The sequence below is a fragment of the Podarcis tiliguerta genome (genome assembly GCF_965153285.1).
Source record: "Podarcis tiliguerta genome assembly, chromosome: 6".
Lineage (NCBI taxonomy): Eukaryota > Metazoa > Chordata > Lepidosauria > Squamata > Lacertidae > Podarcis > Podarcis tiliguerta.
Genome location: NC_139539.1, coordinates 92,805,143 through 93,044,381, shown reverse-complemented (window position 1 = coordinate 93,044,381; position 239,239 = coordinate 92,805,143). Strand labels below are relative to the sequence as shown.

The 239,239-nt window shown below is 46.0% G+C and overlaps 1 protein-coding gene and 1 long non-coding RNA gene across 4 annotated transcripts; one reads left to right on the top strand and one right to left on the bottom strand.

Annotated features, from left to right (window-relative positions):
• Positions 1-594: 594 nt before the first annotated feature.
• On the bottom strand, positions 595-223,818 carry ASTN1 (astrotactin 1). 2 transcript variants are annotated; one of them, XM_083446259.1, is made up of 23 exons: positions 222,845-223,818; positions 145,487-145,674; positions 128,836-129,229; positions 126,334-126,480; positions 122,699-122,806; positions 110,375-110,524; positions 107,955-108,122; positions 103,111-103,195; positions 60,393-60,467; positions 59,638-59,775; positions 55,969-56,119; positions 48,924-49,090; positions 46,190-46,384; positions 45,320-45,447; positions 37,697-37,801; positions 35,958-36,146; positions 17,320-17,588; positions 15,820-15,953; positions 14,444-14,595; positions 11,662-11,797; positions 11,395-11,495; positions 10,729-10,912; positions 595-6,355 (listed from the first exon to the last, which is right to left on the bottom strand). In XM_083446259.1, the coding sequence occupies exons 1-23, from the start codon at positions 223,185-223,187 to the stop codon at positions 6,121-6,123; spliced, it is 3,942 nt and encodes a 1,313-aa protein (XP_083302385.1). In that variant the 5' UTR covers positions 223,188-223,818; the 3' UTR covers positions 595-6,120. The 2 variants fall into 2 exon arrangements, with proteins under 2 accessions (XP_083302385.1, XP_083302384.1); XM_083446258.1 differs by having other exon boundaries at positions 126,334-126,507; positions 222,845-223,812.
• Positions 163,469-171,142, top strand: LOC310681031. 2 transcript variants are annotated; one of them, XR_014513070.1, is made up of 3 exons: positions 163,469-163,595; positions 167,849-167,944; positions 171,042-171,142. It is a non-coding gene; the product is annotated as an uncharacterized lncRNA (long non-coding RNA). The 2 variants fall into 2 exon arrangements; XR_014513071.1 differs by having other exon boundaries at positions 171,039-171,142.
• Positions 223,819-239,239: the final 15,421 nt, after the last annotated feature.

Genomic DNA, 239,239 nt, shown 5'->3' with positions numbered 1-239,239 from the left:
GAGCTGTCGTTTCTGGACTTCCCTTAAGTGGAGTGTCATTTTCTCAAAAACAATAATGTATCATATCCTCTGGCTCCCAAATTGAATCCGGAGGCAAAAAAAGATTTAATCCCATGCTCCCTGGGATGAAATGACGGCAGCGGAGCACAGGGTTTGTAGTTTTGTCTGTCTCCTGATTCAATTTGGGAGGCAGGGAAAATGATAAATCCATTTCTGCTGTGCTCTTCTGAAGCATAAAGGTGCTGTTACTTGGGAACAGTATGGAGAAGTTGGCTAAGGACAGCTGGCTATCAGCAAGGGCCAAACCCCATTTCAAACCAGACCTGGATTTCAAGGGGTCTGAGTCCCACTCAAAAGGGGTTGAGGGACACTTTTGAATGGGGGGGATTTTGCATTTAAAACTCCTCAGACTGAAAATATACCCCCATTACTAGCTTCGACAAAAATGTGCAGGGTTTTCTTGGCAAACTAATAAAATGAGGAAATTAAGTTTGAAAGTAAAGGAAGTAAAGCCTAAACATTTCATCCAACACCAAAAAAAAAGGGGGGGGGAATAGATGTCAGCTGGTTTGAAAATACAAAGAGACACTGCAATTTCCTAACCCCACAAATTACTAACAGCGCCATTTAATATTCAGTTAGATGGTAATCTGGATTTTACAGAGTGTTACAATTATTACTTTGAAACGTTTTTAAAAAGAATAACAATAATAATACTGACTTTCCTGACATTGCCGCCAGCCCCAGCCACCATCCATCTACAGTAGCAAAACTTTGCTTGATATTTTTAAGAGAACACCAAGAAATGAGAATTGTAGTAAATAAGACATTTGAGGGGGGGAAATCAACTGACCCAATCATATCGATAACCAAAATAATCTCACAACAAGCAAAAGGTAACCATGCAAATACAGCAATACAAGATCTTGAAGAAATAATAGCAAAGGGACAGGGGAACCACTCCAGTTGTATCTTTCCATAATAAATGAGAAGTCAGATTGCGGACAGGTGCATTTCTTCTTTCTTTTTTAAAAAAGAACCAATATCCCTGTATGAATTCCATGGTGCAAGCTCAATGACCCAACCCAAGTGTCTGCAAACAAACCCTGTATGGCAGCAACCATATCCAAGATGGTGGAACTCCTGTTTGCCAGTTTTACATGGGTGGTTTAAAACAGAGGCCTGACCCTGACCTCCCCCAGCCATATAATGGAGCAGGGGTGGGGAATTTAAGGGCAGAGAAGTGAAGAAGCTGAAGATTGTGTGTTTGGCGGTGGAACTGCATGCTGGTCTGTGGAAAGGAAGCAGGAATTGGATGAGTGACCTGAATTGGGAGTAAGCTGCGGTGAGGATTAGAGATGTACCTAAGGATGCAGAGGTTGCCTTGGGAAAGGCTACAACCCTGGTTCAGGCGTCCCTTTTTCATGTGCTGTTCTTAAACCTTAGGATCATAAGCTAAGTCTGCCTTGGGCAACTGGCAGAATAAAGCACTGCAATTTAAAACAAATGGCAGAATCTGGTGTCAAAGAGGCCTCCAAATGCTAACAGTAAGCTCGCTCTTTTGATTTACATTAACAGGAAGTTTTCAATAATTATCCCATGTTAGCATTCTTGGGCCTACTTGTGAGTGGCAATGGGCATGGGATTTTGGGTCCTATTGTGGTCCCACAATGCTATAATGTCAGTTTTTCGCTCCAAAGCTATAAAAATCCAGTGAACAATACCTGCAAAATTAGTAACAAAAAACACAAGACTGTAAGGGAACTATTTCAGCAATTCAGAGAGGGAACCTGCATCGTTCAGAGTGGAAGTTCAGAATTCTGCAACAAGGAACTCCCAAACTTCTTCAAGCGAAAAATTGTCACTAATTTTGGGAGCAGGACTTGAGCATTAGATGAGCCCTGGCAAAATAAAGTGTTGGGTGGGGGCAAGAGAAAGATACTATGAGAGACTAAGCATGGATGTGAACGGAAACGATTTGAGAAATTAGAGGCATCTCGTTTAGTCAATTAATTTGTGAATCTATTTAGAAGGTGTCCCAATCAATTTGGCAGCAGTTTTTCAAACCTGTTCATTATTTTTAGTACAAGTAGCTACAAAAATTGTGGCAGCACCATCATCTTAGAAGAGACGTTCCTTCTCCTTTTCCAAACGGTAGAGAATTCATCTTCTAAGGTGGTGCCTGGCTGCAGAAAGGGTGTGCATCATCTAAGAATAAACACATATTTTCCCTTCTGGAATATTTCAATTAAAATACACAGTGCCTTGACCTAGGTCTGCCATCTTAACCTCATCCACCTGGGTGTAAGCCCCACTGAATTCAATAGGGCTTACTTCTAAGTAGACATAGCATTGTGCTGTAGGGCTTCTAGCGAGTAACAGCTCTGCTAGATATTCTCCCATCAGGGGCAAGGAGAAGCAGCTGCTTGCCCTCCTCAGAGCACTCAACAAGGGACGGACTCTGACTCTGTCACTGTGTCATTACCAGTGGATTTGTCATGTTAGAACCGAATTCCTGCTGGGCTAAAGTCCCTTTCTTCCATGCAACTTCTTGTCTATATTTTTAATTTATACCATTGAGAAATATGATGGACTCAGAAAAACTATCATGTACCATTTTCTATTATCTAACAGATAATAGGCAGGCTACAGTCTATAGTCGAACAGACTACAGGCAACTTGACTGAGGGTGTTGTTGTTTAGTCGTTTAGTCGTGCCCGACTCTTCGTGACCCCATGGACCAGAGCACGCCAAGCACTCCTGTCTTCCACTGCCACCCGCAGTTTGGTCAGATTCATGTTTGTAGCTTCGAAAACACTGTCCAACCATCTCGTCCTCTGTCATCCCCTTCTCCTTGTGCCCTCCATCTTTCCCAACATCAGGGTCTTTTCCAGGGAGTCTTCTCTTCTCATGAGGTGGCCAAAGTATTGGAGTCTTAGCTTCAAGATCTGTCCTTCCAGTGAGCACTCAGGGCTGATTTCCTTAAGAAAAGAGAGGTTTGATCTTCTTGCAGTCCATGGGACTCTCAAGAGTCTCCTCTAGCACCATAATTCAAAATTGACTGAGGGTACTCAGGTTAAATTGAAGAGGGCAGTGACTATATGCTTCTTCATCACATCTTGGTGAGACAAAAGAAGGAACAAAGGAACCACTTATGAGGCCATCTCTAGGGATGGCACTCTGCTGGAGATATCTGGCAGCTAGCATCATAGCATGCCTGGAATGTGAGGAAGGCACCTTAACATTTTCCTCTCTTGGCAGTCACCCTTTGTATACAACAACTCACAAAAATAGCATCCTCTTGGAAGGAACATCTCTACCTGCTACATCTAGCACTACCTTTAGATATTGGTAGTACTGAGTAGGATCTGGGCAACTCTACTCACTCCGCACACAGAAGATGGTTCTATTTGTAGTTATTAGCTATGATAGAAAAAAAGGAAAATCCAAATTTAGAGCAAGCGTACTCCTGAAACAACCGTTGCTGGGAAACAACCAACCGATGGGGAGCTGTCCCAAAGATTTGGCTGGCAACTGCTGAAAACAGGATGCAAGACAGAATCCTGCACATTTGGGGAGGGGGAGGGACAGTGGTGGTACCACCGCCAACCCAGAGCTTCCCTGACCTTGGTGCCACTGAGATGGACCCTTTTACAGGCATGGGCTGCCCTGTTTTGCCACTTGAGGCAAAATGGGAAGGTGCTTCTCTGCTCTGACTCACTGGTCCTTGCACACTGAAGGCCAAGCTGGATATCTGGATGCGATGCAGGCAACAGTCTCCCAACAATTTTTTGGTTTAAGGTAAAAAGCTTCTGCCCAAGACTGCAATTGTGAAAGGTGCTTCATCCTTCCTCCTCCAGCTCTTTTTCTGTCCAAAACTATTCCCTAGCTGTTTCTGTCACCTGTAGGGAAAAGATACCGGTGCAGTAACAAGAAACACTTTCCCCCCCTTCAAAGTTTGACTTTGAATGGATCCAAGAACTAACTTGCTTGACTCTGGCGTGAAATCTGAAATGACACCCGCAGCACCAGGCAACCATTGTTGCCTGGTACGTTGGTGATACCTAATTCCAATAAACTACCTGCTGCCAAAATACCTGAAAAAGAATCATTAGCTTCTGACTTGTTGAGCGTGGGCGTGGGGGGGGGGGAGATGCTAAAGTTGTGCCATGAGACCTCCACCTGTGCTCCCACTCAAAGATCAGAAGTGTTGGGGGCAGCTTTGCCTCCTTCAACAGCTTATGTCAGCTGGGCTCATCTCATTATTCATGCCACCACCAGCAAATTAAAGCCAATATGAGCCCTTCCCAATTTTATTGGTTCCAGTCATGTCACTGCATTTTATTATTACCTGGGTTTAGAATTCAAATTTCTCCTGCCCATAATTTCCCTGAGAAGTTCCTCTCTGGCTCCAGGATGCTGGCCGAATTTGTGCACACCTCTAAGCCATTAAGGAATCCTGGGACAAGCCGGCTTTGAGGGCATCTGAGTGCTCAGCAGAGTCATTAGGCAGCCTGGGCACTAAGTAAGTCTCAGGGCTCCTGGCACCTGGGATATTTGCTTAGCAGCAGCCACAATCCCCACCCTCTAGAGCAGGCTGAAGACAACCAAGGGGAGGAGAGAGTAGACGGCAGACAAAACTCTTCAGCAAATCAATTCTTCACCACTCAGCAATGTCACAGTTACACCAAGACATATACTTCCCCACTGAGTACTCGGCAACTGCTGGGAAACTACATATCCCTGGGTTCTTGGTACCTACAATGCTGTATGTCCAGAACGTCATCTCCCTCTGCATTGGCTGTGCACACAAGGACTTAAGAGAGACGTGTGGGAAGAGGCTTCCCTGAACAAATGAAGACCCTCCCTCTTCATAGCCCCCTGTGACCCTCACCCCATCTTGATACGCTGATCACTGCAAGCCCTTCCTTGTCTCACAGTTCACCATATAGTCATAGCACCTGCTGACATAGGCTGGATGGCAGTGTTGTGGGACAAATCATTTGAACCTTTGCTTCCAAGTTTCTATCTCATAAGTCAAGCATAGAATTACAGAATAACAGAACTATAGAGTTGGAAGGGACCCTGAGGATCATCTAGTCCACCCCCTGCAATGCAGGAATATGCAGCTGTCTTATACGGGGATTGAACTTCCAACCTTGGCATTATCAGCACCATGCTCTAACCAACTGAGCTATCCAGGGTTTTTTAAAAAACCAAATAAACAAATTATACTTGCATAATTTATTCTACTTTCATTTCCTGGTGGTAGAATCCAGTTTCGTTATATGCTGTAGTCTCTGATCCTGGTCTTGTCCTCAGCATATTAAGCTAAGGAAGCTTCTGTGCTATATTGCGGATCCTGCCACTCTGCAACTTTGCGGTGTCTGAGCTGATCCTGATGAATCCCAACGAAGTACATTCAAGTCACAGGCCATAAAGGCAGCCATGGGGGCCACAGATAGAGAAACTCTAGCTACATCCTAGAAAAAGTTCTCTACAGAGGCATGGATAAGAGGAGGCGCCTGCTTTAATGGAGACATGGCAGAGAGGAGCTGAAACCATAAGAAGGCACAAACCTTTCTCTGTAAAAGTTAGGATATTAATCCATCTCATTCCAAGCATTTTATACCTTCCTTTGAACCTGTCTCCATTTTTTCTTCCTCCATTTTTCAGTCCCAAAAAGCGATTCCCCTATTTTCTTGGCCTTGGCTGTTCGGTTGAAATTATACTGGGTGTGGGAAGAGAGCAGGCTGCCACTTTTGTACCCCAGTGTGAAGGAGGATTTCTCTCCCCAAAACACCCCCCCCTTTGTCTCCCCATACCACTCTGAGGAACCTCTTGGCAAACTTAGCAGAGCAATCCCCACCCCCACCCAAAATACCATACACCACCCACTAGGTCCCACACAGCTTGAAAATGTCAGAAGTTTGTTGACCATGTCAAGCCAGGCTAACCAATGCAGTGAGTGAGTTCTCCTCTCCTTGGCTAAACATTGTCCTAGAGATCTATCGGATGCCCTGAAGGTCCATGTACAAAACCCACCCATCCTGCACCTCCAAACTCCCTGTCTTCCTCCCAACTCTGAGGAAGTCCTTTGTCTTCTTCCCTTGATTCCTCTCAGTTGTCTCTGTCCCCGTAGTCATTGTAGAGGACACTCAACATCTGCTCCTCGCATGTCTTCTTGAGGTCCCGACTTAGCTCCATCCAGCTGAATCCGTATGGCTTGATCTCACTGTAACGGCAGGCAAGGAATTTGAGCGACATGCGCTGGAGACCAATCTTGGGCTCCTGCAAGAGGCCATGGCACCAGGTGCTGAGGTCCCCAAGCTGGGAGAGAATGAGACCGGCTTTTCTAGAGAGGACAGAAAGAGACAAGGGAAGGGAAGTAGAAATGGGCCTAAGCAGGAACATAGGAAGCAATCTTATACGGAATCAATCCACCATCTACATCAGCAGTGGGGGACTTTTTCAGATGCTTATCAAGATTAACCTTAGCAGCCAAGTTGGGCAAGTGGGCATGGTCAAACAACTGTCTATCACCTGGTGTCATTAGGTCACATGATTGACAGGTGGGTTGTCCTACTCACTTGTCAAAATGCTTTGTGGGTTTCCCAAGCTCCTGCTGCCAAGGAGGGGAGCCAGAATGAAGCCTGCATTTTAACATTCAGATTTATTTCTCTTGCGTCTCACAGCAGTGGCAGGGAGGAGGTGGTGGGGACACAGGAGGAACCGAGAATTGACCCCTGAAGCATGTTGGTAGTGCAAAGCTCACCTCACCACTCCCCCTTTCAACACATGACATTGCAGGTTGAAATGGGGAGTGTGGGAAAGGGCTTTGTGATTCTTCCTGCACGCTTCCTTTGAATCATAGAATCATAGAATCATAGAATCATAGAATCATAGAGTTGGAAGAGACCACAAGGGTCATCGAGTCCAACCCCCTGCCAAGCAGGAAACACCATCAGAGCACTCCTGACATATGGTTGTCAAGCCTCTGCTTAAAGACCTCCAAAGAAGGAGACTCCACCACACTCCTTGGCAGCAAATTCCACTGTCGAACAGCTCTTACTGTCAGGAAGTTCTTCCTAATGTTTAGGTGGAATCTTCTTTCTTGTGCCCCTATTGCCCATAAACTGCTGGGTGGTGGGAACAGGCCCTGCTGCAGCAAACAACCAACTGGGAGCCACTTTCAGCTTCCAGTTGTTCAATCTGAAAGGCCACTTCACACCCAACACCATGTATGATGTCAGGGGAGGGACGGTGGGTGTGGCTTGCTCAAAATGGCAGCCACTCTCCAGAGTTTAAGGCAGTTTCTCCTCCAGTCCCACCTGGAAACGCCAAGGGTTGCATCTGAGCCTTCTGCATGTGACCACTGAGCTATGGCTCTTCCCCAGAGAGATGGCAGAACAGAAATTGTAGTGAGAAAGATGAGACATCAGCCACGCTGGAACTTAGATCACAGCCGGGTGTGTGTGGGGACCACCTTTACCTAGATTTCTCATGGAAGCCTTCACACAAGGAGATTTTATTTGCATTACCTTCCTTGGGCAGCTTGTCCTAAAGCCCAAGAAGTGAGGCCTTTGCATCAAGTCATTAATTTAGCATCCTCTGTTTGCTGGATCGTAACATTTGCTTGTATTTGGGATACATGTTCAGGGTACAGTTCTCTGTTTCAAGATTAAAACATGGCAAAACCCTCCTGCTGACTTTCTTATAGAACATATGTTGCTATGCAGTGCTTTTTTTCTTAAGAAAATGTTTAGGGGTATTCTCATTTTGACTCAAGAAAATCACCATTTTATAGTTCAATTCGGGGGGAAATAAATACAGTAAATGGACCAAAGTACAAAGATTCACAAAATGTTTAGGGGTATGCATACCTCTGTGTCCCCCCTTCCCAGAAAAAAAGCACTGTTGCTATGGCTCAAGACAGGTGTTCTGGGGAAAATACATTTCATGCTACATTGTGACAATGGCATTGTATGGGGTTGGATTGGGGGGAGATGGCAACTAATATTATTCAGCATCTTCCCCCAAGACGTTTGAGACCCCATTTCCAAAGTCTGATGTGTTGCTGGCTCAGTTGAACCATGGCTGAACTTTTAAATGGGGGGGGGGGGGAGGTGGAGAAATTAAGAAGCCCTTGAACCAGCCCCTAATTAAAGCTGTGCTTCTGTCCCCCTCCTGGAGGTCAGTGAAAGGTGCAACCTTTGCTCAGTCCCAGTTCACATGTGTGCCACATTGACCTCAAAAAGAGGCCGTGGAGGTCAGCATGCAGGTGAACCAAATTTAACTGCCACTATGATTGCTGTATGAGTTACTGAGAGAAAGTGCATGGAACAATTTGAACTGCTTGAAATATTTTGAATTTAATAATATGGTGGCAGGGTTGGAATGGGACCCCCTCCAGATGTTGTTCGGCTACAGCACCCATCACCCCTGACCATTGGCCCTGCTGGCTGGAGCTGATGGGAGCACAACATCTGGAGAGCCACACTTTCGTTCCCCATCCCTGAATTAGAACTTCATCAGCTGAGCTCTCCAGGATATCAGAACCAGTGTGGCATAGTGGTCTGATTGCATCACCTGGGCCAGCAAAGCTCATTGGAAGGGCTTTAGACAGCAACTGTCTTTTAGTTTAATGTACCATGCAGGGTTGTTGCAAGAGCAAAATGGCAGAAGGCTTAATGGCTACCACCCTGAGCTCCTGAGAGAAAGACTGGGGACACAAGATGTAAGTGGGTTCAGGCTAGACTGTACTCTCCAAGATTCCTCTTTGACAGACTGCCACTAACCTCTCACTGTCATATAAGCCAGATGTTTGGCTTAATTGTCAGCATGGCAAAGCCTGCAGCCTTTCAGCTTCCAGATGTCAGAGTTACCAACAACCCAGCTTTTTGTTGGGTGCTTGTTCTTTGTCATGGCAACTACTGTTGCTAGGAAATAACTTGAAAGCCAAGTGGTTGCTGAAGAAGTGCTCAAGGATGGCAAAGCATAAGAAGCCATGAAGAGTCCTCCCCCTCAGAGTCTTTCTAGGGCCAAACCACGTGAGATGATGGGGAATAGTGATCACTTTACATTTTGGCAAAAAGAAAAAGAAAAGAAAGTCTCTAATCTGGATTGAGTCTACAGTGGAGCTCACCCCACCCCACCCAACAACATTTTCTCAGTGAAACTCATCCTCTGAAGCTGCAACACATAGATTTTCCCTAATAAACAGCATGTTAGAAAGGGATTTTCATTAGGAAAACAGTATTTGTGGAGTGAGGAGAGGGGCCAAACATGTATCATGAAGTGCCAAGGGACTTGAACCCAGTGAGACTATGGTTGCTTTTGGCAAAAAACAAAAAACCAGACTTGAAACAACAACTAGTATACTCCAGCTACAGATCTCTGTCTTCTTACTGAGTTTGACTCCAAGAGAGTTAAAGGGGGATTTTGGCTTCACTTCCTGCAATGTATACCCCCATTTCTTTGATTCCACTATTGCTCAGAATCATGCAGGTTGTGTAGATTTTTGAAGCAATACAAACACTTGCCAAATGTGTTTGACCAAGGGCAAAAACAGGATGAGGAGCTGTGGTGCCTCTTCCAAAGTGCTTCCAGGGTGAAAAAGACCTATTACTCTGTCCCCTCCAGCCCTCAAAGCAGGAGGGACACTGTTGGTATGCAAGATGACAAGTGCATTGAGGACAAAATGTTGAAACAGAGCAGCCAGTCTCTTAGTTAAGGTGGAATCTGCAAGTCGCTTGCCCTGTCAGTCACAAGTGCATTTGATCTGTCTGCAGGCAACTGATCCAAGCAGCAAGTTGGATCCCTAAGTTTTATCATCATCCTTATGATGAAATGATCTCCATCAAATGCTGTTGGGTGATAATAACTTGACACCACCTGACTCCTCTAATTTCAGAGTTTATTTTTTTAAAAGGGAATTAACTCTTACATCTCTCTTGAATCATTTTTAAAACATCCCTTACTAGTAAGTAAGAATAAAGCTCATCCATAGCCAGGAAAATAGTAAGGTAGACACCCCCACCCCAACTCTTGCTATAGGGTAATCTGCTCTGAGGCCTATTGAAAGAGTTGGTTGGGTGTGCAAATTAATCAAGCATTCTTTATTTTTTTTTCAGCCCTCTGGCATCTAATATGTGTCACTACCCTGAACTAAAGGACAGAACAATGCTATACATGTGTGCCCCTTTTATATCAGTTTAATCGTTATGGGTCCCCTCAAAGAATCCTGTGGATCCCAGTTTGGTGATGATATGGGTAACTATGTTGGAAATTCTTATTTCCTCACAAAGCCATAGTTCCCAACACTCCTTGGGGAAAGGTAAAAAAGGAAAAGGGACCCCTGACCATTAAGTCCAGTTGCAGACGACTCTGGGATTGCGGCGCTCATCTCACTTTACTGGCTGAGGGAGCTGGCATACAGCTTCCGGATCATGTGGACAGCATGACTAAGCCGCTTCTGGAGAACCAGAGCAGCGCATGGAAATGCCATTTACCTTCCCGCTGGAGTGGTACCTATTTATCTACTTCCACTGCTACGGGGAAAGATAATTACTATTAAACCAGTTAAGCCATGCTGTGGCATAGACATACTCCCAGTATCTTTTCCATTTTACATTTTACATGTTGTGTCTTAAAGATGTCTAGTGACAATAACTTTGGCAGATACAGTATTCTGAAACAACCGGTATGGCAAAGAAGGTCTCATCTTACCGGGGGCCCAGTTCATCCTCGCATCGCCAGGTGAACTCCCCAAAGCTCTCATAGTGCTGGTTGTAATGGTACAGGACCCGGTGAAGGCTTGGTGAGCCCAAGTCCAGCAGGGTGTTGTAGGCCGTTTGCTGCTCCTTCCCGCTAGTGTAGCCATTGAAGAGGTTGTAGATCTTGTCTGCTATTTCTGGTTTTAAACAAAAAGGGAAGGTGAAATGTTGATCGACATAGTGAAGGGTAGTTTGGAGTTTAAATAGCGCCTCTTGGAAAAAAAGCGTTTCCCCATCACAGCTGCCCTCCTCAACACAGCATTTTTGGGAAGGGCGAAGGGAGATTGCTGGGGAAACAGCCACCCTTGGCAAGCAGGGCAAGGGAAGACAGGCATTTTGTGTTTCAGTGCAACAGTGAAGATGGAACAAGGATTTCAAAGATGAGCTCCCGAAGGCTCTTTACCAGCAACCTAGCTTTGCAACTTGCAACACAGATGTACATACCAGATAATATATTGTGCCTTTTCAAAGCATCATTTTTCAACCCCAAACTCTAAAATTTATAGTTGCAGGAATAGGTTTTGCACACACACACAAAATGATTAAAAATAAAATACTCAAGCGCTGTACGCAGATGCTTCTTTTGCCAACGGGCAGGTCTCTGCAGCAGCACTGTTACCTTGGGCCTTCACATCGTCCACCACCGGGCAAGGAGTCTTCACAGTCACGTCACTTGACCTTGAACGTCTCCCTGTGTTATCCACACCCCAGAGAGTGAACCTGATGACGGAACAGAAAATATCACCAGATACATGCAGCATATATGTTTGGACTGCGTGAGCAAATGTGCCCTGCATCTCCATCTTAATTCAAAAGATGTCTATTCCCCTTTGCTGCCTGCCACATCTGGGCTCGAGACGAGTCAGCAGCTCGCATTGCTACTCACATGTAGGTGGTGTCAGGTTCCAGGCAGCGGATGATCAAAGAGATGGTGGCGGACAGCTTGTCAGGCACCTGCGCTGGCATGGCGCAGGGCGACTTGGCCCCAGAGATGATGTCATCCACAAAACTCAGCACCGTCTCTAGGGAAACAGGCAACCCAGCCATTATCTGATAATGCAGATGGACAAGGAGCAAGGAAGACAGAGGAGCATAGGAAATGTCTGCATGTTTTTAATAAATCATATTAATATTTATGTTTTTAATAAATTGTATTATATGTGAGTGTGTATTAATGCTTAATTGCTTTTTAATTATTGGGGTTTTCTATGTGTTTAGCTGTTCTCATTTTTATCTGTAAGACACCTTCAGTCCCTGTCAGAGGAAAAGGGTGGTATAAAAATAAGTATATGGCTAGTAATAGTCATAACGTTAATAAAAAAAAATTGAAGCTGGGGAGGAGTTTGGCAACCAAAGCCATTTTACTCTACTTCTGATTGACTGCTTTGGCAATTAATTCTTAAGGTATTTGCACCCCACCTTCCTGACCCTTCAGGGTGGCTGCAACCCCCAAATAGAAGCAATTGCTTAAACAAGCAAAGCAATAAGAATCAAAGCCATCCAGCAGCAACCAGCAGAAATAAACATGGAAAAGTAACAGAAGAGTTGGCAGCAACATTCATGGTTCATGGCAAGAGTGTGCCAAACAAGCACTGATTTTTTTACTGGCTCTGTAAGGCAGGGAGAGAAGAGGTCAGACAAATTTCACAGGGCAGCAGATTTCACATCCTGGGTGCTACCACCAAGAAGCTCCTATCCATCACACCTTAAAGGGCAGAGAGCCCAAACCTCCTGTGGTGATTGAAGAATGTAGACAGGCTCCTATGGGAGGAGGCTGCCCTCTAGATAACCCTGTCCTAAATTGCTTGAGGCTTTAAATGACACAACCAGTACTGTGAACTGAGCAAGCAAACCAACAAACCGTGAGCCTTGACATTTCATCAAATATTCCACGAGAGGGTGAACTTCCAAATTCATTTCAAATCCGATGTCAACGTACGGAAGTGCTGGACATTCCTCTCCTGCATTTGCCCTGAGGAATCTGGAACTTTTTATCCAATGTTTGTTTCCTTTGAGATTCTTCAGGTGCTTTACATGAGAACGAACCTCAAACTCAAACCCTGAATTTTGCTTTAAACCGAATTTTGATGGCAACTCTAAAAGTGAGTCCTGTATAATTGTTTGCACAGAAAGACAATGTAGGAAACATCCAAATGAGTGTGATCATGATGTAGAGCACAGAATAGGGTGACTAATATGGGGGTATCCATTTCCCTTAATAAAATGTCCTGACTCTTTGCAAATGATTGTAGCATCATCCCCAGGTGTTTTGGGGCTTCATTTTTAAGTCAGACACAGGATGATACTGAGGCACAATGAAACCAAAGCTTGCCATTTAAACATAAAGGGGAAGGAAACTTCTTTAAGTCCTCAGAAATTATTGCAAACCCTCCTGTTTATTCCCATCTACCCACTCTGGACCTCTTTGTGGGGACCAAGCTCTGCTGAATGAAGCTCTAGCTCAAACGGTTGAGAAACGATGGAGATTCTTATGATCATAATGATGGTTTTTAAAACTGGATTTTGGATTTGGGTTGAAACCTGGATGACTTTAAAACAGGGTTGGATAAATTAGTGGGTGATATATATATATATTTTTAATAAACATTTTATTCGATTTTACATAAAAAACGACAAAGCAAAACAAAAACAACAAACAATACACCAAAAACATACACAAACATAACATACTACAGACAACAGAAATAAAAACAATCTTATCTTCATATTGATCTTGCATTAACTTGTTTCTCTGACTTCCCCGAATCTCCCTTCCCTGTATTCCAATTCATACAATTAAACAACAAATCCCTTCCCTCTGTCATATTTAACCTCCTTTCTTGATTTGAATGTCTTAATATAGCTTGTTCAATGCTTAGAACTTGAGATGTTGGGTCTTCTAATTAGTGGGTGATATTAGCAGTCAACGGCTGCTAGCCATGATGTCTATGTTCACCCTCCACTGCCAGATGCAGTATGATTCTGAAAACCAGTCGTTGGACAACCCAACTGGGAGAGTATTATTGTGCTCGGGTCCCCCTCTCTGGCTGGACCCTGTGAAAGCTGCACCTGAAAGTGCCTTGGGCCTCATCCAGCAGAGCTCTTCTTATGCTGTTATGGAGAGAGCTCTATTTTGTCATCTAAACTGGAACAAACTATTTTGGCAATACTGTGATTTAGTATTAGTCCTTCTTTAAACCACAGAGTCTCTTGGGTTTGCCGATCAGAAGTTTGGCAGTTCGAATCCCCGTGACAGGGTGAGCTCCTGTTTTCAGGTCAAACTCCTGCCAACCTAGCAGTTCAAAAGCACGTCAAAGTGCAAGTAGATAAATAGGTACCACTCCAGCGGGAAGGTAAACGGCGTTTCCGTGCGCTGCTCTGGTTTTGCCAGAAGCGGCTTAGTCATGCTGGCCACATGACCCAGAAAAACTGCGGAAAAACGCCGGCTCCCTTGGCCTATAGAGAGAGAGGAGCATGCAACCCCAGAGTCGTTCACGGCTGGACCAAACAGGAGTACCCTTACCTTTAAGAATACGATGTTATATTGCATCAATATTTAATTCTTATGCACACTACCCTGGAATCCATGTTTTGGATGAAAGACACTGTTTAGAAATTTTCAAAAATAATTGTGTAAATACATTTACAAAAGAATAAACTGCACTCACCAGTTTCCACTTTGGAATGGTCCAAGCGGTCAGTCACCTTCTCCTGGCGGATGAGGTAATCAACGATCTGTACTCCAATTGGGGGTTCTGAATGCTCCCACTCCAGAACTACCAGGGAGCTACTAGGTTCATGAACAGTGGACAACCTCAGCCTGCAGAGGGGAGAGCAAAAACAGAGGTCAGGCTATGGCTAACCCTTGGCAAGCGTCTCCTGACGATGTCAATGGGAATGCCAACTCAAATTCAGCAAAATTCTGACAACAGAGTATCCCCCCCCCCTTCTGCCTTCATTTCACTATACTGCATTCAACAGAGCATCTGATGGTGCTTAAGCAACGATGCTCAATTAATAATGTGTTCTGCTTATTCAAGTACCTTCAAGCCCCCACAAGGGTAGGGGGGTAACATTAATGAGATGAACAGGGCAGACTTTGCCACGTCCTGTCTTTGGTGCACAACGCAAAGGGGGTGGGCAGAGGAGGGCCCAACTAGAGATCTTTCAGACACACACCTCACACAGAACCCAAAATGGGGACAATTAGATGGACGCTCTAAATCCAGCAGGCAGATTCAGATTCCATTCCATTACGACACCTCAGCTCAACCTGCCTTCTCACGGTGAGGGCATAATGGGACAATGACCACTGCCCCGCACTCCTCGGGAGAAGGCCAAAATGAAATATAGAAACGAGCAGCATTAAACTCGTTACGCTGAGTAAGCTATGAAACCTTGAACTCCCAACAGTTGTTGTTGCTGCTGTTTTTTTTTACCCTGGTGGACAGTAAAAGCTTGCCTTTGCACCTGCAGCCTTCTTTGCAGGCTTACTACAATATTGATTTAATATTTACTTTTTGCATCCTGCCTTTTTCCTGCCATGAAAATTCATGACATAAACAGAGTGTCCTAAAAACAGCAATAAAACATACACGTGAAACACTCTTAAGACCCAATAAAAAACAGACACCAGTAAAATGCACTTTCCTTTGGAAGCAATGGAGCAGAAAGGCAGTGCCTTCCTGCACTTTTTGATATACACTTTTTGATGTACACCCTGCTTGCATCTGGGCTCCTAACAGCATTATGGGGACTGTCAGGAGCTGGAGGCATGGAGATCAGGCCATGTGTGCCTTCTCTCCCACACCAGATTCAAAAAGGAACAGTCTGATCAAATCCACCACCATGATTCTGTGAAAGAGACTCAAGAGAGGTAACTGTTTGGAAAGGCGAGATCCTCAGTTTTCAGCCATTATTTCTCTCTTTATTTCTGGTGCTGGAAGAATATTTGCTACAACGAACAGTATCACACGAGGCCACGTTTCCCAAAAGACATTTAGCAAAATCTCAATTCTGCAAATTGATGGTGGGGGACACCTACATAGGGCGTGGGAGGGGGGCACAGGCTGGAAGCCCATCAGCACCGAAGGCACTTGAGTCACACCGACACCAGTCCTCGATGACGTCCCCACTGCCTGAGCACCATAGGGAGCTCATGGTGGCCTCTTGCAACAGCTGAGAGAGAAATGAAAGGAGAACAGGAATGAGGAATAGCACAGGAGGAACATCAAGAAAATCCCTGCCATGAGCTGAATTTTCATCCTACTCAAGGGCTGCAATGCAGGGGGGCCCTTCTGACAAATTTTGTTGAGAGGCCTGCAAATCGTTTGCTCATTTCACACTAAGCCATGGTTTGGTTTAGGACTAGGTCACAGAGTACAATGTGCAACAAACTTGCACACGTGTAGTGATCAAAACAGAAGTTCAGAATTCAATAACAGAAGACCAGCAAGCCATTAACATATCAGTCCTCTTCTGCAAACAGAAAGTAATTCAGATGGGGAGATTTTAATAAGCACTTTAATAAGTTATTCTGCTTCAAGTCTGTTTCTAGCCATCATGGTTTGAGAAGACTGGAAATGTCACCGTGTGTTCTCCCACTCCCTCTGCCCCCTTCAGATAAAGCGTGTTCTCCTTCATAGAGAGCACGTGTTGCGGTGGCGTCTGGCAGGCCACCCCTCTGTTGATGGGCGGGTTAGTTTGGATGACCATCCGAGTTGGGTTGCTGGTCAAATTCTGGTGTTGCCATTTAGGGGGTTGAACCAAAGGTTATAAAATGAAGTCACGCAGCACTGACTGGGCTCTTTTGCTGGGAATCACCCACTCACCCTCCCTAATTTAGGGCTCTTGGTTGACCTTGATATGCCTGTCATGGGGTTGCCTGCTTTTGGGGCAGGGGCCTGGTAGGAATTTTGTCCAATTGGCTGATTGGCTGGTGCCATTTGGTTTTAGCTTACTGCGTAGCAAATCATCACAACTTGTAAGGTTGCAGTTAGGCATTGGTTTAAAAATTGGTTGGTGGAGGGGTAAGGATTGGCTGTGCCTGCCCCTCCAATGCTGCTGCTGCAAGGGAATTCCATTAAAGGAATCCAGGAGCTTGCCATTCTTTCGTATGTACCCCTGAAGGGGGCCTAGGGCCATGCAAGCCCCTGGGAGCATGCGGGGGAGGGGGGGAGGGTCTGGTGCCTGGCTCCATGCTCTCCCTAATATTGTTTTCCTTTACTGGCTTTCGCTGGAATCCGGAAGTCAGTTCTGTCCCTGGGCGTGGGGACAGATAGTCATAACCAATGCCTAAGCAACCACTCACATTTATGTATTTTAATAAAGTTGGGGCCAAAAATATGCCAAAAACCTTAAACAAAAATTATGTGTGAAGTGTGAATTATTTATGGGTGGTTTGGAGGACCTCGACACGCAATCTTGTTTATATGAAAATTTGAATACTTAAGACCGAGTAAGAGGGTAGCCTGTCCCCCTTTAGAATGCTCACTTATTTGCAACCACTGATACTACATTTAGTATCCCATATAAAGCCACTCACCTTCTGAGTTTGATTGTTGGTGACCAGCTCATAAATGGGTGCTGCTTTTGTGACCTCCAGGAGGACAGGCTCAGGTACAGCGTCTGTGCCAGAGGATACATGACACAGAGGACAGGATGATGGACAGCGGCCTCTGCTCTGGCATTCCATGCGCACGCCGGCTGCCATGCGCTTGGTTCCTGACTCTGACAAGCTGGCTATGTACTCTGGAAACGTAAGGACCCTGGGATCTCGCTCACGCTCCTCAGACTCATCTGATGGGGAGTTACCTGTAAGAAATGTGATTGGATAGAATCAGGAAAAGGTGAGTAACGACCTGGTCAAGTTTCATGGTGCCCTGAACTAGAGAGACAAAACATCTGCACCCACAGGGGTGTGCAGTCATTTGCAAGAACCCGGTGCAGATTTCAAGCTTATATCATTAGTTTTGTTTTTAAGCTTTTCCCTGGATAACTGGCCTCCCAGAACATAGATCTCTTTGGAATAATTTCCAGCTTCTTAATGTTCTTCTTTAAAACTGGCATTCAAAATCATACATAGATCAGCAAACAGGAGCACCAATCCATCTTGAGTGAGAGTCCTGAAAATCTGCTCCAGGCCTCACAGGCCTTTTCTCACCAGGCCTGGGAGGGCAGGGCCCTGACTGACTCCAGCTACAAAAAGCCAAGGCTGTTCAAAAAAGCCAGAGACCATTTTGGCTGTCTCTTAATGCAGTCCCACGCCATCGAGTCAGAGCTTCCACAGGCGCCACATGCCATGAACCATCGTTGGCAGCACTGGTAGTGACAGCAGCAGATATGTATGTTCTATGCTTATGATAATTTTTTTAATTTTTAAAAATTAAATCTTATAAATATTTTTTTGACAAAACATCCATCTTACATATAATATATAAAAACCACTTGGCCATCTTGGCCTGAGACTTCTCTCCTCCTCCTCAACTAATGCTTTTCCTAATTATACTCTGATATTGCACTTTGTTATAATTATTATTATTACTACCCTTAAATCCAAATCTTAAATACACCATTTAAACATCATGTTGATAATAACTGATATTTCTAACCTTACAAAACTTCTTGTAACCCTACTAACGATGTTATTGTTGTAATTGTTATTTGAGAGACAGTTGTTTACAATTGTCTCTCAAATACAATGTAAATTTATTCCAGGCTTTCAAAAAGGTCTGGTCCTGCTGGTTCCAAATTTTCCCAGTTATTTTCACCAACTCGGCATAGTCCATTAACTTCATCTGCCACTCTTTTTTTGTTGGGATCTCTTCCTGTTTCCATTTTTGGGCCAATAATATCCTTGCTGCAGTTGTTGCATACAAAAACAATGTTTTATCATGCTTATGTATTTCTCTACCTACAATACCCACTAAGAAGGCTTCTGGTTTCTTTATAAATGTACATTTCAACATTTTTTAAAGTTCATTATAAATCATTTCTCAGAAAGCCTTCACTTTCTTACAAACCCACCACATATGATGGAAGGTACCCTCTTTTTCTTTACATTTCCAACACTGATTATTTAGTCTGTACGCTTATGATAATATTTTTAGCCTCTTGCTAATTATGCTGTTTTAAATGTGTATTTTGTATTTTACTTCCTTTAGCAATGTTTTCTTTTGAAATGTTTCAAGATAATATTTTCATTTCCTGTTAATTATGTCGCTTTGAATGTATACTTTATATTTAGACTTTCTTCAACAATTTTTTATTCTGGATTGATTGATTTGATGTTTTAATGTGTTGTGAACCGCTTTGAGATTTTTTTCTTTAAAATATAAAGGAGTATATATAGAATTGAAATTAATAATAATAGTAATAATAATAATCCTGGCAAGAATTATGCTGTTGCTTCTCAAATCTTGATTCAATTGTCTAAATGTGAAATTGGGTTATTTCTGTTGAATAGTGGGTAGACATAGCAGACGACACAGCAATTTCTCCAAAGCAGCTCTTTATCTGTAAGCTGGAACAGAACTGAACAGCAAACAGCTCAGCCGGCCTGAGTGAAAACTACATACACAATACTCCTGGTGGCCAGGGTGAGAACTTCAATATACATAACAATTTCCTCCCAGAGTACTGCTGGTTCTAAGTGTACGGCTCCTCAAGTAACCTTCAGTCAGGTCTCATTCTACATTTTTTTAAGAATGGTGCAAAATACACTTGATTTTCCATACAAAACCTGCATAGGCAGTTAAATGTTCTGAAGAAGCAGAAGAACTGAAAAATGCCAAATTGAGGTGGGGTGGCTGCTGAGCAACAGTAATTCAGATATGCACTAGAAAAGCTGAGCTTTTGAAAAGGGGAATGATGTGCAATTAAGGCAATTGTACCAAGTGCAAGCAACAATGGTCCTGGTCTGCATTTTGTATGCTGAAAAATTGTGTTTCTAGATTGAGAACCACATGCAGTGAAGACATATGGGGGGGAAATGATGTGCAGCCAGACCATTACCATTTAATATCAAAAAGGTCCTAGAGGGCTGGGCGATATCTGGCTATTAACATCGCAATATGTCACCAGCTAAATATCACGATGTGTCAGTATATCAACAAAGTCTGAAATAAGGATGGAGATATGGAGCTATGCATTGGCTGGCTCAGTGGTTTTTCCTGCATTGTGAATTTTGCTGGTGCTTGCTTCTGTGATTCTCTGCCTCCTGCCTGAGGCCGGGGAGAGCTGAGCAGGCAGAGTTAACAGGGGCTGCAAGAATCAATAGAAGCATTGGCTGGCTTCATGGTTTTCCCACACTGTGATTTTTGCTTAGCAAACACACACACACATCGTGATTCACAATATATTGCCAGGTCAGAGAGAATGAAACTGATATCACGATATGGACTTCAAACTGGTCAGACCATTAGGATTGGCTGGGAGAGGAAGAACAGAAAAAGGAGGGGGAGAGAGAGAGAGAGAGAAGTGGGTGTCAGAAAAAGAGGGGTGGCAGAAAGAGAGAAGGGGGAATGGTGGGCTTCTCAGACACATCCTATTGGCCATTGTCAGGAATAGATGGACCTTTGTTCTAGCTCAGGGGTAGTCAACCTTTTTATACCTACCGCCCACTAAATGCATCTTTCTTGATGGTAAAATTTCCTTACCGCCCACCAGTGCTCGATGGAAGGAGAAGTCAGCTTGTGCCGTAGAACCCCCTACCGCTCACCTAGAATCCTGAAACACCCACTAGTGGGTGGTAGGGACCAGGTGGACAACCCCTGCTCTAATTCAACATGGCTCTAATTTTTAAATAGTTTGGGTTGGCATAAGGAAAACAGGTGCAATCCCAGGACAGTTAGTCATAACTGAGCCCCACTGAAATCAACAAATTAAGTCATGATGACCAACTCAAATACCATTGATTTCAATGGGATTGAAGACAGGGCCACTTTACCTGAATCAGGGCTACGGTGCTTTTGAAACAGGAATAATGCAGACAATTAAGCCAACTCTGCTAGTGATGTGACACAACGAGTCTGTTAGAAAGAAGTTACTTTTGAATATGCCCATTTGCATGCAGTGAGCAACAATGGTGCAAAGCAATGGTTCAGATGCTGCCAAAATTGTATGTTTGTTTTTGATAAAAACGTGGTGCTCTATTTTCCTTCCAGAAAGGGAAGTAAAATGAAATAATGCATTCAACAGAAAAGGCTGCCTATGAACACTAGATGGTGCTATAAAATTACAGATCATGACAGGTCTGAAATCTTTATCATATGTCTGATGGGAAAGATATGCATGTTACCAATGGCCGCAACAAGGACTCACTGTATCTAAGCCAATAGTAGATGGCAAGTGGTCTAGATGGATGAAAGGGCATTTGGATGATATAGAATCTCCACTAAGTGCATAAAAGGTGCTTTCTGAGCGCGCGCGCGCGCGCGCACGCACACACACACACTAAGGACTCCTGACCATTAGGTCCAGTTGCGGACGACTCTGGGGTTGCGGCGCTCATCTCGCTTTATTTGCCGAGGCAGCCGGCGTACAGCTTCTGGATCATGTGGCCAGCATGACTAAGCCACTTCTGGCGAACCAGAGCAGCGCACGGAAATGCCGTTTACCTTCTCGCTGGAGCGGTACCTATTTATCTACTTGCACTTTGACGTGCTTTCGAACTGCTAGGTGGGCAGGAGCAGGGACCGAGGGACGGGAGCTCACCCCGTTGTGGGGATTCGAACTGCTGACCTTCTGATCAGCAAGACCTAGGCACACACACTTAAATGTGCAGTAAAATAGCACCAAATATATTATTGTCGCTTTTTCCTGCTAATTCTGAGCAGCTGCCCCTAAACAGGCGTTTGACACCCAGAAATGTAAAGAGCAGGGTCAGGAGAAAGACAGCAACCTTAGCAAAAAACCCCACACTATCCATACATTGCTTGGCAGTCTCTAGGGGTGGGCTGACCAGTCTGTAGAAGTTGCCCCCCCCCCCAATAGAAGCCGCATGGTCCTCCATTTCACTTAAAAATTACAAAGCTCTGAATGTATACCCAGAATCTCTTAACAGTTAAGGCATAACTGATCTGTGTTAAGGGACCCTGAGAATGCGCTCCTGCTTAAGGATAGAATAAGTGTCTTAGTATATCAAATTAAAAGTGTGTCTACCTGTCCTAGCACAGCATACAAAAAAACACCCCAGTAACCAGCAGGTGCTGTGTTTTTTAATGGAAACTGTCTATGATTTATTCCCCCCTAACCTATTGAATTATTGCATTTCGTGTCATCTGCTCCCTGTCACAACTTTCCCCCCAGCCCGAACATGCAAATAATTATCTTGACATAGCTGTGAGGATCCAATGTGTTCACCTTAAGCATCTCCCCTCCCAAGACTGATATTCTCTGTAATCAGAGGACCAGGCAGGAGAGGCCTAGTCACAACGAAGAGCTTTAGAGAGGACGGTCCCTATTTAAAATTATGAGGAAAGCAATTATTCCATTTCACCAACTGCTTCCATTTCAGAACACAAACATTGATTTTGCAAATCCCAATGAGCTCCCAACTTGTCCTGATTGACTCAGAGGAGGGTGTGAATCCCAGAGAAAACAACAAGGAACCTGCCTGTTGTTTTGTCAAGCCCAGGGGTGTGGAAATTGGGACTTTTGGGAAAACATGCATTGCTTACACTCTCTGGCAATGCTATCCAGGTGATCCCAAGCTGCAAATCAAAAGGCGTCTGACACAAAAGCCCTGTTCACCTGTCTGGAGAAGCAGCAAGAGAGCAAGGGGGCTGCTCCATGGCACTTTCCAGCTTTCCATGTGGTTCAGGCCTGTCGCACTTGCTCACGCTCCCCACGCAATCTGGAACCCGGCACGTTCTCCTGAACGTGAAGGAAGCTGGAAGCAGCCACATGAAAACAGCCTCTTTGTAGTCATGTTGCCCCTTCTGGAGAGCAATGGCTGCATAGGACCAGTGGCGTAGCGTGGGTTGTCAGCACCTGGGGCAAGGCAAGTAATTTGCGCCCCCCCCCCCGCTGCACTGTCCCTCCCCCAGATAGTCCCTCGCTCTCTCTCCGCACCGCACGCCTGGCACCCTCCCCTCCACAGTGGGCGGCGACCCGGCGGCTCGGTTCGGATTCGCACAGCCAGCACTGCAGTGAGAGAGAGTGAGTGAGCCAGGTAGGGGCAGAGAGCTGCGAGTGCGAGCGCCCCCCCCCCAGATGTTGCGCCCGGTGCAGCCGGCCCCCCCTGCACACCCCACGCTACGCCACTGCATAGGACTAATGACTTTGTGGAATATCTGGCAGCAATCAAACAACATTTTTCAGCTGACAGTAGCTAACCTGCAACTTCATTCTATTTCTGAGGCCTGGTACAAATGAATATTTGTCCCTCTATTATAATTGCCAGAAACATTTCCCTGCCTGTCATTTTCTACTGCCTCTTTCTCACCCCATTCTTGTCTCACAAAACTTTTGTATTATACAAATGCTGATGTGCGATATTTAGGAGGCAAGATGCCAATTGAGCACATACATACAAAAATAAGTCTATTTACACAGCCTCATTCATCTCTGCCATTTATTTTGAACACAGAAGCTGGGGTCTCGCTCCCTCCCGACCCGCAAGAGAAGAATTTGTATTTTTGGTTAGATCAAGGCGTTAATTTCCCTGCTCAAGATCTTCTAAGATCCTTTTCTCCCAGCACCCTGTTGACCCAACTCTCCCTCATTAATACAAATTGCCTGGCCAAGGTCACAGTACTTTCCAGCAGCCAGATATATCTGCTTTGAAATACTTTTGTGGGCCTTTCGAACCAATATTTAAACTTCCCCGGTGATAGCTGGAGGTCATGTTTTTTTAAACACTTAGATTCTTGCTATCCAGAGCATATGTTCTCTTATGTTAGCTTGTTATCTTTTAATTGGTTTCTATTCTAAATTTAATGCCAACTGTTCCTGCTGGCGGCAATAGCTGCGACTAAAGCTAGGATGGTGCCGTGTCAACGTTAGCGTTGCATGTGCAAAGTGTGTATTGCCATTCCCATTTGCCACTCTGCTTCTGGACTGCATTTTGGGCCACTCAGACAGATCTCCCCTTTTTGGAGCTGAATGATTCTCGTCTCTTGGAATAAATGCTCCCAGAAATATGTAATTGCTAAACAATGGCACAGAAGCATTTGAGGAGACGCCCAGTTTTCAGGGAAAGTATTCCAGCACAACTAAAGGTGTGTCGGTACAAGGTTGTGTGTGTGTGTACCCTGATGTGTGCAGTTGTTGCCAGGCATATGCTCAGCTTCCATCCCGTCCCACCCCCACCCAGTGGCGTAGCGTGGGTTGTCAGCACCCGGGGCAAAGCAAGTAATTTGCGCCCCCTAACCCGGGGCAAGGCAAGTAATTTGCACCCCCCCACTGCACTGTCCCTCCCCCAGATAGTCCCTCACTCCCTCTCCACACCGCACGCCTGGCACCCTCCCCTCCACAGTGGGCGGCGACCCGGCGGCTCGGATCGGATTCGCACAGCCAGCACTGCAGTGAGAGAGAGTGAGTGAGCCAGGTAGGGGCAGAGAGCTGCGAGTGCGAGCGCCCCCCCCAGATGTTGCGCCCAGTGCAGCCGGCCCCCCTGCACCCCCACGCTATGCCACTGCCCCCACCACCCCCGCCATCCACCTATCTATGCAGATTAGACCTGACCATAGCAATTCAAGAAGCAAAACTGATATGGAGTTCTTGTCTTTCACAATGCACAGCTTTGAACTTAAAAGACGAGTGTAATCCATGGCATAAGATGTTCAAACATGGCCCAGGGAGCCCTGGGTTCAAAACTACACACATACATGGAGCTCAAACTGGCTGAAGTAAGTCAGTCTACTTCATAGGGCTGCTGTGAAGATAACAGAGACAGATATGCTGCTCTGAGCTTGTGGGTGGGGGGAGGGGAGGAGGGACCCTAGAATTGTTGAGTTGGGGGGGATCCTGAGGATCAGTCAGTCCAACCTCTTGCACTGCAGGAATCTCAATGTATGATCCAATCTGAAACCATACAAATGCTAAAAATAAAATACGGAACCTGAGCGGCACGATGCCCCTTAAAGTCAAGATCCATGGCCATTAGCAAACTGTTAATTCAACAGCTTCCATTTAACAATCCCTGAACTTGTTTTAAGAATGTTGCTGCTCACAATGAAAGGGTTGCGTTGTGTACATTGCCCTCCATTAGTGGAGGAAAGAGCACAATTCCTTCCTTTGGGAGGAAGGGAAGACTAGAAGCCAACGCACCTACAAATATCTGCACTCTCTGGACTCTCCTGCTTGCATAGCTGTCTGTTGGACAGCTCCTCAATTTAAATGCAAGAAACAAGGAGAGAAACGTCTTTGCTTCGTAACACCAGTCATGGGGGCGGGGAGAGGGGGGCGGGGCTAAGTAGTTAGGCAGGGCCTGGTGAGATCAAGGAGGCGGAGCTTAGTACCTTTTCGACATTAATCCAGAGTGCAGCCAACACCTTCTCTGTTATCCATACATAGCTTTAGCCAGGCACCATGTCTGATCTACTGGCAAGTTTAATTTTCTTTATGGCTTTGAGAGATTGGCAGATACTTTCCACTTTATAGAGAGCAAAAGGCATTGATGTCGTGGAGCTAGAGCCATGTGAATGTGCACACAGCAGGAAGCCCCTTCCTCTGTAGGGGAGGAACAGTCATTGTACTAAGATGAAAGGTTAAGCTCTGCTTGTCAGTTCTGAGATGCCAACATCCTTCAACAGAGAAGGGGAACATTTGGATTTCATCTGGGTCATATCCAGATGCATTGCAGTGTTTGCCAACTTGCACAGCTGCAGGAGGCTGCAGGGAATGTTTGAGAGCTTTAATGTACTGGTTCAGACTCCGGATGCTGCAGGTCCAGGCAGCACCTTGCCCAGGTTCCTGTGCCAAGACCTCCCCCCACAACAGGCCAGTTTTTGCTGCCAGAAGCCATGGGACAACTGTGCTACTTCTCACCGGCTAACTATGTGCACTTTTCCACTGTTCTTGCTAACATTCTTGCCTACAAACAGCGGCCGTGGGTTATCTTATTCTTCCCTTGCATTTGAGCATTATTTTGAACTACCACCACAGGGCATTCATGTGCACAATGTAGGAATTAGGGATATGCAAAGAGAGTGAAATGAATTCCACATCGAAAACCCAAGCAAAGCTGCTTCAGACAGATTTGGGGCTTGTACAAGCCAAAGCTGGAGCTCTCTCTGAAAATCAATGCTCTGAGATGCTTTGGAGATTCAGGTGTTGTTGTTTTTAAAGCAGCAGACAGTATCTCTGCAAAATATGAAACATTTCTCCCCAAGTTCTCCAAACGAGGTAACCTCCATGGTAGAGGGAAATCTGCTCTGTGACTGACAAGTCTAGGTTCTAATCAGAAGGAATGATTTCACTAAGGCTCTTCGATCCCAGTGTTTTGCGGGAAGGGATATTGAATTAATGTATTATCATACCCATGTCTGTTCTGTGTTTGTGGCTACCTCTGCTGATGGTGTTTGCTTGGGAAAATGCTGAGCTCCCAGAAGTCTTCTGGGACTTCTGTGCCACATGCCCACACAAACTACTTTCGTCAAATCAACTTTGCACTTAGGTTTTGTGACTTTTGGTGCCAACTGAACAGAACGCCGTCATCAAAGTGTTTCCCGTGCCCTTCATTGAGCTGCAAAGTGGAGGGTGGGGTGGAGGGGTAGAGAAACCAGAAATAGGGATACAGTGTAGTAAAGATCTATGGAGAAGGAAGAAGTTGGTGGGGGGAGCAGAAGAGTTCTGGGAGCTCAGCCAGACTATTCACAGCAAGAAGCAGGGCTGGTCTGGAGAACAGGATGGCCCCTCCACCCTGGGTGAGGTAGTTAGAAGACTGGACCATACCTGTCTTCCAGGAACCACTGGGGAACTAGGAGGGGGGCAGAGCCCTTTGCATCACTGTAGAAGCTTTTAATGGGAGAAATAGCTCTCAGCTTCTCAAACATGGGAGGGTCAGGTGTTTTGTGGCCAAACAGCTGTGGAAAAGGCAGGAAGTCATTATAGTAAGAAGGTGTAACTGCTCCTGGCACAGTTGTACTGGGAAAGCCCAGCTCCTGAGAGCCAAGAAGTTGCCCACTTCTAGTCCAAGGCATAGAATAGAATCATAGAATCATAGAGTTGGAAGAGACCACAAGGGCCATTGAGTCCAACCCCCTGCCAAGCAGGAAACACCATCAGAGCACTCCTGACATATGGTTGTCAAGCCTCTGCTTAAAGACCTCCAAAGAAGGAGACTCCACCACACTCCTTGGCAGCAAATTCCACTGTCGAACAGCTCTTCCTAATGTTTAGGTGGAATCTTCTTTCTTGTAGTTTGGATCCATTGCTCCGTGTCTGCTTCTCTGGAGCAGCAGAAAACAACCTTTCTCCCTCCTCTATGTGACATCCTTTTATATATTTGAACATGGCTATCATATCACCCCTTAACCTCCTCTTCTCCAGGCTAAACATGCCCAGCTCCCTTAGCCGTTCCTCATAAGGCATCATTTCCAGGCCTTTGACCATTTTGGTTGCCCTCCTCTGGACACGTTCCAGTTTGTCAGTGTCCTTCTTGAACTGTGGTGCCCAGAACTGGACACAGTACTCCAGGTGAGGTCTGACCAGAGCAGAATACAGTGGCACTATCACTTCCCTTGATCTAGATGCTATACTCCTATTGATGCAGCCCAGAATTGCATTGGCTTTTTTAGCTGCCGCATCACACTGTTGGCTCATGTCAAGTTTGTGGTCAACCAAGACTCCTAGATCCTTTTCACATGTACTGCTCTCAAGCCAGGTGTCACCCATCTTGTATTTGTGCCTCTCATTTTTTTTTGCCCAAGTGCAATACTTTACATTTCTCCCTGTTAAAATTCAGCTTGCCTGGAGTAAAACACAGATCCACCTTCCTGCTTGCTGCTGAACTACTCTGGCTTAAGCCTTGTACCCGTACAGCTGTGCTTCACAAAGACCAGGCAACCACACAGGCATGGAAATTCTATTATCAGCTGATTAGGCACACCCTAGGTCTGGAAAGAAAAGAAGACCAAAGCAGCAAGTTGCGTCCCCCTTCACTAACTCTGGGGTCATGGCAATTTAAGGCCAGGTTTTCTACCAGCATCCTGGTCATGCAGCTCTAAACACATGGCCAACACTACGAGGCAGAAAGGAACCCACAAGGTTCAAAATAGTACCAATGGTTTCAGTTCACCCAGTAAATCTTTAATCCCACCTCAGAGAGAAAAATTTTGCACAACTGAGTCTTATTATAAGGACTGGGAGATAAAGGTTTGTGCCTGAGCTGAAAAGACCATTTCCTCCCCAATTTTTACTGCCCATGTCTAAATGTTTTGCAAGGAATAGTCTGCTGCCAGTCCCTTATTGAAGAAACCCCCACAAAGAAAACAAGGCTGCTAAACTTGGGGAGGGGGGGAAGGAGCCAAGAAGATGCAGGGCATTTCTTAGCCACCCCATCGTGCTGGAAATGGACCACTTTGGGACAGCTTTGAATTGCTGCTTAGCAGGTTCGGGGGACAAAGCAGCGGTGACAGAGAATGGTTTGTCTCTTGCAATTTTTCAATCGATATAAAGCTCTTGACGTGCACAGAGGGGGGAAAAGAGAAAGGAAGAAAACGAAGCGGGGGACATGGCAGGTGACAGGAGTGAAGAGAAGCTGAAACGAGAAACTTGGGGAGAAGAAAAAGAGAAAACGCGAAATCTAAAAAAGTAAGAGAGGTTATGAATGGTGTTGCTTGAAACATGAAAAGGATAAAAACACCGTGCTTTTTTAAAGTGTTTGATGCACAACTCTGGGGTGGGGGAGGATACAGCAAAAGGAAAGAGAAAGCCTCTGAGTGAATCCAAGTATAAAGGTAAAGGTACCCCTGCCCGTTCGGGCCAGTCTTGACAGACTCTAGGGTTGTGCGCCCATCTCACTCAAGAGGCCGGGGGTCAGCGCTGTCCGCAGACACTTCTGGGTCATGTGGCCAGCGTGACAAAGCTGCTCTGGCGAGCCAGAGCCGCACACGGAAACACCGTTTACCTTCCCGCTAGTAAGCGGTCCCTATTTATCTACTTGCACCCGGGAGTGCTTTTGAACTGCTAGGTTGGCAGGCACTGGGACTGAGCAATGGGAACGCACCCCGCCGCGGGGATTCGAACCGCCGACCTTTCGATCAGCAAGCCCTAGGCGCTGAGGCTTTTACCCACAGCGCTACCCGCGTCCCTGAATCCAAGTATACCATCCCAGTTAATGCAAAAGAGAGAGGAAGGTCTCCTAAGCAGGACTGTACACAGCAGTAAAGGCCAACCATAGCTGTATGTCATGATAGCTCAAAAGGTCACATCCTTGCTGCAATGCTTTATCCTTTTCTTGCCAGCTGCTTTCTGCCTCCCATTTTGGACCTGTGCTTGCAAACTGAACACTGGTCCAGGACACTAATAAGTGGAAGGCATGTGTGTGTGTGTGTGTGTGTGTGTGTGTATTTTGGTTGATGTGCTTAATGGTCATAACAGAATTGTGTTTTCTTTTGCACTTAATTCTAATGATTACACATTTTACCCAGACCACTGCAGCCTTCCTGAGGTTCCAGGTCTGGAAAAACAACTCTATGCCCTAATACAGAAACACAGTGAGGAAATTTTGGAGGAAATAAAGAAGGAGGATTGAAGGTTTCCTAACATTGGAGGTAATACTGTGATGTTGGACTGGAGAAGAACTCTTGTCGATTTTTATAGATTACCACAACTGGAGAATTTTCTTTGGACTTCTTGCATCAAAAGAAATGAATGAACTGGAGGGCCCTGGATTGAAGACTGGAAAAATATCTAGCAGAGAGGAATAGCTGAATATTAGTCTAGATTGAACATTTCACTATTTTGAAGAATTATTGTAAATATAACCAGTGCTTTTTTTCCTAAAGAAAAACAAGTTTAGGGGTACTTTCCTTTTCCTACTCATATTGAAATACTGCCCCTCAATGAGGCCAGACTTAGATTCACAAAATGTATAGGGTTATGCGTCCCCCCAGAAAAAATCACAGTATATAACTGACAGATGGATAGTTGGAAGCCCTTTTTAAAATCTTTCTTTCTCTCTTTATTCTCTTTAATATTTTCTCTTATTGTATTTTGAAAAGCAACAACAGCTCATGGGAGGAGACCCTTCCCAATGTCATCCCTTGAGCTTGAAGTGTGATCCTTGGATGAAGGGTGATATGGAAATTTAATTCAAGAAAAAAAATTAAAATAAAGAAAATACACACAGCTCTCCCCATCCAAACACAATGCATTTTCAGGAAATTGTTTGTTAGGCAAGCGTTCACATATTGAGTTAACGGTTTGCCTTGATTCCCATGGGAAATTTTCTAACCATGGAATTTTGACCCCCAAATAACCATCCCCCCCAAAAAAAACTCCACCTGGGAAAACTCTCTGAAACATTACAAAAGCCAAACAAGGAAGGGGGAAATGCTCTCTCATTTGTCTGACCCACCCCCTTCCTTCCAGCTATGGTTTTTGATGAAGCAGTTCCTGTGTGCCAACAAAACACAACAAAGTCCTGCTTCTTCAATACTGCTTATTTGTTTACAGTACGATGTGCAGGTTTAGTGTTTGGATATCTGAATCTGTGGTGTGTATAGCAAGGTTTGGGTACTAATTCCTCGTGTTCGGATAAGTGCAATTTCGTATAACGTGCATTTTGGGTCGCAAGACCAAACTGGCTCTCGAATAAGAGAAGCAGCTGCAAGTGACCTGCAGACTGAGTGTTGACTGGGCAGCTCAAGAGGCAAGCCATGGGGAGTTCTCTAGCTGTGGGGCCCTGCCCCTCATACCTGCTAGCCTCTGTAGCTGATCTCTCGCTGGCCCATGCAATGCTGGTGCGCTACGTGACTTGGTTCTAAACCATTAAGCCTCAATGGTTAAGGGCTTTAAAGGTCCCCATGAGCACTCGACTAGGCAAGGAAGCAAACAGAAAGCCAGAGCAGCTAGCATAGAGTAGTAGTAAATGCTTTGATTATTTAAGCCTCAAGACTGCATTGGTCCGAGAGTCTGCAGCCCTTGGTATTATGGTGCCCACCCTGACAATTGAGCCGCGACTGTGCTGCCCTGAAAGGGTTCCCCAATCACCCCACTTCTAATTCCACTACTGGTGCCCGGAAGTGAAGACAGTGGATCAAAGAAAACTTTAGCACTGCTAAGCCCAGCAGTTCTAGATTTCCAGAGTCTAAGTGAGAAGATACCTCTTCTGTTAATAAATTTAGAATGGCACTTTGCCGTAGTACCGTACTGTTGAATCATGTTCAATTTGTTAGTCGCTACAGCCCTTAAATCCTTCTTGGCAAACAGCACTAACTGGTTCCCTTGCAGTCGTGTGTAATGCTTTACATTGATTTGTCCCTGTTCCAAGGTGTACCTGCGACATCCAAAAATCGCAGAAATAAGTGTCAGTGGGGATAACTCATCAAATCCACCTCAGTGCATTGCAGGATCACTCTCCTTTTCCCCCCTCTGCAGGTAAGCCAGCAATCAATTGGATTTACCAAGTCTTTCGAAATCGGATTATTAAAAAGAAAAAAAGAAAGAAAAAGAACAGTACGAAGAAGGAAAATAAGCCAAAGTATTTCCTGAGGCTTAACAAGATTTTAACCACCAGAATGGTGGAAACGGCAGAAGCTGCCACAAGAGTCATTCCTAGGAGTTTTGTTTGTGTGTTTAGAAAAAAAAGGGTCCAATCTCTTGGGCCCATTCTCCTCTGCAAGGCCCAGCAGTGTAGCTAGCTGGCTTGGATGCCTGGGGGGGGGGCGGCACATGTGCTGCACAAGGGAGCGAGGCACCCATTAGGCGGGACAGGGCAGGATGCGCCAGAATCCCAGTGCCCAAGCTATGTTGCACTCTGGTGCCCTGCAGGCCTGCGTTGCTTTTTCAAGCAGTGCACAGCCTGCAGGGAGTCCACCCATTGCCTCCCCCACAGCTGTAGAGCAGCTTGGGAGAGGCGGGGGGCAGATGCAAGCCCCACACTGCCGTTTTGGGCAGCGCAAAACCTGCAGGCACCCGAGCCACCACGTCATTCCCAGGAGAGACGCGTGGCTTGGGTGTGCTACAGGCCCCACGGTAAGTGCCACCCTCACAGTGTGGCACCCAGTGCGCTCCATCCCCCCAAGCTATGCCTCTGGCAAGGCCCATTGAAATGATAAGTGCTGCAAAAGAGCACTGTAGCACCCTTTTATGGGGCTTGTCTGTTAGAAAACACCCTGGGGTGCCCTGCAGCCCCCCAACTCCGAGCATCCTCTGGTATGTGCAGCTCTGGAAAAGGCATTTCTCTTCTTCTCCAGTGTGCTTCAGCGACATATATCAAATGATATATGCACACTAATCTTCTAGCATAACACAGCAAGAAGCGTGAGACATCACAGAGCTAATCTACGTATTTATTTACACACTTTGTACAAACAAAGGAATCATGGTGTCTCCTCTCTCCAGCTCCAAGAGAAGAACAGGGACAAGTAAAAGCAAAAGTACAGTACAATAGCTAATACAGCAGAAGAGATAAGACTGTCTTCCATTCCCACGCTCTTCCCAGACAGGCATGTGATATACACCAATCTCATCTGCAGCATCGGAGGCGTGAAATACTAACATTGTCTTTTTTTAAAAAAAAAAAATATTTATTAGACGTTTAATAGTTACAGAAAAAGAAAAAAACAAAAAAACAATAAGAATTTTAACAAACAATACATCAAAAATAAAAATAAAAACAAAAAAACAATACATCAAAACAACAAGAAAAGCAAAAACATTTAAAAACACATCCAATATTTCCATATCTTTACCTTTCATTTACTTGTTTCATCGACCTCCTCACACCTCCCTTTTTTGTATTCTAGTTCAATTAGCTATTTCAGCAAATCCTTTCCATCTTTCTCCATTTTTTGTTCTATAATTTATCTTAACACAATCTAACTTTAAATTTTCCACTTTGGCCCATTAACAATCAGTTTTTGCTTAATTCTTTATAACATTTCTGCTAAAACCATATAACTTCATTCCAGCATTCTTCTAACATTCATTAATTTTGCAATATTTCTGTAAATATACTTTGAATTTTTTCCAATCTTCTTCCACCGACTCTTCTCCCTGGTCTCGGATTCTGCCAGTCATTTCCGCCAATTCCAGTGAAATACTAACATTGTCAACCTGGGAAGGTAGCCTACCAGGAGAAGGAAACCTCTTATCCTAAACCTCTTCTGCCTTGCAGGACACATTTGGGAGAAGGAAGGGTTAGGAAGCACACCCAACACAAATCCAGAGTGGAGTACCCAAGTTGGTTGGATGGCATCTTGTACTCCTCCTTCTGACAACTCCTGCAGCCAAGCTCGTGCCAAACATATTGCTCTGTTTTCCTTTGCATGACATCAAGCAAGGCTGAGAGGGGCTCTTGTCGTCTGGGCAGCCCAGGTAACTTTGGTGCTGCTTACACAGTGGTTTGACTTCACCCCTAGAGGCATACTCCATTGTCTCTTGAGACAGATGGATGCCAACAACCTCTCCTTAGGAGGAATGCCCAGCAGTATGAAAGTCGTAGTCCCGTGCTGCTCAGCCGCGGCAGAGCTCAGTGAGAGGAGAGGCCAACCAAGTCTCAGGGGAGTACTTGCCTGGAGGCAGAGCCTGTATGCAAGGTTCAGTCCAGTCTTAAGGTCAAGAGTATCTCCCTTCACGTAGACAGTTGGTCTGTGGCTCAATAAAGCTGGGAGTCCAAGGTCACGAGAAGCAAGAAGCAGCAAGGTCTGGCCAGGAACGACCAATGTTGTTCCCAGCAAGTGACTGAGAGCCTGCTTAAGAAAGCTGGAGTCAGCTGGTTTACTTTTGTTCAGCTATTCTTAGCTTAAATCAGGAATGGTTAGCCTGTGGCCTGCAAGCTGCATATGGGCCCCTAAGAGGTGTGTGTGTGTCTGTGAAGGTGATGCTCCCAAACTGGAACACCTAACTGATGACTCAGCAGTTGCCAAATATTCAGCAGCTGGCCATGACCACCCCTTCTAGCCCAAGTCAGGAGACTCCTGGAACTTATCAGACATCCCTAAGATTCCAAGATAGGCTTTCTCAACGCAGATGTTGTTGGACTACAGCTCCCATCATCCTTGACCACTGGTCCGGCTGGCTAGGGATGATGGGAGTTGTAGTCCACCATTATCTGTGGACCTAAGCTTGATAAAGGCTGTTCCAAGTTGTTATGTGAGCCTTGGGCTAAAAGTTCAACAGCTCAGTAGCAGGGGACCAAGTAGCCAAGGACTGAATTTAGTACCTAGGCATTTACCTGAACAAAAGAAACACACACAATTCCAAAAGGAGGCAAAATCAGTTAGCAAAAAAGAAACAACTTTATAATTGCCCAAATGTACTTTTGTTAATGCCAGATCACAACAACAACACTCACTAAGCATGTCTCTATACATACCCACAATGCCATTGGTTCCACAGGGAGAAAACATACAGTACAGAACAAGAACTTGCTTAATACTAAATGGCATAGTGAGCTTATTAACCCATCAAATGGCTGAAAGACTAAAACTTTCTAGCAGAGGCAACTATTCCAATCAACAGCCTCCTGGCTGGCCTTGGGGGAGTGGGAAGAGATCAAAACAAGGTAACAGAGATGCCTCCAACTCCCTGTAAGCTGAACTAGGAAACAAAAAATACCTTCTACCCCAAAGCACAAAAAAGGAAATCACTTTTTTTGCAGTGCCCCCCTCCAGATACCCAATTTACATACCCCCTGAGCACTGCAATCCTATGTGTTGCACCGAAGTGAGCGAGTGAGTGCAGGATTTCAGCCAAACTGTCATTTGGCATTATGCAAAATTAGCTACACAGCACTAAAAGTTTCCCCAAAGAGCTCTGGCTACAAAATCCACAAAACAGCACACTCACAACTTATGCACATGTTCAGCTTCACGTGCTTGGCAATTGAAAAATAAATAAATAAAATGAGTGGTAAGGGGGCAGGAAGAAAAAAACTTTTGCAATCCCTCCCCCCATTGCACCCAATGTGTTTTGACTATAGTGGTACCTCGGGTTACATACGCTTCAGGTTACAGACTCTGCTAACCCAGAAATAGTACCTCAGGTTAAGAACTTTGCTTCAGGATGAGAACAGAAATCGTGCTCCAGCGGTGCGGCAGTAACAGGAGGCCCCATTGGCTAAAGTGGTGCTTCGGGTTAAGAACAGTTTCAGGTTAAGAACGGCCATCCAGAACAAATTAAGTTCTTAACCCAAGGTACCACTGTACATGCAAAATTTAGCCTCTAAGCAGGTTGCAGGGTTACTGTTTGTTTTCATTTTGTTTACAGAAAAACAGCCTCACCACCTGTCTGAAAGTATTTGGCTGGTCACTTACAACAAAGCACCTAAATCTTTTAATGCATAAGCTCTGTGAAAGACAACCCAGTGACGTGGCCGCCATTTTACCACTGAAACATTGAGACACAAAGCTTTTAACACAAGGTCACCAAGGCACCCTTTGTGGACGGCACCATCCCATTCATCACTGAGCCATTCTTCTTTCAGAAGGAAGTAACATCAACATCACTGCTCCCTGACAGTCCTACCGCTCTCTAATTCCCTTTCTGCCATGGCGTGCCTGACCATATTCTGCAAATCAATTTGCAGTCTGGAATGTGGTCTCTTATAGCATTACTGGGAATTTCTACTTTTTAAAAAAAAAACAACACCACCTAAGTTCCTAGAACACAAAATGTTAAGGGAACTATATGAAAGGAAAGTAGTCCGCTTACAGGACAGGGCCTATTGAAATGTTCAGATATTGTTCATTCCCTCGCCTTTTCCTCCACCCTGCACAGCACCACAGCCCAATTACTTTCTGCCCTTCAGCTGTTTCCCTTCCTCTCATATTCTTTACAACCCCTGAGAGCCACTAAAACACAAACACTGCAATCAAAATTTATTGTGCAGATTAAGCAACCTTTTGCAAATGATGCAATAGGCATAAATTATTCCAAGTGCAGAATGTTTCTGACAATGGAGTAGTGTCAACCCCATTCTATCACATTAGCAGACCACTGATTATCAGCCTTTCTCCGCAGTTACGTGGTGTATGTTTTTTAAAAGATAACGACCATCATGGCCCATACCTTTGCTGATATCTTCATACTCCAGCCAGAGCTGTTTTTGGACTTGCTTGTTGGGATACCAGATAGAGCAGGACTCTTCAAAGCCATAGACAGCTTCTTGTATAAAGTGGTTGCCAAACTGGTCCAGCAGGGCCACAAAATCTCCTCGGGATGTGGCTCCATCCAGAGAATGGAGGGCATTGCCAAAAGCTGCAAAGCACAACAAGCTGCAATTCAGGGGCAGGTTGAAGGTGGAGGGAGAGAAATATAAAGCATGGAGGAGAAACCTCTCCTTGAAAACCAAGGGACTCTCTGCTCCAAAATGGACACTTTGGAAGCTCACAAGCAAGGTGTGAAAACTGTCTGGTAAGAAACCTTAAAGCACACGAGAATCTTTGGTTCTGACATGTGGGTCCACACCCCACAGAGCAGCAAGATTGGGAAGCATGGGGCACATGGTTTGTTCATGGGTGTCAGGGAACTGCCATTGGAGCTGGAGGCGGAGAGAAGGCTCCAGAGGGATGCCGGAGAGGGTCCCAGTAGGGAGAGAGGCAGCCCATCCGCTGGGGAAGGAAATCAGCGTAACACCAGTGGAGAAGGGGGGCAGATGGGGGAATCAGAGAGATGGCTCCAGGACTCCTTGCTGGAGACCAGTGGAGAGAGTACGAGTACTCCACTGCCCACACCCACTTTGCGCAGAAGACTTCCACGCAGGGAGACTAGGAGAAGACTGGGCGTCAAACAGCTTTTATGCTGGAAGAGGTTCAAGAAACGCCCACTGACGGATTCTGCCAGCGACTGAGGCAGCCACGAAACTTGAGGCTGTCCAGACAGAAAGGGTTCAACCAGGTAACCTAGCCAGGAGTGGCGGCAACTTACGCACGAGCAACCCCTAGAACCATTACAATGGGGTATGAAAAAGGTGCATACAGGGTATTCATGACTGACTCTAAGTCCATTAGGTTCACAAAGAGTGTTGAGTACAATCCTAAGTGGGGGGAAAATGTGGGAATTTTCCAGAGTCACTCAGAGGAGGATGAAGATGATGTGAAAAAAGCAGATGATGAAGAGGTAGAAGAGGAAGATGAGGATGATGATCAGAGTTCGGATTCCAGCTCAGTGGGCAGCGCTGCTGCTGTTGTCAGTGACAGTGATGACACAGCAGACTACAAGAGCGCAAAGGCCTCAGTCAGACCATCTGATGCGTCTGACACTGAACTGGAAGAACCACCGTTCACCATTGGCCATTTTTCTCCTAAGGAGGAGGAGATGAGTGCAGAAGACTTGCGTCTAGTATGCAGATCTGAAAGGGCCACAAAAGGCAAACCTCCAAAGAGATTTGCTGATGAGTTTGCTAAGACAGCAACTGCTGTTCTTAGTAGCTCAGAGAAGGTATGGGAACCTTCAACAGCCCCTTTCCATCATCTCTCTCTGGTACCTGACACTCAGAGGTGCCCCACTTCTGTACATGGAGGGTACACAGCACAAATACCGGTAATATTGAATAGTTCCTTTAGCTTGCTACTTTATTAAATTTATTCATCTCTTCCCACACTGAAAGGAGTCCTGAAGTGACTTAAAGAACCTCTCCTCCATGAGTGTGTCCATTTTTCCAAAGTGATCCAAACTTCTTGCTCCCGCTGCATATTCCATAATTTAATTAACTGATGTGACAAGAAGCTCCCAAGTTTCACCTCCTGGGTCTCAGGCAGTGTGGCAGCCCAAAATCCACCCCACTCACTGGCCTAAGCACCACTTACCTTGGGAGATGGTCAGCTGGTTGAGCTGGGCGTGGTACATGACGGAGCGCACTTTCCAGTGTTGCAGCAGAGGGTATCCAGACACCTCACTGAAGTTCACCATCCCTGTGACCAAAACAACAGGTAAGCTTGGCTTTGTCACTGGGGGAGGCACAGAAAATCAGCAGACAAGCACAAAAGCACCCACCCAACTCTCCTGAATTTCCGATTTGGCCCCATTATGTGATTTGGTTTGCGCATTCAGCAGAAACAAGAAGTAAAGTTTTCCCCCTAGACTGTCCCGGGTGGAGATTTACAAGTTTAAATTGCCCCACACCACTTCCATTAGGAAATAAGCATGCCAAGAAGACTTCATTCTAGCTTGCTGAGAAGGCAGCTGCTTTTTGATGGACAGGGATGACGCCCTCCCTGCTGCCCATCAATGATGAAGTATTTAGAACGCATCAATATCATCCTGTTGTTGTTTAGTCGTTTAATCGTGTCCGACTCTTCGTGACCCCATGGATCAGAGCACGCCAGGCACTCCTGTCTTCCACTGCCTCCCGCAGCTGGTAGCTTCAAGAACACTATCCCACCATCTTGTCTTCTTGTCCCCTTCTCCTTGTGCCCTCAATCTTTCCCAACATCAGGGTCTTTTCCAGGGAGTCTTCTCTTCTCATGAGGTGGCCAAAGTATTGGAGCCTCAGCTTCAGGATCTGTCCTTCCAGTGAGCACTCAGGGCTGATTCCCTTCAGAATGGAGAGGTTTGTTCTTCTTGCAGTCCATGGGACTCTCAAGAGTCTCCTCCAGCACCATAATTCAAAAGCATCAATTCTTTGGCGATCAGCCTTCTTTATGGTCCAGCTCTCACTTCCATACATCACTACTGGGAAAACCATAGCTTTATACGGACCTTTGTTGGCAAGGTGATGTCTCAGTTTTTGTTTTGTTTTGTTTTGTTTTTTTATGTTTTGTTTATTCATACCCAGCCTTTTTCCCTGACAAGGACTTAATGCGGCTTACATACAAAATATGAACAGCTAAGAACATAAGGGGGAAAGCATTAAACAACTATTAAACATTGATAGAACTTAAACCATAGACATGCATAAAATCTATTAAAACCATACCAATAACGGCAACAAAAACAGCACAGCACCAGCCCTTTCATTAAAAGCAATCAGCTCCCAAAAGCTGGAACAACAAGCAGGTCTTCACCCGCCTGAGGAAGGGCAACAAGGAGGGAGCCGGTCAAGCTTCTCCAGGGAGCGAGTCTGGGAGCAGCCCTCTTCCCAGGCAGGTTCATACATGGGAGCAGGGCCTTTCAGATATAAGCTTGGACATAAGCACATCACCTCTGCTCAGAACCCGCCCCCGTGATTGTGCCAAATGTATAAATTGGTCTTCAGTCAAAAGCCACTCTTGGGGCCCACCTAATTCATTTTCAACTGTATCCAGCAACTATATGGAGTCCAAACTTGCTGACATCTCTATGGCAGGCCAGATTGCGCTCCTGGCATGGCAGGCAGCAGAGCGTTGCTTGATTTCTAGGTTGGCGGCGCCACTGCAGAGCAGGAGCTAGGCCAGCTCTGAGAGCCAATCAGCAGCCTAGGCTGGCTCCCAGGGTAGACTTCCAGACCAGAGTGAAGACTTACTCTCCTTTGATCTGTGGACGAGCTATACAAAGGAGCCCAGTCTGCTGCTTCACCGGTGCTCCTGCCCCCGTGACTTGCCCACCCGCCAGCACTCCTTGGATGCTGGTTTCTTGTTAATGGGGCTGAGGAGGAATTTTATACACGACCCAAATTGGCCTGGGATTGTGTGGTTTTTGCCTTCCTCATAGCAGAGCTGGGTTTAAACCAATTATTATATATAAATTTATTGTTCTATCCAATGGCTACAACATTCAGCAAGAGTATTAATAAAATAATAAAGAGCATGCATCCGTAATATAAAAATCTGCAAAAACTTTGCTAGGTTCCTGAGCATTAAAACAGTTTCCCTTGTGCATTTTTGACAGCTCCAATTCTAATATTATTTTGCCTTTTTAAAATCCAATTTGCCATGATGGAAGAGAGAGAAGTTACCAGAGACACCAACAAATTCAAACCCAGCTTGATTTCACAATAAACGTCTGAAAAACCACAACAATTTATAGTGATTTTATCTAACTCTTTTTTCCTCTCCAACCCCCCCCCCCCCCGAACCAGCACTTATAGGGCCACTCTGTGCACTATTGTCACTCAAAAGAAACCAAACCATTTCTGCCAGGGTGTGCCTGCTTGCTTATGTGAACAAAGGCTTCAGAAAGCGATCTCTTAGGGGCAGGCTAAAAGGGATGTGGGTGGCGCTCTGGGTTAAACCACAGAGTCTAGGACTTGCTGATCAGAAGGTTGGCAGTTTGAATCCCTGTGATGGGGTGAGCTCCCGTTGCTCGGTCCCTGCTCCTGTCAACCTAGCAGTTCAAAAGCACGTCAAAGTGCAAGTAGATAAATAGGTACCGCTCCAGCGGGAAGGTAAACGGCGTTTACGTGCACTGCTCTGGTTTGCCAGAAGCGGCTTAGTCAAGCTGGCCACATGACCCGGAAGCTGAATGCCGGCTCCCTCGGCCAATAAAGTGAGATGAGCGTTGCAACCCCAGAGTCAGTCATGACTGGACCTAAGAGTCAGAGGTCCCTTTACCTTTACCTAACAGATCATGAGTGATGTCTTCCACCAGTGGACGGATTCTTGCCCCATGCTGTGCCAGCTCCCCATCGACTATTACCAATTAAAAGTTGTGGCCATTTTTAACCCATTCCCTGCCTCTTCCCTGCTACTGCTCCTTGTGCCTGTCTCCCTGCATAAATGCTCCCTCTATGAAGCTGCTGGATCTGGAGACATGCACAGATGTTTTCCATTTGAATGGGTCTAGTGCACATAGAACCTGGCTTGTGGTTCTTGGGTTTCTCAGTGAGGCTCACTGCCTTTTTTTCTAGAAAAAAAAGGGTGCCAGTACTCACTGATGGCTCCCACCCTGTCCATCATGAGCACAGCCAGCTAGGCAACCAGGGTGCACACAGCCAGCAGCAGGGCACAGGGCACGGCAGGGGAAGTATGACACACATCATGTGCCGCTCACTCTCACGCTCTTCTGTGAGTGGGAATCGTGCTCCCCAGCTAGCCCTGGGGGTGTGACAACAGCAGTCAGGCTCCACTGGGGCTTTGCTCATGCCTTTGTGGCTCCCCATGTGGCTGAGCATCTCTGTGGTGGTGGGGAGGTGCTGGTACTGTGAACCGGTGAGTACCATCCAGTGGCGTAGCGTGGGGGGTGCAGGGGGGGCCGGCCGCACCGGGCGCAACATCTGGGGGTTAGGGTTAGGGGGCGCAAATCCATGGGTTAGGGGGCGGAAATTACTTGCCTTGCCCTGGGTGCTGACAACCCATGCTACGCCACTGGTACCATCAGAAAAAAAGCACAAGTTCGGCCCCCACGGTTCATTAAAAAATGGCAACATTCTCAAATCTGATTTCTGTATCTCACCGTGAGTTCTCTTTAGTTGGCTGTTATGCTTTCCCCCCCTGCTGCTCCTCTGGGAGAATGCTTACCTTTTGGACTTAACAAACCTCCTTTCCTGGGCGAGCAAAGCAATTAATGTGCTACATAACGGCCGTTCACCTTCACCCAATTTCCTGGGCAACGGCAGCCCAGTTGCTTTCAAGCAGCCAAACTGGTTAAAGCACTTAATTCAAGAATATGCCTAATTAAATGTTGCTTCAGACTGCAAGAAATACGGAGGCAGGTGTGGGGCAGGAGCGGGAACAGGGGTGAGTGGGAGGCAGCGTGAGAGGCTGGAAGGTGTGGAGGTGGAAGAGAAGCACTAATTATACCAAAGGAAGGTCTGTGGGTCAGCAACTCTACGGTAATTAAAAATACAACTTGAAAGGAGCTTGCTTGTGCTTGTTTCTTTTCTTTCTCTACTTCTGAAGATAACAAGCCTTCCCCCTACTCTCCCCCCCTCCACTTTTCCTGAGAGGCCTGTCCCAAAGGCATGGCCCCACCACGTTAATTTCTCCACTAATTGCGTTTTTAATGAGCTGTCTTCCACACACAGCAGGCTGGGCATTTCCCATGGGCTCCCAAGGGGCAGGCACAGACTCAACCCATGCCAAGGGGTGTGGGCATAGGCACTCAGGAGCTTCTGAATGCCAGCTGCAAGGGAGGAGAAAGGGGCTGGATGGTGAGTGGCAATGCTCTGTCCCTCGAGCCAGTGTTGAACGGGGAGCCGCCACCTTCATTCCACAGAGCCCCCTCTGGCCCTCACCCATAAAACAGCTCAGCCTCTCCTCCAAAGCAGCCCCTTGCGGCAGGGATGTATGGCAAGCTGCTGAATGCCACACCTTCTGGAGCTATCCCCTTACGTTCTCCAGAAGCACTGACTCCTTCAGTACCTGGGCTACTATGTTTGCACACCCACCAGGAGGATAGGGGAAGTAAAGCTCCGAAATCATGCACAGAAACAAAGCCTTCATTACAGTACATCCTACGGGATTTCAAGTGCTGCCTTTCTTCAGGAGAAAGATCTTATTGCACTGTTCTTGCTCCAGTTCATTTCATTATCTCATGCCTACTAATTTGTAGCGGCAGTTGTTTTTGAAGCAGTGTGCTCTGACTGATAAGAGGAACACGATAGGAGATAAGGTATTATTGAATTTGAAAAAGACGATATATGAAAACATTATCATTATTATTATTATTATTATTATTATTAATCATCATCATATGCCACCTTTCATCCAAAGATCACAGGGCAGTTCACAACATAAAAATGAGAGCACAAAATACACAATGCTTCTTGAGGAGTGGTTTTACCACTGCCTCCTTCAAGCAGGCAGGGTCTACCCCCACTTGGTAAAGGTAAAGGGACCCCTGGCCATTAGGTCCAGTCGCGGACGACTCTGGGATTGCACGCTCATCTCACTCTATAGGCTAAAGGAGCCGGCGTTTGTCCGCAGACAGCTTCCGGGTCATGTGGCCAGCATGACTAAGCCGCTTCTGGTGAACCAGAGCAGCGCACGGAAACGCCGTTTACCTTCCCGCCGGAGCGTTACCTATTTATCTACTTCCACTTCGATGTGCTTTTGAACTGCTAGGTTGGCAGGAGCTGGGACTGAGCAACGGGAGCTCACCCCATCATGGGGATTTGAACTGTCGACCTTCTGATCGGCAAGCCCTAGGCTCTGTGGTTTAGACCACAGCGCCACCCGCGTCCCCCACTTGGTAGGAGGCTTTAATCACCTCCCTGGCCTGTTGGTTCCTTGGTAGTTTTTATCAGCCAAGAGGTGCAAGGGTCCAGAGAACAAGTGGTCGCCCTGACTGACCCAAGCTGCTTGTCTACATCTCAAGCCTTACAAACTGAAACTCAGCTGAGATTCCTTCATTGCAGGGGGTTGGACTAGATAACCCTTAGGATCCTTTCCAACGTTACAATTCTGCCATTCTCTGATTCATCCAACACAACGAGACTAGAAAGTGCTCTGGACACCCCTTGAGATTCAACTGTTGTAACAATGAGGTTGTGATCCCAGTGATTGCGAGCGATTTTATCCTCAAAATGCTTTGCAAGCAAGTCACAGCAAGCTACTGTCAGTTCTGCAACCTCCTTTGGGCCAGACTGTAACAGGCCCCTGCACTACCTTGAAAAACTCTGCCAGAAGGCACGATGAGGATGCAATGGAGGCAGCCAAGTATGCCTTCTTTGCTGCCTTCACTGTCACTAGATAACCTCGATTATTACACCTCACCAGCGTTTGATTGCATTCAGCTGAAGCTTCCCACCACTCGTGTTTGAGCAGTCTCCAAGCTTGTTTCCTTGCCCTAAGCCCTGGAGTGTAACAGGGAGCCTAGCAGGCTCCACCAAGTGGGAGAGGAGCTCAGGGGCGATGCTGTCAATGGCACGAACCATTTGGATGTTCCAGAGGTTGGCCAGGGCTTCAATAGGAGCAGCAGTAGTATCTGCCAGAAAATCCACCAGAGCCATCTGGAAACCTATTGGGTCCATCAGCCTCCAAGGGCGGACCATCCTAACATGTTCCCTACCTCTGCGGAGGGAAAAGGGTGCTGAAAGCCTCAATCTCTGGACCTTGTTTTCTCAACTGAGCTTGAGGAAGGTGATTTGAAAGTGGGGGATATTGACATCAGTCCCTTGTCATGGTCAGATCTGCTTGGATTCAATGGTAAAATGTGGTTTTCACGGGGCAAGTGCTGGGACCAAAAAAACAACCCCCCCCCCACTCAGATACAGTGCTTTAAACCCCCAACCAGTGCCTAAAGACGCAGCACAAATGAAAGTATGGATGAGCACTTGCCTGTAAATTTGAACACAACACTCAGTCAGTTTAAGCACTTCTCCAGATTCTGGACAGCTCTTCACATATTTTATGCATGCAAAATGTTTATTTTATGGGGAGGGGGGACATTGAAAAATATGCACATAAAAAGTGTGTTCAAAATGTGTAGAATTGAAATGTGCACTTTCAGTATGATATTTCAAAAAAATATGACAAAATGGGATGGAGTGGACCTGTGACTGCTAGCAAAACTGGAATAGGGCAGAATTAGGCTGCCAACCCACTCAAACTTCAGGTCCAGCCTGCAAGTTACAAGGCAACCACCACATGGAACACAGGGAGCCACCTTACAACAAGTCAGACCACCTGCACTCCCCTTGGTCCTATGGTTCTTACAGTCTTTGTGGAAGCAACAGATTTCCATGCAGTTAACAGGTTCCCTCTCCTTAGGAGTGCTGCAACAGGTGGGGGCTCTGTTCCTGGTCCCATGCACATTGGCAGAGCATGCATAAGCCCACCCCATCCTCGTTACACCCCCTTCCTGCCCTCTTCCAGGTCCAAAAGGACCCGTGTGGTGGTGGTCACACATCAATTGGACTTACACCAAATGGTCACCACCTGTACCTAGGCTTTGAGGTTGACACAGGCCCTCTCCGGAATACCTGGAAGAACGGAGAAGGCCCTGGTACCTTTGAATTGCTATTTACTTCAGCACATTCAGGTCCTGACCACATTAAAGTGACTATCGCGTCTCTGAAGTGATTATGGAAAAAACAGAGGACGTCCTTACTCAGCACCTCTGCTCCCTCATGCACATTCAGAGTAACGCCTGATCTGCTTAGACTGGTAAATAAAATCAAGCATTTATTTCCTTTTTAAAACAAAAAACAAAACAAAAACCTTACGATCAGCCAGCAGGAATCAAACTACTTCCTTTCTCATGCACCATCTGCAGAGCAGTTTCTTTAATTATTTACATTTTATTGAAGTTTTATGCAATCAGCAAAAAGAGCATAGACTCTCTCTCCTACACACCCACTGAACACACACTCAAATCATATTGCCCTTACACTTATTACCTACTTCAAGAAAAGGGTGTCCAAAGGGAAAAAGCAATGAAATAAAATTTCTCAGAGGAATTTCTGATGCAGTTATAATGTTTTGCTACCTTTCTTGCCTGCTTTCTCACCTGCGCTAGTCTCAAAATTGCCCACAGCAAAATTTTAAGAAGTAACTTGATACTGCCCTGTGCAGCTTTTGAGACTAGACAAGAGGCTGGATGGACAGGGAAGAACTCTGACTGGGGTTACTCACCGGTAAGGAAATCTGGGTCAGGGGTAGGCTCAGAGAGCTCCTCTTGGCACTGGTTCTCTAGTGGAACGGTGGCCAACACCAGCCCATCTGGCAACTGCTGCTCCAAACCACGGGCAAAGTTATTCTGCCTGGAAAAACCCAAGAGAGACAAGTTCAGAATCTGCAAAACAACAGGAAAGGTTGCTTCAAAGGATGCTGAGAAGAGAAGCGCAGGCCTCTCTACAAGAGCATGGATGAAGCAACCCATGTCAAACCACTGTCCTCCTGGCAGTGCCAACACTCCATTCACAGGGATGGGTGAGGTTGGTGCGTGCACACCTCCAGGGCCACGTTGACCTCACTGCCACCACCTTACACCATCCCAAGAGAATTGCCACTACCAGCAACAAGCAGGCCATGAATACGTCATCCTGCAAACAAGTGGGCAAAACTCTGCACTGCCGACTGCTCTCTGATTGAAGATGAGCTCCTCTTTTGTGGTGTTGTCAATGCTTGAGGAAGAACAGCTAGAGCAGAGACCAGGTGGGGGTGGGAGGTTAAGCATCCCTGTTTCCACTTCTCCGCTGGAAATTGCTCTTTCCCTAAAACGTTTCTTATACACAGCCTCCATTCTTATTCTGCCCATCAGAACTCCTCCAGAAGCTTGTCTAATTATGGGCAACTGCCCTGCTCTGGCTAAGACTCTCATCTTGCTAGATTTGCCTCCCTCCCACCCAGCTCTTCTCTCACTCCCCTCTGCTTTGTGAAACTGCATATTCTAAGAACCGAGAGGCAGCCCCTTTCTGCAGTTTTGCGTATGCTGTAAAAGCACAACACACACGGATACCGCTGCATAGGCAACTAAAAGAACAGGAAGCCTTTATCCATCACCTGAATGTCCCCTTCAGCACCTGCCCAGGTGCCACCTCCCGAGTTTGATTGTTGTAGCCATAGAACATCTCCCCAAAGAGAGTTTGGTTCATGGGGACCTCTCGGCTCTCTTCACAGTTTCCACCCTCTGGACACGACTCTGAGATTAACTGGCATGATCGACCATCTATGCCTAGCTTGTAATCTTCGATGCATCTGCCGTGGGAGGGAATGCAAGGGACACGGTTACATCTTGCTGTGAGAGCTGTAGAAGGGAAGATGCCTGGCTCTGGAAGCGTACTTTTGACAACAGAAGAACCCATGCACAAGTAATTTGCTGCTGCAACGCTGTGGTGAGACACTGTGTCGGAGGATCTCTCCAACGATCTCAGAAATGAAATCATGCTATTCAGCTAGAGAGCGAGAAAGGTTAACACTATAGGTCTAACTCAGCAGTATGTCTCCAGCAAACCCTTTCCACACTGACTTGTGTGCTAAGAAACTCCTGCATGAGGCAGATGATACCAGGGCATGTCCCAACCAGTGCTTTTCTTCTAGAAAAAAGGTCCCATTACTGCGTGCCCTTGAATACCCCCCGAAAAAAGCACTGGTCCTAAGATGCATGATCAGTTCACATGGACCTCACTTTTGCCTCATGTGAAGTGAGAACAAAACTTAGAATGCACACCAAAACACTCAATCACAGGTTTTCCAGCATGTTGCATTGGAAAGATTGATAGAGGCGGGCAAACTGTCTACTACGAAATGTTGAGAAAAGTTTAGGAAAGTAATGCGTGACGTATTAGGGTGTGTCAAATTTTTTGACTTTCAAATTCCAAAAAAATGAAAGGAGCTAAAAAGTCCTAACATGACTTGGGAATTTTGGTTAAATTTATATAATTTAGTTTTGCTCTGTAAACAAAGTGTATGTTTATTTGCTTGTTAATCAAACATAGACTTACCAAGCTAAATGTTGTCCAATCACATATTTAACCATATTTAAAAGACCCCTCAGTGAATAAATTTCACCTCCTAAAATGATGCATCCTAATGAGGTGTTATTTATAACCCACCCCAGCCTCTCTGACTGAGGGAGTCCCTCCCATACCTCAGATAGGCAGAAAGCAACTTGCTCATCTTAGAACTATACAAGTAAGGATATGTATGAAATTACTCCTCCCAACTATTCTCCTGGATTTTGGCATTCCAGATTACTAAATCTAATTTCCAGAGCAGTGCTGATAAATCAGCAAGCACCATTCTTCTAATTTATTAAATTTCTGAATTTTGTTCAGGCCACGGAGCTTTCACAATTTGCTATTTTTTAGGCCATGTCTCTTGCCGCCCCTTCCAGGATCTCAACATGCTTCAACTTGATGGAATCACAGCAGGAAAAGGAATCCTCTAGGCCAGGGCTTCCCAAACCTGGGTCTCCAGCTGCTTTTGGACTACAACCCCCATCATCCCTGACGACTAGTCCTCTAGCTAGGAATGATGGGAGTTGTAGTTCAAAAACAGCTAGGGACCCAAGTTTGGGAAGCCCTGCTCTATACAATGGTATGCCCTCAGCAAGATCCCCCTGTTTTCTTGATCAATGCACCCAGGCACCTCAGTAGCCTGCAAGAAGGCAGGGGTGCGGGAGAGCACAGGCAATATTTGCCAAACCATTCTTAGAAAATTTTAGGATCTTTCCTGCTTACAGCACTTATTGCAGAACAATGGGGCACAGTGAACAGAATGGAAAGAGTGAAATGGGCTCTTCCCAATTCCTGGGAATTCTTCCAAGGAGATCCCAGCTGATTTAAGGTGTGACCCAGCCTTCTCTGCCATAGCAAGATTCAGTTATTTTACCAAATGAACACACTCTGTACAGCACGGTGTAATGCTACCATATTATCATGATTTCAGCTTCTTAATTAAGGACTATGGGCAGTAGCCAACTAATGTGCTCCATCAGGTCAAGGGTTTGCTCTTGCTCAATAGGACTCTCCTCCCCTCTTCCCCCTGGGTGCACCCCATGCCCTCCCCATATATGCACTGGAGGGTTGGGGGGGGGACCCAGAAGAGATTGAGGGAGCATGTCAGGAGAGGAGAGGGGGAAAGCCCTGTTGTAGAAGTGAATTATTATTTTTTTGCTAATGAGACATGTTACTCAGAGCTACTTTGGATGCTCAGAGCTACTATGGAATAATCACTAGCTTATAATAATAATAATAATTTATTATTTGTACCCCGCCCATCTGGCTGGGTTTCCCCGGCCACTCTGGGCGGCTTCCATAGAAACAAAAAATGCAGTAAAATATCACAGATTAAAAACTTCCCTGAACAGGGCTGCCTTAAGATGTCTTCTAAATGTCAGGTAGTTATTTATCGCTTTGACATCTGATGGGGGGGGCGTTCCACAGGGCGGGTGCCACTACCGAGAAGGCCCTCTGCCTGGTTCCCTGTAGCGTTGCTTCTCGCAATGAGGGAACCGCCAGAAGGCCCTCGGCGCTGGACCTCAGTGTCCGGGCAGAACGATGGGGGTGGAGACCCTCCTTCAGGTATACTGGGTATACTTATTGTTTTGACGAGAAAGCCAGGAGTAACTGAGTGCTACAAAGGGAGTTTGAAGTGTAGATTAGCAGCATAGCAGCTATAAATGGTGCATTTAATACTGAGAAAAGAAAAATAAGCACAGCCAGACTTACAAATAAAGTTCAACAAAAGATGTTCCACATTCCTGGAAGATACTAAAGACGTTTGTGGAACTCACCCGCAGAACATAAGGATATTGTACAGAACAGGATCTTCTGGCAAAGGCACCATCTGCTGCAGGCAGAGCTGCTCGCAACCACCATTGAATCCGTCCGAACAGTCCACACCAATGTGGCGATCGTAGCAGCCAGTGCCATCTTTCATGGGGCTGAGGCCAGGCGGACACTAGTATGACAAGAAAGCACAAAAGCACAAACCAGCTTAGCCACACACAGGAGGCGGGAGATTGCAGAGCTCTTGCTTTCTGCTTCGCTCGGCACAAAATTGTGTTAATGGCACGCAACAGCATAATCGCACCTCCGCTGGCTGCCTTCCAACAACAACAAACTTCGCTGCATCTCCCATCTGGGCAGTTCAAGGCACCATGTTTAGTGAGAAAAACTCAATTAGAACCCTACTATTTCTCTTTTGTTTGAATCAGTGGCAAAATCTGCAGTTGCTTCTCTGCTATTTCCTTGATTCTCATTTCTTGGAACCGATTCTGCTCCCCCCCCCCCCTTCCTCCTGCTCCTCCTCTCCCACATTCTTTCTACTAGATAATTCCACAATACCATTCACACTCCAGGCTCATAACCTTAGTGTTACATCCTTAATCTCAGTTGTAAAATCTCATAGCTTTCATCTTTGTAATAATAATATCTGCAACTATTGGCCCTTTTCTCTCATTCGATGTGGCTGAGTAGCTTGCTCTCTTCCATTATTTCTCACTTCAACTGTTTTAACACTTCTTCTTCTTGCTAAGTCTTCCTATCTCCTCTAACTCGGGCACTGTGTCTTCCTTAGCCCTGGTGCAATCCAGAGGAGGTGCTCCTCTATTCGGTGGGTGAATAGGCAATCACCCCATTCATCATCACCCCCGTCCAGGCTACTGCTTTCTTCATAGTTACCTGGGAACTATTGGATGCACTAGATGTGCACACACACACACACACACACACACACACAGCTGGATTCAGGATGGACTCAGGTTCCCACAGGAATTGTGCCTCTGCAGACTGATAAGAGAGTTGTACCTTTAACTGACTTCAGTTGTTTTTAGGCGAACAATGTGCTTGCAGTGAACTCTGAACTGCATCCATCTCTGGTTACTTGAGAAAATGGTCATGGTGCTGTCTGCATGGTCAAACATCTAAACAACTGAATCAGGAGCCCCCAGTTATCCAGCCTGTTTCCCTAGGCTTTCCATTTCGTTTCAGTTTTTGGATTGAGATACGGAATACAAGAACAACTCGGAACGCAGTGAGTTAAAGAGCTATCCAGCTCAGAGAAAGAAGGTTCTTCTTTCAAATGGAGCCCTTTGAGGCACACAGTGGAAAGAGTCATGGGCTGCTCTCTATCCTTCTTCATGTATTTTGGCTCATGAGGTGTTAACTAACAGAGGATTTGTTCCTGAAATGATTTCCCCCTCACAGTCCTGGTGACTGAAGCTCACACAACAAGTCACAGGTTGCTTGCTGACACTAATTCTGCAATTTCCAAAACAAACGGCCCCCTGTGGGCTCACTAGGCTCTCATCCTGCCCCATGTCGCACTTCCCCCTACAGTGCCAGCTGGAATGCTGAAGCACAAGAGCACTTTAGGTGTTTTTACGATGCTGGCACTTGATGAGCAAGCCCAGATGTTCAGGATGATGGCAAACAGGCAAATGAGGAGCCTGGGGACCCTGCCCAGCACCCATCCCCATCTCATTGGCCTCCCATCTGTCTGACCAGATGTGCAAGCAAGTTGGGAGTGGGTGGGCAAGTGAGGTACGTGTGCGTGTCTGCGCACCTCCCTCCCTCAAATTGATTTGACTCCTTTGTGGCCATTTGCAGGAACCATTTGCTGTCATACTCTTGTGTAGCTCCCACTCTTTTACACGGACCAAGGGCAGGTATTTGCTAGTGGATTGTGTCTCACGTTTGTGTAGCATAAGCAATAAAAAGGCAACAGTGCCTCGGTGCGACGCTCCTTGCACTTTCCCTTGTAACCTGCACCATTCATGTGTTTGCTACACTACAGTATCTGCAACGCTCGAGTGTTGGATACTACACTGCTGGGGGTCACCCCCTTACATGCTCTTCTGCTTTGTCGCCACCCCCTGCTACTTCCCTATAGCCTCATCATTTTCTTCAGATGGAAATAAGGTTTAAAACTTGTGCAAAGTGCACATCAACTATTCTGATTAAAAAGGGACCATTAGGTCCAGTCGTGACCGACTCTGGGGTTGCGGCGCTCATCTCGCTTTATTGGCCAAGGGAGCTGGCGTACAGCTTCCAGGTGATGTGGCCAGCATAACTAAGCTGCTTCTGGCGAACCACACGGAAACACCGTTTACCTTCCCGCCAGAACGGTACCTATTTATCTACTTGCACTTTGACGTGCTGTCGAACTGCTAGGTTGGCAGGAGCAGGGACCGAGCAACGGGAGCTCACCCCATCATGGGGATTCAAACCACCGACCTTCTGATCAGCAAGTCCTAGGCTCTGTGGTTTAATCCACAGTGCCACCTGTGTCCCTTCTATTCTGATTATATACCAGATGCCTTGTTTTATATCATACTAATACCTCCAGCACACCAGAAGCTGTCCTATGCTGATGGAGTCACATGAGTGGTCCATCTAGCTGAGTCTTATTCTATCCTGACTGGCAGTGGCTCTTCAGGGTTTTGGACAGGGAGCCTTCCCACTCCAACCTGGAGATGTCAGGAATTGTACCCTGTGGCCTTTTGCAGACTGCCACTGAGCTTTGGCCCTCCCCTGAGGGTGTTAAGTTATAAGAGGTTCCGCTGGCACATTCTGAAACCATTGAGTCTGCATTAGTAGCCCACAGACAAGACAAGCCTTGATCAGCAAGGATAATAGCATCTTCAACGATATGGTGTGTGTTTTTGTGAGGGAATATGTGGGTTTGGCTTCCTGGGAGTTGCAACTGCGATACAGCCTTTCAGACTCTGCCTCCTATGATTAGGGTACCTAATCTAACCTAAAGCAAAAATTAGGGTACCTAATCTAACCTAAAGCAAAAATTGCACATTTGCCATTGCAGACAAGTATCCCAAACAAGAAACAGGTTTGAAAACTGTCTTTGAAGAATAAAAGGAGAGTGAAACCAAAATGTGACGAGAGGCCATGAAGTCAGCAATGATATGAAAGCACATTAGACTTGCTCTTTAAATGGGGAATGACATGCAGTTAAGCATGTGGTGTGCAAGAACAATTGGACACTGCAAAATTCTCACCCGTGCTTTTGACAACAGAAAAAAATATGTCTCAAAGTATGCTGTTTTCAAGTTGCACCAACTGTAAAGAACATTTAGCTGTGGTGGCAAAATTTACCACCTTTGTGCATTTATGAGATGGAAAGCAAGACCAGGAAACTTTTGAGTCCTTGTGGGCCTCTTACTATATGTGTCAGAATTGCAAAACAGACATTAATCCATTTAAGGACTTTTCCCTGCTGCTTTAAGAGATTATATTAATTGCTGAAGGTTTTTATTTGTGGATTTATCTTATATATGGATCATCATACAGTGGTACCTCAGTTTAAGTACTTAATTTGTTCTGGAGATCTGTACCTAACCTGAAACTGTTCTTAACCTGAAGCACCACTTTAGCTAGTGGGGCCTCCTGCTGCCGCCGCGCTGCTGGAGCACGATTTCTGTGGTCATCCTGAAGCAAAGTTCTTAACCTGAGGTACTATTTCTGGGTTAGCGGAGTCTGTAACCTGAAGCATATGCAACCTGAAGTGTATGTAACCCGAGGTACCACTGTATTATATGTTTTGTTGTAAGTGAATGAACTGTGTTTTTACGTGCTTCACAATTTTATTCATAGTAAGGTAAAGGTAAAGGTTAGCGGAGTCTGTAACCTGAAGCATATGTAACCTGAAGTGTATGTAACCCGAGGTACCACTGTATTATATGTTTTGTTGTAAGTGAATGAACTGTGTTTTTACGTGCTTCACAATTTTATTCATAGTAAGGTAAAGGTAAAGGTACACTGCCCGTACGGGCCAGTCTTGCCAGACTCTAGGGTTGTGCGCTCATCTCACTCTAAAGGCCAGCGCTGTCTGAAGACACTTCCGGGTCACGTGGCCAGCGTGACAAGCTGCATCTGGCGAGCCAGCGCAGCACACGGAACGCCGTTTACCTTCCCGCTGGTAAGCGGTCCCTATTTATCTACTTGCACCCGAGGGTGCTTTCGAACTGCTAGGTTGGCAGGCGCTGGGACCGAACGACGGGAGCGCACCCTGCCGCGGGGATTCGAACCGCCGACCTTTCGATCGGCAAGTCCTAAGTGCTGAGGCTTTAACCCACAGCGCCACCCGCGTCCGCTTTTTATTCATACCTATGTATTAAATGTCCTGAACATGTGAAGCCAGAGGAGGTGGAATTAAATGGGTACATTCTCTTCCCCTCCTCCCTTGCTCCCTTGCTCACTCCTTCTGCTCATGCTGCTGCTGTCAGCAGTGGCCCTGTCAGCAGTCATTTCAGAGATCTCTGCGCAGAAAGCATTCCACCTGCTGATCGCTCCCCCAATTCATCGCACATCCGACTTTGGCACAACGCCTCTCCCGGTGCAGAGCAGGTGCAGAGGAAGAGAATCAGCAACGGGACGTGTGCAGCAGCTTCAGGGGCGCAGTTTGAAGCAGATGGATTGCTTTCCACCTATCTCTCCTGGGAGTCCTTGTGCAAAAGGGTGCAGTGAAATGGGCTGTGGGGGCGTGAGAGCAGGTGGGGAGGTGGAGGAAGGGAACATCTGGCACAGAGCAGTTAGCAAGCATCTCCTCCAGAGCAATGGGGGCTGGTAGATAGACAGTGGCGGAGGCAGCAGGAAGAGTGGACTCTGGAGACAGAGAATTTAGTCGTCAGGAGCTGACCCCATGTGGGAGCTTCACTGATAAATATAGGGGTGCCTGCATCCCTACCCACCACATTCTCAGCCAGACGTTCTCCCACTAATCATAGGTGCACATGAACTTTCTGTGGTTTCATGGTAGTTAAGGAAAGGCTTGCTTGTTCCAACGGGTGCACATAATCTCTCCCAGCTAATGCATAATGTGGTACATTCAGCTTCCAGGGGACAAGGAATTTAAAAAAGAAAACCTGTCTCAGGCCAGAGTCCTCTACAGATCAAGGCACCACTGACTGTGGCCTATGAAATTTGGCCTTATATTTGTTTGTTTGTTTGTATTATGATCATTTATAAAATTTATTTTCAAGGCAACTTATAACAAGTTAGCTAAGAACAATAACACAATACAATGAAATAACTTGATATGAGTGTTGCTGCCTCCCTTGCCATCAGAGGCTTCTGAAGCTCTGGAAGGCACAGAAGAGTACCTGTAAGGTAAGTCACACCTGCTGAATTTCTGTTTCTCGTGCACCTGTCAAGAAATAATGGTAAGCATCTGCACAGTGGTTGAGAGCATTCAAAGAGCTTCATACACAGTGGTGCCTCGCAAGACGAAATTAATTCGTTCTGCGAGTTTTTTCGTCTTGTGAATTTTTTCGTCTTGCAAAGCGTGGTTTCCCATAGGAAATGCATTGACGGTTTCCCATAGGAATGCATTGGCGGTTTTTTAAAAAAGGCGCAAGACGTTTCGTCTTGCGAAGCAAGCCCATAGGGAAATCCGTCTTGCGAAGCAACTCAGAAAACAAAAAACTCTTTCGTCTTGCGAGTTTTTGTCTTGCAAGGCATTCGTCTTGCGAGGTACCACTGTATGCTCTGCTCATCTCTAATAATAACTGAGTGCACATTCTTGACCACAGAATCGTTTGTCCAAATTTGAACAATAAGGATGCAAACAGAGGTTGCACTCTAATACTTTCTGAACTTTTCAGCTGGGAAGTTTGCAAAAGCACATTCCTGGCTAGCTTTCGAAATGGGACTTCTTCCATTTTGGTGGTTTGTTTATTTCAACTTACTCTTGAGTCTTGTGGCACAGGGCATGATAGAAATTGAGATAAAAAGAGCAAGGACCAGAAAAATGTCTTGCTGTGAATTTCTGTTTATGGGGAATGATTGACGACATTCCTCTTAGGGATGACTCCTCCTAGTGGAAGGAGCAGGCAGGGCCCACTAAAGCTTTCCTTCTTCACTCCAGGGGGAGGAGTCCTACCTCTCACCAAAACACCTGGCAGAGCAGACAACTCCTCGGCCCCACATCCCAACCTCAACACCCTGAACACTGGGTTTGCATGTGCAAAAGCACTTGCTCAATGGAGCAGCTGGGGCAGGCAACACACCAATCAAGTAGAAAATGGAGCTCCCACTTACCTAGGTTGTTTGTTGTGTCCTCGGGTTTCTGTGGCTCACCCAACCCTGTCTCTTCCACATTCACTTATTAGAAAGAATACCATCTCCGCAGCTCCAGGGGAATTTTGCTAATATTTAAATAGCTACTGAGCAGATTGTACCAACAAAGAGTGTGACTCATCCATTCCCTTTGGCACCCACGCTAATTCATCGAAGGACTTCTTCACACATTAAAAAAATACACAAATGTACATCAAAGATGTTTTACGTGTATTCCTAAAAAAGTGAAGTGTGAAGGCGGCAAACTTGTAGTTGCAAGAGCGCGTAACATACAGAAAGAGTGTGCATCGTACTCATTAGGAAGTCGAGTGTCATGCCAGCTTCCTACCAGGTGTGGCAAGGCAGTGTGTCAAGTCTATATTTGTCTTGCATAATAGGGAAGGTGGGCATAAAATGGGAAACTGTAGGAGACAGGAGACAAAGAACAGCCACAGAGCTGAAAGATAATACAAACATATGGGGCTTTGTCCGCTACCTTGTGGGATTTCTTCAGGAGAAGAAAAGGCTAAGGATTAAACCCTACACAAATCCGGAGTGGAGTCCCTAAGATGGCTGGAGCTTTCTATGCGTCCGTCCAGCAACTCCTGCAGCCAATCTGGTGCCAAACGTATTGCTCTGGTTTCTAATACGCCAAACAGATACATTGAAACCCCAAATAAATCATGTGTGCAAACAGACATTTATCTTTGCAATCCCACTTTCCCAAGAGGCAGCTGCATCCCTCTCAATAAAAAGTACACCAACCATACAACCCGTAGAATCCAATTTCCGATCTGCAATGCAGCGGAAGTTCTTGCTGCAGCCACCATTGTCCTTGGAGCAGTCCCGAACTGGCCCAAATGAATCCAGAAGAACCTCCAGGTTGTCAAAAGAGGAGGAAGTCATCAGTTCTTCCCTGCAAGGGAGAAAAATACAATTGTTAATATTCATTGTTTTAATATTACTATTCGTTGCAGCACGCCAGTGTTCGATGACCTTTAGAGCAGATGCTGCTGGACTACAAATCCCATCATCCCTGGCCATTGGCCAACAACATCTGGAAGGCCTACTATGCTTAGCAGGAGAGTATTAAAGTGGCTTAATACATGGAGCTGTGTGTCTCTGCTAAAGGATGACTGAGCACAGAGACAGGGTAGCTGCAGATGATGTGAGTTCTTTGTGGATGTACAGATGACCATTTCTGTGGACCACCAGTAGCTTGAAAAGTGGAAAAATACAACCAATTAATGTAGTAGGCATTAACTACTCATTAACTACCCATTTCTTAGTACAGGCAATGCCCCATTTGCATGGGGGATAGGTGTTTTGATGCACCATGCCTGTTTATTTTATATATTTATATTTATTTTTGTGCATTTGTGTGCTTGCATAATGCTGTAGTTTGTGTGGGTGGAGATAGGTAGCCATGTGAATTGCAGCATGAAGATGGATCAGGTGGGCATCCCGGGCAGGTGAGCCCAGATGAGCATTGTGGGTAGCGGGCAGCCCACAGGTGAGCTGCAGAGGAACATCCAGGGCAGGGCAGGGTCCCCCACAGCCCCCCTGCTCTACAGGCACTGCATGCCTCACACCAATGTCGCCATTTTGGCATCTGGAACACGAGGAGGCAAGCAGCAGCACAGCACGTGTGCTCCAGCCTGATCCTCAGTGACTGGGCCATGGTGCAGCTCAGCTGCAAGGGAAGGGGGCTGTGGTTTGGGCAAAGAGGTGGACAGGGACATGAGTGAGGAGGCAGAAACCAAAACCTGATGGAGCCAGGGAAGGGCATATCATTTTACGGGCTGGAACTCAATTTTTGCAAATTTCTTCAGTGAGGGGTCTTAAAAATATATTTGGGGTGTGAGGAATTCAAATCTGCTATTAATTTTGTGATTGGACAACATTTAGCTTGGTAAGACTGTGATCGAAGAAGAAGCACGTAAACTTACTTTAGGAAAACCAAAGAATTTTAATTTTACCTTCAGGGAATGTCAGGTAATGCTAAACAACAACAACAACAACAACAATGTACAATAATATTAATTTATGACATAACTGCAAGTACTTGGCAATCATTTTTAATGATTTATATGCAATTTTACAAACATTTTACTTACCACGTAAAGCTAAATTATATAAATTTAACAAAAATATCTTTTGACTTCCCAAGTCATGTCGCAACTTTTAAGCACCCTCATGTTGGGGAATTTGAAAAGTGACACATTCAACATGCCCTAGCAGTGCTTGGTACGCTTATCTGCCCCCCTCCCATTTTGATTTTCGGGCACCTTATTTGTCTACCTTAACCATTCCAAAACTTAGGCGGGCCTTTACACTGGCCAGACTAAATATGTTACCCTCAGCTGTTCTTGAAGGTAGATATCAAAAAATTCCATTCGAGAACCGGCTCTGCCCCTGTGGAGCTGGCTATGTCGAGACGGTGTCACACGTTCTCTTGTCTTGCTCCCTATATAAAGATTTTAGGGACGAGACCATTACGCTGCTCCTATCTGCCATCCCGGGCCGCTCTTGCGAAGCCAAATTGTTCTCACTCCTAGCCGACCAGAACAGAGAAGGTTGCCAAATTTATCGAGAGAGCAATGAGACTGAGAGCTGTTATCTGAATGACATCAGTGTCGTCACCCGGATTCCTCGTCTAGGATTTTATGATTATTACCATTATGTTTTATTATTATTATTTTATTACTTCTGCCAAGTTTTAAGTACTGAGATTATTAATTTACCTAGGATTTTAATAGGTCACAAGATTTTATGGTAACTATATCTGTAATGTATTTCTGTTGGTGTTTGTCCTTTGATGCTATGGCCTGTCGGCTATGCAAAGAAAGTCTATTACTTACTTACTTACACATTCAACATGCCCTGGCAGGGAGGGCTTTGCAAGCTTTCCTGCACCCCGCACCCCTTTAGCTGCTGCCACTGGAGGTGGGCAGAGAGAGGAGCCAAGGAAAGGGAGCATCCCTTTTGTCCGTCTACCACTGTGGGCACAACTGGAGGAAGGAAAGAGAAATGCCTGCATTTCACAAGGCAAGCTCCTTTCTCTCTCTTCGTGGGGCAGCAGTGGTGAGGAAACGAAGGGGGGAAAGGGGTTTCTTTCCACTGCTGCTGTAGGGTGGAGAGGGGAAAAGGACGCATTTAAAAATTCAGGCTTCCATCTTTCAGTGGTGCAGCATATGGTTGCCCGAGGGGCCCCGACCATGGCTTCTGGAAGGGATATGAAGCAGGCGCCCCCAGTTTGACACATCCCAGAGCTCCTCTCCCGGGGTTGGAGGAACCAAGGCTCATGGAGAGGAGCACAGGGCCAGGTCGTACTGGAGGCATCGGCATGGGGGTGCCTGCTCTGCACCCGCCAGGTGCTGTTGGCTGGCTGCGCTCCCCCCTGCGTGGGTGTACAGGAGGCACCACCCTCTCTGGACCCTAGCCTTGCCTTTGCTGGCGAGGGGCACTTGCCTCTTGCACCCTTCTCTGGAAGACAAGAGAGCCAGTGTGGAGTAGTGGTTCAGAGTGGTAGACTCGTAATCTGGTGAACCGGGTTCGATTCCCCGCTCCTCCACATGCAGCCGCTGGGTGACCTTGGGCCAGTCACACTTCTCTGAAGTTTCTCAGCCCCACTCACCTCACAGAGTGTTTGTTGTGGGGGAGGAAGGGAAAGGAGAATGTTAGCCGCTTTGAGACTCCTTCAGGTAGTGATAAAGCGGGATATCAAATCCAAACTCTTCTCCTTCTTCTTTTCGTGCTGCCCTCCCCAAATCTGAGCCTTGCAAGGGTGCTATGGGGACGCGGCAACTGTGCACCCTTCAGTCCCAGCCTCGCACGAGCCCAGCAAGACTTGGATCTGGGGAGGGTGGCACGAGAAGGGTGCAATAGCCAAGCTGGCATCACTCGAGCAGAAGCAGGGGCTGGACGAGCCAGTGGGGTTCATTTGTCCTCTGCCCCTTGCCCTGCCCCACTGCCTTATTTCCTTTTGCAGGCAAGCCTCGCCCCCTTTCCTCTGCCCTGCCCCCTGGCCTGCTGCAGGTTTTTGGAAGATGATGCATAAAGGGAGAGGCGGCTTGGCTGAGCTGTAAAAGGAGAGGGTTTAGCATGACCAGAGGAGTATGGCAGGGTTGGTGGGGCTGGCAAGTAATGCAAGCAGGGGCGGTAGTCCTTAGTAAAAGAGAAATAGGTCTCAATCTGTTGCCCCAATGGTAAGTGTGTTGTCTGCCGAACGTGCCCTGGGCTGCTGTCCTGTACCAGAGGTGTCTCCAGGGAAGATGAAGAGAGATAAGTGGAGCCACACAGGTGTCCTGGGAGAGAACTCTAAGCATGAGAGTGCAGAGAGGAAGAAAACGTAGCAGCTACTAGGGTGGGGAAACGGCTTCCTGAAACCTGAGCGGCCCTTTGATCGTTCTCAAGCTTAGAACAAGCACGTACCTGACCTCCACAGCATCCTCCATCACTGTCATGTCTGTTTTGCACTTGGCTGATGGGTTGATGGCCAGCTCAGCAGGTGGGATGACAAAGCTCTTGCTCAACGGCAGCCACATCCCTTCCCCAAGAGTATAGGTGAATCTGGATTCAGAGAGAGGAAACCAGTTGGATACGTGGCCCAAGAATGCAAAAAAAAAGAAGCATTCATTGCGGACATGAATCTAGATGCAATTCTCTAGCAGGTTATGACTCTAGCAGTTGGCAGGACTTTGCTTGCGTAATGTTCCCTGTTCAGTGTCTGGAATCTGGAGTTAAATATCTCCAGGAAGAGGTGCTGAGGAACACTTCTGCCTGCAAGACTCTGCTGACAGCATCTGTGGTCGAAGGGCCAATGCCTGGATTCACTCTGAGTTAGCTTTGCTGCATTCAGCTATGTCACCTCCCAGCCATATCTGATTGGTTAAGCAGAAAAGTCACAGTTCATAGGAAGAAGTTGGGTTTCAAGACATAAACGGTGTTGCCAAATAGGGCTGTGTGGTTGTGTGCACAAGGAGAGAGGATTGTCAGACGTGTTTTTTCTCTCCCCAGTAGCTCGCCCCTTTCATGCTGAAAATATTCACTTGTGAATATTTGGTGCTACTCTACCCGGCATTTCCCTACTATATGCTGAGGCAGGAAAGGGAGAAAGAACAGCAGAGAAGAAGGAGGGATAATATAGATAATTGGTCACTCCGGCTGCATTGAAAAAAAAACCTTACCTGAATATCTTGTCAGAAGGTTGTTCTCCCAGCACCAAATCAAATCCACGTTGGAATATGGTATATGGCCATGGCCTGGAGAAAAACAAAACCACAGAAACCATGAAAGCTTTCTTTCTTTCTTTCTTTCTTTCTTTCTTTCTTTCTTTCTTTCTTTCTTTCTTTCTTTCTTCCTTCCTTCCTTCCTTCCTTTCTTTCTTGCTTTCTTGCTTTCTTTCTTTTTTGCTTTCTTTCTGCCTTACTTTCTACGTCACCAAATGGTTCAGGGGAAGTTAGAAAAAATGTCAGAACTGGAACAACTACATTAAAACCATGAAATGAAAACACAAGTCAAGCAGTGACAAAGCAACAGAGCAGAAGACCAGAACAGCAGTGCACAAAGGAAGACAGGAGATACTCACTCAACCAAAGGTTTGGATAAGAGAAGAGTACACACCTCACAATATTTCACCTCATAACTGCACGTGAGCTGACAGCACGCAATAGCAGCCAAACACAAGACAGGACACAGGTTTGCTGTGGCACCCAAGGAAGGAGCTCCTCAACACCCTTCAGGCAACTTTGAGGTAAGTAAACACAGCAGAGATATTTCTCAATGGAGTCCAGCACATAGCATGCTAAGTCCCACATGGGTGGGATGCTAGGCCATGGGACTTCCCAGACTCTTTCATTCACTTGTATCAGTGATGAGGAGGTTTCTTACAGTAACCCTGAATAGGAACTTAGGCTTGCAAAAAACAACAACCCCCAAACTGATTAATAATGGACACTCCCACACTTATACTATAGCAATTAAATTTTCAATGCAAGAGATTCTACATTACAGCCTTCAACTTATTCACTATTCCCCCCTCCCCATTTAACATGTTTATTGCATCACAAACAAACAAACAGAGATAGATATGCCAGTCTCTCTGTTTTCACTGCAGACCTGATAGCTAGGATGTGCAGATGCAGAAAAGGACAGGTTTCTTTCAGCACCTTTAATACGGTCAAACCTTGGTTGTCGAACGTAATCCGTTCTGGAAGACTGTTCAACTTCCGAAATGTTCAGCAACCAAGGCACGGCTTCCGATTGGTTGCAAGAGCTTCTTGCACTCAAGTGGAAACTGCGTCAGACATTTAATTTCCGAAAAACGTTCCAAACCTGGAGCATTTAATTCCAGGTTTTCAGAATTCAGGAACCAAAACTCCAAAACGGAGGCGTTTGGGAACCAAGGCTTGACTGTAGTTGTACAGAAGAGGGAATTCCAGCAGGTGTAGCTTGACCATATGTAACAGTAAAAGCATCTAGTTTGCTTTTAAAGTCAATACACATTACCAGCTTCAAAACTCATTGAGGTCATTTCCCCATTCTGCCTCACATCACTGGATGCGTTTCCAATTCACCAGCTGTCTGTCTACACCAGTGTGTAGAGAGGGAACATGGATGTCTTCCTATGGCTTGCATTTTCAAATTATATCAAAGCTGGTTTGGGAGGAAACGCAATCTAAACACAGTATTTCTCAAGGAACAGCAGGACAGATGTGAATTGTGGCTAATGTCATGTGCGTTAAGAAGAAGAAAGCTTTTGGCCTCACCCAGGGCCGGATTTAGGTTTGAGGAGGCCCTAAGCTACTGAAGGTAATGGGGCCCTTTATATGTCCAGCTGTCCTTTGTCAGCAACAAATTGTGGCTGTTTTTTGTGTTCTATATATGCTATATGGTAATTTATTAACCTAATAGGTATCTAAAGCCATTTGCTAATGTTGCTGTACATAGGTTTTATTTTATTTGTTTTTTATCTTATATTTTGGAAATGTACATCCACGTTTTTCCCCTTTAAATTTTATGGGAGCCCCAAGAGAGTGGAGCCCTAAGCTATAGCTTGTTTAGCTTATATGTAAATCCGGCAGTGGCCTCACCATAAGGTGAAAAGCTAGAGGTTAGAGAAGGGCTAACAGGGAGTACATAAAAGGAATGTGCCTAAGCTATAGGTCAGTTGTGCTGACCAGCCATGCTCAGGCATGGCATGTCAGGAGTGGGCAGACTTCAGGCTTCTTGGATCTAATATTTTACTTGAACCCCAAGATCTGCCAGCTAGAGCCAGGAGCAAAAGATATATACAGTGGTACCTCGCAAGACGAATGCCTCGCAAGACGAAAAACTCGCAAGACGAAAGAGTTTTTCGTTTTCTGAGTTGCTTCGCAAGACGGATTTCCCTATGGGCTTGCTTCGCAAGACGAAACGTCTTGCGCCTTTTTTTTTAAACCGCCAATGCATTCCTATGGGAAACCGTCAATACACAGTGGTGCTTCGCAAGACGAAAAAACTCGCAGAACGAAAAAACTCACAGAACGAATTAATTTCGTCTTGCGAGGCACCACTGTAGCTAGAATTAAAGATCAAGGTACTTCTGAGACTAGGATTTTGTTTTTAGAACTGTGCTCACACTCTTTTCATATACCAAAGTCCACTCCCGGCTAGCTTTCTTCACCTCAGCAGCCTAATTTAGTTAAGTTATTGCTATGGTTAAACAATTAGGAGTGATAAACACATCCAAATTTCTGCCCCCCCCCCCCCAATCCATCCATCTACCAGGAGATCCCAGTCTGTCTTCTGCCCACCCCGGTTTAAATCTTGTTCCCACAACTTCAGAGCTTCAAAAGACTTGCCCACAGTTCTCTGAAAAGTTGTGTGTTATCCTGTGGTGACATTGGTACAGCTCTGGCTGAGGTATAATTACAGCCCATGACTCACACAAAAAAACACAAGATATTTTGAAGGGCAGCTGAAAATTATAAGGTGCAGCCACCATTATGAGTCAACCTCTAGCACAATAACCCCCTCCTTTCCCCTTTTTCTTTTTAGCATTCTTGTTATACTTGTAATTTCTGGCTGGATTCTGAATCAATGTGAAGATAATTCACCCATCATCCAACATAGGTGTTCAAAGGAAGGGATTTTAGCCATAAGCGAGAAAAAAACAGAGTTGTTCAAGAGAGCATGAGCATTCCAGGTGGTTGAGGGTAGTAGCTTTGGAGATGCAAGTGTAATAAATTGAATTTTTACACTGGTATAGCTCAGTCAGTATAGCATGAGACTCTTAATCTCAGCGTTGTGAGTTCGAGTCTAACAGGGGAAGATGCCTCCTGCATTGCAGGGGGTCAGACTAGATGACCCATGGGGTACCTCCCAACTCTACAATTTGATTATTCTGTGATTCTACAGTTCTGTTTTGCTGTTTTCCAATGCCTGTCACTCACCAAACCACCCTAGAACAATCTGTACTTCTCATAATCCAGTCTAGACTATCCAGGCTCACCACAAGTATTAGTTAGTAGGTTTAGCCTGCCTCTCAGAACCCTCAAGGGAGCTAACAAGCTCAAAAACCATTTACTCCACTGACCATGAATCCAACTTTGCCTCTACACCAGCAAAGCCAAGTGGCTTTCTAAACTTCAGAGGCCTCTTGGGTGTAGAGTGATCTAACCCCAACTCTGCAATTAAAGGTTCATGAGGATCTGTCAGTCCCCTGGGCCTCACGAAGGAGGCTACCTATTGCCTACAAAGCACCAACAATGTGAACACTGCAAAACGAAGAAATCCAACTAGCAACAGCAATCCCAGACCCCACAAATGGATACACTAGCCTATTTCTAGGCAATGTTGTATGTGTCCATAAGTCCATTTGGTCACATTTCTGCATTAATCTGTTATGCATTTGAGGAGTTTGTGGGTTTGTTTTGTTTTTAAAAAGTCTGTATGAAAGGGTTAGGACCGATATGAGGGCCAGGCTGCGATAGTGGCTTCACCCAGTGGTATATCGGTGAAACAGACGTCGTTCCTGAGCCACTCAGCCAGCAACGCCGATTTCAACATGGGGCCACTGGAAACAGAGGGATTCGGGAGTAGCAGCAGTTCCACCTACAATATACTGCCAGGTGAAGCCACCAACATGCTCTGCCCCTCAGCCGCAGAGGGAGGGCCAAGCTGTATTGCTGGGCCAATGCAGCTTATTCCTCCCTTGGCTACTCTAAACTGCTACTGCCCCCAGGTAAGTGAACCCCAGTGCCTCACATGAGAGCCAGAGAGGCATGGGGCTCACTCAGCTGGGGGACGGGAGTCTCCCCCCCCCAGCTGAGCACTGCAAACAAGCTGCGTTGTCCTGGCCCCTGAGGCACTGGGGTGAATGAGCAGCAGCTCAGTGAGAGCTGCGGTAGTTTCACCCTCGCAGGCTAGGGGTTAAAGCAGCTTGTTGTTTCAGCATTGCTGTGTATTGCCAGATTGCAATGTTTGACTGGTGATATATCACAGTGTTGAAAACCTCACACCACCCAGCCCTAAAGTTAAAGGACCTCTGACCGTTAAGTCCGACTCTGGGGTTGCGGCGCTCATCTCGCTTTACTGGCCGAGGGAGCTGGCGTTTGTCCTCAGACAGTTTTTCTGGGTCATGTGGCCAGCATGACTAAGCCGCTTCTGGCGAAACCAGAACAGCACACAGAAACGCCGTTTACCTTCCCGCCGGAGCGGTACCTATTTATCTACTTGCACTTTGATGTGCTTTCGAACTGCTAGGTTGGCAGGAGCAGGGACCGAGCAATGGGAGCTCACTCCGTCAGGGGGATTCGAACCACCAACCTTCTGATCGGCAAGCCCTTGGCTTTGTGGTTTAGACCACAGCGCTGCCCGAGCCTCCCTGGAGAGAGCATTCTACAAACAGGGAGCCACCCTCCGGACCTCTTGTGGGGGAGGCACATGAAGAAGGACCCCAGATGATGATCGCGGGGTTCGGGTCGGTTCATATAGGGAGAGGTGATCCTTGAGGTATTGTGGTCCTGAGCTGTTTAAGGCTTCATAGCTCAAAACCAACACTCTGAATTGGACCCGGAAACTAATTGGCGACCAGTTTAGTCAGACCAGGATATGGTACAATGGGCAGAGTGTCCTGCATGGACCAGAGAGTTTCCTACTCAGTCATAATATTCATGGAGTGACTTTGGTAAGTCACTGTCTCTCAGCCTAATCGCTTGTGAGAATAAAAGGTATACGTTTGGAGAACTCTCAGTTTTCTTTGAGCAATGAAGCACGCTGAGAAGACAAGGTGGAACAGTAGAATGAGTGTTGGGACTTGAAGAGTGGAGAGAAGAGATTTCAAACTCCCACTCCACCAGAAAACTTCCTGGTTGTCCTTGGAACGACTGATATGCTAATCTATTTCTCCACTTGCTGTGAAGTTTTAAAAGTTGGGGTAGCCATGCACACAGCTTGTATGGCCTTGGAGGAAGAGTGGAATAAGCAGACAGGGGAAGAGGAAGAAAGGGGATGGTGAAGGTAAAAAGGGCACTTGTGAGCCGTTCCACGTAATTAGGTATCATTTTGGTCAGCGATTCAGATTGAAGATAATTTCCCAATAAATACAATGGATGATAAAATGGTGGCGACTGTTGCAACAATAAATAAGCACTTTCATTTCTAACCCAAGTGTCACAGCACCACAAACAACAAAAGGTGGATTGCAGAATTATGTATTTTGACGTTGTTTCAAGTCATAGATACGACTGTACTTTTTTCTGCTGTTGAAATCGATGGCTGGAACGGGAAATTTTTTCATTCATTTTTGATAGCAGGACCAGCCTGAATAAGGCAAGATTTCCAAAGAGCTATACAAAGCGTACTTCGTGGGCCTCATTTATACCTCTCAATACTCAGGTAGATGGGCTTTCTTTCTATTCTGCAGGCTTGCAGTGAGTGAGGAGCAAAAGATTAGAAAGACTATTGTTCCACAGACATACTGGGGTGAGCATTAAAAAAAAAAAATGAGCAGGGCTGGATTTACATATAAGCTAAGCAAGCTATAGCTTAGGGCCCCACTCTCTTGCCCCCCCCCCCCCCATTTCACTATTAATATACTACTTCTTAATTGTATTTCAGTTCAACAATTACCTTGATAAAATACGTATTTCGTTATGTGCAAATGGCTTGACATACCTATTAGGTCCATAAATTACCATATAGCATATATTGAACACAAAAAACAGTGGCAATTTGTTGTTGACAAAGGACAGCTGGACATATAAAGGGCCCCATTACCTTCAGTAGCTTAGGGCCTCGTCAAACCTAAATCCAGCCCTGGGTGTGAGGGGAGTGAATTAAGTCGGATGGACAACTCTGTGGAGCCAGGTTTGAGTGGGTATGCACAGTGCAAGGCTCCTGTCAATACAGACTCACTAATGGTTCATTGTCCTTGGTTACTGATTAGAACTAGTTACTCAAAGGTAAGTATTTCTGTATTATTAGCAAAAGGCCCCCTGAGTTGGACTGTCCAGCTCTCCTACTTCCTCACTTCATCTGTTACTGAAGCTCTTGTGTCAGATTGACCCAAGCTAACCTTATTTCCCCCTTCATGGATCACTGCCTTGCCGTGGCGAAGGGGCTTGAATAACTCAGAGAAGCTATGAGCTATGCCGTGCAGGGCCACACAAGATGGACAGGTCATAGTGAAGAGTTTTGACCAAACGTGATCCACCTGGAGCAGGAACTGGCAAGCCACTCCAGTATCCCTGCCAAGAAAACTCCATGGACAAAGACAACAGGCATATAAAAGTTATGACGGTGGAAGATGAGCCCCTCAGGTCGGAAGGCGTCCAACATGCTACTGGGGAAGAGTGGAGGACAAGCACAAGTAGATCCAGAGCTGATGAAGCGACTGGGCCAAAGCCGAAAGGATGCTCAGTTGCGGATATGCATGGAAGCGAAAGGAAAGTCCAATGCTATAAAGAAAAATATTGCATAGGAACCTGGAATGTAAGAACCATGAACCTGGGTAAGTTGGATGTGGTCAAAAATGAGATGGCAAGAATAAATATTGACATCCTGGGCATCAGTGAACTAAAATGGATGGGAATGGGCGAATTCAGTTCGGATGACCATCATATCTACTACTGTGGGCAAGATTCCCGTAAAAGAAATGGAGTGGCCCTCATAGTCAACAAAAGAGTGGTGAAAGCTGTACTGGGATGCAATCTCAAAAATGATAGAATGATCTCGATATAAATCCAAGGCAGACCTTTTAACATCACAGTAATCCAAGTTTATGCACCAATCACTAGTGCTGAAGAAACTGAAATTGACCAATTCTATGAAGACTTACAACACCTTATAGAAATGACACCAAAGAAGGATGTTCTTCTCATTATAGGGGAATGGAATGCTAAAGTAGGGAATCAAGAGATAAAAGGAACAACTGGCAAGTTTGGCCTTGGAGTTCAAAATGAAGCAGGGCAAAGGCTAATAGAGTTCTGCCAAGAGAACAAGCTGGTCATCACAAACACTCTTTTCCAACAACACAAGAGACGACTCTACACATGGACATCACTAGATGGGCAGCATCGAAATCAGATTGATTATATTCTCTGCAGCCAAAGATGGAGAAGCTCTATACAGTCAGCAAAAACAAGACCTGGAGCTGACCGTGGCTCAGATCATAAGCTTCTTATAGCAAAATTCAAGCTTAAACTGAAGAGAGTAGGAAAAACCACTGGGCCGGTAAGATACAATCTAAGTCAAATCCCTTATGAATACACAGTGGAAGTGAGGAACAGGTTTAAGGATTTAGATTTGGACAGAGTGCCTGAAGAACTATGGATGGAGGCTCGTAACATTATACAGGAGGCAGCAACTAAAACCATCCCAACAAAAAGGAAATGAAAGCAAAGTGGCTGTCCAACGAGGCCTTACAAATAGCGGGGAGGAGAAGGCAAGCAAAGTGTGAGGGAGATAGTGAAAGATACAGGAAATTGAATGCAGATTTCCAAAGAATAGCAAGGAGAGACAAGAAGGCCTTCTTAAATGAGCAATGCAAAGAACTAGAGGAAAACAATAGAATGGGAAAAACCAGAGATCTGTTCAAGAAAATTGGAGATATGAAAGGAACATTTCGTACAAAGATTACCATAATAAAAGACAAAAGTGGTAAGGACCTAACAGAAGCAGAAGACATCAAGAAGAGGTGGCAAGAATACACAGAGGAATTATACCAGAAAGATATGGATGTCTCGTACACCCCAGGTAGTGTGGTTGCTGACCTTGAGCCAGACATCCTGCAGAGTGAAGTCAAATGGGCCTTAGAAAGCACTGCTAATAACAAGGCTAGTGGAAGTGATGATATTCCAGCTGAACTATTTAAAATTTTAAACGATGATGCTGTGAAGGTGCTACACTCAATATGCCAGCAAGTTTGGAAAATTCAGCAGTGGCCAGAGGATTGGAGAAGATCAGTCTACATCCCAATCCCAAAGAAGGGCAGTGCCAAAGAATGCTCCAACTACCGCACAATTGCACTCATTTCACACGCTAGCAAGGTTATGCTTAAAATTCTTCAAGGAAGGCTCAAGCAGTATGTGGACCGAGAACTCCCAGAAGTGCAAGCTGGATTTAGAAGAGGCAGGGGAACCAGAGACCAAATTGCAAACATGCGCTGGAGTGTGGAGAAAGCTAGAGAGTTCCAGAAAGACATCTACTTCTGCTTCATTGACTATGCAAAAGCCTTTGACTGTGTCGACCACAGCAAACTATGGCAAGTTCTTAAAGAAATGGGAGTGCCTGATCACCTCATCTGTCTCCTGAGAAATCTCTATGTGGGACAAGAAGCTACAGTTAGAACTGGATATGGAACAACTGATTGGTTCAAAATTGGGAAAGGAGTACGGCAAGGCTGTATATTGTCTCCCTGCTTATTTAACTTACATGCAGAATTCATCATGCGAAAGGCTGGGCTGGATGAATCCCTAGCCGGAATTAAGATTGCTGGAAGAAATATCAACAACCTCAGATATGCAGATGACACAACCTTGATGGCAGAAAGTGAGGAGGAATTGAAGAACCTTTTAATGAGAGTGAAAGAGGAGAGCGCAAAATATGGTCTGAAGCTCAACATCAAAAAAACAAAGCTCATCACCTCCTGGCAAATAGAAGGGGAAGAAATGGAGGTAGTGAGAGATTTTACTTTCTTGGGCTCCATGATTACTGCAGATGGTGACAGCAGTCACGAAATTAAAAGACGCCTGCTTCTTGGGAGAAAGGTGATAGCAAACTTAGACAGTATCTTAAAAAGCAGAGACATTACCTTACCAACAAAGGTCCGTATAGTTAAAGCCATGGTTTTCCCAGTAGTGATGTATGGAAGTGAGAGCTGGACCATAAAGAAGGCTGATCGCCGAAGAATTGATGCTTTTGAATTATGGTCTGGAGGAGACTCTTGAGAGTCCCATGGACTGCAGGAAGATCAAACGTATCCATTCTTAAGGAAATCAGCCCTGAGTGGTCACTGGAAGGACAGATCGTGAAGCTGAGGCTCCAATACTTTGGCCACCTCATGAGAAGAGAAGACTTCCTGGAAAAGACCCTGATGCTGGGAAAGATGGAGGGCACAAGGAGAAGGGGACGACAGAGGACGAGATGGTTGGACGATGTTCTCGAAGCTACAAACATGAGTCTGACCAAACTGCGGGAGACAGTGGAAGACAGGAGGGCCTGGCGTGCTCTGGTCCATGGGGTCACGAAGAGTCGGACACGACTAAACGACTAAACAACAACAACAAACCTTATTTCCCCAAACTGAACGTGACCTCCAGACCCTAAGGAAGAAGTGAAGGCCACTTTCCCCATCACCTACTGACTGATAGTAGCTGCATTGTAGAACATATGGATTCCGGGTCCACAACCTGGCTTCTTCAGCGAAAAAGGATGCGAAAGACTCAGCTGCTGTCAGTCACAGCAGACAACACTGGGTTAGCTGAAGAAATAGTCAACTGTGCTAGAAAAAGGCAGCCTCCTATGTTCCAAACCCAGAAGTGGTTACTTGTCACTAGCAAAGGCAAAGCCAGAACCACAGCAATGAATCATGCAGAGTTGAATCTTCTGGGTGAATCCTTTGGGCTGAGATGTTCTTTAAATGTTCAATTTATTTCTCTCTTGTGGTACGCTAGAGTGTTTTGGTACACAGGTTGAGAATTACTGGCCTAATAAGACAAATTCAGAAATATAGGGTTGTGAGGGGAAGAAGGTTAGAATGGAGGTGGAGACAACACACCAAATGCTGAGCAGATATAAGGATAGAAGTGCCAAGAGAAAGCAAAAAGATATATTTTAAAACATGTTTTTTCTTGGTGGCATCACTACTTTTGGCATTTCTCATTTTGCCTGAGAAGGAACCTCCCAGCTTGTTTTAAATGAAACATGGAAGCAACCTAGGTATTTACAGTACGTCTTGAGGAGGAGGAGGAGGAGGAGGAGAAGAAGAAGAAGAAGAAGAAGAAAAAGAAGAATTTGGATTTGATATCCTGCTTTATCACTACCCGAAGGAGTCTCAAAGCGGCTAACATTCTCCTTTCCCTTCCTTCCCCACGACAAACACTCTGTGAGGTGGGTGAGGCTGAGAGACTTCAGAGAAGTGTGACTAGCCCAAGGTCACCCGGTAGCCGCCTGTAGAGGAGCAGAGAAGCGAACCCGGTTCCCCAGATTACGAATGAAACAGAATCTTCAAGAATTAAGTGGCATTAAGGTTGTGAAAAAACTGAAATTTTTGGGAGTCTGGTTGACAGCCTGAAATCCTAATCTATGTGAAGAGAATTATGTTAAGATTTGGAAAGAAGTGAAGTTGGGGAGGGATGAAACATTCAATTTTAGGGCCATTGTCAGCTATAAAAACGAATGTATAGATGGTATTTAACACCGTATAAAACTGCAAAAATGTATAAAAGTAAATTAAGTATCTTTTGGAAGTGTAAAATGTCAAATGGAACTTTTTTTCATGTTTGGTGGACCTGCAGAAGGGCAAAAGGTTATTGGGAAATTATTTATAATGAGTTTTAAAAAAATTATTAAAGTGATGATTCCCAAGAAACCTGAGGCCTTTCTGTTAGGTATAATTGGACCAGAACTCCTGAAGGAACTGTTTGCTTCTGTGTGCTATGACGGTGGCAAGAACAGTCTACACGCAAAAACGGAAAGAAGCCCCAACAAAATAAGACTGGCTTATGGAGACACTGAGATGGCTAGACCTACTGTGAGAATTAAAGAACAAAATGAGGGGGGGGGGGAATCTTGAAGAATGGAAATATTTTGTGGAATATTTGTAAAAATATCACGGTTATGGTAAAACGTATGCAGGATTTGAAGTGTAGTAACAGATGAGAATTAGTAGTTTAATAATTTAGAATTAATGTATATAATGGATAAAAGGTAAGTAATATAGCAGCTTTATAAGGGAATAAAAGAACACTGTGGAAGGGTGGATGGGAATTCAACAGATATGAAAGATTTGTTCTGATTGTATTTTAAAAGAATTTGTAAAATTTGAAAATTTAATTTTAAAAAAATGCAAAAAAAGAGAGAATTCCTCAGAACATCCATATTCAGCTCAAAATTCCACTGTAGACAACGTGGGCAGTTGAAATCCCCTACCTAGCTTCTTTACCAGGGTTGATGAGACAGCTTGACTCATAACCTGCATTCATATTTTCTATGGGTCCCAGGCAGAGGTTTGCAGAGATATGTACAGCCCCCTTTCTAGAAAGTTACACCAGTCTTATCAATATATTTTTTTCCTTCTCTCAATACTCATTATATGTTTTGCCCTAGCAGAAACCTTTGAATTCACCAGGGGCTGTGAAGTAACTCTTCCAGCCGTGGGCAAAGTTGATTAGGCCTACAAAGAGAGTTGTCAACTATGTTTTCCACCTGAAGCAAAATTTCACAATCAGATGGAGAGCAATTTGAAAATCAAAAATCAGGGACAGATTTAAGGTTCTACATTTTAGGCAGGAAGATGCACAAATACAAGATGAAAGACACCTGGTCATAGTAGACCACAATCTTAACATGAGTCAACAGTGTGATGCAGCAGCAAAAAAGCTAATGCGATTCTAGGTTGCATCAACAAAAGTATAGTGTCCCAATCAAATGAAGTCATAGAAGCTCTCTATTCTGCCTTGGTCAGATCACACCTGGAGTTCTGGGTGCTACTGTTTAAGGAGGATGTTGACAGGCTGGAACGTGCGTGTAATGGTTCTAGGGGTTGCTCGTGCGTAAGCTTGTCCCAACGTCTGGCTGGGTTGCCTGAGTGAACCTTTCCTGTCCGGGCAGCCACTCGCCCGTGACCCTCTCAATCGCTGGCAGAATCCGTCAGTGGGTGTTTCTTAAACTTCTTCCAGCAAAGAAGTTCTTTGACGCCTAGTCTTCTCCTACTCTTTCTGCACGGAAGCCTTCTGCGCAAGGAGGGCGTGGGCAGCGGAGGACCCCTTCCCTCCCCGCTGGTCCCCGGCAAGGAGTCATGGGATCGCCTCGCCGATTCCCCCATCTCCCCCCCTTCTCCACTGGAGCTACGCTGATTCTCTCCCCCAGAAGATGGGCTGCCCCTCCCACTCCCAGGACGCTCTCTGGGATCCCTTCGGAGCTTGCTCTCTCCCTCGGACACTGATGGCAGTTCCCTGACAGTGCGCAACCAAGATGGTCAAGAGTCTGAAAACCAAGTTGAGGGAGTAGAGTACTCCTCTAGAAAAGAGGAGATGTGATAGCCATCTTCAAATATCTGTTAAAAGGCTGTTGCATGGACGATGGAGCAAGCTTGTTTTCTCCTGCTCTGGAGGATAGAACCCAAACCTAAGGATTCAAATTACAAGAAAGGAGATTCTGGCTAAACAGTAAAACAGTAAGAGGAAAAAATTCCCCTAGAAGGTCATGGATTCTCCTTCCTTGGAGTATTTTAAGCAGAGGGTGGATGGCCATCTGCAACAGATGCTTTCATTGAGATTCCTGCATTGCAGGGGGCTGTACTCTACAACCCTCAGGATCCCTTCCAACTCTACAGTTCTATGATTCTACGCCCCCATTCTGGCAAATCCAGAGCAATTCATCATACAGAGTGATTTGAGCTAAGACAAGTACCTACTTCTTATTTTCGTGCTCTTTCATGGCACACTAGCAACTGCCTTACAGCACCCACTTTGTGAATTATAGTAGTTCTAGGAAGTAAACTCATGACCGGTGCTGTTCCATACAGGAGTTTTGGCAATGGTGGGTGGAGTGGAAAGTGCAGACCAGTTTTGTAAGTTCTGCCCCCAGACTCCTAGGGGAGAAGGCTGCCTGCGAATGACTTTGATGCTGAAGCCTACGACAAACACTGGGTGGAGCATACGGGGGCAGGAAATGGAAGAACCAAGGCCAAGAATCCATGCTGATGTATTGTCCTAACTGCTTCTTCCTGCACACAGTCGCTCAAACACTCTGAAATGTCTCGTGCCCCACAGAGCCTCTCTTTTCTCATCATTTTGACTACCATCCCCCAAGGAGCCATTGGCTTTTCTTTCTCTGCACAGTGAGAACTCTGGAGCTGTTGTGCTTGTTCCCCAAAATGAGTAACAGATGGATGAACATTCTCTGTTCAACCCACCTTTTTAGTCGATATCTTTTGCCCCCTGTCGTTTATGTCACTTTGTTTTTCTCCCATCTTCCTTTCTCTCTTTAGTGTCTCTCTTTTCCCTTCTTTCATGTTCCCTGCAGGTTGCTCGGTGCTATGATTCCATACCTCTTGGCGAGTATTTCAGCTGCCTGCTCTTTAGATCTCACAAAAGGAAAGCGGGGCTGATCAAACACAATTCAGTGCCTGATGAGAGTGGATTAGCCCTAGTGGGAAATGACAGGTCTAATATTTTTGCTCAGGCTTCTGAACTGAGTGTAAATTCAACCCTCATAAAAGTCAGTGGCTGGTGGGGCTGAGATAAAACAAACATATCAGGCTTGTGCATCGTCAACGCTTCCACGAGTCCACAGCACAAGGAGGTGGGATTCAGTAGCTGGTGCCAAGGATTGCAACTTTATTTCTTTGTGAAGTATGTCTGTAGCCCTTGCGGTTCCCGGAATCGCTTGGGAATAAGAAGGAAGTAGAAACAAGGTCCAGAGGGTACATTTTTAGTCCATTTCCTTCCAAGGTGTACTTCTCTGTACCCCTCAACTGTCCCGCTTTAAGTAGGACATCCCAGAATTACAGAAGAATTACCCCCTCAATGTCATGAACTGGCAGGAGAACAGGGAGGGGGAAGAATCATAGAATCATAGAATCATAGAGTTGGAAGAGACCACAAGGGCCATTGAGTCCAACCCCCTGCCAAGCAGGAAACACCCTGCCAAGCAGAAGATCCTGGTGAGGGGTGCAGGCACAACTGGTACATATCAGGGCACGCTGAAGATGGAGAAGGGGAGGTAGGAGGGCTTAGGAAGTACTCATGGGATGGTGGGGGGTGGTGAGGGGGCAGCCGTCAGTTCAAGAGAGTCAGAGAAGGGGGACAGATCACCAGAGCCAGAGGAGCCCCCATCTCCAAGAACACGGTGGGCTCTGAGCAGTGCCGGATTTACGTATAAGCTAAACAAGCTGTAGCTTAGGGCCTCACTCTCTTGGGGTTCCCCCAAAAAAATTAAAGAAAAAAAACCTTTGATAAAATACATATTTTGTTATGTGCAAATGGCTTTAGATACCTACAGGTATTAGGTCCATAAATTACTTTATACCATATATTCAGCACAAAAAACAGTGACAATTTGTTGTTGCCAAAGGACAGCTGGAAATATAAGGGGCCCCATTACCTTCAGTAGCTTAGGGCCTCATCAAACCTAAATCTGGCCCTGGCTCTGAGGCATCCAGAAAAGCAGGAGGTTGGATTCCAGAAAACTGCGGCAGGCAAAGGAACGCAGAGCAGCTCACTACTTGACCAGGTGGGGATCTTGGGGCTTGTTAGCTCTCAGAGGAGTTCCCTCAGCTGGATCTGGCTCAGGGCAGGTGAGAGTTACATGCCTTGTCAAGTGGAGAGACCCAGCTGCTCAGCTGGAGCAAGCAAAGATGCTTCAACTGAGATTCAAGACAGAAGGGGAAGCAGGGCAGAAGCTCTGTGTCTGCTCAACTTTCCACATTGATGGACCACAGCTTGGGTATTCCAGAAGCTCCATGGGACTGTGTTTTTGGGGAATGATCTCCAAGCAGGAGCCTGGTCTGACTGTTGGACTTTGGACTTACCTTACTGTATCAAAGCTGGACCATTTTTCTTGATCTGTTGGTCTCCTGAACTACAGGCTAGCATATGGGACTGTGTACACTAGTGGGTCTTGACACCTTATATGTCGGAGTTCAGGACACACAATTTGCCCTGGGGCAATATTAGGGTTGCCTTATTTTGAAGAGCAAAAAAGAGGACACCTCAGCGGCGCTTGGCATCATGGGCATGTCAAGGGTGGGGAATCTGCAGCCATTTAGATGTTACTGGACTACAACCCCAATTATACCTAACCAGCAGCCATGCCGGCTGGCGCTAATGGGAACTACAATACAACAATACCTGTCTCTGTACATGTTAGCACTATTTTGTTATCAAGACAGCCACTGACATCTCTATGTTCCATCCATTTAATCTAAGCTAATGGGCATCACCATGCAAATTGATCTGTTAAGTTTACGCTTACCTTGAAAAAGTCAATTTCACTGAGTGATGCCTAGTTCTAATATTATGATCATCTTAATATCTTGCTCACTTGAAGGACAGATCCTGAAGCTGAGGCTCCAATACTTTGGCCACCTCACGAGAAGAGAAGACTCCCTGGAAAAGACCCTCATGTTGGGAAAGATGGAGGGCACAAGGAGAAGGTGACGACAGAGGACGAGATGGTGGGACAGTGTTCTCGAAGCTACCAGCATGAGTTTGACCAAGCTGCGGGAGGCAGTGGAAGACAGGAGTGCCTCGCATGCTCTGGTCCATGGGGTCACAAAGAGTCGGACACAACTAAACGACTAAACAACAACAACAACAAATATCTGGTTGCAAAATATGCATTAGCAAAATACTTTGCTTTCCACCAGTGGGTGCAGCTAAGGCTAGAACTTGAGTCTGAAGCCCAGGCCTCTTTGGTCCAGACCCCCTCCATGGTCATCACTCCAGTGGCAGGTGATGGAGGCAGCAGCAACAGGGCCCTGCGCCAGTATCTGAGTTGGCATGGGCATGTTGAATCCCACAGACTCCATTCCTTCATCCTATTTTGATGAAACATTTTATAGCCAAGGGGCACCCAGCCAGGCACATACATGGCTATAGATGCTCATTTGATTATCTTGACTTTAAATATGTATATTGTACTTTTCTACTAGAAAATGATACTTATTCCCAAGTAAATGCATTTAGCACTAGGGAGCAGAAGCAAGCTTCATTTTATTCCCATAGTCTTGGTGGCACTATAAATTAAGTGAATTTAAAATGTGAAACTGCAAGTGCTCAAAACATTTCATTTCAATTTTTTATATATTTTGTTGTATCAGAGTCGGCAACTTAGGTTCCTCAGGCCCAGGGGCCAAATGCTCTGCTTCACACCTTGCCCTTGGGACTCTCTCCAGGTTGAATTCTCCACACAGTCCTTGGATACTTTTCTTGCCTGTCTGCAATGTGTTTTTGAGAGGTGATGATGCCCCCTGCTTGCCTGGATGCAGGACAGAAAGAGCCGTATATGTATAGCCTTTGTGTGACTGACATGTAGCCAGCTGTACAAAGATGAGGGGCATGTTGTGCTCTTTCTGGGGTAGTTAGTCCACCTTTGGTCCTCACCCTACACTCAGCTCTCACCTGTGGTTCGTAGAAGCTTGTCAGCATGTGACAGCGGCCACATCCTGGGAGCGGCTTCAACTGGCTGGCTAAAGCAAGTGAGGGTAGCTCATGGGTCTTAAACCCTTGGTGAGTTCCCCTGCATGTAAAGACAGGGTCCAGCGGATTGAGTGGACGAGATCAACGGTGGGGTCCAACAGTCAAGAAAGCAGTTTCTGCACATGCAGTAGAGGAAAATGAGGGGCAAATGGGATTCCTCAACCTGGGAAGGTAGCTCATAAAAGGGAAGGAAAACTCTGGTCCTAAACTTCCACTGCCTTGTTGGATATATTTGGGAGAAGAAAAGGCTAAGTAAAACTTACACAAATCCAGAATGGTGTCCCTAATATGGTTGGATGGTGTATTGTACGTCTCCTTCTGGCAACTCCTGCAGCCAAGCTGGTGCCAAACGTATTGCTCTGCTTTCCTCTGAGCCACACCAGCGAGCCCAAGAGAGAGACCTTGTTGTCTGGGCAGCCCAGGACTTCCATGCGCACTGCCCAAGCTTGCAACCCGGGGAGGTCACTCCATGTGACCATCTAAATGGGGAGACTCAAAGGTCTCTTAAATCCAGGGTCCAGACCCACCATGGCTTTCCATACAGCTCAGAATCAACACTTCTACATATCCTACAATCTCACATATTTTTATGCTGCTGGATGCTAGTACCTATTTAATCATTCTATAAGATGTACAGAAGAAGAATGGTTTATAAAGAATAATCAGGGGAGCAGAGAGGGAATAGCAGCAGGGCAAGAAAGCAATAGCCTTCCACACGGTTTGTTTATCTGGCTTTGGCTTGTGTTCCATGTTGCTGGAAGCAAGAAAGTTTCTGAAAATTCACTTGGAAACCCATGCTTTGAATTTCAGAAAATGTTAAAAGCAGTATTTATTATGCTGCTCCCATGCTACCTGTTTACTAAACCTTGCACATGAAAAGGTCCGCTTCCTGAGATTACGTGGTCTCTTCAGGGCTTGCTAGAAGCTGCCTGAATGCAAATTGTCCTAGGTTTGATCCTATGGTGTCATTATTCTCTGAAAGGAGCGATAGCAGCCTGCAATTTACAGGAACAAATCAAACGTTCAGGATAAAGCCCAGGTTCTCAAAGGAAGAGGAAACCTCCCTGAAGAAGGAGCTGACAGTTCTAAGGAGAGGCGTGGATTCTGGCAGAGCAGAAGGGCAAGAAAGGTGAAAAGGAAAGGAAGGGGAAAAACCAAGAAGACAGGACAAAAACAGTGAGCAGTTTTCCAAGAAGTGCTTTTGAGTGGAGGTCTCAAAAAGGCCAGAGACTTGAAAAGTGATCTGAGAAAAGTAGGGCCACTCTTTCATGAAGTGCTCTAAGAGGGATTTAGTTTGCTCAAAGAAAATAAAATCTTAGTCAAAATAAAGGATATCCATCTTTCCATCTCAGACATTTTCCAAGTAGCTGATAGCCAAGGCACACTTTTCTGAGTTAAAATTAGAGGAGCACGTCACTCTTGTACCTGACTGGGACAGGGTGTAGAAGTAAGAATTGTGTCCCCCTCAGGAGCACCACCACCCCCGGTCGCTGGGAAGCCCGGTCACCAGATTGCTCAGAAGCTCAGAATGGCACCCTTGAAGCTTCTATGTCATTCTGTGCCAATGCAACTGGTAAAGCATTTCCAACCATTGAATACTGCGTGGGGATGGGAAAAGTGGAAAGCAAGGACTTACTACAACATGGAACTGAGAGTAGCCAGCAGGGTTGTTGGTTGGGGTTTTTTTTTTTGTTGTTGTTGTGTTTTTTTTTTTGCACCAAGGCTTCTGAGCAGAAGCAGTTTATCCAAGAACTTGTAGTTTCAGTGTAGGGACTTTAAAGGTCCACAACCATTCCAAACCTGCCTTGTGCTGCATCATGGAGTAAGAAGAGGAACTGGAAATGACTAGTCAAGGAGCAGAAAGTGTCCCTGGAAGAGTCTCAGCTTGTAAAGAATTCAAAATGACACAGGCAAATGAAAGTTGAGAGCCAGGAACGCCTGCTTGGCTCCGCAACTGTGGGTGCCCAGGGCCATGGGTGCTATGAAGTGCATGGGCCTGGCGCTGAAATTCGTGGGTGCCCAGCCCCTTCATGGGGAATTTTGTGGGTGCTCAGGCACTCAGGGCCCCAGGGAGTTGGCACCTATGTTGAGAGCAGTATTGAGCTGAAGGCTGATTTTCTTCATTGTACAAGTTGCTATCTCTCTTTTATTGGCTAATTTCCCCTAGGGGTTGGGAGAGGGAGGAGCTGGCACAATGAGCTGCAAGGAAAAGAAGCAGAGATAAACTGGAGACAGAAATAGGCAACCAGAAATAGGCTGTATGATCCCCTCCATCCGTCTTTAGAGAAGACATCAGAATTCCCAGAAGTGTGAACAAAGGGTGGAAATTCCACAGTAAAAACCTAATACGGAAGCACCTACGTGAAGCCAGGTTTACATATGGCTACTTTCCACATGATAGGTGTCTCATGGCTGTAGCTACTGCCAGGAGCTTTAAAATATCCACCGGCACTTTTGATAATGGCCACCAGGACAAGACTTTCTCTACTGACTTCTGTGGGACTTGACAGTGGGGTGTGTGCCTGGTGTGCCTTTTCTGTAACTTCCATCTCCACTTTGATTCTATATGTTGCCCTTCCAAGAATTTTTAGTGATTGGTTTACTGCCCTGTAGCTTTGACCACTTGCCTCATCCTTTCCCCAATATCCTAGAACAAGCAGCACCTGACCTTTCTAGGTTCCATTTGACGTTTGGGAGTGATCCTCTGGCCACAGGCAGAAGTTCTCCCACAACTCTAGAGATTCCACAGAAATCTGGAAGTGCTGCTAAGCCTAGTCTGACACTGCAAGAGGGAGTGGTATAATTTAGGCTGGTATAATTTTGTTCTGTTGAATCAAATCCCCAGAGAGAAATAAAAGGAAAGGGATGCAATGATTTAGAGAGGAGGTAAACTAACCAAGCCGGCCATCCCAGCACAGGGCAGGTTCTTCTATCTCTTCCCCCTTTCCCTCTTGTTTCCTTTTTCTCGCAGATTTTTAAAGCCATGGGCTCTGACAGCAAAATCAGTAAGTAAAAAGAAGAAGGATGTTGCATCAGAAGTTTAAGTCCCTTTATCTCAAGACAGTTTTGGGGGAGTCAAATTGAAACCTTTGAAATGGCCACCTCCAATTTGCCACCCTCAAAAAGACCGGCAAATTAGGGGAAACTGTTCCAATGCAAGCCCAGCATTTACACGTGGCCAAGGAAACACAAGCAAACCTAGCTATTCTTCTGAACTGGTTCTGTCTCTGGAAGACAGAACCATTCTCCAACTCCCACACCCCTTGTTATGTGAGGGATTGCAGTCAAACTAACCATGCATTCTTGCTGTTTAGTAACTCTAGGGACTAACAACCACAGAGCTGCAAAGTGCTAGATAGACAGGTTGCAAATAAAAGCAATTTAATTGACAGAGACAGAGCTCTACGTCATGTCACTTCCCTTGAGTTCTCTGGTGGTAAAAGGACAAAAAGGTTTTAATCTTTTCTACTTCCTCTTGATTCACTATGCTTCTGAGGCAGATGGACATCTGTCTGGTCTCTGCTCCAGTGGAGAATGCATTTTGAACCCAACCATGTATTTTGTATTCTAGAAGTAGAATTTGCCTGCCTTGTTTTTGTTATTGACAATGCTGGAATTGAATGCAATTCAATTTTTATGCTTACTTTACAGTCTATTGCATGATTCTTTTATTAAAAGGGGAAATCCAGTCTGCTACCACAGACTGGATAAATATGGGAATGCTATACAGCCTAGTCTCAAAGTTTCTACATTAATGCTGAAAGGGACGATGTTTTAAACTAAGCATATTATGTCTAAACACTACACTGATCACACTAAACATTCTGCTCACACAAACGAGCAACAGGGAGGGTAGACTGTAAAATAATACATTCTGTTCTAACTACAAAATCCACCCAACAGATTAAGGTAGCTACTAGTCCAGAGACCATGCCATCAGTCTTAGAAAAACTGAAAGTCTTCAACCTCTATATCTGATTAATCTAGGAGCACTAGTGGTTCAAAGAAGTGAGTTTTAGAGCCCCTTGGCTCTAGTGGCTTATAAACTGGGGTCCAGGAACCACCAGCAGCCCCAAAGTCACTAAATATAGAAATTAACAGGGAGAAATGTAAAGTATTGCTCTTGGGCAAAAAAAATGAGAGGCACAAATACAAGATGGGTGACACCTGGCTTGAGAGCAGTACATGTGAAAAGGATCTAGGAGTCTTGGTTGACCACAAACTTGACGTGAGCCAACAGTGTGACGCGGCAGCTAAAAAAGCCAATGCAATGCTGGGCTGCATCAATAGGAGTATAGCATCTAGATCAAGGGAAGTAATAGTGCCACTGTATTCTGCTCTGGTCAGACCTCACCTGGAGTACTGTGTCCAGGTCTGGGCACCACAGTTTAAGAAGGACACTGACAAACTGGAACGTGTCCAGAGGAGGGCAACCAAAATGGTCAAAGGCCTGGAAACGATGCCTTATGAGGAACGGCTAAGGGAGCTGGGCATGTTTAGCCTGGAGAAGAGGAGGTTAAGGGGTGATATGATAGCCATGTTCAAATATATAAAAGGATGTCACATAGAGGAGGGAGAAAGGTTGTTTTCTGCTGCTCCAGAGAAGTGGACACGGAGCAATGGATCCAAACTACAAGAAAGAAGATTCCACCTAAACATTAGGAAGAACTTCCTGACAGTAAGAGCTGTTTGACAGTGGAATTTGCTGCCAAGGAGTGTGGTGGAGTCTCCTTCTTTGGAGGTCTTTAAGCAGAGGCTTGACAACCATATGTCAGGAGTGCTCTGATGGTGTTTCCTGCTTGGCAGGGGGTTGGACGCGATGGCCCTTGTGGTCTCTTCCAACTCTATGATTCTATGATTCTATTCTATAAGGGGAAGTACAAAGTATTGTTCAAACAACTCTGCAACATCAAGTGTTGATGAGCTAACGAGAAAGGGCCATCACAGATACAATACCAGACAACTTCTCACATCCCCTCAACTACAATGCTCTTCAGTGGGCTCAGTCCACACCCAGTTGTCAATCATTATAGTTTGGTTCAAAACACATACACATCACTTGATTTCTCTGCATTTGATAGACAACTGACAAAACTCTCATGAGGATGACGATGTTTGAGGCAATGTGATATTACCAGAGTTATTTTCAAAAGTTCCAAACAATAATATTTATCACAGCTCAATGCATTTCAGAACACAAACTCTTTCTTCAGGCGCAATCTAGAAATAATTAAGAATTTACAGCCAACTACTGACTTTTGAACAAATACAGGACTCAACTCTTTCCCCTCTATTTTGTCATGCAGCTTTACCCTTGCTTCTTAAATTTTTCCAGAGGGTATGCCAGTTTCTGGGCCAGCTCTACTAGGTAGACAGCTGAAAAGAGTGAGGGCCATAGAGGGTGAAGTTCCACTAGCATTGGATTAATTCCACCCAGTCATATATGTTCCTGAAAGGCTTATTCAACGAACAGAGAAAAGTAGGTTCCTAGTGTCTGTGGAGCAAGCACGACAAGGGTGAGGTGCTATTGAAGTCCTATTGGGGATGCTATAGCTTTATCACACATAAAAAGAAGTAGATCCTGGAGGCTCCAGGTTTATGTGACAACCCAACCCAACAGTAAGCTCAAGCAGAGAAACAAAGTGATATATACCGTATTTTTTGCTCTATAAGACTCACTTTTTCCCTCCTAAAAAGTAAGGGGAAATGTGTCTGCGTCTTATGGAGCAAATGCAGGCTGCACAGCTATCCCAGAACCCAGAACAGCAAGAGGGATCGCTGCTTTCACTGCGCAGCGATCCCTCTTGCTGTTCTGGCTTCTGAGATTCAGAATATTTTTTTCTTGTTTTCCTCCTCCAAAAACTAGGTGTGTCTTGTGGTCTGGTGCATCTTATAGAGCGAAAAATACGGTATGCATGTGTGAACCAGGACCACAGCCCAGTTTGTACATTTGCTGGCTCCTGAGAGGGGCCATTGCTATTGCACACATGGACTTTGTGAGATTCCTCCTGGGCCTCAGGCCTGCCAGTTCCCCTACACACTCCTGTGGAGGATCATATAGAGAACACCAAATATAAGAACAAGGCCCAAATTTACAGTAATCGTATGCCTGCTTATGTGACCCCAGTCCTCAACTGCATTGCGTTTCTTTTTCAACTAAGATTCATGACTCTCACACTCTATTACTTTCGAGCATTCTGATTCTCAGTGACTCGGTTTTCTGTTGCTCACCCTCTTCTACCCCACCCTCTTCTGCCACCCCCCAGCGAGGTTATTGTGAAAAGAATGCTAATGCAGACACTTTTCTCCCTGGGATGCAGGGAGCTGCAAAGCAGAATGAGAGAGACCCGGGGAGGAAAGGAGAAAGCAGATCTGAAAGGGAGGGAAAAAAGAAGCTTTTCATCTCATCGTCCTTCAATTTTGCAAAGCTGAGGCAAACAGCAGGGCAGTGTGTGTGTGTGTATGTGTGACTATAAAAAGAAGCAACTATAAATATTGGGGCAAGAGTTGGGTGGCAGGGAAGAGCTTGAAAAGAGAGTGGAAATGCAGTGCTAGTAACCATCACTGGTTCCTCAATCCTTTTGCACTACTGACCCTGGCATCCCCATCCCCTGTATCCAAGATACTGAATACTTCTGAGGCAAAGGGATGCACGCAGCAGAACAAAAAGGGGCACCGTGGGAGGAAACACAGGAAGTGGGAGCAAGAAAACTGAGGAATCTCCAAGAAAGACATGGGAGCCGTTTTAACCAGCCACACCAAACCTCAGTCCACAAGGGAGCCAAGCTCAAGTGGAGCAGCTGGATTGGCAGTTGGCTGTAGATGATGAGCCCATCTTTTAACTGAATGAATGTCTTCAGTGCCACCTCTAAGGTCATTTCAACAGAGCTGCCAATTTGTGAGCCAGTTGTGGCCACAAGCCTCAGTTCTTCCTCTGCCCAGCACTCACCGTATTTACCAGTTTGCTGGAAAGGCTGGCCAGCATTGACCTGGGTCCTCCTGTGACACTTTGCCATGCCTAACCATGACAAGGCCCTCCTGGACACCCCTGCCAACCAAATCTAGTGGGTGAGTGAACCCTGACTATTCTGTTTCGACTACCACAATTCAATGGGCCGCCACCACTGCCATTGGCTTGGCAGCACTGAGGCTGGTTTGCCCATTACCACTCCTTACACATGCCCACCTGTTTGCTCTAGAGTCAAGCTACCCGCCTCCTCCCTGAGAGAAAGGAAGGAACCCAGGCTGGCTCCTGGAGCACCAACCAGGTGACTGGCTTCTGGGCTGGCATGGCAGCTGCCTACTGCTTTGCCACCGCTGCCATCAGACACCTGCCTACACAGCCCAGGAACAAATCTGACATGTGCCTTCAGTGCTGGCTAGCTGCCATGGCCAGGCCAATAGCTTTCTCTTTTAAAACTCCATGTATGGCATCCCCAAGTGGACCAGCAGCTGCTACTCACCTCCTTGGATCAAAGTGCAGCAGATACTTGAGAGAGGGGGCGGGTATCAGCCCAGTTGGGTTTCAGCACCTCAGCACCATGGTTTGCTTCTTTGTGTTAGAGAGGAGGAGAAAGGTGGGAAGAGGGGCCTGCAGTTCCTCATATCTTTGCTGTCTTCCTTGCTTGCCACAGGAGGAAGAGGGGAGATGGAGAAGGCAGAGGCAGAACAAGCGGTAGCCCTTGTGCCTCTCTTTCTGAACAGGAGACTGCACCAAACTGGGTGCCCAGCAAAGCAGAACGTCACAAGATGTTAGCGATCCAATTTATTGCATGAAGAATCCTTCCTGGCTCCCATTTTTCTTAGATTTGCTAGTTCCAAGTTGCTCACTTTTCCAAGCCGACGTTGTGACAGAGGGAGAGACATCCTCTGACCAGAGCTGGGAGGGTCCTGAGGGCGGCAGTCCACTGGGCAGGTTCAGTTAGGGAGGGCAAGACTGGACAAGATACATGGGAGGAAGGGAAGGAGGAGGGGTAGAAAGCAAGAGCCTCCTCTACTCACCAAAGCCATCATCCTTTTAACAGGATGTGCACACAAAGAGGGAAGCCACAAAAGCATTACCGTGCATAGTATTCTCCAGAAAACGCTTCCTAGAGTGCTCCTGAACATGTGCAGAATGTCCTTTCTATATCACTGAGTATCCACACACACAATCCTCCACAGTATCAGGCAAGGGAGGCAGGAATCCTATCAAGATAAGTCTCAAAACCCGCTGTCCTCTTCAGCACAGAAGAGAATGAAAAACACTGCTCATTGACACTGCCTTGTTCTGGGCAGATGTTCAGCACTAGCACAATCGTCTCTAAAGCAAGGGAATGAAGCTATGGCCCATGTCTAGAATTCGGGGCGCTGGTGAGGTGACAGAATCTGCCTGGGGAGATCTGTGCTGTCCGGGTTCATGACCCAGTTTACTTTGGCCAGCTGCAGATCACTTTGTTTCCATCCTCCTTCAAGTGACACGCCAGCCAACAGCCCATGAAGCCCATGGCAGAACGGAAGGAAGGCAGCAGAGGGTGACAGAAAGGGCAGCAGCACATTGCATGCCCTCCCTGGGCTACGTAAAGGACACGGGTGCCATTATAAGAACATGCTTTTACAAATGTACACTGGTGTATGTACAGGCGTACAGGCTTTCATAATCTATTTTGGGAGGTCTCTGGGGAAACTTAAGGAACATACATACATACATCCACGTGTAAACATCACTTGATTAATTAGTTAAGTCTGTATATAATTGCACAAGAGCAAAATGACAGCTAAGGAAAAGAAAAGCATTCTTTCTTTGTCTTTAAATGTGGTGCATGCGTTGAAGCAGTGCCTTCTTATTATTGTTGTTGTTGTTGTTATTATTATTATTGCCCACGCAGTGGGGAGCTTCGCCAGCCGATGCAGCCCTTGGCAGCCACATCCACCCAATACAGTGGTACCTCGGGTTACAGACGCTTCAGGTTACAGACTCTGCTAACCCAGAAATAGTACCGCGGGTTCAGAATGAGAACAAATCACACAGCAGCAGCAGGAGGCCCCACCAGCTAAAGTGGTACCTCAGGTTAAGAACAGTTTTCAGTTAAGAACGGACCTCCAGAACAAATTAAGTTCTTAACCCGAGGTACCACTGCACTGGCTGGGCAGCCATTCAGCAAGGGGGCTGGGGGGCTGCAGCAAGCCCTGGCTGTGGTTATGGGGGCCCTCTGGGGGCTCATCCACACTTAGCTTTTGCCTTGAGCTTTCTAGGAACAGGTCCGCACTTAAAAGCTCCATGCCCAAGCACTTTTTCTTTTGCCCCTCTGCTTTCCCCAGGAAAACCTGCTCTTTAATGCAGAATCCGTGGAAAAAACAGAAATTTGGGGGTTTCTGTGGACTGATGTTTGCTCTGATTAAGTGGTAAAGAGTGGGGTTTTGCTGGAGCAAAAAGAAAAGAAAACAGCTCAGACAGGGAGCTTTAAATAGCAGACCTGTGCATGGCACAGAAGTAATTCTGGATGAGCCCTGGATCTCACCATATCTGTGAGTTAAAATGATTATTTTAACCAATTAGCCTACTAAACATTGCAGCCCTAAATAATCAAACTACAGCAGCAGCGACAAATCATTGCGACACATTAGGAGTCAGGAGACCAGCCTAGCACTATGTTTAAAATGGAAGTAGGACTTTTGGGGAATTTTAACATGAGCCTAAGTCAGGAACAGCAAGTTCTCTATCCTGAGTATTATCCATGAATGAACAGCCAACCAATTAGACTTGATATGGTCCACAGAGCAATTTGATCCAGACCCTGGAAATCCCATCAAGTCTCAATCAAAGTGTGGCCAAAAGGGGTTTCCCACAGTTTTGCGCGTAAGAAAGGAATGTTATGTGTGCAATAGCAATTCCGCACTCTCACTGTGGGCTAATATATAATGCACCAGCTGATGGCTACTTCAGAACTTCTGCCCAACTGTGAAATTGTTACAAGATACCTCAGAGGTTCTGAAGACGCTGACCCATATATGTCAATATGTAACTGAATAGGAAAAAAGACACTGGCTATAGTGTCTGCCTTCTTGACCATAGGTCACAGCTTTAGAACCTTGTCTTTCTAACCCAAGGCTGACGGTGGCTTGCCGTGGCTCTCCAATGAGATCACCTACAGGGGAACTTTTCAGCTGGAGCCACCAAGGCTTCAACTTGGGAGCTCTGCTGCTAAGCTATGACCTCTGTTTCAGCAGGACTGGAGTACAGATGTTGTTGAGTTAATCAAAACTCTTCATCAAGCAGAATAGAAAGGGAGCTACTTCTCAACTACACAGAGAAAAGAGTCGGCTAGAAGTGAAATAAGTTCAATCACCAAGCTTCCTTTCCTTTCAAAACACATATTGACCAGCAGGAATTTAGAGACATTTGGCTTCTTGGGTCATTAGTATGGCCCCATGCAGGCCAGTGTGGCCTGTACAACAAAAGAAGACCTAGTCTTTCGGACGATCTGTCACCACCTCCAACTAGGATGCCAGCTAAAAGAAAATGTAGTCGAGCCCCAGTTGGCTCTTTGAAAACAAAATTCTGTCAATTTTTCCTCCTCTGTGAACTGTTTCAAGTCTACAAGCAGAAGGAAATTGGCTGAAACAGAATCGGACCTGAAAGCCACTGGGATCCCTGCTATGGAAACCATTGTGCAACGTGGAGGCTAAGCTTCAGAAACCAATGGTAGAATTGCAGCAGAACTCATTAAATGTGAAATGTGGGGCCGGTAATGAGCTACTTTTATAGCTGACTTGCTTTCAAGTACACCTATAAATAGTGTAAGCTGTAGGAGAAGGGGGGGGGAGAAGAGACAGAGAGTGGTAGCTGAATTAAATATTGCTACCTGTTTCTGAATTGAAAGCTGAAAACTTCAAAGGAGAGACAGATAATGACCCCCCCACCCGCCCCCACCCTATTATAACAGCTCGGGAGACTCATCCAAGAGAGCCCTGACGGAATGGGTAAGCTACATACATGCAGTAGGTCCTAATGGGACTTCAGAAATGGAACTGTTACATGCCTTCTATAAGGAACTGGAAACATTTAGTCTTCGGAAAATAAGATTAAAGGGAGGTGGGCATGTTAGAATTCTTCCCATGCCTAAAGAAACTGATAAAAAATGGGAAATAGAAAAGGGGAGAATGTTTCTCTGCTGCTTCTGCTAAGAGATAAAGTGTTGAAGCTCCTGCTGTACACAATTAAATGAAATCTTATACTAGAGACAGTTAATATTTTTTTCTGGAGGTGAAAGCACTTTGAAAGAGGCATTTTGTGGTATATAAGCTTGGTAGACTGGATAGAGCAGCTTCTCTCAACCTGGTGTCCTCCAAATGTTTTGGACTATGATTCCCATCAGCCTGACAGGGATCAGGAATGATGGGAGTTGGGTTCCAAAACATCTGGGGGGGCACCAGGTTGGGAAAGGCTGGGATACAGTGCTGGATTTTGAAGAGACCTTTGTTCAAATTCCTGCTCAGTCCAAAAGCTCATGGGATGCAAATGGGACACTCAGTCCTAGCCAAAACTACCATGGAAGTTATTTGCAAGGATAAAAGATGGAAGAGCAGGACAAACTTTTAATAAATAATGTTGTTGGGTTTTTGCTTTTTTTAAAGTGTTTGTTCCAAAACCTGTTTAAGCAAGGGCAACAGTGGAAAAATGAAATGCGTGCGTACACCACAGGAAATGATGCCTCTCTCAAACTGCTTTCAGCTCTTTGTAAAAGCTATTCTGAATCTAGTCTTAAATGGATTCCATGGCTACTTCACATTTTATGCAGCAACCCGAAAGCACAATGGTGTGCGTAATGATCAGCATCACAAACTGTGAAGTAGAGATGCAATTGTGAAAACAGAAGGGAATCCTTCCATGGGGCCAGCTTTAGTCAAAGTAAGGGTAGCAGAGAACTACCCTAAGAAGTTCAAATCATATATATGACTGACACCCTTCTTTGGAAATTAAACCAAATTATTCCAAGTTTCTCAATTACTGTTTATACAACTTGTAGAATTCAGCTTGTCGTTGTATACTGATACTTCTGCAAAAGTACACTTAGTAACAGTGGCGTAGCGTGGGTTGTCAGCACCCGGGGCAAGGCAAGTAATTTGCGCCCCCCCCCCCCGCTGCACTGTCCCTCCCCCAGATAGTCCCTCGCTCTCTCTCCGCACCGCACGCCTGGCACCCCCCCCCTCCACAGTGGGCGGCGACCCGGCGGCTCGGATCGGATTCGCACAGCCAGCACTGCAGTGAGAGAGAGTGAGTGAGCCAGGTAGGGGCAGAGAGCTGCGAGTGCGAGCGCCCCCCCCCCGATGTTGCGCCCGGTGCGGCCGGCCCCCCCTGCACCCCCCACGCTACGCCACTGCTTATTAACCAAAGGAGAAATGGCCGCTGGGAAGAGCACAAAGAGAATGACTGCCAGGAAAATAAATTTCAGCAGGGCTAATTATGGGAAAATTAACAATAATAAACTGAGAATCTTCTGCCTGCACCTGAGTTATGGCTCATCCCCAATGAGTAGGCATATGGTGTCCCCCCCCCCCTCGCCTCCCGCCATCATTTTAGAGATCAAAGAATCCATTTATGAACATTAAAACATGTTTTAATCATACATTATTGTTAAATAAATATTTAAAACCACTACTTTATTATTAGAGTCGAATTTCCCTTTTAAGATGTACTAATTGATGTCATAACCCTACAAAATTGAAGAAAATAATAGCGGAGACACCTAAAACGAGGCAGTGAATCCGTTTCTTGCGGGCGGCAAGGAGAAATGATTCATACATGGAGACGGTTGCTGTGCGTTCTATGGAAAAAAATTGTGTGTTGTACCACACCAAATATGGCTCTTACAGGGCACACCTCAACATGTTTACTCAGAAGTAAAACCCCTTGATTTTGTTGGGACTTTCTACCAGGTAAGTGTAAAATTTCAGTCCTAATGAGCCATCTCACATCATGAAGGTCATAGCTAACCATCTCCATAAATAGAACAATATTGATCTGTACCCTCAGACATCAAACTGCAGAATTCTTATGGAATGTGGAAAAAAACAAAACATTTATTCAAAGGAAAGCCAAATGCATTGTGGTAGATCAGAGCCACTGTGAAATAGTCTGGAGCCTAAGAGATATGAGTATATCATAACACATTTTGGACCATAAAGAAGGCTGATCGCAGAAGAATTGACGCTTTTGAATTATGGTGCTGGAGGAGACTCTTGAGAGTCCCATGGACTGCAACAAGATCCAACCTCTCCATTCTTAAGGAAATCAGCCCTGAGTGCTCACTGGAAGGACAGATCGTGAAGCTGAGGCTCCAATACTTTGGCCACCTCATGAGAAGAGAAGACTCCCTGGAAAAGACCCTGATGTTGGGAAAGATGGAGGGCACAAGGAGAAGGGGATGACAGAGGACGAGATGGTTGGACAGTGTTCTCGAAGCTACCAGCATGAGTTTGACCAAACTGCGGGAGGCAGTGGAAGACAGGAGTGCCTGGCGTGCTCTGGTCCATGGGGTCACGAAGAGTCGGACACGACTGAACGACTAAACAACAACAAGACTGCATTCTTTACTTACTTGGATGCAAGGCTGAAATGAGACATGTTACGTTGTGTGGAATGAGCATGCACAATTTTGTGGTGGAAACAGGAGCTGCAGGGAAGCCTGAGCAACCTCAGGACCCATAATGAGGGAATGTTTACTCTTTCCCACAGTCCTAACAACTTTCCCCTTCTAAACCTTCCATTTGCATTTGAAGGAAAGCCTCCCTGGGTGCCAATGGGAGCTTGGAAATGCAAATAGCAGCTTCAGGTCTCTGCTCAGCTCAAACAGCTTAGGAGCATTTGATTTCCCACAACATGGTTAAGGAGAGCTTTCAGAGTCATGTGATCCCTGTTTCCCTTTGCATCTTGTAATTGTGTTTCCATTCTTTTGTTGTTCCTTTTTTAAAGGTAAAGGGACCCCTGACCATTAGGTCCAGTCACGGACGACTCTGGGGTTGCCGCGAACCAGAGCAGAGCACGGAAACGCCTTTTACCTTCCCGCCGGAGTGGTACCTATTTATCTACTTGCACTTTGTGCTTTCGAACTGCTAGGTTGGCAGGAGCAGGGACCGAGCAACGGGAGCTCAACCTGTCGCGGGGATTCGAACTGCCGACCTTCTGATCGGCAAGCCCTAGGCTCAGTGGTTTAGACCACAGCACCACCCAGGTTTTTAAAGCTAGGTAACAACAAAAAAGGCATGGCAGTGGGTGGCACAATTGCTGTGACTCAACTAAGGTCATCTATGGAGGGATGCAAAAGAATGTGGTAATGATTCTCCTAATTAGAAAGAGTACAGGCTTCTCAGAAGAAAGCATTTTTTCTAAATAGTATAATTATTTCTGTTGTTTCTTATTGTTCTGACAAAATTAAACAAACATTTCACTATATTTAACCAGTCAACCGACCAAGGGCTTTCCCTTCTTTTCTTTTCATTTCACACCTGATGCCAATAATAAGAATAATGATAATAATTTATTATTTGTACCCCACCCATCTGGCTGGGTTTCCCCAGCCACTCTGGGCGGCTTCCAACAAAGATGAAAAATGCACTAAAATACCACATATTAAAAACTTCCCTGTCTTCTGACTGTCAGGTAGTTGTTTATCGCTTTGACATCTGATGGGAGGGCGTTCCACAGGGCGGGAGCCACTACCGAGAAGGCCCCCTGCCTGTTTCCCTGTAACTTGGCCTCTCGCAGTGAGGGAACCACCAGAAGGCCCTCGGAGCTTGACCGCCAAGTCTTGTGCAGAATATTGCTTATGACATGCAGTAGCTACCATAGAATTCTGATGACAGGAATTTCCATTGATGTGCCCAGATGAATCGAGGGGAAATCTAATTGCCAGTTTCTGCTATATCATTGGAAATTAGATAGGCTTTGCAAAGTTGGGAATGACATGGAGTGAAAACCTCTCCCCCCGCCGGGCATCTCATGTGGATTTCTCACATCATCTTTTCCTGTTCTATATGTAAAACTTGGATCAGTAGGGATATGCCTAGCTTTCCATTGCATTTTCACAAATATTAACACTTTCCCATAAGTTTCCACCCTACATGTGGCACCAAGCCCTTGGAATGTAGATTCAAACAACAGTCTGAGTAGTTCAATCAATATCTAGACTATTTCTGTCTCTTGGCTCCTCTTCTTCAGATTCATTATCCCATCACCCATTGGTTCCTCACTCTTTACCTACCCTGTTAGTTAACCAGCCATCTGAGCACTCATCCCCACACACCCCATAGCACAGAGGAGGAGGAGAAGAAGAGGAGGAGGAGTTTGGATTTGATATCATGCTTTATCACTACCCAAAGGAGTCTCAAAGCGGCCAACAATCTCCTTTCCCTTCCTCCCCCACAACAAACACTCTGTGGGGTGAGTGGGGCTGAGAGACTTCAGAGAAGTGTGACTGGCCCAAGGTCACCCAGCAGCTCCATGTGGAGGAGCAGAGACGCAAACCCGGTTCACCAGATTACGAGTCCACCGCTCTTAACCACTACACCACACTGGCTCCTGATCTTAGTGGAAATACTTCCAGAACCTCGCCTCTGATTCAGGCTTTCTGGTCTCTCATTCAGCCTTTCACATTTTCAGTCCATTCCCTCGTTTGCATCTGCCCTCATATCCCAAGTGTTCCTATGCCATAATCTGCCCTGTGAAAAAGTTCTGAGGCTAAATCTATCAGTGGCTACAACTCATGGTGGCTACATGGAGCCTTCAAGTTCAGAGGCTGAGTACAGTGGTATCTCAGGTTACAAACACCTCAGGTTACAAAAACTTTGGGTTACAGACTCGGCTGACCCATAAGTAGTAGTACCTCGGTTTAAGAACTTTACCTCAGGATGAGAACAGAAATTGTGTGCTGGCGGCGCGACAGCAGCAGGAGGCCCCATTAGCTAAAGTGGTACCTCAGGTTAAGAATGGTTTCAGGTTAAGAACAGACCTCCAGGACGAATTAAGTTCTTAAACTGAGGTACCACTGTACTAGCTACCAGTATCGCTTGGTGCACATTGGGACCAACAGGGCAGGAGGCAGGGAGACCAACAGTCTTCTATAGGCAGAGGCAACCTATTTTAGTTTTGTCCCAGTCCTCCTGCCTGCTGAGTTCTGCAAGGGCAACAAAGGAGCTAACAGTTAGCTGACAGGCCGTGCAACACTCAGGACAGGTTGTAAGTTAGGCAGGCAGGTGGGGGCTGGCTGCAGGGGAACTGAACCCCTTTGCTCCAACGGACCAGCCTTCACTACTAAGCTGCTGAGGAGCAGCAACAGGAAAGTGCCATTCCCTTCAAGTCCTGCTTCCAGCCTCCCCAAAGGCATCTGACTGGCTACAGTGGTACCTCGGGTTACAGATGCTTCAGGTTACAGACTCCGCCTACCTGGAAGCAGTACCTTGGGTTAAGAACTTTGCTTCAGGATGAGAACAGAAATCGTGCTCTGGCGGCATGGTGGCAGCAGGATGCCCCAAAGTGGTGCTTCAGATTAAGAACAATTTCAGGTTAAGAACAGACCTCCAGAACGAATTAAGTTCTTAACCCGAGGTAACACTGTACTTTGGAAAACAGGATGTTGTACCAGATAGGTCTTTGGTTTGATGTAGCAGGTTTCTTCTGATATTTTGCTAGTAGCATTGGAATATTTTGGGTTCCATCAGACCGTTTGCCTGAAAAGAAATCCCGAAGTTCGCTTCAGGAGAAACAAAAAAATGTTGCCAGCAGTTTTGCAAGCGGCATTTGGTGACTTGCCCTTTGGTAGCGATATGTAGCCTTTGCGTACTGTATAACCAGTTTGCATAGGATTACAGGCCCTACCTGCAGTACGCAGCGCATAATCTGGGAGGGGTTCATGGACCCAACAGAGAACAAGCTTCCCCCACCCTACCCCTTTTAGGACAATTCTGCACAGCTATTTATTTCACAATCCTCTGTCCTGCATTTTCTGGTGTCCTGTGCTGCCTTTAATTGCTAAATTGGTTTCAAAATGAAATTCTCAGAAAGGAGTCTGGAGATAGAGAGTCGGCAGCCCTCTCCCTGGGCCCCAGTTCAAAGAAATCTCTGCTTAAGGCTGGGGAAGCAAAGAGCAGACTTAGCAGGCTCTCTCAGCAATCCTCTGGCGCATAACGACACAGCAGGGGTTGCTGGGAAACAGAGTCTTTGATGATCATCTCTTCCTGCTGAGAAGACTAATGACTTCAAAAAGGGCATCCTGCCAAAGATAGGGGTGCACTGAAAGTGTAATTAGACAAGAGAAGTATAAAGTTTTTGCTCACTACTCTAAAAATAAATCTCCCCTTCCATAAGAAAATTCTATGTAGGGCAGCTTGGGAAAGGACTGTGCCGGATACATGGGGTCTTTTGCCTGGGGCTGCCCCAGTAGGGAGAGAATCAAGGGGGTAAGCTCTCTCCTCCCCCTTCTCTTCAGCCTAGTTCCCAGACACCCAACTGAGTTCAGAGGAAACCCTCCCTGACCAAACAACCACCCATCCAACTTGCAGCGTCTTCCACAGCTTCCTCAAGATGACTGGCATCTCCTGTGAGACCAGGGAACATGTTTCCAATGCCGTTCTAAGCCTTGACTCCAGGGCCACCCTTGCCCAAGTTGCAGCAAGCAGACCTGGCACCAGGGGCATCTTGCCCATAGAGGCAAGTGGCGCAAGGTGCCAAGTTCTGGAGGGCGCCAGGGAAGAGGCAGCGACTGGACGTGGCGCCTCCCAGCATCATATCACTGCCTTCAGCTGTCTCTGCCATGCCACGCTGAAGCGCCGCACCCGGAGCCTCTACCTGCCATGGCCACCACGGCACGGGCGCCAGGGAAGAGGCGGAGGCTGGGCGCAGCACCTCCCAGCATCAGCTTGCAGCCCTCACCGCCTCTTCCTCAGCCGCTGCCCGCCTCCTCCAGACCCACAAAGCTGCCGGCAGTGCCGTAAAAAGGTCAGCAACCCTGGGAAGGGGGGGCACCAGCGGGATATTTGCACCACGGCGCTGGATATACTTAAGATGGCCCTGCTTGGCATATGAGTATTGTGCCAAACTATGTCCTGAATCCTTTTCCTTTGACCACTTCAGTTATCCTCTTATAAATGAGCATTTTTCACAACAGGCCACCCACTGCATTTACTTGACTTCCCTGCTTCTACATTCTACAGATGATTTTGAAGATGGTGTTGTTGCTATGGAGAGAGAGCCAGCCAGTGGACCTGGAGCTGTGCACAGCTACATAAGCCAGAAGCCGTGCCCATGCTCTGAGATTAATTCCTTGGCAGCGGGAAAGTGAGAGGGGATGAAGAAACAAGAGTAGCCTTGAAGTATGCAAACAAATGATAGTTAAAGCAAAGGGGGTCTCTATTTTTAGAAGCAGCCCCCTCCTCCCTACCCTTGACTTTCCTCCCCCCAATTTATCCAGACGGGAGTACTGCATTATCAAAGTTTTGCTCACAAATTTTAAAATCGTATTGAGTTCAACGGAGCTCACTGCCAGGTGAGTGGAGAAGGTATTCTAGTTCCAGCCAAACAGGGATCATGTGAGGAATGTGTCACAGTGCCTTGTCACCTGATGCACTGAAGTCACTAAGGACAGAGAAGAGGGAATATCTCCCATGGCGAGGCATTTGAGCTGCGCAGAAGCTCAAAGAGGATGTGTTCTTTTCTTCCACAAACATGGTCATATCATCTGAGCTCCTTTGTCAACCTATTGTTGGGGGGGGGGTCATATTTCAGGGGTGCACTAACTCCCCCCCCCACACTTCTGCCAAGTTTCAACTCGGTTCTAATCTAGGCAGCCCATGTGGCTGTTGTTGTTTTTCCTTTTTATAATTTGGTACCTAGAAGTTATCTTTCCTGCAGTACCAGTTAGGAATATGCCCCGAGACCGTGAAGCTCTTATCTGCTGTGAAGAATCTCAAGTGGTTCATGGCACAAGAGCTGATAGGGTCAATGGTCTGACCCAGACAATCCAGTCCCTTTCCTAATTTGCAGGATGAGTGCAATAAATTGTGTTGTTTGATGGCTACTAAATCCCAAATTGCTCAAAGCAGGCCACTTGAACGCACATTGCAAGATCTCAGTCTGCAGTCTTTCCCGCCAGAGACATTTACTGGTGAGAAATCAGCTGCCTGTATCCCACCAGCCACTTAACCCAGTCCTTGAGCCAGCCTAAAGGGGGAAAGGAAATAAACGGAGCTGCAGGCTTTCCACTCCCTTCTTCCCTAGTTTGAAGCTACATCATCAACAAAGCAGATCCATGCAGCCAAAGGGCTTTTCCTACAATATGAGGCAGATGATGATTTTTGGCATCGGATTCCGGATGCTGTTAAAGGACAGCTAGTTGCCAGTTACTGCATGTATTCAGTGCAAACTGTTTAGATAGAACATGAAATACATAGTTATGGCATGATGGACGCAACACAGCTGAAGTCGTGCCCCATGAGCTACCGCTGATCTTTTCTTCCATGGCATCTTGTTAGACTTGATGTTTATAAAAATGTCTATTTGGCCACATCACACCCATTTTAGGTCCTTTTTACTGCTGTGGGAGGATGGTGAGAGCACATTTGGGTTTTCTGCCCTCAGATGCTAAAATTATTTGGGCTGGGCCAGTGAACTCAGAATTATGTAAATGCATTATGATTACATACAAAACACGGAACTAACCTGTGAGGTAGGTTAGGCTGAAAGATACTGAGTGAGTAAAGGCCATTTAGTAAACTTCATGGCTGAGGGGAGATCTGAAAACTTGCCTACCATCTGAGACCCAACAGTGTCCCCTATACTACGCCCCCAGTAACCGCTTTATTAAAAAAAAAAGTGCAAATGGTCTATACCTCTTTACAACGCTGAGAGATAGGGGTGGTTCATACAGTGGCCATCTGTTAGCCAATGAGCTCTGAGGATGAGGGGGCATTTGAACCCAGAATTTATGGGTTCATGAAGTCCACACCATACAAGCAATAACATTCTCTTTACAGACCTAACTAATCCATCTCCTTCCAAGTATAAAGGTAAAAGACCCCTGACAGGTCCAGTCGCGAATGACTCTGGGGTTGTGGCGCTCATCTCGCTTTACTGGCTGAGGGAGCCGGTGTTTGTCCGCAGACAGTTTTTCTGGGTCATGTGGCCAGCATGACTAAGTCACTTCTGGCGAAACCAGAGCATTGCACGGAAACGCCATTTAACTTCCTGCCAGAGCGGTACCTATTTATCTACTTATACTTTGACGTGCTTTCGAACTGCTAGGTTGGCAGGAACAGGGACCGAGCAACAGGAGCTCACCCCGTCACGGGGATTCGAACTGCTGACCTTCCGATCGGCAAGCCCTAGTCTCAGTGGTTTAGACCACAGCGCCACCTGTGTCCCGTTCCTCCCAAGTATGCTCATAACCATTTAGTCTGCCTCCTGCTCCAACAGCTTTTGGTTCCCAACCATCAGACTCATCTGCTTCAGCCACTTCATTCCACTCTGGGTACAGAACTTGTGCAAGGCAGCCTTAGAGAACCTTACATGCCATGGGAGGACATAGGCTAGGAGATGGAAGAATATAAAAAGGGGGGAACAAATGAGCCAGAGAGAGACAAGAGGGCATCTGAAGGTAATGTGTCCCTCGAGGACCAGCAGAAGGCAGAGAGGGAGAAAAGGAGGAGAGGGAAGGCACTAACGGGCGGACAATCACATCTGCAGGCATATCAGCAACGGCAAGGTCTAAATGCAATCTTGAGTAGCTGGGCAGGTCGAGGAGAAGCAAAAAGTGTGCTTGGTGCGCTGTTTCTTTCTGAAGATTTGTAAGCAAACAGATAAAATAAAAATCCACTGCAAATTGACAAGATGAGTCTCCTAGGGGGTTACAAATAAGAGCAAAGGGAGGACAACAAAGCCTTGGAAGACATAGGATCCGTCCCCTGGAAGAATCAGATAGTGATGAAAATCACAGAGCCCTGAAAAGGCAGTGGGAACTTGGGTGGGAGGATGAGACGGCTCAGGCGTGTGATGGTGAGATGGAGGAGTGTTATCTGAAGCTACATTTCAAAAGCAAAGGCCCAAAGACGTTCTGATTAGAGTGTTTATGACCAAGGGCAAGTTCTGCACTTCCTTTTTTTAAAAAAAAAACGTATTTCTTACCGTAAGAAAAAAAATCTCTGTAGTTCCTTGAAGTTCCCATGCTCTTATAAAAGCCTTCCCCATATAAAGGAAAAGGTCGTACTGAATTGAGCTGAATCTGTTTTCTTCCTTTCTGTTTTAAATGCCAAGTTTCTAACCCTTTGGTATGCTGGGCAGTGTGTGGGTAATGTCAACAGAATGCAGCGGGTCACTGAACGGCCTTGCACATTTCCCCAGCAAAGCGAGCTGGCAATTGGACTGCTCAGTCTGGACATGCATGGCTCAGTTAGGTAAGTTAAGATATGCAAAGATTTTGTCCTTGTGCCCTCAGACCTCCAGGAGCCACCCCTTCCCTCCTCCCTTCTCGGTCTGGGATTTCCTAAACTGGGAAACTGTGATTACTGGAAACTGAAAAAGGCAGTAATCCTGGGACCCTGGGTTGTTTTGATCCTGGTCACCATAGGTTCCCCGTTCGGATGTTAACGGGCAATTATTGTTAATTAACCCAGGGAGTGTTGAATCACGATGCACTGAGACTCGCCAACAATGAGAGTACTTACCAAAGCCATGTCATTGGGAGGCAGGGAGAACGCATGTGGGGTTTAGCTACAGCTGCACAACTTTATGGAGCTTGCCTGGCTTTTCTCTCACACAAGAACCCTGCACTGCATTTTAATTTAATTAAACTTGCTGGTCTACTACTTCCATTAATTAACATGGATTAGAATCCCCACTTCAGCCATAAACCTGCGCTGAATGGGAAGGGGGGGACAGAATCAAATTCTGCCCTCTTTTGACATTCTTTAACCACCATGATTGTGATTATGATAGTGTGGCTAAAGAGTGTGAAGGGATAATTAATCCACACTTAGCGTTCTTACGGATGCCAGCAGGCTAGACCCCTTTTCTCCTTAGCACACAGGCCATCACTATGATTAAGCTCTAATCTGAGCAATTTTCCACGCACTTAAGTCAGCACTTGTGCTCTCCTGGTAATTCGGCAGCAGTGCTGGGAGCAGATTTTTTTTAAATGGGAAAAAAGAAATAAAAGAAAAGTGGGGGGATCCAACAGATCTAAAGTGCAAATAGCAAAATAATAATAACAGCAGGGAACCCCCCCCCCCCCAAAAAAAAAGACAAGCCTGGGTATTATGTATGGGGCTGCCCAGATGACAAGACCCCCCCTCCCCAGCCTTGCTCCAAAGGAAAGGAAAGCAGTACACATTTCTATACTCAGAAAATGATTTATGAATGTATTGATTCATATAACACAACCTCAAAACACAAAAAGTTTAGTGTTAACTTCAATTTAAATCAATGTAAGTATGTACTTGATTCTCCCACTGAGATCTCAATATCCTTAACTCTGGATGGGTCATACTCATGGAAAAGACCGTAATAAAAAATAATGATAAATGTGCAGAATCAAGTCAGTAGCACAACTCACAAAGCATGCATGATCAAAGTGCTTAAACCATTCACAGAGAACAAAATAAGAAGCCAATCACGTTGCCCATCTCTAAGAATGGAGAAGAAATCTGCTGTGCTTGGATACCAAAGCAAAATCACCTGATCCAATCCAGGCAGATCATGACCTGGATCAGATCAATGGTCTACTTCAGAATCAGGTAGAAGACCACTAGATTCCCCAACAAGAAGGTTCAAGGGTTGCACTGTTCTCATTCCACTCCAATTTTTTTTCCTCCAAGACTTCGGAAAAAGATTACCGTATTTTTCGCCCTATAGGACGCACTTTTTCCCTTCCAAAAATGAAGGGGAAATGTGTGTGCGTCCTATGGGGCGAATGCAGGCTTTCGCTGAAGCCTGGAGAGTGAGAGGGGTCGGTGCGCACTGACCCCTCTTGCTCTCCAGGCTTCAGGAAGCTCTGCACAACCCTCGGGAGACCGGCGCCACTTCGCGCCCACCTCCCGATGGCTGCGCAGAGCTGCCTGCAGTCTCGGGGGGAGCGCAGCTCTGCGCAGCCATCGAGAAGGGGGCGCAAAGTCGCGCCCGCCTCCCGATGGCTGCGCAGAGCTGCCTGCATTCCGAAGCCTGGGGAGACCGGCGCGACTTACCGCTGGCCTCCCTAGGCTTGTGGATAGCAGGCTGTTCTCGGGGTTGGGATTGGGGGAAGCTCGGGCTTCCCCCGTGCCAGCCCCGCGCCTGGGGGGGGGGGGAAACTAGGTGCATCCTATGGGGCAGTGCGCCCTATGGGGCGAAAAATACAGTATTCATCCACCCGTCGCCTTAGTAGCGAGAAGACAGGGCTTCTTGCTGCAGCACACACTGATTCACAAAGCTCCCCTGGGAGCAATAGGACTTGATGACATTCCATCACAAACTGATGATGATTATGATGATCCCCTAATCTTGTTCACATTTAAAATAAAAAATTGCAGGCAGGCAGGCAGGCAGGCAGGAAGATTATGCTTTATGATTTAGTTATATTTATATTTGATATTATATTCACAGAAAAGTGGTACTCTTGCTGCTTTGCGCTACTTCAAGGCAAATCTGAGATCTCTGGGCAATGATCTGGTAATCTTAGAACATGGAGACATTCAGGAATGCTCCTGCAAACTTTGTCTTCTGTGTAATAATAATAATAATAATAATAAATTTTATTTATACCCCGCCCTCCCCAGCCAAAGCCGGGCTCAGGGCGGCTAACAACATTAAAACAATCCGACATTCTAAAAACTTTCCACCATAAAATCAATCAGAAACAAATTGATGGCAACCAGCACTACTGAACACTAGGGGGCAGTGTGCACTCTCTCTCTCTCTCACTCACACACACACACACCACACAAAGAGTGCATTTGCACTTAAGCCAATAAAAGCAGCAACCATACACTTGTCTCTCTACTGTACTAATGACTTACAACCTTGGAATTTTGGTCCTTAGACAGAGGAGTTTTACTAATTCGCTAGCTAGCTTGCAATACAGGCATATCTTTCAGAGCAGTTACTAAGAACTGCCTTTATCCTGCTCTTCCTTCCAAAGAACCTCAGTGTGGCAAACAACAAGTGATAAAGCAAACAGCAGCAGCAGCAGCAGCAGCAGCAACAGCAGCAACAACAACAACAACAACTCCAAAGCATATTCAAAACAATTCCTGACTGGGAAAGATCTCAACTTTTCTGTGGGCAGGATTTTTGCCCTGCGGGGGGTTGGACTAGATGACCCCTGGGGTGCCTCCCAACTCTACTATTCTATGATTCTGTGAACTTAAAAGGCCCGTTGAAAGAGGAAGATCTAATATGTTTAATATGTGATGGGAGGGAATTCCAAAGCGGAGGTGAGACGGCACCGAAAGTCCTGATTCCTACATTTTGCAGAAAGGACCTTCTGAAAAGACAGAATCTGCAGGAGGCTCTCACCTGCAGAGCGCAGTGATCAACCAGGTTTATGACAGTCTCAGGTATCCTGGTTCCAGGCTGTATACACCAAAACCAGCACCTTGAACTTACCCCAGTAGCTAACTGGCAGCCAGTGCAAGTATTTCAATAGAGGGGGGTACACGTTGCCGATATCCTGCCCCAAGGAGTAGCTGAGCTGCCGCATTTTGCACCAGCTGTAGCTTCTGGACCAACCTCAAGGGCAGCCCCATGTAGAGTGCATTGTGGACAAGATGGTACCCTGCAGCAACCCAGAGCACAACTGCCAGGAGGCCAAAAAACAAACACACCATGCTTTTCTCTGATACAGACCCTGCAGGTGGGGCCTGAGCCACTGCAAAATAGTGCTTCCCATACCCATCTCACTAAGGCAGCTCAAAAGGATACTGTCAGGGAACTGCCATCAGTGCCGGAGGGCAAAATCCAGAGGGATTCCGGAGAGCGTCCCGGGATTGGGAGAGGCAGCCCATCTTCTGGGGAAGAGAATCAGCGTAGCTCCAGTGGAGAAGGGGGGGAGATGGGGGAATCGGCGAGGCGATCCCATGACTCCTTGCCGGGGACCAGCGGGGAGAGAAGGGGTCCTCTGCTGCCCACGCCCTCCTTGCGCAGAAGCCTTCCGCGCAGGGAGAGTAGGAGGAGACTAGGCGTCAAAGAGCTTCTTTGCTGGAAGAAGTTTAAGAAACGCCCACTGACGGATTCTGCCAGCGATTGAGACAGCCACGGGTGAGTGGCTGTCGTCCGGACAGAAAAGGTTCACTCAGGCAATCCAGCCAGGTGTTTGCACCGGCTTACGCATGAGCAACCCCTGGAACCATTACATATACCATGGATAATGGCGTCAAAAACAGCTGAGATATCAAGTGTAACAGGATCACACTCTCCCTGTCCTTCTCCCAATAAAGGTCACCCATCAAGGTGGCCAAGGCCAATTCACTCCCATAATCAGGCCTGTACCCCTCTCGAAATGCATCAAGTTAATCTGTTTCAGCACTTGCAATTGCTGCATCACCACGCTCTCAGTTGTGAGTGGGTGGCAGCTGTCACAACTCAGTGGGTCCAGAGTGGGCTTTTCAGGTGTTGTTGGGATCACTGCTTTTCCCCAGGATCACTCCCTCCCACAAGGATGTGTTGACCACAGCCTAGATCCATTTGGTCATACTTTGGTTGTAAGTAGCTTTAGGCTGCCTTGAGCAAGCTAAAGCCACTAACAACAAAAAAGAAAAAAAAAAGAAAAAAGCGAATAAATAATAGTCCCTTGGCAAGCTTTAATGAGCCAGGAGGGGCATATTGCTGGCTGCATTGTTGCAAGGACTTCATCCGCTGATACCGACCCCAAGAAGTTGCAGCAGACACTGCACTGAGCAATTCACTAGAGACTGCAGCAATCATAAATGGCAGGCATGCAGGCCTACACTCTCCATTCAGGGTCTGCAATGATTCTGGAGACCTGTAAAAGTCACCTACCCTTGGTTTGTGCCCCATTCGTTCCTGATGCAAAGGTGTTTATGCACTGGATCCTTCATGTAACCTTCGTAGCAAAGGCACTCGCCTGGAGGCAGAAGAAGAAACAAGAGAAGGAAAATAATGAATGAACTGGATGGGTATCAGGGAAAGAGACCTTGCTTTTCTGGTGGACCTCATCAACTCAAGTGTGTAGCGGCAGTGGAAAACAACCAATTTCATGCCAGGAATTTTTAGGAAAGAAGTCAGAAATAAAAAGACCAGTATCATAATACTTTATGCAAGTCTTCAGCTGCATTTATTGTCATTCCCCTGTCACTAGTTCAATGACTAGATCACTATTCTCCTGCTACAAAGGAAAAATAACCAGACCAAGGAGTAAGGTAAAGGTAAAGGGACCCCTGACCATTAGGTCCAGTCATGGCCGACTCTGGGGTTGCGGTGCTCATCTCGCTTTATTGGCCGAGGGAGACAGCTTCTGGGTCATGTGGCCAGTATGACTAAGCCGCTTCAGGCAAACCAGAGCAGTGCACAGAAACGCTGTTTACCTTCCCGCCGGAGCGGTACCTATTTATCTACTTGCACTTTGACATACTTTTGAACTGCTAGGTGGGCAGGAGCAGGGACCGAGCAACAGGAGCTCACCCCATCGCGGGGATTCGAACCACCGACCTTCTGATCGGCAAGTCCTAGGCTCTGTGGTTTAACCCACAGCGCCACCTGCGTCCCTTAGGACAAGGAGTACAGGGCTCTAATTTCTCACAGGGCCTCCATATGAAATTCCCTAAGCCAGCAGTGGGGGTAGCGTCCAGCCCATGGGGGGGGGGGGGCAGAATGCAGCCCTCCAGGCTTGCTCTCCCTCCTAAGGCCACACTCCCTTATTAGACCTTCTGGAGTTCTTTTGCCTGGGTGAAATGTGTCCCTGAACGGTAGCAATGTCTCTTGCTTGCCTGGAAGGTGGAGAGATGTGTCTACAGAAAGCTCTTTGTCTTCTGTACTTGTTGCTACACACACTTTTGCCTCTGACTCTGCCCGTCCACGCCCAGCAGCATGCCCACGCCCATGAGGAAATGTTCCTCACCCCTACCCTAAACTGGGTGGCACAGCCTGCTAAATGGGGATCCAGCACTCTCGCTTACCATAGCCCTTCGTTCCCCAAGCTACTCAGAGCTGACAACTGCTTCCAAAACACATCAACAAATATATTTACTCAGACACCTCTCTCAGATTCTAAATGATGCATTGTAGAACCTTCCTTCCTGATTAGTTCTAAGGTAGGTATATATCACAAACCAGCTTTTCATCTCCAGGAGAGTTTCTTTTCTGAGAAATATCATCCCAGCATGAATATATGGTACCCTCCGTAATTTTTATTCCCATCAATGAAGCAGATGAGAGAAGCGATAGTTGTTGATCCCGTTATTCTTTAAGTTGCGTGATTTGAAACAAGCAAAGAAGCAGGCATAAAATGTGTTCATCTAAACACCTCTTCACCAAAACTCCCCCTTTTCTTTCAAAAGCCTCAGTGTTCGATGCAAAATCAGACGCTTAAAAGGAGGTGGATGTCAAAGAGCCCTGTGAAAAATGGTTTCTTTGCAGAAGCAGACCAATTTCTTGCCTAACGTGTTTTGAGCATATCATACCCTTTGTGAGATGTGGCTGTCACTTCTTGTCCCTTGAATAATAAGTTCCTTTATCTTTTGGCAGAGCACTTTCTCAACTCCTTCTGCAAACAAATTAACTATTTTCTACAGCATCTTCCGATGCTCACCTCCTTTCTTTGGTTTAAAGATTGCTGCTGTCCTCCTTTTTTCCTGTTCTCTTTGCTTCTTCCAGCTCAATGAGCAAGGAAAAGCCAGACAAGCTGCAACAAAGGTTTACAGAGGTGGGAGATAAGAGGGCAGGAATATTCAGGGCAAGGCCAGGGCTAGGTTCAACTCTCCACTCTACCCGTTAATTCACTGATAAACTATCTACTAGGATGAGCGTTAAAAAAGCGAAAAGTGTCTTCTTCCACTGGGCTGGTAAGCTTTTCAAGCAAAAGGAAAGAAAGGCTTGGGTTGCCCCCATGAGTGGCAAAATGTCCTGGGCCAGCCCTGGTTGGTGGAACAAGGGAGAGGGAGAGACAGGTAGAAGAAACCAGGTGTGAGATTTCCTCCGGACTGTAGGTGCAGCTCTTATACTGAAGCCTCTGCTTAAAGACATGCCTGCAGGCAACATTTTCCCAAATGCCCTCAGTTTGGAACACTGCTCTTGTTCACAGTGATGAGATAAAGGCATTCTGCACACCCTCAGAGGTACTTTTCTTCCCATTTTTAAGTTCTCTCCACTTTTTGCAGGCATGGTCTGTGCCTTAAAGCTCCATGTCCAAGCACAAAATTTGTTTTCCTCTGGAGCTTTCCCTGTGAAAACCTGTTCTTTAAAGCTCAATTGGAGCAAACCGATTGATGTTTGCTCCGATTGAGCACTAGAGAGGGGTTTTTGGGGAAACACTCTGGGGCCAAAAAACAACAACCCCAAGATCTGACACGGAGCTTTTAAGAGTCTGTGCCTGGAAAGAGTGGTGGAAAAGGCAAGTGTGGGTAAGTCCGTAAAGGGTCTGTGGTGTCATTCCCAACAGCTTCTGTCTTGTGGGTGCAACAAATGAAGCAGGAGAAGCTGGCGTGTGGCTAACAGAGCAAAGAACCAGGCACAGGCCTGTGTGTGTGTGGAAGGTCTTGTGGCTCAGCCTGGATCTGCTTCAAGCAACCAGTGCTACCTTTTGGCAACCCGCCATGATCTTCACAGCACCCAAATCGGGTTGCAGCCAAATGAACAGAGCCTCAACAGAAGCTCTTCTCTTTTGTTTAAAGAAAAACATTGTGGGGTTTTGTTTTTTTTCAGAGCACTGACAAAAACCTGTGAATTTGGAAAAGGCCCCCCTAGGAGGATGCTTGATGCTCTCTGTCTCAGAGGCCTGCTAGGGTTGGCAGCTGCCATGGCAGATGGCTGTGAATAAATGGAACGCCAGCTCCGTAGTGGAATGCAGGGACGGCAAGTGAGTCACGGTTGCAAAGGGACGAAGAACGGGGAGCGAGTGCAAAAGATGCTTGAGAGCAAGGAGGGCTGCCTGCCCCTTCTCCTGAGGGGGAAATTGGTCTCATTAGCATTTAGGTACCAAACTCACCTTTCCCCAAGCAAAACACGGCTCTCCTTCAAAATGCACACTACTCTGGCTTTAACAATATAACTCTCCAGCCATGTAGGGTGGCGGATTATTTTATTTATGAATGAACATAGTTGTATGCTGCTATCCATTAAGAAAGATATCAAAACTTTTCACAACAAACACATATACAATTAAAAAAAAAATTGTGCTTATATTAAGAAATGCATGTATTAGCAAAAGCACATGCAAACATGCCTATATTAGTGAAGAGAATATACAAAAATGTGTCCTTTAGGGAAAATTTGCTTATAAAAATATGTATACAGTGGTACCTCAGGTTAAGTACTTAATTCGTTCCGGAGGTCCGTTCTTAACCTGAAACTGTTCATAACCTGAAGCACCACTTTAGCTAATGGGGCCTCCCGCTGCTGCCGTGGCGGTGGAGCACGATTTCTGTTCTCATCCTGAAGCAAAGTTCTTAACCCGAGGTAATATTTCTGGGTTAGCAGAGTCCGTAACCTGAAGCGTATGTAACCTGAAGCGTATGTAACCTGAAGTACCACTGTACTAAGCAAAGTTGCACACGTAAAATGCACATAAAATGCATATGAATTTTCATGCAGACTTTTTAAAAATTGCAAATCTAAGAAAAAAAATGGGGCAAACTAAACTAAATATTGGAAAAATAAGAGAATGAGAGGTTCATCCATCCTTGCCTTAGATTCAGCTCTAAGGAATTACAAGGAGGAGCCTGCAACACTCAAAAGATTTGTTGTTGTTTTAATGATCTCAAGTTTTTCTCTCTCCTAATTTAGCACATTTTGCATATATTAATAAAGTTTGAGACCCAATCTCCAGCCTTTCCAGTTAAAGTATCTCTGGCGAAAGGTGCTGTCAAAGACTTTGGCCTGAGGATTTTAAAGAGCTGTTGCCAAGCAAAGCCAACCGTATTAGGCTGGATGGACAAATGGTCAGATTCAGCAGAAGGCAGCTTTGTATGTCTCTTTGAGTTTTGTTGTCACTATGTAGGCGGAATCGAGGGAGAAGCAGCCTTGTTGAAAGGACTTTACAGCCAATGTTTGTTTGGCAGCCTGTGGGACTTGGCGAAGCTCTCCCAGTTCTTTCTGGTACTTATAGACAAGCTCCCTCAATCCTCCAGATATACAAATAGAGTGGTGCCCCGGAAGACGAATGCCTCGCAAGACGGAAAACCCGCTAGACGAAAGGGTTTTCCGTTTTGGAGGTGCTTCACAAAACGAATTTGCTATGGGCTTGCTTCGCAAGACGAAAATGTCTTGCGAGTTCGTGCGGGGGTTTTTCCCCTCCCCCCCCTTTTCCCAAACCGCTAAGCCGCTTAACAGCTGATCGCTTAGCCGCTTAACAGCTGATCGCTAAGCCGCTTAACAGCTGATCACTAAGCCGCTTAACAGCTGATCCACTAAGCCCGCTAAGCCGCTAATAGCCTTTCAGCAGCTAATCCGCTAATCCCTTAAGCCTTTAATAGCCGCTAATAGCCGCTAAACCGCTAATAGCACTAATCCGCTAAGCCGCTAATGGGCTTGCTTCGCAAGACAAAAAAAACCGCAAGACGAAGAGACTCGCGGAACGGATTCTTTTCGTCTTGCGAGGCACCACTGTACAGGGAGAGAGATACAGATGCATACAGACACATGCCCATCTTCACACAGCACCCACCTACCAGTTTCAGGGTCGCACTCATGTTCACAGGGGTCCAGAAGCCGTCGAGCGCAGAGGTCCAATGCCCAGGGCCCACTGGAGTTTTGCTGGGAGAACAGAATCACCTGGGCAGGATTTAGCCAGTCACTGGCATCCAACTGGCTGCCTTCTAGCAAGATAAAACGGCTTCCTAGAACGTGCACAGGAATTGGGGGGAAATGGGTATTATTAAGAGCAATTATTATTATTAAGCAGAAGTTGACTCATTAAACAAGTAATGCAATAAATAAATTTATAGATAAATAAATGATTTTGAGAGGGGTGTTTTCATATGTGAGGTTTAAATCTGCTGAGAGTCTCTCCCTCTCTTGCAATCCAGGTGAATCCCTGATGAGGATTAAGGCCAAAGAGAAAGCAAAAGAGATTAATAGCATGAATGAACATTCCAGGCAACATAGGTTCAAACCCAAGAATGATTATTGGACACCCTTGGGTGGCCAAGAGACAAAGAAGGCAGGGGATTTCAGCAAGGTGTAGCTTTTCACCTGGCCAACTGAGATAAATGCAAAGAAGACCTGGAGGAACTAGAATAAGGGGAGGTAACTCCGTCAAACACAAAAGCATAGAAGGAAGTTAGTTACCATGGGAATAATCACAGGAGCGAACTGGGATCCTCAAGTCAAAACCCATTCAGATCCCAACTCTCCCACTGACAATTTTCTTCTCACAAGCCAGCTTCTATAAATCCGATCACTCTACCGGTTGCTACCTGCCTGTTGTGCTTCTCTGGGCTGCCGGCAGCCAGCCAGATCACTGCTCTTTGAAACCTGCCCTCTCCCACATTGGTCCTGCTCCTTTTGGCCGCAGACCATTCCACTTCAGACTGCAGGTGGGGCTGACATGACTGGAGGTGTTTCCATCAGCAAGAACTCCCAGCATCACATTGAAAAGGAGCTAGCCTGGGGGAAGGGTTCTAACCTAACATTCTACCGAAAATCCAGTGTCATATGGGACAGGACTGGTTTCTTTTGCACCTTCAGTCCCGTGAGATACACCCACCACAGTATGGCCCAGACACCTCTGTTACTGAATCAGCCACTATTGTCGCGTTGGGTGCTGGGTTCCTCAGCTAAAACCCTTTTCGGCTGTTCATTTATAAGCTTACTTATGTGTGGCATGTGTTGCCATGCATTATTTTTTTCACTCTAGCCATCTGTCAGCAGAAGGTGAGGGGGCCTAGGCTTGGCAAAGGTGCAAGCACCCAGTTCAGTATTTTCAGGGGAGAACATTTGTTCCTACAGGCTGGGAAGTTGGAACCAGCATTTAAAATATGGGGGTCTATGACCAACAAGCCATATTTTCTCAGCACAAAAGCAATCTGGGTGTTACAATTTGCTGTCCCTGTCCTCCTGCTTATACTGAATAAGCTATCATATTTTTTTTCAAATCCTGGCCCACGACGAGGGCTGTGGGGAAAATAAAAGGAGCTAAACACAGAGGGCAACAGAGGCAAATTCTCCGCAGTGCTCAGCTCCCACATTCAAATATCCAGCATTTAATACAGCTGTTTGAAGCATTCAAAGTTTCACTTATGTTTCACTCTGAAATCACCCTGTAATCCTTACAACAATGTGTAAAGTCAGCACTATAGGGCTGCAGATGCTGGTCGTGCTGAGATGCAGAGTTTATCATCTAAGAACAGGGGTTGTCAGCCTGGTCCCTCCTGCCCACTAGTGGTCTCCATTCACAGCCTGAAAGTCTCAACAGGACCTTGGCCATATATGTTCCTGTGCAAACATCATGTCTGAATCTTTATTATTTGTAATTATCACACTGGAATATCCCAGTCTGGCTCTGGCACTATGGTGGTATACTAGTACACTGTAAAGATTAACCTGGCCCTGTTGGGAGGGCATAGATAGCCAATAGATTTTTCAGCAAAAGTTATTGGGCTTGTGCACACAGTAATTCAATGCTCAGGGTGGAGTGTCAATGGTTTCTGCATGCTGCCTCCCTTCCCTAGCTGACAGACACAGAAATACCAGGTTTCAAGTAGGCCAACTTAGTCAATGGGATATCATCAAGGCACATGCATACACAGTTTATGAAACTTATCGTAAGTATCACTGCACAAGGGGGTGAGTGCCTGTTGCTCTGGGCAGCTCCTGCCAACCTAGCAGTTCAATAGCATACCAGAATGAGTAGATAAATAGGTTTTGCTGCATCGTGAAGGTAAATGGCGTTTCTGTGCGCTCTGGTTTCCGTCATGGTTTCCATTGCACAAGATGCGCTTTAGTCATGACTGTGGACAAACGCGGGTTCCCTCAGCCTGAAAGCGAGATGAGCGCACATCCCATAGTTGCCTTTGACAGGACTTAACCATCCAGGGGTCCTTTTACTTATCCAGAAGGAAGTGAAACAGGGTGACAGAGTGTTGCTCACCATCAGCGATGAGGTGCTCTGGAACATGCAATGTGATCTTGACCACAAGCGGGCAGTTGACGTGGGAGGCACAGACCAGGCCAATGACACAGCTGGTGATGCTGATGAGTGTCAGGGTAGTCTTGCTAACAGGACTCCTTGGTGAACCTACTAAAATGGCATAGGAAAGGAGAGATGAAAATAAAGTCATTGTGACAGTGTAGACCCAGAGAAAACCCACCTTTAGGCATGGGTCACAACACTCAGAGCTACATCAGTTAAAAACAGAAGACGAGCCTGGCCATCATGGCAAATGCAGCTGCATGTAATTAACATTTCTTTCTTTGTTTGTTTAACTAGACAAGGTTAGAGAGAGAACTTGCACAGCCTCTGATCTGAACTGGATGTCAGGGACAGATGAGGAAGAGTGGGGGAAGCCACCCCCCCCCCAAGAGCCCCTCGAGGAGGACACAGAACATGATGGCTTGGACCCGGGATCATGGCGGTGGGACACTGAGCAGCTGTCTGGGGAAGTGATGAGCTGGCAGGTACGAGAAGCAGGGGGGGTTGAGCGATCACCCCACGGCAAGTTGAGGGTGCTGTTCTCAATTTACAGGACACTTTATCAGTCTGGGCCTCTAATCCACTACACATTAGGCTTTAGAGGAGATGTGGAAATTGTTACTGAATAATATATATATGCATCCGTTAAGCAGAGTAGCTGAGCAGGAAAGCCCAGAGAGGTGACTGCTGACTGCATTCTGTGGCTGGCTTATTCCGGAGTCTGGATTGAGAGAGCAGCATGGCCAACCTAGTTGTGTCTGCCTCAATCTAGAGGACAGGGAGTTGAGTCGGTCACCTGCTTCCTTGTCCTCTTCCCGCCTAGGATGTGTTAGATAGGGAGCTATTGAGGATTCCTCCTTGGTCATGGACCTGCTGGCTTGCAACAGAAGTGCAATACTAATGGTTTCCTCAAACCCCAAATGCCACCTAGCTTTGGTCTTCTTTAAATGTGACAGCATGACCAAGTGAGCTGTTGTACCTGAGGTTCATCCCATGTCACTCCGATAACACTCAAAGGCCTGTGATCATAGAGTGGAGCCTATTATATGTGTCTGTCCAGATAATGAACACCATTGACTGTCATTCTCAAGCTGACTTGTGTTGTCAAGTTATTTCGCCCCTCTCCTGGGTTTCAGGTAAAACCACCCATTCATCCTGTGGACCACAAGTAGCCCAGTTTTCTACTGTCTGTGGTGAAATAACCAGTGGATGGTGGAAAGTTAGCAAGGCAAGGGACTGCGGAAAAAGAAAGAAAGAAAGAAAGAAAGAAAGAAAGAAAGAAAGAGGTGCACAGACCCTTAGATGAAATGCAGAGCGAAGGGAGAAGGATGTGGTCAATGAGGTCCCAAGGATTTGGGTGTGCCCTGTGGATCTTGATGGGAAAACAGCATCTAATGCACAACCTTTGCCTCACCATTTGCCTCATATGTGATGCTCTAGGAAAGGAGATGGGTAATTTCCAAAAGTAGTGTCAGCTAAGAGTACCCTAAACTGTATTGATGAACATCAAGGATGGAGACGTCAGGGTCTCTGGGGTAATTAATGGCACACCACAGAGTGCTCCACCAAGCCTGTGTGCTCCCTGCAAAGTGGATCTATCACTGTCTCAGAGACGCGCTCTTGAGTGGCAGCCTCTCTCCAACTCCCCTGGGCACCAAGGCATCCTGCCATCCACTATCTCTGACAGCCGGTATGATGTCCCAGCAGGGCAGAGGAAACATTTCGATAGGCGGGAAGGGTTGGCACAATAAAACCTGAAGCTTCAGACAAGCACTCATGTTTATCAGCTTTCGATGCCCTGCCCCAGGCCTTGTGAGATATGAGCAGTGTAGACTATCTGTGAGTTTTAGTCCCTGTTTGAAGGCTCACTTTTATAGCAAAAACTGAAAATAGCTGTTTTAATTATTATTTTTTGAAAATGTTGGAATTGTTTCGTTTCCAAGCAAATGAGTAAAAAGGTAACTATGGAAATAAATAAATTAAATTAGCTGACTGCCTCTACCACTCTGGCTCTATCTGCAAGCTAAGCTGAGAGCTAGATTCTCCCTAGAAACTGACATCACACCCAGCAAAAGCAAAGCACAAGTGCAAGTATCTGCATTTGCTCACATGTAGACCTTGCACTTTTTGCTTCTCTCATTCCTCTCTTTACCACTACCCTTGCCTCGCTCCCAGATGTTTCTCCCACTGCCAACACCGAGACTCTATGCCTCAGTGCAAACACCGGCACTGCAGTGATGCTGTTTAAGGTATCAGGTGCCTGCCAAGCACACCATCATGCCATGGGGGTCTGTAGAATATCCCTCCTGGAGACACAAGTTCTGTGTCCCTTTGGCACTGCTGGTTCGCATCTCCTACTGGCTCGAGGAACATTGCTGATCAATCTCCCAGGCTGCCTTCTTGCACCTCTCGTCTCAGTTCTGCTTGTGAATGGTTAATTGCTCTTTCTAGGTGGCTGGCTTTATTCTTGTTCAAAATCATGTTGCTCCTCTTTATTATTTGCTCGCTGTCTTCTGTTATCACATCATACAATTATGAAAGAAAAGCTTGCACAGTTTATAATTGTCTGCATGGATTTTGTGCCACCTGTACCTGGATTTCACAGTATTCACAAAACTTTTGTTCTTCCAGTTTTAGCTTGCTGTGCTCTCACTGTCTTCTTAGCTGCAGCAGAGCTGTAAGAAAATACTCTTATTTCCCTAATGTTTAAATGTCTGCCTTTCTTCTTTAAACTTTCTCTTTTCCCTGGTTATCATAATCTTACTTGGTTAGTACTGGTTTTGTTCCGTTTTCATATTCCTCTTTGCTTTGTCTCTTTCTATCCCCCCCCCCCTATTTCCTTCCCCCTCTTGCTCCTTTTTGTTGGTATCTCACTGCATTATAAGCACACGGGAGAACTTTTCTGAATTTGGGTTTATTCTAATGCATTGAGTACATGTCAAACACTAGAAAGAACAACTGAAAGTGATTATAACAACAGTGACTGCCTGCTCCCCACTCCCACTCCCACAGCAAGCCTAATAGCCGAGTGGATGCCTGAACTGGAATCCTCCACATACAAACTCAAAACTTAGGCTCTATACTTCATTGGCTCTGTCATTAGTACTCAGATGAGGCCAATCAAATTTAGTGCATGGCCGGTTGAGGTATCACACTAATGGTTACATCAGCAGATACGATAATATGATTTTGGGGCCATTTATGATGATGCCACGTTTTCTGGACAGCTGAAGTATTAGCCGGGGGCCAATGTGAGTGGCAAATTGGCAGCAGTTTCAGAGATAGATTCAAACTGCCCTGGTATTTTCCAGGGTCTGGTTTTGCAGCTCTCAAGATAACCACTTGTTGGGAACTGAGAACATAGATGTTGGCATTCTGCCTAGGCAAGGCTTTCCAACCCAACAAGCTGTGCATGTTGTGCCATGCGCCATCACTTCTTCCCCAAAATGGGTCCAGTTCTGAAAGGGCAGCTTGGCATCCAGATGGACAACAGCTAACTGCCACCCAACAAGGGCTGGGAACCTTCTGGGCCAAATTAACCCAATCAGCTGTTGCCTTGCTCACAAAAATGTATATTCCTGCTTTCAGCAATGTCGTAGAAGATCAGCAGGGAAGCCATTGCAAGAAAAAGTACCTTTGAATTAAAGCTACTTTGACGGCAAAAAGTCATTGTTTATGATTTGCTACATAATTTTCTTTCTTAAAGGCATCTAATAACATGTATGTTAATGTTTCTTTGTCTATAGGAAGCCGGTCACTACAAAGAACAGCAGGGATCCCATTGGACAAAGGCAGGTTTAATCCTCAAAAGCACTTATACCTCTGGCCAAAACATTTAGAGCTCATTTGCATAAACAATTACAGGAGCGTATCTACAAGGTATGTGTACCAAACACACAAATCTTGTTCCTTTAAAAGGGGGCTGGGGGATGAGCTGTCTAACTTGCTAAAGCTGCTATAGGTAATTGTGAGGTACAGAAATAACGAGAATGTGCATTGCAAAATCACATTTTGGAGCATCTCTTCTGCCATGAGCATACTGGGTAGCCTTAGACAAGCCAGACTCCTTTAGGCTTAACCCCTTATCTGCAAATTATAGGAATGATAAAATGCTGGTCGAAATTTATGATTACAGCAGAGTAACTAAGTACTAGCGATCTTGATTCACAAGAAGCTTGCTGAGAATTCTCCGCCTAACCAAAACGTAGAAAACTTGTATTATTGTTATTTACTGGATACATACACTACATCTTCTCCCAAGGAGCCCAGGGAGGCAAACACATCAATACTTATGCAATTAAAACTTCTAGAAACAGTTTAAAGCAACTTTCTAAAAAGCAATTATTTGCTCTCAAACTAACAATTTCAGGGTTGCCAGGGACACAACTTTCAGCCAGCCAATGCCTGGGCAAACAGGAACGTCTTTGAATTTCTTCTAAATGTTAACAGCGACGGAGATTGACGCACCACACTCTCGAGGGAGGGCATTCCACAAATGAGTGACTGCTTCTGAGAAGCCAATGGCATAGGTCACCACCATTTGGGACAACCACCAACATGGCCTCCCCAACTGATCCTAAAGCTTGGAAGATGGTTGATACTGGGGAAGGCCAGGGAGAAGCCGTGAAAGCTGCTCCCATCACTCATGGCTCAGAACAACAGTTCTGGTCAGATTCACCCAGTCTATTGTTATTTCATGGAGTGTACATTGACATTTTTTGAGAGTAAAATATTTTTATTAATTTCCACCAAAAAACCCCAAAATCATTGCATTAAAAACCCCCCATAAAATAAAACATTTATAACAGCTGCATACAGAATCAATATTAAATCCACATTATGGGACTTCCCTCTACTCCTTCCCTGGGTTCCTTTGTATTATCTACATTCATGCATGTCAATAAAATCTTTATCTCTAATTACCTCCAAATTTAAACATTGTTTATCACATTACAAGTGTTTTTTAAAGACTATGGCAGAATGATATACAAATTGCGGCCTGTACCTTACTTAAAGAGAACTATATGGTATTTAACACCGGTTAAATTGGCAAAAATGTATAAAAGAAGTGAAAATAAATGTTGGTAATGTAAAGAAGTAGAAAGTACCGTATTTTTCGCTCTATAACACGCACCTGACCATAACACACACATCGTTTTTAGAGGAGGAAAACAAGGGGGGGGGGAATTCTGAAGAAACAGTGGATGTATCATTTTTGTGCCTCATGCTGTGGCCACAGACATGTGATCTGATGGTGAATTTGGGGTGACCCAATGCAAAGATCCTGAGAATCCCTGTGGATCTGTGCTTTGTAACCACGTTTTTGCACCACTGCGGCCCCAGGCAACAGTGGGTGCGTGATTTTTTTGGTGCAGGCTGTAGCCATGGACATGCTATGTGATCTGATGGTGAATTTGGGGTGACCCAATGCAAAGATCCTGAGGATCCATGTGGATCCGTGCTTTGTAACCACGTTTTAAGTGGAGAGGGAAGGAAAAACACAGAAGGGACAAGGAGCACGAGAGGGGTGTGCAGAGAAGCAGCTGGCTAACAATGCAGGAGAGGGGTTTAACGGGAGGGAGGAAAGGAAGGCAAAAGTTTCCCCCCACCCACCCAGCCACCCAAGCCACCCCCCCCTCTCTCTCTCTCTCACCTGCATGTTTTCTGGCTGCCTGGGAGTCCCTAAAATGCTTCCCTGGACGCAGCAGCACCGGGGCACGGAGTGGAATTAGAAGGAAGGATGTGATGTCACTGTATTGTCAACTGATTGGGGTGGGGGGAGAGATATTGACAAGGCAGATGTTGAGAAAGAGTTGAGAAAGAATGATGGATCGATTCCCTTTTTCTAATCCCTCCCAAAAGCTTTTTCTATAAATTGTTGGCTGTGCTTGACAACCTATAGAAATATTGCTGGCTGGGGGGGTCAGAAAAAGGGATCTGCTTGTTCCCTTCGCTGCTGTCTGGTAAGAAGCAAGGGGGGTGAGGAGAGGAGGAGAGAGGGGGAGGAAATGGGTGCCCCTTTCTTTGCTTTGGGGAAATTCATTTACTCCTTTCCCTTTTGCCCTTACCAGGCAGCAGAGAGAGAACAAACTGATTCACTTTTCTTTCTTTCTTTTTCGCAAAACAGGATAAAGAAAGAGGCACCATCAGCTCTATTTCTGCCACTTGGGAAGGTGGGGCAAAAATACTGTGGGAAGTCAAAAGAAGAATAATCTGATGACTGGAATTTCTTGGGGGCAGTCCACGAACAACTGGATTGAAGAGGCCTCCATATGGCGGAATACCATGGGAAACAGGACTGAGTACCTGGCCTTAAAATATGTTAGTCCAAAGGAAGAGATGAGCACTCTCTGAATATTTAATGCACAACCCCCCCTCCCAGTCCTTTCCATGGTTTGGTTTCTCCGTAAGAACTGGCTCCTTGACACTGCAGAGTTAGCTGCCTTAGGGATCCACAACATGCGAGCAGAACAGACAAGAGCCTGGGTTTCAGAGATCTCACCCAGACAGCTCATGCAGAGAGAAATCTATCATAGAAATGTGTTTATCAGTCTGGAAAAGATGATGGATTGTGTCGGCTCCGCTGGGAGCTCTTCTTAAAGGGGTGGGGGATGGGGAAGGCTTCAGATGATTTAAGCTTTGCATTCTGATTTTCGCAACTACATTTTTCAGGGGCAATGCTTTCCAAAATTTTGTGTTGAGAAAACTCTTTCCACATCAGCTCATCCGCCGAGGAAGGGGAAGGCCAGAAGCACTCGCTTCTGTACCATGGAGTTTGGGTGGGGAGCAGAATGCCAAGGGTGGAAGAAATGCCCCATTAACCACTTGCTAGCCTTGGTGGAGAGGAAGATTGCAGGGAGAAAAGATAACACGTAACCGTCACAGGGGTTGGGGAAGAGCCAAGGTGGTGTAGCAGTAACTGGGAAACTCTTTGCAACTAAGCATGTATTGGGTGCCAGTTCCTCACCATATGACACGGATCTGGTTGTTTTTTCAACAGGGAAAGAAAATAACACCGTATCTGAGCCCTCCATCCCAGTGGCGTAGCGTGGGTTGTCAGCACCCGGGGCAAGGCAAGTAATTTGCGCCCCCTAACCCGGGGTAAGGGAAGTAATTTGCGCCCCCCGCTGCACTGTCCCTCCCCCAGATAGTCCCTCGCTCTCTCTCCGCACCGCACTGCATGCCTGGCACCCCCCCCCTCCACAGTGGGCAGCGACCCGGCGGCTCGGATCGGATTTGCACAGCCAGCACTGCAGTGAGAGAGAGTGAGTGAGCCAGGTAGGGGCAGAGAGCTGCGAGCGCGAGTGTGCCCCCCCCCCAGATGTTGCGCCCGGTGTGGCCAGCCCCCCCCGCACCCCCCACGCTACGCCACTGCTCCATCCTTGCTGGAGATATTTCCAGTCCATGGCATGGTCCACTCTGTCCTGTCTCCACACTAATCAGTTATTTGTAATAAAAATCTGCTCCAAAGTACACAGGCAAGGTTATCCTGCCTAAAGCCACAAGGGTCCTCAGAAACACAGACATCCTCTTATTGTCAGAGACCCCTGGCTGGGAAGGAGTAGAAAGTTTGGGTACCACATCTCTATAGCTCAGTGGGCAGAGCATGAAGCTCATAATTTCAGGGCTGTGAATTTGAGCCCATCACTGGGCAAAAGATTCCTGCATTGCAAGGGGTTAGACTAGATGGCCCTTGTTGTCTCTTCCAACCCTACAATTCTATGATTCTATCTCATTGAAGGACACTTCTGTCTAAATGCACAGCTTCCCTCTGCCCTCAGCATCTCCCTTCCCCCTGCTCTGGAGTTAGGGGGTCACTACCTTCTTCCTTTTTCTCACCACTTCCTTTCTTTCAGCCCTCTCCTTCCCCTGCTCCCTCCCACCATCCCTGCCTCCTTAATCTTCCTGCTCAACATTGCTCCAGGCTGCCTTGCCTGCTTCCTCTTATGCTACATAGTCTTCTTTCACTTCTACCCCACTTTGCCACCTCCTCCTCCCCAAGGGGGCCTAAAGCTCCCAAAATACACAATTTTAGATATAATGGATATGGCATTAAAAAAATCCTGAGAACTATAAAAGAAAATGTGATGAAAATGATGTATCGATGGTACTTAACACCAGTGAAATTAGCTAAGATGTATAAGGGATGCAACAAATGTTGGAAATGTAAAGATAAAGAAGGTACATTTTATCATATGTGGTGGGAATGTAAGAAAATTAAAAATTATTGGGAAATGATATATAATGAATTGAAGAAAATGTTTAAATATACATTTGTTAAGAAGCCAGAAGCATTCCTGCTAGGTATTGTGAGAAATGAGATAAATAAGAAAGATAGGGAATTATTTTTGTACGCAGTAACAGCAGTGAGAATATTGTTAGCCCAGAAATGGAAACAAGAAGAACTACCAACACTGGAAGAATGGAGAATGAAAATGATGGACTTTGCTGAACTGGATAGAATGACAGGAAGAATTAGGAATCGACGAGATCAGAGATTTATAGAAGAATGGGAAAAATTCTCAGAATATATGCATAATTTGAGTGAAAAACAAATAACGTTTGTAACGCTCAGAGAAGCTTTGTAAAAATGAAAGTTAAAATTATGGATTGAAAGCAGATTTAATTTAAGAAGTAGATATGAACCAAGAAATGTGTGGAAAAATGAGAAGGGAAGGAGTACCAGCCAAGTTGAGGGAAGTCAAAAATGAGAGAATGGTTTTATAAATTGTTTGAATTGTATTAATTTGTCTTATTTGTAAACTGAATAAAATTTATATTAAAAAAATAATAATCCTGAGATGGTCTGAAATCCAAAGAGCGTGTGTCCAGGGGTGCAGGCCCAAACAGAGGGGGGGGGGCATATGGTCCACTTGGCCCAGGTCTCCGATTCCAAAGGGCGGCTTGCCAAAAGCACTATTATATATCTATATTTTCCATTTTGTCTTTATATGCAGATACTGTTCAAGCCTTGAAATAAAATTATTTGTCAGCATAACTTTTGTGAAAATTATTTATATACTTACTTATTTATAAGACTTCAGTTATCCCCAGGGTAAAAAAAAGGGGGGGCACATTATTTTCCTGGCCCGGGCCTCTGCCTGGCTCTGCAAGGCCCTGCAGGGGTGTAGCTAGCTGCTCCAGCACCCAGAGAGGCGGTGGGGGGGCAAACCACCCCGGTGGGGGGGCCGTCCAGGGGGGTGCTGTGGTGATCTGCTGGGGGGGGTGCCACGGCGAGCTGCCCACGGAGTCCGCCTGGCAGACGCAAGCCCCATGCTGCCATTTTGGGCAGCATGGGGTGCCGAGTCACCGTGTCACTCCCAGGAGAGACGTGTGGCTCAGGCGCACTGGAGGTCAGGCCCCGCGGTAAGTGCCACCCCCTGCAGTATGCCATTTTGTTATCTCCTCAAAGATGACACCAGAAGTGGTCTGCAACCCCCCAACACACCCTTCCTATGCCTCTGGGTGTATCAGGTCGTTGTATCGGAATTCACAAATATCTAATCACTTGAGCATTCCTGAGCAGTAGTCTCCACCTGTAAGGAGCACACCCCAAAGAGGGGAGAAAAGGTTGTAAGACAAGAAAGATGGAATGCAGTGCACAGTTGCTTCAGAGCAAGTCCCACCGGACTCCTCAGGACTTGCTTCCAAGAAGCAATGCACAGAGGCAGTGGCGTAGCGTGGGGGGTGCAGGGGGGGCGGCCGCACCGGGCGCAACATCTGGGGGGGCGCTCGCACTCGCAGCTCTCTGTCCCTACCTGGCTCACGGGTTAGGGGGCGCAAATTACTTGCCTTGCCCCGGGTGCTGACAACCCACGCTACGCCACTGCACAGAGGGAAGAAGGAAGCGGGTGAGGCAGGAGAAACGCAAAGTTAAATGGTAACAGAAGGAAAGAAGTGTGCAACCAGTGAGAAAAATTATGAGGGGAAGGAGGTATGAAGAGAAAAACCTAGAAGCAGAGGGAAGGTGAACATAAAGTTTTTCACTTGGGAATAAGTCCCACTTTAACTTAATAGGCCCTACTTCCAAGGAAAGGGAGCAGCGGCACTGTGGTCTAAACCACTGAGCCTCTTGGGCTTGCTGATCAAGCAGTTCAAATCCTCACAACGGGGTGAGCTCCTGTTGCTCTGTCTCAGCTCCTGCCAACCTAGCAGTTCGAAAGCACACCAGCAGGAGTAGATAAATAGGTACTGCTGTGGCAGGAAGGTAAATGGCGTTTCTATGCGTGCCACACCCCATAGTCAAGTTTGACTGGACTTAACTGTCCAGGGGTCCTCTACCGTTACTTTACTCCCAAGGAAATATGAATGGGGTTGGGAGGAGCATAAAATTCAGGGGGAATAAATTCAGAGGGACAAGAGGAGAGCAGACACGAGGCTCAATGCCAGAAATGGGGCGTTCTACCACCTGTGTGTGAGACTAGAATGCTAGCTGTCACACATTCCTGCTTCTGCCCCTCGTGGATATTCATTGGTATTCCATGATTTGCCATCCACACCGGTGGGCTGTCCTTGACAGAATGTCTGCTGTGCTCTGCTGCTTTTGTTGTCTTGCCCCTCCTTTGCGCAGGAGGACAGGAAATACTTCCACAAGCACCCTTTTATTTCTAATCGTGCTGGAAGTGCACAAGAGCAAATGTTGCCAGCTGGAAAGATCCATCTATAGAAACTTGGCAAATCTGGCAGGCAGCAGTGCCTTTACTTTTTCTTTCTTTGTTGCATTTTACTCTCCTGGATAGCTTTTGTTTGTTTGTTTGCTTGCTTGCTTGCTTTTTTAAAAGAATAAATCTGTGTTTTGAGGAGTAGGGAAGGGGGCAGAGGGAATAGAGAGAAAGAAGAAGAAAACTCGCAGCCCCAAACAAACCCACACAAATGCCAAAAAGAACAGCTTGCTTGCAGACTTGGTTTTTGCAAAGCAGCCATTGTGGGTGTGGAGCTAGTCAAGCAAAAAACATGGAGGGGTCGATTTCCTTGAGTTTTGCATGAGAAGAATGGGGAAGGGGGCAAATCGAAGATACACTTTTGAAAAAGAAAAATCCTGAAAACCTAAGAGTAGAAGCCATCTGACCGTATGACTTTGTGATGGTAGTCTCTCTTTGTTACAGTAGATAAATATGTTTCTAAGGCTGTACAGTACATAAACCAGCCTTTTAAAACATTTAACACAGAAATCTTGTATGAGTGAAATCTTGCAGAAGCCCCCTGTTGTTGTTGTTTTTTAAAAAAATAAGGCTGATAAATGCACCTCCATTACAGTCTCCAAGGTATGTTGAGGGAGGGATAAGAGAAAAGTGTAGGAAATTAGGGGAGGGGGGTCCTTTGGGATAAGGGGCACAATTTCTGCAAAGTGCAGTGCACACAGGTTGCAAAGCAGTGAATCATTCCTTCCAATGGCAAAAAGGCTTTGCAAGAGTGAGGTGGGATCCCATTGTGACCAAAAATAGCCCTACGCAGCATAATGGTGGCGAGAGAAGAAGAAGAGTTTGGATTTGATATCCCGCTTTATCACTACCCAAAGGAGTCTCAAAGCGGCTAACGTTCTCCTTTCTCTTTCTCCCCCACAACAAACCCTCTGTGAGGTGAGTGGGGCTGAGAGACTTCAAAGAAGTGTGACTGGTCCAAGGTCACCCAGCAGCTGCATGTGGAGGAGCGGAGACACAAACCCAGTTCACCAGATTACGAGTCCACCGGTCTTAACCACTACACCACACTGGCTCTCCACAGAAATCCAGGACACATCCTAGGGCACAGAAAATGTGTTTTCAGGTCTGTGTCTGAGTGTCCCCCCCCCCCACACACTCCCAAGTGCCTTCCCCCTGAAAACTCCCACTATCCTTGAGCACTGGCAACACTGGCACGGACTGATGGGAGTTGGAGCCCAACTATACCTGGGAGGGTTACAGGTTTGCCATCTCCTGCTTTAGCAGACGGGAGGCAAAGTGAGGAAATGGAACAGCATTCAGGAGAATCCATTCCACTGCAGTGAAGCCATAATGCTGAATGCTTGGTACAAACGACTGCTCACTTAGGCCTCCCGCCCCCTTAGCAAATGAACCAAAGCTAACATAGCCTATATGCTGAATGTGCTGGAGAAACTCTAGCATTAAGGAACTGGCCATTCCGATGGGATTCTCCTGCTATCCTTAGCGCTCACCAACATCAGGCATGTGATCTGGCACACAGCTAGGGCAGCTTAGACTTGAAGGGTCTCCAGTTTGACATGCCCTTCTACCCCTTGCCCACAGTGCTTGCCCTCTCCCCCCTCCAGATGCTGCCACATACCCCGACTTCGCCGCCTGCTCCGTGATGGATCTGTGTAGAAAGTGAGCTGGGGATCGTTGTCTGCCTCTGTCCCAGAATCCCCTTCAGGGTTCAGAAATGCAGAGCCAGCTACAAGGAAAAGAGAGAAAGGAAACCAGCTGCTCACGGTAGCCAGAAGAGCCCTCCTGCGCCCCATTCCCCACGCCATACAACATCACAATACAGACTTCTTCCTTTTCTCATCATAGGCTGCAAAGGCTCCTGCTGAAATTAAAGACTGCACTTCACTGAATTCTGCTTAAGAGGATTCTTTCATGGGGTCCATGACACAGTGCCCTGTGTTTCGATTTCCACCATGTTCATTTCGTGTGTGTTGTTGTTGTTTTTAAAGCAAGGCTGGAAATCATAACACTGGGAGGATAGGTGCCTCAATCTCTCTCTCTCTCTCTCTCTCTCTCTCTGTGTGTGTGTGTGTGTGTGTCTGTGTGTGTGTGTGTGTGAAGAAAAAGGGGACAGAATCCTCATAGACTTTCTATATAGGGTTAAAAAGGTAAAGGTAAAGGGACCCCTGACCATTAGGTCCAGTCGTGACCGACTCTGGGGTTGCGGCGCTCATCTCGCTTTACTGGCTGAGGGAGCCGCCATACAGCTTCTGGGTCATGTGGCCAGCATGACTAAGCCGCATCTGGCGAACCAGAGGATCGTATGGAAACACCGTTTACCTTCCCGCCGGAGTGGTACCTATTTATCTACTTGCACTTTGACGTGCTTTCAAACTGCTAGGTTGGCAGGAGCAGGGACCGAGCAACAGGAGCTCACCCCATCACAGGGATTCAAACCGCCGACCTTCTGATTGGCAAGTCCTAGACTCTGTGGTTTAACACACAGCACCACCCGCGTCCCTGTATAGGGTTAGGGGACCTTTTTCAGCCCAGTTCTTTGTGAGGAACCTTGTAGGGGTTGCCTCATGTCGGAAGTAGGCAGAGTCCCTACTGGTCAGAACAATGGCCTTCGCACAATGGGCTACACCCCAGCAACACAAAAATCAGACGTTTCTACACATGCAGTTCCATTTCCAGCAATGGACGAGATGACCCTAGCAGTTCCTTCCAACTCTACAATTCTATGGCCTCCAAGCAAGCAAGGGGCATAAGCGCACAACACATCCCAACAGGGGAAAGCGCTTCAGGGGGAGTAGAGCAGGGCTGGTGATGTTGGGGAGGGAACCTTAGGAGGCCAGACAGAAAGTCCTGGAGGGACATATTTGGTCCCTGCGCCTTAGGTGCCACAACTCCACTCTACCTCTTTTCTAGATGTGGGCAGGATTCCTGCATTGCAGGGGGTTGGACTAGATGACCCCCGGGGATCCCTTCCAGAATTCTATTATTCTCTGCTGGTGAAAAGTAGCTTGGGAACAATGGTTCCCAGCTGGAAAATGACTAGATGGAAGGGGAAAGGGGTAATTTCTTTTTATCTTCTCTCTCACACAAATACACATACAGAGCACTGGTGGGAGGGGGGGAGTGACATGGTGCTCTCTGTAACAAGCCCTTGGAAAGTTCCCCATGAAGAGCTGTGGTCCTCTGCTTACCTGATTTAAGTCTCTTCCAGATATACTATGCTGCCTTTTTAATTGCTATTATTTTTATTGCACTGCTTTCTTTGACTCACTTCAATATGGATAATAGCAGCAGCAGCAGCAGCAACTTATGGCCCTAAAGCTGAAAAAGGTTCCCTACCCCTGATGTAAAGGAATATGTAGAGACCTGATCCTGTCTCCACATGGGGTGGGCGGGAGGAAGCACTTCTTGAGAGAGATGATTCAATAACAGCCAGTAATGAGATGTGCTTAAAAGAAGAAGAGGCAGAGATGTAGATACATCCTAGATATTATGACAAGCTCTTTCTATTTGCCTGCCATAATTAGGGGCAGAATCTAATAAGTTGGCACAGCACTGTCAGTGCTATTATTAACTAGTGAAATGGCCGTCATTAGAAGGAGTAGAGGAGAGAGGGGGGGAGATGGAGAGACTGGGTCTGTGTCTTTCAGGCATTCTTGTGTGGCCAACGTCCATATCTATCCCAGGGTCAATGAAGACAAGGCTAAAAGTAATGGGTGTTTTTTCCCCTTTTTTATGCCTCTACATATTTAGTCAGTCCCTGCCAACCTATCCCGACCTGGGAGTTCCATGTGACATTAGTTCTTTTGGGTGTGTGGGGTCCCCCCCCCCAACTTTATTGAAAATTTAAAAAACAGTTACCTGAAAGCCGGTTTGTGGAGAAAAAGCAATCCATAACATAAATGCTTCAAAGTGAAAAGAAATTAATATCAAAGCATTCCTTTTAGTTTATCCTGAAAAGAACTCTCATGATATTGGTCACCATAATTCCTGCTTTCTGCAAGTGTTTGAACCAGTGGCATAGCGTGGGGGGTGCGGGGGGGGGGGGGCGGCCGCACCGGGCGTAACATCTGGGGGGGGGGCGCTCGCACTCGCAGCTCTCTGCCCCTACCTGTCTCACTCACTCTCTCTCACTGCAGTGCTGGCTGTGCGAATCCGATCCGAGCCGCCGGGTCGCCGCCCACTGTGGAGGGGAGGGTGCCAGGCGTGCGGTGCGGTGCGGTGCGGTGCGGTGCGGTGCGGTGAGAGAGCGAGGGACTATCTGGGGGAGGGACATTGCAGCGGGGGGGGGGCGCAAATTACTTGCCTTGCCCTGGGTTAGGGGGCGCAAATTACTTGCCTTGCCCCGGGTGCTGACAACCCACGCTATGCCACTGGTTTGTACCATGTGGCACTACCACACTAAAAGCAGCCCTGTGGGCGACAGCAGAAGCAAACTTCAGGAGCATGGAGGGAGATCGCTAATGACGGCAGCAACTGGAAGGAACTTACACTGGCGCAAAGTTAAACCTGGCCTGGTAGCATATGGGCAGCCACTGCAGTTCCTTCCATCACGGCACAACATTTTGATGGCAGGCTGCTCCAGCCAGTAGCCTAGCTACCACACGCTGCATTAGCTGCAGCTTCTGGACAAACCCTGGCACAACTCCAGTCTCAGGTGGTCAAGCCGGGTGGTTCTACCCAGACACTGAGGTCCAGCTCCGAGGGCCTTCTGGTGGTTCCCTCACTGCGAGAAGCCAAGTTACAGGGAACCAGGCAGAGGGCCTTCTCGGTAGTGGCGCCCTCCCTCTGGAACGCCCTCCCACCAGATGTCAAGGAAAACAACAACTACCAGACTTTTAGAAGACATCTGAAGGCAGCCCTGTTCAGGGAAGCTTTTAATGTTTGATGTATCACAGTATTTTAATATTTTTTTTGGAAGCCGCCCAGAGTGGCTGAGGAAGCCCAGCCAGATGGGCGGGGTACAAATAATAAATTCTTATTCTTATTCTTATTCTTAGCCATCTCAGTCCAGGAACTGCCAGGGTTGGTGTACCAACCAAAGCCTTAGCAAGTGAGGACACCTGTGACAAACATGGAACCAGGAGCACCCCAGAATCTACATACCTGCTCCTTTGATGGGAGTGTGACCCCAGATAGAACAGGCAACTGACCTATCTCATGGAGATGGGAATATCTCACCCAGGGCTCTTCTCAGAAAGCGCCTTCATGATTGTCCCCACCCCGACTGATCCAGAAGGAAGCTCTAGATGGTACCTCGTGACTTGTTACTGATCCGCTTGCGCTGGCTACTGGAAGTATGAGACAGGAGCGTAGCCTGTTGATGGTTGGAGTCCACGGGGCTGGTGGCGATGATATTATCCTTATACTTGTTCATCAAGGACAGCTTGGCATTGTCACTTCCTGAACAGGAAGAATTTAAGGCAAAAACTTTTGAGAAAGAGAGACAAAAAAAGGAGAAAGGGCAAGAGAAGGAGGAGAAGAAGGAAAGAAAGAGAAAGTATTCATTTCCAGCTATCCAGGAAATAACATCAGGATCATCTGCAGGTGTGCACCAGTGAGCAGTAAGGGCAAGATCCCGATGCAGTTAAGTATCCATTTATATGATCAGAGCGGACCAACTCTACTCGCATCTCCCAAAGAACCAACAACAAAGAAGTTCAAAAGGATTAATTGATCCTTGCTTGCTAAAGTATTATTAAATTACTTACAGATTCTTATTGATGTATGAATTACCCCTGGACAGAGACCCTGGGAAGAAAGCCTGGGCCCTTGTTAACATCTCAACTACTGACACATAGGTATGGCTACAGAGGCTGGAGTTTCTCACTGCCCAAATGAGACTCAATGTTAGTTTAAAATGCAACTGCACTATGGGGGTAGCTTTAGCCATTTGTTCCAGCCACGATCCCAACCAGAAACCTCTCTCTCTCTCTCTCTCTCTCTCTCTCTCACACACACACACACACACACATGAATGTATACATACCGACTATTTGCCATAGGAAGAAAGCTGTCGATTGTGCCAATCAATTTTCCTTCCATTGCAAATAGCAGAAATGCCTGCTGGATCTAAGATGTATCAGTGCTATACAGTGGTCCTGCTCAGAAGCTGCTGTACAAAAAAAGCCCTGGATAGCTGCTCCTGAGCAATCATCAGAAGCTAACCAGGCTCACATGCCTCTGATTTCTTTCTCCCACAACTGCAGTATTCCAACAGCTGGATGTGCTTTCCTGTGCTAGGCTGAAAATACAGAGCAACTGAAAAACTGCAGCTACAGCCCTCACTTAAACCATGCTCTACAGCCCTCACTTAAACCATGGTGGAATCTACACACACATTAAAAAACGTTCTGAAAACGCTTTTTAAAGTGTGTGTTTTTTAATAGATTGTATTTTCCATAAGGCTCACCATCGCCATCTAGTATCACATTGTATTTTGCACTAAAATGTTTTGTTTGCAGCTGCATAGCTGAGTCCCATGTGCAGGCATTGGGCCTTAATACATGAGCTACAATACAAGCCAGGGTGAGGGCGGGGCGTGTGTGGAAGCCCCACCTCCAGTGTGCCTGGGCATTAGTCAGACTTTTACATGATTAACTTGTAATCAGACCTTTTCAAGCACAGCCGAACACACTGAGAAACCCTCCTGCAAGCAGAAACTGTGTCCTACCAGGTTTCCCAACAATGATGGATGTTTCTAAACACCTTGTTTCCATCACTAAGCATGCTAATTGCAGGGAGGCCTAAGGAGCTGCTTACACATCCAGAATATTGGGAACGGAGGCTTCCTGTACACCATTGCCCCTTCTATTGGTTTTATATCTTGTGCATTCTGGGAAATGCCTAAACACATCTCAGGTCTCACCTGGCAATCTGGAAACTGGCTTTTTAGTTACCATTTTGAAAACCTGCCTAACAGGTCATACTTAAGAGTAAGCAAATGAAACTTTAACACGTGGAATGATAAAAGTCTGTAATTTTATCAGGACAAGTTATTTGTTCTTTACTGTTGTAACAATTGTTTTCTCAAAATTTATCTTCTGTGCCATGAAAGTATATAAAGACAGTATTATTATTATTATTTTTAAAAGAAATGATTAAAGAATTTAATGTTACATGGCTAACTGTATTTATGCATGAATTGTGATGCTCGTTTTGAGTCCCTATCCAAGCTGTGGGTGGGGATGGATGCCCCAATTTGTCCCATCTTGGTTGGAATACCATGAGCATCCCTTGCAAAGAAAGTTGGGCCATCTGGCATCCAGACTTGCATGGCTTGTTTTGAATGACCACGTGGGGGTGGGGAAAAGAAAGATGCATAAGGGGGCAACAGAACTGAAAGCTGGTCCCATATTGTGGGTTTAGGTTAAAGATGGGCTTTGGGTACAAAAGAATAAGGACCTGGATAGTTCAGTTGGTTAATGCCAAGGTCACAGTTTTGATCCCTGTAAGAGACAGCTACATTGCAGGGAGTTTGACTAAATCAGGCTTCCTCAACCTTGCCCCCCCAGATGTTTTTGGCCTACAACTCCCATGATCCCTAGCTAGCAGGACCAGTGGTAAGGGATTATGGGAATTGTTGTCTCAAAACATCTGGAGGGCCGAGGTTGATGAAGCCTGGACTAGATGATTTTTAGGACCACCTCTGACCCTGTGGATTCTATGAAATCTATGCCTAACACAGCAGCAACCCACCCACTCAACCATACACAATATTGAAGGCAAGTATACACAAAGTTTAAGTCTCTGCCCTACCTGGCGTAAGATCCATGCCTGACTTCTCATTGCACCCCTGCAGCGAGTCCAGTGTTCTGGTGACCTGGCTGGCAAAATCCTCGCCACCGTTCATGCACTCCCGCTGCAGATGGTGGCGCAGGTCCGTGATGTCGTATTCATAGCCGTCCAGGATGGGGGTCTCGCGGATGCTCAGGGTCCCACTGGAGTTGTGGCCTTGCACCCGGGCATTCCGCAGGCTCTCGCGGCCGTGGCCCCCAATCAGCACCGAGGGGATGTAGTGGATCTCGTTGGCTGCCTCAGCGCTGGCGCTTTTCTGTGGCTGCGGCACCCGGCGGCGTTTGCACCAGCGCCGGCGGGTGTACAGGATCATTACCAAGCACAGGATGGAAAGCAGCAAGGCAATCATGCCCCCCTACAGAAATCCAAGAGACTTCAGGTAACATCCGGGAAAAGGCATCAACAGAGAAGTTGCGTGCCCTATGTGCCTTCCCCAAGTATCCCATTATCTTTTTAAAAGCAAAAAATAAACAATACAGTGGTACCTTGGGTTACATACGCTTCAGGTTACATACACTTCAGGTTACAGACTCTGCTAACCCAGAAATATTACCTCGGGTTAAGAACTTTGCTTCAGGATGAGAACAGAAATCGTGCAGCAGTGGTGCAGCGGCAGCAGGAGGCCCCATTAGCTAAAGTGGTGCTTCAGGTTAAGAACAGTTTCAGGTTAAGAACGGACCTCCAGAACGAATTAAGTACTCAACCCGAGGTACCACTGTATTTGCTATTTTTCAAGGCTGCAAGAAGAAAAACCCATAGAAATGTGGCTGTTGTTAACTGTGGAAGAACCACTTCAGAAGGAACCAGAGCAAATAATAGCTACACAGTTAGCAGACTTTAACAACCAGCAGAACACTGTCCTGTATCTTAATTTAGCAGTTAGCGTTCCACGTTCTGCTCCTTTTTTACTCCTCTGACTCCATACCAGATTGTGGGTTACTGGAATCACCACCAATATTGATGTCCTAAACAAGCACCACTGAAATGAATGGGAGCTGTGCTCTAAAGCAGTTCCAGATCATTTCAAAGAGGCCTCCTGCTGGGTTGGACTCTTATGTCTTTCGTGGATTTTCTCAACAGTCATGCCATTAGCATCAGAAACACGAAGGGGAGCTGCTGGGTATCTTCCCAAGTTAATCAACATTTATTTTAAAGCTCTTGCTATGACATTGGGGCCAAACTCTGGACAATTGAATTTGTTTGGTGTGGGGGGAGGAGGAGGAGGAGGAGGAAGAAGAAGAAGAAGAAGAAGAAGAAGAAGAAGAAGAAGAAGAAGAAGAAGAAGATAGCCATGTTCAAATATATAAAAGGATGTCACATAGAGGAGGGAGAAAGGTTGTTTTCTTCAGAGAAGCGGACACGGAGCAATGGATCCAAACTACAAGAAAGAAGATTCCACCTAAACATTAGGAAGAACTTCCTGACAGTAAGAGCTGTTCGACAGTGGAATTTGCTGCCAAGGAGTGTGGTGGAGTCTCCTTCTTTGGAGGTCTTTAAGCAGAGGCTTGACAACCATATGTCAGGAGTGCTCTGATGGTGTTTCCTGCTTGGCAGGGGGTTGGACTCGATGGCCCTTGTGGTCTCTTCCAACTCTATGATAAGAAGAAGAAGAAGAAGAAGAAGAAGAAGAAGAAGAAGAAGAAGAAGAAGAAGAAGAAGAAGAAGAAGAAGCTGCAGCTTGTATATCAACTTCCATCCAGCGTTACAGATGTTTAGGGGTGGCCTTGGTTGGAGTCAAGGGTGAGAGAGAAATGCAAGCCATGTTGCCAGATGATGGATACATGTTCCTTAATCTCTTGGGAGGAAACAGGTGTTGGCCGGAGGCTGCATTTGTGGCCTAAAGCACTAAACTACAACTCCCATAATCCTTGACCATTGGCTGTACTGGCTAGAGCTGACAGGGTTTGGAGTCCAATACGCCACCCTTGGCCTAGAGCTTAAGCAGGTGCCTTGAAGCTGAGCCACAGATCAAGAGAAGGGAAGGTTGTTGCTCTTTAACCCCATACTCTCAATCTGAGACTCGCACGTTCTTTTCCGTTAAGTTATAAAAGCACGCAAAACTATTTGCAAGAAGGTGGGCATCAGGGGAAGAAGAAATACGTCACTGATAAGGCAGCCGTGTCCCATTGATTACCTGGGCATAAAGCAGGAGGGAAGGCCCCAATCACAAGAAAACAGGTGCACAAAAGTGGTTTTATTAGGCCCAACACATTTTGGATTATAGCCGCCTGCAGGGGGTACTCACAGGTGACAGTTCTCTGACTGGTGCAACATCACTGTTGCCATGCCTTTCAGTATGCGGATGATACCCAGCTCTACCTCTCTTTTAAATCAGAACCAGTGAAGGTGGTGAAGGTCCTGTGTGAGTGTCTGGAGGCGGTTGGAGGATGGATGGCGGCTAACAGATTGAGATTGAATCCTGACAAGACAGAAGTACTGTTTCTGGGGGACAGGAGGTGGGCAGGTGTGGAGGATTCCCTGGTCCTGAATGGGGTAACTGCGCCCCTGAAGGACCAGGTGCACAGCCTGGGAGTCATTTTGGACTCACAGCTGTCCATGGAGGCACAGGTCAAATCTGTATCCAGGGCAGCTGTTTACCAGCTCCATCTGGTACGTAGGCTGAGACCCTATCTGCCTGCAGACTGTCTCGCCAGAGTGGTGCATGCTCTGGTTATCTCCCGCTTGGACTACTGCAATGCACTCTACGTGGGGCTACCTTTGAAGGTGACCCGGAAACTACAACTAATCCAGAATGCGGCAGCTAGACTGGTGACTGGGAGCGGCCGCCGAGACCATATAACACCGGTCTTGAAAGACCTACATTGGCTCCCAGTACGTTTCCGAGCACAATTCAAAGTGTTGGTGCTGACCTTTAAAGCCCTAAACGGCCTCGGTCCAGTATATCTGAAGGAGCGTCTCCACCCCCATCATTCTGCCCGGACACTGAGGTCCAGCTCCGAGGGCCTTCTGGCGGTTCCCTCACTGCGAGAGGCCAAGTTACAGGGAACCAGGCAGAGGGCTTTCTCGGTAATGGCGCCCGCCCTGTGGAACGCCCTCCCATCAGATGTCAAAGCGATAAACAACTACCTGACATTCAGAAGACATCTGAAGGCAGCCCTGTTCAGGGAAGTTTTTAATATGTGACATTTTAGTGTATTTTTCATCTTTGTTGGAAGCTGCCCAGAGTGGCTGGGGAAACCCAGCCAGATGGGCGGGGTACAAATAAATTATTATTATTATTATTATTATTATTATTATTATTATTATTATTATTTCCAGTTGCAAGTTGCCTGCAGTTGGCACAGTTTATGTATGGGGTTTGTGTATCCCTTTGGAAATGATGTTGTGTGAAAAAACCAGCATCTGCATGTGGATGCAGCTATCTCCAAATCCGGGGGTTATCTATCTGCTGTACTTTCAAAGGGATGGACATCCACACTCACATTCTGCCCCAACTAGTTGTGCATAACAGCACACAACGCCTGCCGGATCGTGGCCAAAGCCTTGCCGTGCAGCACCGGCAAGAAATGTAACTGTCAGAACAGCATGGCAAACCCAGGAGTGTCGGCTGAGTTGCTTGGGCGAAGAAATATCATCCCCCCCCCCCCCGATCCCTGAACTAGTAAAAGACTTGGGAACAAGAGCAGTTGCAAACCAGCAGGGAAAATGCACAAAGAGTAGAAGGTAGAGAAGGTTTTGCAAGCATTTACTGGGCTTCTCAAAATTAAATTAAATTAAAACAAACAAATAAACAAACGGAACAGAAATCTGACGCAGCAAGTGGCACCCTGACTCTTGAACCGATAAGCAAAGCCACAGCTCCCTACTGCTGGGTTGCCTTCCCTTTAAATTTTGCACATCAAGGAATAAAAATATATAAATAAATGACCAGCAGAGCTTCATGTTTTTTCTTGGCCATGTTCCAGTCTTTTCCATCTTCCTTTTTATGCAGTGAATAGTCTTGATAAAATAAAATAATAACCATCATCTGTTCCATTAGGACAAGACATTAAGCAAGAGTTACTAAGTGGGTAATAGAACCAGCAGCTAGCAAAGACTTTTCTAAAGATTATTATTCCTCCGCCACCCCTCCCCTCCCCACCGCTGTTCTTGGCCTAATGGAAATGGAATGCTCCCACCCTCCCTAATGGGGAAAATATATACCAACAGATTAAGCAGAGGAACAAAGACTTTTCAAAGCACAGAGCACTGTGGACAGGTAGGATCCTGAAGCCAGCTCTTATGGGTTCAGTTTACTATATCCTCTTCTCCACAGCTGCACTCATTAAAAGGGGGGGGGGGAATACACCCAATTAAAAAGGGACGCAGGTGGCGCTGTGGGTTAAACCACAGAGCCTAGGACTTGCCAATCAGAAGGTCGGCAGTTCAAATCCCCGTGACGGGGTGAGCTCCCGTTGCTCGGTCCCTGCTCCTGCCAACCTAGCAGTTCGAAAGCACATCCAAGTGCAAGTAGATAAATAGGTACCGCTCCAGCGGGAAGGTAAACGGTGTTTCTGTGTGCTGCTCTGGTTCACCAGAAGTGGCTTAGTCATGCTGGCCACATGACCAGGAAGCTGTCTGCGGACAAATGCCGGCTCCCTCGGCCTATAGAGCGAGATGAGCACACAACCCCAGAGTCGGCCACGACTGGACCTAACGGTCAGGGGTCCCTTTAACTTTTAGCTTACACCCAATTAAAACAGAAACAGAGTTTTGCATAACATTTAACTGGTCAAAGTTTTTTAACACATCAAACTTTCAGGTTTTTGATGTTTCAGACACAATAAGAGAGCCTTCATTTTACACACCAGGGAAGATGGAATCCACCAAACAATTGAAAATTAGATATACTTTCAGATTCCACCCCAAAAAGCATTCGAACCGGTTTCACACATTCCAGTTGGTATGGGATTAGCCTTGAACAGGAACCACAATTTAACAAAACTGGAGTTTTACGAAGTTTTAGGGAATCTGAAACCTGCTGCTAGGCCTGAAATCTGGGGTTGCACAGTGCCATCACGAAGACACACACCCAAGGCCTACAGTGGTACCTCGGGTTAAGTATTTAATTCGTTCCGGAGGTCCGTTCTTAACCTGAAACTGTTCTTAACCTGAAGCACCACTTTAGCTAATGGGGTCTCCTGCTGCCGCCGCATCGCCGGAGCACAATTTCAGTTCTCAACCTGAAGCAAAGTTCTTAACCCGAGGTAATATTTCTGGGTTAGCGGAGTCTGTAACCTGAAGCGTATGTAACCTGAAGCATATGTAACCCGAGGTACCACTGTATGAGCAGAGGGTCCCATCACACTGAAGAATAGACAATGCCATTGATCCCATGATACACCTCAGGTCTCCATCCGCATGTAGCACGACCTCAGACTTATAACTTCACTCTACCCAGAAGATTCAGTGGACACAGGAAAATGAAAATCTGCTCCCAGCAAAACTTTTTAGGGAGGGCAGGTGTTGCAAATGGCCTACTGTTTGCTTCATTCCAGCTTTGGCCACAACAAGGAAAATGAATAGGATATTGTTCCATGAGGCTCCTGTTTGGGGGGTCCACTACATTCAGAACTGTAGGGGCATCTTTGGGAGCCATTAAATGGAAAGGAGGGGAAAGTGCTCTCTTCAACACCTAGAGGATCCTGGAGGGGGAGAAACTTAGGGTCCTGCCCCCTCCTGCTTCCAAATCTGGGGTGCTAAATGCTTTTAAGGATTCAGAGTAGAAAGTTGGCTGCAATTCAAACTAATCATCCACTCACGTCTGTTTAAGTTATGAAAGGGCCAGAGCACTTTACAGCTTAAAGGGAGGGAGGGAGGGAGGCGGGAGGGTGGCTGAGAGATGTTCATTAACTATACATTCTCACCCAAGCTCACCCTTACATTCTGCCACACAGCACAGGAAAGTGGGATAATAATACTCTCTTCTCATTGCACTCTTGTGCAGACAGCTCCTAAGCATCATCTGCAGAATGGGAACACCACAACTTGTTTATAGAATCATAGAATAGAATCATAGAGTTGGAAGAGACCATAAGGGCCATCGAGTCCAACCCCCTGCCAAGCAGGAAACACCATCAGAGCACTCCTGACATATGGTTGTCAAGCCTCTGCTTAAAGACCTCCAAAGAAGGAGACTCCACCACACTCCTTGGCAGCAAATTCCACTGTCGAACAGCTCTTACTGTCAGGAAGTTCTTCCTAATGTTTAGGTGGAATCTTCTTTCTTGTAGTTTGGATCCATTGCTCCGTGTCCGCTTCTCTGGAGCAGCAGAAAACAACCTTTCTCCCTCCTCTATGTGACATCCTTTTATATATTTGAATGTGGCTATCATATCACCCCTTGACCTCCTCTTCTCCAGGCTAAACATGCCCAGCTCCCTTAGCCGTTCCTCATAAGGCAGCGTTTCCAGGCCTTTGACCATTTTGGTTGCCCTCCTCTGGACACGTTCCAGTTTGTCAGTGTCCTTCTTGAACTGTGGTGCCCAGAACTGGACACAGTACTCCAGTTCTGGAAGGGTTTCTTGCAGATTGCACAGACAGGCAGGCTGTGCTGGTCCCGTGGGCTAACCGAGAGGCAAGGTCCGAGTCCAGTCCGAGGTTGAAGGTTGGAGGGGGCAAGGTCCTGTTGCCTCCAGTATCACACTAAGCTTTGGAGGCACTCAGAAAGCAGGAAAAACAGACTTCACAATGACTTCGGAGGCCTTAAAAACCAGCCACATGTTTCAAGGCCTTGCACAATAATAATAATAATAATAATAATAATAATAATAATAATAATAATTTATTATTTGTACCCCGCCCATCTGGCTGGGTTTCCCCAGCCACTCTGGGCGGCTTCCATAGAAACAAAAAATACAGTAAAATATCACAGATTAAAAACTTCCCTGAACAGAGCTGTCTTAAGATGTCTTCTAAATGTCAGGTAGTTATTTATCGCTTTGACATCTGCTGGGAGGGCATTCCACAGGGCGGGCACCACTACCGAGAAGGCCCTCTGCCTGGTTCCCTGTAGCTTTGCTTCTCGCAATGAGGGAACCGCCAGAAGGCCCTCGGAGCTGGACCTCAGTGTCCGAGCAGAACGATGGGGGTGGAGACGCTCCTTCAGGTATACTGGGCCGAGGCCGTTTAGGGCTTTAAAGGTCAACACCAACACTTTGAATTGTGCTCGGAAACGTACTGGGAGCCAATGTAGGCCTTTCAAGACCGGTGTTATGTGGTCTCAGCGGCCGCCCCCAGTCACCAGTCTAGCTGCCGCATTCTGGATTAGTTGTAGTTTCCGAGTCACCTTCAAAGGTAGCCCCACGTAGATCGCATTGCAGTAGTCCAAGCGGGAGATAACCAGAGCATGCACCACTCTGGCGAGACAGTCCGCGGGCAGGTAGGGTCTCAGCCTGCGTCCCAGGTGGAGCTGGTAGACAGCTGCCCAAGGAACCCCAGCCTCTCCCTTGCCTGACTAAAGAGGCACTTGCCATGGGCAAACTGGTAAGCACACTTGTGGACCTCAAGTCACACCACAAGGTGTTTCTTTCCTTTCCTGCTTCCTTGAAAACAGGAGTGAGGGTTACGTTGAGGTCTGAGCATGAATCACTCAATGGCACCTTGAATGCCTTCACTAGCTCCAGTAACTCAGTACTCAAGGGAGGTTCTGCATTATAATATATTTTGCATTTACTTCCCTCAACCTTTGAAATGGGCATGGAGGTTGAACAGGGACTGAAACAAGAGTACCAAATTTCATTCTGAAATCTCAGAGATATGAACACATCTACCCATAATGAAACAGAGAATGTCAAATGGCAAGTGTGTCACTTCATTCAATCAATTGCAGTTGGTGGCTTTTCATTTTAATAAGACAAAAGGGGGGAAATGAGGCAAAGAACCCAAGTTTTTGTGTAATAATTCAATAAAATGCTCCTGAACAGCTAGATCTTTTGATGCCACCCACTTGTGCTTAGAACTTTCAAAAATGCAAAATAAATGCTGTGTCTCTTGATAATTCTGTAAAAATGCAACCACAATAGGATATTTTTCTCTGCTTTTCAAATTCAGTCTGATCCAGCAATGAGACTTGAGCATCAGAGGTCATTTTAGGTGCACTCTAATTTTGCAAAAGAATCCCACGTACACAGGATTTCATTGGGTGATTGGTGTAAGTCACAATGGCCGAGAGCTGTCACCTAGCAACAGCTCATTACACTTTTAAAAAATGCAAATATTCTCCCACAAATGCCACACATTTATTCTGGACCAAAATTACCACCCACATAAAACCAATGACTCTCATTCTAATGGTAACCCAAAAGAACCGGTGTGGGTGGTTTCATTGATAGGTCCAGAATATAATAACCAATTTCTTGTCCTTTCTAACTTGCATGGAATTCTCCAAACCATGGCAGATAATGATGCTCTAGGGGAGCCTTCTGGATAAAAACAACTACTTTTGGTAAAAATTTAAAAAGGATGAGTGAAAGTAGATGTTTTTTAAAAGGAAAGACTTTTTCAACCAGAGAAAGATGAACTGCTGGCTCTTACTGGGTGCTAAACCCGTGTCAAGAATGCAGGCGATGGCTCACATGACTGAATGGTGCTCCAGAGGACTTGCACCTAGAAAACTAGCTGTCACAGAAAAGACTAGGCTAGAGAAGCCTTCTTCCTGACACGCCAGTTTTTAATATGTAGTGGGGCTTTCCTGTTTTCAATGTGAATCCCCACCTGAGCCTGAAGTGCCACTTCAGAGATCACTGGACAAGAGCATATGGTTTTAGGAGAGAGAGTCGAAGTCAGGGGGAGCCAACACAGTGCCCTCTGACCGTTAGCCATGCTGGGTCGGACTGGTGAGAGTTGGAGGGTCACAGGTTGGCAACCCCTAGTTTAAGGCTACAAAAGAAAGGAAGATGAGGGCAAACATTCCCATGTTTCCAAGCCAAGGTTGTTTGTCTTGAAGGGCTGGGCTCAGTGAGAAGGGCTGGCAGATGTTGTGGATTGAAGCTTCCATAATTGTTGACCATTGACCATTCTGGATGGGACTGGTGAATTTTAATCCACAGCAGGGGTAGGCAACTTAAGGTCCGAGGGCCAGATGCAGCCCAATCTCCTTCTCAATCCAGCGTGGTGTAGTGGTTAAGAGCAGTGGACTCGTAATCTGGTGAACCGGGTTCGATTCCCTGCTCCTCCACATGCAGCTGCTGGGTGACCTTGGGCCAGTCACACTTCTCTGAAGTCTCTCAGCCCCACTCACCTCACAGAGTGTTTGTTGTGGGGGAGGAAGGGAAAGGAGAATGTTAGCCGCTTTGAGACTCCTTGGGGTAGTGATAAAGCGGGATATCAAATCCAAACTCTTCTTCTTCTTCTTCAATCCGGCCCATGGACGGTCAGGAATCAGCATGTTTTTACATGAGTAGAATGTGTCCTTTTATTTAAAATGCATCTCTGGGTTATTTGTGGGGCACGGGAATTCGTTCATATTTTCCCCCAAAAATATAGACCGGCCCACCACATGGTCTGAGGGAAGGTGGACCGGCCCACAGGTGAATAAGGTTGCTGACCCCTGACCTAGAGGGTACCCTATTGGCTACCCATGGTCCAAACCAGGGAAGGAGAAACCCATGGTTCTCCAGATGGACAGCCCCAGACAGTAAAGCCAATAATCAGGGGTGATGGAGTCCAACATCTGGAGGGCCACAGGTTCCCCATCACTGGTCTAAGTGGAAGAGGCTCCACTGGTGTGCATGATGACCTGGAATGCAACCCCGCACAAATGGGGAGTTGTCTGTATACGTTGAAGAGAAGAAGAAGAAGAAGAAGAAGAAGAAGAAGAAGAAGAAGAAGAAGAAGAAGAAGAAGAGTAGTAGTAGTAGTAGTAGTAGTAGTAGTAGTAGTAGTTTGGATTTGATATCCCGCCTTTCACTCCCTTTAAGGAGTCTCAAAGCGGCTAACATTCTCCTTTCCCTTCCTCCCCCACAACAAACACTCTGTGAGGTGAGTGGGGCTGAGAGACTTCAGAGAAGTGTGACTAGCCCAAGGTCACTCAGCAGCTGCAGGTGGAGGAGCGGAGACGCGAACCCGGTTCCCCAGATTACGAGACTACCGCTCTTAACCACTACACCACAAGAGGCAGATGGGGTTTATCAACCTGGGAAGGTAGCCCATCTAGGAGAAGGAAAACTGAGCCTAAACTTCCACTGCCTTACAAGACATCTTCGGGAGAAGAAAAGGCTAAGGAGTAAACACTACACAAATCCAGAGTGGAGTCCCTAAGATGGCGCCTTGTATGCCTCCTTTTGCCAACTCCGGAGGCCAGGCTGGTGCCAAACGTATTGCTCTGCTTTGCTTTGGGAGGCGGGGGGGGGGGGAGTCTTGTAATCTGGGCAGCCCAGGATCTCCATAAACACTGTGGCCCACGGAGGTCAAATCAGTGCTGCAAATGCAGTGGTTTGAAGTCACCCCTGGAGGCACACTCCATTGTCTCCTGAGTCAGGCAGAGGCCAACAAGAACAATATACATCTATCAGGGAGTAAGTTCCATTTGAATGCTGTGGTGACATGGAGTCCGGATTGCACTAAGTCTGCTTTGGTTGCCACAAAGCGATGCAGGCAGTTTACAGAGAATTCAGCAGTGATCAGAAAGATGATAAACAAGTTGAAAGCCAATGATGACTGAGGAAAGGCTGCCGAAACAGGAAATGCTTAGCTTAGACAAAATAAGATTTAAGGGGGACATGGCAACAGTTTTCAAGTATCTAAAGCTCTTCCATTAAAAGCGAAGTAGGCAAATACTTGCTGAGGGGATGCAGGTAAGAATCCAAGTGGCAGCAGACAATATAGTTAATATTTATAAAGCCCCTCTCCCCCAAAAAGTGCTCGTGTGCATTATTGTATTATCTTTTCAAGACTAGGGCCACTTAAAGCTAGCCAGCCAATCAGCCTGCCCAGTAATGAGGCTTGCAAGGGGAGGGGGTTGGAGGAGTATCAATATGGCACTCCCACGCTCACGCCGCCTGAGACGATGGACTCATTCTGCCTCATCGTTGGGCCAGCACTGCACATTTTTTAATCCTGCCCTTTCTCCTAGAGCCTCGGGACAGTGTGTGCCGCGTGGTTCTCACACTGCTGCTTTAGCACAAGCCCCTGTATGTTGCCGTAGATCTGAGCAGGAAATAGATCTGGTGGATCCACTGCCGCTTCCCAAGCCCTGTGGGCTCACATCAGTCGGGGCAGCAGGGTATGGAGGGCTGATTTTGATCCCTCAGTTGATTTCAGTGGGGAAGGGATTAGTTGCAGCAGCTCCAGGCTGGACTAGAGGGACTAGGCTGATCCTGGGTGCCTGTTTCATCAGAGAACCACCAGCAGTAGCTCTTCACCCCATCTTTGGACATAGTGATGGCCTCTGTGGCAGACATGCTTCTCTCTCGGTGGAGAAGCACCTCGTCTCCTTTCCAACCCTCTTCAGGCAAGGGAATTGCAGGTTAGGATTGCACTTCCTGGCTCAGAAACAGCTCCTCAATAATGCTAACAAGCTCCATAGTATTGCACCCATTTTACAGATGGAGAGGCTGAGGAGAGAATGGTACCTTTGCCTATGTGAGGCAGCACACAGCTGTACAAATACAGGAAGTCCAGTAAATGAGCAAACGTCTAGAAGCAGGTGTTTACATGGTGCAATTTAACACTCCGACTCAAGGAGCCTACTCAAGTACAGGATCCGACCCACAACTCAGGGATCCTATCTGACAGTCAATAGGCAGTGTCTAGGGAAAAGAGGCTCTAACTGCTCTTTACTGTTTTGTTTTTGCCGCTTATTAATTTTTCTCCAGGACTAATCAAAAACAAAACATGAAGGGAGAGAGCTAGCCCCCGGCAGCAATCTGGGAGAGATATTGACATTCTCATTAAGGCAGGCTTCATTAAACAGCCCCGTCCTCAGTATCAGCGCAGCCTGACGACACATTGTCTCCAGCTAATTATCTTCTGCTGGCAAAAGGAATTGCACAATTCTTCAACATCGCTTAAAAAAGAAAAGTCTACCTCGCCAACATTGATCTTTTGTTTCCTTTCCTTATTGGCATCCATTGAATTTTATCTCTGACTGGCTTCCCCGCCTCTCCCCCCCGCCCCCGCCTGCTTTCCCTTTTTAAAAGTTTATGTGAAGAAACCAGCCAGTGGGGGTCAGGATGTAGGGAGGAGAGATTCTTCCAGACTGTTACTATTTTGGGTTGGGGTTCAGTCACATACCAGCAAATTCACATTGCATAATTATAGCAGATTGGGAAGTTTTGTGCAACAATCCTGCCTCTCCAAAACATTGGGGTTTGGTTTTTTTTCCAGTAAAGGAAAATGACAGGAAATAGTGTGATAGCAGATTCAGGCAGCAGGTGCTTTGACGCAATATCATCTCTCCTCCCTGCAAACGAATCAGGGTGGACGGGTGTCCATCCTGGAAGTGGCCTTTGTCTTACAACAACCGGATTGCACCTCCAAGACTCCAGGCTCTGTAGGCTCAAGAAAGTGAGGTGGTTGGTAGCGGTGGTGGAAGAGGAATCTGAAATGTAGGATGCTGTCAGATTCAGTTCCGCTCATGTGGATGGAGGAGGGGAAGACAAGCATGATCTCTCACTAGCCTACGGATGTTAGGAGGCTCCTTCACCACGTTTTCTGAAGTCCTGCCTTGGGCAAGAGCCAGGTGATGCACACAGCCACTGCCAGGCTTGAGTCCCAGCTCTTTATTTAAAATAAAACCAGGGCATTCTTGGAAAGGATTGATCTCCTGCTGTTGTTGACCCACCAGTGGCGTAGCGTGGGTTGTCAGCACCCGGGGCAAGGCAAGGAATTTGCGCCCCCTAACCCGTGGATTTTAGTAGGGGCAGAGAGCTGCGAATGCGAGCGCCCCCCCCCCAGATGTTGCGCCCGGTGCGGCTGGCCCCCCCCTGCACCCCCCACGCTACGCCACTGTGACCCACCACCCTAGCTGTGAAGCCTGGGCAGCTGTGGGGTGCTGGGAACAGGAGCTGAATGACAAATGGGCAAAAAAAGAGAGAAAGCAACGTGGTGTCTGGACAGAATACAACACAGGTTAATTTGAGGGAGAGTTGTAACTCGGTGCTTTGCCTTCAGAAGGCCCCTGATCCAATCCTTGGCACCTCCAGATAGGCCTGGAACCCTGGGGAATGCTGCCAGTCTGTGCACGTAACATTAGTGATGGTGCTGAAGCTCATGACAGTGAGAAAAGAGTGCAGAAAACGATTCCCTGTTCTGAAAGCCCAAGCCTATTAAGAGCCAATCCAAGTCTCATTTGACTCTCGATGAGCTAGCGTGGTCACAGCCTTCTCCAACATGGAAGCTGTTGCTGGTTGTCTCTAATGGCCCATGGCCCACCTTCATGAAGCAGGGGCAGGGAAGGCTGCTGGCAGCAGCGGAGGCCTCATCTTTAAACCCTGGATTCTTGTGTGGGTCATCCATTAGCACCTGGGAGTATGTAAAATGTAGTTCCCAAAGCTTCCACACTCAAAACAGGAAGTAAGCAAGCTGCAGATCTGTAGGCTATGCACCCAACTGAAAAAAGGCATTACTAAAACATTTCCTCCCAACACTCATAAGCGCTCGTTTCTGAGCCCCACAAGCAACTTGTTTTCTTGAGCAGAATTCTGTCCACTAATCAGAAACACATAAGCACACCCTAGTTCAAGGATGGGACCTGTGGCCCTCCAGGTGTTTTCAAACTGACAATATTCATGACCATTGTCCTGGCTCTCACTGGAGGATGAAGAACTCGAACGTGGAGCATGGTTTCTGCCAAAATCTTTAAGGCTCAAATCAGCATGGTGCAGGGGCAAAAGAGGGTTCAAATAGGATATGCATAGCTAAGCAAACTAGCAAGCGACGTGCCCACTTGGGTGCCATTATGTGGAAATGGGGCAAGCACAACTTCAGCAAGTTGAACTATCGTCTGAACTGGGCAAGCAAAGAAGAACTCCTTCCCGAGGGCTGAACCTGAGCTGTCTGCTCACGCCTACACTGGTGTCCCTGTGACTTAGGCGATGGAGGAGGTGACCACAGCAGCTCTGAACCAGACAGAGCAGCAGACTCCTCCTGAGAGCATGGGCTAGAGGTGGGCTCCAGTGGTACCATGATTGGAAGCATGGCTGGCAAAGGAGCCGGGAGTGAAGTGGTCACAGCGCAGCTGGGTGGTGTCAGGGGGGGGGCAGTGCTGGGAGGCTATGCCACTGAGACCCTCCCCAGGATCTGACTCCTCATCCGTCACTCTCTCCCAGCAGGGATTCTTCTGTCTCTTGAGGCCCTGGTGCAAACCACCCCAACCCACTGGGCCTCTCTCTGAGTCATCAAGAGGCAGCTCCTCCAACTCCGCCTCCCTCCCCCCGAGTCCTGGTCTGACCAGCCCCCCATGATGACTCCTTGGGACTCATGACAACCATTGGATGTGCTGTCTGGGTGAGTGGGAGTTTAACTTCCCTGCCCTAGCACATTACTGGTGTGTGTGCGTGTGTGTGTGAAGGTGATGCCAGGGGTGTTTGCCCAAAGCACTAAGACCAGAAAAGGTCTGGGAGGAGTTTCCAGCAGCCACAGTGATAGGCATCTTCTTTTCTTCCTGGCTATGAATCCCATTCTTGCATTTCAATCAACAGGTTAAATATTTTTTTTAAGTACTATACAGATTCCTGAAGAATAATTCCACCAGCAACTACTAAAGACAGTAGCTAAAAATGGAATCTCCCTGTTTGGACCTGCAACACCTCTGATGACGAAAAGGGGGGGCAAACAGCAGGGGGTGGCCACTTATACTGAGCTCCACGTGCTCTCTGTACTAATAAATAAATAAATGTTCTACACTACCAAAGAAACTGAACTAAGTGGCCTCATTTATGTAAATTAAATGGGCCTATTTTTGCATAACTGATTCTTCTTCTGATTGTCATAGGAGTAGGCAAGGAGGTATGAAGGGCACTGAAGCCCACCCCCTGAATATTGATAATATTAGGACCCTTTGGGGGGCCTTGTTTAGCAATCTAGGATGGGGAAGCATGAAGGAATGAAGCCCACTGAGGCTCATTCACTTGCACTAAACGATTGTTACGTGAGAAAGAGGCCAAAGAAGAGCTAACTGAAGAGCCTCATTCAGACAAGACAGTCCTAGCTTCTATGAATGTTAGTTCTGTGAGCTGAGAATGAGCTTTGCGTTCAAAGACTCCCCCCACTAAGCTGCTGCTTGCTTCTCTCTTTCATGTGCCAGTTACAGGCACCAGCTCTAGTTAGTGGAAGCCACAGGTCAAAGGCCTGGAAACGATGCCTTATGAGGAACGGCTAAGGGAGCTGGGCATGTTTAGCCTGGAGAAGAGGAGGTTAAGGGGTGATATGATAGCCATGTTCAAATATATAAAAGGATGACACATAGAGGAGGGAGAAAGGTTGTTTTCTGCTGCTCCAGAGAAGTGGACATGGAGCAATGGATCCAAATTACAAGAAAGAAGATTCCACCTAAACATTAGGAAGAACTTCCTGACAGTAAGAGCTGTTCGACAGGGGAATTTGCTGCCAAGGAGTGTGGTGGAGTCTCCTTTTTTGGAGGTCTTTAAGCAGAGGCTTGACAACCATATGTCAGGAGTGCTCTGATGGTGTTTCCTGCTTGGCAGGGGGTTGGACTCGATGGCCCTTGTGGTCTCTTCCAACTCTATGATTCTATGACAGTTTCCCATTATGCCCAAAACAGAGAACTGTGGCTTGATGCCCATTTACCACCCAAAATCTTAAACCACGCTTGGTATGTGGCTTAAGATCCTGGACAGTAAACTGACATTAAACCACAGTTCCTGATTTCAGCAGAAATGAGCCTCAAAGAGAAATGAGCACTGACCCCTGCCCATCCTGGCTGGGGCTCAGCATCATCTGGAGCCACTCCTGCTATGAAGAGTGGCCTTCATTATGGACACTTCTGGCAAACATGTACCATGGTGTGTCCATGTCAAGGCACTGTTCACAATAAGCAGCACACATGGTGTAAATGATTGTGTAATAAACAAATCAAGGATATATGACTAAATCCTTGCTTCATTTAATTTCCTCAGGTGATTCATTTTGCTTGTGGAAGAACCTTCAAGCTTGCTCTGAATCCAGGGTTGAACTGATGACATTTAGAACCACCTCCAAGGAATTTTGATCCTCCCAGAGAAACTCTTTTGGCTCCTTCAAAAGTATCTCAAGATGCTTTGACCGATGAGGGATCGCCATATTTTCTTTCAGCTTTTCTTTAGGCAGGTTCTCTGTAGCGATTGCAACTAATTACCAGGCATCTCACTTCAAAATTACCCTTTTCACAATAGCCTTGAGGTCTGGAATAACTGATTATGGGATGGAAGGCAACCGCATTGAGAGTTAATGGTGGTGGGGAGGCTATAGCTCAGTGGTAAAGCACCTCCTAGGCATACAGAAGGTCTTGGGTTCAATCTCTCGCATCTCCAGGTAAGGCCAGAAAAGGCACCTGCCTGAGACCCTCAACAGCCACTGCCAGTCAGTGCTGAATGTGCTAGATGAATCAGTACTGCATTGGGTAATATAAGGGAGCTTCGAACGTACCTGTGGTGACAAATTTAGTACTTACCATGACAGAGATGTGAAGGATCCTTAGCTCTTCTTCTGCTGATTCGCTCTGGGGTTCTTCTGTGGGTTCCAAACCGGGCAAGTTGGGCGTGCCATCTTGGTGATGGATATGGAAGAGGAGGGTGCCATTTTCCAGCCATTGCTGCCTCCAGCGCACCAATGGGATGTCTTCAGTGTTGCCTGAGATCTCTGCGGATGAAGGAAGAAGACCAATACAACCAGGGAACGGCAGCACAAACCCTCGTCCATGCTTTTGCATGGCTAGAACATAGCCTACTGTCTCGTCTGCCTCTGGTCATGCCCACTTTTGCTCTGGTGATTGACAGGGGAAGGTGGCTCTCAGGCTGAAAGAGGTTCCTCACCCCTGATGTAAAGGGATGGATATGACCAGGGCTTTCTAGAACTGGATGCTTCCATCCATGCAAACTTGTCTTTGAGATCAGGGCAGCTCTTTGGGGTTTTCCAGGTCAAGACTGCTGAAGGACTGGACTATGGCTTGACAAAGCAGCACAACCTGTTTATACGCAGATTTTCATTGGCTGGCTGAGCGTCGTATGGACTTTGGCTGACACTTGAATTCATGAACCAGGCTGATGCTTCATTTCTTGCCCCCAATTCCTACTTTAAAAATGACACACACCCCGTCTTATATCCTGCCAAATCCTCTTGCCTCAAAATCCTCTCAGATAAGTGCCTTGCTTTTGAGGCACTTTGTAAATAATAAATATTATTATCTGTTTTGCCTTTTCCTCACTTTTCTGTATTAGGCCTTTCTCCCTCCAGGTTCTGATCCTCTAGCAAACAAGCCATTACTCACAAGGAGGGTGGACTTCTCTGGTTCGTCATTGCCAGCTCTGAAGCCCACAGTGTTCCTTGAGCTGGAATGCCAGCAAGGATTTAACCCAGTGAGCCACTTATGCAGCTCAGGCCCAAGGCAGGAGCTGTGACAAGATTAGCCTCAACAGCCTCTGGAAAGGTTTGAAGATACTCCCTTTCCCACAGGTTAAGTTTGCTCACTAGTCTGAGTGATCATCCAGCTGCCCACCACATTAGCTCCACTCAGAAGCACGTTGCAAACAGGCTTATCTGTTCCGGGTCTTAAGTTGATGTTGATTCTGGAGCAGATGCTGCTGATTAGTTATTATTGTTGATCTGTGCTTTTGAAATGTACCTCATTTCAGCCTATTTTGTTTGTTTAAAGGTAAAGGTAAAGGGATCCCTGACCATTAGGTCCAGTCATGACTGACTGTGGGGTTGCAGTGCTCATCTCGCTTTATTGGCCGAGGGAGCCGGCGTACAGCTTCCGGGTCATGTGGCCAGCAGGACTAAGCCGCTTCTGGCAAACCAGAGCAGCGCACGGAAACGCCATTTACCTTCCCACCGGTGCAGTACCTATTTATCTACTTGCACTGGTGTGCTTTCGAACTGCTAGGTTGGCAGGAGCAGGGACTGAGCAACGGGAGCTCACCCTGTCGCGGGGATTTGAACCGCCGACCTTCTGATCGGCAAGTCCTAGACTCTGTGGGTTACCACAGTGCTAGACTCTGTGGGTTACCACAGTGCCACCCGCGTCCACATTTTGTTTGTGCATTTCAGTATTTATTCTATATTGCATGCTTTGTGTTGTGAGCCACCCAATATTCCTGTCTTAGAGAAAGGGCAAGGTATAAAAACTACACAGTGACTAAGTAAGCAACTAGATGACATGCTCAGCTGCAGATGAGCTTCAGTCTTCACCCTTGCTTTGCACCCCTTTGCCTTTGCTCATGACTACACAGGGGCAGGGGCTGTGCCTGCTGCTTCATCTACCTGTCTTATTGTTTCTACCAGTGGGATCCCTTGGCATAGACTATTATCATCTTGCTTATTTAATCCTGATTCTTGATATGAGCTAATAGGCCAGGAGCAATTTTGCTTTTACATGCCTGCCTGCGTTCACGGGGTAGAAAGGTAACATAACCATTCCCTTAACTCTGAAACAGGACTCAATTATATTGTAACTTGCCCTAGGATCCTATTATGAAGCGCAGGTTAAAGAGTTCCTTCCTAAAGAAAAATAACAACTAAATTTTGCGAGTTTCATAATGCAACTTTGGAAATACACATTCTGTCTTTCCAGATACAGCCAGGACCCAGCGATTTCAGTTCCTTCAACGGGGCAGGAATGGACAATGTGGTACCCTCCCAGGTGTTTTGGACCACAGTGCCTATCAGCCCCAGCCAACATGGCTAACGGTCAGGGGTGATGCGAATTGTAGACCACATTGGCTGCTCCTTGTGTAAGGTGGCTAGAATAGTAGAACGTTTGTAAAGAAGAAGAGGCCAAGTCTAGGATGGTTTATAATAGTGCCTAACTCCACCGGGTGCAATCCTATGATGGGCACTGTAATGGTTCTAGGGGTTGCTCGTGCGTAAGTTGCCGCCACTCCTGGCTAGGTTACCTGGTTGAACCCTTTCTGTCTGGACAGCCTCAAGTTTTGTGGCTGCCTCAGTCGCTGGCAGAATCCATCAGTGGGCGTTTCTTGAACCTCTTCCAGCATAAAAGCTGTTTGACGCCCAGCCTCCTCCTACTCTCCCTGCGCGGAAGTCTTCTGCGCAGGGAGGGTGTGGGCAGCGGAGTACTCGTGCCCTCTCCGCTGGTCTCCGGCGAGGAGTCCTGGAGCCACCTCTCCGATTCCCCCATCTGCCCCCCTTCTCCACTGGTGTTACGCTGATTTCCTTCCCCAGCGGATGGGCTGCCTCTCTCCCTACTGGGACCCTCTCCGGCATCCCTCTGGAGCCTTCTCTCTGCCTCCAGCTCCGATGGCAGTTCCCTGACAGGCACTCATGGAAAACAAGAGGCAGAATTACTCCCATCAGGTCCTACTGTATAACTCTCCCCTCACCCATCAGTTTCCTCCATGCATGGCATGCTGCTGTTCCTCTGAGCATGCAACAACTCAGAAGGGCCACAAAAGGGCAGCTAAGTCCTTCTCATATCTTACTATCAGCATCTTTCAGCTTGTCATTCCCCAGGGTCCTGGCTCACCACAGGCTAACCTTCAGCAGAAGCAAGAGTAGAGCCACCCACAGAGGCCTCTAGGGCAAAGCCAGAAGCAGATGTGACTCAACTGAACCACAGTGCACACTCAGAAGTGGAGCAGCACCAAATGCAAAGGCAGCTGGGAGGGAGAGAGAGAAGAGGGACAGAAGGATTATAGTTTGATCCAATGGGAGTTACTTCCCATCCTGCACTTTGTGAGGACTGCGCCTCTTTCCTCTCCATCCTTCCTTCCTCAAGGGCCACGACGCTTAGCATCTGCCGCCATTCTGACTGCCGAACCAGCTGGGAGCCCAGAAAGGCCATTGTTCATTAGGTGCTAAGGTATCAGGCCACATCTGATGCCACCATACGCTGCATCCTGAAGGGTAACGAGTGTTTTCCCTTTCTGTTATTAACCCCTGGCTCCAGATGGCTATTTTTTAATCTAGGTGTTAGAAGTTAATGCCAAAGTTAATGGCTTCCCAACCAAGGCCTTAATGGGAGCCACACAGGGGAACCAAGCCGACCATCAATATCTTTCAAACTCTGAACCTGAAATCTGTGCTTTTTCAGCTCTTTCCCTTCTTGGCTCTAAATCTGGTATCCCATCATATAGATTCATGAGCTGTATCCTTTGCTCAGGGTAATGCAACAAATTCCCCATCACATAATTTAACATGCCAAGGACTCGTATCCCTGGCCCTTCCCTATTGAAGGTAATGTGTGCCGGCAGAACTAGGCTAAAGCTGAGACTGATAGTCCTTTTCAAGGTCATAATCAGTGTGGCTCGCTGGCAGGAGTGAATGGCTGCCCCTCCTGCAAAACTAGCAAGGCTTAAGGTTGGTGTACTGCGGAAGGCCTTCTACGCCCCAGTTGCTGAGATCTGGGTGCTATTAAGATGGATCTTAGTCCTGGACACAATCCTTCAGGAATTTTCTCTCCTGCAAGCTGGAGAGAAATGAACAGGATAATCTCAAAGACGGCTAATTCCATGTCAGTTCAGCTACGTGGCCACATATGCAATTGTATGTGGGAAATGCATGGAAAGGGCTTGTGTAACCAAACTGGCCCCCATTGTCAGATTCCAAGCAAATGACTGACTGACTTAATTCTGAATTAAATGTCCAGCCCTGCTCCTCTATTTTTAAGAGCTATTGTTGTTACACCTTGGGCTCCTTTGGAAGAAAGGGCAAGATAACAAACAAACAAACAAACAAACAAACTTGTTTTTCAAAACTGATAAAAAGAAAGGTATATAATTTAAGATACCAAATACTATTTTGCATGAACACAATTATACACATAAAACACCTAACGATTTGCAACAAACACTAACCTGTACAAAGGAGGCTTTGCAACATGATGTTGCAGTATGTAGAGATACGAAAACTGGAGAACACTGCAAATTAACTGAGTTTAAATCTGTACGAGAGACTTACACTTGGATAAATTACAAGAAAGAGCCTTATTTATTTTTATTTTTTATTATTCAAGTGATCAAGGATAATCTAGCCATAATCTATATAAACAGGTGATTGATATTGAGGGGAGGGCTGTATATTTAGTCATTCAGCTTGTGATCACTATTTCTTTGTGCATATAACAGCAAATCATGCCATTCATCATTTCTATTGGATTTTTAGTGAGCAAAGGTATTTGCTATCCTTATGCAATTTATGTTCACACCATTATAGAAGATTGCGATTGAGCCTAAATCCATGTCAACGAAGCCTTGTCACCCAGAAAAGTGGTGTGCAAGTTTAATATTTTCATACTGTGTTGCCTAAAAACTGAAATGATATAATGATCCAAGCACCAGGAAATCCTGATGGGAGACGCTCTGAATCTTCTACATTGTTAAATGTAGTTCAGTCAAAAACAAAACCCCACGACATGTGGGTAAAAGCCTCAGCTCCTAGGGCTTGCCGATCGAAAGGTCGGCGGTTCGAATCCCCGCGGCGGGGTGCTCTCTCGTTGTTCGGTCCCAGCGCCTGCCAACCTAGCAGTTCGAAAGCACCCCCGGGTGCAAGTAGATAAATAGGGACCGCTTACCAGCGGGAAGGTAAACGGCGTTTCCGTGTGCGGCTCTGGCTCGCCAGATGCAGCTTGTCACGCTGGCCACGTGACCTGGAAGTGTCTCCGGACAGCGCTGGCCCCCGGCCTCTTGAGTGAGATGGGCGCACAACCCTAGAGTCTGTCAAGACTGGCCCGTACGGGCAGGGGTACCTTTACCTTTACCTTTAAACAGCAGTATTATTGCATTTATATATGCATAAATCAGTCTCTTTATAGCCTATTACAGCAAATTAGTAAAAGCTGGATTAATTATTAAGCTGGGGGGGGGGCTCACTCAAACTGGCCCCTCTGAGTGCAACAGAATGACCAGAGAGTAAGGGTGTCCAGCAAGCAAACAGTCCTGTTCTCTGTTCCAGGCTCCTCTGAGGAAGAAACTAAACTAAACTTTGCCTGGACATTGGAGTTACTTTCCTCTACAGGAAACCAGCTTCAGCCATAGCAGGTAGCCACTCCAAGCAGAGGAGAAGCAGTCAGGACTATTTCCAGCTCAGATTCACCCCAAGGTGCTTTATCACTGGTGGAGACCTTTGGGGTATCTGTATCTTTCAAGAGATTAATAAAAGAGTCTAAGGGAGACAGGATGAGCAGAAAAATAACAGAGGGCGAAACATTAAAACTTAACCATCCTAATTGTCCACATGACAACAAAAAAAACCCTTTCACTACGGAGGGGAGTGTGTCATTCCCAGGGCCACCTTCATCACACAAGTCAGCTAGGATGTTTGTATCAAGGTAATTAATATCTGCTAAAGGCAGACAGTCAAGGTAATGGCCATCTATTCTAAACCATCTGCCAGGCACTTGGCATGACATCTGAACATATTTGTGAAGGCGAGGTTAAACGGACAATTGTGGTGGGACTGGGGGGGATGCATTATAGAGATGAGAAGGACTCAAACCTCAGCCCATTCCTGCAGGCTAATTTGTTTAAGTGCTCATTATGGCAACGGCCAAGAGGGCAACTGGAATCAGATATTATTTTAGCAAATTCAGGCTTGCTGCATGAAAATAAGACGGCTGGTTGTTCATCATCTATCCAGAGGGAGAACACTTAGCTAAAAGCTGGCTTTTGCTCCGGCGTTTGCCTCTATGTGAAAAGTAAGAAGCCGCTGCTATTTTGTAGTTCTCTATTATCAGTGTCACAAGAGCACCCATAACTGGGTTCCTTGTTTGTCTTTAAACCACGAAGAGAGATATGTCTGAAAATTTGCAGTCATCATGTTGGAAGCCATTCCATTGCTCTTGGGGAGAGCAACTCCCTCTTCTTCCCCAGAGAAACAAAAATGAGCTCATCACATCTTGCCAGCACCCCTTTTAACAAAAAAATGCAAGAAGTACTCTGATGACTGCCTTGCCAGAGTAGTGCATGCTCTGGTTATCTCCCGCTTGGACTACTGCAATACGCTCTATGTGGGGCTACCTTTGAAGGTGACCCAGAAACTACAACTAATCCAGAATGCGGCAGCTAGACTAGTGACTGGGAGCGGTCGCAGAGACCACATAACACCGGTCTTGAAAGAACTACATTGCCTCCCAGTACGTTTCCGAGCACAATTCAAAGTGTTGTGCTGACCTTTAAGGCCCTAAATGGCCTCAGTCCTGTATACCTGAAGGAGGGTTTTCACCCCCATCGTTCTACCCAGACACTGAGGTCCAGCACCAAGGGCCTTCTGGCAGTTCTCTCACTGCGAGAAGCCACGTTATAGGGAACCAGGCAGAGGGCCTTCTCAGTAGTGGCACCCGCCCTGTAGAACGCTCTCTCACCAAATGTCAAAGAGAACAACTACCAAACTTTTAGAAGACATCTGAAGGCAGCCCTGTTTAGGGAAGCTTTTAATGTTTGATGTATTTTAATATTTGGTTGGAAGCCACCCAGAGTGACTGGGGAAACCCAGCCAGATGGGCGGGGTATAAATAATAAATTATTATTATTATTATTATTATTATTATTATTAATCTGGCCAATGGGCTATCTAGGGTACCCTGTGCTCAACAGTGGACAGTCAGATTCCTAAGGCAAGCCCACAAACAGGATATGTGGGCAAAAGCGTGTGTGCGCGCACACACCCACACCCAGTATATTCCTCAGTTACTGGTATTCAGTGGCACACTGCCTCTAATCCTGCCATTAGCATAAAACCATCATGACTAATAACCATTGATAGTCCTATCCTCCATGAATTTGTGTAATCCCTTTTTATAAAAATAATAATGTATTATTTATTATTTATACCCGGCCCATCTGGCTGGGTTTCCCCAGCCACTCTGGGCAGCTGCCAACAAAATATTAAAATACAATGGTCTGTTAAACATTAAAACTTCCCTAAACAGGGCCATTAAAGCCATCAAAGTTGGTGGCCATCACATCTTGTGCTGGTGAATTCTATATTTTAACTATATGCTGTGTGAAGAAGCATTTCCTTTTCTCTGTCTTGAATTTCCCACCATTCAGGTTCATTTGGTGACCCCCAGGCTGTAAGTACTGCAGAATGAAGGAAAGACCAAATGTTGTAACCTTCCCTCACAGGGGAATTGCTCCAAGCCCTTATTTTGTTTGCACTTTTCTTCGCTTTTTCCAGCTGAGAAGTATTATTTTTTGAAGTGTGGCGTCAAGAACCTGTAATCAGTAGTCTTAAATGTGGCCATCTATAAAGATACAATTATAGCTTTATTTTGAATGTGGAGTTGGCCTTTTTCACAGCTGCCACACACCAGGCAACTATTTTCATTGAGCTTTCTGCCACAATTCCAAGATCTTTCTTTCCTGGTCAGCCATCACCAGCTCAGACTCCATTGGTGTAAACACAACGTTGGGATCTCAGTCTCCCTAACTCCAGATCATTTATGATCAAGTTAAAAAATACTTGCTCTAATCATGAACCTTGGAGGGCTCCACTCCTTACCTCCCTCTATTGTCCATTTATTTCTACTGTATTTTCTGCTTCCTGCTCTTTTTTCATTTGTGTGTGAAGACCCCCTAAACCACCCCCTAAAATAAATACACAATAGAAACAGATTTTTTGTTTAAGGTTTTTGGCAATAATTTTGGCCACAACTTTATTGAATTACAGCATGTGAGTGGTTGCCTGGGCATTGGTTCCCGACTACAGTGGTGCCTCGCAAGACGAAATTAATTCGTTCTGCGAGTTTTTTCGTCTTGTGAATTTTTCGTCTTGCGAAGCTCGGTTTCCCATAGGAATGCATTGACGGTTTTAAGAAAAAGGCGCAAGACATTTTCGTCTTGCGAAGCAAGCCAATGGGGAAATTCGTCTTGCAAAGCAACTCAAAAAACAAAAAACTCTTTCGTCTTGCAAGTTTTTCGTCTTGCGAGGCATTCGTCTTGCGGGGCACCACTGTACCTGATCCTGTACCATGGCAGGAACAGGACTGACAACTGGGCTCCACCAGAGGTCAGGAAGGGAAAACATACTGGGGGAGCACGGAGTTGAGTGCAGGCTCCAGTTCACCCCATATGCTCTCAGGGACTCTGGCGTGGCCCTAACCCCAGAAAGCGGATCGGACAAAAGCAAGGAGAGTCTTTGGGTTCCTTTAATGGAATTCCCTAGCAGTAGCGATGGAGGGGCAGGCACAGCCAACCACTTCCCTTCTGCAAAACATTGAACCAGTGCCTAACCGCCTACCTTACAAAGTTGTGATGATTTGCTACACGGTAGGCCAAAACCAAATGGCAACAGCCAAAAGGCAAAATTCCTACCGGGCCCCTGCTCCAAAAACAGACAACCCCTATGTCAGGGAACTGCCATCGGAGCGGGAGGCGGTGAGAGGGCTCCCCGATGATGGTGGAGAGGGCCCTAGTAGGAGGAGGGATAGCCCATACGCTGGGGAAGGAAATCAGCGTAACACCAGTGGAGAAGGGGAGGAGATAGAGGAAGCGGAGAGGTGGCTCCAGGACTCTTCGCAGGAGACCAGCAGAGAGGGGACAAGTGCTCCTTTGCCCACACCCACCCTGCGCAGAAAACTTCCGCGCAGGCAACGGGGGAGGAGACTGGGCGTCAAGCAGCTTTTATGTTGGAAGCGGTTTAAGAAACGCCCACTGACGGATTCTACCAGTGACTGAGGCAGCCACGGAATAGAGGCTGTCCTGTCAGAAAGGGTTCAGCCATGCAACCTAGCCATGAGTAAAGGCAACTTACGCACAAGCAATCCCTAGAACCATTACACCCTAGAAAGGCATAGCAAGGCCAAAGAACAGTCCAAAATAAAGGGAGGGAGGGCAGGTGATCTGATGCACGTTGCAGGAAAGAGGAAGCTCCCAGCGACGTGCAGCAGCCTATATAGCCCCTAAGCAGCCAATAGAAAACCCAACAGGCCAAATTTCTGCCCCAGCAACCAAGGGCAACCAGTGGGGCGTTGTGGTTATCCAAACGATCCCGCCCCACAACAGGGAGACAGTTTAGGTGATCTCACCACAACACGTGCTCTCCCTGATTGAGGACACGATCCACCAAGCCACCAGGCTCCTCTTCTCCCATGCCTGCAAATTTACTCAGGAAGATTTGATGTAGGGCTTTGTCACAACCTCTTTGGAAGTCCAAATATACAATGGCTGGATTTTTTCGTTCTGTCTTTTGGTGTCCCTTATTTTGTCAAAGCTGGTGTTCCTTTTTGTTCTCCAAATTTGGGCAAGACTTCAGTTTTCTGAAGGAAGCCTTCTTGCATCTTTCCTTGCCTGTGGCTTGTTAAACACACTGGCAGGGTGGGAACTTTCCTGACCTGCTGTATAAATTCTAGCTGAGCTTCTTTTATTGTGGTTTTGAATAACTCCCATGGGATGTGGAGAGACTTGACCCTGTTTCCCTTTCAACTTCCTTAAACCAGGCTCCTTGTTTTTGATAGGTTTCCTCTTCTGTAGTCTTGGCAATTGTACATCAAACTCACTCTATATAGCACTGTGCTCATCGTTTCCAATTAGTGTGGCAGCACATCATGCACCAGGTTCTAGGCGCCACTTAGGATTAAGTCCAGGGCAGGATGACTCCCTTCTGGCTGGTTCCATGGTCAGTTGTTCTCAGACACAGTTGTTTAGAGTATTTAGAAATTTTATTTTAACAGAAATCACCTATTTTTACAACACTTTCTCCTTTCAATGCCTCCCTGATTTTCATTCTTCAGCTCAATATAACCCTGAACATTTCAGTGGAAGGGGGTGGAAATTCAAGATCTGTCATGAGCGTTCGCAGATCTACAAAAATAAATATCTGCCCCCACAAACAACAACCCAGCATCCACTCAGAACTCAAACACTGCAAAGTGAAATTCCAAAGTCCTTTTTTTAAAAAAGAAAAAATTGATTTTGTTTATACGATTTCAACATTGTATGCCACAAGCACCTATTTCCTCCAAATTCACTCCACCCGCAGAGTTACAGCATAGCAGCTTTTTAATACACCGGCATGCCAAATAAAAAGAAAGATGGAAAGAAGACCTGGCTGAGTGCAGCTCGTTAATTTATCTTTCCTGAAGGGAGGGAGGGAAGGGGGATCTGTCACAGGGTCCAGAGACCAGCAATGCTGAGAGACTGATCAGTGCAAAGGACTTTTGGGTCTAATCAAGCGTGTTTCAGAGTTACAAGAATTGGATAAAGTCATAAATCTGCCCACAGCTCAAGGAAATGGGGGCAATTAAGCCTGCAGGTGTGTATAATTGTCAAATTGATGATCTATATAAATCAGCAAGGTCTTGAATGTGGCAGGCTTAGTACGGCTGGGAAACAGGCTTCTTCCAAGAGGCTCTGAAGCAGCAGGAGGTCACTCGCCTGTGGAAAGCAAAGCACTGAGAGAAATCCGTTTCACCTTCACTGAGCCACTTCCTTCTGCATTCATCGTAATCAGTCTCTCAGCAGCAAGTTAGGTCAGAGACTTCAAGTAATTGGCAGAAAGAGATGACAGATGTAGCTCTTAGTGGTTACAGTTAGACATGCCCTGAATATTTGTGATTTCCAACTTCCAGTGTGGAAAGCCCCATCTTTGTTGTGGTGGATAAGTGTTTTAATAATAATAATAATAATAATTTATTATTTGTACCCCGCCCATCTGGCTGGGTTTCCCCAGCCACTCTGGGCAGCTTCCAATAAAGATGAAAAATACACTAAAATGTCACATATTAAAAACTTCCCTAAACAGGGCTGCCTTCAGATGTCTTCTAAATGTCAGGTAGTTGTTTATCTCTTTGACATCTGATGGGAGGGCGTTCCACAGGGCGGGCGCCACTACCGAGAAGGGCCTCTGCCTGGTTCCCTGTAACTTGGCCTCTCGCAGTGAGGGAACCGCCAGAAGTTTAAGTCAGTGATGCATGAAAATGTGCAATGAAAATGTATTGGCAGGATGCACAATTAAGGCCCAAGCACAGGTGTTTATATGCCTGTTGTCTTTGTCCATGGAGTTTTCCTGGCAGGGATACTGGAGTGGCTTGCCGGTTCCTGCTCCAGGTGGATCATGTTTGATCAAAACTCTCCACTATGACCTGTCCGTCTTGAGTGGCTCTGCATGGCATAGCTCATAGCTTCTCTGAGTTATTCAAGCCCCTTCGCCACTACAAGGCAGTGATCCATGAAGGAATTATGGTGGTGGATGAGACTCTTGAGAGTCCCATGGACTGCAAGAAGATCAAACTTATCCATTCTGAAGGAAATCAGCCCTGAGTGCTCACTGGAAGGACAGATCGTGAAGCTGAGGCTCCAATACTTTGGTCACCTCATGAGAAGAGAAGACTCCCCAGAAAAGACCCTGATGTTGGGAAAGATTGAGGGCACAATGAGAAGGGGATGACAGAGGATGAGATGGTTGGACAGTGTTCTCAAAGCTACCAGCATGTGTTTGACCAAGCTGTGGGAGGCAGTGGAAGACAGGAGTGCTTGGTGTGCTCTGGTCCATGGGGTCATGAAGAGTCGGACACAACTAAAGGACTAAACAACAACAACAGGTGCTTATGGACTGCACAGTTGACTTAATTGTGTATTCCATTCAACATGGAAATTTTCAACAGGCAAAATGATGCCCACTTATGTTTACTGTGGATAATAACAATGTACATGTGATGTGAGGAACAGTGATTTAGAGCTGCATTAGGATAACGGCCAATCTACTTTTGTAGATACATGTCCCAAACATATGCGCATGCAGGAAAGCTATCTATCTATCTATCTATCTATCTATCTATCTATCTGACAGGTTTTCCATTATTTCCTGCCTCCCTAGATTTCAGAGCCAGGACATATTGCATTCCACATTAGGCTTGATTGTCATGAGAATGATTTCCCAATCAAGACATTTCTTTTGAGAATATTTAATGTGCATGGCTGCAACCTTGCAGGTGAGCACAAAAGGTTAACAGCCTACTGGACAATATGTACCTAGACACAGAACAATGTGAGATCCCTGTGTCATAGGCTGTAGGCTGAGAAGGAATTATTACTTGCTCCAGACACGTGGCTGAGTGGCCACTTGCAAGGCTGCATTAATGACTGAGAAAAAGGCGGAATTGAGAAAGGGCCATAGCTCAATGGAAGATTTCTGACAACAGGCCAAGAAATTACCTCTGAGACCTTGGCAAATCACTACCAGTAGGAGCAATAGACAGCGCTAGATTTTATGAGGCAATATAAGGCAGATTCTTGTATCCTGAAGTATGACAGAGGGTTACAAAATTAGGAGTGTTATGAACAGTGTGACTGGAGAGAAATCTTTCCTCTATCTCTGGTTGACCTGAAAATCACCCAGTGAAGCAGTAGACTCAGGCAATGTACTAGGACACTTTTATGTAATATCTGCAAATCTGACCCACAAAAAGATTACTAACCTGCCTGCCCACGCATATCAAAGTTCGTTGTAAGAAAGATTCTTCCAATTTACAAAATGCTCCCACTTCAAAAAGGCAATCAGATAAATGCTTGTTTCCAAGCTTGACCCAGCAAGATCTTACTCACCAGGCCAGGTCTTGTCTTGGCTTGGAACCACTGGTGCCAACTCCAGGGAACCCTGGGTGCCTGGGCACCCAGAAACAATTCACTGTGGGTGCCCAGCTTCCACCCACTGCTGCCCACTGCTTTATTTGCAGCTCTTTGGCACCTCTGCAGTGACTGGATCGAGGCCTCCGTCTCCACCACGGGGCCTCTGTTGGCAGTGGCGTAGCGTGGGGGGTGCAGGGGGGCCGGCCGCACCGGGCGCAACATCTGGGGGTGCGCGCTCGCACTTGCAGCTCTCTGCCCCTACCTGGCTCACTCACTCTCTCTCAGTGCAGTGCTGGCTGTGCGAATCCGATCCGAGCCACCGGGTCGCCGCCCACTGTGGAGGGGAGGGTGCCAGGCGTGCGGTGCGGTGCGGAGAGAGAGCGAGGGACTATCTGGGGGAGGGACAGTGCAGCGGGGGGGCGCGCAAATTACTTGCCTTGCCCCAGGTGCTGACAACCCACGCTACGCCACTGTCTGTTGGGGCCTGCTGCTGCCACAGAAGCACAAAATCAGTGCTGGAAAGCGGCGGTGGCATGAGACATGACATTATGTCATGATGTCACATCGCATGTGCACCGCTGGACACCCACAGGCTGGGGCCCAAGTTATAATAATAATAATTTATTATTTATACCCCGCCCATCTGGCTGAGTTTCCCCAGCCACTCTGGGCGGCTCCCAATCAAATGTTAAAAACAGTACAGCATTAAATATTAAAAACTTCCCTGAACAGGGCTGCCTTCAGATGTCTTTTAAAGATAGGATAGCTGCTTATTTCCTTGAGATCTGATGGGAGAGCGTTCCACAGGGTGGGTGCCACTACCGAGAAGGCCCTCTGTCTGGTTCCCTGTAACCTCACTTCTCGCAATGAGGGAACCGCCAGAAGGCCCTCGGCGCTGGACCTCAGTGTCCGGGCTGAACAATGGGGGTGGAAACACTCCTTCAGGTTGGCACCTCTGACTGGAACTCACTGCCTATGCTCAACCACTTGGCAAATCATAACTTCCAACATTTCTCCAATGAAAACAGAGAATCCTATTCCATTTCCTCCAACACTTCTCCATTGAAAATAGGAATGTCCAGGGGAAAGTGGGGCATTCCAGGATCAAATCAGAAACCAGGATGGCTTCTGTAAATCCGGGACTGTCCCTGGAAAATAGAGAGAGTGTCTGGAAAATAGACACTTGGAGAGTCTGCAGTGATGACTATAGAGGCTTGCTTTTGTGTTGCAATGGGAAGGCTGCCAGAGCTACTCAGTGAGGTTAAGAGGCTACCCATGCGTTTTCTTATTTCCCAGCCTGGAACATCTCAAGGGGAATATTAAAGACACCGCCATCCTGCTGCCCTGAGTCATGACACCAGAGGACCCACTCAGGATGGAACTGCAGGACACAGCAAATACAGGACTCCCCAACTCATGCTGGCCAAATAGTCAGGCCTGAACATGGGTACCAGTCACACTGTGATCCAATGAACAGTATGTGTGTGAGAGTATGCATGTTTTCCCAAGCCACTCGGCACTCTCCTGGTTTCAAAGGTAAGGTTTGTGATTAGGGTCTCTCCCACAAATGCATGCCTGACCCCATTCCACACACAAAAATGTAATAGCAACTACCTATTTCCACTTGCTGGAACAGTATGCCAAATTAAACAACACAGCTCTGGAAGCGTTCTGGCCAATCAAATCCAAACAACGAAAGTTTATAAAGACTCTGAGCTTGTTAGATTAAAGGCCCTAAACAGCAGAGGTCATTAGTGCTCCATGAAAGTCTGTGCTTCTATAAACCTTTCCAATCCTGCAGCATTCCTACTCAGCCAAGACCATTCAAAGCAATTCACAGATGAGATATTTGAGGCAAACAACACTTTGTGCTACCAAGGTCCATGTCCCCATCTCCTTTGCAATAGAGAAGGGATGGGAGTGCTTAACCCTTCCCTTTCCAACCATTTTCCCACTGAGACATGTTAAAGTGTTCAGGAAGGGTCAGCTCAAGCAAAGTTAATCCGTAAAGGAAGTACCGTATTTTTTGCTCTATAAGACTCACTTTTTCCCTCCTAAAGAGTAAGGGGAAATCTGTGTGCGTCTTATGGAGCGAATGCAGGCTGCGCAGCTATCACAGAAGCCAGAACAGCAAGAGGGATTGCTGCTTTCACTGCGCAGCGATCCCTCTTGCTGTTCTGGCTTCTGAGATTCAGATTTTTTTTTCTTGTTTTCCTCCTCCAAAAACTAGGTGCGTCTTGTGGTCTGGTGCGTCTTATAGAGCAAAAAATACGGTACTTTATACACCTCCCTATGGAAGAGGAGGAGCCAATGGCCAGCTTGGGCAGGTAAAGTCAAGCCAGATCCCAATAGCTACAATGATTTGTTTCCCTGCGATGGTTGACAGATCCTGACACCTTCTTTTACAGTACATCCCAAACAATCTTGGATATATTTGGTATGCTTTGTTTTTTTTCATTCCATAAGCAAGACAAGTCAATTTCACCCTACTCCTTTACTCAACTGCACATTATTCTATGAATAGCTAATAGGACTTAGGAAGATACATACATAAATGTATGTGTACATTTTTTTTCCATTTATCTGAATTACTTCCATAGACACATTGCAAGCAGCAATGGGGTTTTGATCTGTTTTTTAAACCAATCCACTTCTTACAAAACCCACAAAATAGGTCATTTTTTTCATTTGCTTGTTGAAAAATAGTCTCTTGGGGTTGTTCTTGGTGCTCATTAATATCAGCTGAAACATTCCCATCGACTTCAATTGACTTAAAAAAAAAATAGCTATTCTGGCTCCCACTAACATTAGTTCCTCACTATTCCAACAGAGCTAGGTTCAGGCCCACCTTTTCCTTTGAAAGAACCAATCTTTGAAACTTCAGCAGATAAAACTCACAGGAACATTTCTGGAGATAGCTGTGAAGTTTGAAGACACAGGGTGACCAGGTTGCAAATTGGTTATCTGACTGGATTATCTACTTAAATTAATTCCTTATTTTTAAAAGAAATCTAATCCTGCTGTGTTAGTGTATTTTTTTTATTATCCCCCTTTCTTCCTTTCAAAGGGGAACTTTTGGGTCCTTTTTCAGCACAATTCTTTGGTCAGGAAGGCAAAAGTGCAGCAAAGCAGGTTTTCTTTTTTTAAAAAAAAAAGCGCATTGCAATTGATTCTGCCTCAGCCAATTTCTTAGGGATTTTGCATCAAGCAAGCACATGAACAAAGTGCTGACTGAAGATCTCTGTGCAAGTCAGAAGCTTACATTCTCTTTCTTCGGTAAAAGACAAAACCCCACCACCCTCCTGTTCTGTGTCTTCCACACCCTTCCCCATATATTTCACCACACTGGCCCCATCTTTTCCTGCTGCCTTCAGGCCTTCCCCTGCCATGCTGCTTTAAAGCCAGTGTGGTATAGTGGTTAAGAGCGGTAGACTCGTAATCTGGTGAACCGGGTTCGATTCCCCGCTCCTCCACATGCAGCTGCTGGGTGACCTTGGGCCAGTCACACTTCTCTGAAGTCTCTCAGCCCCACTCACCTCACAGAGTGTTTGTTGTGGGGGAGGAAGGGAAAGGAGAATGTTAGCTGCTTTGAGACTCCTTAAGAACAGTTCATATCCTTTCAGAACAGTTCTTTGCCTCAGTATGTCCTCCGACTCATTCAAACATCTGGCACATCCTGTTTTGTCCACCCTGTTTTGCACATTCCAGTAGCTGCTTCACCAGTTCAACAGTCCCTTGAACTCTGAACATTGAAGTCAAAGGTTTGCTACCCTAATCTACACATGTGATCCAGGCATTTAAACAGCCCCCTTCCTGTTTACCTGCAACAGGCAAGAATCTCCTCTTATCAGAGGTTCACCACCAGAATCACACCCAGGCCCATTGGCTATGAACTAGCCAGTTGTGACCAGTAAGGGTCATACTCCCATCTAAAGTGACTTGTGCCAACAATGGTTCCTCTCTTTCGGGAGTAAAAGCAAAAATGCTTGTAGGGACTCGAACCAGCAGTGACCCATGGAAGGCTACCTATTCTTCTTCCTGTTAGTTCTCTCTTATAACATTTGTTGTCATGTAGCTTGTGTTCCTCACACTTTTACTTTCTATGTTCCTCCTTCACCAGCCAGTCTTTGTTTCTGTGTCCTAGTGTTATGGTCCCTTTTGTTGAAGCTCCTGACTCCATAGTGGACATGTGTCAACTTGTGCTCAGAATGGCGTTGTTTGCTTGGAGTTAATATAAGATAACTTTCTATTAATATTTTAAATGGCAGTCTTACTTGACTATTTCTGCACACCATTGCAATATATACCAAACTCCAACATTTAGGTGTTTGTTTGTCTGTTTAAGAAAAGGAGAATCGAAAAAGAAGAGGAACAGAGAGAGGGAGGGACCACCAGATACAGAAGACAGAGGCCAACCTTCAATCAAACAGTAAGAGGGGCTAACTGGAACAGCAAAAATGAGAAACACTGGGCCCATCCCAAAGTACTTCCAAAAAAACACAGCATGTGCAAAAACTCAACTATTGTATCCCAAAGAAAACATGACGTTTTAGCAAATTTGGTTCTAACTTGCAGTCTCTGCCTGTGAAGACACCATTTCCCAAAATCTGATTTGATTTGAGGAGTTCATATTCCTTTGACATAGATTATTTTTTCTTTTCTTTTTTTCCTAGCCATAGAATACGAATGTTTGTGTCATTTCAGTCCAGATACTCGCTAGTGTAAGGTATTCATTGGCTGTTAACATTACATAAATGTCTTCCACCGACACTTTAGCCTTATGCTAAACTGCAGTCCTGTTGCTCTGGGCTTGTGTTGTGTGTGTTTTAAATACGCAAAGTGTCCTGTTATAGAAAGTTCCAAAGGTCACAGTGAAACCTCGCTCACATCCTGTTAATATTAAGTGAAACACTAAGTGCCTTTTGGGCATAGAATCAAAGCTCCATTGGGAGGAGTCACATAAGATTCCAGTTTTCCTGATCCTAAAGGCACAAACAGCCCTTTACAGGAAAAAAAGAGAGAGATGAAGCAAAAGTGGAAAAGGTATGTTTTCTTTCCAAACTCCAGGATGCTCTGATAACGAGAAAAGTCGAGAAGCTGTTCTAGTTGGGATAATAACACAATCCACCCAAAGACAGGTTAAAACACTTTAAAGTCCATTAAGTTCAGTGTGAAAAAACAAAGGTCATTATTATCTTTGCAATGCAATTTAATATACTTCACGTTGGCTCAGGGGGGGGGGGACTCCATCTATTCTACCCTTTGAGGTGACCACAGCCTACTGAACTTACAGTATTGTGTCTTTTTAAGCCAGCTTTCCCCTCTTATGGAACAGGAGGTGTCTATGTTGGGCATGTCATCAGCAGCACATTACACCATGGGCACAGATTCCCCTGTAATCTTCTGGTAATAACTCTATTGACCTACTGGAGCTGGAACACAGGAACAACTAGATGAATATCTAGCAGGACTGTACTACCTCAGATTATTGATAGGCTTGAATCCTGCCCCCACATTACAAAGAAATACTATGCACATACGAAACTGGCATTTAAAGAAGAGTTCCAACCTAACCACCTTCCTAGTGGCTTGCAGGGAATTTTTAATGGGGGAGGACATCCAAGCTTGCAATCCTGAAGTGGTACAGCTCAACAGGGGCTCGGGGGTACACATGGAGGGCTTAGCTCTCACACATTGCAAATAATATTAGTCTGTGCATGTGCAATGGTCATCAACATTCTGCTCAAGCATTAAGGCTTTCCAAGTCTGAACAACAGGGGTGCATTAGCGGTCATTTTCTGTTGGAGCTGTGGCTCCTCTGCAACTTCCTACACATTGCTCTAGAACCCCAACATAGCTCCATTGAGTGGAGGAAGCTGGTGATCTGAATTTCTGTATGCTTGAGCTTACTTCTGCAAGCTACTCAAGCCAAGTCATCTGACAAAAAGGCAAAACAAAATCATACCCAGGGTCATACCAAAACACAACCTTGGCAGGTATGAGAGGCTCAGCACATGCTTTAGAACCTTTTTGCAATGTGTTGGGGTTTCGAGGCAGCCATGCACAAGTTCCATGCTAGATGAGTCTAGGTGGAAAGTTAGAAGGTAGAAAGTTTGGATGAATAAATAATTATTTGGCTGTGTACTTTAACATTCCTCTCTCTCTCTATATATATATATGTTTGTGTGCAATTGTTTTTGTCGCATTCTATTGTTTCTGTTTACCAAGACTGCTCCCCACCCTCAGCCCCCAGGGATAGAGAGGGCTATCTATCTAAGTAAAAAGAATAAAATAAAATATGTCAGCCCAGTGCTGAAAACAGCTGTGGGCTATATTGCTTCCTACGGGAACTCAGTGTTTTCTTTAGGATAATTATTCCAACTCAAGAGATATTACCTGCACAAGCACATATACTGAGATGACAGATATATGTGAAAGTCTAAATCAATGTTCCCCAAGTGAAAGTTTGACTCCAGTTGGAAGAGCCCATCTCCTTTCCTGCTCCTGCTCTTCTGGCAAAAGCAAAGTTGCCCATTACTATATGTACATTATAATACTTGGATCCAGAGACAAATGCTGGCTCCCTTCAACAGTCCAGTTACCTATCTGGAAACCCCCCAGTACACAGAGTAAGCCTATTTGGCTCACTGTTTCAGGATTTGTAATGGTTCTAGGGGTTGCTCGTGCGTAAGTTGCCGCTACTCCTGGCTAGGTTGCCTGGTTGAACCCTTGCTGTCTGGACAGCCTCAAGTTCCGTGGCTGCCTCAGTCGCTGGCAGAATCCGTCAGTGGGCATTTCTTAAACCTCTTCCAGCATAAAAGCTGTTTGACGCCCAGTCTCCTCCCCCTTTGCCTGCGCGGAAGTTTTCTGCGCAGGGAGGGTGTGGGCAGCGGAGTACTCGTGCCCTCTCCGCTGGTCTCCTGCGAAGAGTCCTGGAGCCACCTCTCCGATTCCCCCATCTGCCCCCCTTCTCCACTGGTGTTATGCTGATTTCCTTCCCCAGCGGATGGGCTACCTCTCCCTCTACTGAGACCCTCTCCACCATCGTCCTGGAGCCTCATCTCTGCCTCCCGCTCCGATGGCAGTTCCCTGACAGGATCCTTTCAATTTGCCCATGGTTCTGAACACGGTGGTTGTTCCCTCAGCACATGACACAAGAATAGCAGCTATATTCCCAGAACCTGCAGGGAAATTGACAATACTGATATATTTCTCAAAAATGCTGGCTGCATTTTCCCTCTGTGTACTGGGAAGAATGTGGATTTATTGACTAAAGACACAAGAGGTGTCCAGTTATGCATCAGATTCAGAAGATGGCTACCATGCCTTCTAGTACATGAAAGATTCTGGGGAAATACAACAGCTTTAAAAACCTTCCAGTTTCAGAGAAGATGGGAGCCAGTAGGCCTCAGCACCATACCAATGAATGTGGCAGCCAGATTTACCTTAGAACATGAGCTGATGCATTTCCAGAGTTCTATTCCTATTAGCATCTATACACCTTTGGTTGATTTAATTGGTATCCTATTCTCTTTTAAAATGCAGGGGGTTTTGTGGGGGAGAGCGGTTATTGGATTGTTGTTGTTTTTATTTTGATTATGTATTTGGTGGTTTTGTACTTTGATTTTGTTCTGTGAACCACCCTGAGACCTCTGGGTATAGGGTGGTATAAAGGTAAAGGTAAAGGACCCCTGACAGTTAAGTTCAGTCGTGAATGACTCTGGGGTTGTGGCACTCATCTCGCTTTACAGGCCGAGGGAGCCGGCATTTGTCTGCTTCTGCAGACAGCTTTTCCGGGTATTGTGGCCAGCATGACTAACCGGTTTCTGGCGAAACCAGAGCAGCGCACGGAAACGCTGTTTACTTTCCCGCCTGAGTGGTACCCATTTATCTACTTGCACAGCGTGCTTTTGAACTGCTAGGTTGGCAGGAGCAGGGACCGAACAACAGGAGCTCACCCCATCGCAGGGATTCGAACCGCCGACCTTCTGATCGGCAAGTTCAAGCGGCACACTCTGGGTATAGGGTGGTATATTGTTGTTGTTGTTGTTTTCTGCTTTGCAGGTGTTGGATGTGATACTCACTACAAAACCCAAAGTTGTGTCCCTTTAGGCCAGTGATGGAGAACATGTGGCTTTGCAGATGTTCCAGAACACCAGCTCCCATCATCTGTAACCACTAGTCATGATGGCTGGAGCTGAGAGGAATAGAAGAACTAACACCCATCTTTGACATACCCTTTTAAAAATAATAATAAAAGAACTCTGTATCCAGGTTTTTAGATTCCAAACTTAAAACCTTCCAATTCCCCCCATCATAAACCTGATTTCAAAAGCAATGTAACAGATATAGCTTAGGGCTTAGGGCCCTAACAGATATAGCTTAGGGCCACACCTCGACTGGTGCCAATGGGAACTTTTTCACATGGTGAACAGCAGCCAAGTGGATAGGGGTGATCCAACAGGCACTGTGCTGAGTACACAGACTTCCAAAAAGCTTTCAGGATAGTTCCCCACCAAAGACTTGTGAGTCATTGGATAATTGGTTAAAAAAAAGTAAGTGGAGTGTATGAATAAATGGCATTTTCAGCATGGAGAGATTTGAGTTATGGGTTTTTCCCAAGCAACAGTACTGAGATCTGTGCTTTTTAACTGATTCATAAATGACCTGGAGTTATGGGTGAGGACTCGGGTGTTTGTAATTGTTCAGGGTGGCAAGAACAAAAAAATTGCAAGGAGTTCCAAAAGGATCTCTCCAAACCATCTGAATGGGCATTAAATTGGCAAATATGATTCAGTGTTAAGCAAGTGTTAAGTAAAGCACATTGGGGCAAAAAACAAACCTAGCTAGTTTCACATAAACACAGTGTCTGAACTGGTGGTGGCTGACCATGAATATGGCTCGATGAAAAAGTTGACCCAGTGTGCAGCAGCCATGAAAAAAGGGTCAGTTCCATGCAAGCCATCATTAGGAAAGGTTTCAAATATAAAACTTCCAATATAATAATGTCATTCTACAAATCTATGGTGCGACCGCACTTGGAATACGGTGCAAAATTCTGGTTGTTGCACCTCAAAAAGTATAATGTAGAGCAAGAAAAGGTTCTGGAAAGGGCAACCAAAACTATTATAGGGCTGAAACAAATCTGCTATAAGGAAAGGTCACAACATTTGAAGCATTTTAGTTTAGAAAAAAAGGAAAGGTAGTGGGAACATGATCGAGGTGTAAAAAATAAAGTATAGTGTTGAGAGAATGGCTAGGGAAACATTTTCTCTCTCTCTCTCTCACGATACTAGAATCTGGAGTTATCCAATGAAGCTGAATGTTGGATGACCACAACAGACAATAAGATGTACTTCTCGCGGAGCATAAACGATGGAATTCAATGGCAGGTATTAAAACAAAAACCAGCTACTAAACAGCAAATTACATGATCAAAGTCACACCTAATTTGAAACCAATGATGTTTTTATCAATGGCTATTTATAATACAGTGGTACCTTAGTTTAAGAATAGCTTAGTTTATGAACAACTTGGATTAAGAACGCTACAAACCCAGAGGTAGGTGTTTTAGTTTGTGAACTTTGCCTTGCAATAAGAACATGTTCCGCTTCCTGTTGAGTGTGTTCCAATTGTAAATTGAGTCCCCCGCTGCTATGGCAAAGCACACCTTGGTTTAAGAGCGCTTTGGTTTAAAAACGAACTTCTGGAATGGATTAAGTTCATAAACCAAGGTACCACTGCATTCTGTGCAATACCGCTCTGTATGTTTTGCAGTCAGTCGCTGGAGAAATCTGCTCCCTGCTCAGCAGCAAGGCAATTTTGTTTAAAAAACCATTGCAAGAAGCCTAGGCATAGCCAAGGGGGGCAGCTGCTCCCCCATCAAAATCAATACAAATATGAGGTTCTGCCCCCCCCCAACAAAAGGCTGCCCCTGCCTAACAAAAATCCAGGCTACGCCCATGGCAACCAGCTCCCTCCAAGCTTGTCTTACAAAGTTCCATGGATGCTGCTGGACCTGGGAATGTTTTTGGGAGGAGTTGCTAGAGACTAGTGCTTTTCTGGCTTCTCCCCGTCTCTCAACCACATACTGACAAGCAGCCTTCTTATTCTCCCAGGTATAAAAGAGTGGGGCAGCCTAAAGCAGCGCTCTGGCAATGCACAAAGTGCACTTAGTATTGCACAGTCGTTCCATCAATCTGCAAGAAGACAGAACAATAAGAAACTGGAGAAAGTGACAACTCAGCAGAAAAGACCTTGAGATTTACTCCTGTTTAGCTGACAGCATTTGTTAATCCAATTAATGTTGATCGTTCATTTGGTTATGGTCTTCAGGTATTCTCAAATACTTTCCTTTTAGACAAAGAGAAAGATAGAGAGGGAACTTCTACTTATGAGAAAGAGGAAGTGGATAGAAAATAGGGGTGGCCCTGTGGAATTTCATGGTCTAAATTTCCCTTTCCCCTTCCATTAAGAGTCACAGGGGGCCTTCCATTCTCCCTGTGTAATAGATTTGCTGTCTCATCTTCTGTATCTGATTTTAACACCCTCCTTCCTAAGGTGAGTTAACCACACGTGATGAGGAGGGACATCCTGAAAAAGTTTTAGATAATGAAAAATTTGATACAAGTGAACCAGTGGTTTCAGCTGAACAAAGTTGCTTTTTCATCTCCATAACTATTCAATCTCATACAAGGACATTCATGAGTTAAAAATAAATGGTGTGTAAAGCAGTGGTGTTGCAGCATTTGCCAGCGCCCAAGGTGCATGCATGCAGGGCAGAAGCAGGGGCAGGGTACAGAGGGTGAACAAAACCCACTGCACCAGTCCAGTCCTCATTGACCCCCTGCTATGCCCCTGTGTAAACAGCATCTTGTTTTGGAGTCCACCGAGTCTGCTAAGCAGTCAAACACCAAACAGTCCAAGACCTGCAAGGCGGCTGGTGGAAAGGTAATCTTAGGATGGGGCATTCCTCTACAAATCTTATCTTTTTTGGAGACTCAGATGTTTTGACCTTGTCAATGGCGGAGATGACCGGCAGAATTCGAGACCAGGGAGAAGAATCGATGGAAGAAGATTGGAAAAAATTTAAAGTATATTTACAGAAATATTGCAAAATTAATGAATGTTAGAAGTATATTAGAATGAAGATATATGGTTTTAGCAGAAGGGCTATTAAGAATTATATGAATATTAAGTGTTAATGTGTTAAAGCGGAAAATTTAAAGTTAAATTGTGTTAGGATAAATTATAGAATAAAAATTGAAGAGGAGGGAAAGGATTTGTTGAACCAGATAATTTGAACTAGAATACAAAAAAGGGAGGTGTGAGGAAGTCAAGGAAATAAGCAAATGAAAGATACAGATATGAAATTTGGATGTGTGTTTTTGTTTGTTTTTTGTTGTATTGTTGTATTGTATTGTTGATGTATTGTCTGTTTAATGTATGTATTGTTTTTTCTTCTCTATAACTATAAAACATTTAATAAATATTATTAAAAAAACCAAAAACAGATGTTTTGACCTTGTCTACAAGGTTCCATGGGGTATGACACAGCAGGACGTCACTCCTCAAAATTCTTGGGACTCATTTCCCTCTGCCTCCCTCTAAAATTGATTCGATTCAATTAACTCACCTTCCTTCATGCACAGGTTCTAAAAGGATCGTTTTGATGCTTAACGCTCCTCAGCTTCCTTCCTCTATATTGAGATCTACAAACCAATTAGCTGTACCTGGGGTTTTTCCTTTTGTGAAAGAACTTCCCTGAAGCTCGCAACAAGCTCCCTGCAGAGTTGTAACCACTGTCTTGGGGAACTCCACTGGGATGCAGTGTGAATTCGCATGAGCAAAAGTGTACCCTGGGTTGGGCATGACACGACTGTGTCATTACCGTTGACACAAGCCCTTGAATGGCAAGAGCAATTTTAAGCACACAACTGCAAATGATTGCTTCTTTCCGGACAGAAGACTGCATGATGGGGCAATCACAGAAGCACAATGCTATGCGCACTGACCTCACCTTCCACAAGGCCTATTTTTAGGCAAGTGAATCAGACCACAACTTCAAGGAGTGCATATGGGCAAGTCAAACAGAAACAAAGGCAAAGGAACAATTCACGACATCATGCAGGGGTATTGATGTGCATGAAACCAAAACGTTCTGTCTCACAGGGTTGGGACCACTGTGGATGGTAATCAATTTTTTTATTTTTTTTATTTTAAAGTAGCCGAAAAAATGAAAGAAAACTGCCTCCTTAGAATACCTACTCTCCCCTAGAGAGAAATGGGATTTCTGAAAATAAGAGACCATTTTAGTTGCCTGGATAAATCGATACACATTTTCTTGGCAGAGTTAGATTCCTGCTTCTTTCAACTGCTTGCTGGGTAGCAACTCAAGACACAGGTCAAGGAAATGAAACTGATGTACCTTTACGTTTATTAGTGAGAACCATTCAATGCTCGCTTTCATTTTCTTCTCTCTCCCAGCAGAACAAAGAAAATTACCATCCTGCAAGAAATCATCAATAATTTATTCCTAATGTTATTAACCACTGAGAAGTGTTTGATTGGGACATATTATGTTGTTTGATTGCCCTGTTTATATTGTAACTTCAAAGTCAATTTTGAAAGATACCTATTATATCTGCATGTGCGCTCAAAAAGCAAACACCATCTTTGAGTCAATAAGTTATTTCAATAATTTAAATAAGATTTCTATGGGCTCTGTTGCTTAATGACATCTGCTTTTGCTTTCACTAATTTAATTTCTTCATATGATAGCCTTTCCTCTGATTATGTGTTTTCTCCTAATATTACAATGCTTGTTATCTTTACCAAGACGTTAATCTAGGGTGAATGGACATTTACTCAAGAGCTGGCTGCTGGCTTAGTGGAGTAGCTAAGAGATCTAGCTAAGACTCTCAAAAGCTCTGGTGTGAATCTGACCTCTGCAACAATTGCACTAGGTCCGCAGTCAGGGGCAAGCATAGATTTCCCCCTGCCCCCAGCCTGAATTATAAACCATTTCAGAGAAAAACTATGGGGTTATTGTGCTTGCCTCAGATAGGAAAAAATGAATTATGTGTCTCCGAGGTTCATATTGGAGACAAGGTTCATATTAGGGGACGCGGGTGGCACTGTGGTCTAAACCACTGAGCCTCTTGAGCTTGCTGATTAGAAGGTCGGTGGTTCGAATCCCTGTGACGGGGTGAGCTCCCGTTGCTTGGTCCCTGCTCCTGCCAACCTAGCAGTTCAAAAGCACGTCAAAGTGCAAGTAGATAAAAAGGTACCGCTCCGGCGGGAAGGTGAATGGCGTTTCTGTATGCTGCTCTGGTTCACCAGAAGCGGCTTAGTCACGCTGGCCACATGACCTGGAAAAACTGTCTGCAGACAAACGCCGGCTCCCTTGGCCTGTAAAGCAAGATGAGCACCACAACCCCAAAGTTGTCCGCGACTGGACTTAACTGTCGGGGTCCTTTACCTTACCTTTTTTTTTTAAGGCTCATATTCTGAACCAGATTATTATGGTCTGGAGCAGATTAGTTTATCTGTGACTAATGGGGTCTATGCGACCTTGTATGAGCAGCAAAAAGTCCTCCTTGATCTGGCACTGGTCCTTGAGAAGCCAGAGTTGTTGCCAGGAGTGTCTTTTTCCTTCTCCAGCCAATAATGTAAGTCAGACTTTGCCATGCTGCACTATGCTTCTGTACCTTCTAGATTTGATAGCTTCAATGTGCTTCATCTGGGGCTGCCCTTGAAGATGATTTAGAAGCTTCAGCTAGGAAAGACTACTGCTGCATGGCTCCTAACAGGTACTGATCAAGAGACACATATTCAGTCTGTTTTGCACCAGCTACACTGATTGCCAATTTGCTTCATAGCCCAAGTTAAGGTGTTGGTTTTAACCTTTCCTTGCATGGCCTGGGACACTCTTGCTTTAAGGCCCCATTCTCCCCTTATGAACCCACACACCAGTTGGGATGCTCAGCAAACCTTACTGCCCATGTCATCTGTGGAAGCCCACAAACAGAACCTTCCAGCAACTGCCCTGAATTTGTGAAAACTTCATCCCAAAGAGATGACAAAAACTCCTTCTCTCATATTCCTTTGGGGAGGGTGTGTGTAAGGCCCATTTATTTTGCTAAATACTGCTTTCAGGATAATCTTCTGTGGTTCTACGTTGCTGTTATGCCGCTACATTTTTTGTTTTAAATTGTACCGTTCTTACTGTGGATTTTAAAAAAATAATGAATACAGTAGTACCGTAAAGTACTCCGGGAAGTAGTGTCCCAGTTTGCAAACTTTACCTTGGTCTAAGAACGGAATCCGAATGGTGGAAGGGCACCGGTGGCAGGAGGCCTCATTAGGGAAAGCGCTCCTTGGTTTAAGAACAGTTTTGGTTTAAGAACGGACTTCCAGAACAGACTAAGTTTGTAAACTGAGGTACCACTTTACTTGTTCTTGAGATGGGCAGTCTTGACCATACAGAGAATCAGCAGTTGGCATAAGGCTGCTTCACCCTCCCAAAACCCTCTCCTTCTTTGTTTTACACAGCTCCCGACCAGGTCAAAGGAGATTTGTGCAAGGCAACTTTCCACTGGGTTGTACCCCAGAATTTAAGCATTGTCTTTCTGTACTCAGAGCACAAACTCAAATTTTGCAGCAAAATGGTGCAAGTATTCATTTTCATTTAGTTTAGTTCCAAACCCGATGACCATGAAGTCTGGACACCACAAGTCTGCAGACGGGGTGTGTGGGTGTGTGGCTTACTCAGGTTTTGTGCTGGGAATTAATGATGCTTCGAAAGGGATTGACAGAATGTATGCTAGTGGTACAAACAACAGCTGCTAAAAAGAACTCCCTTCCCTCTCCTATGCACCTGGCTGGGATTGTTGTTGTTTTCCAAGGTGAGCAAGGAGCAATCCAGAGGCCTCCAGAGTCTTCTGGACACACCTGTGCAACTTTTGTACAACTGTTGTACACAGAGAAAACTTGGGAGCAACATACTGAAAGACACAGGAAACAAACAAGGTGACCGTAAATTATTATTTTTGTAAAACATCACAATGGCTGAATCAACAGGCAGCAAGCACCAAGATACAGTGGCACCCCGCAAGACGAATGCCTCGGAAAACGAAAAACTCGCAAGATGAAAGGGTTTTTCGTTTTCTGAGGTGCTTCGCAGGACGGATTTTCCTAAGGGCTTGCTTCGCTAGATGAAATGGCCCTGCCTCTCGTGTCATGGCGACGGTCACTGCACGCACACACGCTCGCTTCCCCACTCCTCCGGCTCCCTCCCACCTTCCGGCTGACGGTTAGTGCCTCGCGCCGCTGCCCACCCCTCTCGCGCGCTCCCCTCAGAGAGCCGTTGCCGCCAGCACCTCTCTCCCTGGAGTCGCGCTCCTGAGCCCCGCCGCCCTCCAGCAGCCGCGTCGCACGGTGGCCACAAGGCGTGGGTGAGTCTGAGGTACCGGCTGCAGCAGCTGTCCTGCTTCTCCCCGCCCCTCCCCGCCATTGTCAGTGTTTAAATGCAGTGGTGCTTCGCAAGACGAAAAAACTCGCATAACGAAAAAACTCGCGGAACAAATTAATTTTGTCTTGCGAGGCACCACTGTACATATGAGTACCGTATGTTCCCTTTCTCTTTTGCATGCCCATGTGCATATCTTTGCTTGAGTCAATGCTCCTTAGGTCCTAGGAAGGAAATAACGTTCCCCAAGCCCTTACTGCTACTTGTGTTGGGTTGCCCATCCATCCCCCATCCGATTTCTTTCCTACTTGTGTAATTCCAGGCAGGCAGTGATCACAGTATGATAGCGAAATTTACCTGTGCCCTGTTGTCACTAAGGGCACAAAGTCCCACTAGGGAGAGCGGGAAATTTTTATACTGGCTGTACAAACCATCATAGCTAATCAAGGATCATTGGTGAAAGAAGTGGGCTCCTGTCCGTCCTGATTCACAAATTTTGGTTCAATGGCACCATGTTTCCTCACCAAGCTGTATATCCACAATATTGTATTGTAAGATACTCAGGTTATGAAACAGAAGGTTCAAGGTTCAGCTCTTGCTTCTAAACTCAGCTGGGCACCTTAGACCTTTCTCTTAGCTTATTTTCTTGTTTCCCCCAGCCTCAATTTGCAACAGGGGGTAATAAATAATAGTAGTGTCCTACTTTGCAAGATCAGATCAGGAAGAAGAAGTCTCGAATTCCTCATATCAGGAACTGAGCCCTGTAATCTTAGGCTGATCTGCTTCCATATTGGACTCAAATGTATAGAACAGGGGTATCACTTGGAACTGTATACAGTGGTACCTCGCAAGACGAATGCCTCGCAAGACAAAAAACTTGCAAGACGAAAGAGTTTTTTGTTTTTTGAGTTGCTTCGCAAGACGAATTTCCCTATGGGCTTGCTTCGCAAGACGAAAACGTCTTGCGCCTTTTTCAATGCATTCCTATGGGAAACCGTCAATGCATTTCCTATGGGAAACCGTGCTTCGCAAGACGAAAAATTCACAAGACGAAAAAACTCGCAGAACGAATTAATTTCATCTTGCGAGGCACCACTGTAGTTTAAATGTGCTTGTAGGGGGGTTGTGGGATTGTTTTGTTTTCATTCCTGTTTTTGTGTATTTTGTGATTTTATTTTGTATTTGTGTGCTGTGAACTGCCCTGAGATATTCAGATGAAGGGCAGTATACCAATTTAATAAATAAATAAAATAATAATAACTGGGGCAGTTTACCTACAATGCTGTGTAAGTTGTTGTTTGGCAAGAAGAAAAAGAAGAAGAAGAAGCTCTGAGTTATGAAGAACAAACAAGTCTGCTCAAGTGAACTTAAGTGGACTTAAGTGAATATCACTTGGATGTATTTTGTATGTGTGTTTCTGGTGGCTTCCAAATATTTAGTTCAGGAAAGAGGGGAAGGGAAACTACTTTGCAAAGGAGGAATGCCACTACCAGCTTATAATGATGGATAATAATGAGCCAGATCCCTGAAAGCTTCCTTTACCCTCTCTTCCTTTGTTTGCTACTACTTCCCTCTGACGTGACACAGGCATCTGCCTCTCCCGTTTGCTCCTCATTCCCACTCTTATCAAAATGAAGGCTGACACTCATCAGCCACAAAGTGAAACTGACTTGTGTCACTGCAATGAGTCTCCCCAGCAGATGGCGAGTGTAAAATCACAGCCTTCAGATGCTTTAGCTGTCAGTTGTCAACACACAAAAGGGCCAAATGGAAAGGTCCTTTGAGAGCAAGGTGATGGTACCTGAGACTTGGTATAAGAGCACAAATTCATATTCTTTTGCTGTAGATTAAATTAATGTGGCCCAAGAACCACCATTGCTTGGGTTCTATATAAGGATTTGCATTTCTGGTCCGTGCCACTTAACATATGTGAAAGGGACACCCACCATTTTGTACCTTTTTGTTTCCACCATGATAATTTGAAATTGAAAAAGAAATGTCTCAAAACATAGGTTTAAATGAATGGTTCAATACGTATTTCAGCCTTCACCCTCTCCAGATGTTCTGGACTACAACTCCTATCAGTACCAGATAGCAGAACAGTGCACACTTTGTTTCGAAAACCTTCAGTTTTCAGAAGTAAATATGATATTGATAAATATAACAACAAATATGAAGAAAGTGACAGTTGAGAAACAGATTGATTAAATTTCATGTAGCATCCATTGAGTCTTGGTTCACTACCCTGTTTCTCAGCTCTTTTTATGGAAATGAGTATTTTATGCCTGCTTGACAGAGGAAGACTGGAGCAGGCACAACAATTTTCAGAATACGTAATAATCTGTTTTACTCTAATGATGATGGTTACTTCCGTTTTTATTGTATGTGTTTTTGCCTGCTCCTCATAAACTGGCACAGCCAAAGAGATGCTAAGTTTTTTGTAAGTTCAGCATCTTGTAGCTCCATTTGTAACAAAAAAAATTAAAAGTAAATTCTATTTGTAATTATTGCCTGAGTATTCTCAAAATACCAAACATGACAATTTTACAGCAAACTCAGTTATACATAATATATCTTATGCTCCTAAAGTAACAAATCGATTTCCAATCTATAAAGGGTGCTTTGAAAAAACAAACCAAAAACCCAGGGCAATGTGTATTTTTCAATTTCCTTTCAAATTTCCATCAAAATAAATGGGGGATTCCACACACCCCATGGATAAAAAGTTTCCAGAAATTTTACACCTCTGGGACTCAGATCAGCACCTTCCAAAGCCTTAAGCTCAGCTCTGACTGTTTCTAGAAGCCCACAATGTCATTCAGTAGATTGAAGAAAGGGGTAGCAAGGACAGATCTGGCAGCCTCAGACTTCACAGAGGCCTGTTGGCTCTGTTGCACATTTAGCAACATTGGTGGGGGCACTCCAGCAGGACCTAGAGGCCCCACTGACTCACCATGGACCTGATTGAGAGAATGGATTCATTCTGGATAGCCAGAAGATTAAGGCATTTTAATCAGACCCGTTCCAAATCAGATGCAGGGGTTGGAGGCCAGGGTGATACAGCTTGGGAGGCTGCTACTGTTCCTCAGCTGGGCATCCACCACCGCTGCTGAGCACCGGGAAGGGCCTAGGTTGCTGCCACAGCCACAGGCAGCTAAAAAAGCCAATGCAATTCTGGGCTGCATCAATAGGAGTATAGCATCTAGATCAAGGGAAGTAATAGTGCCACTGTATTCTGCTCTGGTCAGACCTCATATGGAGTACTGTATCCAGTTCTGGGCGCCACAGTTCAAGAAGGACACTGACAAACTGGAACGTGTCCAGAGGAGGGCAACCAAAATGGTCAAAGGCCTGGAAACGATGCCTTATGAGGAACGGCTAAGGGAGCTGGGCATGTTTAGCCTGGAGAAGAGGAGGTTAAGGGGTGATATGATAGCCATGTTCAAATATATAAAAGGATGTCACATAGAGGAGGGAGAAAGGTTGTTTTCTGCTGCTCCAGAGAAGCGGACACGGAGCAATGGATCCAAACTACAAGAAAGAAGATTCCACCTAAACATTAGGAAGAACTTCCTGACAGTAAGAGCTGTTCGACAGTGGAATTTGCTGGCAAGGAGTGTGGTGGAGTCTCCTTCCTTGGAGGTCTTTAAGCAGAGGCTTGACAACCATATGTCAGGAATGCTCTGATGGTGTTTCCTGCTTGGCAGGGGGTTGGACTCGATGGCCCTTGTGGTCTCTTCCAACTCTATGATTCTATGATTCTACAGGAGGATGAGAGGAGCAACTACAGCTCAGGCCAGCCCCCCTGGGTGTCACTAGCTCTCCAACAACCTCTGTGTTTGGGTGAGCCACCTGGGGAAGGAGCTTGAGAGGAGGGGAGATACACATACAGCCTGGAGAATGGGGAGGGGGCTGCAACTTATGATGAGGGATACTTTGAAGGCAGGTGTGAAGCCTCTTTGGAGGGTGGCGTGCTTTGAAAGGGAATAAGAGGGGGCACCTGATTGAAGTTCACAACCAGAAAAGGGTGGTGGCAGTACAGGCTTTTGTCCCCATAGCAAAAATTGTGTACAATTGCTTTTATTTCTTCTCTCTTCTGCACAGTCGGTGTAGCAATAGTCATGGCACCAATTTAGTCATGCCATCCATTTAGCCCAAAGACGGGTGCTTTAAACCAAGCCAATGTAATACAACCAAGCACTGTCCACTCATGTCCACTGGTCATTTGCCTCAGAAGCATGCGTCCATCCATCCATTAATCTACTGAAACAGATTTACTTAAATTTACGCTCTACAGAAGTCACAATACTGACAGCCACATTGGATTGGTTACATAATGTCATGATATCCTCTCTTTCCCTATTGATGGGGAAAATGCTACAGAAAGCAGCAAGTTCAAGAAACAGAAGCTCTTTTTGTGGGGGGTATTTTGTTCCTTCTCAAAAGCACTACAGGATTTTCTTCCCCCAAAATGAACAAAAGTGAATGTTCAGAAGCGTCCCAATTCCAGCTTCTTAGAAACGTAAAGGAATGTCAGAACATAAATTCCAAGGGACAGATGGGATTACGCACTGCTGAAAGGTTCAGTTTTAGGTTTGGAAGAGAAAGTCTTAAGTATCATGAACATAGTGTTGGTCAACTGTTAGATTATGTGTGTGAATACTCAATGTCTTCCAGACAGCAGTATGACTGACAAGTACAGAAGGGCGCAAATCACTACTGCATCTGAGTAGTGAAAATGGGGGCATACGTGTGAGAATGTGCTGTGAATAAGCAAAGAGAAGGAATATTTGTGTAGAAAGAGCCCCCCCCTTTTTTTTAAAAAAACCTCCGTGAGCACCTAGTATTTAGGGGCACTTTACAATAGTAAATATAATACAAAATTATAATAATTAACTTTTATCATAATAACAAACCTTTGACACAGTTTGCCTTCCGTTGAGTTTTATTTGATTATATTATTACCACCCATTATGTTGTATCCTAGCTTTAACTTTTTACTGTTTTAATTCCTTGCTGTAAATGTGTGTTCTGTTGTGGCCAATAGCCAAATAAATTTAAATCTCTCTCTATTAGTCTGAAATAATAATCACACACAAAGACTCATACCTGAATTTAAAACAGCGTATTGCTAACCCCTAATGAAAATTAGCCCTTCAAAATGTTGAAGAAAAGCGTGAGTCCACTCTTAAGTACCATGACTGTGGGCTCAATGTCCAACCTGGAATGCAACCGCAGAATGCCAACCTCTCCTAAATCTCCTAAACACAACAGTGACTTGTTTTAATTAATGCTAAGAGTGTCAACAATCCTTGATTGTTGTTGTTTTTTTCCTTCTCTCTTCTGCGCGGTTGGTGCAGCAATAGTCATACCATCAATTTAGTCCAAAGATGAATGCTTTAGATTGATTTAACCAAGCCAATTTAATACAACCTCCCTGGAGAGTTGTGCTAAACTGATATTTCAGAAGCAGAATTCCAAGCAGCTCGCTCACCCTTCCTTCCTTCCTTCCTTCCTTCCTTCCTTCCTTCCTTCCTTCCCTGAACTAGGTTCAAGTGTGCATGGAGACCTGATCTTCAAAGCTACAAGACTCACTCTTTAACCCCAGATTTGATTAAGAGAGCTGTGGTCACTCAGTGGTGAACAAGAAACACACTCGAATATGCTTGAAGAAATTTTTGTTTTCTTATTCCTTCATATGTTTCAAGACTAAGTTCTGCTGCTGAAAAACAGGTTCCAGGGCAGAACCTTGATGAGAAACAGCTCAAATAAAGCCCTTTTCCAATCTATAGGATCAGGGTCCCTCTCAAGCTCTGGGGATAAATAACTTCAGTGTAGAATATTTGGTTAGCTTGGGTTCTTCATAACTAAAGTTATGTGGATCCTTCCCACTAATTTGTAGGATTTGTGTTGGGTTCTTACTTGGATCCACCACAAAGCTATCACCACAACAGAGGACTTCCTGTACCTATTTATCACAGGTGTATCCTACCCTTCTGCCAGGGAGCTTAAGGGGTTATCACATTTATTCCACAATAGTGCTGTATCAGAGTTAGTGCTTTGTCCAAGGCACCATTTCTCAAACAATGGACCAGGGACCTCCGTCCACTTTCAGGTGAGTCTGCTGCTTCCTCAGTTGGGGGTCCTACCTCCTGGCTGTTCCCATATGATTTTAGTTAGAATGGAACCAACATCCTGATGCTTGCAGTTTGGGAGTTGGTTAGAAAGTGAGGCTGTAGCATCCCAAGTTGGAGTGAAGAAAAAGAGAAGAGGGGAGAGAAAAGAGACCATGGATGAATAGAGTGACTGTGATAAAAGAAAGAGAAATAATGGGGGCGGGAGGAGGAACAAAGGGTGCACTTATTGGCCTAAAAAGGAGATATGCTCAGAGCTGTTGCTGCATCTTCTTGTCCCTTCACTTCACTTCACACACCAACACTCACCATTCCTCCTTCCCTTCCATGTGGTCTCATAGAATCATAGAGTTGGAAGAGACCACAAGGGCCATTGAGTCCAACCCCCTGCCAAGCAGGAAACACCATCAGAGCACTCCTGACATACGGTTGTCAAGCCTCTGCTTAAAGACCTCCAAAGAAGGAGACTCCACCACACTCCTTGGCAGCAAATTCCACTGTCGAACAGCTCTTACTGTCAGGAAGTTCTTCCTAATGTTTAGGTGGAATCTTCTTTCTTGTAGATTCTCCTGTCGAGCCAAAAAGGATCTGATGAATTCCATGGACTTTCCTATCTCAAGACCATCTAGCATCAAGCAGCAGCACTGGGAACAGGAAAGCCACTTTTGGTGCATGGCTGGCTGCATGAATATCCACAGGAAGGGAAAGAATGTGGAACTGAGTCAAGGTGATCAGGAGACAAGAGGACTTTCTCTTCTCTCTTCTGAGGGGAGAACACTAGAGAGGTGAAAGATTGCAATGTTTAATGGGGATACGAGAGGGAATCTGTTATAGGAGGAAGAAGTAAATGTAAAAGAAGCAGGGAGGAGGGATGAAAGAAACTGCCAATTGCAGGGGAAACTACGATACAAGTTACACAAGAAACAAGAAGGGGGAATATCTGTGGCTGGCATGTAATATGCAGAATAGTCCCCGAGTCTTTTCTACTAAACATGTGTTGGAGAATCTAGACAATCCATGAAAACAAAGCAGTACTGCAGCTTAGAAAGGTATTCGGAGTATAAAGCCAGGGTAAGGGAAGATACACAGGAAATTCTTACTGAGCAAACTGTTTGTTTTGTAGCTGCTGTTACCAGTTTGGCACAAACAGCTACCTAACCCAACAGAGGGCAGTTCACATGACATTTGGAACAAGTAGCCTCCTCATCTTTTTATCCACAAGAGCATCTATAAAAATGTGCTGTGCATACATGCAAGGAGAAATCTGTGTCTGATCTTTCACATTTTGCTGGCAGCTGCAAAGAGAAATGAGGATTCTTTTTTTGGGGGGGGTGCTGGTTTCTTCGCACATGCACTCTTTCCAGATAATCAAAAATATTGGATACTCTAACTATCGGATACCCTCTCTTTTTTGTAGGTCACCAATATCATCTCCAGGGCCCCGTTGACATAGCCGAAGCAGAATAGGAACTGGGTTGCTACGGTAACGGACTAGTGAAGAAAAAAAATTCAGTTTACACATGGTCTTTCTAACGGAGTCAGTCAGGAATAAACCATGGCTTTGTTTTGTAGAGGAAGCATTGGGTGATGGGTGGGAATCACCAGGAAGAAATTAGCTAACCTGGGATGAGGAAATAAACTTATGGAAGCCTCCCCAACAAGTCAGAGTGCCTGAAATCATAGCTGTCAACTTTTCCCTTTTTTTAAGGGAAATTCCTTTATTCCGAATAGGATTCCTCACAAGAAAAGTTAACAGCTATGGCTGAAATGCTGCAGTAGGGAGTTTCCCTTATTGGTGCAATGCAATAGGGTTTCCAGGTCTCAGGTTTCCACCTGGAATTCTCCGGGCTTTAATCGCCTTCTCAGAGTCTCCAGAGGAAAAATTAAAATCCGAGGTGAGGGGAGACAGAGCCAAAGGACAGGGGTAGGTGGGTGGGTGTTTGGCTTGAGAGCTTTTACAAGCCCAGAAATTTTATCTGGCCTTGGTCACCAGCCAATACTAGGCAGCTTTTGAGGACTGATTCAATAATGATATTAGAACATTACAAGAATTTTCAAAATAGACATCAGACTGCATGCAATTATGTATTAATAACCCTGGTTTTATCTAGATTAACAGTGGAATGGTCTCCCTCTGGAGTTTGTGAGCTCTCCTTCCTTGGAGGAAGCAAAGGTTGGGTGGTCATCTGTCATGGATGCTTTAGATAAGACTTCTTGAGAATTATTATTATTTTAACTTTTAATCTGATTTATTGCATGGCTTTCAAACGTTCAGATTTTTAAGGCTCAACATCTTACATACTATATAACAGGCAATACAAGTTGAGTGGCTTAATATGCATAAAAACTGGCCACTGTGCACATTCACTATGTCTCTTGGGAAATGTGCACATAATCTGTGCATGAAGAGAAAATTGTGACATTTCCTGGTCAATATGCATAATACCTCCTTGGTGATTGTGCGTATCTTGACAGGTTTTTGTACATTATCTGTTCAATTGGCATATTCTCTCTGTATAAAAAAAAGACATTTGTCTCTAAATCAATGGTGGGCAACCTGCTGACCACAAGCCACATGCAACCCACTAATTTTACATGGTGTGATGTCTCTTCCCGCCAAACAGCTCAGCAGCAGAGAAAAAGTCTATGACTGCAGCCTTCATTCCCACACTGTTCAGCTGTTCCATGTCAGTTGGTTGAGAAGCATTGAGGGTGGTTTAAGCATTCACTCCCCCAATGAGCAGTAGGGGATTTGGGACGGGGCTGAAGATAAACGTAAGTCTGCACTGGAAGTGGGACTCTGTTCTCTCACACATCCCTTGCAACATGCCCACCACTGATTTAGAGACATGTTTATTTAGTGAGAACAGATGGATGTGGGTATGGGCTTGAGTAAGAAAAAATTCTAAATGATGAGCAGGCGGGCTTCAGGAAAGATCGTTCCACAGGTGTATCACAGGCTTGTCCTACAGCACCTGGCTGAGAAATACACAACCCCAGTTGGAGGTGCACTTTATGAAGCCTTCGTTTATTTTAAATCTGCTTTTGTTCTTATACCAAGACAGAGACTGTGGGACAAGCTTGAAGAAACAAACCTAGGTAGTCGTTTATTGACTTTGATATGCTGCCTCTATGAAAACACTCGATTGCAGATGAGATGTAAAAGCAAAGGTCATCTATCATGCTCCACCCTGCTGTCAACGGAGGGAAACAGGGGTGCGTCCTTCGCCTACTCTCTTCAGTTTTTATATAAATTCTCTCCCAGGAAGCTTACCAGCAGAACACACTCACTACCCTAGTCTGTCAAACAAATCCCTGCTAATATTATTATATGCAGACAATGTAGTACTTTTGTCTTTGTCGAAAGTGCGCTTGAGGCAATTGTTGAGAGCCTTGGAGAGTTATTGCAAAAAATGAATCATTCCAAATTAACTATGTCAAAAACTAAGATTATTGTGTTCTCCGGGAAAAGGATGAAATACAGATGGCTAATAAACAACCACAAAATAGAGCAAGTAACCTCCTGTAGATATCTAGGAATGTTATACCAGTCATCAGGCACACGGGAGTCACAACTGAAAAATGCTATTGCAAATATACAGAGAAGCTTAAAGGCACTTCTCTCAATCCACTCTGGTCAGTGACCGAAATAAATCGATTCATTCATTCATTCATTCATTCATTCATTCACTTCTCTCATTCTTCTTCAAAAGTGGAGGACAATTCATCCCTTTGGCTCTCCGAGTCTTTACAGCAAAGATTCTCACTCAGTAGTATCAATATACCCTTTAGAGGGTGTGCAAAATAAATTTTTGACAGCCATATTTTGGGTACCCAGTTGTGTCCCAAAGGCAATAATACAACTGGAAGCAGGCCTAATTTCAATAGACTGGCACCAGCACTTCCCAATTTTTTGACAAACTTGACCACCTCCAAATTTAGAAAGGCATTTACGCAAGCCAAATTCAATGTCTTGCCATCTGCACTACTGGAAGGAAGATACAGAAAGACTCCCCAGGATGAGCAGATCCACCCTTGTAAGATTGGTCAGATTGAAACCATGGGCCATGTTCTGTTCCACCGCAGATTTTATTCAGATATCAGAGCCAGTCTCATAACCCTGCTTGCATGAAAAGTACCAGGGACAACAGACCTCTTGTCTGACTGGAATCCTTATGCCACCAGAAATGTAGCTACATTTTGTGCAATAGCCATAAGTCAAAGACAGCAAAAGATTATACAGCTCCATAATTTGCTGCCAAGGAGTGTGGTGGAGTCTCCTTCTTTGGAGGTCTTTAAGTAGAGGCTTGACAACCATATGTCAGGAGTGCTCTGATGGTGTTTCCTGCTTGGCAGGGGGTTGGACTCGATGGCCCTTGTGGTCTCTTCCAACTCTATGATTCTATGATTCCACAAACAGTCATAAATTGACACAGCTCACAGTCAAATTGTTTATTTTTTAAAAAAAACTTTTAATGGAGTTTATATTTCCTTGCATACATATTTTAAGTCTATTTAATTAGTATATTGATTGCTAAATTCTACACTGACTGTTTTAATGTTCATGTAAAAATTATGCTGAAATTATGGTTTTTGTATGCTGGCTGTTTAGCCATAATAATAAACATTCATTCATTCAGGAAGACAACTTCACTGTGCCCAATGGCGGTAAGATAAGCACATCTCAGCCATTAGATAGAAAATAATACATAGAAAACATAACCATATACATAGAATTTTTCTCTCGCATGCACACACATACAGATGAATGAAATCCTATCCAAACAAACCTACAAAAAATAACTTATTTCCCCTACAAGTGAAAATATGGACAAAATGATTGCCAGGCCTTGATTATAACTGGGTGAGGTTTCCAGGAGCCTTGAAAAACTGCTTTCTGTTAACCATCCATGGCCAAAACTGCTCAGAAAGAAAAACACTCTCATTCCTTCTCCCTCCCTCATCACTTTCAAAGCATTCACTACCCCATGTTTAATCTCTACCAGTTCGGTCAATTTCCTCAGCTGGAGAGCAGAAGAACTTTCTCATACCTTGGCCAATGCTAGTATTGTGATTTTAAAAGGCATTTTGCAAGAAAAACTCCACTCCGTGCGGGAGCAGCCTCTCTCTGCCTAAATGTCAGAAGCTCTCCCCACCCACACTATGCGCTCAGCTGCTCCACATGCCAGAAGGTGGAGCAGACAGGCAAAGCAGAAGGATTAGCAAGAAGCCTCCATGTGCCAACCCAACACAGCTGCCATGGCTAATTTTAGACCCAGCAGGCTTGTGGCAACACTATTGCACCCACAATACTAGAAGAAACCAGAGATCGGCAGAATGCGTGCTTCCATTTAAGAAGAAGAAAAAACCCCAAAAAGTTGGCATTGCGCCCCCTCTTTTAAGAATGGGAAGCAGAAATTAAGCATGGAGATAAAGCAGTGGGGAACTCTTCACTTGTTTTGCATTTGGGGCTGCTGTTTAAGACACAGGGCCAGAGAACAGCCGACTTATTTAGGCCATAATCCAACTGGAAAGTCTACTGGGAATGGCCAGGAGGTACAGTGGTGCCCCGCAAGAGGAATGCCTCGCAAGACGGAAAACCCACTAAGCGAAAGGGTCTTCCGTTTTGGAGGTGCTTCGCAAAACGAATTTGCTATGGGCTTGCTTCGCAAGACGAAAATGTCTTGTGAGTTCCTGCGGGGTTTTTTTCCTCCCCCCCCCCTTTTTCCCAAGCCGCTAAGCCGCTTAACAGCTGATCCGCTAAGCCCGCTAATAGCGCTAATCCGCTAATGGGCTTGCTTCGCAAGATGAAAAAAACCGCAAGACAAAGAGACTCGCAGAATGGATTCTTTTCGTCTTGCAAGGCACCACTGTACATATGAAAGAGCACAGGTGTTTCCAGTGAGGCTCAGGCCTCAGTTCCTGCAAGGAACCTTTTGATGCACAAGGTGCAGGTGTGTGGTTGTGTGTTTGAGGCAACCCATGCACACCTTACGTTTTGTGACAGGCCTTCTAGCTAGTCTTTAGAGAAGGCTTCAGGCTGAGCGTAATTTCACGAAGCAAGGGAAAGATGGGGCTAGCGGCTATAATGTTGAGTCCCCTATCTGCATCCTTCCCACAATTCAAACACTTGTGTGCTCTTTTGTGGTCGCTTAGCCAGCTTTCAATTCATGCAAAAGGCGCCTTGATCCAAGCCAAGTTCAATTAATTTCTTTAATAAGATTTAGCAAGCCATTATTTCAGAGCGCTTACTGAAATCCAGATACAGCTGTTGCTTTCCATCAGTCCTGCTCATTTAGTAATTCAATCAGTTTTTTTAAAAAAGCTATCAAGTTCCTCTGGCATAATTTGGGCTCTATTAGTCTCTAGATTCTTAAAGATTTTCATCATGTTTGTGCCATTATGTCGGCTATCAGGCAATGACAACTATTTGTAGGAACAAATAGGACTCACTTAAATTGCTGCCATGGCCTCTGGGAGATAAGATAGCGACCTATAAGATAGGGCAGCTATGTTCCATTCCTGGCTTTGTCGCAAATTAAAGGTTGTATCAAAAGCACTCAATGAACTTTGATTACGAGCCAGCCAGTTCCCATAACCTGAATCAAATTACTGCAGTAATCTCATTGGTTCATGCTCTGAAGGGAAGAAAAAAAGGTGTATAGCATTGCCATATGCCCACATACTAAGGAGACGTGTGTCGTCTGCTGTCAGCACTTACATGCCATTGCCCAAAATGTGAGTGCAGAAACAGCCAGTCTGCCATCATCTGCACGCAGACTTAGGAACAACAACAGACACACCCCAATGGATTTACTGAGGGCCAGACTAGATGGTGGGAAGTGATATAAGTGGAATGCAGCACAAGGAAATTAAGGAAAATTTTCACGTATAGTCCCAAATTTGATCAGCCTGTCCTATGGCAGCTATTTTGTTTTGAAAAAGAGCTGCATTGAATGCAATAAAGCATTTGGTATGGTCTTCTGTAAGGAGAGGGAAATAGCACAGTGGTGCATTTACTTTGTACAGAGAAGGTCCTTGGTATCTTTCGATAGGGCTGGGACTGTTTCCTGTCTGGGGAATCACTGTCAGTGCAGGCAATACTGACCTATTTATTTATATTTATTAAATTTGCATATCACTCTTCATCTGAATAGCACGGGGAAGTTCACAACAAAGAAACACAAAATGAAAACACAAATGCATAATAAAGCAAAAGAAACCAATTACCCGTATTTTTCGCTCTATAAGACGCACCAGACCAAAAGACGCACCTAGTTTTTGGAGGAGGAAAACAAGAAAAAAAATATTCTGAATCTCAGAAGCCAGAACAGCAAGAGGGATCACTGCGCAGTGAAAGCAGCAATCCCTCTTGCTGTTCTGGGTTCCGGGATAGCTGCGCAGCCTGCATTTGCTCCATAAGACGCACACACATTTCCCCTTACTTTTTAGGAGGGAAAAAGTGAGTCTTATAGAGCAAAAAATACGGTAACCCCCCACAACCCACAGCAATCCAACTCAGTAAAAGGCAGCATTGTATGTTCCTTTCAGTCTTGTATTCAGGCTAATCCTGAAGCCTGCTCCACCAGAAGCTCTTTGTGGTTTTGGCCCTCAGGCTGGACCTTGCCGCACACATTGTACATTTTTATTTTTGTAGCCCACCCTGGGACCTTATAGTAAAGCTAAGAGATCAAGCAAAGAATAAATATTTGTTAACATCAGCTTCCGTAGCTAAGGAGGAGATGGAATGGAATGGAAGGAAGATATAACGAAATGCTTGCTTATAACAGACATGGCGAGCAGGCACATTATCTGCAACACCGAAAGTTGTAGGGACAGCTCCTAGTCACAGCCCTACTGCCTATTTTGCTCCCTGCTTAGCATCCTATATACGCAAGCCTACAGTAAATGCAGCAAATAAAGGGGACATGAAACTTCTGTGAATACAAAAGCCACGGTGAGCCAAGGGTGAGCATCTACCACCTGCAATAATCTAAAATAGCAATGGAAAGGCTGGTTGTGAGCTCCAGCAAGCCAAGGCTGCCCTAGTTTAAAAGACTAAGTGACCACCAACCAGTCCATTGTCCCAGTCTTACTAGCATGCAGTGAAGTGAATGCAGACAGAGAGTAAGGAAGTCATTTGATGGTATTAAAAAAACATTTGGGACAAATCTGCTCTGTATCATCTCCTGTTCATTTGTTTATTCAGAAGTGTTTTGAACCTGCCCTTCATTGCAAAGCAATTTCAGAAAACAATTGAAGCCACCAAATGCCTCTGATCTTTAGAACATCTAGTATAGAGATCCCTCAGAACAAGCAAAACACAGGACCCTTAGAAATGGCTGACCTCCCAACCCAAAATGGACTGATCCCTCCTGCACAACAGCAGCTGTGACAACCTTTAAGATCCTCTCAGAGAACCAAGATCATAAGCCCACATATTGAATCCACTAGATCAGTAAAAGGAGAAATGTTTGCATAGCCATAGTGTGTTCCCTCCACCCAGATGCTTCAGCCCTGTTCCCCACAAGAGGCTCTTAAGTCTGGGCACTGTTGATTCATAATGGGGTGACCTCTCATCTTAAGGAACTGTCAGCTTTTCAGTGTTCCGATTCAACCTAATCCTTTTAAAGCTGGTATGTTCTAATCTGGAAGTTGAAATGTTTTAACACAGACACTTGGAGCAGACGGAGGGTGCTTAACCACCCCATCCCCTGCTGTTTTCCCCCCACAACTCCCCATTCCTGCTGCTTTTCCTCCAGCCCACACTGAGGAAAGGAGGCTGTAAGAGAGAAGATTGGAGTCTTTGGGGGAAACTAGTTGGCAGGGAGGAGTTTTGTTGTCTTCCTCCTGGCTCACAGTTTCTTCATTTCAAATCATACCCTCCTGGCTCTGATTGGCACAGAAAAAGCAGTGGCTAGACTTTAAAAGCAGGAGGCTGAAGTGGAACACATAGATGCAGTCATAGCTATAGCACATTAGGGGAAAATACTTCTTGAAGATCTCAGATTTGATAGATTGGCCCCCAGTGCTACTGTATTTTTCGCCCTATAGGACACACTTTTTCCCCTCCAAAAATGAAGGGGAAATGTGTGTGCGTCCTATGGGGTGAATGCAGGCTTCCGCTGAAGCCTGGAGAGTGAGGGGGGTCATTACGCACCAACTCCTCTCGCTCCCCAGGCTTGCGGAGAGCTTGCCTGCACCCAGAAGCTTGGGGCGCGCTGAGCTCAGCGCCCCCAGGCTTCGGGCTTTGCGCAGCTCTCTGCTAGCCGTGGGATAGCAGCCTGTTCTGGGGGCTGGGGTCGGGGAAAGCTCGGGCTTCCCCCGCCCCAGCCCCGCACCTGGGGGGGGGGATAAATTTTTCCCCCTTTATTTCCCCCCCAAAAAACTAGGTGCGCCTTATGGGCCGGTGCGCCCTATGGGGCGAAAAATACGGTACTTTTCTAGGAAAAGTGGTGCCAGAACTCACCATGAATGAGTTCTCTTAGAATAGCAATGGCACCAAGCAGAGAGGTGTCGGAACTGAGTTCCGGCGAGTTCCGGCTGAAGAAAGCTCTGGGATGGCCCATGCTGAAACTCTGGATGTGGAGTTCTTTCTGGGTTTTCATGTCAGTTTGCCTCTCACAAACACCGTGTTCGGTCTTCTCATGTTACCTTTCTGATTTGCCACAGCACTTACCACCTTGGTCAGATCTCCAATTTTTGGCTTAGAAAGTGCTCACTGTGCTAAACTCTCAACCTTTAAGGAGCTTCCTCAATGAAAAGGAGGCATGTTATAAGACTAAATGCTCACCCAATTCCATCACCAAATGATGGAAAGAATGACATCAGAATGGTAGTATATTAAACACTGTTGATGTTTGTCCATTTGGTGTTCATTCAAAACTCCTCGTTTCAAACCAGAGGAAGATGCTAGTTCACACACCTCTTACTCCAGTCTCACTGAAATCTATGGATGTCCTCCAGTATAAATCACATCACCAAGGTTTGTTCACAATGTTGTTGAAGCCAACCGTTTCCCACTTCACTAAAGGTTATTATTATGGCCAATCTTAGATCAAGCTCTGTATCTTGAGAGTACTGGTTATATTCCTACCGTTCTCTGCGGTGGTGTGACACCAAAATATTACTCATTTAAAAAGTGGCTTTGCAATCTGGCAGGAGGGATATGGAGAGATTCGTGGAAAGGAGGGCTCCAACCTACTTCCTTTCTCCAAATTCTCCCCAAATACTGTTCTGATCTGCATACAGTTACTCTTCACACAAGATTTATGAATTCTTGAGACAGAATGTCTTTTATTAACAGCTGGCATCTTTCTTGAAAATCCATGCCGCATATGATATGGACTTTAATGGGCTTTGAAGCAAGCACGATTTACTTCAGCACCATGGGGAAGAGACAAAATTGCTCTCAAGAACTGATTTTAAATTATTTCAAGGACACTTAGATCATTCAACCCCCACAGTTCCGCCCCATACATTAACGGCACAACAACCTCCCCTGTAAAGATTTTTAATGCAAAGTTCACAATGCTATGAAATTTCCTGCTTTGCCACAAGTGAAATTTAACATGGCTTGTGCTGGCTTTCAGGTAGTTAATTTAGGAGCTAAAAGATCCCTTTCTAAAAGAGCTTGTTTGTCAAATTACACACCAAGTGGGAAGTACGTGCTCCAACAATCCAGAGATCATTTTGATCTTTCGGGTCTCTTCCCAAAGATGACCATTTTGATTTTACTTTAGTTCATCATTAGTTGTGCTCCAGTCTCTGGCAGAGATGTCCAGACTTTCTCAAAAGTCATTAAGGCTTAATGGTGCTAGCAAGGTAAGTGCCATCTCCATACTGTAATATTGATAGCTTATAATTCAGAGCAGATGGCAGGGAAGAAACTTGGACTTTGAAGTTTGTTAATGGTATTATTGACATAAATTAAAAAGCATGCACGTCAAGCAGGATGGGGGTTGTCATCTGGGTGTCAAATCACAAAGTCTTAGCTAACAGTCTCATGCCAATGTTAGCATGTGAAAAGTGGTGGGACCAGGAACAAAACGCCGCAGCGTTCCCTCGCAGCTAACAAGAGTGTTCCTGTGCTGTTCGGGGCTTGCTGATAGGGGAGATTTCAGGAAAGGGAGAAAGAGACCTCTCCTTTCTTTGCCACCTGTCCTGAAGCCTTCCCCAAACACCTGTCCTATAAACTACTGAAAGGTTGAGATTCAGAGCTGGCTGCCAGCCCCAAACCAGAGTGCTTAGTTGCTTTTCATTGAGAGGGGTTTCTGGAGAGTGGTGAAGAGATCCTGAAATCTCTCCATATAGTACAAGCAAACTTTTTAGATGCAAGGCATCTAAAACCCTATTCCCTACCTCCAAGATATTTACTTTAAGCTTGAAAAAGGTCAATATGAGTGGGAAATGGATAACATATAGGAAATTAATATGTAGAGAAGGAGGTAAATGGAAAATGAAACCATATGGAAAGTTAAAGAGTATGTTAATGATTGGTTACATTATTACCAGGTCAATGAAATGTTTAAACAAGACTTTAAAGAAAAAGGATTTGATGAAAATGAATCTAAATTTGAACAAGAGATATTAAATAATGATTTTAAAATTTTGTCCAAAATGTATAAATTGCTGCTTGAATGGCATTTGAAAGATGAGGAAGTTAAGTCAGTTATGATTCATTGGGCCATAATTTTTGGGTATAATATACAACTGAGTGATTGGGTTAAATTATGGAAAGAAGGGTTAAAGTTTACTGCATGTAATGCATTAAAAGAAAATGTGATGAAAATGATGTACAGATGGTATATTACCCCTGTTAAATTAGCAAAAATGTATAAAACTAGTAACAAATGTTGGAAATGTAAAGAAAAGGAGGGAACATTTTATCATATGTGGTGGGATTGTAAAAAGGTGAAATGCTTCTGGGAGAGGATATATAATGAGTTGGAAAAAATGTTGAAATATACATTTATTAAGAAACCAGAAGCATTTCTATTGGGCATTGTTGGAAGTGATATAAATAGAAAGGATTGTAAGCTTTTTCTATATGCAGTAACAGCAGCTAGAACACTATTGGCCCAAAAAGGGAAACAAGAAGAATTTCCGACGACTGAAGAATGAAGGATGAAGTTAATGGACTATGCAGAATTAGACAAATTAACAGGAAGGATCTGAAACCAGCGAGACCAGAAATTTACCAAAGACTGGAGTAAATTTACGAGCTATTTGAAAAGTATTTGTGATGACCAGACGACGTTTGTAGGTTTGCAAGAAGTTCTGTGAGGAGTATAATTTGAAGTTAAATCCTTCGAAGACAGAGGTCCTTTGGCTGGGACGGGACAATATGGGATGGGGGGGGCAACTCCCATCTCCGGCGGGGACGCAATTAGTGCCAGCACCGTCCGTCAAGAGTTTGGGTGTAATCTTCGACACCTCCCTTTCCATGGAGGCGCAGATTGCAGCTATAACAAAGGCGGCATTTTTCCATCTCCGCCAAGCTAAGCAGTTGGCTCCTTACCTCTCTCGCCCTGACCTAGCCACTGTGATCCACGCGACGGTCACCTCCAGACTGGATTATTGTAACTCGCTCTACGTGGGGCTGCCCTTGAGACTGACCCAGAAACTCCAGCGGGTGCAGAATGCCGTGGTGAGACTCCTTACGGGGTCCTCGCTGCGAGATCACATTCACCCAGTGCTACACCAGCTGCACTGGCTCCCGGTGGAGTACAGAATCAGGTTTAAGGTGCTGGTTTTAACCTTTAAAGCCCTATACGGCCTAGGACCCTCGTACCTACGGGACCGCCTCTCCTGGTATGCCCCACAGAGAAACTTGCGGTCTTCAAATAAAAACATCTTGAAGGTCCCAGGCCACAGAGAAGTTAGGCTGGCCTCAACTAGAGCCAGGGCTTTTTCAGCCGTGGCTCCGATCTGGTGGAACACTCTGTCACAAGAGACCAGGGTCCTGCGGGACTTGACATCTTTCCGCAGGGCATGCAAGACAAAGCTGTTCCACCAGGCCTTTGGCCAGGGCACAGCCTGACTCCCTCCCTCGGCAATCTTTGCGGAGCTCTGGCCCAATGGTTGCCAGTGGCTTGAGTTAATTAATTAATTTTATAATGAATGATTTTAGAGTGTTGTTTATGCTGTACTTTTGTACTGTTTTATTGTTGTTAGCCGCCCTGAGCCCGGCTTCGGCTGGGGAGGGCGGGATATAAATAAAAATTATTATTATTATTATTATTATTATTATTATTATTATTATAAAAATGGAAAAGGGGTGATGGTATGTTAAGAGATGTAAAGACAATATAAAGTTAAGAAATGCATAAGAAGTGGTTAAAACGGAAGATCATCCGAGGTGCTGATGGAAGTCGAATAAGATTGTATTTGTTATAAATTGTGTGGTATGTTTTATAATTTATATCTTAAAACTAATAAAAATGTATTTTTTTAAAAAAAAAGATATTTACTTTAAGCTAGGGTTACCAGACGTCCCCGTTTCCCGGGAACAGTCCCCGGATTTGTGAATAAGTCCCCGGATAAATTCCATCCCCGGAATGTCCCCGGATTTCATCTAATGTCTCCGGAAAACGCAGCAGCGGCAGTCTCAGCAGCCCAGAGCAGTTGGCTCTGGCTGGCTTCAGGAGCCGCTCATAAGTCCCCATATAATGGTGGTGCAGGGGCTCTAAGATGCAGCTTCCGGGCTGCCTCCACCTTCCCTGACCCCAGCAACTAAGCTGTGAAGGGAGGCTTCACGCTGCCTATCGGAGCAGCCTCCCAACTCCTACTTACGTGCAAGCAGGAGGGGGCAGGGATCTCTCAATTAGGCAACGGGAAGCCTCCCTTTCCAGCTGAGGGATCCCTGCCCCCTCCTGCTTGCACGCAAGTAGAAGTTGGGATGGGGCTGCTCCGAAAGGCAGTTAATTAAAGTTTCCCAGGATTCATTGAAAAAAAATGGTAACCTTACTTTAAGCTGTTTCAGGCTAAACCAGTTCAATTCACTCTCTCCCCTCCATTGTCCTCCCCTGCCTGACTCTACTCTTGTGCCTCACTCCCCTCAACAATTTGTAGCTCCTAGAAGCTCACAGTTCCTTGCTGGACCACTATGGGGCATTTTTCAAATTGTCTATGAATGAATGAATGAATGAATGAATGAATGACTGTGAGCTCAAATACCTCTGCATGCTGATGGAGTCCTGCAATTCACTATCTAATCTGAGGGTGGCCTGTTCCACTTCAAATCTGACCAAACTTCCATATTGAGGGTGGGGGGGGTGGTAGTTTAACCCAGGAGTGTATTTATGTAATTTTAGCCTCCAGACATTATAGCATGAGCTTTCCAAACTTTTCATGTTGGTGACACAATTTTTAGACATGCATCATTTCGAAACACAGTCATTCAGTTTTACTGTCAAACCAGAGATTAAACTAACCCCTTTCCAGCCACAGGGAAAGCGAGGGGAGCGTTCATGCAACACACCTACACACGGCAGCCAACACACTAATGTGTCGTGACACACAGTTTGGAAAGCTCTACATTATAGTCTTACTGGGGACGGAGAGAGGGTCTCTTTAAATGGTATGTACCATATTTTTTGCTCTATAAGACTCACTTTTCCCCTCCTAAAATGTAAGGGGGAATGTCTGTGCGTCTTATGGAGCGAATGCAGGCTGTGCAGCTATCCCAGAAGCCAGAACAGCAAGAGGGATTGCTGCTTTCACTGCGCAGCGATCCCTCTTGCTGTGCTGGCTTCTGAGATTCAGAATATTTTTTTTCTTGTTTTCCTCCTCCAAAAACTAGGTGCGTCTTGTGGTCTGGTGCGTCTTATAGAGCGAAAAATACGGTATTTCATTTCAGAATGCGGTAAACTAGGTCTGCTTCATTTGGGGGTCCCCTCCTGCTCATTCATTCTGCTGCATTGGGTCCTGGATGTTGACCCGAACGTCCTGCCTAGACAGTACCACTGGTTTAGCACAGAGTCTGTCTCAATTCACATCAAAGCATCTGTAAGGTCTACAAATAAAGCTGCTCTCTTACTGTTCTTGCACATAATGAGAAAGTAGGTGGCTTAAACCATAAATCTGGTCCCAAATACTTTTTCTTTCTAAAATCCAGCTTGTTCCTTGGCTATGAAATGATTTTGCTCTACCTTGTTAGTAATGCAGTTTATTAAGCAAGTAATGGATTTGTATTTTAGATGGCATGTCTAAAAGACTTATAGGCCTTCACAGTTAAGGTTTTTTACAACCTTTTTTATAAGTAGGTATATATCCTTGAGCTCCATTTTGTGGACAGAGTAATATATGTAATGAGAAGCAATAATCACACTGGAATTAATTAAAGCATGCAGGTAAAACTGAAATAAGGTAGTTATCCTGGATGTTATTGCAAGAACAGAAGCAGATACGAACACATTAGTGCTTTTACTGAGATGTTTGTAGAATGCAGCAGCTGAACAGCTGAAAGCTAGAATTCACCATGAATATCTTGATACTGATAAAGACAGATATTATACAAATATGCAAAGCACCAGAAATTCCAGCTAAAATGGGAATATTATGGAAATCTGGGAATGTGGTAGAATCTGTTAATTGACAGATTTGGTTAATTTTTAGGACTTTTTAGTTTAGACTTTTAGTTCAAAGTAAAGGCAAGTACCCCTTCATGGATCACTGCCTTGCTGTGGCAAAAGGGCATGAATAATGCAGAGAAGCTATGAGCTATGCCGTGCAGGGCCACCCAAGATGGACAGGTCATAGTGGAGAGTTTTGACCAAACGTGATCCAACTGGAGCAGGAACCAGCAAGCCACTCCAGTATCCCTGCCAAGAAAACTCCATGGACAAAGACAACAGGCATATAAAAGTTATGACGCTGGAAGATGAGCCCCTCAGGTCGGAAGGCGTCCAACATGCTACTGAGGAAGAGCAGAGGACAAGTACAAGTAGATGTTCTGAGTGGTCAAGTGGTCAATCAGAACTGTTCAAAGAATTTTTTTTTAAGATTAAACAAACTGGACTTTGATTCTGTACACTCACTGGCATGGAGGGAGTAGAGCAGCTAAGGGGAGGAACCAAAAAACACACCTAGGTTATTTTCTGCCAAGCTCTGTCCAGCAGTGTGGAAGGCAAGCAGCAAAATTGAAGTGCATGTGAGTGGGGGGTTGAGAACCCTCACGTACCACACAAGAACACAGAAAAACCAGATCTTAATGACTTATTTGCAAGAGATCTTAATGACTTATTTGCAAGATATTGCCGTTATCTGAACATAGCCATGCATTTTGAAATGGGATGCAACTGACAACAATCTTTATTATAAAGATACATCAACTGACAGCAGGAAACTATGACATAATAAAGAACAGAACAGAATCAGAAGTTGGTTGTAATTGCTTGAACCGAAGGGCAAAGTTTTAAACACCTCTTAAAAGAAAGCAGTAGTAAAACGGGTGCAGAAGGGCTCCTTGTATAACCAAAGAGTTAAAAAAAACCAAAGCAAGGCAACAGCCTTTGGCTTCTGCCAACTCCTGTTTGCACCGTCATGATTTGCATTCAGAGCGGGAGGAGAAAGGAATCGCGACCCACAGCGATTCCCAGTCCACTACAGAGTTAACAGAAATGACAGGGGAGGTAGAATGGAAGGGTGATGTGGACAAGAGCTGGCACGTGTCACGTCTCACCGCTTCCCGCAGAGGCAGAGCTCTATGCAGCCCGAAAGGAGAGCCAGAGAGTGTAAATGCCTTTGCTGCCTGTCAGGTTGATTAGATGCAACAAGCAGGGCTGAAAATTTTGAGGAGCGACAGGTTAGCAAGTCCGGCTGATAAGGAGCCAGGCCTGTCACTCCTCTGGTCCTTCCAGAGAGCATCTCTCCTCTGGCAAGGCTGCTCTGCTTCTCCCTAATTACAAGCTTCTGTACAGATTTCCAAAGGAGGGTAGAGTTACTCTGCAGCAACCATGTAGAGAGGAGGAAATGCTACCTGGATGAAGGAAAACATGAGCTACTCTATAGTCGGCTTCCTAAGGCCATGGAAGTTCATGAGAACCTTTCTGGATCAGACGAAAAGCTTCATCCAGCACAGTGGGCAGCCAGAAGCTTCTGTGAAGATTACAAGCAGCGCTCATTTGTCACGCCAAACATCTAGCTGTCCAGTAGCATTACAGTGGTACCTCAGGTTAAGAACTTAATTCGTTCCAGAGGTCCTTTCTTAACCTGAAATGGTTCTTAACCTGAGGCGTGCTTTCGCTAATGGGACCTCTCACTGCCGCTGCGACACTGGGGCGCAATTTCCGTTCTTATCCTGGGGCAAAGTTCTTAACCTGGAGCAACCACTTCCTGGTTAGTGGAGTTTGTAACCCGAAGCGTCTGTAACCCGAGGTACCACCGTACTGCATATGAACACAGAGACTGCATCTAGCTAAGGGATAATATGGTATGGGAACACTTCACATTTTGTTGGCCTCTTAACTCCCATCAGCCCCAGCCAGCAAGGCCGACAATAAGACATAAGAGTTGCAGTCCAACAATATTTGGAGGGCCACAGGTTCCCCATCCCTAATCTAGGTAATAGTCCTCCGTATTATTATTATTATTATTATTATTATTATTATTATTTATACCCCGCCCATCTGGCTCAGTTTCCCCAGCCACTCTGGGCAGCTTCCAATGAAAGGTTAAAACTACATTAAAACATCAGTCATTAAAAACTTCCCTAAACAGCACTGCCTTCAGATGTCTTCTAAACATCAGATAGTTGTTTATCTCCTTGACATCTGATGGGAGGGCATTCCACAGGGCAGGCACCACTACTGAGAAGGCCCTCTGCCTGGTTCCCTGTAACTTCACTTCTCGCAATGAGGGAACCACCAAAAGGTCCTTGGCACCGGACCTCAGTGTCTGGGCAGAACGATGGGGGTGGAGACACTCCTTCAGGTATACTGAGCCGAGGCCATTTAGGGCTTTAAAGGTCAGCACCAACGCTTTGAACTGTTCTTGGAAACATACTGGGAGTCAATGTAGGTCTTTCAAGACCGGTGTTATATGGTGTTGGCGGTCACTTCCAGTAACCAGTCTAGCTGCCGCATTCTGGATTAGTTTTAGTTTCTGGGTCACCTTCAAAGGTAACCCCACATAGAGCGTGTTGAAGTAGTCCAAGCGGGTGATAACTAGAGCATGCACCACTCTGGCAAGACAGTCTGCGGGCAGGGAGGGTCTCAGCCTGCGTACCAGATGGAGCTGGTAGACAGCTGCCCTGGACACAGAATTAACCTGTGCCTCTGTGGACAGATGTGAGTCCAAAATGACTCCCAGGCTGCGTACCTGCTCCTTCAGGGGCACAGTTGCCCCATTCAGGACCAGGGAGGCACCTACACCCGCCCGCCCCTTGTCCCCCCAAAACAGTACTTCTGTCTTGTCAGGATTCAACCTCAATCCATTAGCTGCCATCCATCCTCCAACCACCTCCACGCTCTGCTATTTCCAGGCATGGACTGTGTTTTAAATCTCCTTGTCTGCAATGGTGTACTGTGGGGAGGCCAGGGGAGCCATGACCCCGGGTGCAAAATTCTGAGGTGATGGAACCAGGCTCTCCCACGCAGGCACCAGCTTCCTTGGGGATCCCCGCCCTGCCAACACCAAACCCTGCAAGGGAGGGGTGGCTAACACCCCAGAGGACAGGACCACACTTCAAAACGACCTTGACAGATTAGAGAACTGGGCAAAAACAAACAAGATGAATTTTAACAGGGAGAAATGTAAAGTATTGCACTTGGGCAAAAAAAATGAGAGGCACAAATACAAGATGGGTGACACCTGGCTTGAGAGCAGTACATGTGAAAAGGATCTAGGAGTCTTGGTTGACCAAAAACTTGACATGAGCCAACAGTGTGACGCAGCAGCTAAAAAAGCCAATGCAATTCTGGGCTGCATCAATAGGAGTATAGCATCTAGATCAAGGGAAGTTATAGTGCCACTGTATTCTGCTCTGGTCAGACCTCACCTGGAGTACTGTGTCCAGTTCTGGGCACCACAGTTCAAGAAGGACACTGACAAACTGGAACGTGTCCAGAGGAGGGCAACCAAAATGGTCAAAGGCCTGGAAACGATGCCTTATGAGGAACGGCTAAGGGAGCTGGGCATGTTTAGCCTGGAGAAGAGGAGGTTAAGGGGTGATATGATAGCCATGTTCAAATATATCAAAGGATGTCACATAGAGGAGGGAGAAAGGTTGTTTTCTGCTGCTCCAGAGAAGCGGACACGGAGCAATGGATCCAAACTACAAGAAAGAAGATTCCACCTAAACATTAGGAAGAACTTCCTGACAGTAAGAGCTGTTCGACAGTGGAATTTGCTGCCAAGGAGTGTGGTGGAGTCTCCTTCTTTGGAGGTCTTTAAGCAGAGGCTTGACAACCATATGTCAGGAGTGCTCTGATGGTGTTTCCTGCTTGGCAGGGGGTTGGACTTGATGACCCTTGTGGTCTCTTCCAACTCTATGATTCTATGATTCTAAGTGTCCCCACCCCCTAAAAATGGGACATCCTAGTTTTGGGACTCAACATGTTGGAGGGAGTATGCAATACAATAAAATTAAAGAGAAAGAGGTAATGAAAAATGTAAGGTCAGGAAAACATTTCAAATTATTAAGAACTAGAAAAGTTGATATTAGTTTAGGGTCTATGAAGGAAGTTGTTCAGTGTATGACATCACAGACAATGCCTCTGTGATGGCATTACAAGTAGGACTGGGCAATATCTGGTTTTCAACATCGTGATATATCACCAGCTAAACATTGTGATATACTGATATATCACAATGTCTGAAATAAGGATGGAGCCAGCATTGGCTGGCTTCATGGTTTTTCCCATGTCGTGATTTTTGCATAGCAAAGTCTCCAACTACCAGCAAATGACAGGGATGTTCACCACCACCAGAGAAGATATGTGTAGCAACACCTATCAACTGGCTCAGGACTGTCATCTAGGTCAAATGATTTATCCCTTGAAGGAATAGGTTCATATGGTTAGCAAAATTACCAAAACCAGAAAGAATACGAAGGACATTTAGATGTTGGTTCTTATGCCTACGATGCAAATAAAGCCCATTTATTTCATCCTACCAATGATCATCGCATATTAGATTGCATCCAATTAAGTTTTACTCAAAGTAGACCCACTAAAATGAACAGTCCTAAATTAGTCATGTTGAAGCAACGAACGTGAGCTGGTACCCTCTTGGAGTAAATAAGGATCAGGCAGACTCAGCAAATGGAGAATTAGAAGGTGAAGTTTATTGCCAGGCAATAAGGACCCAGTTTGGAATCTCTTCCAAAAGGAACTGGGACCCCGATTGACAGAAATCCAGAGGTCTTTATACCTGAGCAGATCACAGCAAATCATAGATCATGAGCCAACCATGAGGCAGTCACGATATCACCAGTGAAATTAGCCAATTAGCAAGCTCCTTGCCATGCTTCCAGCTCCTGGTCAAGCACTGGTCAAGCCCAGAGTTCTAGTTCTGCTTTCCGTTGCTTGCAGTGACACTCTGTCTAATCTCTCCCCTAGTTATGACAGGACAGGGAGTTTGGAGATTTTGTGGTTTTGCTCTTCCTGTTCTGTGGATTAATTTAGCCTGTATCTGAGGGGATTTTGTACCAGAATCTCTGATTCACGTCTCCCCTTGTCCAGGGTACACGGATGTTTGTAGGGGAAAGGTTGGCTCCCAATTTTGCTGTTTCAAGCAGTATGCAGTTAGCTAAGGCACAGCTTCCCTTTGATTCAAAATGGATTATAAAATACTGTAAGCCCTGATTATGTGTTAGCATATATGAATATACTGATTACTGATAACTGATTATATGGATAGCATAGGGGTAGCCCTTCTTCCTTGCCTCAATGTCTGTTAATTTCAGTGGGTCTACTTTTAGCAGTACTAGTATTGGATGCAATCCATGTGATTTTCTAGTGATCTAGCAATATTTTTGCAACAATTCAAGAAATCTGGACCACCACGGTCAATGTGGCCTCACTTTCAAATGTGATCCATTTTAAGATCTTGGCATCAAGTTCTGTTGGCTTTGCTGAAGCAAACTAAGACAAAACGGGTACTAAAGGACGAGAGAAGCAGCCTGCCTCCTTGGCTGCATTTCAAAGGAGCAAAACACAAGCCACAAACAGATCCAAGAATTAAAAGACACTATCAACATCAAAACACCTGCAGATCAGGCAGGCAGTAAAAATCGGAGGGTGAGGGGAACAATCACACTCCATCAAACACCAAGCAGGGAGATGCATGAAGGTGGCACATGGCTCAGAATGCAAACACCTTGGTAGATAAAACCCGGAGATGGAGCAGATTTATAAGGAAAGAACTAAAAAGGGCATGCTCCACAGCATAAATGTAAAGTCTGTTTTTCTGTATGGGTATGATGCACTTTTCCCTAAGCGACTCTCCTGTGACCATCCAACCACCTCTTTCCAAATGGTAGAAGTATGTTCCAATGGATAGCATAGCATAATAGAATTGTAAGAGTCAGGTGATGAGGGTCATCTAGTCCAACCCCCTACAATGCAGGAATCTTTTTGCCCAACATGGGGCTTGAACGCATTACCCTGAGATTAAGAGTTTAAGCTGATAGAATTTGTTTGGGTTGAAGGTGTAGAAGTCATTGAGTTCATGAGCACTCCAAACTCAGGAATATCCAAAGAGTGGTTCCTAGAGAAACATAAAAACGCAAGCACTAGCCCAAACTGCTGGCAAAGGGCAATAGTGGCAAAGTGCATGCAGAAAGCCCCAGGTTCAGTCCATGGTGTCACCAGTTAGATGGATCAGCCACTGATGGGGGGGGATGGGACTCTGCCAATTACTCTGACCAGGTTTAAGGCTCCTTTTTATATTCCTAGGCTAAATGGGGAGTTCATTTGTATGTGAAAGTTCCCAGGTTCAATCTTGGGCTCAGACTCGGAACCAGAGGAGACTCAGTCTGCACCGGATCCTTTGCCTCAGGCGACATCTGAACCAAGTCTGGGGCCTGACCCTGAAGTCCCAGTCTGCACAGGTTCCCCTGCAACAAACACCAGCTGGGCTGAGTCAGGGGCCTGAGCCTGCCCTGGCTCCAGATGCGGGGATGACCTCGTTGCCTCCAGCTGGGCCATCACTTACAGCTGCTCCACTACTGGTTGGGTCAGGGGAGGCTGAGGTGGCCTCTGGGTCTAGTAACCCACCAATGTCTCCGGAGCTGCAGAGACTAAGGTCTGAGAGAAGGAGAGACCTGAGTACTCGCAGGAGGAGTGCTCACCTTTGGGCAAAACAGGGAGTTGAGTCGCTGGGGGATCACAACCGGCCTCTAGCCCAACAAAGATAAAAGGCTGTCAGACCCCGCCCCAGGTTGCAGGAGCAACATTGCTGTATGCTAGATACTGTACCTGTCCTTGCCTGGTTTCCTGCCTCGTGTCCTGCCTTGGCCCTGTCGGACTGACTCCCAGCAGAACCTTTGGATTCTGGACCGGACCTGGACCATGTTTCACAGGTTACCCAGCACACTGTGGTATCTCCAGGCACACCAAGGTAAGACTCCTGTTTAACACTCTGAAGAGCCACTGCCAGAGTAGACAGTACTGAACTACATGGACCAATTGGCCTACTTGGTATAAGGTAAAGGTAAAAGGTAAAGGACCCCTGGATGGTGAAGTCCAGTCAAAGGCAACTATGGGGTGTGGCACTCATCTCGCTTTTCAGGCTGAGGGAGCCGGTGTTTGTCCACAGACAGCCTTCTGGGTCATGTGGCCAGCATGACTAAACCACTTCTGATGCAACAGAACACTGTGACGAAAGCCAGAGCGCATGGAAACGCCGTTTACCTTCCCACCACAGCAGTACCTATTTATCTACTTGCACTGGTATGCTATCAAACTGCTAGGTTGGCAGGCAGTGGAAAAAAGTGACAGGAGTTCACCCCATTGCACGGATTTGAACAGCTGACCTTACAATCAGCAAGTTTAAGAGGCTCAGTGGTTCAGACCACAGCGCCACCCGCATCCCTCTTGACTTAGTATAGGCACAGGATTTCTACACAGGCCCTGGTAATGGGTCAGTTTTCTGGCATATCTGAGATTCTTCTGTGGAATATTAGGTATGAGTGCACTAATAGGAGATGGGTGCATTTGCCTTTGTTTCTGCATGTTTATCTATAAAATGCAACATACAACTAAATGGTTCTATGGAGACACACATGATCCTTATAGATACTATTCTTGTGCAGCAAAGAGTACCCATAGATAAATCTGTGACTCCAAACAAGAGAAGATTTTGATGGGGGGAGAGAACTCTGAGCAGGCAGAAGCTATTTAGTTAACAATGGTAGGAGCTATAGGGAAATAAATGAAGGTTGATACCGTACAGACTCTCTCCCCCCTCCACAGCCTCGCTCTGCAAATAAAGAACCAACCTGCAGCCAGAGGCTTGCCTCAGGAGACCATCAAATGTCATAGAGCCCCTGTGGCACCCACTGCATGCTGCCAAGGGGAATTAGCATCATCTCCAGGGGAGACTCTCCTCTCCATTTCAATTTAGCAAGGACAACAAGTGCCAGGCAAACTAAGGCTCTTAAGAGTGGCAAGAGACTGGGGAGACAGTCAGGGTGGAACCAGAGAACCCGTCTTTTCTTCATCTTTGTGGATGCGGCAGAAGCAAAACACAATGGCCTTTAAGAGGACAGTGGCACTAAACAATGAGACTGGGAAACCCATGGCATCTCTGACGGGTTTCTGATGAGTTCCAGAAGTAATGGATTTGGACAGAAAAGCAGAGGAATCCTACCAGGAGAGATAGCAGGAGATCCAACCGCTCCAGACCACTGCAGACAGAAACTGGTGCAAATACATGAACCATCTAAATAGATGCTAGAGTCTTAATGCTAGACTACAGGCAAGACTTGGAACAAGCAGGCTAGGGTCAGTCCTTCCCTCCCATGCCCCCTTCCAAAGTGTAATGCTCCCACAAGGCCAATTTCCTGTGTCCTGATGGGGGAACCTGAACAAAACCATCCAGCCCATGGCTCAGATTTGGACTGGTAACCACCTTAGCACTTTGGAAGCTGTTCAATCAAAGTTTCTAAGGCAGATTTTTTTCTGTACTGCCCTGCATCCCAAACACATCATTGAGACTGGGCGCATGTCTCCCTTCAGTAGAAGTACGGACTTCTCCCTTCAGAGAAGAACTCTTAACTTCTGGCTCTGCCTAAACTCAAATCCCCCCCCCCCCCAGTTTACTATCCCTAGTACTTCAAGACTCCCATAAAAGTGCCTGGCTTAAAACCGTCTATCAAAAACTTCACTCTAGTGACCCATCCCCACAACACCTACTCACTATGGGCCCCACTAAAGCAAACCGTCTAATTGGTCAACGTCTAAGAGATATCGAGCATCAGAACAACCTGGCCACTATAAGGAAATTCTGTCCTTGGTATGTTCAGTTTCCACCTCTCTATTTTGATTCTCTGGCCCCATATCTGCACAAACTTATTATCCCAAAATACAGACGGGCTTTTACACTTGCAAGACTGGATGTTTTGCCACCTGTGGTACTTGAGGGTCAATTCCAAAAGATTCCGCCTGAGAAACATCTTTGCCCCTGCGGAGATGGTAGCACCGAAACAGCGGCACACGTCCTCCTGTCCTGTACTCTCTACAAAGACCTGAGGAACGAGATCATCACCCCACTTGTACTAACCATCCCAGGGCGCTCAACCGCTGCCACGATGTCCTTTCTTCTATCAGATGAAAATGAGCAGATAACAGCAAAGGTTGCTAGGTTCATAGCAGGGGCAATCAGAATAAGTGACTGCTGATTCAGGACTTTAGATTGTGCTTTTATATCATATTTACTTTTCTGCGTATACTGTAATGTTTTATTGTTGCTATGGCCATTGGCTAATGCGAATAAAGTTGTATCTCTCTCTCTCCTTCAAATCCAGCCCATGATTTGCATCACCTTCTTTCCCTTGTGGTGGATATGAACAGAAGAACAGAAGGGGAGCCCTTCCGGATCAGGCCAATGGCCCGTCTGGTCCAGCATCTTGTTCTCACAGTGGCCAACCCTATGCCTGAGGGAAACAAGAAAGGAAAAGCATGAGCAGAAGAGCACTCTCCCTTCTCATGGTTTCCAGCAACTGGCATTCGTAAAAATTGCTGCCTTCAACTGTAGAGGTAGAGCATTGCCATCATGGTTGGTAGCCCTTTATAGCCCTCTCCTCCCCAAATTTATTTTAAAACTATGCTTCCTGAAGGAGCAAGTTCCATAGTTTGACTACACATGCATAAAGAAGTACTTTCTTTGATCCATCTTAAATCTAGTTGGGGACCCTAAGCAGGCCATGCCCATGGGATCACCTCACCTACCTCACCCTTTTGCAGATATGGCTGCTTATTTCAACCCAGTTTGTACCATTCAGAGTGCCCTGGCATCAAATTAGAGAATGTTTGTTGTGCTTCAGTCCCATGGAAACCAATGGAACTTAAGATGAATTTTCTTATTTTTCTGCAACTCTCCTCCTCTAGATTAGAGCCCCTCTCCAATAATGGCTACCCAGGTGCCCTGGAAAGCTCATGAACTGGGTAGGATGGGCATGGCCAGTCTCTGGGACATAATGGCAATGGTGAACACAGTGCTTCTAAACTACATGGATTTGCCCATTTTACTCCTGTAATATTTCAGACTGTAATTATATGCTGCTGGTAAGGTTTTAGTTTTCTCTATTTTATACCGACTATCTTAATACTTTAAAGACATGTTTTAAATAACTGTATTTTGCATTATTATGATTTGACTGTATTTATTACATGTTGTACATCACCCAGAGAGCTTAAGTTAAAGTGTGTTTAATACACACTGTAAATAAATAAAAATGTCCATATTGCGCCAGCTTGTAAAAAGAGTAGAAAGTGTGTGTGTGTGTGTGTGTGTGTGTGTGTAAATTTTATTTGCATGTTTTATTTTGGGTCAGGAAATTCTGGTGTTTCTTCCATGCACAATCTGGCTGATGGTTCTCATCCACCCCCCAACTACATTGATGATTCTGCATTCTGTTTTTCAGAGGAGGAGCCATGTTAAGTCTTTTGCGGCAAAAGTCTTGAGGCACTTTAAGGACTAAAAAAAATACTGTGACAGACGCTTTCACTGACTACAGTCCACTTCATAAGAGGCACTGTTACTCATTGTGTTAATTGCTTGAGCTCATGCTTTCTCATCTAGGCAAGCAGGAGCGTTAGTGCAGCAGCAACAACCTGGCCACTGCCAGCCAGTTTCTTATCCTGCAGTTTTATACCCAACTCCAACACAGGTTATAATCTAAGAGTCCTTCAATGTGCAGCTTGACCCCTGGCTACTCAGCTTGAGATGGTAATATGTGCTTGTGGATAGCCTGTACTGCTGCATTCACTCCCTTACAAAAATGAATTACATGAGGGGATGACAAGGAACCAAAGGGCTCCCTTGCAGAACAAAAAGAATTCTTCTGCCTGGTAGTAAGGAAAAATAATGAGAAAGCAGGCAGCAGACTAGAGAACCTCTTGAAAAGCTTGTAAGGAAGATTCAGCAGCCTGCAATTTTGACTATCTTAAGTAATTTCAAATTGTACTTTTATAATACATTAAAGGACAAGTTTGCATTTGCTTAAGTATCCAGGAATACCAGATTCAATTCTGCTTAACCAGAATATTATCAATGAGATCTCTGTGGAAAGATGCCACTGCAAGTAAGGCAGGCCACAAGTTGCATTCCAAAGGTGAAGACAGGTGAAAAATATTTAGAGCAGCAAGGTCTGTTGCAAAGCACCAATTCTGACTTCAGCGCAAACAGACATTGTCTGACAGGAGCTCTTCAAAATGCAAAAATACCCTAAACCCCCAAACCTTCCATGGCCTAATCATTCAGGTTCCATTCTCTCCCTCTTTCACTTACACATACACACACCCAATCCCAAACTCAGGGTGGTATTCACCTGACGACTCCTCAGAATAGACCTGTTGAAATTAATGGACGTCTTAATAGTAATGTCCATTGATTTCAGTGAGTCTACTCTGAATAACACCAACAGACTAAAGGGATTTCATTTTTCGGTGCTTGGTTCAGCGCAGCCTGAAACACACACAAATGAAGCTTTCCCCTAGTGCCAAGAAATTATTAATTTCCTTAAGTTTGGTGACATTAAAATCACATAACTAAAAAAAGTTTTTTTAAAGTGGTAACTCTAATTATCAACAAAACTAAGAGCACCTCTTAATTTTACAATGTCATGCAAAGAAGGACTTTCTCTGGACAGGTGTGTGTGTGTGTGTTATTTATTCCCTGTTTCCTGCTCTACTGTCACTTTGGTGGATGTTCCGAGGACAGGTTAATTCCTCATGTCACCTTCTTGCATTGCCCTCACAGAACTACAGACAGCCCCTGTCACCCTTGTCAAGTACATTCAATTCGCTGCAATGCTTCCAACCAGCAGTTCTTTATAGCCTTAAGGATCTGGCCTTGTGGGAGCCAAACCCTCTCAGCAGGAGTAGCAGAGAGCAATGGCTCAAGTAGGAGTAGGTCAGTAAAAGTAGCTGGTGAAAGTTGAAGTTAATTAAGGCCAGCTGGCAGGTGCCACAGTGCTAGGGCCTGGTGCTGTGTGGCCAGGGAGGTTGCCTGGTATTGAGCTGTAGGCACTGGCTGGTGCCTTTTCAGCAGAACTCCATGGACTCCCACGTTTGCATCCATCCCTAATTAATATCATGGTTCTCTATGGCACAGTACCTACAGAACTCCCTATATTAGTTTCTCTTTTATCTCCTTCTTTGACTGCCAACAGGGCTACTCCCACACTCTACCTGCAGTGGCACCCTGTGCCAGCCTCTTGTGCACATAAGCCCTCTTTCAACCTTTCTATTTCTGAAATGTGGCCTTGACAAAAGGTGTTGGCTTTGTGCAAGTGTACTAGAGTAGCCCCAATGTTGCTGGTTGTTGTTGTTGTTGGTTTTTTTCCCCCATGAAGTGGAGCATTGTATTAAGCTTAATTTGGCTTCATCTAGTTCATTTGCCTTTAATCATCTAGCTCAGGATTATATATTTCTTCCTTATTCAGTGTTTGCTTATTTGGTGTTTAGCAAATTAAGACTCTGCTGTTGCAAGTCTCACAATGCCCCTGTGACTGAGCAGTGAAAGAAGCGATGGTGGAACTCATTGCTCAAGAAGATCTTTCTCCAAAAACTTTTATTTAGAGAAAGCGTGTTGATTTGTTTCTGGACTTAAGCTTGGGGAGTTTCATTAGTTCTTAGCTGATCTACTTTTCATCCCTTTCTTTTTTCCTCCTCTTCCTCCTCTTTCTTTATGTTTTTCATATTGACCTGTGTTCTTTCTTAATTACTTAAGAACCAAAAATATCCACCATTAAGAGTCACAAGTCTAATTTGCCAATTAAAGGTTAAGGGTAAAGGGACCCCTGACCATTAGGTCCAGTCATGGCCGACTCTGGAGTTGCAGCACTCATCTCGCTTTATTGGCCAAGGGAGCCAGTGTACAGCTTCCGGGTCATGGGGCCAGCATGACTAAGTCGCTTCTGGCGAACCAGAGCAGCACACATAAACACCGTTTACCTTCCCGCCGGAGTGGTACCTATTTATTTACTTGCACTTTGATGTGCTTTTGAACTGCTAGGTTGGCAGGAGGGACACGGGTGATGCTAGGGTCGCGGGTGGCACTGTGGGTTAAACCACAGAGCCTAGGACTTGCCGATCAGAAGGTCGGCGGTTCGAATCCCTGCGACGGGGTGAGCTCCCGTTGCTTGGTCCCTGCTCCTGCCAACTTTGCCAATTGGATTTGGCTATTTGACAAAGTCACCTGAGAGCAAATAAAGCTGATTCCTAGCAAGGATAATGATTTCTGTATAAATTGCCTTTACTCCGAATTGGCTACTGTTGCCCTGATTTACTTCTATGTTTGTTTGTTTATGTGTTGTTGTTGTTTTACATTTATAAACTGCCCATTCAACAAGATCCTCCAGGTAGATAACAAAACAGTATAGTCAAACACCCAAATCTGATTGGTTGAACTTTATGTACAGTGTTCGCCAGCAAATACAGTGGTGCCCCGCAAGACGAATGCCTCGCAAGACGGAAAACCCGCTAGACGAAAGGGTTTTCCGTTTTGGAGGTGCTTTGCAGGACGAATTTGCTATGGGCTTGCTTCGCAAGACGAAAATGTCTTGCGATTCCTGGGGGGTTTTTTTCGCTCCCTACCCCCTTTTTCTAAGGCACTATGCTGCTAATAGCCTTTTAGCAGCTAATCCGCTAATCCCTTAAGCCTTTAATAGCCGCTAATAGCCACTAAACCGCTAATAGCGCTAATCCGCTAATGGGCTTGCTTCGCACGACGAAAAAACCGCTAGACGAAGAGACTCACAGAACAGATTCTTTTCGTCTTGCGAGGCACCACTGTACACCTGTCTTTTCTTTCTTAAACTTATAATACTTTTGGCCCTCGCCTATACCAACCCAGAACAAATCATCTGTTCCACAAGAGAGCATTCATATATCCCACTGCTGAATGCAAAGGCAGAAAAGAAAGAGAGAAGGGTTTGTTTGTTGAAACCCCTTCCCCAAGCCATATGCAGTGAAACGTAAGAACAAGACTGCGGTTATTTCTGAGCTCCCTTTCCCCATGTTAAAGTGGGGGAATGACTTGTATTAAGAGACGTTTCAAAATAGAAATTTAATATACAAATTTTGGAGGGCACAAGGATTGAAGACACAAGGAGAAGGGGACGACAGAGGACGAGATGGTTGGACAGTGTTCTCAAAGCTACCAACATGAGTTTGACCAAACTGCGGGAGGCAGTGGAAGACAGGAGTGCCTGAGGTGCTCTGGTCCATGGGGTCAGACATGACTAAACAACAACAACATACAAATTTTGAAATATTGCACTACATAAATAAAGAACAAGGGATGCGGGTGGCGCTGTGGGTTAAACCACAGAGCCTAGGACTTGCCGATCAGATGGTCGGCGGTTCGAATCCCCATGACGGGGTGAGCTCCCGTTGCTCGGTCCCTGCTCCTGCCAACCTAGCAGTTCAAAAGCACATCAAAGTGCAAGTAGATAAATAGGTACCGCTCCGGCGGGAAGGTAAACGGCATTTCCATGCGCTCCTCTGGTTCACCAGAAGCGGCTTAGTCATGCTGGCCACATGACCCGGAGGCTGTATGCCGGCTCCCTCGGCCAATAAAGCGAGATGAGCGCCGCAACCCCAGAGTCGGCCACGACTGGACCTAATGGTCAGGGGTCCCTTTACCCTTTAAATAAAGAACATTTGTGTATTGTTTTGCATGTTTAAATTGTTGTTGTTCTTCTTTTGTACATTGCCTTAAGCATGTTTTTAGAGAAATATAATATTAAAGGAATAAAACCCAAACAACCTTGAAATTCTCTGGCAGCAAATATAAATTGAGCTACTAGAATGTGTCCTTGAATTTGCTTGTTTGAATTGAGGATAACCACTGATTTGAATTCTGGCAGCTTTCCATGTTGTAGATTGTTAAATGTTCAGCTGCTGTCTAAGCTCACAACATCACCAGCCCCTGTGTGGTGGCAGCCGCTGGTTTGGCAAAAACTGCTGTCTCCTCCACAATTTCGTAGCTCCCAGGGTCTTTGCCACCCCCAGTGCAACCTACTGCCACTTGGATTAGTGCCTGAAACTTCCCATAATTAAGTTGATTATCATAATAGGGTGTTAAAAATCAAAACACAGCCATAAAAGTTCAAGTCCAACCAGTGTTTGCTAGCAAACTGCAAGACAACTGGAGCTGGGGTGTGATTTCTGCTCTAGAGAGACCTGCAGAGCACAAATATAGGAATACAGTACATTAAAAAAAAAACCTCAGGTGGTATGCAATTAGGGCAACATTTCATTGTTCAAAGGAAAGCTAAGCCTGCATAGCATTTCCTGGTTTGACAATTCCAGTCTCTTAATTGCTTCCTACCAAAGAAAACCATTAAATGAGCCATAAGCGCCAGGTGATGATTGCAATTATCATATGATAGCCTAATCACTTGGTGCATTCATTACATGGTGACAGATGTGCCATGTATTTTAATCTCCAAGCTGCAATGAATTATGGAAAGAGAGGGGTTCAACTAATCTTGTGCATAAACTGTGAATATGTTGATTGAATTAAACATACTTGTGCAGATCCTGTAATCTGCCTAGCCACAGAAAGAGCACAAAATATGGAATATGTAATATAGCTTCGCAAGAATACGCATCCCTGAGAATGTGGAACATAGGACTAAAATAACTCAGAAGGGCCTAGGTAGTACATCCCATTAGTAGCTTGAAAACTGCACACATTCTCCATATTATCTGAGTAGTTCATTCTCTGCCGCACTGTGCCGGGACCCCACATTACTCTGCTAAATTTTGGGAACATACTTACTAATAAGTAACATCAGGGCTGCTTGCCTTCTTCACAATGAACTTCCTAATCAAAGTGTTGCTATGTTTTTGCTGCAAATGGATATTACTCTTAGTACTAATAGTATTTAATAAATTGATACAGCCTCCCATTGATAAATATTTCCTGGACAGATTACAAACAAGACAGCAAATATTACTTTAAAACACGCAGTAGTTTAAAAGTGTGGGTGAAATATAAGGTCTTCACCTTTTTCATCTGGCATGAAAAAGACCACAGAGAAGACACCAGGAAAAACCCTCTGAGGTTGCTATTCCACTGCCAAAAAGGCACTCTTATACAGACCTGTTGAACTACCAGAGCCACAGTACAAATGCAAAACCAACTTCTAAAATCACGAGACCCCACACAAACATAGCTCAAACACCAAGTTTTGAAATCCTGGCAAGGCCTACTAATCTTTCCAGATTTTTATTGGGTACAGCGTATGCTCTTTAAATATATTCTGGATAGGACAAGTCATTAGAGAACAGAAGCAGATGGAGACCAGCATACAGTGTAAGCAGCAACTTTCATTCGGTTGACTGCACACAAAAGTTTGTTCAAGCTTTAATACAAAGCCACAGGATAAGGACAAGGACCACAAAACAACGTTTTCAGCCCTCACAGATGAAAAGTTATCTACCCCCAAAACACAAATAAAATCACAAAATCCCAGAAGCTGGAAGGGACCCCAAGGGCTATCTAGTCCAACCCCCTGCAATGCAGGAATCTTGCCCACAACCGTCCCTGGGTGGGCTTGAACCACCAACATTCTGGTTAACAGCCAGATGCACTGATCCATTGTGCTACTGGGGGTTCTTTGTCTTTGTTTGAATGCCGCAGCACTGGTAAACCTTAGACTGTGCCTTAAAAAGGAGCTATATCTTGATAAATAGCTCCACTTTCGGTGAGAGGAGCCTCCTTATTCTAAGGGCCATAGTTTGCTTTAACAGTTGTCATTTCAATAGCACACAGGAAGGCTCCTGAACTGGCATCAGAGGAGTCAAAGGAAGGCAACATGATCTCCTTGGGCCAGAGGTGCAACAAGCTCTTTTCAGCATCTAGAACTGGCTCTGAGGACCATTTCCTCTTCCACCTTAAATCTCTAGACTCAACCCCTAAAGATGGAGGATCTGAACCCACAGTCATCACACCATCCACACATAACGCTCACTTCCATATTGTGCACATCACCAAAAAGGACACCAGCAGCTTAATTTTTTTAAAGACATCATGTACTCCAAGAAACTCTCTCCTGTATTTCATCTAGTTGAAGGTCGTGGTTGCTGCTTTCACAGCCCTAAGTCAAAGAGAAAGCATACAGAAAGCTCAGAATAGTGCTTTCTTCACAACCTCAAGCCCACTGCAAGGCAAAGCTGGACTCGTGAGTGCCAGACTAAGCACAGGCGACGGGTAGATGAAAGGACCGCTGTAGTCATTCCTGTATGCCGTCTTGCTGATGGAACTGGTAATGCAGACACGGTCTCCAAAACTGTCTGCCCATCGACAGAGCAACTGCAAGTCCAGCAAGAATTTTCCTGCCAGGGTCAGCCAGCAGCCACCTTGCCCCAATTTCAACACCTGTGAATCCTTATCACTAGCAAGTTTTCAGACGAGAATGATGGTGTACTGACATACAGAAATGCTGAAAACCTGAGCCAAGGAGACAAGTCACCAGCTGCTGCAGATGTGGAGCAAAAATTCAGCTCTTATTCTTAGGATGCTACTGCAAGAGAAACAGGCTTCCAGATTCATCCCTACAACTTCAGGACTAGACATGTAAGAGGGTTCAAGTTGAGTCCATTTTCAGGAACCACAAGACACACCTACAGTGAGGGGGGGGGAGTATTTGATCCCCTGCTAAATTTGCCCATTTGTCCTCTGATGAAGAAATGACCAGTCCATAATTTTAATGGTAGGTTTATTGTAGCTGTGAGAGACAGAATAACAGCAGAGGGCAAACGGACAAATTTAGCAGGGGATCAAATACTTTCCCCCCTCACTGTAACCACTTGGAACCTCTCCAGGGTTAAGAACTCTAGCCAAGAGGAGATGGAAGTACTCTAAGAACATAAGAAGAGTCTGTTGGATCAGTCCAGGATCCTCACAATGGCCAACCAGATGCTGGTGGGAAACCAGCAAACAGGATTCAAGTCTAAGGACACTCTCCTCTTCTGTGGTATCCAGCAACTGGTATTCAGATACTCTAAGGAGAGCCTTCAGGAAGAAACAGGGCCAGGCATCTGAAGGCCTGGCTATTGCTGATGCAACACTGCTGCAAATCTAACTTCAAAAGTGTAATGGTTCTAGGGGTTGCTCGTGCGTAAGTTGCCTTTACTCCTGGCTAGGTTGCCTGGTTGAACCCTTTCTGTCAGGACAGCCTCAAGTTTCGTGGCTGCCTCAGTCGGTGGCAGAATCCGGCAGTGGGCGTTTCTTGAACCTTTTCCAGCATAAAAGCTGTTTGACGCCCAGTCTTCTCCTACTCTCCCTGCGCAGAAGTCTTCTGCGCAGGGAGGGTGTGGGCAGCGGAGTACCCGTACTCTCTCCGCTGGTCTCCGGCGAGGAGTCCTGGAGCCACCTCTCCGATTCCCCCATCGGCCCCCCTTCTCCACTGGTGTTACGCTGATTTCCTTCCCCAGCAGATGGGCTACCTCTCCCCCTACTGGGACCCTCTTCACCATCGTCCTGGAGCCTCCTCTCCGCCTCCCACTCCGATGGCAGTTCCTTGACAAAAAGAGTCTACTTTCAGGACCTCACCAGATAAGCATGACATGGAATTGTGTGTTACTTTCCCCAAACAGTGTGTGTTGTAAAGCAGTCTTGGAGGCTGCAACTGAGAGTGGGAGAGTGGCAGGAAGAGAAGCTTCTTATCCCTTTCTCTTGTAATCCTTTCCTCTCCAGTTGTTTTTCAACTCAAAATTGCATGCACATACTCACTGATGCTCTCCCACTTGCAGGAGAAAGTGCATGGGGGGCCCATATCTTGTAAGCAGCTTGGGAGGAGAACACTGAGCTAAAAATTTCCCTGAGAAGACTTAAGAACTTTTTCCTTGCCTGCCCATCTTGAGTGTGTGAGAGAGAGGGGAAAAACACAGTGTACCATATTTTTCGCTCTATATGACGCACATTTCCCCCTCCAGGCTTCAAAGATAGCCGCCTGAAGCCTCTGGAGTGCAGCGGGAGCTCCCGCTGCACTCCGGAGGCTTTGGGTTCCTTTCGCTGAAGGGTAGGTGCCCCTTCAGCTAAGGCGCAGCGCCCCTTCAGCTAAGCGGGAGGAGAAATGAAAGGGACTCCGTTTCTCCTGCCGCTTCGCTGAAGGGGCGCTGCGCAGCGAGGGGGAGATTTTTTTCCCCTTGTTCTCCCCCTCTAAAACAAGGTGCGTCCTATGGTCGGGTGCGTCCTATAGAGTGAAAAATACGGTAATTAAATGAAGAGTCCTAGGAACAGCCAGCATTGTGGTTGTCTGCTGAATAGCTCCCTATATTCAGCTCCAACCCTTTCTGCTGTTGCCTTTGGTAGATTAGGTCAGTTTCCTTTCTACACAACCCATCGTATTCAAATCACAGTTTCTCTTTATATAGGATGAAGAGGTCTAAGGTTGTAAATATGAACCCAGATGACTTTTGCACCAATTAAACTGCCCTCTTCCTAACAGAGGTTAACAACATACACAGATACAACCTCTTCCTTCCTTGTTATGAATTGAATTAATCCCATCAGACTCCAAAGGCCCAAGTGCTCAGAGGCTGCTTGATATGGATCCCGCATCAACTGAGCAACAATCTAGTTTCGCTCCATCTTTTTCCTGTTCAAAGGTACTGCAAAACTAAATACATAAAGGTTATTACATTCACTCATACATGTTTTTTCTAAGCTATATGCTATCATCCTTAGTGGCTTGGTCACTAACAATGAATATTGATTCATGATCAATCAAGGTTGACTAGGAATCTGTCCACAGCTTTTTTCAGAACCTTCAGCAATGTGAAGAAGTAGTAAAAGTGTTCCTCTGAGCATATACTAAATCCTTGTTTATTGCTGTACCGAATTCTAGCTCCCATGCTAGTAATTCCTAAAATGTATGTCAGGGCACAATGGTATGCTGCCTGCAACAAAATAATTAAATTGTGATGGCTCCTGAGTGCCAAAAAAGCCAACATACAAAATAGCCTGCCTGCCGGAACTCTGCATGGTAGGAATAAAAGTCTATACTTATGTTACACACGAACACAAAGCATTCATTGTACAAGCAGAAGGACAAAGCGTACCTTCATGTTTGTGCAATCAGTGTTAGTGTGAAAAGTGTCTCTAGAAATGATGCACTATGCTCACAGGTCTCCCTTGTGTGATCAGAAATGCTGTACACCCATAGGCCCCTTTCACACTAATGCTGAACATATGGAAGCTGAGGGGAGATCAGCAGGTGTGCCCATGTCAAGGGCATACCAGCACGCATGATCTCATTTCATTCAGTGCATTCAGTTAACAAGGGGGTGATGACTATCTTGCAGAGGTCTTTTCTGTTGCCTCCTTCCAGTTGGCCACTGCTGGGAGGATGAGAAGTCTATCCAATCTCTGATTCAGCTCACCTGAACACTCCAGATCCAGAGATGTAGAAGCACCTACTCTTGGAGGGGGTTCTCGACTCTAAGTTTGTCGCCTTCCAATCAGGAAGTTTGCCTGAGGGAAGGAGGGCAACGCTCACTTATCTTTTCTCGTGTGAGCATGCCACCAGTTTCAATGCAACAAAAGTGTGACCCACTTTTTATCAGAAAACTTGGGGCCACTGCCCTGGACCTTCTATGTCTTATTTCTCACGACCTTCTTGCCCCTTCCCACCTGTGTCTTCTAATTGCAATGCTCCTGCCCCTAGATCAGCTTCCTCCTGCCCACCACGACGTTCCCTTCTTCTCAAACCTTTCATCTATGGCACATTTAGTTATCTCTTCTCTGTAGTCCTGCATCTCCATCCTTGAGAGCTCTCCTCTCATTTTGCACCATGTTTATTATTCATTTTTTTTCAACATTATAACCCCACCGAGCAAGCACCATGTCACGTTTGTGTTAAACAGCTGAAAATAAATAACGAACAGCTACAAATCAAGCTATTTACATACATGCAATTATCACAGCAACCCTCTTAAGATTTTACACATACTCCAAGATCCGGGTTTCCTCTGTTCTCTCACACACCTAAAAGTTCAGGAGGCTGAAAAGGAACAGATTGGGAGGGGAGAGAAGAAATTGTTGGTGGTTTATCCTAAACTGTATTGAGACTCCAGTTATGGCCCCATGGGTTGGCATTGTGAGTGGGGAAAACCTTGGCCTGAATAGCACAGGCCTCCGCTGTGCGTTGCCATGGCAACCTCACCAGGTCTTTCTGCAGCAGAGGCTGTAGCAAATGCGCCAAGAGCCCAGTTTGAAGCCACCCCATCGCTGCAACTGAGTCATGGGCACAAACTTCTGTGTGGAAGCCCAGAGGCATATTAAAATGTAGGGATGAGGTAGAGGTTTTTTTGGTGGGGTAGGGAGGCAGGAATTCGATTCGGTTGTTTGGGAGCTTGCCTTATGCCAACTCTGCATGAGCCAGCACTAGCACAATCTGCTCTGTCTATATTTACCATGTACATTTCACAACCTCAGCTCTCTCTTTTTCCTCCCCCCACCATACACCCACCAACACAAAGACACGTTTCATAGACCACAAGGGACTAGAAACAGCTATATACTAATATACCACTGCAAAGAAAAAAACCTCACATACATAAGGACATTTAGCAATATAATGAAAGGCGGTATGTGAATTCTAATAATAATTATTATTATTATTAAACATTCTTTACAATTAAGCCATTTTAGCTGATTCATAATGCATGTTTCAACCAATTCATATCTGCATATTTGAACAAGCGGTGCTCTTTTCAGTAACTGCTATAGGCTTGTGAAACTAATTTCTTGTGGAGAGCCATCAATACCTGAGCTTTATATTTTCCAGAAGTACTATAAAACTTTGTCTTGAAATAGTATTCTGTGGCTAGGAATAAGCAGGTGTTAGTAAAACTAAATTTTTTTGTGGTTCTTGTTTTGTTTTTATTTGTTTCACTATTACTGCACAGTGGCCTGATTTGCACATCACACTTAGTCAAACTTTGCCTTAGTCCAAACTAAGGGCCAGATTTGATGAAGTGAAGGGCCATGAGGACCAACCAAAGGGCCAATCAAAGCTGTTGACCTTTTTTTTTAGGATTGAAGTTGTTGAGCTTTTTTAGTTGTCAAACATTTTTTAGGATTGAAGTTGGCAAGGTTTTTTAAGGATTTTACCCCTGGAAATAAACAGCTGCAGGGGCCAGATTAAACCAACCAGGGGGCCGGATTAGTGGAAATGTATGAGTGTATGGACTTCTGAAGAGAAGCTCACATTTGCTTTGCTCCAAACCCAGCCTTTTGTTCCTGCACCACACTGACCTAAGCCAAGGGCTTAGCATGTCTTCTGAACCTGGGCTAAGTCTCATTAAAAGGTAAAGGTACCCCTGCCCGTACGGGCCAGTCGTGTCCGACTCTAGGGTTGCGCGCTCATCTCGCTCAAGAGGCCGGGAGCCGGCGCCGTCCAAAGACACTTCCGTGTCATGTGGCCAGCGTGACGAAGCTGCAACTGGCAAGCCAGCACCAGTGCTGCACACGGAAACGCTGTTTACCTTCCCGCTATAAAGCGGTAACTATTTATCTACTTGCACTTAGGGGTGCTTTTGAACTGCTAGGTGGGCAGGAGCTGGGACCGAACGATGGGAGCTCACCCCGCCGCGGGGATTCGAACCGCCGACCTTACGATCAGCAAGTCCTAGGCACTGAGGTTTTACCCACAGTGCCACCCGCGTCCCAAGTCTCATTAGAATCATATAAACTACCAGCACTTCAGACTTCTCCAGCTGCTGTATGCTCTATTAATTTACCTGAAGCAGCCTGTACTGAGCTGGCTTCTGAAGCAGGATGTGCTGAGTAAACTAATCATGATTGTTTGGAAAAGGTACATTTAAAAGAAACTTTGGCATTCTTTGCCCATCTGCAAGGATTTCCATGGGTGCGCACTGTGGTCAAAATGCATTTTCCACAACCTAGAGACTGAGGCAAGTAGGCAGAAATATGAAGAAGAGGAACTCTATTGCCTCCATGAGCTCATGAAGAAATATTTTTAAAGGCATTCCAAACATCTCCCCAAAAGCCAGAATAAGAGTGAGTTGGGTTAGGCTATTTGTATTGGTTAGGGGTTTGGGGAGGCAAATTGTTGCTGTTATCGATTTTTGTATCATAATCTGGTCTGGAGGAGACTCTTGAAAGTCCCATGGACTGCAAGAAGATCAAACCTCTCAGTTCTCTCAGTTCTTAAGGAAATCAGCCCTGAGCGCTCACTGGAAGGACAGATCGTGAAGCTGAGGCTCCAATACTTTGGCCACCTTGTGAGAAAAGACGACTGGAAAAGACCCTGATGCTGGGAAAGATTGAGGGCACAAGGAGAAGGGGACGACAGAGGATGAGATGGTTGGATGGTGTTCTTGAAGCTTCCAGCATGAGTTTGACCAAACTGCGGGAGGCAGTGGAAGACAGGAGTGCCTGGCATGCTCTGTTCCATGGGGTCACGAAGAGTCGGACACCACTAAACGACTAAACAACAACTTTTGATGCTTTATTTATTGTTTATGACCACTTTTTATGTTTGTAATTATGTAAATTTGCAGTGTTGTGTGCCACCTTGAGCATGGTTTGAACTGTTAATGGAAAGGTGGCATACAAATAAAACTCTGCACATATGTATGCATGTATGTATGTATGTAGCATTTGCCAAGGCCAGGTGTCAAAAATTAGGAGACTGGCAGTAAAAACTAGGGCCACTTTGATGTAGGCCCTCAGAAAATCACAGACCTGTAGGCTCTTATGTGGAAGAAATGGAAGATCTCCTCCAAATCAGTCCCTTGCTAGCTGGCTAGCTCTAGAGCTGATGAGGGGTTACAGGCTGGATGATGGAGAGTTAAAATAAAAGGCCACTGCTCTTTCCTTCACTATCCTTTGTCACATATACTCTCTGGATGGCTCTTTTCTCTCTCTCTTTACTTTCTTTCGTTGTTTCCTCCCCCTGCCGCCAAAAATCCCTACATACTCCAGACTCCTACACTAGGACAAAAAAAAGAGTGCTTTGCTGATAGCCACTAAGAAGTGATAAAACTAGGTAGCACTTCACTTTGCAGGTTGGGACTCACTTGATCAACCTGTAGTCTGAAATAAACAGACACAGGGTCAAGCACATTGGTCTGTGTTTCAGCGTTAAGTGTGGACCAAGTATATATGATAGTGAACATCTCAATAGCTATACTAGATAGGGTTAAGTTGTGAAAATGCAACAAATCTGACAGTATTTTTGAACAGTAGAACTTTAAGGTGTGGAGGGAGTACACACAGTTGCACATCAGGCAATAAGAAGAAAAACAACAACAGGACTCTGCATATCTTTACATAATTTGCATGCAAGAGATAAGGCACATGTGGAACGACCATGTAATGCAGACAATACTGAAGTTTTGACGGATGCATGAGTCATTCAAGCAGAAGGTGAGCTGCATATAGATGATTGGAGGGTGCTGTAATAATTATGTAGGGAGAATTAGATTGTTGACAGGATGAGTGGGGGTTATGTACTGATATCATAAAAAAACAAATATAGCAGCCTGCACAATTAAATTCTACTTTGCTTATAAGATTGATAATCATTTTTAGCTCAACAAATGAGCAATTGACATATATTTGTTTTGGGTCCTGAGATGAGAGATTTACATATTTTCCTTCAAATAATGCATAAGCTGCATGATAAACACATTTTAACAGCGCTCATACCATGATGCGTTGACCCAGTGTGGCACAGTGACCTAGATGAGGAAGCTGTAGGTTGAAATCCACCTCTGTATGACCATGCATGTGCTGCATGCATTGTGAGGTTTGTGTGTGCAGGTGGAGATGCCCACTTTTGTCTTGGGCATACCCACAACTGGCATGCAACCACAAAATGCTATCCAATGCAGAATGAGGCACTACAGCAATGAGTTTGGGCAATGAGGAACATCTAATCCACAGGCCAAACTAGCCCCATTTGGCTCATGATGCCAGTTCTCCACAGCCATGCCCAATTGCACCTGATGTCATATAAACAACAGAACTGCAGGGATTGGGTCCACTCAGGAACTCTTGAGTAGAGCTCCCAAGTGGAGCCAATCCCTGTCAAAAAGTGTTTCCATGAAGCTGAGGCCAAAAGGAATGCATATGGCTGGTGCAAGCCTGGCAGTGATGATAAAGGCATTACTGCCAAGTAAAATATTGGGACCTTGCTGGGACCAAGTAAAATATTGGGACCCTCCTACACAATCCAATCTCAGTGAAAATTATCCTACCACATTTAGGTTCTGCTTGTTTTAAAAGCATGATTACAAGCATTAGATCATGTTTGGCCGCAAAGGTGCTGCTGACAGCTAAAAGGGGATTGAGTCTGGTAGCATTACATTCTCAAACCTATGTCACCTAGAGAGGATGACATAGGATTGCACCTAGCACATCAGGGTGCCTGAGGGGTTCCTGGTGCCTGAGGTGACTGACATGGAGGAGAAGTGAATAGCAAAAGCCCTCAAGCCAGGCTGAAAATAGCATGCTGTCTTCAGTTGCCTCCTCACCCTGAGATTCTGTGGCTTTCCCTGAACTCTTAAAGCTAAATCCCTGGAAATTCAGGTCAAACCCTGAGACTTAATAATCCAAGTCATATCTCAAATGTTCACTCACCAGCATGTGCACATTTTATGGAGGATTTTGAGAAAATGTAACCTGCTACTGCATGCACAAAAGGTCCCTAGCATGGGTGCATGGCTTCTGTATACAAAAAAGCAAAGTACTGTACACATCTCCTGCAGCATGCAGAAAGGAAACCTCAAGGACGCCTGGGCCTTTTATGTGGTGGCACCTCAGCTTTTGAACTCTCTCCCAGAGGTTTGCCTTTGTCCTATTGGAACCTGGTAGAAACCTCCTCCTCCAACCCCCTCAGGCTTTTCAGACCTGTGTTATTATAATTTAAATGTTACCTGGTTAGGCCTTTGCCATTGCAATAATGGTGGTGCATTTTTAGACTCTGGAAACTGTCGTGCCGCCATATGTCACCAAATAATGAAACAAATAGATAAATAGATAAAAGAAACCTGCTTGGCTTCTATGGCTAGTATCAGAGATCAGCACCTCAGGATGCTCCAGGAGCAGCAACCTGAAGCCTCTGTGCTGCTGTAACCAGAGGCACCACCTTCTCTTCCCCAAACTCCCCCTCTGACCCCAAGCAAGCAGACAAATGGCAGCTCAGGTGGCAGCGCACTGGCCTGCTGCCTGGGCACAGCATCCCTGCCTCTCTGGGAAAGCAAGCAACTGACCATGGCAGGCCACCTTGGCCACTGGCAGCACCTGCTGGTCAGGCCCAGGCTCATTCCTCAAGCCGCCCAGAGACTGGAAGGGGTGGCCGGTGCTCCTTCTGAGGGATGCTGAGGCCCCCACCTGCTCCCTCCAGGTGCTGCACTGGGGGCAGGTAGGCCCCGCTCTGCTTGGCTGGGCTGGCCCTGGCCTGCCTCGCAAGCAGGAGGCCCAAGTTCAATCCCCGGCCTCTCCAGGTAGGGCTGTTGGGAGAAACTCCCTCGCCTGAAATCCTGCAGAGCCGCTGCCAGTCCGTGTGGGCAATACGGAGCAAGATGGCCTCATGGTGCGGCTCAGGAGGCGGCTGCTTTTCCCGTCGGCAAGGTGTCGGGAAAGGCGGCTGAGGGAGAAGCAGCTGCCGCAGCCTCCGCTCTCACTCCGGGAACGGCACCGCAGCGACGCCTCACGCCCGCTGGGCCCCGTGGCGGAGCCGAGCCGGTGCCTGCCGTCGCCTCGGCTGCCTCACCCGACCCCCCTCGCCGCCACCGCTCAGGTGGCAAGGCACCGAGGTCCGCGCAGTCTCTCGCTCGCTCTCCGGGCCTCGGCGGGGAAGGGTGGCCGGCAGAGCCAGCCGGGGCGAGGGCCGCTGGAAGCCCGGCGCCGGCCAGGCTAGGGCCGCGTGCGGACGGGAAAGGTCATCTCGCTGGGCGCGCTCTGCCGGCCTGGGCGCGGAGAGGCCGAGTGGTCGGGCAGCGGCGAAGGGGGCGGGCGAGGGAGGCCGGACTCACCCAGCACGAAGTAGGGCAGCTCGGTGTTCTCTAGGTCGTCGACCACCACCATCTCCCCCGGGAAATCGTTGCGCACCGAGAAGAGCAGCTTGGGCTCGGAGGCCGACGGGCTGTGCATGATGCTCAGGTCGTTCTCCCTCAGGAAGGGCAGCGCCGACACCGTGATGCTCTTCAGCTTGCACTCCATCTCCTTGGAAGGGTCCCCGTCCGCCTCGGCCGGCCCCGCGGCGGCGGCGGCAGCGGCGGCTGCAGCGGCGGCGGCCGCCCCGGCAGCGGCGGCGGCTGGGAGGCGGCAGCAGCAGTAGCAGCAAGAGAGCAAGATGCACAGGCGAGCGAAAGCCATCTTGAGGCTGCGGGCGCCGAAGACTCTCCCTGGTCCAGAAGCGGGGCTCTCGGTGCCTGCTGCTGGGCGATGCGACCGGGCTGCGGAGGGAGCGGGCGGGCGAGAAGCGAGGGAGGGAGGCTCTTTGTCTGCCGCCGAAAGGGAGCGCAAGGCAGGCGGAGGAGGCGATCACGAAAGCGGGCTCGTCTCCGTTCCCGGCGCCTTCCTCCTCCTTTGCATCTTCTTCGCCGCGCACTCGCGCGCTCAGGCTGCTAGTCGCCACCTGGGTTGTGCAGCGCTGCTGGGGAGGGGAGGGCGATGCACAGCGACATTTGGGGGTGCAAGGAGGCTTCCCTTTTAAAAAAGGAAAAAGTCCCTTCCGTGACCCTGAACGTGCAAGTGAGAGAGGCCACGGGAGAGAAGCCCCGCAGGATCAAAAGTCCAGCATCCTCTTTGGGGGAACCACGCAGGCAGGCAAGGAGAATAACAGCTTCGCCTGTCCCCCAAGTATTGGCATTCAAAGGTATACTGCCTCTGGAGGTTATGCCTACCTGTTTTGGCTAATAACTGCTTATAAACAATAGTTTTTTTGGGGGGGGTGGATTATCCAACGTGCATCTTTTGAATCCCCACTGCTATCTCAAAACACTTTTTTCAAAAATCCTTTTAACCAAGTGAAAGCTGTTGGTTGTTTTTTTTAATGGCTTTAGAATTCCATTCATATTAACGGGGCATAAAACGCAAGGGCTTCTGCTTACCTGGGTTGTGGTAATCAAGGGACTTTGCTTTTGGAGTATTTGTTGTTTATGAAGATATTGATTCACTAGTGGAGAGTCTCACTGTGAACCTGGAACTCTGAGGAGACAACCCAAGCCCAAATCAAAATAAGGAAGCTTCCTATGATATTTTTTCTGATTTGAAACACACTTTTCAACCTTATTGAGCCTTCACAGCAGCTCCCTCAATTAAAATGCTTGCACAAATGAAAGCAATATGAATGTAAAGACATCTGTCAACTTACACAGGAGTTACGTTCCAGGGGTAGCGCATTAAGTCAAAATCGTGTATTGTCAAAACACACTGGGTTCAATGGCAGGTGGGGTTGCCCCCCGATGCATGCACTGTTTCAGTCCCCCCATAATCTTTTTGAAAAGTATTTTACCAAGTACAAAATAAGCACAAGTTAAATGTGTGCAGGTTGCAAGTTACCTGAATATTGCATTTTCTTGTGAAATCTCCAATCTTATACCCGCTTACCTGAATGAGCCTCACTGATCTCAGTAGGACTTACTTCTGAGTAGACATAGAATTATACAGTTGGAAGCAGCGGCGGAGCAAGCCGATCAGGTACCTGGGGCGGCGCGTGCACTCTGTGCCCGGGGCCAGCCAGGGCAGGACGCTCCGCGGGGCCTCTGAGGAGTCTGGCTGCCTCCTCCCACTCAGCCGCCCTACAGCTGAGGGGGAGGTGGCGGGTGGACCATTTGGTGCAGTGTGGAGCCTGCGGGCGCCCAAGCCACCGCGTCACTCCCAGGAGAGACGCGTGGCTCGGGTGTGCTGCAGGCCCCGCAGTGAGTTCCGCCAAGCATTTTGTCACCCCCCTCAGTGGTGACACCCGGGGCGGCCTGCCCCCACCACACCCTCTTCCTCTGTCCCTGGTTGGAAGGGATCCTGAGGATCATCTGGTCCAACCCCAAGAATATGCAGCTGTCCCATATTTGGATTGAACCTGCAACCTTGGCCTTATCAGCACCATGCTCTAACCTACTGAGGTCTCCAGGCTGACATGTACAAGATCGCACTACAAATGTATCTGCTGATACATGGCATCTCTGTTCCCCATTTTGTCTTCACAACAATCGCTTGAGTGTCCCAAAATACAACTATTCTGGACAACAGCCATACAAGAAATATGTAAAATAACTAAGCAAGTAATAGACATCACCCCAGAATTGGCCCTACTAAACATCTTCCTAGACAACAATGCCCATTTACACCACAAAGAACTCATAACCCACCTACTCTCAGCAGCCAGAAGCATCATAGCCAGACACTGGAGAGACCTGTCAGGAGTAAGCATGGACCAATGGTACCAAATAGTATGGGAAACAGCCCTACTAGAAAAATTAACTAATAAACTGAAACTGACACGGGGACAAACAGAAGAAGACGCCTTCACCCCGGTATGGCTCCCCTTTATCACATACACAGCCCAACAGGACAATGACAATAATCCACCAACAGCATACAAATCAATATGGCTAACCTGATACAAAACACCCACCCACCTCACACACGAAAACAAAGATCACCACAGCCAATCACAAGCAAACAATCACACCCTAGGCCAACCCCAACCTCTCTCACCACCAAAGGAACACAAGTGAACAACACAAGCAACGCTGACACCAAACTCTACATATATTAAACATAATAGAAACACCGCCACCCGACCCCACCCCCATCCATCTTCCCTCTCTCCACCCCTCTTTCTTTTTTCTTTTTTTTCTTCTCCCCCTAATGCCTCAACAAATGAAATGGATTTGTAAAAATGTTACATGGGGGAAAAAAATACGAGGCATTACACTTACTTCTGTAAAACAAGAAAATCCTTAATAAAATATCAAGATGGTCAGGTTTTAAAAAACACACACACAAAAAAAAATCGCTTGAGGTAGGCTTAGCAGCACAATAGTGACTGGACCAAGCCTACCCAATGTGCTACATCCAGCATACCACCCATTACGCAATAGCTGCTTTCAAGCGGCAGCCACAATTTCAAATATGCAAAGAATCAGGGTTCATGCACATTACTCAGGAGCAGGACAGTGCCGAAAGCCCTCTCTGGTTCAGAATGGGTCTAACGTAAAACCAGATTAAGTTGAAAAATGCAAAGTCCACCAGATTAATCTATGTTAAAGAAATCCATTCATGATTTCTTTTGGTTGGAGCTAGTATTTGTGAGGATGCCATTCTACACTTTATACAGAAGAAAACCCAGATTTACTATCAACAGGAAGCAGGAGAAGGTCATGCCTCCATTGTGATACGTGCATGTGTAAAGCTGTGTTTGTCATAGTCGCACTTTACATTTTTTGTATTACACTTAATTAAAAATATAGTGAATCTGCAGACAGGACAGGGAGATGAGTTAAGAGCCTCGGATAGAAGAGCACCAGGTTGATGGATTATATGGAACTGATAGAAAAGACTGACAAAATCCAAAACCAGGGAGAAGAGACAGTGGAAAAAGATTGGGAAAATTTTTTAAATTTTATTCAGAGTAATATAGCATAATTAAGGAATGTTGGGAAATGGTGGAATGAAATTATATGACTTTAGTAGAAATATGATAAGGATTTAAGTATAGATAAACTTTAAGATTTTGATGGTAAGATAAGGTTAAAATAAATTAAGACAACTAAATGATAGAAAGCAGTGAAAGATGGAAAGGATTTGCTGATTTAATTATTAACTGGAATACAAAAATGGGAGGTGGGAGGAGGTCGAGGAAAAAAGTCATTGAAAGATAAAGATATGGAAAATGGGTGTGTTTATAAATGTTTTTGCTTTTTATTGTGTTAATGTAGTGGGGTTTTTTTCTTTTATTTTTGATGTATTGTCTCTTAATTCTCTTCTTATTGTCTTTTTCTTTTTTCTTTCTTTCTTCTGTAACTATAAAACCCTTAAAAATATTATTTTTTAAAAAAAATAAATTAAAAATACAGTGGAACCTTGGGTTGCGAACGTGATCCGTGTGGGAGGCACATTCGCAACCTGCAGCGTTAGCCCCCCCTTTCCCAGAGTTTTTTAGGGAGGACGGCGCTGCTGGCAAGGATGGAGGAGGTGGGCAGTGACTGGAGGGTGGCTCCTCCAGCGGGGAAGAGGCGGAGGCTGGACGCGGCGCCTCCTAGCTCAGCTGGCCGCTTCATGCCAAGGTGGCCACGGCAGACGGAGGCTCCAGGCATATGGTGGAGGCGGGCGAGGGCAGCAAGCTGATGCCGGGAGGTGCCGCATCCAGCCTCCGACGCTTCCCTGGCACCCTCCAGAACTTGGCACCCTAGCACCCTGCACCACTAGCCTCTATGGGTAAGACACCCCTGAGTCTCTCAAATTCAGAAGTAAACTGAGATTTGAATCCAGATCTCCAGGGCAAAAGTCAACACAATACCCATAGGTAGAATGGCTGGAAGTGAAAGTGTGTTTTGCAAAATTTGTTGCACACCTGTCAAAGTGGCCCGGAGGATCTGGCTCATGAGGTTAGAAAAATCTTCCACCTCTGATTTATCCACTTGCCTGGTTCCAGTCCAGGCCCCTCATGATCTCCATTTTATCCAGCCACCTTTGACCTATCCAGCCATGTGTATCCAGCAAAGCCTTTCTGCCTTCCCAAACACTGATTCTACCACCCAGGTTGGATCACGCAGGAAAGGTTTTAGAATCTGAAAGCACTTCGTTTCAAAGCTATAGACTCCACTTTCTGTTCTTCAAGGTCCTTTACACCGACATGCCAGGCAGTAATTCAGCAAAATCTAAGCACAACGAGACGTTGATTATTCTCCCACTGATGGCCTCAGCAATGGCAATTAGTAGCTAAAAGGAAAGGGCTCTCGGCTGGATCTGGATCTAGGCAAGATAGAATGGTCCCTGTGTGGTGCTTCCCTCCCTGTAATGGCCTCAGCCATCTAGATGTTTATGATGGGAACATGAGGTTCTCGCCAACCCTGCTCTGCACCCTCCTTGAGTGTTTTGCCTGTCTGGAATGTGTTTTTGAACAGCTATAATGCCTCTCGCATGCCTGGATGAAGGATTGTGTGTGTGTGTGTGTGTGTGACTATCTATGTGTAAACCTCTGACTTTTACATGGCTGGGAAGTAGCTTAGTGTTACCAAAAAAAAAAGAGATATATTGTTTTGCCTCTGGTCGCAGCCACCTAAAGTATTGAGGCCAATGGAATCATGTCTGAAGCAAGTACAGTAGTACCTCGGGTTACATACACTTCAGGTTACATACGCTTCAGGTTACAGACTCCACTAACCCAGAAATAGTGCTTCAGGTTAAGAACTTTGCTTCAGGATAAGAACAGAAATCGTACTCCGGCGGCAGGGAGGCAGCAGGAGGCCCCATTAGCTAAAGTGGCCTTCAGGTTAAGAACAGTTTCAGGTTAAGTACGGACCTCCGGAATGAATTAAGTATTTAACTGAGGTACCACTGTACTGCCATCCCAGCAAGCAACAAAAATTTTTCATTGTTCGAATCACTAACTAAGAACATAAGAAGAGTCCGCTGGATCAGACGAAGGGCCTATTGAGTCCAGCATCTTGTTCTCACAATGGCCACATGTCCGGGAAATCCTTGAGCAGAATCAGAGCACAAGAACTCTGTGGTTTCCAGCCTCTTTTAAAGACATCCAAGTCTCTAGCCATCATTGCCTCCTTTGAGTACCATAGTTTTGTGGGAATGTTCAGGGGTGCAGGAGAGGATATATTGTGAGATTATATCATAATCCAACTTGTGCTAACAAGTTCCCAAAATATCAGCAGAGTTTATAGACATTCCCCTTTAAGTTTGCAACGGTAACGCGTGCTCAGGTTCGCTAGAACCTCTATAATAATTACTCTGGTAATTTCCCCTTTGTTCCCTCTTAAAATACAAGACACGACACAGTCTTTATAAAAGCATAAAAGAGTTTACTCACGTTCTGTTCACAGTATGATCCCAGAAGGCAGACAGCTTAAAAAAGGTTACATACACTTAGAATCTATCTTGTAGCAAGATAGTCCTTATCTCCTCTCTTGGCTGAGAGTCAAGAGGGCATGCTTAGATGTTTCCCCATCAAAGGAAGATGGCAGAGAGAGAGAATGGCTGGCTGCCCTGTGCTTTTATCATTTACCTGCACAGGTGAGGCCACACCCACCTCTGGTCACATGCGGAGGAAGTCCGTCCCCAGGAAGTTTACCTGCTTGCTGGACTGACATCCCTCCCCATGTTCTAACATGTACACTCTAGGAATGTTGTCATTGACTGCTCCTGTGTTTACATCCCACAAGTTTAACTATGCACTGTGTGAAGAAGGACTTTCTTTTGTTCATTCTGAATCTCCCAACATTTATTTAACTCCCGATAAGCTATTGAGAATGCATAACATTGTTTCAAACGTTTGCTGGAAGCACCAGAAATATGAAGGAGCATTTTATCATGCCTGGTGGACTTGTGAAAAAGCTAAAAGTTACTGGATACAAACACATATATTGATACAGCAGATTCTAAAGGTTAATATCCAACTGAAGCCAGAACACTCTCTTTTGAGGCCAATGGGCATACAATTAGAAAAGGATTGTGGAAGATTACTCCAATGTAAGATTGCTGCAACGAGACTGCTATATGCACAAAGATGGAAAGACACAGCCTTACACACTATAGAAGATTGGCTGATAAAATTATTGGACTTGGCTGAGATGGTTAAGCTAACATGTTTAATTAGAGAAAAATCATTACTGACATTCGTTAAGGATTGGAAATTTCTTATGGACTTTTTGCATGAAAGAGAAAATGAACTTGTAATATATGGATTTGAAGATTGAAAAAAATACTGGTTTATAGAAGGTAGAATGGTTGGATCTTAAAGAATGAATATCATATGTGGCTGCAGAGAGCTGGAAGTCCTTTTATTTTACTCTATCTTTCTATAGTTTCTTTCTTTCGTTTCCTTTTCTCTTGCTTCCCCCTTCTATACCATCTGTACAGAACCCTAGCATGGAAGTCTTTCAGTTTAGTCTTTCATTTCTGACCCTAATAACAGTGACTGCTGTATTCCCCTTAGTGCTGGAAAGGTTGCTATAGTGTCACAGGCAGCTTATTGAATGTTCCTTGTGATATCAGCATGTCAGAAGTCCTTCTTGTACACCATTTAAAATTAAGCCATCCCTAAGGGACAAGCTTTCACTGTGTGCTTTGTTTTGCAGTTGGAGCCTCTGTGCTGCTCCTCTGCAATGTGGGACTGCACACTTCACTTCCTACAATTAAACACACACACACAATACTACCTGTCAGGGAACTGCCATCGGAAGGACAGGAGGTGCAAGGGCTCTCTGAGGCTGAGAGAGACGCAGCAGCAGAAGAGGGAACCAGTAGGGGGAGAGCAGGAACTTCAAGGGAAGATGAGTTGGAGGAATGGCTCAGAGACGCTTCCAGCGAAAACAGCGGGGAGGTCTCAGGACCTCCCATAGGGACACCTATTCCTCGCCGGAAACTGTCACGCCGAGAGTCCAGAAGACGTGTTTCCGTTAAGGAGCTTTTATGTTGGAAACGATTCCGAAAGCAACCACTTTCGGATTCTGCTAGCGATTGACGCAGCCATGCTGGAGGGGCTCCGTCACAGGCAGAGGTTTGAGAACTTGATCAAACTCTGAGGGACTTGCAGTTTACGCACAAGCAGCTCTTCATCCCATCACAGCAATCCGAAAGTCACCGAAAGCTAGCTTGTGACAGGGAGAGGCATCATGAGCGAACCAGCCGGAACTGGAGGAGGTCCAAGCCTAGAGGAAAGGTACAGAGCGTTGGAGATCCAGCTTGCCTTGCAAACGGCGAGGCTGGAGGAGAGGAGGGCTCAGGATGCAGAAAAGGGGAAGGAGAAAACCACCCCGCTCACCAGAAAGATGCCAGGATTGGTGCAGAAATTCGGGGGGGACCCCAGAAACTATCATGCCTTTAGAACAGAGATGCAATACGCTCTCAACCTGCAGTTTGATGACTTCCCCGACGAGGAATCGCGAGTGGCTTTTGTGATTAGCCATCTCGAATCAGGGGCGAAGGACTGGGTTAGACCCCTGATGGCAGCGCATAATGAGATCCTAAAGGACACAATGAAGTTTTTTCGTGCCATGGACCTAATGTTTTCCAGCGACATTGAGCAGGGGGTGGTGCGAAGGCAGTTAATGGCTTGCAAACAGGGAAGCCGGTCTGTCCGTGAGTACTGGACTGAGTTTACTATGTTGATTCATAGATTGGGGTGGGACCTATCAACGGAGCCCATTCAGATGCTTTTTGAAGAGGGTCTCTCTTCGTCCCTTAAAGATGAACTTTCCCGGGGGCCCAGGGCGGAGTCTATGGACCAGCTGACCAAATCCGCGCTGGCCATAGGAGCGCGCCAGGAAGCGAGGGCTTTGGAAAGGCGGGAAGGAAAAGGAGAATGTTGGAGGGAGCTCCGCATTCCAGACATTCCAGAGCCGCCTTTCCCGCCGGCAGAGCTGATGGAAGTTGGAACAGCGCGGGCGCGCGCAGTTTCAAACCTCAGTGAAGGGCGGAAGAAGGAGGGAAAGAGCGCCAAGAAATGTTATCTCTGCCAACAGCCAGGACACTTTGCCAGAGTCTGTCCACAGAGAAAGGAATGGCAAGGGATGGCAGGAGCTGTTGGGAGGAGAAGTGAACCAACAGACAGTCCCCATGATAATGAGGGTGGCAAGGCACACCGAACGGATAGCGTTTAATGTGGCCACCTTGGGAGGAGCTCCCATCATTTTGGGGATGAGCTGGCTGGCGCTACACGATCCGCTAGTGGGCTGGCATCAGAGGGTGGTCTCCTTTGGATCAGCGCATTGCCTGGAACACTGCAAGCAGGGGAAGGTCCCGGGAGGAGCCAGAGTCACCCTAGCCGGGATGGAAGTAATGGATAAAGGGAAGGTGCCCCCGCAATACGCAGATCTGAGCAACGTATTCAGCGAAAGGGAAGCAGACAAACTGCCGCCGCATAGACCCTTTGACTGTCAAATCAACCTACTCCCTGGGGCCCAACTCCCAGTGGGCAAGCTGTACGCCATGTCAGACAGGGAGATGCAGGAGTTGAGGGAGTTCACTGACAAAAACCTGAAGCGAGGTTTCATCAGAGAGTCCTGAGCGGTGGGGGGCAGCCCAGTGTTCTTTGTGGACAAAAAAAACACAGATAAGCCGAGACTTGTAGTTGACTTCAGGGCCCTAAATGCCGTGTCGGAACCCCTGGCTTTTCCTATGCCCCGAATTGATGACATTCTGACCAGGGTGAGGAAGGGGAAGATTTTTACAAAACTGGACCTGAGGGGGGCGTACAATCTGATACGCATAAGGAAGGGGGATGAATGGAAGACCACCATGTTCACCCCTTTGGGAGCATTTGAATACCTCGTAATGCCCTTCGGTCTCCAAGCAGGCTCAGCATGTTTTCAAAGTTTTATGAACCACGTCTTGGGACCTTTGCTCTACAAGAATTGTGTGGCCTTTTTAGATGACGTGTTGGTGTATTCGGAAGATGAAGAGCAGCATGTGAGGGACGTGCGAGAAGTGTTGGGCCGGCTACAAGCCAATCAGCTGTGGGTGAAACTGGAGAAGTGCCAGTTTCATCCCAAGGAGGTGGAATTCCTGGGGTACCGCTTGTCAGACAAAGGATTGGCCATGGATCCCGGCAAGGTCCAAGCGGTACTGGAATGGAAGACACCGAAGACCAAGAAGGATGTGCAAAGATTCCTGGGGTTTGGGAACTTTTATCGGAAGTTCATCAAGAACTTTGCACACTTGACGGCGCCCATCACCGACTGCCTCAGTAGCAAGAAGAAATTTTTTTGGACGGCGGAGGCGGAGCGAGCATTTGAAGAATTGAAAAGGGCTTTCGCCTCGGAAGAACAACTTCTGCATGTGGGCTTACGGAAACCCATGAGAGTGGAGACAGACGCGTCTGACCGGGCGGTAGGCGCTGTACTTCTTCAACCAGGAAGGAATACGTCAGAGTGAAGACCGTGCGCCTTCTTCTCGAGGAAGCTGAATAAGTCCGAGCGGAACTACACGGTGTATGACAGGGAGCTACTCGCCATTCACGAAGCGTTCCGGAGGTGGAGACATTTGTTACTTGGGGCACAACACAAGGTGCAGGTGTGCACCGACCAGAAGAATTTGGAGTATTGGAGAACGGCTCGAGTACTGAACCAACGACAAGTGAGATGGGCACAGGAATTCTCCAAATTCCACTTTGAAATTTGTTATGTGCCAGGCCCAGAAAACGTCAGGGCGGACGCTCTCTCACGCAAACCATAGTATTTGGAGGGGGAGGGGGCAATCGAAGAAAGACATATCATCCCTGAGGACCGGTGGGTGTGTGGGGCGGCGCTGGTGGGGCGACGAGAACTGGTAGAGGAAACGGAAAATGATGAGTATGCCCAGGATAAGCTCAGAGGTCTCAGGGGAGAGGGGGAGAGTCCCGAAGGTTTTGAGGAAAGAAATGGGGCACTGTATTACAAAGGGGCACTGTATATACCAGGAGGGGAATTGAGGGGAAGAGTACTCAAGCAGTTGCACGATAGTCCCACAGCGGGACATTTTGGACAACACAAGACCATGTGGATGGTTACCAGGGAATTTTGGTGGCCCAAGGTGAGGGAAGATGTAAAGGAGTATGTAAGACGGTGTGACCAATGTCAGAGAGCCAAGGGGGAAAGAAGGGCGCCGGCAGGGTTATTAGAACCATTACCCACACCAGAACGGCCTTGGGAAGCGGTATCAATAGATTTTATGACGGATCTGCCAAAATCCAAGGGGAAAACAGCCATCATGGTAGTAGTAGACCTGTTAACCAAGATGTGCCACTTTGTAGCATGCTCACATGCAGTCACAGCGGAAGAGACAGCTAAGTTGTTTGTTGAACACATTTTTAGGCTGCACGGCGCCCCCTTGAGGGTGATCTCAGACCGCGGCAAACAATTTACTTCCAGGTTCTGGAGGAAGCTCATGAGCTTACTGCACGTGGAAGTCAATTTTTCGACTGCCCGGCACCCTGAAACCAACGGGCAGGCGGAAAGAGCAAATGGCATCCTCCAACAATATCTGAGGTGTTATGTCAATGACAGAGAGAACGATTGGGTCGAAAAGTTGGCGCTGGCAGAATTTGCCTACAACAATGCGGAGAATGTGTCCACAGGGATGAGCCCCTTTTTGGCTAATTACGGGTGTCACCCCAGGGCTTTTCCAGGGGAGGGAGGCGAGAGATGGAGCGTCCCAGCGGCCGAACATTTTGTAGAGGAGATGGAAGCGATCCATCGTCAGCTCCAGCTCAACTTAGAAAGAGCCAAGGCTCAATATAAGAAGCAGGCAGACAAGAACAGAAGGGAAGGTGAAACCATAAGGGTGGGGGATCAGGTGTGGTTGTCAACCCAAGGGTTGCCGTTCAAAGGGGGTTGTAAAAAATTAAGACCCAAGAGATTGGGACCCTTTGAGGTCATTCAGCAGGTCAACCCAGTGGCTTTCAAACTCCGGTTACCCAGCCACATGAAATTGCACCCAGTGTTCCACAGGTCGTTACTGTCGCCGTACAGGGGGGGACGTGAAGGGGAGCACACCAGGGGACCACCCTTGGAAGAAAGGGAAAGAAGCAACCATGTAGCAGAAATCCTCGATTCCAGGTGGAAGGGAAATCAGGTGGAGTATTTGGTGGCGTGGGAAGGGGAACCGGAGTCAGAAAACACCTGGGTGACTGCAGGGGAGGTTAATGATGAGGTTTTAACAGAAACGTTCCACCAAAGATTCCCGAGGAAACCACAGCCGGTAGCAAGGTTTAGGAGGGAGTATTTCGGCACCACCGACGAGGAAGAGGAACTGGAAGGATTCGCGGAGTCGGAGTTGGAAGAGGGAATGGACTCCGATGACGAGGAGTATCGAGAGACCAGGAACAGCAACCAGTGGAGGAAGGTGTTCGAAACCTCGGACGATGAGGAAGGTTCTTTCAGGGGTTTTACCTCCTCACAACCCGTAGGGAAGGAGACGGGAGGGGGTGAAGGGGGCCCTGGAGGGGAGGTGGATGTCAGGGAACTGCCATCGGAAGGACAGGAGGTGCAAGGGCTCTCTGAGGCTGAGAGAGACGCAGCAGCGGAAGAGGGAACCAGTAGGGGGAGAGCAGGAACTTCAAGGGAAGATGAGTTGGAGGAATGGCTCAGAGACGCTTCCAGCGAAAACAGCGGGGAGGTCTCAGGACCTCCCATAGGGACACCTATTCCTCGCCGGAAACTGTCACGCCGAGAGTCCAGAAGACGTGTTTCCGTTAAGGAGCTTTTATGTTGGAAACGATTCCGAAAGCAACCACTTTCGGATTCTGCTAGCGATTGACGCAGCCATGCTGGAGGGGCTCCGTCACAGGCAGAGGTTTGAGAACTTGATCAAACTCTGAGGGACTTGCAGTTTACGCACAAGCAGCTCTTCATCCCATCACACTACCCTTCCCGGTAGAGTACAGATTTAAGGTGCTGCTTTTGACCTTTAAAGCCCTTCACGGCCTAGGACCCTCATACCTACGGGTCCGCCTCTCCCAGTATGCCCCACGGAGAGCCTCAAGGTCCATAAATAGCAACACCCTAGTGGTCCTAAGGAATGTTGGATTCCGAGCCATTATCAGCAGAAACTGGCAACTCTCCCAGGCACCCGGCTCGGTCTCCTGTTGACCTCCCGGTCTGCTCTCCCGGCAAGGACCAGGCAGAGGTCGCGATAGGCGATCCTCCTCAGCGTGAGAAGAACACACCACTCTTTCCTGCCCCCCCGGCAGGGGAAAGAGATAAGACAGAAACGTATTTACATGGCTTTTATTTCTGTCTGCAGTGATACAGAAAACACGTCTGCTCCCTTCGGACTCCAGCAGACGACTACACAAGCACTTCCTGTGCAGCTCATATTACACTCTGAGCTAATTCCGGTGCTGTCTGTTTCCCACAGACACTCCCAACAGCATGTGACTTTTCCCAGCAATCAGCTTGCAGCATCATTGCTTCAATATCGTAACATCCTCCCCCATTTGATTCAATGTGTGCTGCGAGATCCAGAGAAGAAAACAAACAGTTGTTATACATATAACACTCCCCTGTTGTTTCAGTTCCACCCTTGGAACCACCCGCCACTGGTTTCCCCAGTGTACCTCTCTGGTTGTCTGATTTCCAAGGAATGAGTGCATCTGCATTTCCTTGGCTAGGGAATGTAGTGTTACGCTTAGCAACTCCCTGTTGTGTCTTTGTCTCTGACTTAGACACAGCTTTAACCTGTCTTGAGTTGTCTACAATAGTAACACACGCTACAGCTGAGTTAGCAAACTCAGGACTCTTTGGAGAACCAGTTCCAATAGTAAACAGTGGTTCATCCTCCACCTGTGAAGGTCTAGCCATTGTGTGAGATTTCCTCTCAATGACTGTGTCAACTGTGCTCTTCAAGCTATCACTATCACTCTCAGTACCACTGTAATCAGTAAAATCATCATCATCATCTGAACTGTTCTCAGTGGGAAATGTGTGAACAACTACTCTCTCCTGTTCAGGAGCACTCTCTAGAAATTTTGTGAGAATCACCTGACCAGATTCAGACAAAATTACTCTGTAGAGACCCTTTTCATAACCCACAAAAATGCCTCTGGCATTTTTCACTCCATCTGGAGTTTCTGTTCTGACTTGTGATCCAAAAACCTTAAAATGCGCGACAGAAGGTTTTCTGTGGAACAGCTTCTCAAAAGGAGAACATTCCATACCTTTGGAAACCTTTCTCACCCAACAGTAACAATAACATGATAGGGACTCCGCCCAAAACTCATGTGGCAAATGTGAACTCAGCAATTGCGCCTTCATCCCATTTTGCAATTCTTTGTTCACTTGTACACAGACACTTCTGTTCCATGCATCTGCTGAAACAGCAACCTTGTGCCTGATTCCTTTCTTATGCAGGAAATCCTGAAAATCCTGTAAAAGAAAAACTGGCTTTTCATCTGTGAAAAGACAATCAATGTTAGCATCATGAATACTCTTAACCTTGCCACAAAACTCTTTAAACCTTTCTAAGGCTTCTTGTGGTCTGTTCAACATGAATAACCACACGTAATGAGAAAAATGATCCACACACACAAGATAAAATCTTGCATTGCCTCTAGACGGTGCTAGAGGACCAATCACATCAGCATACACTCGCTGAAAAGCTTTGGTTACTCTTGTCTTCCGGACATTCTTCGTTGTACCTGCAAGAGAGATCATGTTAGATTCAGAAGCATTACATTTTATGCAATCACTTTTATCAAAAGTCAACAAATACAGTCCATCTTTCTCTCTGGCAGAAAGATACAGTTCTCCATCTTTGAAGATTTTGCAGCTTTCTTCATCATAGGACAATTTCAGTCCTTTCTTTGTGATCTGCGAAACACTCAGCAGATTGTACTTTAATTCAGGAACCAAGTACACATTGTTTATAGTCAAGTTCAGACTTTCAAGATACACAGTCCCAAACCCGATCGCTTCCAGCTCCTGGCCATTGGCCAGTTTCACAGTGAAGCTTTGCTTCTTAAACGTTGAAAACAGTCCTCGGCGCGACGTCATGTGTTGCGTGCAACCCGTGTCAATAACAAAAGCGTCCTCCATTGAAAAATCGGCTTTTGTTGACAGCAATGCTTTTCCAGGTTTCATCTGGGACTTGGTACGACTTTTGCCTGACGCGTCAGGCTTTGCAGAGCTCCCCATAGCTCCTTTCTGTTGACGTGGCTTCTTACAGTTCCGCTGAAGATGCCCAGTCTGTCCACAATTGAAACAACGGACAACGTTCAAAACAACAGCCTGTTCTTCACTTGCCATAGCAGTGGGGGTGTCAGGATTCCGAGCTTCTCTCCCCCTGTCTTTGACATCTATTGCGGCAAGTCTGTCTCTCTCGTTCAGAACGACTGAACAGATTCTTTCCACCGTTAAATCGGCCGCTGGTAGCGAACCAAGCTGACTTGCAACGGTTTTATAAGTCCGATTAAGGCTGTTAATAATCATGAAGCAGAATATCTCTTCCTGTAGAGGGAAATTGCGTTGCGCCATCTGCTGGCGTAAGAATTTCATCTCTGTCAAATGCGCTTGCACATCTCCATCAGGCGCTAGCCTCAGATTGGTTAGCTTCTCAAAATGCAGCAACGCTGAAGAACCAGCATCTCTTTGATGTATTCTACGCAGCGTTTCCCAAATCTCACGTGCGTATTCCAGATCCTGAACATGCACGAGTTGATCATCTGAGATACACAGAATTATGGCCGTCCTGGCTCTGACATTCTGTGAATTCCAACCTGGCGTCGGTGCAGGAGGAATGGGGTTATCAATCACCCCAAAAATCCTCTGATTCTGTAGCAGGGCTTTCATCTTTATAGACCACGAGGCATAATTGTCATTAGTCAGTGGAGGTGGGTAAGGTAAGCCTCCCCCCTTCTTGGTATCCATTTTGAATCCAAGCTTCAGCTCTCACTCTCGAGCCTGTTAAAATCCAAGAGTCTGTTGGATTGTTTACTGCCTTTTTGCACCTGGCAGCTAAACGCAGGCAGCTCTGGAAAATCCCTTCCAAGAGTAGTGAGATAAGTCAAAACAAACGCTGGAATGTTTACCCAGTATTTTTCCAGCCTCTTCACAGTCCCAGCCTCTTCCGGTGGCCAGTTTATTTTCCACTTCCTTTTCAAGCTAACTATCTCCGAAGTAGCTGAAAAGATTGACGTCTCATTGCTTAGCAACTGGACATTCCAAACTTGAACAACAAGCTTCTTATCTTTGCCCTGGTATGCGAAGTATGTGGCTCTCTCTCAGTGCCGTTTCTAATCCAAGAAAACAGCTCTCGTGAACCAGAGAATCTTCAATCTGCGTTCACCCTTTTAGCCCATAAAATCAGCATACCTTGGGGGTTCCGTTGCTCGTTAGCTTATCAGCAAAAACGACTGCTCCGGTGCTTTGCCGGTCTTGCAGCTTGCATCTGCCCGCTACCATATCTTCCCTTATCTTCAAGCAGAGGATGAAGTTACGATCCACCAACCTCTTTCGCTGCTTTCATGGAATGAAACCATCGGCGTCTGCTACCATATGTTGGATTCCGAGCCATTATCAGCAGAAACTGGCAACTCTCCCAGGCACCCGGCTCGGTCTCCTGTTGACCTCCCGGTCTGCTCTCCCGGCAAGGACCAGGCAGAGGTCGCGATAGGCGATCCTCCTCAGCGTGAGAAGAACACACCACTCTTTCCTGCCCCCCCGGCAGGGGAAAGAGATAAGACAGAAACGTATTTACATGGCTTTTATTTCTGT

Excerpts from the sequence above, each read along its gene's own strand:
- ASTN1 (XM_083446258.1), bottom strand. The coding sequence starts at position 223,187 with ATGGCTTTCGCTCGCCTGTGCATCTTGCTCTCTTGCTGCTACTGCTGC. Across the intron at positions 126,508-128,835 it reads AGGCATGGATCTTACGCCAG|TTTTTGCCTTAAATTCTTCC; the intron begins GTAGGGCAGAGA and ends CTTTCTCAAAAG. Across the intron at positions 14,596-15,819 it reads GCCCCCCTCCCACGCCCTAT|GCTGAGGTTGTCCACTGTTC; the intron begins GTAGGTGTCCCC and ends TCCCCTCTGCAG.